The sequence below is a fragment of the Lineus longissimus genome, chromosome 2 (genome assembly GCF_910592395.1).
Source record: "Lineus longissimus chromosome 2, tnLinLong1.2, whole genome shotgun sequence".
Taxonomy (NCBI): Eukaryota; Metazoa; Nemertea; class Pilidiophora; order Heteronemertea; family Lineidae; genus Lineus; species Lineus longissimus.
Window position 1 is genome coordinate 23,207,956 of NC_088309.1, and position 285,630 is coordinate 23,493,585.

Sequence of the window (285,630 nt, forward strand, 5' to 3'; positions counted from 1 at the left end):
GCAAGCTATAGATGTCAGAGGTTAGAAGAAGGCACGGGGCTTCAGTTATCATATCACGGGGACCACGGCGTTCATCGATCTACGCCCGTCTGTAGCGGAGAAAGTATTTTTCATATATGATATGTTTTCCAATGTAAATCAATCATGTACTACACAGCTGTCATTTGGCGACTGAGCAAAAGAACCCAGTCGCCACTTCTAGCCGCGTTCTTGGAGAACGCGTAAAAAACAGCCATCCCGACTTCGAACAAATTCATCAGCGAAACTATACGCGGACTTGTTAGAATTAATGAAATAGATTGAAGCAATCACAACCATGAAGAAAATTAATTCCAGAACTTGGTAATGTATCGGCGGCGCTTGTGAAAACCTCTCCGCTGATGGTGCGCACAAAATGGTCGATGGGAGAAGTAGCTCCGTATTCTTGTCAAGGGCGTTGGATAATTTCTTGCTCCGACTCTTCAACCTCTTCACGGTTTATTTCAGTTTTCCATCTTCTCTCTCATTGGGCTCTTGACGATTTCACTTGCTCTATTTGTATTTGACTGCTTTGTAGAGGAGCATTTGTTTTTAATAACATTTCATAAGGCGACAAGTCGGCACTCCACTTGTCATGTTGCGACTTCAATCTGTTATGATGACTTTTCAAACTGCAAACTTTGCGATGTGGTCTACTTTCAAGTATTAAATGTACTACTGTACAGGACTATTCATGTTATTTTCATGTGTTTGCCAATCAACAAATCATGAAGAAATAAAAAGTTGAAAAAATTAGATAAATTAGGAAAGTGACGCCAACTAGTTCGCCTCTCCACCACCAGTGATGCCAAATTCTTTCCCAGTGTATAAGTACGATGCCGTTTTAGATGCAGACTATGGATGTATTTACAGCTTAGAGATTATGATACTAGTAAAAAATACACCAGGTTATATTCAAGCGTCACCTGTCGGTGCTGTCACAACCAGCTCACAAGGTTAGACGCCACCACAAAAGAAGCCTTTTAAAAAATATTTTCAATCAAAATAGTGATTTTTCAATCGATCATGATTTACTGCTCTACAAGTATAGGCCGTATATACAAACATATGAAAAGAGATGGTATCCGATCAAAAACAACCTTTGAGAATTGCTTTATTCAACATTTTAGCACCAGTGGCCGATGTTCGCATCACGGCAAATGTCATTGGCAAATTGTACGTACATACTCTAGACAAGTAAATGAACCATCTTCATCGTTCAAGTTGAAGACCCAATGATAAAGTTAATACAATATACACTTGTCTTTCGCGACTTGCCCTCGGGTTAGAACCAAGCTATATGACTTTTGATGTGTCAGTTAATAAAAAAGTCAGTCAGGATTTTCGAACGTGTCTTGAGGCAAGCAATGAAATACAAAACCCTCTAACAAGAACCGCTTCTGACGAGTTGAGAAATATTGCTCATTACTCTGGCGTTGAATAACTGAAGAAGTGAAGATTTGAATAAAGAAATTAGACTAACTTCGCTAGGATACAATTACCCATGAAATTGACTATTACGCCCCAACCGCCACTATGGCAAGACACCGAGCAAAAAGCCCTGCCAATATCTAACCGCCATCAGAACTAATAATTCCATCTCTGGAGTAAGACAAGCAAGTCTTATTTTTATTATCAAATAAGCTCAGTCATTTTCTCTCATTCACATAGTCTAATTCCTTGGCGGCTGCTGGCTAATAGGAGGCAATATTAAAGGAAATAGTCTACCTACTACGTTTACTACGAGAAGCATCATTAGAGACAGTAACTCAATCGTTGAGAGGAAAACGCGAGGAAAGACAGGTTGGGATGTTGTATTAAGGAACATTTGTGTCTCCACGAAAGTGGTCTCAACTAGTTCGCCACTCCACCACCAGGGGTGCCATATTATTCCCGAGTGTATACTATGAATGCATATCGTGAGGTTACTAATTCAAATTTGCCCGTTAGGTAACATCTATGCTTGGTTACATGTATATGCTAGCGCCACCTTTCAGTGATGTCACAACTATCACAACAGCACAGCCACGAACATAACAACAACGACAGTGCTCCTTTAAGAATTTCCATATTCGCAGGGAACAATAAGTTGCGTTTTTTCCCCGAAAGCTATAGCCGTCTTGGGACTTTGCTAATAATACACAAATAGGCTGGTTCAAATTGCATTTTTGCACTTGTTCGCTTTGCCGTGGAAATGTCATCGCAGTTGATGTATGGGGAATTGAATTTAAAACAAAGCATTAAGTTTGGCGAAATTTGGACTCGATTTCATCCCACAGCGTTCGGGATTGATTTCGAGTTTATTGGCTGTGTTTTTTTTCTTGGGATGCGTTGTAAGTGCTAATGAATAGAAAATGAAGAAGCTGTCAAGTGGAGATACCAGTTGCAAACTATTTATGTGAATGCCAGATGTGACAGACATTTTTAGCTCAGCTGACAAGCTGAGCTATTCATATGAGTAAATGGAAGAATGAATGTCCGTCTGTCTGTCTGTCTGTCTGTCTGTCTGTCTGTCTGTCTGTCTGTCTGTCCGTTAAACAGGCACGTTTCAAAACTATGGCGGATAGGCGATAGATTTTCCCTATAAGCCATTTAGACCCTTCAGGACTCCTGAATAGACCAAGTGTGGGTCCGGCAGGATTAACAGTTTGGCCACCAGAGGGCAAAAAGCCTAAATCACAAAACAATTTTTTGGCGCTTTATTCAAGCAGATAGAAGCTTGAAATAAAGTTAAAAAGGACCGCATGCATGTAGGTCTTGAAACTACTAAGAGTAGTTTTGATTGATACTACCAGTTGGCGTTACTGAGCCAAAATCTGTGTTGACCTAGTTTAAGCTTGATTTGAATTTCCCGCTCTTGTATGACTCTGAAGGTTGTGGGTTCCAATCCCACTTCGGGTCAATTTTTTTTTTTTTTAATTTTTACTTTTTTCACTTGTAAATACATTTTCTTTACTTTTTTGAATAATTTGGTGGGTGGCCATCTTGGTTTTTTTTTTCTATTTTAAAGCCTTTGCTGTATCCAGAGTGACATGAATTTTATGGTTGGTGTACAATAAGTCTCCTTTACATGATATCACATGGGCTTTCTATTTGACCTACTTTTCAAGGTCAGCCTGGCTCAGGCACTTAGATTTGACTAATAAGTGGCATATTTGTCACCATTTAAAAGTCTTTTTACTTTGGTATGTTTGCCTGATATATTGACAAAACTGAGGTTGAAAGAGATCTATCGGGTACTTTCCATGTTCATATATTTCAGCTGAGCGCCAGGCCCTTGGGCCTCTTGTTTTAAAACTGGCGTGATGTATGGTTGTGCAATGAAGGTTTGCATTTAAGCAACTTTCGTTGTAACAACGGAGAGTGGCAAATTTAAAAAAAAACTATTTGAGAAAAGTATCAAGTTTGTGTTTGTTATTCTGCGAGAAACCACTCAAGTATTTGTCGAGATACAATTTAAGATAGCGGTCTTTGCGAATTTCGAATATACTAGTATACATCATATCGTTATTGGTTTAGTTCCCTACCTCGATCTAACAGGATTGGAAATCTCTCATTTGGCGCCCTAAGATAGGCTCACCAAATGCTGTCACAAGAATTCCTTGAAAGAAGTCCGTACAGAAAGCTAAATCTGACGCAGTGACAGTCAAAGCCCAGATCCAGCCAGAAAAAAAAACATGAATGAGATCGAAAAATACGACACTCTTTCATCTGGTTGGCAGTTTGAGAATTTACTCGTCAAGAGAGCAGTATACTCGAACCGATAACCATCCAACAAACATGTAGATTCGAGTGGTTAATTGTGTTTCATACTACGGTTATTAAATTCATCATTGCTCACAGTGGCACTAGAGCTGCGAAAGTTTACCCATTGTATTGGCCACTCGTCAAGGGAGACATTTCATAAATTCGCGAAAGAACGGATGCAAAATGGCAGACGATGTCGCTAAATGCGGCTCAAGTGCGAGATCATTCTCACAGGCCGCAAGACGTAGCGCGCACCCCGGCCGGTCCTGGCCTCTTATAGCCCTGAAATGCCAATAGAACAATCAATGATCTAGTGCGAGATTTCCCAAAACAAACACCCTCATAATAATTTCGGAAAGTGACACTGGAGAATTGCTCTTCAAGTCAAAATAGTTTTGTGTTTGTTTTGTTGATGAGCCAGCGTTCGCGAGTGATGCCACCATTCATGTTTTTGCACCGTGCGTTCTGATTTGTCGTTCAAGCCAAGCCGCCATTGAAGTTCTCTCACCTTTGACCGGTCTGCCACTCCCGGGTCGGTGTTCATAGCCCCCGAACAAAAAACTGTTTTCATGCCATAACCATTTGACCCCCTATCTTTCCTGATATTGTCAATTTACGTGTATGCATAATTTTCCTAATTAAATTGAAAATCCCTTCATAACAAATACAGAAAAAATTGGAGAGTGCTTTGAAAATTTTCTCTGGCCTCTTTGTTGTATCTGTTTCGGTGAAGATTCGCCCAAGTGTTATTGTTGCCGAGTCTCAAATTGAAATACATGTAATCCTTTGTCAACCAATCTTGTCATTGAAAAACAGAAGCGTGTCATAGGTGTATCTATGAAAGAGTTTGGGGTCGAAGGAAGTGATGCGTCCTATCGCCAAGACCCTTTCGTCAAGACGCATGCTTCAAAGGTTTGAAGATTGATCTGCGGACGCGTTTCTTTGCGATAGACAGGGAAAAAGGTGTGGTTGTGTCGACGTCGCAAAGCTGTATAAGTGTGCAAGGGTTTTTTTTCCAATTGCGTTATTACAAGTTTTAGTATGAGTACTCTTTCACAGCAGAAGGCTTCCCTTTACCTTTTGCTTCCGTTAGTTGTTGAGTCTTATTTTCGGATTCTGAGACGTATCTTGCATTCTTTCCCCGACCACTTCCCGGTCAATCTGTGCCGGACTGAGGACGCTGGGCCGTGGCGACGGGAATTGTGAATGCCTGGCGACGGATGTAATCTTCATGTTTTGGGGGCTGCATGGCGTCCTTCTCATTCCTAATAAACCCACGAATAAATCGAGGGAAAACGTTAAAGGGGTAAAGACCTTCGATTCTGTATCCCTGCGACCGTGATGCTCATTCACATCATCATTAATTAGTCACATACACGATAAATTAGCACAATATATTAATATTCTCCAGAACAAAGCGCGCTTCATTCACACCTCACGCATTTCAAGAATCACAATCTGCGCCTGATCATCCAGCCTCTAATGCCGTTGGATACTTTTCAAAGGTGTTGGGCTGGAAGTAAGGAAGCCAATTGGTACCACAGCTCTAAGATAACAACCCCGCTCTGGCATGTGCCTCGAATGAGATAAAACAAAATCACTATAAAAGACCGGTAGCGAGTAAAATAATTCCAACACGCCTTATTAGTCTTCATTAAATTTCTGAACCATAATCTCCTCATTTCGTTTAAGCGGCAGTTTGTTTTAAAAGAGTTTAGTTACACTTGGAAAAATCTCACAAGGACACCCGTTGCCCCAGGCAAATACAGTGACTTGAGTGATGGTTGGCCCGAGTGAGAGGTCCTTGGCTTTGCCCTTCTCGAGATTTCTTCTATTAGGCCGCCAGTTGCGGTACACAGGAGAGAGACACATAGCAGCTCATAAGCTACGATAGGTGCCAGACGAACGCATACAAAATTTATTAAGTATTTTCACCTAAACGTACTTTTGTTGTGGAGTAATTGATTTTGCGCTCAAATTGTTTATAATTGATGAAAGTTATGGGATAAGCATCTCTAAATAATCAGAACGATACGAAATTTGACAACATTTTAAAAGTGCGACAGAGGTGAGACCGCCGATTGATATTTGGTGACAAAGAGTATCGTATTGGCGTCATCTGCAACATTGAGTGGCAACATTTTACTGTTTCAAGTGCATTTCTGAATTGGCTTGAAACAAAATGAATAAAGATACACTGACAGTTGATACCACAAGCACCTCCTTTTCTGTTGACCTACTTATTGTTTCAAAATCGTCCCTTGCTACGTGTCATGTGGGGCTATCGTTTGCATTCAACTCATGTCAGAAACAATAGCCTGTTTGAAGTTTTGTCAGCAACCTAAGATTTTTTTTCTAAAATATTTACGTGTTGGTAGTGATGAGGACAAAAGAAGAGAGTTCGTTGATACCATGAGTACATGTAGGTGTTCGATTAGAATTTTCCACCTCCCAGAACTCTTGCAATGCATTTTAGCATTACTGACCTATTGACCAAGATCTGCCTGGTCCTGATGGGCTTAACGTGTGTGTTTCTCTGTAATATGACTGTCATCAAAATATTCAATGATCCTCAGTCTTCTCCAAAGCAATGAATGGTCCAACTACGTTTGCCGCTCATTGTTTTATGTTGTGACGTCACAAAACAACCCACGACACCTTTCCAGATCCGCCAAAACCACCTTTTCAAAACTGATCGAAAATCCAAACCACCAACCAATCAGCGCTGGAGAAAAATAACTGTCACCTACCTTGGACCTGACCCGTTCTCAGCAATCAGTAATCCCCACCGAATCCGGCAGTGACAGACCTCCCCATGTCTGCTCTTTCCTTCTCCGCCATTGCTCAGTGAGAGCGATCGATCTACAAACGCATCCCACCATCGTGCAACCACCTTTCCCTAAGATGTGTTGGATTTTACTTGTACTCGCTTGCGATGTAGACAACATGGGTAATATTATTGAAATAGTGCGCTACGTGTATATAAAACACCAATGGTCTTGCAGAAATATTGGAAGCTAAAATGTTATAGATATAAAGCCCTGAGAATCCGAAAAACCTGTAAGAGTTTTTTTTCCATTTTTCTGAAAAACTGGCCCGAGGTGGTGCATTTGTGTTCGGCGTAAATTTCAAAAGGTCAAAAACCTTTATTTCTAGTGTTACCAGATGAAATCGGAAACCAAAGCCAATAAAGAGCATTCATACGTCTTTCCTTTCTCTGCTGTCTCTCGTCGATATCTTTCTTTTCTGGAGAGAAAAAATGCCAGCCTTGTCCATATAATATTTTCCAGCGGTTTTGATTTCAAAATTTAAAAACCTTTTGGTTAGAGACGTATGCCTGTTTGTCACTTTTAAGCAAACACAAACCGAGAAAATGAATTTCGAAGAATGATGAAGTGGTTTGAAGAAAAACGAGGGAAATGTTACAGTGTCTGACAATGAAATCAACAATACACAGTGCTGTGTTATGATTCAAATCGCTGCATATCAATATTAAATCTTTAAACTATTCACAGCGCACAATAGGATTATTTTTAACCCCTAAAAAAATATTCCGGGTGGGTTTTTTCCAAACAATTGTCGTTGCTAAGAGGAAATTAAAAATACCACAAACCCATGTTAGCCTTCACAGACCTGGTAAAACAGCGTGTGTGGTTTTATTTAGATAAAATTTAAGTTTAGATTTTTGTATCAAGTTCACTTTAATTATTGCAAGCATCTTTTAATCTGTGCTTAATTATTGGAATAACCTGTTCTTTACTGATACCCATGAAGTCACGACCTAAGTTAGGGATGGTTTATCTCTAGTTGGCGGTAGACCCCCGCTTTTTGTAACACATGACCTCAATTACCCCCCATTTTTTCCTGAATAACCCCGAGAGATTTTAGTTGAGTGTGATTAAGAGATATTTACATAACCATTTATAGTCCACAGCTGTTGGCAAGGTAGCTTTTAATTGTCTTTCGGCCAATGGTTATATTTGATTAATTTTTTTTCCAATTTTTTTTCCAATTCTAAAGTGAAAAGCTTTTCAATCATGTTGACATTCAAAGCTTTGTTCAACTTGTTTGAATCCTCTCCATACCAGTTTGCACTTGCCAGTTTGGACCTATCGAACGCTTTCGTGGGGGTCAATGTTATCAAAATTGGCCCAGGACAGTAGAACAAAGGGAATTTAGGCTAAGATGCTAGTGGGCGTTGTTTAAAGACAATAGACAGTGTATTAGACAAAGCCTGAATTCTTTTAAATGCCATCTAATAGGCAAAATAACGTAATGTCATACCGTTTAACTGTTTCAAACATTGGTAAGGCGTTCATTCGTTTCATGGTTGAAGATCTTGGTTGAAAACCATTAACAGGTTGCAGAAAATAGATTGAAATGTGGAGGCACCGAATAATATAATTGGCTTCAGCTATGAGCTATCTGCCTATTTTTAGGCCATTGTGCCTCAGAAGGTCCAGCAACTCCTTAAGTGGTCTTCTACCTCGATCTGTCATCTCAAGCATCACTACGCCACTTCTCATCGTCACATATACAAGTCGTGATGTACCATTTTGAATGCTTCCAATCTCAATTATTTCAATGACACTGTACCATTTTTGTTGATATGTTCTCGCATGTCTTTCTCGGGGTGCACAGCATCTCCAAGTGCTAGTTTAGAAAATTGTATACACCACTTGTGCTTCAATATTCATTCTCCTCGACAGCGACGGCCATTTTGGCAGACGGTTGTCCGCAACAGTAAACAAGCTGTAATCGGTTTGGCTGACATATGCACAAAGGATAAATCAACGTTTCCCTCCATAGGATGTTCAATTATCTGAATGTGTTACTGGAGAAGGCTTGAAGTACTTCAGAAGGCTAAAAAGCAGCGCAGATGCATATTCTGAGCTGAAAATTAAATTTGTGATTCATTGAAGTGATTGGATGAGAATGACCCCTGACCTCGATGATGTCATGTTTACTTCAACCGGCGCGTGGCAAACTTTAGTCACCGTTGTCAAAGACCCATGACAGTTTCACAAAACAGTGCCATTTTGATGTCACGTTGAGTAAGTTTTGTTAAGATCATCAAAGTTTGGTAGAATGTAAATCAGGGTTGGGTTGGCTGAGAGACTGATTTTCTTTTCAGCATCATGCTGTATTCATCTAGGCATAATGATATTAATTTGCAGGGTGAGAGAACATGCGATCTTACCCTAAAATAACTATAACAGCTCTATAATGTATTTTATGTATATACGTATACCATCATCCCCGCTGTAGCTGAGATTTAACTAGAAAGAAAATAAACTAATCAATCTGAATTGATATATCTTTTCTCTCTCAAGTTTTAGTAAGTCATCATTTCGATCATGCCCTTACACCCTAATTTAAAAATGTCCCCACAGCAGTCGAGTTTTATTATTCTCACCGCTTGAGGTAAGTGACAGGCAAATGCCCCCACCTTGCCTGGCGACATCGCCCGCGGTTGTGCCCGTCCTCGGCACCAGGCCACTCAATACCCATCCGAAGAAAGTCGGATCTGAATGTATCAGTCAGAACCGATTATCGGACATAGGAGACCATTTCTTTGTGATCTCCGGCAGCGGGCATTGAAGGAGAAAATCACCCCGCAACATCCATTGTTTTTCCTAGCAATGATCGCACTTCATCGGGACAAATCTTCAACGGAAGACAAGCCTCGAGGCAGGGTCTAAGGTCCCCGTGTTCGCCGAGAAAAACGATCCCTAGGTATTGTTTTAGGGTCAGGCGGTCAAATTTTATCTCGTGGTTGGCCGTGTTCGTCGCGTCAGGTGTTGACAGGATGACAATACGCGCCGACGCCGGGTGTCATTCTAACTTCCAATGTTCTGTCATCCATACCTCATTTCTCATGGTATGGCCAACGTCCTGAGAATAGTGGCCACTAATCATTAAAACGAAAAATCAACGCTTGTCCAAGATAATGAATGTTTTTCCTAATGATCGAAATTAACGCTCCCGGGTCGGACGACCGTTTTAGGAAGACATGTGCGTGCTGTTTTTTGAAAACCATTTGGTTCGGATTCAGTGTGATTTCTAGTCTGGCACATTTTCACTGGCCACGAAAATGCACTCTGTGAAATACTTGAATGGTGGAATGAAGACCCGTAAATGAAGGCAAGAATGGCCGTTCTTTTGGCTGAACAAAATGAATCATGATGCCAAAGTCATGAAAGTCTTTGAAACAGTATGCAGACCGGCGTTATCCCCGGTTAAAGGATTAAAAGGGACACTGCAACCTAAAATATTCCCTCCTCGTTATCTAAGATTCTTCAATCGGATGCCAATAGAATCAGGCTTGCTTCCACTTCATTTACCATCCTTAAACTGTAACATGACTTTGAATACAACATTTGAAATCACAAAGAAAAGCTATCTTCCTATTGCTATTGTTATTCTTACCCGAAGCGAGAGTGCCTTCCTAGATGACGGCCTTTGAGATACAGACACCGTATTGTTCCTCTAATAAATCCCCTGTCTCTTCTTTGATACGTTTTCAACTCAAATCATCGCCAAGAAAGTATTTTATTTCCAAATGAAATTCAGATGTTTCGGAGCTATTTTAATGACTTGCAATTTCTAAAGGAGGCACGGGTAAGACTTGGAATCAGGTGATGGGTCACGAGAAGGGGTCGCAGCCTGCTGAGACGACAGTTTGGACTTTGGAAGTAGAAACATCACGAGAGGGACCGTGTCTTTGTAACGTCCCAATCAAACCGCGGATTTCTTTGTGTTATTTCAACTCTTTCAGTCACTCACTTTCGGTTTGACTTTCGGGGAACAACGGCGAAAACCTTTCTGGATGAATTGACTGATAATGTTCTTTGTCTTTGAATTAGAATACTAGTAATGAGAGAGAGAGTAGTTCAGAGATCACTCTCTACAAAACAAACTCAAAGAAACCTATAAATTTGCTTTTTTGAACAGATTGCTATCACGGCGGTAGATCCGTCCCTAAATAATGTTTCATGGGCAGGGGCGAAAATGAAGAGAGGGAAAAAGAATGAAATCGCCCCGTTCAGCAATAACAAATTCTTCCTTTTTCGTTCAGATGTGACTTACGTCTTAATCATAAACCATTGATAATCTTAATTTGTTTTTCTTTCCACCTCTTAGCCGATAAGATCTGGCCGCAATGGGTTAGCCGCAAAGCAAAATGTAAAAGGACCACGGTTAGACAATGGTCTCAGCTGCAAATAGCCCTGCCAGTCTCTTAGCATTAATAACAAATGTTATATGCGCAGATAAAGAATGAAGTTAACGATCATCCGTGGTGAGATCTCATCCTTTTGGACGACTACAATACCGCTCGCCGAATGGTCCCTAACCGCGAACCCGTTAAGTAAAGTTCGCCAACCTCACGTTTCGAGATATTGACAATAAATAACATTTATCAATGCATCGGATACTTTATCTTAGTCTTTCTTCTCAATGCTTTGCGGTTTTGATGAATGTTGTAGCCGATTCGGTCTACGATATTATTGTTTTATTCTTCCGCGGACGTCAAAAGGCGTCCGTTCACTCCTCCGGGATGTGATGAACCACCACAAATTATCTCCCTAAAATAACCGTGGTCAATTTATGTAAATACAAAATACATTTCATTACTCTGAGATGGGTGCCACTGACTGGTTGATAAGTTTTGCCCGTGGCCAAGAGGCCGGGGAGCAGCAGCCATCTGGGGATAAGGGCTGCTGAGTATCCCTTGGGCTTTGTTTAAGGTCAGCAGGAAACGTTACTGCTAATATATTCGCGTCTGTAGCTGCCGGGTCCTTGGGTATAAGCGACCAAACTCCCATGCGTGGTGGAACCTCGCCAAGGAAAGTGACCAAGGACAAGGATCGGCACTTTTTCTGGCGAAGGTGATACATGTGTATATACGTTCGGGTTTATTGGTGTACTGGGTTTTGGATATATTTTTTCCGAATCGAGACGGGCAGGCAATATCCTGTCGCCAATGTACTGAGCAGTGTTATTCAACTCCATCCCAGCATCACCATCGGCAGCAACAGCAGCAGACGTGACAACTTATAAATTAATGCATTCTTAAAATGATATCAGAGTTTTATCTTTTATTATGACTGATACATGCGTCGCTCAAATTAACACAAGGAAAATATCTCAATTTTGTAAGAATTGAATTAAAGTGTGGCTAAAGTGTGACAAGTGTCACGATTTATTTCATAAATCGCCATGAACAGTCCTTTAAATCATCTTATTAATCTCCTTATCAGACTGCCATCTTGAATTGCGTCATTTAAATCAAACCGCAAAATGAACAAACGTTGATCGTGAAATTGGAAATTATGGGTAAATTGGCATAAATAAGTGTCGAAGTGACAGGAGCACTTGTGTTTCGTGCAAAATGAAGCTTAGACTGAACAGACGATCAGGCTATCATTCCTTGTGATATAAAGTGACGATTCGAGAACCAATTCCGTAAGCGCAGCTCAGATATATGGCTCATAAAATTAATGTTGTGGCGAGCATTATTAGGGAAAGTGGTTTCAGGCGCAGAAAATTTGAAGGGTTCAATTTTTAGCTGTCGAATTTTGTCTGATCATCATCCCCAGGTTTTTGGCAAAGATCGAGTTATTAGAAGACGGCCGGGGACTGGAAAGCGGAATTTGCCTTTTTCTGTACCACCCTGTGTAGTAGCTTTTATTTTTGCTGATTGTATAATAATGTTGGCCGGTGTATTTTCTAAAACTGACTGGAGTCGTCATTGAAAGTGTGGTCAAAGTGCTTGTAGGATGGACTTACAAGCAAGGGAGAGGAAGTGCGATGGGTCAGTCACAAGGCTTCGAAGATGTATGAATATACCAAATTTCAGAACATTTTAAGAACTCATATGGAAAGTTGATGCTTTTACTCAAAGTTCTTCCCTGTTTTCGTTCAGTCTCCTGCTTTGTCCATTACATATTCTTGGTTGAACTCCGCCCTTGGTGACCTCGGGGGCACGCGCCGATGACTCATCCTGGCACCGAGGTTGATCATGTCACCGCCCTCATGAACATGATGAAAATAATGACAACCTCTTATCACCAGCAAAGAAAATGTGATTCCATGAGAAAGCCCGCAATGGATTCGTACCTCCGGGCTACAATTAGAGGTGTTATCTGTTTCTTTGTGCGGTGCACACCCCGTGGTGGTACCTCGGTTTGTCTCTTTGTGGTCTGCCACAGTAACCGTGATGACAAGAGAGGGAAGAAAAAATGATACTTCATCGGACACGTTTATCCATTCTTGGGCTTCTTTTGCACGGATGATGTTACTTGGGCTAAGTTTCTGTACGAAAAGATCAGCTAACTATTGACCAAAGACGATGCAATTGACCATGCTGTGACTTCATGCAGTTTGCTCAGATGACAAAAGATACTCGCTGTTCGCACTTACTTGATTGCAAAGAAGGACAATAGGCCAGCGATGACAAAGTATAGGCTTTCTCCCCCAAAGCGTTGTACACGTAGGAGTTGGGTGAACGTCAGCTTCATTGTAAATAGGCAAGCATTCGCTTTTTTATTTTCAGTTTAGATGCCAAATTTTAAGAAATCTTTAACGCCAGCTACATTGTAAATAGGCAAGCATACGCCTTATCTATTTTCAGTTTAGATGTATATTCTATTGTACTGGCTGTGCCGCACAGTAAAACAATTAAAACGTGCGTTCTATTCCCTCAAGATCTTTAAAGGATACAGAATGTCGCCATGGTCATTAAACTTGATTTTCCATCTTCCCATCCGAGATCAAAAAGGTTTCCTTTAAAGTTCGAAAACAATGTTGACACGCGCTCCTGAAAAGCTCTTGGTGTCAGAGTGAGTCCACGCGACGATTGACATCCTCCAGAGTGTTCATTTTGCAACGATTCTCATCAAGATCACTTTCGCATTTCGAAAACCAGGAAAGGAGCAGTTTTTGGTCATTGTGTCCCTGACACCTGCGACAAGCAAGAGTCGCTCCCAGTACTGCACCGTTCATAATTCAAAGGAAACAAAACTAAATATTCGAAAGAGGTGAAGAGAACTCAAGTAGATTTGAAAGAGGATGGAAACCGCGACTTGAATGTTGAATAGCTAATTTTGAAGTGACCAAAAAGTGACAGCAACGCGGACGCTTTTGAAACACTTGACTTGGAAAGACCGAATTGAATGAATTGACCGAAGAGTTAGCGGTCAAAATGCGATGGGCTATTTTGGCGTCACGCCGAGAGAAGGGGTTTGGTGGACTTTCGCTTGCTCTGCCATGGAAACCATTGAAATGATATCTTTGTGAAGCTCTTTAAAAAGTGAATGAGTGTTTGAAACTTGGGTAAATTCGCAGTGGCAAGGTGTAGATTGGATGGTTTGAGTTACTATAGGGACATCCAAGTCGGCCTCTCCTCACCCGCCCGCTTCAATAGGACAAACTCAACAAAATCTGTTGCAGATTAAAAGATCCCGCTGAAAAATCAATCACTTTTAATACCCCGGATAAAGTGATGAATATGTTATATTCATAACAGACAATGACAGATATGCAAAAAGGTGCAATGACTCAATCGGGTGATAATTTGCAGTTTTTCACTCTCCACTTTTTTCATTTGAACCCAGTCGCACTCAGAGAGTCTGAGACCATAAGGGCAATATCAGGCTGATAAAACCCTCTCTCATTTAATGAAACGAAGGAATACAAAAAAACAAGGTCAAAAGATGCCAGGTACCGGCGTTCATTCAGTCGGGCTTCCGTTACAGAGCAATCGTACGACCGGTAGCCACTTTGGTCGCTCGTTCAGCCGACACGGCGTGCGGCACCGGCAACGCGCGGACCGACGCTCGTAACTGAACGCCTCCAGGACAATCACAAATAAGATGGATGTTCATTCATATGTTCATCTGGATGACAACTGGTACCTACTACTCCTCCACTTTACTGCTTCACCTTACGACTTGAGTTACATTGGCAAACACAATCTCCACTCACAGGAACAATTGACATGATTTGGCGTGAACTTGAGAACATTGGGGGAGAGAGGGCCGTTTATGGATTTGCGCTGTCTGGGCCGCAAAAGATGAGTCACGAAATGAAATGTTGCATGACAAGGATTTTGTACTTTCTGTTCGACAACCGCTGTTGTGTTTTGCTGTTCACTCTCGATCAATGTTCTGTTTATCAAAGAAATGTATTAGATCGTGCTTTTTCTTATTTGTGGTTCTCCAAAGTCACGTCACGAAATTGATCAGTTAGAAGCCACTTTAGCAGTTCTTCTTATGCTGATCTTGTCGTCTGAGAATCGTCCTTTTTACACAACATTATAGAACACTACTTCCGATGGAGAAAGTCTCCCTTCTGGATAGGGAGATGAACGAGCCGATTCACTGCGTCCAGAGTGTATGGTCGCAGGTCTGCGGTAGATGGAGGTTTGGGAAAGAGAAGGGAACAAGAAAACGCAATGAAAGACACAACGACCGTCTTCCCAAAAGAACCAAAATCAAAGTCACAGTCACCCTCGTTTTTCTACTACTTATACAATGAAACGTGTCTTTTTTTTCATTGAAAAAAAAACATGGCTATTCTTGAACTTTTAAGTGGTGGTAAATTCACGACACTCAAAAACAACAAAAGATGCCAGGCCACTTGACGCGCGAAAGAAAAAATGACGCCCGCAGCCAACATGCACCCAGGGGCTAGTACCCGCCCTTTTCATCCGCCAGTGGTTACCCACATCCATCAGCGGTACTCCGCAGACTCCATTAAGAAAATGGCAAAAAATTACACCAGGAAGCCCCGCACCGAACAGGGAAATCCTTATGCCTCTAATTAATCAATTGTTCTAGAAGATTAATTGAGGTGGCACAGATGTTGCGGGATGAATCAGCCTCAGAGTACCTGTCGGGGCCCTTCTTGGCATTTTCAATAGTTACTACGGACGATTTCTCTGTTCCTACGGTGGCGAACTCTGTCCTAACTCTGCTGAAGCTGAAAGTCATTTGCTGAGGGTAGGTGTGGTAGGAATAACTGTCACTGTATAGAGTGTCACGGGAAAATCATTCCTATGATGCGCTCCTCCTATAGTATGCGCTCTGAAGTAGAAAATCTTGGATCTCTATTGAGAACCACAGATTCAAATCTATCTCCTTACAAAAGACGTGGACCGCTTTTCCCGGGGTCCGGACTAAAACTGCTACGCCGGCCACGAGTTAAAGCCAGTCCAATCACTTGCAACCATCCTTGCAACTTGAACATTGTAACTCACCGCATACATGAACTCTTCCAGGCAAACTCTTAGCAATTTGGGGAAAACAATTTGTCATTGATAAAAGTATTGTTTTGGAATGCAGTTCCCAAGTTTCTGCGACAATACTTACCACCATCGAAGAGCATACACGAGCGCATCCTACCCTTAGTTCTACGAAGCGATTACCATCATGTCACCAGTCACGCAGCCACGATCAGCACTCCTCCTCCGATCCCTACCCTTGTTGCCAATCGCAATGACGTCGCTCTTGTTGCCATAGCTCAGTGCCTGGCCAACCATGACGTCACAACTGCGTCAACCATAGCTGTTTGGTATGATGTCATCACCAGCGAGGCAACCATGTCGTCATGACGAATGACGCTAGGTTGTATGAAGTCATTTTCTGCAGACTTACATTTCTGAGACAATTCAATTTTGATGAGCAAATGCAGAAATTAATGACTATCAAGAAAACGTGATGGTAATGTTATAATTACTTTGATACACGTCCCATTGGCGATCTTCGCTCTTTAGGACACGAAGCAGACGTCAGTTCAATCCTGGATCAAGCAGACGATATCCAAGTGTTCAAATCCGGGAATCCTGTCAAAAATGGAATCACAGCCTAAGCCTCCGGGGCGGGAGCATTGTATGCAATTTACTAATTAAATATTTCGAATTTCAATTTGCAAGCGAAATATTCCCAAAAGGGAGCAGACGTCATTCCCCTGCCAATGTCGTCTGCTCAATTGGGTCTTGGGGCACGTAGAGTTATAGATGCCGGATTATATTAATTTCCTTTGGGTTATTAAATGTTCAAATTCGAACAAAAATGGTCACATACATGTTGGAATCTTTGTAGACGAGTAATTAAAATCTTTCCATGATTTTGTTTGATTGGATTTCGTCTGTTGGGTATTGGTTCAATGGCGGCAAAGGTTTCAGGCGATGGAGACAGAAGCAGACGTTGCCGTAATATTTATGTGGTTTTTTTGTTTGTTGGTTTCATAAAGAAAGAAAACCCCTTTTAATCATAACTACCATTTTACATGTATATCCACCATGAAGGTTTGAAAACTGTACATTCATCTGCATGTCTCCAACAAATAGTTCTTTTCTGAGCTTTCCTTTAAAAATCGCTCTCTGTTTAGAAATATGCTGCACCAGCTGTGGCGGGTGATGACCCCATTGCTCACATGCCGCCAGATGGATGCTATCCCTCATGAGCTGCTCGGCCAAGAAAACCCTAAAAAGATTTCAACTATCATGTATGCACTAATGTGTAGCATGGCACATGGAAGTCACTGTCTTCAGGGGCGTAACTAGCGGGGGCCATCGGTGCAGATGCCCTCCTCAACTCCCTCCCAGAGGTTGCCCCCAAAGATCGCGATTTTGGCCGAGGGACATCGGAAGATCGAAAAACTAGCTCCACTGGTCTTTCTCCCGTATACGAGTTGGTCGATTGCGACTTGCAGATACGTCCACATCCATGATGCCTTCAGGGATACCCAGGTATACCAAAGACAGTAGAAAGTTGGTGGCTATACGACTAACTAAAGCGACTGTGACTTGAAATCCCCCGCTGCAAAGTTTTGTAGACAAGCGGGACAAAAATGTTAAGACACTGCTATGACGCAATTCATTTGTTGTTAGAGGAACATTCAAGTTGCAAGTCACAACTGATTCCAACCTGCTACAGATACAGCTATCACATCGTCCCAGAGGAATGCAAGAGGCAGTGAAGACATTGGTTGTGACGAACAGCACACTGCACATGTCTATAGACAATCTCCCGGGCGCCGGTGTAGAAGTTTAAAATTTCCTAGGACGGAATGCCCGGGAAACAAAGGATTCTATTATGCGCTTCAATCTCTGAGCTATTGACGGTCATGGTCTCTATAGAACCATATTTCAGAATACAATAGGGCCGGACACTTTTTCCAGGGGGCATTTGTTACTGTTACACCGGGCCACATGTCCAATTTACATGCACCCGCTGAAATTGTCACATAGTGGCAGAGACAGTAGGTCGAGTGAGGCTAAACAGACAGATCACCATTGGCGATGCTTGGAGAATGGTCTACAGACTACCACTACCGCAAACAACAACTACGACTACCACAAAATGGCCGATCATTTTCCGATTTGCGGTCGTCATCTATGTGAAAATCAATGAATCGTAATAAATACATAAGCAAATAATTTACCATGACGGAAATTGATGAGTTTGGACCCCTTACTTCAGCTGGGGATCCAGATGATGGTAAGAAAATAGTTCAAATAACCACAAAAAGCAAGTGTTTTGTTGGGATCACCACTTTTCTGAAGGATGATGAGCCGAACACCAACTCATGACACACATTTGTACACACATTTGCACACTGCCTAGTTGTTCGGCATCACTTGGTGGAAGTGACAGACCAGGGTCCAGGCTTGAGTCGATTACGTATACTTTGTCAAAAGAGCTGGCCACAAGTGACTATCCCAACAACTCAAAAAATAATTGGCAACAGATTTTGAATAGTGTTTTTTTTTCTTTAATTGTCAATTGTCTAAATTAAAATTGTAGTGATGCAGCCATTGCTACAAAAACCTGTCTCTATCAGTCTCAGAATCTGTCTGAAATGTGGGCATTGTCATGCCAGACTGTCTCGAATTGGAGGATCCTTTACCAAAAATTGGAAAATGACTTGCTTCCTATTACATGTGCTATGAATTATTTGCACACTTTCTAGTTTCTACCTTCAGAATCCCTTTTTTCTTCACAGCAGCTTTGCAAGTTCTCTTACATTTCTTACTTTTCTGACTTTTCAGTCAGTGGCACCTCAATTCATGAAAGACTAAATTATTTAGAACAAAGAGAGAAAGAATTGATAAACGAAAGAGAGGAGGCAGAAAAAGACTTTGGAATCAAGCGAGCTAAATTCAAAGAATTATTTTTGCAGAAGGAAAGTAAGTAGGCTACATGTATTGTTTTTGTGGGCTTCATGAAGTATGGGTCAGCAAACCAGCTCTTATGAGCATGGGCAACTCCTCTTAAATTAAAATCCTCTCATTGCCACAATATGTACAGCTTCTTCTTCTGACCAAAAATGTATCCAAGGTGAAAAAATTTTTAAAACGGGCAAGCATATCTCAAAACTGTTCATTGACCAACATTTGTTTTGCTTTTTTTCATTCTTCAGTTATCTGGTTTATGCATATTTTGTCTTCACACTGCATTATATAGGTTCCTTTGAGTTGACTTATTTCCAATTTCCTTTATTATGTCTCTCCTTTCTCACAGTTCATCGGAGCTATTCATGGTTGTAAGTTGTATGGAGATTACAATTAATGAAATATTGCTGAATCAAACACAACCCAGGCCCTTCCTGTGCATACTAGCCACCTAAAGACTACCAATTTGCCCCCTTCGCTCCTACCTATATTCCCCCTTTAACAGTTACCCTCTCTTTATATTTTCAGATGATCTAGAACAGAAAACCAAAGTACTTAATGAAACGCAAGAAGAAAATGCCAAGCTGAAAGAGGAATTGGAGAAATTACGCATCGAGGTCGGAGACATCAAGGCGGCTGTTGCGCTGACAGAGTGTGGACGGCAAGATGATGTGTCTGAGATGCAGAGGAAGTACCAGGAGGAGATTTCATCCTTACAACATATTATGGATGGTAAGTCATACAATGTAGCAATGTTGTGCAGATGGATTAAACCTGGTGATATTCGCAAGGCAAAAGGTTCGCAACTTTGCACATTTCCATTTCAGGGTGAAAAAATTCATGTTTTCTGCCAAAAATGAAATGGTCAGTACATATGAGTAAAATATTTTAGCGAGTTATATTGTTCGTGTGTCAGTCATAGGAACCTTGCCATTGCTGTACAGGATGATTTATATGAAATTTAAGACTCATAACAGTGCATTCTTGCTTTCTAGCATCAATTGATGAAGCCTCCAGAACCACGGCGGAAAAATATGAAGAGGACCGTGTTCACTTGTTGAAAGCCAATGAAGCCTTAGAAGGCGAGGTTGAGGAACTCAAGAGTAAACTGTCACAGGAAAGGTAAGGTGTTAAGACATGTAAGAACAGGGCACAATCACAAGGCCTAAAATCTACTGAACACTGCTGAAGGAACCCTGAGTTGAGCTGATGCTGGTGTTTGTCTCTTAGTAATTGAGCAACTTGGCTCTGTTGTAAAAAAAACAGTTTTGGTCACTTACTTGGTGTTAACTTTAATTGGCATTTATCTCCTTCAAGTAAGCCCAGTGGACTTGACGCCAGTTTAGGACTAGAATATTGCCCCACTCCCCAGGACCATTTCATATTAATAATTGTTCAAATTTGGCATGTCTTGGTCATGATCTTTGGTTGAAAGTTATGGTATTCATTTCAGGGAAGGATTTCTTGCCACAGTGACCAAGTCTTTGAAGAAGGTTAGCCACACGGTTGGCCATACTGCAGCCGAGAAAGCCGAGGCTGAAAACCTTGAGGAGAGCTTTCGAAAAGCCCAGGAAGATGCGGAAATATTGAAATCAGTCGTGGAACCCCTCGAAGAAGAAATCAAATGTTTGAAGGATAAACTGCGAGATGCTGTCAATCGGTTGGATGAGATCGAAGAGGAGGTAAGAAAAGTATCATCTGTCATTCCCTTCGAGCCAAACACCTGTTTGTAACCCAATCTCTTCTGCAAATTGGGATGTTTTTTAACTTCATATACAGTTTAGTACTTACCAGGCCCGTTATCCATTGACCTTGGTTGTCTGCCCTTTAATCAAAGAAAAGTAATTGGTCATCATTATTGCCATATTTTGTTTTATCAGTAAGAATAAAATGGCTTGAGCAAAGTAAAAGGACTGTATATTCATAACAGTGCTTTAATTTCAGAAAAAGAACCACTTCCAAACCCAGGCTAAACCAGTCCTGGACAAACTACCAGTGCTGCCAGCTGAGAGTCTCTTGAAATCCTCTGACGAAAAGGTAAGGTCACATAGTACCAATTTCTCCAAGATCAAAACTTGAAGCAGAACACTCATATAAGAATATGTTTGTTTTGTTGTTATCAAGTTCCAATTCTGACCTTTCTTATTTTCCATTCAGCTGAAAGAAATGCATACATATCTGCAGGCAGAGAAGTCTTCAAGGTCAGACTTGGAGATGTATGTAGCAGTGCTCAACACACAGAGAAATGTGCTGCAAGATGAGACAGAGAAATTTAGGAAGGAACTGCATGAAGGTAGGTGTGTCGTGTTTTTCTCCACCCGAAAGTTTTTCCAGAAGCTAAAACTTGTTGCCGTCAATGATTTCCAGCTGTCCAGTTGGTTTTATTATTGCCTCATTGACCAATTGTTGTCACAGCTGCGTATGCTTTGAATGTAGATTTTATAATTTCATTGAATTGAATATTTAGGATAACAAATAGTGCATTGTAGTTTTCTGGTTTGTGCCATTTCATAGGCCTGCAACATCATATTCACCAGAAGTCACCATTAGAAATTGATGTTTTGTTTTTAGTTTGCCGTCTGCTCGAGAAAGAGAAGAAGGAACACAACGACCTGAAGCGTACTTGGCAAATGGCCAATGACCAGTTCCTGGAGGCGCAGCGTCTGCTCATGAAGGACATGATGAGAATGGAGAGTGTCCTCACTGCAGAACAGCAGAGACAAATTTCAGGTTTGTCACAATTTTAATGTTTGTTTGTTCATTTTGCAATGTTCAAACAGAGCATTGAACTGGTTGTTGGTTAACTGTAAAGCTGGCAAGTGGAAATATCTTCGCACTCCTCACCCTGCAAATGAAATGTTTGAAATATAGCATTGACATATGACATGGGTTCAAAATGGTGGATGACATCTGTTTCCAAAGCACTGATCATAACCAATCACCAATATTTTTCCATGTGGAGAACGCCCAGTTGTCAGTTACTACATGTACTTTCACTCCCTCACCTATTCAAGTAGAAATTTCAGACCTTCATTCTTTTGAAAAATGAGGCGGGCCAAATCATTTCCTCTGCACCCTTCCTGTGAAGACAGACTCAGTGTTTACGTGTAGTACCTGGTTAGAGGAATTTTTCATCAAACATGGAATTTTTATCCTATATTTCTTGGAACATTTTTTTTATCCCACGCCCACCCTGATGTGTGTTTCAGAGCTTCAGAGGAAAGAACAAGAATCGGCCCAACAGCAACTACAACAGGAGGAAAAAAGTGACAACGAAATTGCTGTTTCCCCCAAAGGTAGAACTAAAGACGCCTCTCTCTCTGCATGCCCATTAACTATCTGAACTACATGTAACCTAACATTGATTCTTGTGCCTAACCATACCCTTGTGAATTAATTTGATAGAAAGCCTTTTAGATTAGTCCATTCCCCAAGCAAATTAATTAAAGTGAGCTCAGTAGAATTATAACAAAATTTAATTTCAGTGTTTCTGCGAGGTAAGGATTGCTTTCATTTTGCATCCCCTTATCACACGTACACAGCGGTGATTCCAATTTACCGGTTACAGGCCACAGAGGATTCTCCAGAATCTTTGATAAAAGATACTAAAGGGTCATAGGCACTCCTATCACTTTCTTTCACTCCTCAATTTCATCAGCCTTAAGGGATACAGCTTAGTCTATTGTGGCCCAGAACCAGTATACAAGTGCAGTCACTGTTGTGTATTGAAAGCCCTGAATTCAGCATGTTTTATATGATTATTTACTTAACCTCTATAATTTGCATGTCTCATGATGGTTTGAACTTCTGATCGAGTAAGATGAGGCTCTATAATGCAATTTAAATCTAAATTCATGTATAAATGTCTGATTTTTACATGATGGCCAGGAATACAGAGACAGTGCCAATATTCCTGATTCTTTCATAGCTTCCAATTCCGTTGAAGCCAATATTTGAACCTGAAGTCAGATTTCTGTACAGTATTCAGCAGAGGTGTACACAAACATTTGGAGCCGAGGATTATTTTCGTAACATCCAGTTAATTCCATGTTGATTGAATATTTCTTCTATTTAGTCATGAAGAGATCCCCACGTGTGAGCCCTTCAAAGGACAAGAGGATAAGTGCAGAGGTATGTCTGAATCAAACTTCAGGCTCCTTAATTTGAAAAGTTTGGCCCTGTGCCTACCCAGGCAGCCTCTCACTCAGACTGGAGCAGTTTGCACTCCTGCAAGATATGGGGTGCGGTTAGGCCCGCAGTGTGGCATTCACGCAGTAAACTGCCTGTACCACCAGTCCTCTTTCATGTGGGATTTCAGTCTGTTGTGTTGGACTATGCTGACTTCATATCTTTTTTATCATTTCAGCTTCTACAAACTGATGGCGTCCTGAAAAAGGCAGATTCCAAGAGCTCGCTCACTTCAATGAATCAATCTGACGACCTTTACGCATTTACTGACGGCCTACAAGAGGAGGAACAGATGAAAAAATCATGGTCGAGCTCTGACTTGACCGAGGAGCAGTTGGAAGGAATGGACACGAGGTCATTATCTGAGATAGAGGGCGCTGTGAGGACTAGTCCAGAAAGATCGATGGTCATTCCAAGTTTGACAGAGGCTCAGCATAGGTCTATCACAGGTGAGTTCTTCTCTACGAGACATTCGTCAACATTATTAAGTCGGCTACTGCTACACATCACTCATGTCAACACGGTAATGACGTAACGTCATTCATTCTCTCATGCAACGTGGCCCAGTGCATCATGAAGTGACACAATGAAGTCTTCACTATACACTTCAGTAAACACTATACAGTGCCACAAACCGAACTTCAATCTCCTAATTACAGATCCGACTGCTGAATCATTGGAGAGGGATTCTATGTTAGCTAGTCTAAAAGCCAAGCCATCGGACACAGTGCCCACTCTGATGGGCAAGCGGCTAGTCAGCGAGAAGGAATGGCAAATGTTGCAGTATGAGGTAATTCTTGCTTTCCAGTGCTAGTGAGTTGGCTCTATCTAGCCTTTTAAGTTGAGTTTTGTTGGTCAACGTTTTCAAGGTGTATTGTCCTGACTGAATGATGTGTCCACTGGTTCCACTGAACGCTGGGCAACTTTTGCATTATGGGTTGCTATGGCGTACCAGTCTTAAAAGGACATGTTCTACTAATGAATTTGATCTATCAAATGCAAAGAAGACAATTGAAATAAGTAATGTTGTTTCAATTGTATCTCTTCATCTTTAAAGATCAAAGCAGCCCGTGATAAACTTGGCCGGCCGTGCTCCATGTGCAATAACTATGAAGATCAACTGCAAAATGTGCAGCGGAAGTATCAAGAATGTCACGATAAAGCGCAGACCCTCGAACGTCAGCTGGCTGCTGAGAAGAGGACACTAGAAACACAGCGGAAATATCGTGATGAGTTGGAAGAGAGTCTGAAGAATGCTGCGGAGGATGCTCAGAAACAGGTACTAAAAGTTTCATGGTTTTTGCTCTTCACTTTGTAAATATGGTGTTTTACTTAGACCATGTGTCCATTTGCTTAGCAAATGAGGGCACCTTCACTGAAGATTATTACTCTGCAGTCGACCATTGGTTTCATCCACTTGGACCTTACTTCTCTTTCTATTCTGCATGTTGTGTTGAGATAGGTTACATCATTTAGCAGCATTTTCCTGAATGTGATGTCTTATTGAATCCATTTTCAGATCTCAAATCTGACAAACAAACTATATGAGTCGGAAAAATTTCTGGTTGAAGTGAGCCAACAGTATCAACTCTCTCAGAGAGATCTGCATGAGAAACTTGTAAGTGTTAAAAAAATTTTCTTCTTCTCTCATATATATTTCAGCACTGGTGATGGTAGTAGAATACATTCTTCCTAAGTGCACCACAAATAAGTGATTTTTGTTGCTGTGACATGCAGCAGTTATAAATGCAGTGAGCGTGAAGATTGCTTGTCTGCAGGTAAAAACAGTAATCGCTGGGGTCGATGTTTCGCACTGGTGGCAGTCATCACAGATTCCTGTCCTAGGTATAAACAAGAGACTTATGTTGCAGATGAACACAGGTCGGATAATGAAAATGGCTCGTTTGCAGGGTGCTTAAATGTCTTTTTCTTTATTTGCAGAAAGCTCTGACCGAGAAACGGGAGGAGGTATACAAAGATTTGACGCGGCTGCAGGAGGAGAATGACTCACTGATCGGGTTGCACTCCAAACATTCACAAGCTATGCAGGCGGAGAACATAGATCTACCAAATAACCTAGAGGTGGGTGTATAGAAGCACAAAATAAATTTTAATTTGATGACTCTTAGGATGACTAGTAGATAGGGTCGCTCAGCAAATAGCTCCTTTTGTCACCAAACTGTATTGGCATGCTAAAAAGACTCACAGAAGTAAGCACTTTAGAAAGTTGTTGATGAAGGTGATTCTAACTACCAGTAGGTCTGTGCAATTATAATCTTGAGAAACCTAGTTTGGTAATTATGCCTGTTGAGTATATGTAATATACCAATATTCTTATATCCAGGAAATGCAACTTGTCTTGCTACGGTATCGAGAAGACATCATCGCTGCTAAATGTGCCAAAGAACATATTGAGGACACTCTGAGGTCTGAGATTATGTTCCTTAAAGACCAAGTGGTCGGCGAGCAACAAGAGAGGAAAACAATAGAAGAGACTTTAACGAATGATATCACCAACTTACAAGAGGAATTAGGTAAGATAAGTGGCTTAATAACAAAATGGAGGGTGCATGGTAAAAAAAACTTTTGGATATCAATTTTTTTCTGTCCTGACATATTTTAAGTCTTTAAAACTTTGTTGATGTCGCTTCAAAGTTATTCGTGCCAGACAAGTTTTTCTCATAAGACTGTCCAAAATGTCATCATACTGGGTGTATAAAGTAACAAGGTTTTATAACCGCTCATTTGCCCGGTGCTTTAGCATTAAGTATAACTCCACTTTCCTTGTTTTGCAGCTATCCTTCAGAGCGTCAAGTCTGAGTTGGAGCGGGAGGCCAAAGTGAGAGCCGAAACGGAAGCCAAGTTGCGAGAAACGGATGCCTCTCTGAAGAGCATTCAAGCTAAATCGAAACAACTCATTAATGCATTACAACACCAAGTGGAAGAACAATCTAGTGCTAGGGTAAATATCTCTACCCTCCATTTCGCTTGTGCATGTATAAGGAATGTAACCATCACAGAATCGAAAACCGCTAGTCCCCCACCTGTGCATACCAGTCACCTAGAGAACACCACTACATGTAGCTCTTGCCTATAGATCCTGAATCTTTCCTCAGATTGAGTACCATCGAATCCTAAGCACTTTAACCCCGCTGTTTCTAAATGTTTGCATATTGTTTTTTCAGACCAAGTTGGAAAATGATGTTGTCACGCTGAAAATTAAAGTGCAATCATTACAAGTTGATCTTGACAATAGTGAAACTGTTCAGAGAGACTTTGTGAAGCTATCACAATCTTTACAGGTTAGTTGAATGCCTTATTCCTTGGAGGGGAAGTTGAATGCATTATTCCCCAGAAGGGAAGTTGAATGCATTGTTCTCCAGAAGGAAAGTTGAATGCATTAATCCTGAGAGGGGAAGTTGAAAGCATTTTTCCTTGGAGGGGAAGTAAACTGCGTTATTCTTAAGAGGGAAATTTGAATGCATTATTCCTTAGAAGGGAAGTTGAATGCATTGTTCCCCATTCTTCCAGATTCAACTCGAAAAAATTCGCCAGGCCGAGACCGAGGTCCGTTGGCAACACGAGGAGGATATAGATGACTGTCAAAACTGTCGCCAAGCATTTACCGTTACGAGAAGAAAGGTTGGTAGAATGTCAACAAAAGTATGTTAGTTTTGTTTTCTTTGGTTATTTGATGGGTGTCTGAATGGAGTGTAGCTCTTGTACTTCTTACCTACTCGGTCATTGGGTACACCTTTATGTTGCTTGTTTATTTTTAAATCAAAAATACACTAGAACTAACCAGGATAAAAGCTTTCCCGATGCAGCTGAAGGTTGATAAACAAGATAAAAACTTATGTTGTTAAAATGAAGCATCCGAGCCAAGTTCTGCCTATTTGGTGCAAAGGTCAAGGAAATTATAAAATAATTGTTAATTGTATGTTTATCTCTTTCCAGCACCACTGCAGACACTGTGGAAGAATATTCTGTTCAGACTGCACTCAAAAGACTGTTCCGAGTGGACCGAATATGCGAAATTCGAAAGTGTGTGATGTCTGTCATACGATGCTAGTAAAAGATGCCACACCATACTTCAGCAAGGAGTTGCCACCTACTCCAGACTAATTACGATCCCTTGCCATCATCCTGTTAAACATTTCTATAACCTTTTGATGGGTGTGAAAATTCTTTGAAATTGACGAGGTTTCGTAAATTTCACAAATCCAAGTCCTTCTGATGGGCCACTAGAAAAGAATAAGCAAAATGGATGGAGATTATAATTATTCAAGAAAAAATGTGTTAGTATTTCGGCTGCTCTTGTCTGACAGAGGTAGTGTGATACAATGTACTTCATGTGCTGGGAATTTCCTGTGTTATACCTCCTCCTCATTTCTTGTGCTAAAACTTTCTATTTTAGTATTAATTGTCTAAAAAATGGAATTCGCTGCAGAGGAATGTCTCATGAAAGACATCATGTTTTTGGAATTATTTTTTTAGTCCATCATCTCAGTGATTTTAAGAACAACACGAATGGTCTTGTGATGATTGCTTGACCAGCCAAACTGCATTTGTTAAATGTTGTTCCAGCGTTGGACACATGTGTCTTTTGTTTGGCTGATCTCTTTATGACCGTTTGTGGTCGTCTGCTTGGGCCAGTATGCCCTGTTTCAAGCGCTGTCTTCTTGAGATATTCCTCTGTTGAGTGAAAAAGTATCATCTGTCCAGTTCTTTAACTGTACAAGCACCTGTCAATCTCTGGAAATCACTAGTCATTTTTGTGGTACATGTAACAAAGCTTCCCCATTGTGCCAAGGCCTATCATTCCTGCAGACCTTACAATACGTACATTCTCTTAACATTCCGTTTCAAGTTGCTTATTTCACTTTGAGGGATATGAATAAAGACTAGCAAATGCTTTTACTTAAAACTACATGTACATTTACTCGAGGCATTTCTGTATTGTACTATGCTCAGTTGAAGAGAAAGGCAGGGACAGTTCAAGTCCTTAACTGTGCATAAGTGGCCTCGACATCACTTATTGGACCCCCTAGCTCCTGCCCGACCCACTAAAAGTGTAAATGTGTGTTCTGGTCCTTTGTTATTTGAAGGTGTCAACCAGTATTTTGTTGTGATTTGAAAATTTTCTTCAAACTAGACTTGTTAATTGTTTAGATTGGCTGTGTGCAGTAGTTTGCACAGGAATTAGATATTTTATTTCTCTGCTCCGACTCCAAGGACCAGCATCACGCAATTGCCAGCATTTTCATGCCATTTTAAAATTCATTGTAAAATTGCTGTGCGCTGAAAGATATTTCATTTTGTAAATAGTGTTAATTTATTAGGGCAAGATGTGTATAATAAATACTTATCAATGATGTAGTTTAGTAACGATGCCAGATAATTTGTCACAGATTCCAATAACGAGAATTGATAAAACTTGTCCTTATCCCTGAAACTTCTGTATGGGCATATGCTTCATCTGTAAGAATACAATCAAGCTCTGTTGTTCCATAGAATTGACAAAAGTGTGAATGCAGTTAATAACATGAATTTAGTAATACTGTTCAAAATATCTTTGATGGATATTTTAGAACTTGCCTGCGTATGGGCCATGAAAATAAGGTTAATTGTAACCTATGTCATGTCTACGGGCTTTCAAGTTCCTTGGAATACAGTAGAACCTCTCTTAGCGGACACTTCTCTATTAAGGACAACCTCTCTATTAAGGACACCAGTTTTGGTCCCAAACTGGTTGTTTCCATTCAATTTGACCTCTCTAATCAGGACACCTCTATTAAGGATATCACTTGTCAGTCCCAAAAGGGTATCCTTAAAATAGAGAGGTTCTACTGTACATACTTGTACCTGGTGATAGAACAAATAATGCTGGTTTTAAGCTTTAGTGTGGTTAGATCATGAATTATGAATAGCTGTAGTTGACAGGGAATGGTCACTGTCAAAAGATGGCTGTATAAAATAATGAAGTGCTGTAATTATTGTCCTCTCCTTTTTATGATGTAATCATTTTGCATTAAACCTGGCAACTGTGTTGTCAGATATTCCCTATTCTGTTTAATATATGTTGTGGAATAACTTTGTGGGCCTGTCATCTGATGAGGTACTGGAACACTGTAATGTTAACCTTATCAAACCTAGCCAGAATGTCTCTCTCGTGGCAAACAAAAACATAAACCATGGAATGTTTGATGAACTAAATATTGGCTCATTTTCATTTGACAAAAGACTAAATTCTGTGTTTGAAAATTTCAACTCCCATGCATTAAACATTAAATAACTCTTGGCCGCTGAATCCACAAACTAAAAATTCAATGTACATGTATATAATAGTGTCTTCTGTTGTTGAAATGCGGTCTCTTTCAAAGTGGTCAGAATCTGAATCAGTGTATTGAGCAGGACATTGTTGTGCATTAAATCGAAAAGTATATCACATGGTCAAAATAAAGCTCATTTGTTGGGCACTGAGAAGATGTATTACTTGAGTTTTGATATTGGCCATCGAAACGTGTCTGTGTTCTGGTTGTGACTTTGTCCTCATATGATCAATGGGGAGGCGACTGGAAATTATAACTTAACACCACAAAATCTTAGTGCAACTAGCAGGGGACACATTGGGTCTATCACACCACAGAATCTCGGTCCAACCAGTAGGGGACACATTGGACCAATCTATGCCTATCGTTGAAGTAGCGGGGTGGCAGGTACAACTTCACAGCCAGTCGCAGCAATACCGATTTGGGTCTGATACCTTTGCAACACACCAATATGGCGAGAGAGATGGGACAGTCACAACCTGACCAAATCAAGCCTGGAATCTACACTGCCTTGCAAACACTGTATGAGAGATGAGACCGTCACAACCAGACTGACTTGGGTCTGATACCGTCACCGTCTTGCAAACACAGCGAGATTGGGATGGTACCTCCACCGACTTGACAACACTGTGAGAGAGACGAGACAGTCACAGCTAGACAGAATTAGGCCTGGAACAACCAACGTCTTGCCACCACTGTGGGGGAGATGAGACAGTCACAGCGAGACAGAATTAGGCCTGGAACAACCAACGTCTTGCCGACATTGTATGAGAGATAAGACAGTCACACCTAGACCGACTCGGGAATGGTTAGCCCCAATTTGGTATGGTAGTTACTGTCTCGTCTCTATCACAGTGTTGGCAAGATTGCACGTGAGGGCACAAGGCCCAATTTGGCCAAGTTGTGACTGTCATCTCTATCACGGTACTGGCAAGACAGTGGAGGGACCTTGATAACACTGTGAGATACATGAGACAGTCACAACCAGGCCGAATTTGGCCTGGTACCTCCACCGTCTTGCCTGCACTGTGAGAGAGACGAGACAGTTACAAGACCAAATCCACCGTCTTGCCAACAGAGAGAGATAGGACAGTCAGAACCAGAGCAGATTTGCCGTGGGTACCTCGAACTTCTTGCCTACACTGTGAGAGAGATGAGACAGTCACACCTGGACCGAATAAGGGCCTGGTACCTCGACCGTCTTGCCAACACTGCGATAGAGATGCAACAAGCACAACCAGGCCACATTGAACATGGTACCTCCACCGTCTTGATAATACTGCGAGAGAGATAAAACAGAGAGAGACGGGGAAAAACCGAGAGCAGGCTGCATTACCACCAAAACCTGTCCATGTAACGACTGCCCCGTAACCGACTGCAGGCTGCATTGACGGCACAGCCTGTCCCTGCTAGGAGAGCTCCGTAACATCAATGTCCTGCTACGTGGCATCTATATAATTATAACGTCAAAATATTTCCATGTCGTCCTGCAACGATTGCAGGCCATGGACAGATTGTACTGGTAACGGTTACGGTGCAGTCGTTAACTGGACAGGTTTTGCCGGTAATGCACCCTGCTTTCGGATTGTTCCTGTGCTATCGATGCTACGGTCGAGCACTCCTAGCAAGGCCCAATTTTGCCAAGTCGTGACTGTCATCTCTATCACGGTACTGGCAAGTCAGTGGAGGGGCCTTGATAACACAGTGAGATACATGAGACATGAGCAGGGCAAAGACAGGTTGTGCCATCAATACAGCCTGATGTCGGTCTGTCCCTGTGATCTGGATGCTACGGAGCACTTGCGGCAGAGCGAAGACAGGTTGTGCCGTAAATGCAGCCTGATGTCGGTATGTCCCTTTAATTAATTGCCATGGATTCAACGGAGCACTCGTAGCAAGGACAGATTGTGCCGTCAATGCGGCCTGTTGTCAGTATGGCCATGTTATGTTGATGCTATGGAAAAATCGTTGCAGGCCATGGACAGATTGTGATGGTAATACAGCCTGTTGTCTGTTTGTCCCTGGTATTTCGATGCAACGGAGCAATAGTAGCAGGGCCTGGACAGGTTGTGCGAGTCGTGCGGCCTGTGCTATTGATGCAACGGAGCGCTCCCAGCAAGGACAGGTTGTGCCGCCAATGCAGCCTGCAGTCGGTTACGGAGCAGTCGATACATGGACAGATTTTCCCAGGTAATGCAGCCTGCTGTCGGATTGTCCCTATGCTATTGATGCTACGGCCGAGCACTCCTAGCAAAGCCCAATTTGGCCAAGTCGTGACTGTCATCACTATCACGGTACTGGCAAGACAGTGGAGGGGCCTTGATAACACTGTGAGATACATGAGACAGTCACAACCAGGCCGAATTTGGCCTGGTACCTCCACCGTCTTGCCTGCACTGTGAGAGAGACGAGATAGTTACAACCAGACCACATCCGTCTTGCCAACACTGTGACAGAGTTAGGACAGTAACAACCAGACCAGATTCGGCGTGGTACCTCGAACTTCTTGCCAACACTGTGAGAGAGATGAGACAGTCACATCTGGACCGAAGTAGGGCCTCGTACCTCGACCGTCTGCCGTCTTGCCAGCACTGCAATAGAGATGCAACAATCACAACTAGACCTCATTGAACATGGTACCTCCAACGTCTTGATAACACTGCGAGAGCGATAAAACAATCACAGCTAGACCAAATGCGACCAGTCCCTACTCGTCATTGCAGCCTGTGCAATTGATACCATGGAGCACAGACAGGCTATGCCGTCAATGCAGCCTGCTCTCGTTTTTCCCCGTGCTGTTAATGGTATTGATGGAACGGTGCACTCGTGGTGGGGACAGGTTGTGCCATCAATGCAGCCTGATGTCAGTCCGTCTCTGTGATCTTCATGTACGGAGCACTCGCAGCAGGGCAAAGACAGGTTGTGCCATCAATACAGCCTGATGTCGGTCTCTCCCTGTGATCTTGAAGCTATGGAGCAATCGTTGCATAGCAAAGACAGGTGGTTCCATCAAAGTAGCCTGATGTCGGTTTGTCCCTTTGCCATTGATGCAGTGGATCACTCATAGCATGGACAGGTTGTGCCGTCAACGCGGCCTGTTGTCGGATGACCATGCTTTGTTGATACTACGGAGTAATCTTTGCCGGTCACGGACAGATTGTGACGGTAATACGGCCTGTTGTCGGTTTGTCCAAACGGAGCAGTCGTAGCAGGGCACGGACAGGTTGTGCCGGTAATAAGGCCTGTTTTCGGTTTGTCCAAACGGAGCAATCTCAGCAGGGCACGGACAGGTTGTGCCGGTAATGCGGCCTGTTGTCGGTTTGTCCAAACGGAGCAGTCGTAGCAGGGCACGGACAGGTTGTGCCGGTAATGCGGCCTGTGCTATTGATACTACGGAGCGCTCCTAGAAATGACAGGTTGTGCCGTCAATGCAGCTAGCAGTCGGTGACGAGGCAGTCGTTACATGGAGAAGTTTGGGCTGTAATGCAGCCTGCTGTCGGTTTGTCCATGTGATATTAGGGGTAGCATGGACATGTCGTGCCGTCAATGCAGCCGGTTTTTCGGTTTGACCCTGTTATGCTGATACTACGGCGCAATCGATGCAGGCCATGGACAAATTATGTTGGTAATACGGCCTGTTGTCTGTTTGTCCAAACAGAACAGTCGTAGCAGGGCACGGACAGGTTGTGCCGGTAATACGGCCTGTTGTCGGTTTGTCCAAACGGAGCAGCCGTAGCAGGGCACGGACAGGTTGTGCCGGTAATGCGGCCTGTGCTATTGATACTACGGAGCGCTCCTAGCAAGGACAGGCTGTGCCGTCAATACAGCCTGCAGTCGGTTAAGGGCAGTCGTTACATGGACTGGTCTTGGCGGTAATGCAGCCAGCTGTCGGTTTCTCCCTGTGCTATTAGGGGTAGCATGGACATGTTGTGTCGTCAATATGGCCTGTTGTTCGGTTTTACCCTGTTGTGTTGATGCTATGGAGCAATCGATGTAGGGCATGGACAGATTATGACGGTAATCCGGCACTGGTAGCAGGGACAGTTTGTGCCGTTAATCAACCTTCTCCCGGTTTGTCCCTGTCATATTGATGCCAAGGACCACTCGTAGCAGGGAAAAGACAGGTGGTGCCATCAATACAGCGTGCTGCCGGTTTGTCCATGTGATATTGATACAACGGAGCACTCGCAGCAAGGCATGAGACAAGTCGTCTCGTCAATGCATGTAGCCTGTTGTCGGTCAGTAATATTGATAATATGGAGCACATGTGGAAGGGCAGAGTTGGGCTGTGCCGTCAATACATCATGATGTTGGTGTTGGCCTGTGATAGTGACGCTACGAAGCACTCGAGAGAGCTTGTGCCGTCATTGCAGCTTGTTGTCGGTTCGTCCTTGTGATATTGGTGCTTCAGAGCAGCCGTAGTCGGTCGGTCCCTGTGATATCGATGCTACGGAGCATTTGTAGCAGGGCAGGGACAGGTTGTGCCATCAATACAGCCTGTTGTCGGTCTGTCCCTGCGGTCTTGACGCTACGGAGCACTCGTAGCATGGCAAAGACAGGTTGTGCCATCAATACAGCCTGAAGTAGGTCTGTTTCTGTGATCTTGATGCTACGGAGCACTTGCGTCAGGGCAAAGACAGGTTGTGCCGTCAATACGGCCTGATATCGGTCTGTCCCTGTGATCTTGGTGCTACGGACCACTTGCGGCAGACCAAAGACAGGTTGTGCCATCAATACCACCTGATTTCGTTCTGTCTCTGTGATCTTGCTGCTACGGACCACTTGCGGCAGACCAAAGACAGGTTGTGCCATCAATACAGCCTGATTTCGTTCTGTCCCTGTGATCTTGGTGCTAGGGACCACTTGCGGCAGACCAAAGACAGGTTGTGCCATCAATACAACCTGATTTCGTTCTGTCTCTGTGATCTTGCTGCTACGGACCACTTGCGGCAGACCAAAGACAGGTAGTGCCGTCAATACAACTTGATGTCGGTCTCTCCCTGTGATATTGATGCTGCCGACCACTTGCGGCAGACCAAAGACAGGTTGTGCCATCAATACAGTCTGATGTCAGTTTGTTGCTGTGCTCTTGATGCTACGGAGCTCTTGTGTCAGGGCAGAGACAGGTTGAGCCGTCAATGCGGCCTGTTGTCGATATGACCATGTTACGTTGATGCAACGGTACAATCGTTGTGGTTGTGCCGTCAATACAGCTTCAAGTCGGTCTGTCCCTGTGATTTTGATGCTACGGAGCAATCGTAGCAGGGCAAAGACAGGTTGTGCCGTCAATACAACCTATGTCAGTTTGTTGCTGTGCTCTTGATGCTACGGAGCTCTTGTGTCAGGGCAGAGACAGGTTGAGCCGTCAATGCGGCATGTTGATGATATGACCATGTTACGTTGATGCAACGGTACAATCGTAGCAGGACATGGACAGGTTGTGCCAGTAATGCGGCCTGTGTGCACTATTGATGCAACGGAGCGCTCCTAGCAAGGACAGGTTGTGCCGTCAATGCAGCTTGCAGTCGGTTAAAGGGCAGTCGTTACATGGACAGGTTTTGGCGATAATGCAGCCTACTGTCGGCTTGTCCCTGTGCTATTAGGGATGGCATGGACAGGTTGTGCCGTCAATATGGCCTGTTGTTCGGTTTGACCCTGTTATGTTGATGCTACGGAGCAATCTATGCAGGGCATGGACAGATTATCACGGTAATGCGGCACTGGTAGCAGGGACAGGTTGTGCCGTTTATGCAACCTTCTCCCGTTCTGTCCCTGTCATATTGCAAAGTACCACTCGTAGCAGTGCAAAGACAGGTTGTGCCGTCAATACACCCTGATGTCGGTCTGTCCCTGTGATCTTGTTGCTACGGACCACTTGCGGCAGACCAAAGACAGGTTGTGCCATCAATACAACCTGATTTCGTTCTGTCTCTGTGATCGTGCTGCTACAGACCACTTGCGGCAGACCAAAGACAGGTTGTGCCATCAATACAACCTGATTTCGTTCTGTCTCTGTGATCTTGCTGCTACGGACCACTTGCGGCAGACCAAAGACAGGTTGTGCCATCAATACAACCTGATTTCGTTCTGTCTCTGTGATCTTGCTGCTACGGACCACTTGCGGCAGACCAAAGACAGGTTGTGCCATCAATACAGCCTGATGTCGGTTTGTCAGGTTTTGCCTTTTGACTGCTATGAATTTTTCCCTTTTGATATTGATGCTACGGAGCACTCGCAGCAGAGACAAGTTGTGCCATCAATGCAGTCTACTGTCGGTTTGTCCCCGTGATTAAACTGACAGTCTGTGTCATCATTGCAGCCTGTTGTCGGTCTGTCCTTGTGATATTGATGCTTCAAACACGCGATGCATCAGATTTGCCCTGCCTTATACATAAAAAGATAGCATTCAATGAGTGATATCTTATTATAGTGTGATTCTCACACATCTCATTCTTGTTTGGTAGCGGCACTAGCAGACGACGCAATGTTTATTAACACCATATATCAGGAATTGATATTTTACTATAGGTTATTTGACATAAATTGATGCCATTATTTGCGTCTTTGAATGGTCCTTTGACAAGTTCTATAGTGCTGCATTTTAATATGACTCCGCCTCAAAGGTGATTATAACTTTATTGAAATTACAGGGCCATAACGGAGATTAATAGAGCTTGAATTGTATTGTTGGTCGTCAGGAAAGATGTTCAATGTAAAGGCTGGCGAAAATTAGTTGCACTTCGATATTTGTTATCACGACACTTAACCTTCGAAATCCTGATTTTCGGTCAATAGAGCGTGTCGTCCAATGCAACCGGTGTGACGGGGAAACAAAAAAACTAGTAATCCGAACTCTTATGTACCATAGTCTAAGGCTTAAGCCTATCTCGCAATAGATCAATAAACAATGAGTGAAAAGAGCAGGACTGTCAATCGGTGGGATTAAATCTATTTTCACACCAGCCCAACGTCGAGACATCTCAGTTGTATGTTGTGCTATTGCAAAGCTGATTATTAGAGTGGTTGGGCCGGGGGTCAGGTGGTTGTGGGTTCAACTCTCAGAAGGATCTACGATGTTTTGTCTCCGTGTTCTTGAACAAGACACATAATAATACACAGATAGTTTATATCAGGTTCTACCATGGTGTCGTTCCTTTGCGCCTCAATCCATGGGCCTTATTTCAAATATTATAACGTAGTCGATTAATTCAGATACCAATATACATTGTACAAAAAATATATCAGTGATCGCGTCTTTTAAAAAGTCATTAGTCTTCTTGCTGACAATGATTTCATTCAAACCTGAGCCATCAACCGCTAATAATTTGTCGTTCACAGGATTGTAAGCATTTCATCTCGGTCAGGATGTGTTTATATTCTGGATTAACCCCTTTGTTAACACCTTTAGTGTGTTAAGGAGAAGGAAGGTTCCAATAGCCTAGCCTATTCTGCGGTTAAATGAATACAATCATACAGAAAAATCAGAACCTTGAAATTAGTTAAGAAATAAATGAGATATGACGAACATGATAAAACAGGAACATGACATGAAGTGGGAAAACAGCAAGATCACAATACACTCCGGACGCAGTGGGTCGGCCTGGTGACTGGAAGACTTATAGTACGTTCATAATGACAAATTGGCCGCCTAGGGAGGCTAGACAACAGGTCTGACCCCTTACAGTAGATTGGTGGGGGAAAGACCAGACATATATATCTAGATTGTCCTGACTGTCCTGACCTGTCGTTTATGGATTGTACTGATTGTGACATACGACCAAGACACATTCATGAAGTTAAGAGAAACGTGATAATTGTCGCGATATCATTCATATCAGCAAATCTAAAGATTCATTCATTGGAAGTTTCTTCGAAATCAGGTGAAAACTCAAGACACATTCAAGTGTGATATATGCCGAAATGCCATAAATTATATCAAAGTCCTGGCGGCCCAAATTGTCTGAACTTTGTTCTCTCTTACCACCAAGACATAGCAATGAAATATAGGACATTGATATTCTACCCTCACGTCAATATCACTTTATAATGAAAGCTCACGTATTCCGTAGAAGGGTATAATCTATTGTATGAGGTTGTCGTCCGCAATGTCAATATTTATTGCTGAAATGTCAACTTGAGAAGTCAGTCGTGAGAGTATGTGTATATTTGTTTAGAATAGAAACCAAATACTGAGAATTCATCAAATAATCTCACTGGATTATTCCTTCCGTTTCTGATTGATTTACCTAGATGTCGTCTGCTACCCTGGCGTCCTCGTCGTCTGCTCCTACATCTGGCACGATGAACAAGATTGATGAAGAAGAAAAGGAGGAGGAACCGCCGACGTTCATTACTGTTTTATTTGGAGGTGAGTGTTGTTTACTTCAGCAGTACTATTTGGTATGTCTTCACGTCTGGAACAAGATTATATCTTTCCCACCGAGTGGGTGATACACGTCCACAGCCGACGTAAATAGTGTTGCTAGGACAGACAGACAAAACCTCAACATTCGAATTCTTCCCTTTCAGATAATCAAAAAGCCATATTCAACCCGAGATGTCGGAGCCAAATCTTATTAGAGTTCATCAGACGCAAATGTAATTGTGAGAACGAAGGTAGGTGCGAAGCCGGTTGCTCCATTTTGGCTTAAACCACTTCAATGACCGGTATACAAGTTTGAAATGTCTGAAAAAGATAGAGTGTACGGATAAAGGATTCTATTCTGAGCTATTGACGGTCGTGTGTCCATATACCACAATCCGTCAGAATATAGCAGGGCAGGACAATTTTTCCAGGGGGACATTTTCTCCTTCTACACCGGATTAATCGAGAAAATAGTCAGCTGTGATCATGAACATATTGCCATGGTGTTCAAGACGTTCTAGATTGCTAGGTCTTCAGGTTGTCCTTATCCACTGATTTGCCCCCGGCAGCGATTCGTCTCCGCAAATGTGTCTTCGTCTCCGCAAGGCACAACCTTGCGCTGTGTTTTAACGTGAAAGTGGACAGACTTTAGTGACTATAGGCTGGGGCTTAAAGTGACGAAGAGGTGCCCCTTCTCTCTCACAATACGTCAGACACGTCATTATTGTTGACACGTGTGAGAGAAATCGTTCTAATACTCTGTCCTTAGCCACTGCCACTTGGAGACCCCGATTCGGACCATCTAGGTTCTGCCAATAGTCTCATTTTGAATTATCAACACCCATTATTTTCAGCAGCTATTGACCTAATCGACTTTGAGGGAGTAGTGAAGAATCTTTCGTCTGCCAAACTATTTGATTACGCTCATGAACACCAGTCTGTCGGGAGCAGGGAGAGTTATGTCTTGGTCAGGGTAGAGAGCGAAAGTAAGTGATGAAAACTAAACATCGGCTACCCCGGTGTAATAGGGAATTCTATCCCCAGGAAGAAAACAGCAGCACAAAGACAAGATTCTATTTTAACGCTGATATCTCAAGTATTTTAATCCCATGAATATGTTATCTCTCCGACTTTTGTTTAATCTGCACCATTTGAAAAAGAACAAACATTGGCCACATTCTGCGAATTTGTCTCGATCCTTTCTTTTTCTTCTTCCGCGTTCTCAATCTTAGGTGGACAGTCCAGTTCTGGTGACGAATATTGTCGTCTACCGAAATCCGTCCTGGTTCCCGAAAAGCTTGTCCTTGATGCAGGTTCCAGATGGCCTGAACTCCTCCCTTCGGGCTGCTAGTTCTGGGTGTCTCGAACCATAACACATCTTTTTGCAGAAAAGTACAACGGAAAGAGAGAAAAAGAACAGACGAAATTTGTGCCGTTATTGAATAATTTGGAGGCGGTGAATCCTGAATTACACGGTAAGATTGTCTTCATTCACCATGAAAATATAATAGACATATTGCCTGTGCCTTCAACACTTAATGATGGGGAAAAACCACATATTTCACACCGGTATCTTTGGTTGTTCGCCGTGCCGGGTTGTGACTATGTCCTATGAACGTGTATCAAACTCAATGTCTTCACCGATTCTTTTCTTAATCGGAACAAAGCAGCTTCTGCGGATGGATGGTCATCTTAATTGCGACTATGTCTTGTGAGCATGTAACAATCTCTTTTTCAGATAAATTGAACAATATTGTAGTTGAACGGCCCAAAACCAGAGAAGACAAGTCGAAGAATCTTACAAAGCCGGCGCCGAAAACTCGACAAGTGAATCCGCCATCAAGTAAACGGATGTCACCACCGGCAGGATCGCGTCGAGGATCACGGAATCTAAAAATCAACTGACTAAGACACTTCACAACAGACATTACATCACAGCAGTGTCTTCTACTAGCCAGGACAATGTCACAACCTTTGCTGTGTCTTCGATGAAAATCCGATCATGTGACCATTTGCCTTGGAATTCAAGGTCCATGGATATTTTGGTATCTTTCATTGCTAGTTGATGAAGTTGTCTAGTCGGTATCAGTCAGACGGTGGTAATACTGCATACTAGTACTTTACTGCTAGACCGTCAGTCAATCGTCCTGTATGTCGTTGTTCGCAGGTCAGCCTATCTTCATTAGTTGTGCCACCATTAGTTGTGCCGCCTGGTGGGAAATTTACCAGACAGCTTTATCAGAGATCATCCAGTCTACCTCTTAGATATTAACAAACATATTATGTATTGCAGCGCGTCCTCAGAAGTGTCAGCTCCGTCATAACGTCCATATTTAAGGTTAATTTATTTGAAGTCATGTCAAAATAAAATATTTCTATTTTTCATTCGTCTTGGATGTTATAATTGTGTTCTGTGGTGAACTGTACGGGGAGACAGCATGTCCGAGGGACATTGTGATATCTGTAAAAGTATGGAGGAGTCAGCTCGTCCCCACATGGAGGTATTATTAAGCTAGCTCCGTTCTCTCTCCTTCTTAATAATACCTCCATGGTCCCCACAACAAGGTGATCTGTGTAAGTATGTATGGAGATTGGTGTGAGTACGGAGGAGACATACTCAGGGACATACTGTTTTGTAAGAGTTTGGGGAGGGGTCATCGTGCCCCAGGGACATGGATATATATATATATGGTTTTAGAGGAGACAACTTGACTTGGGACAAGGTGATCTGTGAAAGTATGAATGAGACACTTCGAATACAGTTGACCAGCCTCGTCCTGTCGCCCATAGAGGAAGGATGATCAGGATGACGAAATGGACAGCATATGAGTCAACCTAGGACATGCTAGCTGTCTCCACCATACTCATACCGATCACCTTGTCCCGGAGACCAGCTGTCTCCTCTATAAGGCTCTTAGGCATAGACATTGTGAGGAGCGAATGAGGCAGATATCAACTCCGGGCCAGAGGAAGACACAACTTATGATGGGCCAGGTCATGCTAAGCACAATCAGAGATCTACTGAAAAATGCTCATGGGGAGAGCACCAAGACTACTTTATGCAAGGCACAAGATATGTCTTCCTTATTCAGACAGCTCTGGTCCCCAAAACATGTCATTGCCTGCATGGTCCATTGACCACCATGTCCTCCAGATTGGTGGGGAGGCTGTGCATGTTACCATATGGTTCAGATTTTGGAGAGACCTTTAATTGCAGTTGCCAGAACTGTGTAGGGGGATGTTGCTTGACAACCCGAGCTGCCGGATAATCCCAAGAAGGTCTATACGCTCCCAAGTTTCACTGGGCGAGTTAGTAACAGTGGTGAAGCATCAGATCCATACTTGGGTGGTTGTGAGGTTCAACTATTGAAAGGATTGACGCCGTTTCATACTCAGTGTCCTCAAGCAAGACAAACAACCAAGACGCCATGTGCGCGGTGTGGTGTACATACCAGGGCAAATACCCTATCCAAAACGGGCGACTACGCCTTGTAACGTTGAGAACGATTCATCCATGCAAGAGTGAACAGAGAAGAACAAAATAGACACTGCTATAAACATAATTGACTCAAAGTTGAAAGCTTTGTGTGAAAACTATCTATACGTTTATTATTAACCCTCATGTTACATAAATCCTTATGTTACATGACGTACATATAGAACGGCATACGACACATCTGACACAGTATTCAAATATTAAATTAAAATTCTTGAGGTACATATACACAGTTATTTTTCTATGCAAATCTTGTTTAGTCTCTACCCCTGATTAATACATTGTACACACTTGCTGGAGATTATCTCAATGCAACCCTCATTGAATATTTCATAATAATGCCACAATCATAACACTTATTAAGTAAACTTTTTAAATTTGACCGATTGATTATCAAAACAGCACCATCTTCTTCACCTGGTCAAAAGCTGGCCTGCCGGAATTCAGAAATGGAGATAACCCCCCCCCCCCCACCCACCCACCCGCCCGCATCATGCTGCAGTAAAAGCCACACAATATACCCAACCAACTATAAGAATACCTTATTATATTGCATCACTAACATTTGTGACCTGCCACAGAGAAACACACTGCTTAGCCAGATTCGCAAGATCTACTGATTGCCGGTACCTGCGAAAAATCAATCAAGGTATTGTTGAAGAACATCCAAGGTCACATCACACTCGATGCAACAACACACTGCCATGTAAACCGATGCAACTGTGAAAAAAATGCTTCATTGAAATTAAGTCAAACCAGATTTTAAAATGATTAACAAACCCCTTCAATGCGATGAAGAATGAATTCCTCTACATTTCAGATTCTAACCAGGGTAGGAAGAGCACTTTCACTGCCTCGAAGGCATCATTCACTTGGTCTTTTTATATACATTGCCACAATTAAGTTTGAGGCACATAAAATAAATGCATTGTCTTACTCTTGATAGTCTATCTGGATCCATAATATAAGCCACAGAATTTACACCAAATTTACTTGTTTACATTGGTATTACACTCAATGGAGTTATATTTACGCAACTTTCTTTGATCATTTACAATTTACACCTGGAGGCTATTTACAATGCAGATCATGGCTACGACCAGCCATTTGGTCAGTGGTTAAAATTATGCTCTACCTGAACATGTGATGAAATTGAGAGCAGGTGGGCAGAGGCATGTTTTGATGGTAGTCATTGTGACCTTGAAATTGAAGGAAGAGAGGAGACCTGAGCTTCCATGATAAAACTGACTGGGACACACTGATTAAGACTAGCGGAGATGGGAGATACATAACAAATAAAATGAAGGACGAAAATGATGTAAAATTTAAAGCAAGTAGGTAAAAGGTTTCTCTCAAGAACCACATCATACATTGTCATAAGCTGAAACATATGAAAGCACAAACCACACATCTGATGACTAAATGAGAGCTGTAGAACATGAGGACACCCGGGTCGCACCAACAATCATTTCCAGTCGTGAGAATCCTTCTAGCAGTAGACATGACAACATAATAGTTATTTTATACACATTTATTTACATCAGTGTTATAATGTTAAACCATTTTCCACTCATTCACTGAACTCAGAAGTCTTGCCTACACTTAAAACATACACAGTTCCCCATTAATTTTTTTGTTATCTCAGAAAGATATTTTCATGGATGGGAGCATGAAGTGCCATCCAATTTTACAAGGATGAACATCACCACCGGTATATTCCACTGGCAGCTTTGTTCACACAGCAACCAAGCCCAATGATGGTCTCAGCCTCATCATCAAGCACAGGCCATGAGACAGTGTGCATACGAGCTTGGTGGCCAATGACAGGGTCGGGGTTACTATCAGAATTTTATGATTATTTCAATTCAAAGAGTTATGAATACTATTTCTTCTTAGCCTGTCCTCGTGGGGGTGTGACAGGTCTTCCAGCGTTGAGACCACCATAAGGGAATTTCTTCTTGTCTGCAGGTTTCAAAATCTGCAAATAAAGAATGGTACATTTCACATTTTGCCTTTAGCTGCCCACAGCGGTGTGACAGTCTGCCTGTCAATCCACCATAAGGGAACTTCTTCTTCTTCAAAATCAGCAAGACAAGAGAAGAAGCATGTCATACGACAACACAATACCATCCCAAGAATTGTACCAACTGCGACCTAAAACGATTATCGCACACATGATGCTGCCTAGATTCAGTCACATGGACTGAACACGCCTGTTTTCCAAATGGAACCTCACATCAAGCCAAGGTGCAAGTGGAGTTCAGTCAAATATTTCTCTTACCTGGAAGGAACACATCAATGTATCATCCACACTCATCATGGCCCCAGCATTGTCGAATTCCCCACAGTAATTTGGCGCTGAGAAAAGGGTAACAAGCTGCCTTTTCGCAAAGAATTCATAACCATCTTCCACCACCTGTAAGACAAATACAAAATGGTACATCAACGGAAAAGGACAGGTGGAAGAACAGTCAAGTAATTGATTTCTTTTACACAACATCTCAAGACTAAGTCTGAGAGAGGAGGTTCAACTGAACTTTAAACGGCAAGAAGATAGCGGAATCTTAATTCAATTAACAGCAATGCTAAGGTCAAATCATCATCAGTACTACCAAAACCTGTGGAAAACAACGAAATGTACCTGATGTGCCCTGCAGATGAGGTCGAGGTCGTGTTTGCTGAGAAATTTGGCTACAACTTCTGCCCCGAATGTAAATGAGACACCACGGTCATTTTCTCCCCACCCTGTTGTGTCTTTGTCTGGATCTGACCAGAGTAAATCACACAATAGGCCCTGATCTGGGACGTCTGTGGGACGCATGATTCGGCGAATCTGTTCCATAGACTGAAGATCAGGACTTAAACCTGAAAGTGAGAATGAAACTTGGAAACGCTCTGTGAAAATACTGCATCACAGCAGCCTCACAAGTCGAGGGGCTTGGTCTGCAGATCAAGGTCATCTGAACAACCCCAATAGGAGCAACTGTCGTTTACCGGGTCGACCTCTGGACTAGCAGTAAAGAGGTCCCTGGTTCAATCCCCAGTCCGCGTGAGATAAACATTTAATACAACCACAGTTGGTTGGAATTTATGGCCCAACAGAAATAATCTTCCTTGCCCCAGGTATAATAGTCAAATTCCATCAATTCTTTGATATACATTCAATGATTGATTTGGCACACTAAAGGCAAATATCCAAGTTGTGACATTCGATTAATAGTTACATTAGGATTTGTCCTGCCAATCCAACCAAAAATACAATAATCATCTCGGCAGGTGATGACCCATTTCTTTCTGAACACATCAATTTGACTGACCCAATTTAATAATATGTTCAGACTGGAGTTCAAGTATGTCATTTCAACAAATCATAAAGCCCTGGTACACTCTTACCAAGTACAGGTTTGCCAACTTAAATGGCCTACACGATGACCCAGGATTCTCAGGGAGGTCCGTATTTTTGAAAACATGATACCTACCACCATGACAACAGAAGATCTTTTCATCTATGATTGCAGCTATGGGCAGGCAGTTAAAACAGTCTGTGAATGTCTTCCATAATTTTATGTTGTACCGTCTTTTACCTAGACGAAAAAGAACAAAACGTTTGTGTAATCATGTAGCCGACTTTAAATGGTATAAAAATCTCATTCTTTAAAACTTTCTGCAAATAACAGACTGTTGTATACCTTTCTATCCCACAAACTATGAAGAATGTTGAAGTCATTCCTCTGCTACATAATGATACCAGTGTAGATTCATTCATCAGTAAGAGAGTTATATCCCAGTAGGTTTCAATTATTTAGGAAAATACAGCCGTTTTTGGCAAGGACACCTTTTCAAATATCAACTTACATTCATCATAGAATCCGTATATTCTGTTAATACTTGCACATTCGTGATTTCCTCTGAGCAAGAAGAAGTTTTCTGGATATTTTATTTTATAGGCAAGTAAGAGACATATCGTTTCCAGAGATTGTTTGCCTCGGTCCACATAATCCCCAAGGAAGAGGTAATTGCTCTCTGGTGGGAAACCACCGTATTCGAATAACCTGAGGAGGTCGTAATATTGTCCGTGTATATCACCTGGAAAATGAATTGAATCATAAACATGCAGCATAGTTATGATGAAAATCTCAACAGGTTGTGACAGTGTCCTCCTATTAAGAGGACAGATCTTCACCACTGCACATGCATCAATATAATCTGAATACTGTCCGTGTGAAGATTCCGAAGCCACAGTTGCGCTTGCCATGGTCAGCTGCAGTTTTAAACAGGCCAGGACTGATTCACCGGAATTATTGCCAAAAGATTTTTTTAGGGGGTCGAAAGCACTCCTTTCAGCCCTGCAACTTCACCAGCCACAACCCTGTGTACTTATTTAAATCACCACCGTGAAAAAGGGTTCACTTCATCCAACCTCACTCAAGGTTGTATCACAGCATTTCCAAGAGACACTTACCACATATTTTTAGTGGGGCTTCCAACTCTAAAAGAATTGGTTGACTAAGGAAGATTTCCCTAGACTTGAGACACAATGCTCGGATTTCGGCTTCTGTCAGCTGAACATTCTTGCCCGGTCTTGATCCACGAACTGAAAAAGATAGTGGTTAGGTGAGAAAAGAGATGTTAGGAAGGAGATAATTAAAACAGAACAATGAAGGACACACCATAGCCAAGTTGGTGATTAGATACAATTGAACGGCAACTGACAAGAAACAATTTCTCATTGAAAAAGTTCAGTCAGAATCCAAACATTGACCGTATTCATGACCATCAACTGTAAACCCCCACAACTAAATAGAGAGACTCTGAATGTCAAGACAACATTGCAAAACTCTTTCAACAATGAAAATTTGAGAAATTGCTGAAAAGAAAACTTGCAAAACAATATATTTACTGTTATTGCTAATTTTCAAGAGCAAGTAGACGCAGTTGTGGTAAAAAATAAACCAAGGTCATGTAATTAAGAAGAAAAGTTGAAGATAGATTTCCCTTAACCAATTATACGAATGACAAAATAAGAATGTGTGTGAAATGTATACATATTTATTATTACGAAAAGTAACATCTACATTCGACATTTATGATAAATAGCTACAAACATAGGAATTATTGACTTGCTGGGCTATTCGGAAAATGGATAAAAAGCTTTTTTACCTTTAGGCTTTCATCAACTGCCTAAAAAGGGAATGGGTTTTAAAATGTAACCAAAAGCTTAAAATTCTAAACTAGTCTAAGAAAACTGAAATGCATACAACCTTGTGATCCACAATATTCATGAACACTCGCAGCCCAACTGCAGAAAGTAAATGTATTTTATTATTCAAAGACAAAATCAATTTGTGAAATCCAATCGAGGGGAAGTCTCAATTCGAACTTATTCTTACTTCAGAAGTGATTATACAATGTATGAGAAAAAATTCATTCCAGTCTAATTTCTTTGCAGAAAAAGCATTTTACACGTTGTCATCAAGGGTAGGACAATGGACGATATGAATAAAGACTTGTAGATATTTACTTCAGTTCCCTACAAGAAAGCCAAGTGTGATGTTCATGAAGTTTTAAAGTAAAAGCATTTACTTGTCTTTATTTATATCACCTAACCATTGATCAAGTAAAGATGCCTCCATCTCATGTTATGTTTTAAGTAGCAAAAGATCACTGTTCCCATGGCAAAATGAAATGAACTTCCAGTTTATAGAAATACACAACACTTCCAGAAACATGTTTGACAAATACATGATCAGCATTTTCTAGTCTACGGCCTATTTACAATCTTTATACAAATTTACTCCTAAGAAATAATTGCAACATGACAAGATTACATGGATTATGTTACATACATTGACAACCCAGCAGTCAAAGACTTCATCACCCCAGTCAAACTGAAAACCACACCACTGAACTAAAGGCAGAGTTCATTTGATCATGGTTATTTGCGAAGTACATATTTGTGTAGATACACTACATGGACCATGGTTACACCAGTGCATTGAATCCATGTGCGACACAATTAAAGTTTAGACTTTAGTTTTCTACCCAGTGTCCATTCAACTTCCAATTCCATGTGCGGTACAATTATTTCATGACCTAAGTTACAGATAGTCTTTTTCAATTGGCAGCCTAGTGGACTTGACATACAGCACTATATACAGAGACAGAGACAAGGACAATTCACAGGCACATGGAAAAGTTGACATCAAAAGCATGTCTCGATTTGAACATAAGTGTAGAGGAACATTATTTTTTCTTAGGTTGTCCTCTAGGTGGTGTGACTGGTCTCCCTGTACCGAGACCTCCATATGGAAATCTCTTCTTGTCTGCAGGTTTCAAAATCTGTAAATAGAGAATGGTAAACGTTTCACATTTTGCCTTTGGCACCTCCTTTTTGCGGTGTGGTGGGCCGCTCCAACAATCCGCCATACAGAGATTTCTTCTTGTCTGCTGGCTTCAATATCTGGAAAAAAGAAAGCTGCCCGTCAAGAATGATAACAGGGTCATCTCACAATAAGCAGTTCCAATAAAATTAGTAATAAGAAAATCAAATCAACCCAGTTGAAGTGAAAATGGCTCTCTTTATCGGACAAGATTATTATGATAAGAGTTTTTCGAAAGATAACTGACTTGACGCCAAAACCATAGCCACAGTCAATACTGGTTTTCAATTGATGCCAACATGACAATATTTGCGGCTTGGGGATTTAAAGCACAAGGTCATTTTTAGTAGCTCCTTACAATTGAAATTTTCATTAATATTGAGAGGAACGAATTGAGTGGAGTGAGTATGAGATGACCCATGACACAATTATGAAGTGAACATTCCATGTGACGGCAGGAAAATTATCTGAAGAATAAAAAAAGACGGAAGGATAAAACAAGTGAGACATGCACAACGATACTTGGTGCAAAAACTTGTTATTGAAAAAATACAGAACAGTTTTAGAAATTTGCATGACATCTCATCTAGGAAATCACTCTGAAACTCTCTGCATTCATTGACATTCTCAAATCAAATCGAGGAGTGATATCTTTATGAGAAACTACTGCTCTAATGATTGTTCTTTAGAAATGAACACACTAACTTCAAGATGTCAAATAAACTCTCAGTGAAGGAAGTTTTGCGTTTCTATGAAGTGTTGACATTTTAAATTTCAGAGATAGGCAATAAAGACTAAAGGAGAAAATTACCTGGAAGGAACACATCAATGTATCATCCACGCTCATCATGGCCCCAGCATTGTCGAATTCCCCACAGTAGTTTGGCGCTGAGAAAAGGGTGACTAGCTGCCTTTTTGCAAAGAATTCATATCCATCTTCAACCACCTGTAACAGAAAACATGCAACATAAGCACCGAAACAGGAGTATGCAGCTGAGAAATCTGTACTTTCTGACATTCAGTGCCAGCCTAATGAGTGGCCTTTGCAGCTGAGATGACTGCAGTGACATTTTCATTGCTTGATCTTCAAAGATGTATTTTACCTGATGAGCCCGGCAGATGAGATCCATATCGTGTTTGGCCAGGAACTTGCTCACAATATCAGGCCCAAAGGTAAATGAGACACCACGATCATTCTCTCCCCAACCATTGGTATCCTTGTCAGGATCCGACCAGAGTAAATCACACAACAGGCCCTGATCTGGGACGTCTGTGGGACGCATGATGCGGCGGATCTGTTCCATAGACTGAAGATCAGGACTTAAACCTGAAATTGAAAACATCACAGCAGGAATTATTGGTCTATTGATATTTCATCACCAGATTTGTGCAGAGTAAAAACAGGTAACTTGGGTCAACATAGCTTAGCAAGTTTCTATTAACCAAGGTGGGTACATCCTACATAGTATTATCTGCTGTCACTACATTCACATTTCCCCATGAATCTTCAATTGAAAGATTAGTGGTGCTTAAAAATCATCGCAGACAGATTCCTTGGTGTTGTTCCACATACAACAGGATGTCAGAATACATCAGGATGTCATAAATGTCAGATTTCATGTTGGATTGATTACTTACCACCATGACAACAGAAGATCTTCTCGTCAACAATTGCAGCAATAGGCAGGCAGTTAAAACAGTCAGTAAAAGTTTTCCACAGCTTAACGTTGTATCGTCTTTTACCTGCAACATACAATAGTGCCATCAGTGGAGGACAAGAAGTATAAGATTCAAACTTACAATACAAAACACAGGCCTCTCCTCTAAAATTACCAACTTCAGTCCTGAATTTTTTGCTCCACTATTCTGAGTGCAAGGCGAATGGCTGGTGCAAACACAATGAAATTACAGTAAAATAAGCCAATTAAAGCAGGATCAACTTACATTCATCATAAAATCCATATATTCTGTTGATACTGGCACATTCATGGTTTCCTCTTAGCAAGAAGAAGTTTTCAGGATATTTTATTTTATAGGAAAGTAAAAGGCATATCGTTTCCAGAGATTGTTTGCCTCGATCCACATAATCCCCAAGGAAGAGGTAATTGCTCTCTGGTGGGAAACCGCCGTATTCAAATAACCTGAGGAGGTCGTAATATTGTCCGTGGATATCACCTGGAAAGAGACAACATTTTTGTCATCAACCAAAAAAGATGTTTTTCACTTAATTGAGGGCTTCCGAGTGTGGCTGGATAAAACTTTGAGCCTCTCATCTCCTCCAGTGAGAAAATGAAAATCATCCATTCTGGCACCACAGCAAGTTTCGCCAACATTTGTATTATTTACTGCATGAACATACCAAGAGAGAATTCATTATGATTTGGAATACAACAGCCAATCTATGTATTCATAACCTCCAGCAAATTACACACTTGAGAGCTGTTAAGCTCGAGTTTTATTCCAAATTAACAAGTACCAGTACCACATTTACCTCCACAAACATTTCAACAGCTAAGGAAAGTTAATTAAGACGACTTCTCAACTGCTCAGGTGAGTTATTAGGACCGACACAAGATACACTTGAGCAGCATGGGTCAGATTTTGTAATTCTATAAACAACGCCATTCTCAATCATTAGAAACTGGATTTACCACGTCTCAGTGGGTACCTGGAAACCATTTTTTATCAGGTGGTTTTGTTTACATCCTTCTTTTCTGGAAAATAGTTTGTACTTTGTTTACACTTAGATTTCCTCCAACTGTCGAAGTTCACCAACTACTCACCACATATTTTTAGAGGAGCTTCCAGTTCTAAGAGTATTGGCTGACTGAGGAAGATTTCTCGGGACTTCAGACACAATCCTCGGATTTCTGCCTCAGTTAGTTGCACATTCTTTCCTGGTCTTGATCCACGCACTAAAAAGAAAGACATATTTATATACACTTTTCGGAGAAATAATGATATGTTTCTCGACAAGGATGTAAAGGAAGCTCAACCAATATTTTGATGACCACAAAAACACTGTCCACATACACGTGTCATGTGTGAACCATACCAAGTGCCCGGACTTCCTGATGTCAAGTAAATAATAATCTTCCAATATCCATTATCTCACATGCACAGTAACTCGAATTTGAGATCACAGAATAAACCAAGTTATCAATCACCATGCAAACATGCATGTACCCCAGACAAGGAAAAGGAAAACCCAGTGCCGCTGTAAATGTATAACACCCAAGGACCAAAGCCTCTGTATCTACATGTGAATTGGCAATGGAGGCAAATGCTTCTGTGCCCTCCCCGATTGCCTTGGTGCCCTTGTCTTAGTTCTTCCTTCACGAAGGTAGCTTTTGGGTTCATTACTCTTTTTCTCATAACTGGCAAAAGTGCCTTTTTGGCAAAGCTGCTATGACTTCTTGAAATGAATTTTGAGGCCTTGACTGTGCAGGGAGATTAGCACATCATCGAAAAATGAGCAATGGTGACCAACCTGCCTCAGGTCTGTCCAGATATCAGTTGCGAGACGAGTGAACCCGAACCCTCAATGCACATGAATAACATGTTTTACCACAGCCAACAGATCAGCAGAATGAGATTGCCATGGCAACACATCCTACACTGCATACAGATAGTGATAATGACAACCTACGTTACAAACATTTCTTTTAGATGAAGTCTCTATGACATTTATTTTGTCCATGTGCATCATGGTAACCTGGATATGCTGCAATTACATGTACCAAGTAAAATTCACCTCAAATGATACAGCCAGAAGTTTGCAAACATGTGCATTTTAAGGCCACTGGCTGTGTCACCAACTTAGAAAGAACGCTGACATATGACTTGTTGTATACAACTCAGCTTTGCACCTGGCAGGCTGATTCAGGAATTGTTCATCAGGTCATCAATCATTCGTCTTGCTCAAGGAATTTACAATAATTTTAATCATCAGTCCATGAATAAAGCACAAAGCTGGAAGCAGATGTTTCAAGCAGCATTATCACACACTGAGTGACAACACAAACACTTGCCTTGATAATCCAGCAATGGGTTTCTTCATACAATCCCTCTTCAACCCACATCGTCAAAACAGGAAATTGCATGTTCGCATTGAAAAAGATACAACTGCCATGCAGCTAAAATAAACCACTGAATTAAATCGACTTAATTAAAATCAAGAAAGTGTCTTGGTGTTGTGATTTTTGTAAAACGCTGAAGCTTTATCCATGACGTGGTAACATGCTCTATTTCTACATGTTTGAAAGGAGAGTACATTGTAGTTGTATTGTACAGTAAATTAGACAGACACACAAATGAATATTTTATTAACACAATCTAGTTGCGACAGAATAAAATATCAAAGAATACGAGTCATAAACTTAAAACCAACCATCCACTGGTCATGACTTCGACTACAGCAGAGCACCCTCGGTCACTATCTGTGTATTCGACACCTACACAAATTCATGACTTTAATTCGGGAAAAAAGCGTGTTGTAGGGGTTATGTTTTTTTACTCCTATGCCTATGGGCCATGGTTGGCTATAGCCTAGGGTGCGGGGTTTGGGGGTACGTACTCGTACAGATGTCATGATCATGTTGTCATAGAAACAAGGACAAGAGGATGAAGGACGATTTGGGAGCTGAACAGCAGCAGATGCAGACTCATAACTGTAAACTGGTGTACTGTAATGACGTAAACTATGAAACCGCCCATTACCAACCGTCGCTCAATGAAGGAACAATAAACGAAGACGACAGCCCACTCGCTAGGTTGGTGCAATACCTTAGGCCTAGGATTACAGGAGTGCAGTATGATCGATGCACACGACATGCACTGTTCATTCAGTGTGGTACTGCATGTACATGTAGTCAGTAGTGTACAGTGGTAGGGCGAAGAAAATGTCTGAAGTATATTTGTAGGCTTCGGAAAAACAGCCTAATCAAGACATCATGGTTACAAACATCACTCAAATTCAACAGTTCCGGACATAACAAGCCAAAGAGTAGCAGGCATATCGCTACAGCAAACCCGTTACCTGCAATTTAGACTTTTTATAAAATAATTTCCTGATCGTCATTAGTAACAATGGTGGGTAGACTATAAACACAGAGATGACCCACGGCATTTACCTTCCAAAAGCCTAGCTATTACGCTATCGATGTTCAGTTTATCATCAGATGCCATTATATGAAGAACTTTTCTTTATCAGAAGACAAGTTTTAATACAGGATGGTTCGAATTCGTTCCGATGTTGACAGATAAATAAAGCCAGTGCCCCAGCGGAAAAGATGGCGGCAATTCCTCCCAAATCGAAGTTCGGATTAATATACGTCATTAGCCTATTTACGGACGTTGCCGAGGAGTGCTGCGGTCACGCACCTGCTAGGGACTACATTTTTAGAAAACTGCTAATTATGTCAATTCAAACGAAAGATAATGCGTCAAATTCATACTGCAATTAGAACTAAGCGTAGAAGGGTTTTTTAAGATGCCAATTGGCATGCATTATTAGGGAAAGGCCCACAAAAGCTATTTCAATAATTGTGAGGTCGGAAAGATCGCATAACCCGCTTCGCGGAGTGAAAGCGTCAAAATGGCTGCCAATTATTTCTGAGCAGCAAATTTGCAAGTGAAAACATGCCAGAGTTCTTCATCAAACGGGTGATTTGGCATTATTGTGTCCCTCAAATCAGTGTATAGTCTCTGGGGAAGTATATTCAAAATATCGATGTAACGAATAGTAAAGATGACAGTCAAGAGGAAGGGTAAGAAGTCTTTGTGTGGAATTGTTGACGAGTGACTTCAGCCTGTGTGTGTGTTGTGATTGTGTCACTGTGATATTTTGATCATCATGTATGCTGTACTAGCCTATGCCGGCCTATGTTGATTGTGTTGATCTGGATGATAATGATATTCACAGTCAATTGTAGGCTACATGAGACAACTCATGACGAGTATAACTTATAAGTAATCGAGCACAAATTAGAGATGACATCGCCACATTGATTTGATTTGATTTTGCTCTATGATAATGGAGTCTATGCTGATGCTAAATTATATAAAATATAGAATGATATGCTGTCGGACTCCAAGGTCCCAGTCGTCACGTAACAGAGTTAGTTAAATATCATCATTGACATCTAGGTCTATGCTCTATGGTCATTGGTCTATCACCCTTTTTCAAGAGCTCTAACATGCGAGTGTGAAGGGTAAATGAAGTCTGACTGTGAACTGTAAAGTCTGTAACTTTCAGAATCTTCTCTTTGCAGATTTCCAGAAAACAGCTGCCTACCTCCAGGAGTTCTTGTTAAAACTCAATGAGGATGCGGAGTGTGCTGAACTTCGTGATGCCCTCAACCTGGCTTTGCTACACATGCAGAAATACTACAGGGCATTACAGAATCGTCTCCAGGACAATTTGAGCAAAAATGGAAATAACACGCTACGTTCATCAGTACGTGGGCTGAGTCCCATGACACCATTCCGGGATGCCCCTGACAAATTCCAATGGAAATGGATAGATTTGGAGAACCCAAGAGTTTCCATGAGCATGACTTTTGATGCTAGTTCAAGCTTGGGTAATCTCCCTATGATATTTCATGCTGCAAAGTCAGGTGATAATGAACTTATTCAGGATTTGGCTGTGAAAAGTAAGTTTGTTTCAATGCAAAAGTAGACATGCCTTCAGCTTATATATTTTTCAATTCACACTATAATTGCTGATTCCATATATACTGCTAGTTGAAATGATATGAACAATGAAATGGAGTGTGACCAGGCCAGTGCCAAAGGTGTTGTGTTTATGTGCGATAGTCCATCAAAATTGTTTAGTTCAGCTAGACATTTGTATAGCCTGAGATTCCATTTCAAATTGGCACTATTTAAGGTTGTTGGTTCAGTGTGGTTAACATTCAGGCTCTGTATTCTCACAACATTTAGCGGCCTGTTTGTCTTTCATTGCTGAGGTCATCTGGATGTTTGCCAGATTTATACATTGTAGATTGGGATTTTGCATAGTCTATGATTTGATCCATAATTTACAACAGTTGAATATAGAAATGAATGTAAGTTCTGATTTATAGTGCTTTTATGGTGTACAACATTCTCAAAGTGCTGTACTACATGCACTATACAGCCTATTCTTCTCAGTAGAACTCAGAACAGCTGCTCAATTGGTCCTGGATCCCAAAATTTCCTTTGGAAAATGACCATGAATTCCCCCTCTGTAGTCTGTGAATTTCAGAACTACACTCTACAGGTTGTAAAAAAAGGGAATAGAACTGGTACTATAACATACTACTATTTTAGTATTTACCCATTTTCTACTACTTCTACCCATACCCATATCATACAATTTTAATTCAGTTCATAAGTATTGTAGTATTAGTAAAAAAATCTTTTGACCAATATCGATTATCAATCAATGGCCTTAGTCTTTGAAAGGCTGTTTACATGTTGCTAACAGTAACCAGGGGTAATCCCATTGCTAAACAATTGGTAGTAGTATTGAATCAAGTTAAAAAGGACTTTATCGAGATAATAAACTCTGTGGCATGCACAGTCAAACTGCACATTGTATTAATTGTGTTTTTGTTGTGCATGTGAAGTTCTCATACTAGGAGTGATATTTTTGCCTAGAAAAATATGTGCTTCTGTTATAGTTTACTAGTAGACAATGTCAACAAACATGCGACGCTTACATGGTCATGTGCAAGTATAGAATAACTGTGTTACAGTTATAAGTAAGATTCCCCCTATCAATGTTCCCTAGAATGATACATGTATTATAAATGCAGTTGCATTTCATCTTATCATCGAATACATAGTTGTCTCAAAATAGAAAAAACGATCATTAGTGTGCAATGATGTACCTGGTACCTGCTCAAAGTGTGTCTATAAGACTTCTTTTTATTTCAGATATCAATGTGATAAATGATGTGGATGCGATTGGTCGTACGCCGCTGATGTATGCCGTCCATTTTGAACAATATGAATCAGTCAAATGTCTAATCAATCTTGGTGCTGATGTCAATGCTTGTGCTCACGGTAAGTTGACCAGCCCCTGGCCAGTTTTGCAGTACAGCTAGCATACTTATAGAGTAGATTGTTGAATGGTATGAAGAAGATGAAAAAAGTCAAAGGTTCACATCATCATCATCATAACTAGCATCGTAACCCTTTTGGATTTTTGACGGAGGGATGAAGTCAGCTATTATAACATTTTTATATTGGCGTCCCTAAATCTAAAAGTCCTCCAAGTAAGATCGGGTAAAGTTGCAGTAATTTTTCCATGTGTCAAATGGTCAAGTTAGTTAGTGGTGTCTTCTCTTCCAGATGGGTCTACCTCCATTCACCGAGCCTGTCATGATGGTCTATCTAAAGCAGCTGACCTTTTGATTGAAGCCAACTGCGACGTTCAGATACAGGATCAGTTGGGACGGGCGCCCATTCACTGGGCAGTTGTTTCACCAGCCCCTGATTGTTTGATGGTAAGAATATTTGTATTTTCTGCCCATGATAGGCCTCTGGTACATACCACCACTAGATCAAAATTATCATACATGTATCCAAATATTGAACTGAATATCAGTCGATACGGTGCCTCCTGCCATAACAGAACCATGGGGTTAATTCTACTTTTGAATGTTTGATGCAGTCTGTTGCAGTCACATCATGCCATTTAATTTGAATCTAACATTCGTGCGTAAAAAGAGATTGCATTCATTTGATTTGATACACTACATTAGACATGTTAGAAATGAAAAACATTCTGCCTCGGCCAGATTGATCTGGCTCTGTCAAGATTACTGTAACCATGACAACTAGCGGCTGAATCGTCTCTAATCTTGCCGAAGTCTGTACGTCATTATGAAAAGGTAATGTGCTGTTGAATAAGAAGGTTACATTGTGCCTGTGGGAATCTCTCACATTATAGAGGCATGAATAAAATCATTTAGCATGTCTTGAATAGAAGAAATGGGATGATCTTTTTACTTATCATGTTGACATTTACTTGCATAACAACAAAATTGAATAATGACTCGTCCATATCGATTATTGATAAAAACTTATTTAGAAATGGAATTAGAAAAAATTACTTTTTTATCTTATCAAGAATGTGGGAGGTTTGTCAACATATTGCTGTGCAAAAGGCCACCTTTGATGCATTTTGCAAAATTACCTATTTGGCCCTCTCACATGTTCATGTCCACACAATACTTTTGTAAAAAAAGGATTTTGTGTGCATTGACATTATAATTTAATAATGATTTTCTTATGGACATATGATCGTGTAAACACTTATCAACAATGCCCCCATTACTCTAAACTAGGCCATCATTGGCATAGGACTGATGGATTATATATTCTAAAACAGATTTTAGCAAACATAGATAGTGTTTGAAAAAAATATTGGTGGTGTTTTGTGTGAAAATATCTTGTGTACAGATCTCAGTGATTCAGTATTTGAAACCTGATACTTTCAATGCAGGTAAATGATAAATGAATAGTTTAGAATTGCAAATCCCTTGACCGAATGAAAAAGGACATTGAACAAATGCAAAGATTTTTCTACAATAGCTGTTTTTTATTTAAAAATATGTACCCGGTAATTGATAAATGTTTCATATTTTCCTCTTTCAGTTGCTGATACAAAACTACGCCAATGTAAACATTCGTGACATGGACGGTGCCTCACCATGTATGTGGGCTTGTCGTATGGATCACATAAAACATTTCGAATATCTAAGTCGTGTTGAAAATCAGGTGATTGACGAGGCAGATGGGATAGAAAGAGACAATAGTGGTCGAACGTGGATGCATTGGGCAGTACGGAGGGTCGAACCACTCGAGTGTCTAAAAACGTTACTGACGGAACAAACAGCGCCAATTAAAGATGACGATGGGAAGACAGTCATGTTATTAGCAGCTGAGCTTGGTAAGGGTTGTTGTGTAGGCAACTGGCATGAATTTTGAATTTGAACAAAGGCTGGTCGTGTTTAGTGATTAAAAACTCCCCAAATTGGGCATAGATTTGTTTGCAGTTACATGCATTTACTACACCTCTTGATGTAGACTCCAAATGCCTCACCAAAGGCGATGGTAGACTGCAGTTGAAGGCTTTGAGTGAAATGATATATTTACTGAATATCAGTCTGCAATTGAAATTTGTGCGCGTGTGCTTTCGATAAGTGCAGAGGTAAAGTGTATCGTATCATTTGCAAGATTTCTGTCAGGGAAAATGTTCATCAAAATGAACATCAAAATGTTCTTTCAGGGTCTCTTGCTGCATGTAAACTGATCCTGGAGATTGCCGGGAAAGAGTGTATCAATGATCGGGATGATCAGGATCGATCGCCCTTGCATTTATGTGTGATTGGAGGACATGGTGAGGTCGCCAATTATCTGCTGGACAAAGGAGGTGAGAAAAGCAAAGAATTTAGGGAGAGAAGTTTTATTTAGACCTACCGGTATTTATCATCAGCCGCACAATGCAACCTTTTCAATCATTAATTTGTTGATATTTCAAAAGTAGCACTCCTACATGCAGCATATACCAATCATCTTTTGATAGAAACATCATCTACTTGATATTTATAGATCAGTGTTCACGTTGTCATGCATAACCACTAGTTTCTGAAACAGTGACTGACAGTGGGAATCTTTTTATTGTATTTTTGGTTAGGTTTTTGCTTAATCCTTCAGGCTTGTGATTGAGAAAGCTGGCCTGTTTAGGAATATCACATCAGCTGGGGTACGCTTCAGTGTACTTGTAATTTTGAAATTCTACTTCGCTTCCAGCTGACCTTGACACTAAGGACAAGTTTAATGCGTCTCCATTGGACTATGCTAGGGGGCGCCAGTTGCATTACTGTTTACTCATACTGGCGTCGCACATGCGTCAACGTGCCCGAGAAGGTCCTGGAAGGACGCCCGACTCCGAGAGAGGCAGTTTCATGAATGGAATACTAACGAGGGTAAGGAGAAGAAGTAGTGCATAAATCTTTTAAAGTGTGGAAACAACACCTTACTGGAGTGAATGACACAGAAAATTTTCCATCCCAGATTTTGCTAACAGTAACAGTTTGAAGTCTTTTCATTCCCCTTGCTGAAGTTTTAGAAGTTTTAACATAGTGTGCTGCTTGAATTCATATCCCTAGATATCTAGTTGTCTCGTTCCTATTTCAAGATTTATCCTGTTATTGCTAGTTCACTTTAAAAGTACCGGTACATGTAGTTCAGGCAAATTTCAATTATGGCCCAGGAATCGTGCCTGTAACAACATTGCTTCCTAGTTCCTGATCCTCTTTTGTCATAACAGTTTCCCGTGTGGTGACAGTTTTCTTCTTCACCCTGTAGCGTTTGAGGCGTGTGCATTCCGCACCTAAGATTTATAAGCGGCCAAAGCGGCAAATTTGTTGGGAAAGTGCCAAGCAAACAATACCGTTGCCCCCAATAGTGAGTTGTTTACAAATTGACTAACCATTTGAATGAAGCAGACGATCTGATGATTTAAGGTCATCTGCTGATACTGTTTTGCCAATTTGGGATCAGGGCCACCAATCATACAATTAAAAAATAGAACATAAACAAGTACACAGCATTAATCTGTGTCTGTTGAATGATAAAGGGATGTCGTCTTCTTCAGATGAGATATTTTTTCAGAACCAGAATATCGTTGCAGGGATCTATTTTGTTTTTAAAAGGGTGGCTTTGATGCCAGTTTTGCAAATGGTATCTTGTGGATGGTGCTCTTTATTTTCTGGTTGAGGAGCACAAATTTTTTTAAAAATCAAAATTTCTGAATTCTATTGTTGTCATTGAAAGACCGACTCAATGTCATCATTTCATGTTTGGCTAACATTAACACTGCTAACATTGTTTGCAACTAACCATTAACATGATTCAATTTCAGGGCCCATCTGACAGCTTACCATTACATAATAATTTTACGAATGAACCAGATATTCAGCAATGCTATATTGATGGACAAGAACATGAAGTAATTCAAGAAAACATTCATCAAAATGATAGCAGTGACACAAATTTCAGTCCGAATGAAAATAATGACGAAATTATTTGTGATGAAGTTTTTGATGATGTTCATGTTTCCACTGTCCAAAATAGTAGCGAGTCTGAAGGGGACCTGGTTGAGGTGGAGGTTAACGATGTACGTTTAGAAGTAGCAACGGTAACTTTACGTTCATGCTTTGCTTGTTGCATGCGATTTCTTTCATTTTCTGTCTTCTTTGCCAAATTTATTTTGCAGATTTCCCTATTTTAAACTGATCTGGCACTTAGAATTATATTTTTGTCATGCATGTATGTCTTAAAAAAGCGACTTTTCATTCTCATTCTCATTTATTTTTTGCTTGATTTTTAAAAAAGGCCATAACTGAGACTCCCATGGCTTAATTATATCTTTAAAAGTTGATCTATTTCTGTTGATCAGTGCATGTATTTGTCCAACACCCCTCACTTTTCCTTTTTCCCTGCTCAGTGCATGCTGAATGTACCATTGTTTGTTTGTAAATGTTGCATGATAAGTTCATTTTCACAGGACATGTATAGCACCTTTCAGGTCCTGCATTAGAATTTATGTCTTGGGTCAAATGAATTTTCATAAATCCAAACCATTTCACTGTGGTAGACCGGTATTCTTATCCAACATGCAATGATGCATGCTATGGTTGACAAAAATACCTGCCTGATGATATCATGACGCAATGTACTACAATGCATTACATTACATTCATTGCCGCTAATGACGCCGTAGAACTGAATAATGTTGAGGAGCGTTAAATGCAGACTGGCTCTGCGTATAGGTGATGTGTTTTCCAGTCATTCAAGTATTTTTGCAACATAAAATTTACTTGATATGCTATTTTTTATGACTTCCTCACAAAAGACCAGATTATGATAAAGCATTGATATCATCTTGTCAAGTTTGTCTTGTTTCACTTCAGGACCCCACCATGATGAGCGACGGTTCCTACAAACCAATCACGCCACCACATCCGCCCAAAGCACCGCCTCCAACCACACCAAGAAATTTCAAGCGCCCCCTGGTGCGATCAAGCAGCCTGTCGAAGAGCGATACATTTGAGAGGAGTGATCTACGCCAGGGATTGGTCGATCGACGGGCGAAAAGTTTGGATGTGAGGGTATGTAACTTTTGCCTGGATGCATTGGATTAAGCCAAAACCTGAAAGCGCAAAGACACATTTCTGAGCGGAGGGTATGCCTAAATATAAGACTGGGTCTTCTAAAGAGTTCATATCAGATATGTTTTATGTGCCTATGGTATGTAATGTATTCTAAACTGCCTTATTCAGGATTATGAGGAGCTCAAAGCTGCCAGGGGTTACTTGGGAACAGACTACGAAGAACCAAAGACAGCCAGGGATGCTGAGATGGAAAGCGAGGAGGATCGTCAGGAACCTGATTACGAATCGCTCGATACGGCACGTTGGGCAAAGGAGGACCGGTTGCCAAATGGCGATATTCAGATGGAAGATGAGCAAGATGATCATACTCTTGTTGAAGACAAGCCAGCAGGTAAGCTTGAGTGAGGATAAACAAGGCCAAGCACACACAGTGTATATAGGACACTGGTGTTTTGTTGTTTGAATTCCTGATAGATTAAAAAGTAGGTCACCAGCTCAAGTGTTAAAGGGGACTTGGCCGTCATTCTCACTGGGTATCAATACTTAGATATTGTTCAAAACTTTTACCGGTAAATACAGAAATGAATACAACTTAAAATTTGCAGGTAACCACCTTAATGGTCAAAATGGTGATGTTGATGAAGGTGTGAGTATAGGTGAGATGGATGTATCAGACTTGGAAGGCGAAGACTCCGACCAAGCCACAGTGATTCACCGGCCCCATGCCCGCCCCAAGCCAGGTCCACCGACGACCATGAAGTTTCAGCCTCATCCACCCCCACAATCACCTAATGCGCCACACCAAGCCCCACCAACCTTTGCCAAACCACAGGTAACTACATGTATTACTGTAAAACACAGAAACTGATTTTAGACTTTCAAAGTAACCGTCTAACTTAATCGAAGATGATTTACTTTAGGAATTGTTGTGAAAAACAGGTAATCATCATCATTGTTCATTTGTAGGAACCTCCAACGCCAAGAGCTCACCCTCCACCAAAATATGTTGAACGGCCTGAAGAAGAGTATCAAAACGTGTCACCCCCACCGAAGAAAACGCCGCAACCAGTACCTGCTCCACGTGGCATGCCACTGCAGGGACGAATACCCCCACCACGCCATACGTCATCACTTGCTAACCAGGCTCAAAACCAGATGAGGCCAGTACCAAAGCAAGATATACGGCAGAAATCACCGCCTTCGAATAAACTCCGAGGACCGGTGCCAAATCAGAGGTCACATGGCATGATGGATAGACGATCGCCTCATGGGTCACATGAACTAAGTCAGCGGTCATCGAGTCAGGCTTCAAGCCTTGATGTGAATTCACATGAGCTTCATGATGAGGTCACGGATCTGCTGAAACATCCTGCTCAAGGTAAAGCTCTTGAGCGATTTGTACATCATTCGGTCTTAGTAAATCGAATTTGATGGGCCTCCTTTTCCAGTTCTTCCCTATTCTTGAAACATAACCAACCCTGCAAGGTTTACTTGATGCCAAGCAATCTCATCCAGTTACATTTCATCAACCCTGTCTTGTATTCCAGCTCCACTCACTCCCCCAGAGGTGAAACGTAAACCCCCACTACCTCCTCAACTGATGCCTCTGAGTCAGCCTCGCATGCCGGGCAGTCACATCCAGTTACCTCCAGCCAATAAAAGCAACAAGCGGAAGAAGAAAAAGAAGAAGGAGCGACAGTCCGATGCTTCCAATGATTTGCCACCGGCAACCAAGGGTTATACTGCTCCCCTACAGCCCCCGCCTTATGGCAACCTGCAACCACAGGTGCGCAGTGCTAGCCTGCACAGACGATCACAGGACCAACTAGGAAGGTGAGCGTCACATTTTACTTTTGATCAAAAGAAGATGTCATGAAGCCCTGAAGTTAGATTGTTGGGGGAACTTTGAATGATGTTCTTATGATGTTCTTCTTCAGATACTCCCAGGAGGAACAGCTACAATACGATGACCACTACACGAATGCCAACCGGCCAGCCGGGCCGCTTCCACCATACTCAAGACAGGGCGACCCGATGAAACAGCCGAGAAATCTTGGCAGGTCTGGGCTGTTCCCTATGGAGAGTGAAGAAAGTCTGGACACTATTGGCACAGATAGTAACACACAAGATAACCAGTTTAACACTCCTGGCATGCCTGGCTTCAGAGGGGGCATGAACTCCTCAAGATATGCTGGTGCTGACCCAATGGGCCCGAAAGAAAGAGGTTCAGGATTTTTATCACCTGTAAGTTCATTTTGAATTGGTCCAAGTAGGCAGTTTTCTCCTTCCAAATTTTCATAGAAATGCTCCTTCCCAGTTGCTGTTATGAACCCTAGTCATAACATTTATGGTTTTGTCAGATTAACTCTTCTCCTTTTGTAATATAGGTGCATAAAAAGCTGGGTATATAATAATAATAGCTTAATTTAGGTGGGGAAAGAACGATAAAAACTCTCTTTGCTTGTCCTTTGATTACACAATATTTTCTGGCACTTCATTACAGATTATTGGCGCTAAAAAACTAAAATCTTAGGCAAGTAGAATGCATGATATGTATACATGATAGTATACACCAAGCGTGTTCTGTACACCGTCACCCTAAATCACAAATTCTGTTTTATTGTTGAAGTTGGTTTGTACATGATTAAATGTACAGATGTTTCTCCAAACTAGTACAGCGAAATCAACTTCACCCCGTTCTCAAATTGTACACCCCTGTGCAAAGGGAGTGAGTGTTGGCACTATGTAGTCTGTACATTGGGGTCTTTTTGTAGTTACTGTCTGTGTAATTGATGTTGTGGTCATACACCAATGCAGTTAAATCTCTTGTTTCTGTACACCTGCCAAATGTGACTCGGGGTTTCATCACCATAAACCTAGTAAACTGTTTCTATCTATTCCTTGGTTTCCTACTGCATTATCTTCAGATTAAGCAGAACTCAGCTACCAAAAAGAAGTAGTTTTAAACTATCCTTCTTCAGAAATCTTTGTGCTTACCTGGTCTCTATTACCAAGCTGTTTTCAATATAGATGAACTGCAAGCAAGGCAAATAGGCCCTATGATTTCATTCCTTTCAGCATGGCATGTGAACCTATTTGACTCAGTACCCAAACGTAAATTTCATTGAAAAACAATACAAAATCCTGTACCTTCACCCTCCCTAAAACCTCTTTGGTCCCTTTTTCAGGATCGGTCGAGAGGACAGAGGGCCAAGACTGCCAAGTATGAGCTCGAGGAGGAGCCATCCAACGTGCAAGTCGAAGGCCACAAGATGAACTACACTCGCCATCAGAACATGCCGCCTGCTCACCTCTCCCACATTTCACCTCCGCACCTGGCACCACCACCCCATCAGTCTCCCGGAAGGAGATCGGGTGGATACTAGGACTAAGAATGCTTTATATTATGCATACTTTTACTGTCTGCCTTTTGAAGTGAACTAGGGGCTCCCTTACATCCAAGCAACAAATTCAAGGGCAGCTCTGTTGCAACTGCTTAAGGGAATGAAAACCAGCATTGCTGATTGATCTTCTTTTTTTGGTGTTGGCTCTTAATAGGCAGTCATGTGTATCACTCTGCAGTTACTACCATGGCACCATAAGGCCTGGTGACTCCAACTTGTCTTCATTCATTTTAGAAGTTGCCTGTGAGTTGTCCTGTATTAAGTTGCTCTCGTATGTGGCAGGGTTGATGACTTTATTTTCAACCTAGTTTGAATGTATTTGTTCAAACTGATTACTGATTTATGGTTGATTTTACCATTCCCAGTCCATCCAGTTCATATTGTGACTGCAAATTTTAGCAAAAATGTTAATGAAAATTTATGTATTTTTGGCACAAGCATTCCTTTAAGCTCCCTACCATTCCATTTGGAAGACAAAACCAATGTTGGGTTTGGCCAAAGCAAATTCTATTTTCACAAAACTTAGTTTTTAATAACTGCAGGTTGTCTATGCTATTAATTACTACATTGTATTGGGGTGTTGCGATTAATTTGACTGGGCAGGATGTGAATTTAGATACATGTATGTCTGACATGTCTGAGAGAAAATTTTAAAACACATTTTTCAGGGCTGGCTCCCTGTTATAGTCCATGATGTTTGAGCATTATATGATCTTGCCTTTAGATACATTGTATCAGTATTTTCTAACTGATTCTGCTCCGACATTTGTCATGAAATTTGACCTGAATGCCAAAATATTTTGGATAAATGTTTGGTCCTGTCCGTCCATGAATTTGTGTGGAGGCCCACAGACACACACACCGTCTCATGATTTTCGACATGCACCGTGACTGTTCGGTACAGGATACTTGTACCACAATGTGTATGTGCTACTTCTTTGTGAATGTCAGTCTTGTTGTAACTTTATTAACCATGTTCCGTCCAAAACTAACCTGTAGATTCAGCCAACCAGTGCCAGGGCTGAAATGAGCCATTTTTTCGTGATCTCTCACTGTTTAGACACACCGCTGTTGTGTTAAATGTAATTGACTTGGGGTTTTTCGAGAAAAAAAGTTAGATATTTCTTATGACCAAAATTTCTGCATGTACAGCTGCTGCATCATTTTATGAATCATCGGAATTTATTATATGTTCTTTCATAAAACAGTTGCCAATCACAGTGAATATATCCAGTTACAGGCTACACCAGATGCAAAGGATCTTCTACTGAGAGGTGAACACAGAGCATTTCACCACAGTTCATTTGAGAAAAGATGGGGGTGGTCTGTTGTGGCCCTGAATCTGTATATTCACAGTGATTGGTCACCGTGTTTCTCTTTTGAAGAACAAATAGCAGCATGAGGTCATCTTGCCATCACCTGTGATTCTTTGACCAATTCTTGACCTTGATACACCTATACAAGAGCACAAGAATGACAACTTTGATCAGTGCCGTCCAGAAAACTTGTTAAACCAATCCATATAGCTATTTAAGTTGGCTTAATGTACATTGAGATTGTTGAATGATTTACAATTAGAACCACTCAACCAGTATGTTTCTTGTTAGATATGATAAAATAACATATTTATTTACAACGTATATATATTTCACTTAAAACAGTATGATTCACTCATTGAATAGTATAATTCACTAAGTCTCTGTTATAGCATACTGTTGTTTTATATTGTGTACATAGAATTTTTATATATCATGAACTATTTTCATATATCTATTATGTCATGTTTAATACTGAAATAGTCAGGTGTATCTGCATTGTAAATCTTTACTGTGAGGACTACATATTGCCCTATGTATTGGCTTCCCGTGGTTTTCCTTGAAGAAGAGCAACTAATGTCATGTGTACTGTGACTACAATACAAGTCAGTTTTCCTCCTTGAGTAAAATGAATGTCTGTGTCTCGGATTGTATGACCTTGATTGATATGGTCTTAACTGGGTTTACATGATTTGTTAAACAGAAATTGATATTGTTGATAATCGATTCATTTTCACATTATCAGTTTTAGTGTACATGTAGATATATTCTCATGTTAAATTTATCAATAGGTTTAGCAAATTTTAGTTATTTTTAGAACATAGTTCCTTGTCTTGGTTTTGTTCCAATTATGTCTCCATCTCCAGTACCTTTTCTTTCACCCACTTTTCCAGTCTTCCAATTTCGCTTCATATTTCAAAGGAAGTTACTTGAATTGATTGTCCCAGGTTTGATATATCTGTCTTCTAAGGTGACTTCAATGAAATCTAAAGTTCAATATGATAATTTCTATTATCCCTTAGTGAAATTCAAACCTTGGCCAATCTGTTTATTTATGGCTTCCTATAGTCTCACATCATCAATTAGTCCAGCAGACAAACATATAGATTCCATTGTTTGGGATCACCAATCACCTCATCTTAGCTGCTAGTTCTTTTGGGGACCTCTTCTTCTCATGCATTCTCAACGTTAGATGGACAGTCCTGTTCTAGTGACAAATGCTGTCTGAATGTGGGAACCAAATGGGATCAGATATATTACAGTAAAACCATGATTGCCATTAATGCCACAGTTATACCTCATGACACTGGAAGGCTGGATTCATTGTATGTGTGGGTTGTTATTCTCTTTATTTTCCAAAACCTGTTTGTAAAAAACGTACATCAATAACTTTTGAAGTTGGAGTGAACACTTATTTGTTCGTATACACCAATGTATACTGAATATCGGTGTTCAACACCAACTTAAAAATCACGCACTCAATACAAACTGGATGTAAATATATACATGTACTATGGACCAATACCAGTTTTTTTGTATGATGTTATAACTCTATCAGGATTCCTGCCTCCCTCCTGTCATTGGGAAAATCATTTAGAAATTGTACGACTTTGTAGGTTGACAGTGATAAGAGGTTATTTTTACCTCCTATTTATACAGGAGGGTGTTCTTTTGGAACCACATTTTGTAGAACTAGATTAAAGAAATAAAGAGGATTTTTAAAGATATATGGCATCTTGTTTTGGCTTTGTGGTGTTAATTAGTAGAAGGCTGTGATGCCCTGGACAACTTCATGCAATGTTTAGGACACAGAAGGTACATGAACATGTACTTGGCATTCGGTGGATCAAAGCATCAATGGTTGGATTCAGTGGCCAGTAAGTACACTGGAACCCTCTATGGATTGTAGGGGTGTCCCTTCCTCTGCACAATTTGTTTATACATGTACCTCAGTTTGAGGGTTGAGCACTAGAGTGCTCTGTGGACCTAAGGGCATACTCTCCTGTTGATGAATTGTTGAAGTCTTGCAACAAAGGGAAGCTTGGGCAACATGCTAAAGGATCCACAGAAAAACAGGTTGGCATCCAGGATTCCATCCCAAGGCTTCCTGGCTGGAGTTAGACTCGGCCTTGTGGTCAACTGACCAGGTTGGTGGACAAATACATATTCTGCTGATGTGCCCAGTTTTGTATTGCTTTCGTCTCCAACATGTACAATGTAATCTGAGTACACCGCATAATATCCTTTATGCCAATATGTCACATCAAATGGACCACTTTGAGAATTCAGGTCGGATCTCAACTTCTTTTTGGGGAACTTGTGCTGCAAGTTACAATCCTTGATGAACCATGAACTTCATGAATAGCCAAGATTGACAAAGCGAGAAACCACAACAGATCATGTTAATCAGCACCAAGCTTTATTGAATCATGAATGAATCAACTAAATCATTTCATTGTATTAATTTATACAATTGACAAAATACAAAGTATGAATATGAACAAAATACTGTGTCTGTCCAAGAAAAGAGTCCTATGCATGGCACAGCAGATGGAATCAACTAACAATGATACTAATATGAGACTCGACTGCTATTTTACATTTCATGTACCCTGGCATCAGAGTTTTCACAGAAACCATTCTTAGATAAATATTGTCATGACTGTGTCTCCTTATCTCTGCTGGGTCATGACTGTGTCTCCTTAATCTCTGCTGGGTCTTGTTAAAATGATATTCAAATGACATCGATGAGAAGGTACATGTATTAACATAAATCATTTGAACCTACAGGTATATGGCCAGTTTTCAGCCGTTATAAAGCAATGGCAACGACAAAATTCAACAAAAAAATTATCAGATGTGATGTGAAAAACAGTATTACAGAACTGGTGCAAAAGCATGGCTAAGGATAAAAAATTTCTATTCGCTTGAGAGGGGTATAAATTACATACAATCTTGCAATGGAATTCACGCGTAAATATCTCAAATCCCTGTGCTATCACAAATGAAAATTCAAGTTTCATAACAAGTTGTCAGAAATTCAATGCAAAAGAATTTAGGATCCATAAAGTTGGTGATCCAAAGATAGTACATGTACATCTAAAAATTGAATGTCTCCTTTGATTTTGGAATGTTTCTTGGATAAAAATTAAGACCTTATAAAAACTACTGTTATAATCTTGTATCAAAAATACTACCCTACAACGATTAGTATTTACAAATGAAAATATAATATTGGTAGAAAGACAGGAAGTCACTTTTTTATCATAGATGGGATGAAATATCAAAATACAAAAGTCGTTAGGCCGATCGAGGCATTCATCTCGACATTCATCTTGACAGTGCACATATGTCTTAAGACAAGAAGGAGTGGTAACTCCAAAAAGGTCTTCATCATGGGAAGGGCATGTAAATCCTTCAAACAGAATAGAGTTTACACAATTTGCCTAAATGTGTTATTCAGGTTGAACTTCAATATAAAGGGTTATTTTTATCGTCCATTATTCGTTTTATTCACTTGATTGCGATGGATTTCGCCGTCTGATGTCGTCTCCATCCTCACCCAGATCATTCGTGAGAACCTGGAAACACAAAATGATGATATCTATAAATTTACAAGAGACCATTGCTTATAGACTCATCTGACAGACCCTCACTTATTTATCTCATATTAAGCATCAAACTCGTTGTGAAGAGCCAGGAACTTTAGTTCTGAGAAAGTCACGCTGGCTCATCAAGAAAAACAATCGTGGATTCTACCCAGGATCGAACTTGGGCCCTATTGCATGGTAGCCAGCAGCTATGAGGTATTTACACAAGTTACCAACAAAGACTTTCAAAGGAGGTACAAGGACAAGGGAGATATGTTAACTGTCCACATCTAACATCCTAATATTCAACTGAACAAATGGCACCAAAGCATGATACAAACATTTTGGGGATTTGGAGAATGCAAGCTGTGTTTAGAAGCAGCTGACTCAGACCGAGTCAAAAAGCCTTACGAGACCAAAAATATACCTGCATGGACCATTATTTGTCAATAACCACACAAAGTAAAAGTAAGGAAAACGGGAGCTAGGTTTTCTGACCATAGAGGATTAAAATCCCAGACAAACCTGAATTTGAATTATTCACCGACCCATAATTCGACTTGTCGCTCTCTACAAGCTAAGGAAAAAATGTGATAGCTCATCAGTAAACTGAATCATTAATCCGAAAGGTAGCCTAAATATTATAGCCTGGATATAGGCAAGTGGTTTATGTAGGTAATTTAATATCTATTATTCTTTTATCGCAAGCAGGGAAATTAGCAAGGAAGGTTTGGTACCTTTATCATGGTCACACAAAAACTATACTGGGCAGTTGCCCTAATCTGTAATCCCCAATCTGAAAATACATGTTATCTGGAAGTTATGACACTTCCTTATACCATCAGTTGTCAGTTGCTTGATTTTGTGTGGGGGGCAAGCATTTTCTGAAATTTTCTCGAATTCCCCATCTTTAAATGATTAATACTGACCTTATAAGCATCATCTCCAGCAACATTCAGGTACTTCTTCTCCCGGTAGTAATTCCTCTTCTTCAAGCAGTAGAGCACAAACATATCACAGAGAACTGTCGCCTACAACAGAATAAAAATCTCATCAGCAAATATCTGCATAGTCATTTGTTTTTGTGCTGCAACCCCAGACAAGCTTCCATGACGGCCTTTCATCATGATCATGTTGACTACCACCGCCTCCAGCTGCCTAAGGGCAGTCGAGTGCTGTCCTGGACTCTGGAGCTGATCTCTTTTAAGAGGTCAAACTGCAAGGACGTGACCAGTTAAGGGCCACAGTCAAAAAGAAGTCAATTGCAAGATCATTACCAGTTAAGGACCACAATCAGACACACGTCCTTAAACAGAGATCTTCACTATAAACCGTGACTAGATCTAATGAATGACCAAGTCAAGAGGGCCTGTATACTGACCGACAAACCTCTCCCTTATAACTGAAAAACCCCAGGAATATACGAGAACTTACAACAGCCAGCAGTCCAAGACCACTACCAATATTCAATGCCAGCGGCACAAAGTTGAATCTTCCAGCGGTTCCTTTCACCATGATGATGAACCGAATCCCGTAAGCTTTCACCAATGTCCGTTTGTCCACACCGTTTTCTTCATAGAAGTTGGCATAGCTAAAGAAAATGTGATAGCAATAAACTATGCTATTACTCATCTGCTATTCATACATGGTACAGTTAATGAATTGTTTTTCACTCATGTGGTTGCACACTTATAGGGTTCATTGCACACACTTATGCATTTTGACATGTCCGAGGCAATATAGTTTTAGAAAAATTGGTCAATATATGAAATACTGATGTCAATGTAGTGCGGTTTCAGCCAAGGCCACTTGAAAACTTACCGGAAATTCCATCCTTTGGCAATGGCTGCATTTTCATCGTCAAGACGTCGGAACTCGTACTCAGGTTTGCACTCTTCTACTCCATGGTCAAGATTACAGTTCCAGAAGATCAAAATGCCCATCACTCCACCCTAATAATCGAAACAATTTATGAGTCACTTTGTACCTTATGTACAGTGAATGTTGCGTCATAATCTACAACACCAACAAAAGTCAAATTACAAGCTTAATTAATTACAAGGAAAACTGGTACTGGTAGCTTATACATGTAATTACCTTGACAGCCATCTTTACAACGTCTTGATCTGCTATTCTGATCATGTCCCCAAGAACAAATATAGGGCAATATTTGTCAGTGTGTGGGTCAAAATGGCATTTCTGGAGATAAGTCTGGTTTGTTGTGAGTATGTTACGCCTGCAAGCAAGATGAGGAACATTAACACACCTGAATAGAAGTTCCTCATGACCTAAAGAAAGTAATGGATCTCCCATTGTAATGTCTGTAGAAGTTATCATCACATGATGTCTTGTACAACAATGCATTGACACAAAACCAAATTATTAGTTTGATCTATTGATACCCTGTTGTGGTCATGAAGCTGGCTGTCTGCACAAAGTCTTCTTTGGCTCACCATATCACATGGTTTATGACCCTTCCATCAGGCCAAGTGATAACAAATCAAAACCAACAAGTACATCCTTTGGTGCAGCATTTCATGCTTTTTAGTTTTCAGGGAATTGGAGAATTGAATAAAACAGGACAAGACAACTCACCTTTTAACTTTAAACAAAGGAAACTGGATGCTGTTCTTAATCAACACAGTAAAATTTTCAGGGTTGATAAGCGGAGATTTTGGTCTGAAAGAGGCAAGGGACATCTCTCTATTAAGGTCAGCATTTGTCAATCCTTAAGGGTGTCCTTAATAGAGATTCTACTGTATTATGCGACTTGTGTGACTACTAAACACATAGGCACACTGTGCATGCACTAACATGACAATTTATACCGTCAAGGGTGAGTACGGCAGGCTTATTCTCAACTCAATTATCCAGTACAACTTACGAAGGAAGAGTATCATTCTCAACAGGACACCACGCATATATCTTGCAGACTTTCCGTATTGGTTTCAAGGTAGAATTCACACACTCTCCAGTACGAACACCTGCAAACACATGGTATCAATGGGCCGTGAAGTAGGACTTACAAAGGATCTTGGACAACAGAGCCTACAGTAAAATGCACCCAGTTCACTTCTCTTAGACAAGATTTCGTCATGAATCAATTTCCAACAATTTGAGGATTTGTCAGGTTGTGACACCGTCCACCCTTCTTTGAGAAGACACACAATATAAACAGTCAATTTCCAAGCACCCCCGGAAGGTGCTTTACAACAGAAGGTGCTTCATATCATTGTAAATTATAATTAGTCTTGTCCTATATCTAAAAATCACACTTTTTCTCGAATGGTTTGATCAATGCAGCAAAAACAAGTCTCTTTTCAAATGCTTACCATTGCCATTGTCCACGGCGGTCAATAGAGGGCAGTCAGCATCTGACTCGCACCATGAGTCCTGAATATTAGGATCCTGGCAGAGGCAAAGGGGAGACAAAATTTTTCTGAGAAAGGTCTTTTCTTTCGGAGTTAATACAGGTAAATGGCTGGAGGGCATCACTTTGGTTATACATTAGAATAAAAGATTTACTACTTCAACTTCCATTGTAATAAAAAAAGTCTCTTATCACCTTTTCCTTCAAAGATTAAAGGTCTGATGACTGATATTTGCATACTCACGACCCAAATACCAAATACCGGTACAAGGCCAATGATAGACAGATAACCTCAAAGACAACTACAGGACTTTGATACTCAAGTGTTTGTACATACATGACTACACAGGTCAGGTTAACCCTGTTATGAATTAAAGATGGGATGTATGTAGTACCACATTTGTGAAATAGTCATATGAATGTCTTCTCTTCCTGTTGTTTGTACCTACCTCGGGACATTCTCCTTGGCTCTGATTCTTGGTGATGATAACATTTGTGGTGACAAAAAAGGCATTATTTTCCTGCAAAATATGACATATTGCTCATTACTCTGTATGTGCATGTCAGTCAATGTTTTCATATTTTCCATACTATGATGAAAAGAAGACATTTTAGACTAATGAAACTATCTGCATTGGTATCCTGTTTGCCATGACCTTTCTGCCCATTGCAAAAATAACCATATCAAGAGACCTTTTAAGAGTTTTTCCAAAAATTTCATTGACATACCTGTGGGGGTACAACATAATCAGCCATGTCCCATATTCTAGCACCAATGGCCGGCCTATCTGTAACATTGGTGTAGACCACTCCTTTGAGTTTAGCAGTTGCTGAGCTGATCACAGGGTCAAACTCTTGGTAACCTTTCTTGTAAATTATTGCCCATCTGAAAGAAAGTTATAAATTATGTCACCACCACTAAGAGATCCTATTTGTTGTTTGACTAACTCAGTACCCATAACCAAACTTCTTGGGGGTCATTATCAGGTGTACATGAAGATTTTTCAAAGCAGCTTTAATCCACTTCAATGGGATGAAAATTTGATTTTAAGGCGTTTGCAGGAGTTGAGTTAATATGCAAAGCAAAAGTGTCAAATTGCAATTCCGGAAGTTTCAATTTCAATCTCCCAGCATTATGTCCATGATGTTACATGTATATGATACTAACCCAATGATATATCCTATAATAGCCAGCTGAATGATGCGGTTAACTACGCCAATTTTCTTACTGTTGATATGGACCATACGTGGGGTATCATATTCGAAGAAGAAGGCTATGCCTGACCGCATATAGTTCATACAACCCATGCTTCAGCAGCTCGAAGGCTTTCCAAGATCTAAAAGAAAGGAAGAGTATGAAAACAATAGAAAGGGGAACTAAGGGGAAATCTTCTTTTCAAACTAATGCCGAACGAGTTCAATAGACAATTTCGACCAAGTTGGCATGGGTTTGGTTAATGCGCTGATCATACCTTGTACAAAGGGTCACAGTGGCTTTTGGCATTGTCTGGAGGACAAGTATTGACTTTGCTTATATACTGCTTAGAGTAACCATGCTGACTAGTCTGGTTACTCTATTAAAAGCCCTTCTAACTTGTTCCTTTTGTTGCGTTTAGGCTCTGCCTCTGGTTTGTCTTTGTCGAGACCGTCTATGAAGTCACCGTCAGGTGTTTAGTTGCTTGAATTCTCCCCAATTACAAGTATTAATACAAGGATATGATAAGGAAGTAAGGGTACAGTAACAGCAGGCCTACCCAGGAGGCCTACTCGTGACTATAGGTAGGCCTATGGTAGGCCTTCTTATACTATTACTGGCCCGGTCCTATTGTTTATAAAGCTTTTTTCATTCTAACAATGACATAACAGGGATAAAGTAATGAAGTGATGATATAGGCCTATGAAATAACATATGTACATGTATGTATGTAGACTAGTACTTGTCTTGAAATTAGTCAGCTGACCATTAATATATGCTGACAGACTCTGTGACAGTTTTACCAAGAATGTCAGCCTGCAACAAGTATGAACAGAAAGGGCACATGAAAGAAAACATACAGGGGCAATCTTCAGTATCTTCTTCACAGTTTCATCATCAACAATGAGAAATCGGAAATCAACAGCTGAGAAGCAGATCTTGTAGCAAAATACAATGTATTGGCATAGGCTGACAGTGTAAATGCACAGTGGGAGGACCAGCAGCTGCTGCCACCAATCGGCGATCGGTATAATTAAAATCCTTCATTGCGCCTCATCACTTGTAATTGACATTTGTACTATTGCGCAAAGATGAATTTCTCGTATTATTTATGTATCAATGTCGCTATTACCAGAAACAGTAAATTTTAGACAATTTCAATCAGTTTTTTGCACACTTGTGTAATGTTTTGTGAAGTGAGCTTACATTTGGGTAATACTTCGATGAATTTATTGGCGGATGTTCACAACAAGTGTCTGTGTTGTTCGATCTCGCCGTGAGACGGTGCTGGACAGAAAATAGCGGAAGGGATAAAACATTAACTTTTTATGAAGAATTTTGGCCTTCATGATGCCACGATGCAAGTGTTCGACACAGATAATACCCGCCACCGTTGCCTGGTCCTTACTTTTGGGTGCTACGACCCTGTTTTTCGTATTTGGGTGAGTGTTTCCCAGGCCTTACAAGAAGCCATTTCTTCAAAAATGCCAAGTGCAAAATACATGGGCCATGTACACTGACATGTACATTACATGTATTACATGTATGATGTAGGCCTACATGTTGACCCCCCACGTTCACTCGCCTGTTGTATTCTGCATGAAGTGTAACTGTCAATGCAGTAAACAAAAACTCTTGTTCGGTCCTGAATCCCCATTCAATGACGGGATGTGTCAAGAATTGTTGTGGCACAGCAAGCAACAGCAGCCATAGGCCTACTACTATATAATACCAAACAAAAAAAGACGACACTAACTTAGTCAGACATAGGAGACTAATGTTGCGCAATATGAATATTGTATCGCCTCGCCTCGATTGTGCTTAACATCGCCACTTTTTGAAAGGGGTAATTAACGTCATGACAGCTTTTCCTTCAAACAGTCTCAGTGACAACGAATGAATGTTCTTGTAGCCTAGTGCCAGTGGCCTCCCCGCTCTATTTTTACCTCTTTGCTTCTCTAAGTCTACAAACAACTTTCCCCATTGCTTCTGTCCTTGGCAGCGTCTCCATTTCCTGTCAAGCATGGCCAATGGTCTTCATGTCGCTCTCTTGAGATCCCGTCGTCAGCTGTTCCTAGGTCTTTACTTTTCCCCTTCCCCTTCTTCCATGTTCGAGCTTGTCGAGTGATGCTGGGTGGTGGTTTTCTAAGTCGTGAAGTATTACATCTACATGTAGGTCCTATTTTTCTTCACTCTAGTTAGCTTTATGTACATTCCCATCCAATGCTCCTCAGGTTGGTTAGGGATTACATGTTTTCTATAAATGATAAAATCTCCAGCCTCCGAGATAAACTCTCCCCGAGCCTTTGTGCAAAAACGATTCAGTCTTCAACTCTTAGTGGAGTCATGCTCTCTCTTGTGATCTAAAACTGCTGTTCATCACCAATCCTAAACACCTGTACTGTCAATTAGCGATGGCTATCATCCTCTCTGCTTGATCCTACTATATAGCCTTGGGACTTAGGCTCGCGATGCTCAGGCTTGGAACTAAAGTTACTGTACTATGACTACATACATGAACATTTGCTATGAGGAGGATACTTCACATCATGGAAGCAATGGCTGTGCAGGTGCATGGTAACATGTAATAGTGGCATCACTCTGAAACTTACAAGTCATCCGCAGCATCTGTCACTAGTATCAGACTAGTCATTCTATATCTTTTTTTTCCCTCCTGGGATTGATGAATGGCGAATTTGGAAAGCAGCCAGGCTGCAGTTCAATTGTTCACCCCACCTCCCTCCACCCTAAAATTCCTTCAATGCATGCACAAAAATATAAATTGCTCATGGTCTTTCTGATCATCATCATGTTCATTTTGACTATTGGTCTGAAAGTCACCCTACATTCTTCGTGTATGTCATGGATTAAATCACGCTTTTTCTACCCTTACACTACATATAACCTATCCTTTCATCCTCTCTCTCAGACAGCGTATACCCTTGCTACATATGGTATCAGCCTTGGTGTTAAAAGGGATGAGATAACCTTGGAGTTCTCTTTCATCATTTCATTATTATTGGCTATCTATATCATTATAGCAAAGTGATACTGTACTCAGGGGTGCTGATTACTCATCCAAGTTGACTTACAACCATGACTCGCTCATCATCGGTGGTCAGGGCCATGGTTATGCATGCAGATCCTTCATTGATTCAGTCATTTCTCTCCACTTATCTTTTGTATACATGTACTCACTGAAAATCAACAAAGATAGCTTTGAAGACGTTTTTGTCTCATTTGTTTGATTCATTGACTTGCATACAATGATACAGTTGTGTACTTAACTAAAATATGGCCCATCATAAATTCTCTTCGGGATTCCATCGTAATATCTAGGACGAAAAGTTTTGCCGTGTTATTTTTTAAGTGTAGGAATAGGATGCATTCCGAATATTTCGATAAATGAACTCATCAAAATGTTTCAAAATTCAAACAACTGATGGTCATTCTGAAAACAATAGCATTGGGTGTTAGTCTTTTATTGATCTGAAATGTACTTGGTGTCTGAGTGGAATTCAATTGATCTCGTGTCTGAATCATATGATATCCTGCTTTCGTACATCATCTTGCACATGGAGTACATTTTGTATCGAATGGAAATACCGTATGAAGTATAATCATGGAGATAGAAACATAAGTCAAGAGCAATGTGGGTGGCCAATTGATGGTTGCTCACTGACTCACTTGGCTTCTTTTTTATCACACAGATTAGTTGTCAAGGTCAGTGGTACTTTGAAGCTAAATAAACTGATCCCCTCCCCCATGCATGTACCATTCTCAAACAGACCTCAAATTTCAGTGCATCTGCTCTTCTTTGACTTCTGAGTCTCGGAGTCTGAAGTGAATCTGATGATGGCCTCGTTTGTCGTACATGTCGTAGTTGAATCTTGCATCCCTCGGGGCTGGACATCGTGTCAGGATGTGATTGAGTGTCGTATTGCATGGCAGTGGTCACTATTGCAGGAACATGTGCACTGAACCTTTCAGTATCTGAGTGAAACACTCATATTATGTAAAGGTCATTAACAGTACTGTGCACCACACCCTAACATTACGATTACATCCAGAAGTTGGCTGTGTACTTTAGATTAAAGCTAGACTATCAATTTTTCAGGTGCCCATACTTGATGATGACATATACGATAGCCATCCCAATATACCAAGGCCTCCTGACGTTATTCGTGGTCGCCAACTTTGCCATGGCCACGTTTATGGATCCGGGGGTTTATCCGAGGGGTGAGTACATTTTCATGGTACATGTTGTATGTATACATAAACTTTTATTTTCTTTGTTCCTAATTCCTCTCTGTTTGCACTTCTGGTTCAAAATACCCATTCTTAAAATTGAAAAATGAAATCCTACTTTCCTGATCTAAGTTCCAATCCTTTGTGGTATATAGTTTTTCCAATCCAAATCAGCCCACGCATATTCGAGATTCTCACATACAAATGTAAAACAAGCCTTTTTGGTCTGAAAGAAATGCGACTCAAAAGCTTTTGAAAAATTTATGTTCAGATAGTGTGCCCATCACAGGCAGTGGTAAATGGCTATGACAAATGTCAGAGTTGTCACATTACAGGTACATTGTACTTGAAGAAATAATTTCGGCTTGCTTGATGGTTGAAAGGTCATTGCGCATACTGGTGATGTTTGTCACTTTGCAATGATTATCGCACATCCATGACCATGATAACTGTGTTTATCTATTTCTACATATTGGTGATTTTTTTCAGCTCATGAAGACGAAATCCGAGATGATGACTTCCGAGCCCCTTTGTATAAAAATATTGATATTAATGGTATTACTGTGCGGATGAAATGGTGTACAACATGCCAGTTTTATCGACCTCCAAGATGTTCTCATTGCAGTGTTTGCAATAATTGTATAGAGGTGAGTATGATAAAGATACTTTCGTCTATGGAGGGACTAATGAGATTTGTGTTTGCATCAAGTAAGACATTATCAGCTCAATAAACACTGTTGGCTGATTTGTAGTGTTAGATGCTAATTTCGAAAATGGTCCAACCACTGCGACCCTCTCACAGCCCAAAGTCGCAGAGAACTGGTTGTATTCAACGAAAAAATGGTTCAACTGTATTGTAAATGCTCCTGTGACTAAGCAAATTCACGATAGTGTCTTCAGTTCTGTTAGGTATTCAGTTGTGTTCCTTCGAACTTCATGGTTACAAATATTCAATTTCTTTCTAAAAGTATTCGAGTAACAATGTGCTCTCTTTCATTTCAGACGTTCGACCACCATTGTCCGTGGGTGAACAACTGTGTGGGACGGAGAAACTACCGCTACTTCTTCCTCTTTCTTGTGTCATTAGCCGTTCACATGGTCAGCATATTTGCCTTGTCTCTTGTATATGTCCTAGATCACAAAAATACGTTAGTTACTCTTCATAATATTGTGTGGTATCCTTTTAGTTTTACAAAGAAAAAACGATAAATGAAATTGAAGGGCACAGACCTTCAAGTTACTGTAGATATACGTTTTATCTTGTCAAGATTGCCAAGCCTAAGAAGTGACGTGGTATCCACCTGACCCCAATGAGTCTAAAATCCCAGATGTAATAGATTGCTCGAAAGTCGCCAATGCAATGCAATTATCATCGTCCTTATCTGCATTTTCAAAATTGCTCGACTTTTAAAATCAATTCGACTATCAATCGATAGCTGTTGTTCTCAAAATGTTTCCTTAACTCGGCTGCAGTATGTGTGTTATGTGTCTGATTGGTATTCTGATAGTTCCAATCTGTGGTTTGACGGGATTCCATTTTATACTTGTGTCGAGAGGGAGGACAACAAATGAGCAGGTAAGGATGTTTTATCAAATGTCGTCAGATCTCCTAAGGATTTCAGATTAGCTATTGGTTTTAGATTTGATTTCCGGACATTGTGGATTTGTAAACACAGCGCTTGTGACCTTGGGTGAGGGATTTTACATTTTTGCAGTCTGATTATTTGAGTAAAATATAAAGCAAGTAAAAAGTTCTTGAAGCTAATGAGAACTGTTGTTTGTGGTTCTCTGGACGAAGACCGAGTTACTATATAGGTCAGCGACTTCCTTCGGGGCAAATTGTGACGCAGTGCTCGTAATTAGTTTGAGAATGGCGCAGCAATGACAATCTTCACTGTGGCCTGAGTTGAAGTAAGTTTTTCAACTCTTCAATCAACATCAGAAGCAGCATGTAAACCCATTATATTTATAAGCACTCAACAATGCTTTGCAATTACAATTTCAGGTTACCGGAAAATTCCGTGGAGGACACAATCCCTTTACAAGAGGCTGTAAATTAAATTGCCAATATACACTGTGTGGTCCACAGTGGCCAAGGTAAGTGACACTGTTGGTCAGTTTCTCCAGTTGTTTTAGGAGACCTGTGTCATTTTAGCTTATTCATTATAATTCAGTCGGAGTTTTTAAACAAGGCTGTGATTCGACTAAGTTATGTGAAAGATAAGAACAACTTGACGAAGCTGTGTGAGAAGAATATAGTCGTCCACATCATCTCATTGAGGAACTTCATTTTCCGTATGCAGCAGTAGTTACAGTCTAATACGCAAAAGCTTTCCCATTTCATCCACAATAATTTCTGTATGGTATTGGATTGCTATTATACTGCCACCTTTTGGCAATAAATATTTTGAACGCTCTTCATTTCCAGGTTGTATGGCAGAAAGTTCCGGCGTCACACTGTAGACATGAATAACATAAACTTAGAATTAACTACTAAAGTGTCGCATGTCGTCGGTGACAACGATGTCAAAATCTACATGGATAACAGCAACGGAATACAAAAGTCGTCACATTCTTACAACAAGGTAGTCAGTAAAATATCTTTTGTTCTTCATGTGGTAGTGGGCTACCGATCACTGCTGGTAGACTTGTCCCTTGTCAGATATGGTCTCGCATTTCACCCACGCACGGCAGACGATTTTGTGTCTTTATTAGTGCTTATTGACCAGTTTGGTCCTTTTTGAACCCTGTCACGGTGTCAGTGGCTCCCACATTGACAGTGGAATCGGGAAAGAGGAAATTTGGGTATGATGAAATTGACACTTTCAAAAATCAAAATTTAGCCTAAAATGTATGATAGCTCATTTGACTTGGCTACTGAGATGTTAAAAAGTTGCAAAGTTGCAGTCCTATAGCCCACTGTCACTTATGGGTTCCACCAGTTCACTTGCGTGACCTTACAATAAATGAGGAATATTCTTGACTACCATATATATGCATCTTCTTCTGTGGCTAATATCAATGTTCAAAATGCTGCTGGGCTGTGTTCTCATTTGCTATAAAATGAGCATAAAACAAGTACTCCTGACAGAGTTATTGTAATACTAACACTTACTATTTATTTTTTGATTCGCAAAAATTTTTTTAAATATACGTATCACTAGAAATACTAGAAATTAGGCAAATATTGGTTAGAGTTTGTTGTTGCCAGGTAGTTCATCCTCTGCTATCTTCTCACTCACAGTCGCCCTTCTCACAAGTGCTTTATAGTCTTTCTGTTGTACGTTCTAGGTGACAGTCAAGGTCTCAACCGGTCACGTCCTCCGTAACTACGCAGGCACTACCGTATAGCCCGGTAAAGACTGTTCATGTAAACCCGATCCCCACACTCCCTTCTATTAATATTCTATTGCAATGATGAAGGCCTCTTCGCTATCTATAAGCCCTGTCATTGTGTCGATGCAACTAGAACTAGTAGAAGCACAAGCAGACTTCTTTTGACTTTCGTGTGTGCAGCCAAATTTGTCGTCCTCAGAATGTAGAGGTCTTGAAGCACCATACTGCTAATGCATGGCTAGAGAGCATGCTGTAGACAGAGATGGGACATTTTTATGCCTGCTGAGGGGCCTCTCATTAACATGTATATGTATGTATGCATCCGAGGGAGTGTCTGAAATTTGGGTATCACTGTACACTTGGTTTACCTGGTTCTTTTTAATACCACTTGACTATTTGAGAGGGGGTCTGAATCAAGCTGATTATTATCATTTTCATGAAGCCTTCTTCATTTTCCTTCACTGGCTACAACAAAACATTTTAAAAGTTTTCATGTCCCTTTTCCCCTCACTTATCAGTAGTTCACAATAATTTTCTTTCAATCTTCAGCTGACAATTGTGGAACATAGCCTTCCGCCTGCCTCCAATATCAATGCACCTACAAGCTAGCCTTTGTATGTGTGAAAAGAGCCCTTTTACCTAGGCCCAGGTAAGGTGCTCTGCTCCTTTCTGCAATCAAAAAGGCATTAGGGTCTTTGAATGAGGTTGAAGGGTTCTTTTCGCATGTGGCAGAGTGTGGTAGAGTTTGAGGGGTCCTTCGCCATTTCACCTGTTCTGCTGCACTGTTTAGATTTTTGTTCTTACGTTACGTTTCACTATCATAATAGTCCCTGTGCAAACCAAGATGGCCATCACAGAGGCAGAGATTACCTGCACAGTAATTTGGAGCTAAATAAAATGTGGTTTGGCCATATGGGCAAAAAGTAGTCCTTGTTTGTAACCCGGGCCAGTATGTGATGAGTTTTGACTTCTTGAAGAAGGACCCATCACTTCAAAGTGGCTGGACATGGTGTTTCCAGTGAACAGTTTTAAAAAAGACTGGTTTTGCACAGGGTTTATTATCATAATTGTTAACTATTTTTTCCCTGATCTCCACTTTGTAGCAGCATTGTCTCCTGGCTTGAATGTCTCAATTATCATGCTGGTCGCCAACATAACCTTTTGGTCAGAAAGTGGTCCGAGCAACCGTGCTGAGTCATGAGTCATGTCTCTTTCACGAAACCAATACCCTGACTTTTCCAATCATTTTTTATTAAACACAAACTTGTTCATTTTCAAACTAGGCCTTCTGTGCAAATGAAGAATTTAGCACATCACAACAGGGATTCATAGTAAGTTACAGGCAATGTACATATGCCACCCCTTGATATTTTTTCCTTCATTATCATCATTGTCATGGTGCATATTTATCACTTTCACTTCTACCTTCAGAATGGGAAATGGGATTTCAACCGTGAGAAAAAGTTGTGTGTGAAGATAAGATTGAGGTGCTGTCCTTCAGTACGGGTCCCTTGGCTTCTTCCTCAATCAGAATGTTTATGTCACCATGTTGGCAGCTTGTCCAATTGCAACATGCAAAATCATGGATAAGAAACATTCCAATTCTGGTTGGTAGAGTTCAGGCACCCGTGGATCATGGAACATGCATGAAGTCTTGCCTTCTCACACAGACGCATCCCTCGGATCTTTTTTGGTGCGACATAAGAATGCTCTTGACACTGGCTACTTTCACTTTTGGTTATCAATAAAAGCTGCCATCTACTCAACAGGGGTCTGTGGGTCCTAACTTCTGCAGCCCAGAAATAATACACAAGGGACTCCGCCCCTATGAGTCACTACCTCATTGCATTGTATCCGCAAGGTTTCATGGGGTGATATAACACACAGTTGTGACTCGATGTGCTACAAGACATCTGTCAGGGACCTTCTAGTCTTTCTCTGGTTGCTGGGTCTTTTCTCAACATTGTATTCTTCCTCTGCAGCTCTTGCTGTGACAATTGAGAATGCTCTCCTGGCTTTGGGCGCATTTGCTTCCCGAGAGGTATGGTGTATTAAGGTGTGCATGTTGTTTCTCACTCAGTTTCACCTGGCGATACAGGACAAACAGTTTTCCACAAAATGAAAAATGATCACACTGTGACTGAAATGTATTTTTTGTGGTTGAACACAAAGAGCACAACAGTTGTTTGTGATGTCAGGAGTTTCTTATAAATCGCGTCATCACTTTTCAAGCTGGGCAAGTTGTTATTATAAACAAGCCCACATGTGTAGTCAGAATGACAGAACAATCGCTTGCTGATTTGTGTATCTGTTGCTTTCGATAGTCCTGTGTGTGCTGATAGTGATGGTGGAAATTTTTTGGCAAGCTTTTACATGTTTAAGCTATGATTATGATATATTATGTTACATAACCTGCACTGCTCTTGATGCATGCTGTGGAGTTAGCGTTAAATAAGTCGATCGAAATCCCACAAATGTTTCAAGGTCAAGTTTGTATAAAAAATCCCCCCTCTATTATGCTTGTAATTTATTGGGAATGATGTTGGGATTGATAGTGCCGATTTAACTGCCTTTTGGTTGCAAATGAATCCCTGAAGCATTCCTTATGTTGCACCAAAAAACATGATCTCCCGTCATTACTGTCCTCATCCTAAGCTTATAGTTCAGTGGCATTTATGAACCTTCAGGTTTTTATCTGATAAATTTAGAATCTGCGTGCTTAGTTCTCTAAAGTAGTTCTGATATTTTTCATTTTGTACAATGAGGGTGGGGGGATCAGGGGGCCAATTGAAATGTAGAGTTTGCATCTGTTACTAAGGAAGAAGTGAACTTGTATTCTCAGAACTTGTTGTTTGCTTGCTGATATATCAGTCTTGTTGTCTACTCCTTCACCAGCGACATGATCTGGAGGCGGAGGAAACTATGTCTGGCACACAATGCTGAAATATCGGCATGGTTGTTTGTTGTTGTAGTATTGTGTGTTTTAAAGTTGAAATTCTAACCGAAATATTTGTACAGAGGCAGATGAAGATGATATTCCTTAGGTCCTTCACATACTATTGAGGAAAATGGCCAGGGATTTTACTGTGCTCTACAATTGTTTGCCTGAACTCATTATAAAGCCACACACGCACCCTACCCTAGCCTAACAGATATCATTTGCACCCAGTTATTTCCTAAAACCTTGAACTAATGAGCAATATGAATTTGAAATTTAGAAATTCAGTCACCATCATTTCATACTATTTTAAAACATACACAACAAATAATATTTGTACTCTTTTAGTTTTCGGCATTGATTGAACAAAATGTGCTTCAGCTTTAGTAAAGAGCTAAAAGATCACTATAACCTTTAAAACTCTTTAGAAAAGTGCTTGTCGTTAGAGTCTTTGATATGAACATTTTCTTCTCCAGCTTGACTTGGCAAATTGAAGACACTTTTGTTTGTAAGTGGAAGCATAAGTTATGCTTTTGCTGTAGAAGATAGAATTTTTAGATGAATGCTTCTTATCTGTACACCAAGCACCTTCTGGGGCTCTGGGTGCACTGAGTAGAATTCACATTGCTCATTATGTCTTCGTCTCCTGATACAGTACCAAGATTTTCCATGCAGAGTTTGTGTTAGTTGAAGTGTTTTTAAATCGGTAAATGTACCATAGTGTGAGAGTAAAGTGGCTCTCGAATGAATCTTCTAACAATAGTGCATCTTTTGTCAGTGTCTTGGGCTGCTAATAGATTTATGGTATGAACATATGTCTAGGAGAGCAATAGCCCGCTTTATAACTTTTCTGTTCTTCTTAAATCATCCAATGTAACACATTTCTCAAAAAGCTTGCCTGAAATATTTCTCAATCTAATTTCAGATGCAGCGGAGCCTATCTTTAGAAGATGAGGATGGACTTCAGAGCGTTTCAAGAGACTGTGACCCATCGTCACCAACAGGTGCACCCAAAACAGACTCTTACGTTAACCTGTATGACTCGTCACGAGATATCATTGCCGGTACCTATCACCATGGCAGACGCAATGATTCGCCTCAAGTGCATAAATCACGCAGCGGCAGGAGCCCACCTCGGTCAAAATCAGCTGATCTTCTCGCCCAAGTTCCGGCAGAGAAATTTGTTGCCCATGGCACCCCACCAGTAGTGAGTGGCCGGCCTCCAATCAGTTATACTGATCGAGCTCCAGCGTCCAGATCTACTGCTCAAATTTCCTTCCAGTCACCAGGTGGTGCAGTGAGACAGTCTAATAGCAGAGACAATAAGTTGCGGTCCCTAGATCGTGATCGCCAGCCACCTAGGCCGGCTGCTGAGTTTGGTGCAGTCTCCAGTCGGACGCTTCCAAACCGAACTTCAGATCCTAGTTATAGACCAAAGCCTAGTGTTAGTGAAGGCCATTTGGCAGGGAGAACAATTCAGCAGGCCCCCCAAGAGGGTACATTCCCTCGACGCCCGATGTCTTTTGTCAAAGCATTAGAAATGTCTGAGACAGTCGAGTTGCAGGAACCTGTGCGGCAGCCAAGGAAAGCACCTGCACCTCCGGTGCGGCAACCCCAAACACAGCCAAGGGGCGAAGGCAGCACGATCAATATCTATGGATCAAGTTACGAAATATCTGTGTGAACAAACCTTGGGACTGTTAAATTTGTTTTGGTTGTCCAAAGTAGTTATATAGTTCACCTCATTCCCAGGAGCTTAAAGCTGCCTGAATATATGTTTAGGTAGGCCACTGGCACCCTGGTAATGTGGTAACTTAAATGATTATCTGAGGCACTCGGTGTTCAAAACCCAAGGTGTCCGGTTGAGTAGAAATCGGCACCACTTTTAACGTTACGAATCATTTTTACTTAAGGTTACATTTTAAGTACATGTAGTTTCTGACAATGTTACTTCTACTGTATGCCTTTTTCCAGAGAGAGCAGTGCCAAACAGACGTACCTGATTACTTTTTCATCACCCTTTGTACAGGGGCATACAGTAGGGTTTTAATTTGCCTGTACATAGCAGCATACAGGAGATTGAGTGATCGGAAATTAATAAAAGTGTTTCATATCGAAAATGACCTATTCTTCATTAGATACTTATAAATGGTCTTTGAATTGATGTATGCAGTTGAGGGCCATTCATGAAGTTTTTTTCTTGCAAAAGTTGGGGTGGGCTTGATGATTTTCAATTTCAATACAATTTGCTTTTATTTATATGCATGGATAGCCTGTTTAAGATTAAATGCCAAGTTCCTGCAGTAGAAAACGGATTATCAAGATAGTGATAAATTATGGTGCCCAATTGATAGGGCTGTATTGCGTGGGGAATAGATCTCCAGTTATAATAGACCCGCCCAATCGTTGTGACTGGTGAATTGAGGGCTGTAAAGAGTGCAATTTCACCCCTCTAAAATTTGGATTTGGGTGAGTCTATTGTGGCCCGTAATCGATGTATTCATTCGATTGGGCACCAGGTCTGAGTGGCCTTTTTCTGTTACTCGGCTTTGCGCATATCAGCACTTATTGTAGCTCATTCTTCATCAAATACTTTTTCGCATACTATTACTATTTATGGTGTAGTTTAGCTATTTTTTGGTTTGATGACCAAATGATACACCAGTGTACAGGTATTTGTTTGAATTGTAGATTTGAATGCTTGTATTAAATTCCTGCCAAATTTTGTCTTGTGCTCAACTTTGGCAAAAAAATTGTCTGCATCATTTCCTGGAAATGCAATATTTATGTACAAGTTAAAGAAGCTTGTTTTTACCAGTAGACTTGGAAGTATTTAGGACAATTTGATGAATTCTAAATCTCCTACTTGGACACATAGCATATTATGAAATTTTGTTTGTTTATTTAGTGGTGCCTTCATCAGCAATTTATTGCTCAACTTTGGCAAAAAAATTGTCTGCATCATTTCCTGGAAATGCAATATTTATGTACAAGTTAAAGAAGCTTGTTTTTACCAGTAGACTTGGAAGTATTTAGGACAATTTGATGAATTCTAAATCTCCTACTTGGACACATAGCATATTATGAAATTTTGTTTGTTTATTTAGTGGTGCCTTCATCAGCAATTTATTGACAATGATGTAAAGGATTTCTTTATAGCATGATTGCGACAGGCCTACCTTTTCAGAAAAATAAATTGCTATGTGTTTGCCAGCACTGAGTCGATGTCTAAGATGAAAGTGATTTGAACTCGCAATTCTCAGGCCAAAGTAGTTAAAAAGTATTTGTTGTTGATAGACATTGTGCCAGAAGTAATTTTATCTGTTTGTAAAATAATGATTGAAATCCAATTATGTTGTGTACATTTAAAAGGAATTGAGGATCACCCATTTATTACTCCTTGATTGCTATGGTGGTATATTGTGGACATACCAAATGTTTTGGGTTATGAGCTCCTACAATGAGGTTGCAAACCTTGATGGGCTGATAGTTGACGTGTTGAGATAGATCTGGGAGGAAGAGGTAAATTTTGCCATACAAAACGAAAAGATTTGTATATCTGTATGATGGTTGATCACAGTGGCCAATCACGACGAATATACTGGTTAGGGAGACAACAAATCCGCTAGAAACTTTCATGGCTAGTAAAATTGGGGGGGGGGGGGGGGAGATGATGCACCTCTTTAAACTACAGGCAGTAGTCTTATTATGGCCCAGAACCAGTTTTTATGTATAAAATTGGCCACTGTGTTTATGTTGTTTGATGGCAACAATGGTAGGACCATATGTGATACATCTTTAACCAGGTTTGATTATACTGTGTAGCCTGCCATTTGTACAGGATGCTGAATGCTGCCATTAGTGGGTTTTGTTTTAGTGCTAATGCCCTTTCTGTCATTTGTACCAGTCCAAGTGTTCTTCAATCATATTTTTTTACCGGGTGGTTCAAGTTTAGGTTTCAACTGCAAATGGAATTGTCTGCGAATCCTCATTTTTAAAAAAATTTGGTCAAAGCAAGATTAATAAAGGCCAGTCTTTGTCTTTCGCAAGGGCAAGTGATGTTAAGTAAACTGATAGAGTGTGGGTCTTCAATTAGATATAAGAAGAGGAGATACATTTTTTGATTGAATGAGATCAAGGTACGGTATATGGGGCTTTATCTTTCTAAACTGGGTACTTTTGTGTAGCACCAGCTTTTTAATCATATTCGCATGAACATTGTGATAATCTAAAGCTTTGTTATTAAAGGAAGTAGATTCTTGTATGTGTGTACACAATGTATTTATTTGTAATTAGCTTTTATACTCCCTTTCTTGATAAAAGAAAACTGGCGATACTAATTTCATTGTTGCTATCAATTGCCAAAAAGCAGTATTTTATGGCTATTAAAGTGCTCCAGTACTAAAATGTCCGTTCACATGTTTGAGAGCATAAGGATCCTTGTCCAGCTCTGCATTACTTATTTATCAATTCAGATTAGGCTGAATGATTATATTTGTTGGCCACAAGCAGATGACAGACAGTAAAAGGCATATTGTGTGTGTGATTAATTAAATTGCCTCTCTGTATTAACTAGAAGTTTTTCATGTCAAATGGCATTGCATCTCGTTTTCTAAAATCTCACTGGAGTTTTCAGCTGTTTTTCCCGAGAACACTACAGTTTTACAAACTGTCTGTTTATCCCTTTCGTTGCTGTCCATTTTGGTCACTGATATATCGGAAGGACCTAAACCGACCTGTCATATTTTAGCTTCCCATCCACACACCTCAGAAGCCACAGTAAGGATCTCACCCTTAGTTTTGTGCATCTTTCATAGATGGCAGCACTGTGACTTGTGTAGAGTGGGTGAAAAGTAAAAGGGTGTGTACTGTTCTGTGGGTCAGTTGTGCTGAAGGGGTGTTATCTATGTACCGCTCTGTGGGTCAATGGTAGCGAAAGGGATAATTAGCCTAAACTCAAGCTTACCCTTTAGGCTTAGAGTAGTATTTTTCACTGCACTTTTGTACATTTGTATTAATCCCTTGTGCTCAGGTACCTGCACTTCATATCCATCTTGCCTAGCCACTTTCAACTGTGTGATTATGATGGTAGTTATTTGATAAGCCTCTGTAGGAGACTATTGTATATGTATATTATGTTCTTGGTAAAAGGGGATTAGTGGCAGGAGCTGAGGGATCCAATTGGCTCCTTCCTATAGTCCCCAGTTAATGTCCATGGATTTGGGATGCCAGAGTAAAATACAAAGTTACAAATATGTACCTCCCGTGTAGATGAGGGGAATACTATTTCATATTAGAAATCCTGCTACTGTTGAGCTTGATGCCACTATCCCCTCCAAACAGTCTTAATTGCCATCAGTAACTGACGAAACACCTTTGATGTTATGTTTTGTCAAAAAATGTACATTGTTGATATATAACTCATGTGCATAGCTCTACACCATGTGAACATTTGTATCACCCGGCCTATAAATGTGCTTGAAGAAGATTCTGTTCAAGTTAGTAGATATGTCATCAATCAGTTGATAATTTGTGTTCATACTTTTGGGGTTTGCTGGTGGAGGGAAATTTTGTAAGAGTATGAGATAAATTTAAGATTTGTTCATACATTCCATTCAATTTTCTCTCAGATGAGATCCTGCCCTTACTTTTGAGTCGATTTTATTTCAGGTTGTAGAATTGACTTCTGAATCTAGAGCTGTGAGCTATCTGAAGAGAGATTCCAATTATCAATCGCAAAAGAAGAGCACCTGCCCAATGTGGAAGGATGGCATTCAGCAGTTTGTCAATTTACTTGAGTAATCATCTTGACTTGCAGTGGTTTGGTTCTTCTGCTAATGCATGAAGTCGTATTGTCTTTATGACATGGTCACTGCATCTTGGGTCCTACATCTAGGATGTTGAGTACCGGAAATAGGTTTTCTTGCTCGACTGAATGTAAACATTTTATATTCAATGGGGTGAATTGATTAGTGAAATTGGAAGTCCTTCCCAAGATAGCCTTGAAGTTGGGATTGAGAAGTTGTTTTGAGTGGAATCAGTTAGCTACAGAAAGGTGATGGTGGGGGGAGGGGGGTTGTCATCGCAGACAAGCTACATGCAGTTTATTGTTAACGAGGTGATGTAAACTTGGCAGGACAGTGTTGTTCTTTATAGTAAATAGATCAGCTGCATGCCTTTGTAATTTATGTATTGTTGAAAATATATGGGGAAATGATATTTATTTTCTATATGCTGTACCAGATTTTGCGACATGGCCATTATGGTCATGAACAAGTATTGGTGGCATATTTTGTTACTTGTCAATGTCAAGCAAACCATCAACTAACCAATTGTAAATAATGATTACCTTGTAAATAAAAATGTAATTTGTCTTACAAGAGGGTTATTGGTTTTGCTCATGTTCCAACATGGATGGATCATGTTTATTCAACCTCGATTAGAAAAGGAGACGGAGGATATGGAGAACAACTGAGCCGTGCATTAGATGTTGACCATCATACACTCAATTCTGTAGCAATTAAGTCAAATGTAACCCAAATAATATAAAGCGAACACAAGTATATGGATTCAAATCATTTATTTACATCCATTGGCCTATCAGGTTCCACAACATTCAAACAAGCATCCACAAATTCAAGGAATATAGGTTCATGCATTGCTTTGTCAGTACTCGTGGTAGGATTTTCCGACTTGTCCAAATTCTGCATCAAAGTCCGCAGATGGGGATTCTGGAGGAGATGAAGAACTTCGTCAGATTGTCCCAACATTTTCAGCTTTTCTAATGATACCTGATCCGCTGTTGCATTTTCACCAAGGAGAAAATCTGAAATGACAAGACAACATTTTTACAATATTGTATCCTGACAAAAGACTATTGTATCTGAGACTATGACTGGGGTGGAAGGAAGGTGGACTCTCAGAAGGGCAACTTGAGCAGTATTGTACTTGTACCTGACTCAAGTTGCTGAGCCTGAACAAATGTACAACCCCAGTAAAATAACTTAAATCACAACCTTCAAAGTGTTGAAACACTGAGAAAATATATTCACAAACATTATGTCATACCTGAGACATTAGTTTGTGGTGTGGGCTTGTCTGTTTCCAATGCACTGACCGCTGTAATTTTTGGGATGCATGATTCTTTTTCTGCAAGATAAGCAAGAGGAATTAGACCATATCTAAAGAGTCAAAGTACAATCAGTTACCAAAGTATGAAGTGAAAAACTGTCAACTGAAATCAGAATCTCCTGAACATAAAATTTTGTCTGATGTTTATCAACAATTTGAGCTCTACATGTATTCTAATACTTAGTCTTTACTTGAGTGGTTGGTTTTAAAAGGTGCACTAATTGAAACAATGTCAATTTGTTTGCATGTGCCTGTTGCTTACCTTTATGTTCTTTATAACATCCCACTGAACAGCTAAAAATAGAGAGAAGATGAATCAGCCTATAGTCACCATCAACATTTTTAAGAGGATGCTGTGAGTGATGTTTATAACAGTACATATTTCATACAACCTGTAATGATCTCTTTCTGTCCTCAGAATATAATGAAGATCACTCAAGTGCATCCAGTCAGTGCATGTCAAGGCTCCAGCTGCCTGCCTTGCAAGCATCATCATTGAATCATGGACGGATGGATAGCTCTGATAGTACTAATGACGTACGAATGTAAAAACCTAATAAAATGTAACTTACTACTTCAGTAAACATACTGGGCATTTGTATTTGTGTAAAGTCTCCAGGCAGACTTCACATTTTGACTTGTTTGAGATCATTGTGATTGCTTAATAGTTTGGGGTAGAGAAATAGAAACCACGTTTTCAACTGTTTTTGTTAATGCGGAAGTGACCGAACAACACCCAAATTGTATCAATCCGTTAAAAGTATAAATAATGTCCATTTGTTGCTGAACACCTCTCAAAACTTTGTAAGCTGTATTATAATATACATTGTTTTTGTAGGCAAGAACTGAAAGCCACAATAGGCCCAGTTTTGATAGAATTCTCAATTAAAGTTGCTGTTGTATTATTGCGCTGAACTATTTTCAGTATGAAACAAGTCTGCAGACCAAAATGGCTTCGTTGTTGATGAACACGGTCCGTCGCCAAATTCTGGCAAATACACGCAAATATGCCACCTCAGAATCAGCTTCGATACATGGAGACCACGGTGGTACGTATTAAGTTATGAAAAACAGCGATATGGGTGTTTTGATGTCACAAGAAGTGAACATTACATGAAAATATGAACCCAAAATTTGGACTGGTCAAGGTCAGAATCCTGTGTACTACAGTACATGTACATGTACTATGCGTCGTGTGTCGCCAATGCCATGAATGCAGCACTGAGAGTGTGTGTGATAGATAGGTGCCGAAGCAACTGATGATTGATGACGATTTTTGTGCATGCGTACACGTACATCTGTAGTTTATGTCTAGCCCTGGGCTTGGTCTGGTGCACAGGTCCCATCTGAACTATCTCAGTATCTGATATATAGGCTACTATTACTAACATGCTAAACCATCAAGCATCATTCCATTCTAGGTGCTGGTAAGATGTGGAAGATAATGAGTTTCGTCATTGCGCTCCCTGGAGTTGCCGTCTGCTACCTTAATATGTATGTGAAAGAAAAAGAACACTTGGCACATCATGAACGGCCAGAATTTGTACCATACGAACATCTAAGGAGGCGAACAAAGGTAATGCGAGGTCCCATTTTGCAGTATCTGCAGCCAGCTATTTTTTTCTCAGCTGATGTAAATTAATCAATTTCAGATGGCCTGGTAGAAAAGAATAGAATACAAGGCCTACCTGGTATAAAGTTCTTATCTAGAATTTTTAAACAATCCTTCATGCCAAAATCTTACCTTGTCCTAGCTTGGTTGTCATGTAATCTTACTCTAGTCCGGTCCCAGTAATGACAGGTCATCTTTTTCCATCTACATGTACGTCTTCGACTTATCAAGCTGTTTATTTTTACATTCTATTTCAGCCTTTCCCATGGGGAGATGGAAACCACAGCCTATTTCACAACAAGGAAGTCAACGCTCTTCCAGAAGGCTATGAAGATGACTAGAGGACTATACATTCTAGTTTAATTAAATTGTGAATATTTGTTGACATATGTGTGTTTTAGAAGGAACTTTCACTCAGTTCATCCATTTTAGATTTAAGAGAAAACTACCCAAGACTTGATTTACCAGAAACTTGCAGCGAAGATTTTTGAAGTGAAACTGCTACACATCCAGAAAATAACGATTTCGAGCGTTAAACCGTTTAAAGCAATGATGGTATTTTAAGTGAAATGCAGTTTATCCTCAAAATTGTATCCTCCATGCTCCATCAATTAACACTGATACATGTATGTAAATTAGGAAATTTGGTTTTGTGTTTTGGAAAATAAATTAATGACATGATTTATCTTCTTCACCTGTCTTTACTAGGCTTGCAAGGATGTTGCTAACCTCTTTGCAGACGCACATTTTATCCTCCATTGAGATGGAAATTACCAATGTGGCTGCCACTATAACTTAACACCTACCTCAGTTTCACAAAATGGTTGAGTTTCACCAATTCTCCTGTTAATGACCTTTCCTGCCAAGTGATAGTTTCCTCAAAGTCTTAGTGGATTTTGAGAATGATATGCCCCCTACTACCAGTTGTAGGCCATGGTGCCCAAAAATGACCCTGATCAGATGTGAGGATAATCATTGCCAATCATTACAAATTCGTCTCAACCATGCAGAAGAGTCACATCCATGAAGAAGAATGCGTTTTGATTGCACTTGTCAGAAATGACCTCTCCACAATCGAAATAATATAATCTTTCTTCCCTGGACTTTCTCTCCCTGGGGTCTAATATCCCTTTTACACCGAGATATTATGTCTCTGTAAGAGGTAAGGTTGTGACATGCACAGTTTTGGCCTATGGTGTGCTTTGACGAAGACAATGATTGTGACAGTTAAAAGCTCTGCCAAGGTGTTATAAGTTAATGTCTCCTGTCATGGTCTTATTCAGTTGGGATCAAGCTTTATGTTTATATAATGAATCTTTTCTTCACTGGACTTTCTCTCCCTGGGGTCTAATATCCTTTCCACACCGTAACCCGATGTCCGTCTCTGAATGGCATGCACAGTTTTTGCCTGTGTGGTGTGCTTTGATTGAATGTGACTTGTGACAAGATGTTGATGATGGAGACGACAGTTGTGACTAAATTGATGACCCAGTAGTGGATGGATGTCTCAGGCTGGAATCCAAGATGGTGATCGAAGCTTTGGCCTTGGGCCAGATGTACATGTATGTGATTGAGACTAACCAGGGTGTGACCAACGATCTATCACAACATTGACATTGGACGTTCGTGATGGGAGACACGAGCTGGTTGTGACAATAGTTTTTATATAGGATCAGATCAGAGAATGGTGATTCTAGTTGTGATACTTGCACTATCTTCGATGGGAAAGGAGCTAGTTATAAAAACAGTTTTTATCTTGGATGGGACCTGTCTGTTTTGGTTAGACAAGAGCTAGTTGTGACATCAGTTGTGACCTTGGACGGGATGATGTATTGTAAACAAAAGTTTCGGTAACAGTAGTCATGGGGTCCAAAGGTTTGTAGGCTTGCGAGCAGGTAACAGTTAAGTCTAGCACCCTCTGAGACAATGCAGAGTGGGTCAGAGGCAACTGTTCAATTACACTCCTAAACAATGACGGGGAGCAAACGCATGTCTCTCCTCGTTGTTTCTGTCCTCTCTATCAACTCCAGTCACTGTAGGATGGTGCGTTCAATATGACGAACGATATTGTCATTCATGGACTTCCGAGTAGCTCTATATCGTTTACTTTGGATTGCCGTATGCTAATGCCACAAATCCTGACCAAATATAAACCAAGATTTGATCCGATTTACCACGGGCCGCCGACGTTCATGCTACTGTTTGGATTAGTGATAAAGAAGACAAGCCACAACGGAATCTGGCTCCCTTTTCCGCTAGCTGGCCAAGGAGGGAAGCAAATTTGTCCAGCAAAAAATGCTGGGAAGACAAGGTTGTGACTTTGTCCAGCACGTCACCATTACTCCAAGCAATTGCTTCTCGAAACTCAAGACAATCTGCTTATACAATAATTTAAACAGCTATAGACCATAGATTGTTATACTGTTCTGAAATGATAAAACGGATGGATCCATAACTTGTCTCTGGAGGTATGCCTTACCGTCAATGGGAGAGACCAGACAAGGTTGTGACCAACGACCGACGCGACGGAGACAGATATTTAACGGTGTGATCTACTCCTCACCTTTGGCACAATATATGGGTTTGAGACAACAAGCGAAGACAAACAACTCATAAAGCGTCCTTGAGATATCGTGAATACACTCCCGATCGGATTAGTAATTGATGAATTACATTGGTAATATGGCACTTGTTTACCTACAAATATTATTCATGATGATTTCAGCCAAATCTATTTGCTTTTCTGTTGTGTACCATGCTCTAGTCTAAAAGTCTTATGTTTGGCTATCTATTTTATGAAGTTTAGGTACGAAGAATATATTCTATGTATTGGCTTAGATTAGTTGCTAGGGAAGGCACAGTAGGCCTAGCGACGTGGCCAGTATGCGGTTTGTCAAACCGCGGTGTGCACTTCGAAGTGGATATTTTCAGGCATTGGAGTTGATATTTCACCCTACAATGTGTCCTCCTTGAAGATTTGTCCGCTCGGATATATATGACACTCTACTATACAGTAAGTCACAACTATTGCGTTGACTGATTACGAAGACAGACTGAGTGAGCCGAAACTGAAAGACAGCTCACTCCGTCCGGGGTTGTCAAAAGATCTCATCATCATCATACTTTATATTCAGATTCGTCGACAGAAAAAGACTTGGGGATTGATCACTCACGTTTGATAAAACGGCGACCAATATTATATCCGGCGACGTCTTAGGCTGGCTCGACCCCTGGACGCTCATCCTGAGTTGTGCAAATTTACAGTAGGTTGCAGACTATTCTATTCCTTTGGTCCGATTTTCACAACCATGCCGCCGTCCGAGGGATCTCCGGAGTCAGTAGGTCCCCTTCTCAGAGCCCACCGTGCCCATCCCTTCTCATTGGAGCGCATCCGCCGAAAAGTCCTCCTCCGTCTACATGTTCTGGACAAATACGTCATGCAAATGACGGACAAATGGTTGAAAAACCGCGTCGCGGCTGAGGTACATTCTCTTCTCAAAGACGAACTGGCCGAATTCATCACCACCCTTCTCAACAGAGTTGGCGCAAAAGGCTTCGGGACAATCGCTGAGTGTCGAAATGCTCTGGAGCACAACAAATCTAGCAGGCGACTCCGAGACCAGAAGGAATTCGCGTTGCTGCTCAGGATGTGCGAGTCTGTGGATGTATTTGATGTCTTCACAGAAAAGTGTCAGAAGACTCTGTTCGTCGAATACAATGAAAGACTGAACAAGTATTGCCAAAGCTTTTTCTCTGATGCTGGTAATCATGACCTGTCGTCTGTTCAATGCTACGAACGTCTGCTGACGGACAAACAGAAGGAGATTGAAGACATATTGAAATCCATGGAGAAGGTCGTTGGACAGTATGCAGCATACAAAAAGACATTCGGTGACTTCCTAAAACATTATGAGGACATCTTGTCATTGATGGAAGAATTTTCTCGACTGGTAATAGAAATAGGGGAGCCGATGAAGGAATGGGTGTTCCTAGATCGGGATTATCCACGAAAGCTTATGATTGAAATTGGGGAGTTGACAAACGCACGGGAAAACATCGGAGATGAGGCGAAGAAGATACAAAACGATTTAGAATTCACTGAGAGGAAAATCAATCGAAGAGTTTGGCAACGGAGAAATTTTGAGGAGTTTATTCAAGAACAGAGGTTTCGATTTCGAAGCACGAAACATCGGGGGGTTGCCACAGCGAACAACCAGGTTAAGACGGAGCAGATTTACCAGGCCAGGAAGAAGCAGTTGGCGGAGCTTACGGCCCGTCTGGAGACCAGGCGACATTCTCCACGCGCGTACGACAAGCTGGCGGCAAAACATCGGACACTAGAAGCAGACGTTCGCGTGCTGGAAGAGAAGGTTGTCTCGATAAAGAAACAGAGACAGGACCTGTATGAGGAAATGGAAAAGGTAAGGGTTTAGAAACATATCATTTTGCAAAACTGACGTCTTGTCCCGTTGTCTTCTGTCTTAGAGACCGATTGACAACCAGGTTTGGGCAATTGGGTCAGTTGTCAGAAATGGAGGACGAAAACGTGTCACATCCGCCCAAAGTCTTGTTTGTCGGTTTGTCACAGACTGAGGACGAAAACATCTGTCTCGTTCTCCTAAACGTCATGTTGTCTCTATCTCTCCAAGCTTACAAAAGACCTTCACCAGAACCAACTCAAGTTTGAAAAGATGTTACAAGTTGAGGAGAAGCTGATGTTGCGCCGAAACAAGGAGAAACGGGTGATCAAGGAGACAAGGGACAAGGTCAGGGGACTGGATGAGAAGATTGCGGCCCTGAAGAGGATAAGGGACATTAAGCTCCACCCAGACACAGTCAGGAAGATCAGGTTACATGGGTACCATGCTGGGGGCATGGATCACATTGAAGGTGGGTGAATTGATACATTTTCTTGATACATCAGCCTTGAAAAGGGGTCTTCTGTGGAAGTCGGTAACATACGAACTTGAAGGTATGCGCTTTACAATAACAGAGACATGAGCAATTTTGGTCATTCATGCTTTCATTTTTTTCGAATATATAGCTTACCCATCACTTTTAATGAACTGAATGATTGTTTTTCAGAGCCGATTGATACCGCGTTCAGACTTGTTGCTCGCAACATTGGCAAGAACTGGTCTGATCTCTACATGAAGCTTCCCTTTGACCCTGATAGAGACTATTGCACCAGGAACGAGGATCTCAGAGGCATGTTTCAAAGCTCAGCTTGCATTTTCTCTCTCAGCACTCTCATTGACCCTTTGCTTCTTAGCACTGACGGGGCCTGGGATAGTTGCACGTCCTGAGGGCTGTCACAGGTTTCCTTGAAATGTCTTAGGTGGTTGGATGTTCCAACAGAGCCGTAGTACTGGATGTGTCCTTGCCGGATCTGGGGTGGTTAGATGTCCCAACAGAGCCATGATCCTGGGTGTTCTTGCAGGACCTGGGTTGGTTGGATGCCGCAGCATATAGCCGAAGTGCTGGGTGTCCTTGCAGGATCTGGGTGGTTGAGTGTCTCGACAGGGTTGTGATGCAGGTTGTCCTTGCAGGGTGTGGGGTGGCTGGGTGTCTTACAAAACCGTGGTGCTGTGCGTCCTTGTGGACTCTGGGGTGGTTGGATGTCCCGAAGGGTCTCTGATCCTGGGTGTCCTTACTGGACTCTGAGATGGTTGGATATCCCGACCATGCTATGATATTGGGTGTCCTTGCAGGATCTGGGCTGATTGGATATCCCAACTGAGCAATAATGCTTGTTGTCCTTGCACGATCTGGGATGCTTGGATGCCACAGATGGGATTGTGACCACTACCACCATCCTAGCCTTCTCAGGACACACACGATCTCAGCTCATTGATGGTAGTAATACATAAATCCATTTCTCATTTTAGTCATCGACTTGAACAACCAACGTCTAGATTGTGACATCAAGGAGAGTGTTATCAAGTCCCTGCAGAAGTGGCATCGTCTAAGTCACACAGCCACCCTGGGCCAGTTGGTCTATACATTAAAACGGATCAAGAGACCAGACATTGTGAATTCACTGCAGCAGAAAGTCATGGTCGCATCAGCTTGAGGACAGCAGTGTCATACGGATTTATATACCGTGGCCCCATGTTGTATCAAATGACTTTTGCCAATGAGACAGTACTGGTCTGGCTCCTCTAACGTATTGGATCGATGCCCATTTTAAAGGACTAATGAGACAGATGTACTCTGAATTCTGTCCTCACTCAAGGCAAATCAGGTCTCTTGTCTTCCTGGATGAGATAGTACTGGTATTCTACTTGATTGTGACGGACTCGTAACGATGTGGCAGTGTCAATTTGTAGCTTAGGCAGTCAACTTGAGCCAGTTTGTCTGAACATTGAAACAGATCAAGAGACCAGAACTTGTGAATATGCATCAGAAGGCCATTGTTGCATCTACTGAGGACAGGTGCCTGTGCCAATGGTCTCAACATTATAGTGGTTTAGGATATTGGATATAACGAATACACTGTGGCAGGTCATGGTGAACTCGGCTCGACGATCGTTCCAGTGCCAGTGGTAGTAGTAGTAGTCCAGGGAATGACAAATGTTGGGGGGGAAGGGGGAAGGGGGATTGGTAATTGGTAATAAATTCAGTAGGTAGATCCTGAAGTGTGGTCAACGAGAAACATGAGGCAGATGATGTTCACTTGGTCAGGAGTTGCCACATCTTTCAAGCTGACCACATACATGTATGCATTGTATTGGTCCACTTTACAGTCTTCCACAATCTTTACGACTGGCTGTTTCTTCTTAGCTGAACGTAGAAAATATATAACAAATGCACAAATCATTTGCAATAAATCAATTTTTATTTATAAAGACCACAGCAGTGCTAACTTGAACAAATAATCCAGTCTTCATGTCGTACAGTGGATTTAAACTTCATGTACCCCCCTCCGATGATTGGGGGACATTCACATTTTAATAAATACATGATTCCCAAATACGCACGAGTTGAGTTCGCCATACACGGGCATCCAAATGAGTGAAATTTATGAAACTATCAATTCTTAGCTGGTACCCTCTCCTCAAAGTTTGACACCTTATCACCTTGATATAAATTCTTAAGGGTCAAGCAAAGACATCTGCTCACCACTTTTGAAGAAAGCATACACAAGTCATTAATACCACATCCCAAGGATACGTTTGACACTCAAACAACCCCTCAGGGGGGGGGGGGGGGGGGACAAGCTATGAACTGATATTTGCATTGTCACCTGGTGTGCGACATATTGAAGGAAACTCAGGTTGAACCTGTATATTTAGTCCCCACAATTCAAGCAGGGCATCTTGTAGATTGGTTCCCTATAGTCACGCTAGAAGGCTAATCAGACTGATCAATCTTCTTATACTCCCTCCAGAGTGATATACTTCTCTTGGCTGAAAGTTATGCCAAAGTCACCAGGCAGTACAGATCGTTCCACAGGTCCTCTAGCGAGACAACAAGGAATCAATCAAGGTCTCAAGGAATATTAAGCCTATCACCCCAACTGACACAAATGTTATAGGTGGATTTAGTATATACGACAACTGTGGCATTACTTCAGTCAAGTTACTTTGGCCCTTGAATTTATTAACAGCTTGAATACCTTGACATTAATTCTCAATCTGATTTGAAGGTTTCCTCATCATTTTGGCTCGACTAAAGAATTCACTGCCACTTCCTTTGTTTATTGATGAATGTCTCATTTTGCCAATCAACACAAGGCTGAGGAACCTTTTTTTGGTGAAATGGCAGTGAACTGTCAAGTCGCTCGAAAAGTTAACAAATTCACTCAAATTTCCCTTTAAGTCGCTACAGCCTTGGCAGGAAGATTGTGACCGTCTTCCAAACACTCAAATATCCAAATGAGATAATTCAACAGTCTTGGGAAATGGACACTTCTCAGAGTAACAGAATCAAGATTAAAATTACATACCATTTCATGCAAGGAAATGGCTCTTTGCTAATTTTCCATAGATCATTAACATATACATAGAGTAAACGCATACAAGTGCCCACTTCACAAAACAAGTCAACTGCATTTAGCAATCAATGCCATCTCATCTTCATATCAAATGAATTTTGGACTGCTTTGCTCCATTGACAGCTGTCCTTGATTCAGAGAACTGTATTTGATTCATGTCAAAGGTAGTGAATGTTAAAACGAATTCACCAAGACTTGGTGAGCTTTATGGATTACTGACAACATCTTGTTCACAATTTTGAATCTTTACGCATACACACATGCAGTACCACATTGTATCTGATAAGGATATAGGCCCCAGGAAGCAATGCCACGAATTCTACATTCTTTGCAGTCTCAATAGACAATTACACATGAAGTCAAAGATACAAGCATCAGAGTCAAAACCAGGGATCCAGTGAGAAGACGGAAAAGCAGGGATTAAAATTGATGTATCTTGTCAGGGATCCACTGCTGCAGTCATCAGTCTGGAAGGTGATGGCAATCCATCCACTCTATTTGGATCGGTTCGATTTGAGTCAGACAGTCGGACATTATTGAATGGGGATAGTGATCTGTTGCCTTTTCATTGGGTCCCTGATTTGGCTGGCAGTGTCAATTGCAGTTACATTGTAAATTCTGTTAACCTTCACAAAATTGTTGAGAGTCATTCACACACTCAGACAATGAAGAGCCAAACATATGTCGACAAGGCCATTCTGCTTCAAATGCCTGTGATTTTCTAAAGGGAACTGCTGCATAAATACTGAATTGCGGCAAATGTGAATATTTTCGCAATAGACACCCGACTTCGGTGGCTACAAGTGTGTACCAAACACTTTATGTATGGTCGATTCAATCATCCATTATCACTCCAATGTCTGTCCGCCCTTCGTAGTCAGTTTATATCGTATATCCAAGATTCCTCCAAGAGGCCAATAATTTTGACACAAGTACGGACAGACGTCACTTAAAATATATCTTTCCATTCTTAAGATTTGATCGACATCACAACGTAAGTGAAGCTGCTCTGTTTCCACATTTTGAAGAACAGTGTGCAGACTAAGATTAACTATGTACTAGATACTCTGCGCCTTAAATTACAAATGCCAACTGGCCTTTATGACACATGACTACGGGCCACTGGTCATCAAAACAAAATGTAAGCTTATGAATGAAGCGTATTTACACAATGACATATATAAATGGCTGATTTTTATGAAGGCGCAAAATCTAGATTAAATCACTATATTCCCATTTTGCCGCAGATCATCTTGGTAAATATTTACAATACGAACTGAAAAGATACTAAGAGAACTATGTTTCTAGGATAAGAGTTGGATTGTACCCAAGAGGATAGAACTAGCAGCAAACAACTATAATGAGGCAAGAGTATGGGAAATTCTCTTGATTAAAATGAATCATTGATAAAACTTTGGTAATTTCAAGCATTTTAAAACAAAATTAGAAAGAGGATAATCATAACTGTAAGATTAGATTGAACCTGGGACATCAAAAAGGCCACGAATTACAGTTTTTGGTCCATAACACAGACAGACAACAAACCTTTGTCCCATTTTTTGCACAGAATAATCACACGGTAGTTTTATTCAACAGATCTCAGAACTCTTTGAAAAAAATCTAGTTGTTGAAATACCTTACAAGAAGCAATTAAACACACCTTTAAAAAACAAATGTCCGATCTTTTTGGTCTTTCTATTTCCGTGAAATAGTGTAATTTTTACTTGGAAATCAACATGATACAAACATCTATTCCATTGTATTTGAAATATGTCGACTTTCAACCGATAGCAAGAATTCACCCACATGTTTGTTAAACATGTACAGTTGTATGGATGACAAAATATTAAGAACAATAACATAAATAAGGTACAGGCACATAGAGATAGATACTCATAAACAACGCACTCAATTTGATATTAGGAATGTTGCTGTTGACGAAGAATGCGGTCACATGACAGTCATGTGATCATCAGGCAGACGACAAGTCATGTGAACACTCATAGATCTACCAGAATCGTTGTTCTTGTGACTAGATGAACGACTCTTGATTCAAAATTTATGAGGACACTCGAAAACATCTCGGTGCACTTCCATACCAAAATAGATGGCCAGAGCTACGTAAATTTGAACTATTCCTCCCACTGGATAAAATCAAAGTTTACGTTTATTTTCAAAGTTAAACATCTGACACTTTGTCTACACTGAAACGGAAGCATATTGCCACCTCACAAACAAAACACATTCTAACCAATAAAATTTGACTTCAAATTAAGTCAAAAACAGTGCTTTGCCAGTGAATGAAATTTAAGCCTTATGAAACCAATGAATTATATCATTCAGATTTTGAAATTACAAGGGATGAACATGATGTAGTTGAACATCAATGTATTGTGGCGTCATGACGTAGATGAACGCTAAATGAATCATGACATGGATGAATTTCACATAATATACTGACCCAATTCCGGAGAGCCCACTTTAAGTAAATTTTTTTTGTGGATCGTCCATAAAGACAATTTGTGCCCATCTGTAAAATTGTGATGAAAGTTAATGCTCATTTTCAACTGTACAGCAGAAAAATTGAAAACAGACAGAAAGTGCTAGCAAAGCACATATAATTGGTTCAGTCGGACAAACTTAGCCACTGATTTAAGATGATTCTGTTAAGTAACCGACAAAAGTAGAACTGTCAACAGTTCCTAGTCACAATGGAAATCAATCACTGACATTTACGCTATATACATTAATCACTACATCATAAAGACTTAGCATCATATCGAACGATACAAAAGAGATCAAACTGACAACACGCGCTGCAAAGGCACTAGCCATGCCACTCACAGCGAGGGTTCCAGTTGTTTAGTTACATGAAAGCCATAAGACTCTATTCTGAGTACTCTTTGAGTTAGTTTTTTGGTCATGATCTGACCAAGTTCAAGACCGTCCCATTTATTGCAGCACCATCAAGGAGAACACATATTCTATGGAACAAACTTCTGATCTAGTTTTGGGATCACGCACAGCCGAGTTGATATCTGATTGTATCGGGAACATTGACAGACTTAATGGCAGACTTAAAGGACAACATGGGTATATGTGGCCAGGAGGATAATACCCCTGCTCACCCCTATGCACCGCCACATGTAGTGTCAAAGGACTGCATATCTCTATATAAGTGTTGCGAGGCGGCTTTGGACATGCCTTTTTCAAGGAGTACCAAGTACACTTCGCAGCTCAAGCTATTTCTAGGTCAAGACTCAAGCCCTATCACAGAAGTATGTTCCATAGAATACAGCAATATCACAAATGACATCATTCGTTACATGATAGTCTTATATTCCCTGACTACTGGCCACCTAGAGCTGCAAGTCTTGCATAGGTAGAGAGATAAACACAATAAGAACATTCTCCTCCCTCAAAACCTTCAACCTGTGTGAGTCCTAGACTAATGGCAACCAAGTGTCATGTTAAATTCGGTGCCTGACTTGACGAGTCTGGTATTACGGGAAACATCACCACTGATGACAATGTATCTTCTCCAAAGATGTATTTCTGTCATCACGGGACTTATTCAATGTTTTACACAGCCATTTTCAAGGGAATCCTTGCTCAAAATGCAGCAGCTGCTGAGAGCATCTATAAACTCAACACAGGAAGATGAGAGGGATTTAGTCCCATACCTCTTGACCTGGAATCAGCACTCTTGTCCCTTGTACAACATCACAATCCCATCAAGCGATCCAGGTTAAAGGCTTCAAGCAAAAGGAGCTCTTGTATGCAGTTTACAGGAGAAGGGCAAGAAAAACTGCCCATCTTCGACACGTTTTGGTTACCTGAAGAAATCTTTGGAAAAAGTACTGGCATTAACTTCAAAAAGAAACACTGATACACTAAAACCATTGTACCGGGTTGTGATTACCTAGTATTAAGCATAAAGCTATTCAAATTCAAAGTCAATTCTTCATTTCTCATTAACGGATTTGAAGGACAAATTCTAATATCTAAGGATGATGTTCAGAGGAAAGAAACAAATTCAAAAGATAGGAAAATATACATTAAAATGTCGCTACTGTACACACCATACCTTGGGTGTGGACTTCGGAAGTTTTTCAAACCGCACATCAGCGCCAATTTCAAATTCATCTTTGTTTTGAGTGGTATTTAAGATTGCTTTTTTCTTTTCTTTCCATGGCTCAACAAACTCTCTAGACAACTTTCTATTTCATGCACTGCTAGATGAATATGCAATCATTGGGTTGTAAAATAAGATGCAACAATCACCGATTAAGACACTCAAATGATGAAAATTACACATCAAATAGCAAATTATAAAAACAAATTTTGATATTTTCCCTCAGAATTTGACCAGCAAAGAAAATGAAAAGATTGTTTAGAAAACCAATCAAATCAAAACTCTGCTAAAAGAACATGAAGAAGACTTTGAAAATAAAACTCATGCAAAAACATGCATTTCTTCAGAGAAACCTGTCGACTATCGGTCAACAACGTCTGGTGTACAGATCTGCCTTCAAGGAAGCCAAGGAATGCGTTTCACGATCAAGATATGTCAGTCCAAAGTACCTTGGCTGCTCTCGTTCGAGAGGAGCATGTGTCGTTTTGATCCACGCCGGGACTTCAATGGGATAGAATCTTGAGCTTGGTCAGATGCCTCATATCATTTCTGTCGTTTTGATTTTTTTGGCTTTTTCTTCTTATAGGTGAAGCAGCAACACCTAGGCAAAGAGCACGATGGATTCGCCAATCAGACTTAAGTTTGTTCGTCTATTATTCATACATTTATAATAAGGTCTAAGACATGAAGAATGTGTATGGTTTTTGTTAGAGTTCGATGACATATCCCCTACCATAATCTTGCTCATATCCTTGAAACGGTGCTTCATTTGGGCCGACTTTTCAGCTCCACTCTCGCAATGTTTGGTGAGACAACTAATACATCCAGTTCAGTGTCCATTCCTTAAACTTGGGCAAAGGCCCAGCAGACTTATTTTTAAATCTGTTTTGCTTGAATCTATCTAAATCATCAGACTCTTGCGGTCAACCAAAAAATATTTAGCAAATGATGACGAACTCGACCAAAATCATACACACTCTTGGTCTCAGAAGCATGGAAGAGATGACGAAGTGCCGGTGCACTTCGACGACAGGAACGTGGTTCATCCATCATGGCAGTGACGAAACATATACACTGTACATGAAGTGCAGGCAACCAAAAATAAGATTATATAAAAAATGACTCAGTATTTACATACACATTATATTATCATCACACAATCACTGTGTTCTTTTTCTGATCACAAAAGTTTTTGGGCGTATTCTAAAACTGATGTGGCGATTTTGTCCGTTTTTATACCCTGACAGTGATTTTGTTTACAATCGGTGCAGGATGATGTGCGGGTGACCATTTGGAAGCATTGTATCACACTACACAAGCAAACATTTATCATAATGATACAAACGTAGATTTAATTTGATTATATTCGCTTCATTATCATTAACTACAGAATTACATGTGTTTTACCTCGACATGTTAAAACATATCTCATACAGAAATGACCACATGCCACTAAACGATATAAAGCGCATTTCTTATTGCTACGGAACAGAATATCCCACGTCAGTGTTAGAGTACTCCTAGTTCGAAACAGTGACAATTCCTGATTGATGTTCAAGGTCACATATTTCGGGGTATATTGCCGTGATTAAGTCTGTCTGCTCTTCTTTTTCTTGCGGCGACGGAAGAAACAGCACCTGGTAAGAGAAAGGATGCTAGGTTGTTGCGACAGCTTGGACAATGGGACGCTGTGGAAGGGAGAGGGGGAGTCTGATCCAGCATACAAACAGCCATTCTCGGAGATAACCCATTCTACACCAAGGGCTGCCTGAGATCATATCAACTACAGTTAGATTTGCAGATTTTAGATTTTAGATTTCTGCTCATAGATGTTAAAGCGTTTACTAAGAAGCGATGCATTATTCTTTTTATTTCGGTCACAAAGGAACAAAGACAACCATGAGCACAATTGATATTGTTTTCCTACTTGAAAAGAATGGTGAAATGTTTTACCAGAAGCAATTGACTATTAACAATTTGGCCTGCCACCATCTTTTAGATCAAAATCAAAATCAGATTACACTTGTATTCTGGTTCAAACTTGGGCTCCCCCATCCACAGTATGAAATATTAGTCAATTGGTTATAAGAAGCACATGACACATGCATTTATGGACTCAAAAATTCAATCAATGCAATGGAATGATGCAAAAATTGACTACACGCAACATATAATGCATAATGGCTTAGCAACGTGCATCAGATGATGAACAAAAATATATCGCGAAATAAATTGGGCAAATTCAAGGAGTACCGAAGTGTAGTGGAGGCTTGACATCGTAGTGGCCAATCAAACAAAACAAGGATGAATAGTCATCAATATTTCCATTTTTTCTGTGGGTCTGGCTGGGTATTGAGCTAAATTTTAAACTTGGTTGGGGGGAGGGGGGGACATTCACACCATGAACATGCAATAACCAAACCTTTAATCCTCACAGGTAATAGCCCCCAACCCCACTATGAAAACGGACCTCCCACTTTGAGGAGGTAACCATGGCCATGATCATTCGAAAGTTGGAGGAGGCCCCCCTACTATATAATCTGGGAGTCTCACCAGAGACAATAGAGAAGGCATTAACAAGTCACACGATGCATACAAACTTATTACACAAGTGCCATTTGTCAGACCAAGGGGGCAGGGAGTGGGTCACCAGCTACATGTATTTCAATGTTTCAGTCATATCTCATGTAGTGTTCTCTGTGAAATTTCTATATAAGAGGGGTGTAAAAGCTTGGTTTCCTCAAGGCACAAGCATTGGAAACTGTTTTAAAACCCATTGAAATAGGAGTGTTTTTCACTTTGTATACATCCAGCTGGTCAACACAAATAGAACACACACATGCAAGAGCATATCAGCAACTAGCTATAAATTAGTTTAGTTTTTTAGAACAATGATAGGGACAGATGGGTAACTTATTTCATGATGGGGGGGGGGGGGGCTGGGGGGGGGGGGGTAAGAAAAGTTTCAAATGCATGTTAAGATGTAGCAGTAAGGTATTAAGAGGGGTAGCTCCACTCCTGGAGTCAGCCATTCCCATATCTACCTCACAACGTCCCCACACATGGTACCAAGTAGGGATGGTGTTTTCACTGAGGTCTCCCAAGTTAAATGCCACACAGGGTGAGTGCTACTGACACATCCACATGAGAGATCAAACCTTCCTTTAAAAGGGTCATCGGGATGGGTTGGATGGTCATATATTGAATGGCTTGAAATAACTTTTTGTAAGGAGTTTTGACTATGGCAGTTTTTTTTAATGGAAACGTATTAGTAATTTTGCATGCAATGCACAATCTCCAAAATTAAAAAGCTTTAGGGCCTGGAAATCACACTAAGTTAAATACTGTAGGCTTGGCTACACTGAAAGTGGAGGATAGTCTTTGTCACGAACTACAGGGCTGGGGCCAGAGGACTATCAACCAGTCGGACATCAATCTTTAGACACCTGATGGCAAAAAATGCCAACATGCCTATGACATTGCCATGAAAGGAAAAGTTTAGAAGCAACTGAGAAGCATTAGAACACAAGCGAGGGTGGTGCCATGAGTTATAAATGAAAAATATATTTTATATAACGTCATATAGTAAAAGAAAGTTGCAAAGTTACAATTGCTACTACAAGGCAGGGTGGAAAAGGGCATGGCCTTAAAAAGGCAGGGTGCAGCACCCTGCTTTCAACACTTAACAGACTCTGTAGGCAAGTATTCCATCAGCAACTTGCGAGAACACTGAAATATTTTTCAGTTGAAACTCCTGGCTCCACCTTTTGTTAGATGATTAGAAAAGATTATGCCATAAGCAGAAAGCAGTTAGGGCTTAGCATCCTTGCTCTCAGGGTATTGACTCTGTGCCAGGAAATAATCATATTCCCACAGCCGCAGTGAAAAGGACAAAAGTTAGGAAAGGACAAAGCCATTATCATTATAGTCATTGCAAATTCGTAAGGACTTTATAATAGTACCAGCCGAGCATGACAACCATAAGGAATCAACCTGTGAACCATGGGAGAACCACTTTTCATTTCTGGCCACAGACATCAAGACTCCATGTACAATGTAAATGATTAACAAACAACCATACTGTACGCCATCATTTTAATCAATAGAGGTATCTTCAGAGTTGTTAATACATGTACATCAAGACTCCTAGATGAAGCCCAGATTCTGAGTTCACTTTCCCTCAAAGTATTGAATGTGTTCAGCACTTCAAAGTCTACACACATTCACCATTATGAAACTGCGTACAGTATGATTCTTTGATTCAGTGAAATTAAGATATGTGGCTATCAGCAGGTCATCCAATACTGTCATTAGATTTCAATTTTCATCGGTCTTGATCTGATTTGCTCATAACTGAATGGATGGCCGTGTGATAGTCATAACACTATTCCACGATAAAAAACAGAAGTAATCGTGCTGGGAACATGAAATACAGGAATGTGTAAATGCTGGAAGAAATTGGGATATTAGTACCTGAAAACAGTGGCAAGCAATACCTTGGGGGGGGGGGGGGGGCAGAGGTATACCAAACCAAGACAATAGCATCAGGCTTCATTAGGCTGCATATCAACAGACACAAAGATGATTCAAAGGAATTTGATCAAGAAACGGTACTGCCTGATGCTAGTGTGTTTAGTTTAGTATGAAATAATCAGCCCTTCACTTGACTGGTTGGCAAGCTTGTGGTAAAGTGGAATTGTTTCACTCCCACGGAATAAAATTTGACTGAAAACAGGGTCAGTGTTGCCGGATGATGCATGTAACTGCAAGGTCTGTGTGTTGCAAGGAGCACAGGGAGGGTGTCTCACAAAATGCACTAGCTTGTTGCATGTCAATGGTCCCACTTTTTGCAAGAGGGTTGGGCATTTTGGAATCGAGTAAAATAGGTGGTTGACAAGACAACGAAAGTTGCCAAACACATGGTAATAATTCACATCAAGTATGAGGACCTTTTTTGTTGTCAAACATAACAAAGGTGATGTTGTGCTAATGGTACATAACATCAGCTCTCTTAACAATACACTTTTTACTTAACTTGATGTGAAAATGTTTGTGAACAGAAGAATAGGTGAATAAACGACACGCAAAATTCAACAAAAGTGAACATCACCTAAAACTAAGAAAGAAAGCGATTGAAATTTTAACTAAAAGCAACTTTAAAAACTTCATTGTGAAGATGGTTATAGACTTGTCCCCTCCACAATGGTAATTTGTATGGGGCTAAGATCAATTTTCAATGTTTGATTTTGCACTACCTTTTTTTAACCTAGATTAATGAAGTAATAAAGGAAGTGATCTAAACACTTTGTCTTTTAAATCTGCAACCCCTTCAAAGTTTCCCCTTTTATCCAAAATATATCCAAATGCCAAATTCTAGCTTACTTAATATATCAAATTGAACTACATGTACATCAACCACCTATTGTACCTCTACCCATCTCAACCAGGTTGGCACCCCTAATCCATTTCCAATTCTAGGCCACACACTAAAATTGAGCTTTAATTCTGAGAAATCACGAAGAGAACGAATCCTCTAAAGAAAGAGCCATGGCCCTAACCTAAAGCATCCCGCACACAAGCAATTTTTGTGCTGCAACAAGTGCTGCAGCCATGACAAGATGATGACTGATTGTGATTGAAGCCAATCAGCTGTCCGTTGTAGTGGAAATAGTCATAGGTTGCAGCAATAAAAATCACTCCTCTGCAGAACACTTTTAAACCAATCTCCCTTTCCAGGAATTGGAGACAAGCAATCCCTGAGGAAGGAGTCCAATACAGGAATGTTCAAGCATTTTCAACCTACTGTAAACTTGAATCTTGAATTTTGACCCTTCTTAACCCAACCCACAAGAAGTTTGGGTGAAAGATTGAAAGAGTGAACATTCTTGAATGGCAATCATTTTTGCAAAAACGGCGCTTGGATGTAAAGCTGGCCTAGAAGGAAGAAATGGCAGCGGAAGTGTGCAACAGACGACAAAAAATCTACAATCGCAAATGCGCCACTATAGCATTATGAACAGAGCAAAGGAAAACCAGACAACAACCAGATTTTCAGCTGAATGGGGTGAAACGTCGGAGAGTGATAAGAATATGTGTTGGATATGTCAGAATTAGTTTGTTTCCTGCTGCAGTCAAAATGGAAAATTGTTCTCTTGAGGTAGAAACAAATTTTGCTATCGCCAAAGTGCAGCAGTCAACTTCTGTTCATTGCTACAGTTGCATCGGTGTTACCCTCTTGGTTATGAATGCAGTTCCCAGAAGTTTGAATACCAGTGTCGTTGCAGTGAATGCAGTTATATTTACTGATGCAGTGAATGCAGTTATATTTACTGATGCAGTGCATGCAGTTATATCAATCGAGCAGCACATTCTGTCAGCGTGTTTTATTAGTCATTCGTGTAGTACAGCTATATCATTTTACTTTCGAGTCAGTGTAGTACCTGCCACAGTGCAGTCATAATCCAGCACCATTTTGTAAGCAACTTTGGTTATTGCCACAAAGAACTGAGATAACCCACCCTTGACAGCTTTTTAACAAGTTGTTAAGTGCAATTTATCAACATCACACTTCATGTTGAGTGCAATTATTAACATCGTACTGCTTCTCAGCTTTATGATATTGCTGTAGTTTATGATACAGTGCACCTCTCCATCCTTTTTTTTCAAGGATAGTCATACTTCAATACAAGTGTGAAACTTATTCTTAATCAAGTAATACTTCAAAGTGAGTCGCATTCGTGTGTCTGTCTAGGCTTCTCTATTCACTTACTGTGTATTCATGCAAAACTCTTGATACCCTTTGTACTTAGCAAGCCATCTTAAGAAACATGTACGAAAACAGCTCATACTTGGAGGATATCCAAGGCACTAAATATCAGGACGAAATCACTTTCAACGTTTCGCCCCACCAGGCAAAAAGTCTGAAAACATACTTAGTTTCCTCGACTACTTCCACCTCTGTCTGGGCTGTGATTGGTGCATTTGAATAGCCCGCGGTCGGGTCGTCTGCACCAAGCTCGCCATTCGTTGAACTTACAACCTAGAAAATGTAACGCAGATTACGCTTAAGCCAAAGGAAAGTAAAAGAAGAAACATATACATACTTCACATCATCCACGACTTCTACTTCTGATTGTTTCGTGATTGGTGCATTGGAACGGATGGTTGTTGGATCCTCCATTCCGACTCCTACATCCCCCGAACTTACGACCTACAAAAATCGAGAAATAACGGGAACCTGATATGATAGATTCTAACCAAGCTAACATACACTTGTCTGGATACGACGTTGCCCCTTTATGAAATCTAAAGAATACCAGTATGTGACTTTCTGTGAAGGGACGTCATCATATACATGAACAAACTTTCTACTTTCAGAATTGGTGATTATAATTATCAAGTTCAAGCTCGTGGCACAGGTTATTGAGGAAGGGGCATCACAGCTGCATTTTTTGTCAAGCCAAAAGAATACAGTATAGATTTTTTCATTGTTTTTTTATCAAGACACTTTTCACTTCCAATGCTCGATAGCATAATAATCTTATAACCTTTTAGAGAAAGACATTGGTGCAAAAATCAAGAAACAATTGCATTTAAGATACCATGCCAAATGTAAAAGAATTTGACCAGACATAACAGAGGCTGAAGAACGTTGGGGGGGGGGGGGGATCAAGGTTGACAGTGCATGACCAGGGGCAGCCGGCTCCATGCAGTTCAACAAAATCTACTCCAAATTCAGGCTTGTCTGTCATATTCCTCTCAAGGAAAGTCACATGATGTAAACATACAAATCTGAACTGAACTAAAAAGTACGAACAGAACACAACACTCTGCTTAACTTTTACCCTAAGCAAAGGATCAAAATAATCAAATTAAACAAAATTGATAGACTTACATATACAAACTCAAACTGAAGCACGTTAAATCACGTAGGAGGTAAAATTTGTAAATGGCCATCCATTTAAAATGTGACAGAACAGAGACAGTGACGTCTATGCGAGTATGCCAAAAATCAGTTACCTGAACTGTATGTTTATATAATAAATCATCGGGTGCCGTCATCTTGGATGCACTCAGTCACCCAACATCTCGTAAGATGCTTTACATCACCTGAGAGTACGTTAAGCCTTCTTCAGGTTTTATGATTATTGTTGATACTTAATCTCAAAGATTTAAGATTTTGTGTGTCAGAAGTACAAAGGATGGACAAGAATGATACGGTTACGGCCGATTAAATTTGTGATGAGTTACATTAATGGTCATCTAATGCCTCAATCACACCCTACGTTTATTTGCTAGAAAAAGAAATGCCATCAGGAGAGATGAGGAAAAGGACGCTGGAGTGAACAGCAAAGTTAAGGATATGCTTTGTGGTCATTTTCAATCTGTTTCTTTTTTTCATCGTGAACAAACAACTTTGCATGTCACAAAAGATAAACAGAAGGGAAGACAAGTCTTTCTAAAGAGAAACAGGGCAAATGAAAGACAAGTCGAAAACAATGTATGAAGCAGATAAGCATAAGAAGCAAGTGAAGAAAACTAAAGGAAATTAACGGGAAAAGAACCGAAATGACATACAGAAGTGTTTACCTGTACAGAACCCCCATGTCTATCAGCAGATGTGAGATTTGTACCCAAGAGTTGTTGCCGGGGTTGCTCACCCCAGGCAGTACCTCGTTGATTTGGCTGAAACAAGCAGAGATCATCAGTAAGATAGACACCTACAGCAGGACCCGGCACCCTCGAGGAAGCATGCAAATCAATTTAAGGGCCAGCGCTAAGGCGGAGGAAAACTTAGCACAGTAAAATGATGCCTTATTCAGTTGGAAAGGTACAATGTACACTGAGGTATTTTTTGGTCGCTGCTGGCATCCTTTTACAGCAATTAAAGAACATAAGAAAAAGTCCCTGGATATTTAACATACCAGGTTGCGATAAATCAATTCTTAAGGCCATCTGACAGAAGTCATAAGATTTTTTTGCAGATCGGTACCCTGAACCTGTTTACATTGTACTATAATGTATAATCCCGATGATCATGCGCAAGACTAACTACTGCATATTGTGTGCATTTTCACAGTCCATCACACCAAAATGAAATGCACATGAAAATGACTGGATGGTTCTCCATTGTCTGTGAAAATACACACACTGCATACAGAATAGGAAGAGATGACCCAGTTTATCTCATTTAGACTAGAGAAAGGATGCAACAAATCCCCATTTCATTTCAAGACAAGAAGGTGCACAGTTAGTAGTCTATTGCTTGTATACAATGCAGCCACAGCACCCATGTTGGTTAGGAAGAACCTGTGATGGTATGACCAAGGACTAGACTAGACCACAAACACTGTATAATAGGACCTTGTTGACAGCTAATAAAGGTGTTACATACAGATCAGAAGTCAGGCAAACTTGCCTCAATTCCAGGACTTGTTTGTTTTGGAGACCCTAGTCATTGTGACTACGAACTAGTGCTAGCGCAAGACTAGGAAGCAGCCCAATCTTAATCTCACTTTAGATTGACTTGATGTAAACTGATCACTAATCAAACACATCAATGTAACATTTGAAAAGTGAAGCGAAGATAGATCTGGATGCGCTGTGCCTTTATATACTATCACAATGGACCAGCATACATCTACATGAAACCATGAGAAAGCTACCTTGGCTCCCTGTGCTGCATGTCGTTGACGGCCCGAGTTCGGTGCCGCATCCCTGTTTGGCGATAAAGCACCTTCTGTAGCTACTATGGAACCTACTGGCGTGGACTGGAATCAGAAATAAACGGTGAAAGGAAAATTGTATCAAATTGAAAAAGGTAGGGTTATCCAAGGTCATTCATTGAGAAAATCCAATAATTACAAGCCCTAAGATACCGAAGCTTCCAGTTTTAACCATCTTTATGAAACTCCTAATACTGTAACACCGTTGCATGGGATCCATGAACCTATTAACAGACTTTCCTTTGAAATAACCCCTTGGGTTCAATTAACAGATACTGTAACTTACAAGACCAACCAGCCATTTTAAGCTTGTTGAACCAAAGGTAGACAGATGAGAATGTGCACGAACTTCTAAAATATGTCAGTCTCATGGGTGGGTTCTATTTACGGAATATCAGATGGAAATTTCAGGAGAGGTCGAAAACTTGCTTCCCCTGAATGTAAATCTCTCATTCACTGATATTCCACACCTTTGAAAAAATATACGGCCAATATTGTTTCCAAGGAAACAACATAAAAAATCCTTATCTTACTGAGACAAACGATTCTGACATGTGAGAGCCGGATTTTTAGCTTTTTAGTAGGAATATAGGAAAGCTGTCTGTTCCGTTTTGTGACGGAAGGAATTGTTAAGCTCCCACCTCGGGCTCAGGGATGTCACTTGGATAAGAGTGCAATATATGCCCCATTCAGTGGGGAAAGGAAGGCCAAGGAGTTCAGTGAAATTGCGTGGGCAAGGAATGCTTTTCCCACTAGAGACTACCGAGTTGATACAATATCAGTAGCCTACTGTCCAATACTTTGAAAATCAAATTATATTGCCACTATGGCCAGACCCCAAGTCGATAATCAATCAAGAGGCTTATCCATTCTGTCTAGAGTGGCATAACCATCTCGTTATGCCAGCATGTCTCGAAGCATTGATATGTACAGGAACTAATTAGCAAAGCGTTAATCCCTTAGACCATCAATAAGCTCGGCAGACATTCAAGAAATTATCACTTGGTGCCTTGGCTCCAAAGGATGTTTGATATCGGAGGATGAAACAGTGACACTGGTTCAGGTTGATGAATGTGGCGAGATCCCCCAAAATTCTGACATCTTTAATAAACCACCTCTCAAAGACACTGCCTAATAAAGAAAATAGTTAAATCTGCTTATGCAGAACTTAAAATAAAACATCATATGGCTCACAAGAGGAAAAAACACCCATTGAAGACAGAAATGTCATGGAAGAGCTCATATACAAAAAAAATCATGTATAAATCCTTTTAATATTCAATTCTAATAATAGCTCTCCTGTGTTAGCATTGCTAAACCAGTACTCGCATACAGCTCAGATATTAATCCATACAGAATTCACCGCTCAACATTTGCATTTTTGATTATTCTCGCAAAAGGTTTCTATTTTCATCTTCCATTAGTTATAACTCAATAATCATTGCTTCCCTTAAGGTACAATGGTTTACAGGTGTAAATGGCGCCAGGCAATTCATCTATTTTCTTATGGTGGCCCCGGAAAAAAATAATGGTCTGCCAGTCAGAAAGAGCTATTTAAGTCAGTGAAGAAACGCCTAAATAATATCCCAAGTTTCTCTCACTTGCTTGTCTTAAAGGTTTAGGTGCAGTTTATAGTCCACTGAAAAATTTCGAAATCCTGACACAAATCAATCAGATACCTGTGGTACATGTACTTATGATATAACCACCAATTTCAAAATGCCATCCATACTTACAAGTTGTCGTCCCGTCCAATCGAACTCACAATCGCAGTCCCACCCTTTTTTCTCCATAAGATCTTGGAATAGTTTGCGTAAATAGTCATAGTCAGGAGTCTCGAAGAAATCTAACCTCCTAACGTATCTTAAATATGTGGCTAGTTCGTCTGAAAGAACAGAAATGAAAAAAAAAATTACCTCCAGCAAGAAGAGATCTTTTTGTCACACACTGTAGTGATGATAAAGGCAGATTGCTCATTTGAGGGCTGGGAGTGCTTGATGTCAGTTTCTTCCAGTATCAATTTCATCCATTGGCAAAACTGACAACTCTATCAATCCTATTTTCATTTACCCACTCAACGCCTCTACTCACTATACTCTATAAAATCCTATCAGTACATACATGTACACCCAAATAACTGAGCCAAATAAGTAGTACAGCATTGACTTAAATGTCAATACTTTACCTCCTTTGAGCATTATCAAAATCAATATCTCTTTTATTGCCAAATAATGCCAGGGTGAATTTATGCATAGCATGTTCCCTCTTGGTTCATCCCCATAGAAGATGGGAAAATTAGAGCATATAATGATCTAAAAGATGAATTGGGTCCATGGATAGGAATTCTATCAGGTATGAAAGGTTGGGCATTGATCCTTCTGCGCAATATTTACAAGAACTGGACCAAGGAATTTATTCAGTGAACAATACCCGAGTCTCTTGTGTGTTGAGGAGCTCATCGTTATGACAGTTAATAGCGTTCTTTATTTTGAATGTGAGAAATGTTCTTGTCAAATCAAGTGTTATTGACAATACTCTCAGAAGAGTTATAGAAAGTGCCGTCAAAATTGATTGTTTTTCATTAAATTTTACCTTCGTAACCAGGGAACTTGTCAGACTTAAGGAAAGCAACCCTAAGTCCCAAGGAAATTCTCAAAACCGTTTTTTTAGTTTTCTCACAATCCAATATCCTTTGCCAAAACATGAAGCTTCAGATGTTGGGCATAAAGATAGGATTGATCCAATTAAAATGCTCTCAGCCCGGGGGAATCATTTTGATGATCATTGCAGATTAATTCAACATCTTTTCAGAGATAGCCTAATGAATTAATGGCACTTGAGAAGTAAGAATTATTCATTCACCCCAGGGATAAGACGAGTTCTGACAAAATCCAAGGGCATATGGAAAGCACTTTGCCTGTGCAGATTCTTCACAAACAGTACAAAGACAAACGAGCCACACCAATATGACTAAATATAGTCACCAAAGATGGAAAGACTCAGCCGTGGCTGTCATGGCTTGTACCGACTAGGGTGAGCCACCCTACACCCAGTAGACTCATCCAATCTGTGACTATAGGGAATTGTACCAACTGAACCATAAATGATCTAATGATAAACCAATACAGTCACTGATTGATCCAATACCATGCAACAGACAATCTTATTTCATGCAAAATCTCATATTCGCCCAATGATGACACATAAAACATATCAACATGACATAATACAACATATATCACCCAGATGTGGTCCTGACCGCAAAGTTAACTTGACTTAGCGATGACTATAGGATTTTTTTATGGGATTCAATCGACTGAACCACACACACAATAGAACCCATCATCAACCAACACATTGATCTTATTCCTCACCTGGGAAGTTTTCACATAAGACCTCTATAGGCGTCGCCCGTTTCGTATCACCGATTTTTTGGTACCGCTCCTTCAGGTTGTCAGCTTTTAGCCCCTGCCATGGTAAACTACCTCGAAGAAAATACATAAACATGTGTCCTAATGCTTCTAAATCGTCCCGTCGACTTTGTTCTGAAATAAAGAATGCGATGTAAGTGAGATTCAAACTTTAGCAGAAGAAACTACCAAGGTGGGATGCAAAGCCGTGGGAATCATTGTATAAATCAAGACAGCTTATTAGCATGCCATATCTCAATGCCTGGGGGGGGGGGGCAATGAACATAAGCCCTCCAATGCCATACAACTCCCCCGCTATTTCTGTTTATCATCAATATACTCATATGTTAATATCTGTCACTGGGGAAACAGATAATAATGCGTCAATTAATCGTTTATTCACGGCCAATTTGGGATCATCAACAAATGGCAATGTCGTACTTAAAACATACGTGAGACTGAGACAGGAGTGGATTCAAATAGTTTGTTGAGTGCATTCTTGTTTGTCGTGTCCTGATATCAGCCCAAATGAACTTATAAAGCCATCCGTCTTGTCTTCACACCCTTTGTAACTTGACATCAGTGTGCTCTTGCATTTTAACTTAATAGTAATACTACATCACTATTACAAAGCCTTCTTTCTCACATTACTACTACATAGCGTCTGACACAAGTGGAGAAAATGACCAATTTATAGCAAACCCGCTGTGTATCATTCACATCCTTGTTTGATATGGACCGCACCCCAGACCATAAAATATAACTCAAAGAGTGACACAATATTTGCTTTAATAGAAGACAATTGTGTGCCCGTCTCGGGTTTGACCCGGGCTTTGCCGAGTTCAAAACCTAAATATCACACCACTATAGGCATACAGGTAGATCAGAACCAATCTCAAACTGTACATCAGATCTCCAAATTGATTGTGGTGGACTATTGAAAACAATTTATGATATACAAAGGATAAACACATCTTATCTTCATGTGATCCAAACTAACCAGGAACTGGTGAATTGATTCTTTTATAAAGTGTGTCGAGGAACTCTTGTGGCGTGATTGAGACGTCTATATATAAACTATAAACATTCATCTTCTCAAGTACCTGCATGGTCATTGTACTATTCAAAACCACTGCACCACAAACATTTTAGCCTTGATTTTATAGATTATGATTGACACATCAATGCATCATAATATGATCATACGGACCTGAGCCACATGTATGGCGCAATGACGCGCAAAACTGATCTGTTGTAGTGAAGTTGCATGCAAATGGGTTTTAGAAAGTTAAATCTCAACCTACCTTTCCCCAGATGCGTGTTTATGCTCATATACCGAGCCGTCCCTGTTAAAGACTTGTGTTCTCGATACGGTATATGTTTATGTGTTTCAGGATCTATGTATTCTTTCGCTAAACCAAAATCTATTATGTTTATCTGATGTTGCTTTTTGTTGGACTGCCTTCCTATTAAGAAGTTTTCAGGTTTCACATCTCTGTAGATAAGGTGTTTGGAATGGACGTACTCCATCCGTGTGATCTGAAAAGACACCAGGGTAGACAATCATTAGATATGAGACGACTTGGGTGATTTCGTGTATGCAATCAAGGGCACATGATGATGACAATTGTCCTGGGTCAAGACAAAGAGGTCACCTGCAAACAATATCATTGAATGATGGAAGAACATTATAAAGGTATTATTCAGCTCCACCCAAGAAACAGACACGTATCAGATCTACAGTGGAATAGAGATTTCAAAGTTTGATTAAAAATCGACCAAGGAGGTGGCATGTCGTCAGCAGCTGTCACAGAGCTTATCATCAAAGACACCATGTGTTACATACATTCCTTTACTACAGGCTTACAGCTACATTCAACAGCATAACAGAGAACTCTGAATGATAATGATATGAAACAAGCCACATCAAAGAGCTTGGGCTACTCCCGCAAAAAAATTGTCGGCATTTTTTTTCTATGATTTTTTCTCATGACACACTGGCAATCTTTGTGCTCAGTTGGACAGCTAATATTTTCTGCGGAAAAAGGCAGACACATACTGAATCATGCTGTCACGTTTTTTAGTGCGTGCTGCCTTGCCTTTTTCAAAGAACATGCTGCAGCAGTGCACTCTGTCACACGATTACTTATAAAGACCATCACAAAACACTATAGGGTTACCTTATTAATAGTTGTTTGAAAAACATCAGCAATTTACTTTATAAAGCAATGCTGTACTCACTCTGTGTTCTACAGCAAATTTTTAAACGTCATGATATTTAGCTTTGAAAGAAGGAGAAACTATTTTTACCAACCTCGGACCGACTATGACAATATTGGAAACAAGAATAGAGGTGCACAATGTCATCCCTCTTTTAGCATCAAAATGGGCAACAGGGGGTGTCAAATTGCCTCGAAGACATGATCGGGTAGAATGGGATTGCAGCAAATTGGATGTTTCAAAATAGATGCAGACACATCTGAATGTACAGAAGTTTTATTTGGAAAGTCATTATTCACATGAATAAAGAAGAATTGCATCAAAGGTGACCCATAAAGAACTGATTGCAAGAAATTAAACAAGGACTGGAGCCATAATGTCAATATGTTGCTGCTTTCCCACTGCTGTATGTAGCTTCATATTTCTCTTCAGTTTTCACTCTTGCCTTCAAGGATCACTCGTCACAACGCTCCATCAGACGGTTTTGTGTGCCACTACAATTGGGTGCTTATTAGGTTTACAGGCCGAATGGAAACAGTGGAACTTTAGAGTTGCAGTATTCTGTGCATATCATAGCTCAAAACTGTTGTTCAAATCAATCATAAATCAGCAGATCCAGTATTCTTTAGATCTTTGTCCTTGTAATCACAGCAACATCCCACGTATTGGGATTGATTCTCGCTCTCACCTCATTTTTGCTTCAACTGATATCAACCATATCCAGGACTGCCTTTGAGACCTATAATTTGTTTCTAATTGCACTTGATTGAATCATAAGGGACTGGAATACACTGACTGCAAAATGATGGACTCTCTTAATGTTGACGGGTGCACTTTCCAGATGATTGGCAATCACAGAATTGGATGCTTCAAAGACTGTAACATTCTTGAGAGAAGATGGCACACTGAGCTGTCAGGCAGGCTACAGCAGAGGGAAATTGCTGAGGAAATGATACAGACAATTAGTCAGTGAAAACCACATAGATGACAATGTCAGTGTCACCTTATAGGGTTAATTGTGAGTTTATCTGCGAGTAACCTAACAGGGCAGTATTGTATCATTGCTATGGCAACGTGTAAGATTCCTCAAATAACATAGCGATACATCAAATAGCAGTCTTCCTGCAAGAAAACACACAGACTTCTGCAGATAGGTCAATTATGAATGCACTATTGTCAAGCCTGACATGACTGAAGGTGACATGATAGATTATCGGAAGCAGCATCTTTTCCTGCCTGAGATGTTGACAATTGAGGGTCTGGAGACACTCCTAGTCCTACTCTTCTGGTATGACATTGCTGTGGCCTAAAATATATAACATAACAACTGACACTAAGTTTGGGATTTCAAGCCTAAAAACCAGAAACCACATGATATGATAATTGATACATGAACACTCGAGTCAAAGAAGCATGCTCAAGCCAAATATGACAATGGAATTATCTATGGTAGTAAACTCCAAGCCTAGAACCTATGTTTACTTGCCAAAACCCCACGTCAACTGAATCAGCTGTTGCAATCAGACTGCAGACGAAAACAGATATTCCATGAAATGAGTCACCCAAAAGAAAGATGACCAAGCGTAGGTTAGTTGCAGCCTACTGGATGTGAATCGAGCAAGCAATTCAGAATTTAAGGTGTGGGCGACAACATCAGTACACAGTCTACGAATTAGAAACATTTTGCTTCCTGTATACAGGATGTACAATTTGTGACGGGATATTGAATTGAAATCTGCTGAGAAGCAAAGTCAGCTACTGAAGCGCCTTTTAAAAATTCCATTCACGACTTGATGATAAGACAGATATGAAACATTTGTAACACTATGCGATTGCTACTCGTATGACGTTATTTCAAGAAAAAATGATCCGATCTGGCAGAAGATAAGTAAATGTCATCATGAGGATGATGTATCCAGTATCAACATGAAGCCAAGATGAACTGATACTCAGGATATTGAATTCTGACATGCACACAAAGGATGGATAGCAATAGGGCAAGGCAGATTGACATTATCACTGAAGTGTTGGGCAGCAATCATGAAATGGGAGTTGCACAATTCTTAGGGCAATCCAATGGCGATATAATCAAGTTTAACAGGGATGATCACCATTTTGTCCCTCTGTCCGAGGCTGATGCGAGCAAGAAACCAATCACAACAACTCAAATAATGCCAATAAATATCTTTGATGTGAAGCTGCAAGAGTTGATTTAGAATCTGGCCTTCAAACAGAAAGAGAAAACACCCAACCCACTCATCTCATGGTTCATTTATTTGCCTTCTACTTCAGAGGCAGGCTAGGAAGATGAGAATACTGAGAACATCAGAGGATTATTTCTTCAAGGTTCAGGTTCTGTTGCTGGTGTGATTAACTTGCAAAGACAGAGAAAGAAAGCTTGATCAGCCATCTGAATTACACAAGTGGACAGGTGCTGCGGGAAGCAAAGAAGACAGGCTAATATAGAATTGCTGTTCTTTTGGTGATAAAGGCTGCAAAATTCGATTTTCTGCTCAGTCACCAACAACATCTCCTAATGTTCAATGATAAATGTTTGTTGTATTGTACGCAACAGTACAAATTTCTGATCGATTTCAACATCCATTAGCCTTGCGAAGGTCAACCATTCAACATCAATTGGATGCTTCCAACATACATTTGCTTAAAGCTCATCCATTGATCGTTAGGCTGACGAGACAGCCTCACGGTCGAAGCCAGTGTGATGTCACGGATGAAGCTCAGCTTCATAGAGTAAAGTCCATCCTTCGGGAGGTGGCACAAAGCCCTCGACAACGTGTATGTTAAGATCAATAAACCTAATGATGGCCCACCGGTCAATAATTGATCCAGCCGAATTGAAGGGGAACAAAACTGAAGATTAATCAAATGATGCACCTCTGCAACTAAACATATTGATATCATCATCATCCATCCATATGTACATGGTCATGGATCATATCTTTCTTTATTTTGAACTTTTGTCACAGTTGATTTAGGCTGATGATGCTGATATTGATATCCTCTCCTGAATACCTTTCAAAGGACAAATTACAATTACGGCCCCTCCCCCGCCCAAAGCCCATCAAGAGAGTTTAAGTAGATTTCAGGAGCCAATCCTCAAACATGTTCTGTTTCAATTGCTGTGTTCATTTTTATTTGGTAGGTGGCGCTTCTTGTTGGTAAAAATACCAAGGGTTAAAGACTCACAAATCAATCTCGTATTAATAATACTTCTATTGACCACTGTTGTATCTTAGGGAGACATATTAGCCTTGAGCTGTGGTTGAATAGTAATCAACTGGTCAGGCCACGCGATCAGTCATGGTGGATCAGTAACGAAGGAAGAGCCATTGCACTCCGTAATTGGTTTCTATCGCTACCATTAACCCACTGGCACCTGAACAGGGCCGTGAGGGACCAATTGGAACATGATACCAATCAATAACTATGAGATACTTCACCGGCATTCATCCATTTCCTCAAGAAGAGAGTAAGATGCATAAAATTTGAGGAATGAAATAAAGCAGATAGTTTACATTTCCAAACATCACTCTTTTCTAAATGGCTACTCTCACCGCCAAAAACCCTGGGCTTAAGAAGAAGTCAAGCAGAAAGCACCTGCGGCTCCAGCACATCTAGAGTAGACCAAAATAGTGGTCACCTCAAATTTGCACTAGCTGAAGACTCTACATCGCGGCAAGAACCTTCACATTCTTTCGTTTCCTGGTAACCCCACCATAAGCAGTATGTTGTGGGCGTTCGAGCAACATCCCTCGCAAACTATGTCTTGAGATACACAAGCAAGTTCATGCCAGGATAAATCTATAATGGTGAGATGTTCTTCGTGTTGGGTGCACTGTTGTCTCTTTTAAATTGCTAGGCAGCAAAAATGGCTTATTTCCATGAACACATTGTTGTACGTAATGTACTTGTCATTTTGGCAAATACATGTGTAGCCTAGACAAGAGTCTTTTATCGAGAGCTTCCATCAAAGCTGAAGCTCCACCAAGTCTATCATTTTGTTTATAAACTCAAACAGGGTAATTTCTTTTTAAATGGGTCACACACTGACAGTAGGCCTATATTTGATTTTGAAATGCCTGATTTCCATGACCAAATGAGGAAAAACTGGAAACACCTGATTAGTGATTACTATGAACTCATCGGAGAGAAAACAGGTAACTCCTCCTGATTTCCATGACGTGATTGGAGGGAAAGAAGAAACTCATGACTTCGATGACCTGATCTGACGAACAGACTGCATCCGTGTAATAGTCTTGAGATGCGTTTCATGCCAGTCTCGTATTGATTTTACAATGCTCCAAGGACGATAGTATCAGCGCTGAATGTGATAAGGCTCCTGTTCGTGTGAAAGCAGAACTCGAGGAGATCGTGTCAGGGATGTGCACATTCGAAGGAAAGAACAGGTTACCAAAACAGTGGTCGATAATGAGGTTTTCTAAAATGTATACAGATGCCAGAAGGGCAATGCTTCAAGACGCCTGGTTGTCCGTTACTATACAACTGCAGCTGCCCTGCAACCTGTTGCTTTTCTGACAACACGTAACATGACATCCGTTGTCAAAATGGTACCTCTTTCTGGTACAAAATCTGAACCTTTCTTATGTTGATAGAGAGGTCCACCATCACAGCTTTTCCCACTATAATGCTTGGTCTACATAAACTGGACATTCAATATAATTGCACCACCACCGTCAACTATGACATTTAGTATCCTTGGAGAGATATGCATGTATCAACACATTGATTGAATCTTTCTTACTCCCTCATCAAGTTGATATAAATCACACAGGACTCTTCGGGATATCGCTACTGCTGGGCATGATATATCAAAATGCATTACAATACTTGAGCAGAGTGGCTAAGGGCTATAAAATCACCATACTCAAATTTGATAGTGAGGTCGTGAACCCAGGCACTGAGGGATAGTTTTTTTTATTAGTGGTATAAAACCAACTTATATAAGACACCATTTTCATCGATACCGGGGATTAATATCACAGGTGTAAGGTCCTATTTGGCTAAACTAAATTTTGATATTACAGCAGACCATGTGGTCTGTATACATGTACTGCTGTTTATGTACTCAGTCATGACGTTTGTTGTTCGTTTCCAACAAACAAATTGGTGGTGGTAACGTCCCAATATATGCCTCACATTGCACGTTTAATTACTCAGTCAAAAACATTCACCTGATTATTACCCTTATTGATTATTGATATTTCTTCAGCATGGCTTTGACCAAGCCATAAACCCAACACAGAGTGGAAACATCACCGTTTTAGGGTGCCATGATTAAGCAAAATGTCAAGTCAAAAGTTTCTCAAATTTCCTGGTTGTTAGAGGATGAGGAGCTGGTTAAAGTTGGGAGATTTTTATTTTTATTTTCTAGGGGGGGGGGGGGGGGGTAGTGATATTCATACCAGTACCACACATCATTTTAGTTCCATTGGCATTGAAAAAGTTAAAATATCTCAGACATGCCCTGATCAAGTTTTGGAAACAGTGCCCCACTATGTAGCAGAAGAAACTCTTGTACTACGGTAAGAAATGTGTTCAAGGGTAAAACTTCGTTCCTGCCTACAATGTATGTTTGCACCATCAGGGCTTCAGGGTGACATAGTAACGCTCCAATCAATAAGAAACAATCAAAATGTTCTCAAGTTCGTGATTAACAGTTTCGTTTTCATGGAAAATGGTAACCAATATTCCCATTCAGTGCAATTCTCCTAGAATATATCCAGCTGGATATTGAGAGCTGGAAAGGGCAAATGTCATGATTATTCAACCATCCGCAGTATTAATGTACACACCGAGCAAACAAAAAGATCAGATGACGTTCGTTCGCTGTACTTGTGGTGGGCATTTTTGTATAGTGACGAACAAAACAAGAAGGCTTTCTTATCTGAATCAAAGGCAGCCAATGGCTGTTTCTTGAAGTTCAAGAACATGTCAACAGCATGGATGGCCACAGTTGGCAGTTGCTAGAGGGCAAGTGCTCCAAGAAGTATGGTTATATCAACTACCATTGGCATTGAACAGTTGCCCTGAAATAGGTTTGATTTTAGTCAAAGGAAAAGCAAACATCTGGCTGCTTCCTGAGATGTCAAACCACAGCCACAGCCAGACAGTGGACAGATACTCAGTGAATTCAACATGTTATTCAAGCATGAACTTCCACAATGTCAGATCGTTTCCCTTGTATCACAACAACTTTCCGAACAAGGATGTGACCTACTTTTCAATTTTATCTTTTCTTTTCTATGAATAATGATGAAAATTGTCATCGGACCTCAAAAACTTCCAGCCATATGGCAGTGACACAGCGTTTTAGCTATTTTTAGTTGTCAACAGGAACACTACTTGGACACCAGGGTATATTATCGTCTCTCTCGTCTTTAGGTCATTTCTTAGTTCTCAGTGGGTCATCTCTCTTTAATAGTTTGGGACAGAACAATTTGGTATCATCAGTACACTAACATTTCATAATCATAATGTTGCCCCTGAAGCCAAATGGTTGTATATCATAAACTGCCAATATTGTGTTTTATAAAGTGAACATCGTGAATCACTTCAGTAGCACATCATTCATCATTCTAATTGAGCAACACGAGGGGGATAACAGTCCACTTAAATTCATTACCTGCCTTTCCAAAATTAAAAATTTGTCAATTTCTCTTCAGGAGCCAAGAGACATCTTCCCTCTTTGACATACCCATACTGCTGATTATTTCTAACTTAAATTGTCCAAGAAGTCTAATTGGAAAGAAAAAATTTTAATCCCTGATGTGAAATCACTTCAGAAACAATCAATACATGAAATTCACATTTTGCATGAGTGGGAGGGAGTGCACACCTTTTTTTCAGCACCATATGGGCAATAAAAGTTCAATTCTCTACTTTCAGGTGTGCCTTATTGATTCTCTATGTAAATAGTGTAAACGTATAGCTAAGTTTAACACCATGTAACTGTATAGCAATGACAATTTCACAAACTAAGTCGTACTTTCTGGAAGTATCAAGTCTTTGGTGTGAGGATTTTATTATCTTTGACAGGAAGACGTGACTTCAAAATGAAATGCAGACATGGCGAATGTCACAACACAACCACAAGAAAAGAGGAGCCAAAATGAATAACGACCTGTAAATCCACATGGATGCAGTAGCAGACCAAACTGCACTCACTGCTCCAAAATTTCCTGACAAAATCTTTGATGTTATCGGCAATGACAAATATGAACCAAACTGAGCAATCGCTCTGATTTATTGCAAGGCAATGTGAGAAAGCTTGATGTCTACATAGGATCGGTACAAATTGATCAGTCAGTGATACCGGTCAGTCGTTACTACTTGATAATGAATCCCCTGTGACTGCAGTTATGATTCAGAGGCTGATTCAAACCTTGATCACACATCTCTGTGAGGTACCCTCACAGTACACCACAAGGCTTGAGACACCAAAACCATCTATTCATCTTGAAATTCCACAAAGATGACAGAAGCTTTAGCATGGCCATCAATAATGAGGTTCTTTCACGACAAACACAAGACAAGGCCGCTCCCACAGTATGCCCTCAGATATACAATGATTATCAATTAAAATCTTGAAAGGATAAGCCACTGAATCTGATTGATCATGCCCTGTGTGTGACAGTGTAATGTTGCGGGCGAATTGAACATCTTCCGAACATGAGGAACAGATTGGATGAAGGAGCTTGAACGCACTATAGTGAAGAAGGGCTATCGTAAACTGCACCAGACAATTTATTTTTGTTTACTTTGCGAACAACCTCAATGATTTTGGGAAAATGAAAATCCTGCAAATGTTAATTTTCAAGGCAAAATACTAAAAGACATTTCAATTTTTGCCACATTTTTTAACCTGGAATATCGATTTAAATCACAATCCACATTCAAACAGCAAAACAAATCATACAAACTTCAGACAAAGAGTTAAAATCAGAACATGAACAAAATTTAAAAAAAAACAAATAGAATCTTTCTGCATTGCATTAAAGGAAAGGGCCCGCCAAAAAATGGGGAGTTTTGGACGGCCCGGTCAAAACCTTAGGCGGGAATAAGGTTTCATTGATAAATATAAGGAGTTTCAAGGCCCCCAAATTACTTGTAAGGTTCAATAGATACTGGCCTTTCATTGGTTTATCGTTTGCGTATCATTTACATACTCTCATCTTGAAAAATATGACAATATTTACGATCAAGTTATTGATTTTTGCAACATTTTCGGTAACGCGCCCCTTGCGGATCTGTAAGGTACCATTCGGATGCTTGAAAAATGTTAGTGGCGTGGCTCCATCTGCTACAGCTGTCACCGCGCCGGTGTTAGTCTCACGTCTTGGCGTCTGCACCACCCTTGGGGAACACCTCAATGCCGTTGGCGTACTGACGAGACCAGCGTCTCTAGAGGCTCCGACATTCGCCATGAGCAGTGACAGCTAGGTCACTTGGCTGGAATGTCCCCATCTCCTCTTTATTTATGTTCATTGCCGGCAATTTTGGCAAATATCTTGAGTCGTCATGGTTGTCAAACAAGTCTTGGATAATATGCTGCTCCATTTCTTCTGTACTGTTCGGATCAGGGGCCTAGCTCTCCACCGGCCCAGAATCCACCGGCGACTCGAAATCCATACTACTATTCTCTCCATTTTCCATTTTCTCCTCTCTCCAACTCACTACTATCGCTATTGACTGCGTAACATACACTAACATTCTTTCGCTATCATTGCTAACTTCATTTACTAGAACACTGGCCTCTTTGTAGCCGATTATGTAACCCATAGTGGAAACACCTGACAGCGCCGCCCGGCATGATACACGTGCTACTGGCATATTTATAACTCGTAGTAAATAAGGTTGTAAAAATAGGCAAATGAGATGCCGTATATGGAAACCATGACGTCACTAAGCAGTGCTTATTTCTGCTCGGGTGGCGCTGTTGCTTGCTTCTGGAGGCGCTATTCAACCTCTTTAATTTAAAAAAAGAAATCCTGACTAATGACATTGCGTCAATCTCAGGCAAGTTTTAACATGTGTACATGTAAATACCGGTAGCAAAATTAAAAAAAAGTTGTATGTATTCATGTGCTTATGTACATAGGTAGTCCCAGTGCGAGGAAAATGCATGCCATGCTTCATACCAAAGTCGTATACCCAATGGTGGGTCTTACATGTAGGACTTTTATTAGTTTCTCGGACCTCATGACACGGACAATTTAAGGATTTGGTATGTCCACATGTACTGTTTATTGTACATGTGCATTGTGATAAAAACTTTGAAATATGAAAGCTGGCAATCTTCACTTAGAATAGGCAAGGCCAGGTGTATAGCCACCTGTTGAGAATGTTTTCTAGTCTTTCCCTAGGCACTGGTATAGTTCTGCCCACCACGACCTCACAAGGAGGTATGCTTTATCTCAAATGAAAGAAGACCTTCAAAAGTATACTTACGAGCTGTATGGCTATCATGAGTACAGTTTTTAATGAAAATTTCCTGTCACACAGGTCGAATAAGTCTTCTAAACTTGGCCCTAGTAATTCTAGTACTAATGCATTGTATTTTCCACATGGCCCGAAATAGTAAACCTGAGGAACTCCCTCTGAAAAAAAGAAAGGGATTACATATGTCAAAATACGAAATTAGTAATAGCTGCTGTAAACAGAACTTTATTTGTTTACTTCAGATAGAAGTTTGTATCAGAATCACTCAAGATCCAATTAAAGGCCAATTGCGAGATATTTTTATTTCTTATCTGCAGTGTCAAGCACATTATGAGTGGGTTGACCTTGACTAGTTAATGGCTAGTTATGCACTGTCTACAACATTGTGTAATAGCTGACAATGACATTGATTTTATATTTCAAATCAAGTATTCCAAAGTGATCATCACCACCACATGATAAATACATGTAATTTTTTACATCGGCTTTGGCACTCACAGTCACAACCAAGTTCACAGTTCATTGATTGTCTTGGGTAATTTTGGAATGAGATTCTGCCATTGTAATAGTGATTCTTCTTTTATTCATTCTACTGTTATCATCTAAAGGTGAGGTCAATATCATTGTACACCTAGTAGGTAGTACATGTATACCTACCTGCTTGGCCTAACTGTCGATAAAATCTGTACTCCAGATGGAGCTGTGGAGCTCGTGATTTCATGGGTTCCTGAAGATAGAACAAAAGTACACTTTAATTGTAAAGATGATGTCTGGGAAAGGAATTGGCAAGAAACATTGTAGTAACTTTAAAAAAAAACACAATACAGCCTGAAAGCCAGGGGGGAGGGTATCTCAGTCTGTATTACTTATGTATCATTAGGCAATGAAACATCTGTGATGTCATTGTCTTAATGTACTAACTCATAACGGGAGGGGCCTGTTTTCCCCTGCATACAATGTACTGTATGAACTATGCTTTCCCCCACCCATACAGTACACAGTACGAGCAGGCTACTGTATACACAAAAATATTCATGCAAATGATCAATACTGCTTTCGTTGCATAGACATCGGGACTGGTAGGCAACACAGAAAATTTGACGTGATTAAAATCAATTTTGGGCCAATGCCCCAATGCGCTGGGCAAGCTGTTTGCCTATTCTGATGAAGTAAAAGTCAATGATGAGCGAATGACCAAGGACAAGGTACCATGTACCAAGCACAACAGCACACCAGCACACCAGAGTAGTTCATTTGAGGACAAAATCAGAGTGACACAGATATGTGAGCCACCAGTCCAATCCTGATCCATCCTTTCGTTTGCCCTTATGTTGTCATGGAGATAACATTAACAGTGTCTCCAGGTAATTGCTAGCAAGAGCTCTATGTATGGGACAGATTACACTTATAGCAGGTTTTTTGTTCCCACTCGAACACTGAAATACCTGCACATATAATTCAAAACATGCAAGCACAGTCTCGGAGACAATTCCTTTGTTTAGTGATAGTTGAAAATGGGGTTTCACTATGATACATGTGAGGAATTTTCATGAAAATTTTAAAACATTTCATCATCTAATTTCACATCTTCATGAGTGATAATGATTGGATTATTTGTATGTGATTAATGTTTGCAAAAAATTAAAATTCTTTTTTAAAAAGAGAACAAAACCGAGCATCACAGCAACTAGGATAGGTACTGACCCAAAGACATCCATCCGATCTCTGACATCAGAAAAATCTCCCTTGGATACCACACAAAGGCACAATCCACACTACAATGTAGCACACAAGAAAGCTCTGATGGCAGGTTGTGTACAAACTGAAGAAATGTATGCCAGAAGGAAACCAGTTAAGTTCCGAAGAAGAAATCTTTAGAACTTGATGGTCAATAGGATCTCTCAATGCTAGATGACAAGTCATTCATAGATCACGACCCGATAACCACAGTATATGGAATGGAAGGACACATCATTTTGACAATGGACGGATATGGAAGACTTCAGTAACATTTCTTTTACATCCATGGAGGCGGTAGAGTAATTTTGTAATGAGAAGTTCAGCCGATGATAACAAGGTGATGATACTAACATGCACCAAGCATGTTACATGTATGCATAAAGAAGATAAAGTTGTTTGTGATTGCAGCTAGCAGGACAGTGCCACTGCAAGTGCAAGCTGTGCGTTGAATATAGAATAGACCAAACAAAACACTGCAATTGCAGCGTATGGCAAACAATGGTAAACATGGAAAAGGTCAAGGACAGCTGTGATCTCTTGTGCAAAATGACAATGTTGTTATGCTATGATGTTACTGAATGTAGCACAAAAAATGAGCAGTTAAGATCAGATGGATCCAAGATCCAGGGATGCAAACACAGCGCTCTGCTCCTTGTCAATAATGTTCTAAAATAGCCATGCAGCAGTGCCTGTTGATAGCCAAATGTACGCTTGGCAACGGAAAATCTATAATGAGATGTCACATTTTGCATTGAACTATGTAGATTGAGCAGAGTTCAAGTATAATAACTTCAGAAGTTCTCATTTTTTCAGTAGGTTTCAAGACTGAGGGCAGAGGCCTCATTACAATAGGTCTGAAGCAATCCGTTACAGCATTATGTAGGTTGCAGGCCTCCACATCAATGCAGTGTTTCAATGCACAGTGATTCACCTTTTTGATGACAGGACACTTTAACCAATCGAAAAACGCAACAATACCTACCAATTTTATGGCAACGTGTTCATTATTGTACAAGTTTTTCCCTGAAAATAGAAGAAAAATATGTTTTGGGTGAAAGCCCTTGTTTTTTTACTATTTTAGAAACCTATGTGTGACATAAATGTAGCAGGAGGACTCGAACAAATAGCGGTAGTGAATTTATACAAAAAGGTGGCATGCACTATTTACTTGTACCCGTGGTTTGCTTGATACCAAGAGTGATGGTTTGCTTGATACCAAGAGTGATATCACATGCATAAACAAACAAGTTCAATCCATCACAGGCCTGCATACATATGTACTCTCTTCATACATGTACATTTATAATAATTTGAAACACAATGAATATCAAAATCAATGGGCAATGAAATGAAGTGGAAGGCAACACCCATTTTTATTAGGAATAAGGTCAACATTAAGCCCCATACAATGGACTACACATGATATTGTACACTGTACACAGTAATTCTCGGACTTAATGTATTTAGTTTGAGGTTATAGATGACTGGTCATGGAACATGCTCACCAGACAAAAGCACTGAAATGCGTGACCCAGTGCAGACATGATGAAACTATTAACACTAATAATGGCGTCATCCTGAACGCAAGTGTACGGTAGCAGAGAAAAGGCCTAGTGACTGAAAAATTAGACTTGCAATAGCTCAATTTTAGGCTGTTGTGTCGTATAGATTCAAGATGAGTTAAATCGGAACGGAGAGTCGTGGGAATATAATGTACAAGTACTTTCAGAAGTCCCCGACCCTGTCCCTGTTTTGGCAAGTGCATGGGAAAATTGACAATGACAGGCAACCTTTTGAACTGGCGATACACAATGAAACACGATGATTTGACATCAATATGATATGATATGGCGACTTATCATGATATCAAACAAAACGCAATACATCCACCAATGCTCTCAAAACCAGCAATGACGAGAGTGGTTCGGTTCAAAGTGTTCATCATTCTTAGTCTTACCTAATCGTAATTCTCCGAAATTTCCACAACCTATTTTTTTACCGACTCTGAAATTGGGGCCTACCATGAGGACCCCAGAGTTCGCAGCTGAACCACTCTGTCTAGCTGCACCATGCATCCTGCTTGCACTGGCTGTCCTGGTTTGACGTTTTTGGTCCTCGGCGCTTCCCCCTCTTTCGCGCTTTACTCCACTCATGAATAACTACACCACTACCGGGACACCTCCACACTAAAGACAACTGCACAGACAGATCTTTTATCTTAGAAACAAGGATTTCCCTATCTTTATAAAAAGAAGCCCTCGACAGTGTTATCGACTCGAGTTAGCATGTTGGACGACAAGGGCAAGGAAAGATCTGAAGTCCGGCCCAGTGAAGATGACCTGACGAACATGAACCTGTTTATTGTCGATTCTCGAACACTAAAATAGTTAATCCAAGCGATCACTACAAATGTACGGAAATGAAGTTTAGCTGTCCAAAAAATATAAGCCGAAAGGGCTCGATCTCGATGCCATAATTGCAAATTAATGCAAATAATTTTGTTGTTTTGTGTAGAAAGTCGTACTCATCCAGTGCAGAGAAATGATGGTCTCATCACTTTGCAGCGGTGTCCATAAGTCAATCCGCTAGTCATCGAAGAAAACGAATTCTTGAATGTCTAAGAATTCATTACAAGCATAAATTACAACTGTATAAGTGAACGGAATTCTTCAACGATCAGGAACACCTTAATGAAGTAAACGTTATATTTCCGACGAACTATATTTGATAAAATTTGCTCACGACAGGAAAACAATTATTTTCAACTGCGCAAGACAGGAAACTCTGTATCCATGGGCGTCTACCGGCATAATGTGGACTCAGCAACCTGTGTTTTAGGGTAATCCAAGCTTGAAAAGAATATTTCTCAAGAAGCTCTACATGAGTATCACATAATGGAACGATCGCATAAACCACAGATCCCATAAATATCGAGAAAATACTGTGGTTGTGCTGAACGCAAAAGTGACGTCACAGGTCACCTCACTTTACATCACTTCCGGTTTCCGCAATTAGTAATGGCGGCATAAATTCAAAACCTTTCGCCCACGTTCATAAATTTCGTTGTATTAGAGACTTTAATCCAAAAATGGTGGGCAAGGATCGATTTCTCGTCGTTGTTTCTGTGTTAGAGGGTACGTTGATATCATTTTAAAGTCAATTAAAGAGTGAATGGATAAAAAAACTTCTTCAACGTTCGTAATTTTTTTGGCTTCTCTAGTAGTGCAAAATGCATGTAGTAGTCATTGTCGGATGAAAATACTATGTCCTATTTTCGGACAGAACAAAAGGGTGACTATCCCTTTAAGCTGTGTTTCTAGACTTGATGAGTGATTCGACACTGTTAGCTTAAAACAATGCAATGGTGAAACACCCTTCATAATTTCAACTAGTCTGAAATCATTAATTTATTGACATTGTCATTAGTAGGTTGACCCTAAAATTTTGTTATAAAAAATAGACCACCCTATGATCAGGCTGTTCAGTGTTACAGGGTAACAGTTGTTGCTAGTCCAGAAATTTCATTTCTGTTGTCACTTTCTTTCTTTTAATCAACAGGTCGCAAATTCCCGAAGAGGCCGAAACACAAGCTGATCGCCGAGGCAAAGTTTGATGGGGAACTGCTTGCAACAGATCCAGTTGATCACAATGAAGAACCAGACTTTACCCAAGAGATAGCATGGGAACTTGACAAAAAAGGTCTCTCTCAGCACAGGCTGCAGAGGAGTTCCATCAAAGTCCAGTATTATGCTGTCGACGTGCAGAGCACAATGAGAGAGGCCATTGGTTATGTGATGCTTGATCTTCGGTCAGCCACAAACACACAGGTAAATGGTGGAGATGTTAATAATCAGATAACGTAGTTTACTTCATGTAGAATCAGCTTAATTTCAAAATCATTATCATGGTCAATTGAATGAAAGTATTATATGTTGATCGTTATTTATTGTAAAAATTCTGCATGTACAACCATGCTATGTACTATTTAACACAATGTTTTTCAGACTGCAAAATGGTATCCTCTACTTCATGGAAAATATTCCCGCTCCAAACCTGAGGTCAGACTTGGGATCTACCTTGATGAGGATAAAAATATCCAGCCAGCTGGATTCAAGGCTAGAGCTGCTCCAGCAAGGCCTGGTAGTATGTATAATCTCTCTAAAATTAGTTGTTTGTGCTTTGATTTCACACATTGGTTTTTCATTGCAGCTCTGCATTTGACAGTATTGTAGGCCAAGTAAAACAAATGAGAAAATTAATCTTTTTGTCTTGGTACTGTGTGATTCTTCACTTTGTTTGATAGGCTTCCTATTCCTGTCTACTTTCCGATACATTTCCCTCTCTCCTTTAGCACTTCATGAATCGCCTAGTACATCTGAGAGTATCCATGGTGTTGACCCTAAACTGCTCAAGCCTGTTTTGAACGAATCTGAAGGATTCTACCAGCTTGGACCTGTGGAAAAGAGCACAGAGAACTTCATATTGTCTGTTACTATTTCATTTGCTTCCAATTTACCACAGGTGAGAATGTAGCAAAAAATCATGTGATGCAGGTACCGTATTTTGCTGCGTATAAGGCGCAGCTTTTTGACCCAAGAAAGCCCTAAAATCGGGGGGTGCGCGTTATACAAAGGTGCGTGTTATCTATGGCCTAGCCCTAGGAAGCCACCGAATGATCACAAGATTTTTTTCCATCAACTCATTTCTTTTGACGGCTTTTTTGGCTCGCAACCAAGTCGGCGCATTTTATATTTTTGCACGAAAGAAAAATCGGGAATATCGATGCACTTTGCATAGTTCACCGATGCTAACTCGCCTGTTCTGTACGCAATACATATTAGTATCCTCATTATCATTTCAGTTACTTCTATAAATGTTTTTGAGGGTCCTTAGTGGCAATATTCTGAGCGTAGATGCGAGATAAATCCAAATCGATAAATCAGCTGATCGTGTGCCGCCATGATTTAACATCAAAGCGAGGCTTTTACGAAGGAAAGATAGGCAGGGGGCATCTCAGAAGTTATTATCATCATTCTGAAGATCTGATGCATTTTATTTTATTTTTTAGGTCGGCAAATACGTACCGGTATTTGTTTTGCTTTAGGAATTGGCACCCGTATTTCTATAATAAAATTATTATCATCTGAATATAAAATAACATAAGCCTACAAGCGTAGTTATTTGTTGTTCTGTGTATTGGAATAGTCAAGGCAGAGGGCCCGATTAGCCGATGATATCATTGAGCATGGGCTTGAATGGTAAGTATCGCAGGTCCGATATCCTTCCCAACCGATGGTTCAATTCACACTAAAAAGGTGAGAAAATCGTAAATTTTGGCAGATGAATTAAACCAATCAAAATGATTCACACATATCACAACTAGGGGAGATTGATTAGTACAACTCATTTTATTGAAGGGTCAGTTAATTGCCCTAATTAATCATATGCAAATCTGTGGCATCACAAAAATCTACATCAGGAGCCAATTAAGGGGTATAAATAGGGGTCAAAATTACTGTTGAGACATATCACAAGTACAAGCGAACAGGCCACGTCATAATAATCCAGAATCCACGAACAGTCAAGATGCCTCCAGTCAAGAGAAGAACGTCGTATATGAAGCCAGATTCAAGCTTAAAGTTATCGAATATGCAGAACAGCACGGGAACAGAGCCGCCGGTCGGGAGTTTGGTATCAATGAGTCTATGGTGCGAGGTTGGCGAAAGATGAAGGATGCCCTGAAGAAGACCAAGAAATCAAGGAAGACGTTCCGGGGTGACAAGGCACGCTGGCCAGCACTTGAAGATACAGTAATGGCATGGGTTACAGAGCAGAGGGCAGCTGGCAGAGGCGTCTCGACCGTTAGCATCCGATTGAAAGCAAGAACGATCGCAGACGACATGCTGATAGAGGAATTCCAAGGTGGTCCCTCCTGGTGCTTCAGGTTTATGCGACGCAAAGAACTCTCGATCCGAACCCGCACCACAGTTTGTCAGAAGTTACCAGCTGACTGGCAGGAAAAGGTCGACAGCTTCCAGTCATACACGAAAGACATCATCACTGAGCACAAGATCGATCTGGACCGGGTGACAAACATGGATGAGGTCCCACTGACATTCGACATCCCCATGCATCGCACCGTTGAGAAGACCGGTGTCAACATGGTTCCAATCAAGACGACAGGCCACGAGAAAACAAGCTTCACTGTCGTCCTTGCCTGCACTGCCTCCGGAAAGAAGTTGCCACCCATGCTTATCTTCAAACGTAAGACCATCCCGAAAGAGAAGTTTCCGGCCGGTGTCTCTATCAGAGCGAACGCGAAGGGATGGATGAACGAAGCCGTCATGAACGACTGGTTGGACTCCGTGCATGTGAAGCGACCGGGCGGATTTTTCCACACGTCCAAGTCTGTTCTCGTCCTTGATTCAATGACTGCCCACAAGACGCAGTCGGTTAAAGATCATCTCCAACGCCAGAACTCCTTGATTTCGGTAATTCCAGGAGGCCTTACGAAGCTGCTTCAACCTTTGGATATCGCCGTAAACAAAGCGTTTAAGGACAATCTGCGTACGATTTGGGAGACTTGGATGGTTGAGGGCGAACATACGTTCACTAAGACGGGCCGCCAACGCCGTGCCAGCTACGCTGAAGTTGCCAAATGGGTATTGGAGTCGTGGACCAAAGTGAAAACGTCTTCCATTACGAATGGATTTCGAAAATCTGCGATGCTTCCCGATGCTTTGCCCGATCAACCAGAGAACGACGACGATTCTGACGATGATGAAACCGCGAATACTCTTCCGAATGTATCACCCGAGATGGCCCAGCTATTCGCAAACCTCTTCAACGATGATACTGATGACGAGGATTTTGACGGATTTACGGCCAGCGATATCGAGGATTTATAAACTATTTGAATGAACATTTCTCCCTTTGGACTTTTCAGAACTAAGATTACTAAGTAATTACTTCATGAACAATTATGAACTATTTCTGACTGTGCATAAGATTTTCAACCCTAATCTATTGTGTACCGTAATCTACAGTGTATTCTATTGACAATTCTACACAATGACAATTTAAACGACTCATTGTTTGGTCTATTGTCCTTGATTGATGCAAAGTACCGTTTAATTACCTACCATAAACAAGGCATTGTTAAGGTGCTAATTGGCTATTGTGAATAATGGGATACTGTTTGTGTGCTATTATGTGCTGATTAAACATCCATAACTTTATTGTGTATTTACCGGGAAATAAAAAACGTTTTTGTTTGGAAAATTTGACTTCTCTATTCTGTCGACCTATGATACAGCCCCCATACCGTGTCAACACACGAAATTGTAGTTGAGCACAACACAGTTTTTCTCTCAATGAGAAAAGCTTTATCGGTTATATCCAGTACGAGCAAGACTACCGCTGTAGTGAGATAAGAAAGAGGAACGCAGTACAAATGTATCGGCTTTATTAGCAACTAGTATACAAGTATGTGATGCAGGGTCGGAGGTGTGTATGACCACTTTCCCTCTTCATTGTTACAACAGTCCTTTTCAACTGAAAAAGAAATAGGAAGTTCAATTTAAAAACCGGCAAAAATTGTTTATGGCCCAGTATACCCGGTACATTGTGTATACCTGTAGTATGTAAAATGTACTGCGTGTTATACGTAGGTGCGCCTTATGTCTGGATTTTGTCTACGGACTCAATGGGTGCGCTTTATACCCCGGTGCGTTTTATACGCAGCAAAATACGGTAGTTTGAGCCCTTTTAGGCTTTTATTTGATATATTTCAGAGCCATGAATGATAATATGGGAAGAATATTATGATGCTTTAAAACTGATGAATTTCCTATTTGTCCTGACAACACCATCTTTTTCTGGCCGTTCTCGTTGCTTCATCTCAGGACTTTATGTCATCCAAATTAGACTTAAAACGGAGTTTTCTTGTATCTGAGGTTTTGCTGGACGGCAAGCAAAAGACCCTACCATGTAAAAAACTTGAGTAGCTTGTGTTGGACTCTACCTCTGGGGAATTACAGCTATACTAATAAATTTCATTTTTTCCAGCTGATCCCAGCATCCCAACCTCTGCCATTATCTGGGAACGGCTACTTTTTCTACTACTCTCTCCTTGGTAATGACATCACAAATGAGACATTCTTTGATCTTCTCAATCCAAATTTCCCACCAGAACGAGCTTCTGTCAAGGTCAAGAGTAACTCAGACTTTCTGCGAGCATTTTTTGAACAACAGCCTGGAATTCAGGTGAGTGGTATTGATATAAAAATAATAAAATCCATTGATACAACTAATGAAGTCAAATCTTACCTTTGTTACAATATCTCTGTACATTTGAAGGGATGTACGTATATAAAACTTAATTGAAAGATCAGTCAATATGTTTCTGAACCCCGTGCTGGATATGTCTCTCCCTGTCTATATGGAATTTCATTTGCCTCCTTTCAGGTCCATCTCTGCTGTGGAGATCAGTCACTTGGTAGCTGTGAAGTCCCTCTAAACACATTACTCAAAAAAGGCAGCACTGAAATCTTCATGAAACCTGTTTTGTTGGAAGGAGCCTTTGAGGTAGGTGCACATCTTCAGAATGTTTAATAATTTGATGTTTAAATTTAAAGTCTTATCAGTCTACTGTCTGAAAATACTGTTAATGAAAATTCCTATAAAATAAAAGAAACATATTACACTGAAGTCTTATTTGCCTTTAACAGTAAAAGTTATTCTCTTTTCAGATGGCACCACCAGCAAGAGTAAAGTCCCTACTGCCTGCCTATCCAGAGGAGATGATGCCTACTGTTGGTCTGTCAGTCATGCTAAGAATGGAAGAGCAGGTAAGGCTTACTAAATTCCTCACTAGAGTGACATGACGTCTGTGGTTACAAGCAATATTAAGGCTAATTTTCACACAAAAGCCCTTTTGTGAAATATGTTTTTGGGGGGATAAATACCCTTTTACCTCATTCCAGCACACTGAATCCAGTGTTTGCTTGTTTATCTGAATTAGATCTGCTGTAATCCATATCCTCTTCCCTCGGAATACTTGCATCATCAGTGAAATCAGAAATGTTGAGATTATCCCTTTATTTTTCACAGTATATGGGTCAAGTTCCTGAAGCTATTACTCCCACCAAAACTACACCTACAAAGGAGCCACATAGCCCTCCGCAGAGACTGGAGAAACCAGCCGAGAAGAAAAAGAGCAAGACACCTCCCCCAGATTCCTATACAGATGAATTTGATACAAATACGGAAGGAACAGAAAATGCAGTTAGCAATATTCCAGAGGAATCTCAAGAAAGTTAGTATTTATCTTCACTTCTGGATCATCATCGAGTTATTCAAGTTATGAAAGAAGTTCTCGGTTTTGTCGTGTCTGTGCAGGACATTATGGGTCATCTGGCATTGCCCAAGTTCAAAACATGGTTAGATGGGTCCTGTATTTCTAATTTGTGGTCAGATTGATATAAATCTATAAAACACTAATGAAAAAGACTATCTGTTACTTCAAATATTGCATTGTGCAAAATTACATCAATTTTTTTTCAAATCAGGAAAAAATGCTAAAGCAAAGAAGGAAAGCAAGAAAAAACAAGAAGCTCCTCGACAGTCTAGTCCAGGATTGGGAAACCTAAAACCAGTTCCAAGTAAGAGCACAATCGTTAATACAGTTTGCTGTCACAAGATCAGAGACTGTCTCATAGGATATCATTTTCAATTATGATGATTTTAAGATTTCCATATTTGATGAAAAGAACATCAGGCGAGCTAACAGGGCCGTGCTTTGCTTACAGTCGTTAGGGAAATGAAATCTGTCATTTTACTTGACATAGGATTTTGAAGTTGGTCACCACTTTGTCTAGCATTTCTCTTTATTGCAGTTACGGAACAGGGTGGAAATAGCCACAGCAGCTCCAACCCGCAGTATCAGGTCCCTCCCCAGACTCATCACTTCAACTTCTCCATCGACCTGAAGACTATCAAAAACCTCGACACGACCGTCCCACTCAATGTATTCATGCGCTATGTCTATCCCTTCTTCGGAAGTTCTGCCCCTGTTATCACACATCCTACCATCGAGGTTCAGAGAGGAATGGAGGTGTCTCTACCCCAGTCGTTCTGCGCCTTTGACTTTGCAACGTCAATGCAGCAGCTTGAGGACACGTTCCATAGGGTGCCCCTGATTGTGGAGGTCTACGATAGGGACAGGGCGAAAGGACTTGACACTCTGTTGGGAGTTGCCCAGCTTCCACTACCAAACATCATTGAAGCTGAAAAGGCTCGAGTTGCTGTAAGTATCACCTAAGTATCCTAGCAGAAGGCAAGTCAATTGACAAGATTGTAACTTAATACCGGTAGTAAAAACATAAACTTACTAAAAAACACTGGTAAGCAGTTGACATTTGGCAGACTGGTACTATCAGGCACTTATCAAAGCTGGGGCATTGTCAGCCATCTAGAATCAAGTGACTGGGAACACTTGTTTCTCTGCTAATTGTTTTATGGTAGACTTGACATCCTTTATCGTTATTTCTATTTCAGTGTCCAAATGGTGCTCTAGGCTGGAGGCAGGTGTTTGGGGATGTTGTCTCCATAATGGCAGCAGATGGGTACGAAATTTGCTTCAAAGTTAATTTCCAACGTCATTGATATCTGCAATATCTTGTCCTGGGTGTTATGGTCGGGGCTGATATCCTAGCAAATCGGCCCAGAAAGATGTACAACACTTCAAACTTGTCACATTGAAAAATCTGACCTAGTTTCATTTCCTTTGAATCCAAATGTGTTCAATTCTATTTCAGACAAAGTCGAAAAGTTGGCGATTTGAGCTGTAGTATGACTCTGGAGGACCTTGGAGCCATCAGTTCTCGCCACGTTACATTCCCTACATCAGAGTCTTCAAATGCTTACTCCCTGTCTGCCGCAACACAGCAGCAGCCACAGCCAGCACCTTCAAAGGAACCTCGTGAAACCCAGGAATATCAGGCTGCCCTTGAGCTGGAAATGTGGAAAGAGGCTCAGGAAAATCTGTTTTCGAATAGGGCAAGTTGTTTACTTGTGTAAAATGACTTAAGAGGCTCAGGCCAACACCAAGGAAAATCCCAAATGCCAGGTTGCCTTACTGATGAAAAGAGGCTCACAATAGAACCTCTTAGCAAAGAGTGTATAAAGTTGATCATTGAGGTGTTTGTGTGGAGGTCTCCTGGTGTTCTTTCCTCTGCTAATAATTGTAGTGGATGTTTCTTACTCCTCCTGGTAGGACAGAGTACCTTCCTCTGGATAGTCATACTAAGTTTGTGGATCCGACCTGTCGGCTTATCAGACAATTTGCATTGAATCTATGTCCTTTGTGTGTTTCCGCAGCTGAAAGAGAAGGAGTTCCAGCACATGCGTGCCTTAGCTGACGAATGGAAAAGACGGGACAGAGAAAGAGAACTTCTTGTCAAGAAGAAGATTGCCGAGTATACTCAACTTGAACAACAGCTGAAGAAGACGATAAGCGAATTTGAGAAAAGGGAACGTCTGCTTGGCTCCAATGAGCAGGAGGTATGCCTAGTTTACTTATTTGCTTCGTCAACAAACACGGTAATAGCAGATCTGTATAAACAGCTCACTAGAGATTTATGTGTCGGTCACTCCTGGCTTTTAAAGTGATCCCGTTGACATATGTTCAAATCTTTGACAAATTCAAAAGAGGTTCTGTAGGTACTTGTTGGTAAGTTTCCAGGAAGTAATAATTTGAAATAGATATCATGCTCCTTTACACCATGTTGATTGAGTTTTAAAACGGTATGTAGTTGAGGGATTGGGCTTGTAAAGAATGTAATATTTTTGATTGTAGGTGTCTAGACTACGGGGCGATCTTGAACGAGAACATGAGAGGAAGATTCTGGAGATGAGAGAAGCATCCAGACGAATGAAGGATGATTGTGAACACCTAGTCCAGTTAGAAAGGTAAAGCGGGGTGATGATTAGTGGGGTCTTGACCAGATACTTTATTCAAGTGAATCAAATCTTCTTGTACTTTTTGTTTATTAGGTTGAAAGTGAATGATCTCCAGGAGCAGATATCAAGGCTTAGATCACAGCTTGATGAGGCTGACAAGAAGTACCAAGGGTTGGACAGAGAGTTCATGGTCTATCGAGAGCAGCAGAGCAGCAAGCCAGAGGTCAGGCTACAGTCGGAGATAAACTTGCTCACATTAGAGAAGGTAAGAAATTCCACCAGCAGTTTATTATCATCCAATTTTAGTTACTGTGCCCTAACTTCTCAAAAGTCTCAAAAGCCAGTTTTGGACCAAGTCAAAAGATGTGGATAGTCATGTAACATTAAAATGCCAAGTCCATGAGTCTATAGCCATTTGATGGGAATGACACATTTTCTTTTTGGAAACTCATAAACGGTCAACCCTTCTGCCCATTTCCTTCTTAGGTCGAATTGGAGAGAAAAATAGACTCTGTGACAAAGTCCAAGATCCACTACAAACAGCAATGGGGCCGCGCCCTGAAGGAGCTGGCCAGACTCAAGCAGAAGGAACAAGACCATGCCAAGGCTGAGCTCCTCAAGCAACAGCACGAACTGGAGCATATGAGGCTGCGATATCTTGCTGCCGAGGAGAAGGAGGTCGTCAAGACAGACATGAAGGAGCTCGAGGATATAAAAAATGAACTCAACAAGTATGTCTTCTTTGCTCTCATTCTTTAAAGAAAAAGACAATATTTGAATATGTTAGAGCTAAGGGTGGAATTCGTCTGCATTGCTTTTAACCTTGCAAATGTGTTCAAGTTAAATAAAACACATTGAAAATGTTGCTTCGAGGGCTGATAACAAAACTGGCTGGTTGTATTTTAGTGAGGGGAGAACTGATTCTGGAAAGATCAAAGATTGAGACCCTTCTATAGATGAATGTCAATGATAAGTGGTAATAGTATAACTACAAATGTAAGAAAGAGCCTTAGTCTCTGATTCTCTTTGTCTTTCTTCAGATGTCTTCAGTGTTTACAAAATGTTACAAGGTAGTCCTAACATACATGTATTCTGCATGCATGATACAAGTGCATGTTGTTGGAATAGTTTGTCTGTGTGTCAGTGTCATCTTTTTGGGGGTGGGTTTAGTTAGGGAAAAGATATTTTCAGGGTTGTCTTTCTTAAAGGTGATACTAGTTGACAGTCAGCACCATGAAGCAGGGCTATTTCACTGGTACCCTATCATTTCACTGGTACCCTAGTCATTCATTCGATTGGCTTCATTGGTATGTTATCATTGTTTTGTTGCCTGCAGATTAAAAGAACAGGAAGCCCAACGTAAAGATGCAGATTCGCCAACAAAGGGTCAAACGGACCTAGATGTCAGTTATGATGATCATATCGCCCGGCTTATCGAGGAACGAGACACGCTACTTCGTACCGGCGTATACAGCAGCGAGGACCGCATCATTGCAGAACTGGACCGACAAATTCGGGAGGCTATTGCTACGAGCAAGACAATTAACTGAGATGATATCGCTCCAAGTAGGTTTCTTTGACATCTATGGAGCATTTAAAAGCACTTCTGTCAAACCTTGAATTTCCTTAACTAATCATGTGTTGTCAAGGGAGGATAAATAGTTTCAGTTGTTTTGCTGATGGAACGTTTCTGTCTTGAGTTGGGCAATATAAGCACAATGTTGGAAGTGACTGCTTTCCATAAACTTGAGAATATGAGCACCACACAGCTTGAAATGTGATGCAGTTTTATATTATTAAGTAGATACTGACCGGTAACAAGCATTTAAACTAAATGAGGACATCTTGTGAATAACTGTGTGATTTTTTGTGAGTTTTGCCTGTAATTTGGCTAAGCTATAAAGCCTAATATCCTTATTCCAGGTCTCATGCGGTTGTTGACTTTCTGATACATTCCATGACTCATAATCATATCACTTCTCTGTAAATTTGGTTTCCAATTATGCATTTATGTACATAAATTAATAGCTGTGTATAGTTTTAGTTTTCAATTGGTATATCCCCCACTTTGTAGTAGAGAGGTAGAGAAGAATGTTACTTACAACTCGGACTCGGACTGAAATGCTAGACAGGAGGGCTGGTACCCTTCTGCAAACTATTGCTCGATGCAAAATCATGTTTTTATTATCAATATTTTTATCGAAATGTAAAATTTAGAAAACCAATAAATTGTTAGAGAATGGATATATTTTTGCTCTTTGCTCATTTTGAGGATGACACGGAGCAGATTCTTCAGTCAAGTTGATCACTGCCATCACATGCTGCACTCTTACGGAGGATTACTGTCTATTCCACTTGTGGTGTTGAGATATGGTATGTCTTCTACTGAACAGAAATACTTTCTTCATTCTTATGACAAAGGGAATAGAATAATTTGGACGGAGGTACCCATCCCCCTGAGTGTTGTCTAATATTGTTAGCTGCTGGAAGGATGTCAACTTGTAATAAGGGTCCCAACATTTGCCCTTTTAATGTTGCGACAGCTTTTTTGACCAATACAGAAATTTGCCGGCAAAAAACAAGCGCATTTGTCGTGTCTTGACGTGGTCAGTGCCATTCCATCTCGAGTATTAAATATAATGGAGGACAATTGTACTAATCCATATCAATATTCATTGTTCTTGTCCATAACTGCTGTATTCAAGCTGATGAGGCCATTGAATACATTGGCAATACATGGAGGCCATTTACCTGATGGTGTTATAACCTATTAAAAAGAGCATTAATGTGTGGAATATCCAATGATTATTAGCCGATTAATTTGCGTGGGATGCCGGTGGTATTACCGGCATCGTTTCGCGTGGGGGAAATGTTCAGTGCTCTCTATGTTTAAAGGGTTAACAACAGTATACTTTGCCTGCTTCTGACCTACATGGCCCTTGAATATTCCTGTTGAATAGATAAACTGACATAATTCCTTTTGTCATTTTGGTCCCACATGTACACATATGCATAAATGTGACACGTGTGGAACAAGCAGTGGACTTGTAACACATGTTGGTAATCTTCTGGAATTGACAGCTGAAATTGCCAAGGAATGATAACAAGAAGCCATGATTTTCATTACATCCAGAAGGGAGTGTCCTCATAGTATGTAATGGATTAAAACCAATCAAAAGACACAAATCGATCACATTATTTTCAAAAGTACCATTTATTCACCATGTTCACATATTTTTTGATAATATTCTTTTTCATAAAATACATACATTTAGTATAAAAAATATTTTGTAGAAAATTAAGCTAAAAAGAGTAATAACTTGCATTGCATCAATTATTTTATACTTCTGCCTGAGTATACATTGTAATGATGGAGTTGGCTGCGCAATCACTGATCAGGGATAGGGAAACTATAAGCAAGAGCCATTTCCAACAATTTGGTCGCTAGATGATGTACAGCCTGTACATCCTACGCAGGCATAAACATAAACCAGTTCATTGATGGTTTGAGTACCAGGTGGCATTAATTAACTTTACTTAAGGCATTTAGCTTTCGTTGTGTATAATACTGTATGCGTGCTTCAGTATACAGTATTATACATCCAGCAGTAATGTCAATGTTTTCAATAACCCTGCTAAAACTGTTAAGCTGAAATGCTATATGAAAGAGTGTTGTATGATAACTTGTCCAATACCAGTGGCACCAGCAGAAGCCAATATGACTGCTCATTGGTTGAGATCATTTTAAAGATGTGTACCGTGACTGCTGTTATTTTACAGCTAGGACCTGTCAAGAAGTAAGTTTCAGATCTTATTGAATTCCGACTACTAATAGACGGGTCATTAAAAAAACACCTTTATGACGAGGCACACATGACATATTCTTGTAATATTGTCCGGTCAAAAAATACCATCAAAAGAACAGAACTAACATCTAGTCCAAACTATGAGATGAGATGCAATTAAATATGTTGTAGCATAAAATCCTACTTGATTCAATTTCGTACATAACACAAATCAATCAATCACAACAAACAAAATTTACACTATCAAAATCACAGATTGGTTCCCTGCACTGGTTAAAGGGTAGGGAAAATTAATGCTTATTTTGTTGAATTATAAACTTGAACCTTTGGCAGAATTGTGAAGAGAGCTTGTCCGAAAGTAACATTCAATTTTAACTGCAGGCACTGTAACACAGATACTGAAATCCAAATATACTATCGACGCTTATTAACTGATTTCACGATTGAGGTCTTCTGATGCAGGAATGAACATTTTCAGGATTTTGACTTTTCCTCTGATTTTGCGCTTTTGTCGTGATAGTGCTGAATTCCTTTTTTGAGAGCATGCCGAAGTTGCACATAGAAGTCCACAATGTTAGAAGGAAATACTTTCTGCGTGACGGTTTTTGGCAGCTTGCCGCTGAGATCAGTGTGAATAAAGTTGACAACTTTGCATTTATTTGGCTCCCTGCAAAAGAAAAATGTGATTTACAGCATGCCTTTTCCTTTAAAAGTATACTTGTGGCCTTGTGATGGTCACTTATCTCAATAGACCATGCCCAGTGAAGGTCTTGTCCGTGTTTACTCTAGTATTGATGCAACCAATATGAAATCCAGCAGAATTGGTCCAAATCTGATCATTGAGAAAAGATTCTAGTACACGTATATACATGTACCAAAAGTTAGGATCTGTTAGGAAATTTACAAAAATCCAATCAATAAAGTATTTATTTCAAGAGTTGTGGGACATTTAATGCTCTCAGATATTTGGCAGTCTACAGAATGCCATCCTCTTTCCGCCTGCAGCAGTGTATCCTGTAAGAGAAGCATGGCTTACCCTGGGATCCGAGTAATACAGAGACCAAGTGGACCATTTGAGCCTCTGACGATATCAGAAATGACTGGAAAGTCAGGGTGTTCTATACTTATGGCTGAAAAGTAATTGTAATATCGATTACTTGGCATTGACAACCCCTTTTTTCAGGTAGCTCGGTATCATAAACATTTAAACCACCCAGTTACTTGTAACTCCAAGTTACACTCGAGTCTATATTAATAAACTGGAAAAGGACACAATACCAGAATGAGTATAACCAGAAGTTATAACTAAGGGGGTGTCATTACGGTTCATGATACTTGGCGCTGGTTACCATATAGTGCAAATACTGTTACTGTGGCATAATGAAGGGACTTACATGCGAGAAGACATTGTGTTGCAAGCCACACAATAGAGGACCAAAAGCAAACTATGGAAGACCAACTTCATTTGTTCAAAATTTTTTTCTCACATAGTCACAATTATAATTGCAGGTTGCAGTGATTTAAATGACTTGTTTGCTTACCACTTGTGCATATTTCATCTTCTGTCTGTGTGATTGATATGAGATCAATAAAATCTCTCGGCGAGATTGTGCCCATGGCATAACTGTGGGTGACTGAGCGCATGACGACCATATCCTGAAAACAGACAATGCCTTCAATTATCGAGTGGAAACAGACCAAGTATCAGACACATTACACCTTGAATGATGAATTCCTGATTACAGAGTAGAGATACACATGGATGGACACACGGATGAGACAAATGTACAAGCTAGCTCAGGGGTGTGAACTTTCTTGGCCGGGGGGGGGGGGGGGGGTCATGGAATATAGCTGTGATTAAGATATAACATTTTTTAGTCACTGGCTTTACTTCAAACTCAATCCCTGGGGATGACAAATTGCTAAAGAGGGATTGTTAGGTATCGTTGTTTCTTTTAAGGATTCAACAGGAGTCTGATTCCACCAGAGCTCTGTATGAGTTAAAGCCAAGACCACCAAAACCCAACAAATTCAAGATGCTGAAATCACAAATTTTATAAGTTGCTGCAACTACATTACCCATTCACACATAGTAGTGCAACCGGCTGACTATTCAATTTTGGTCACAAATATATCTAACTTGACAACTATTTAGAATAAATATATTTTTTTCACTTCTCAAACAAAATAATGAGAAACTGTTTAATGATGATGGCCATAAAAGCATAAAGTTACACAATTCTTGGATAGAGTGATGCAGTGACCAGTCTTGTGGATGACATTATTTCTCCCTTCATACAGAAACTAATAAAGCAACATATTGTGATGGCTGTCAGCAGGTATACTGTCACTGCATGACTCCTCTCGCCAACTCCTCCAGTGCACCTGAACTAGACTTTCAATTTAAGCCCTGGCCCTTGGAAACCCTATTTGGGAATGTGAATGGGTATTATTTATGTGTTTAAACTGGAATGCTGGAAAATGTACTTATAAAGGCCTACCTACCTCAGGTATTTGCCACAAGATCAAACAATGATTTTATATCGAGACTAATCCACATGGATAGTTCCCCTTTCTTGTCCGCTTCTGATAGCTCTCCCAATCACTGGTTGTCATAAATAAACTGGGGGGGGGGGGGGGGGCAATACAGGGTTGGTTCAGGCTCATTGACGTCCCTGTAGTCACCCTCAGCCACAGTGTTGACTCTCTCTCGCGGTCACAATTCACAGATGTCAGATTTTCACACTATCGCATGGTCAATTTTTAATTGAAGTCTATTTGCTACATCCCAATGCCAATATTTGAAGTTATCTGTCTCCTAGAAACCAGCTGAATACAATCTTGATGTTATTTATTTTGCCCCTAATGGCGGAGGGTAATGTAGAAAATTACATAAACCTTCCTGCTCATTAGTAAACTTTAAAAGCAATTTTATAAGGTTTCTACGGGGAGAGTGTGTACCCAATACATCTTGAAGAGTGAGCGAAACCTTAATATTGTATGTGATATCGGCCACCGAGAGAACCCATTTTGACCCCACCGAAAGTTCCAGCCTAAAGTCCCCTTTTAGCATGATCGAAGAAAGAATTCGCGGGGGTGGAATGCCGTACTATCGTTCAGCGCAAATTGCGCACATGGCTCAATTTTAATTAAATGGGCAGGTGGTCATACATGTATCTAGATGTTAACATGTTTAAAGCGTAACTCTAAAATCGCAATTAAACTGATACGAGCTATCACCAAGTATCAATTGGCGGCCGAACACAAACAAGAGAAAGGAACAAGGAAGACTAACAGGAATTTTAAACTCCATTACTGAAGCGTCTCTTTGGAATATACAGGTTATCATTACGTATTTGTCTTGACACGCACATGTTTTCTGCACTCCGAACGATGTAGATCGGCCTCTTCCCCCCTCACTTGACTAAATATGTTTCTAAAACGATTGACTGCCTCGGGAGTCTTGGTTTTCTGAGTTAGGGTCAGATTTTTTCAACACAGACACGTGTGATTGGTCTCTCCATGCCACGCGTCGTCCCCCGCCCTCCCCTTAGTGAGACGATACATATATACATGGCAAAAGAGACCAATCACAGGGACTGTGCGAAGTGGCTCTTCCAGTGCTCCTATGACAAAATTGGCAATAAACTCAACATAGAGTTCTTAGTAATCCCACGGCCTTGTAAGAAGGGTCTCCCCAGGGGTTATATCTGTGTCATGCTCACCTCTGCCGGCCGCTCGACCACCTCGACTAGCTTAATTGTCTTGTCCCATTGAGCACGGCGGGATTCTTCCCAAGGACCGACGAACTTGAAGATCTCTTCTAAACTTGCATTGATTATGCTTTCACCTTTATATCTGAAAAGAAGGGGAAAGTCTGTAAAGGATGCTGCGAGGTTATCGGCGATTCAGCGACTATTACGTGTTTTGTCAGTAGAGCAGGTGCCCGTCATGACGCCATAGACGACGATTCGTTTGACGTCACAAATGACGCTCAGAGTGACAGCTTGTCATGCAGGCCAACGGTAGTGAATAGGATGACAAAGGGGCTGCCTTGCCGAGTCTGACTTGTCGGCGAAGTGCAATTCTTGGCAATAACAGTGCACAGGTTTGATACTTACAAATGACCAGATGAATGAGTTGTTGGTCTGGTCCACACGACCACATCATTCTGAAATCGACGAGAACACGGATGATTATACATGTATCTTATTAAAGAACTCCTTCGCAGTTTCGAACACCTCAAATTGTTACTGTTGATATTGACTGATAAAGGAGCATCCTGAACCTCGTGGTCTCCTACCTTGGTATACTCTTGATAAGATGCAAAAACCAAGGTGGTCAAGATGATATAGAAGACGCAAACATCAGCATGAAAACATTTCTTTTTTCTCATTAAATGTCAGTCTTTCTTGCATCTTCCAAAAAATGACATTATGGTCACATTAAATGACTCCTATCAATGGTAGTACTGCGACGACTCTTTCTGGATGGTTTAGACAGTGAAACTAGAATAAAATATTCAAGTGTCGTTGGCTTATAACCCGACTAAACACAGAAGTGTCGACAGAACCTGCTGGTCAATTGACACTTTCGAGGTCGTACCCGCATAAGTAAATTACAAAAAACATCAATTTTATCAGAACAGGCAAAAAGTGTGAACCCTTTTGCGCGAAACGATGCTGGATTTCTATCGAGACGCTTGGGTTTGATTGTACGCTCCAATGTTGTGCAATTAATCTCATCTAACTCGGAACAAGGTTTGTACAATACTGTTGTCACTGGTCGTGGACTGAACAGGTACTGAACTTACCGACTTCTTAACCTGTTTCCAATTTGATAGGGGTTCTTCCCTGTACTGTCGGACTGTGTTAGTCACTTTACTGGCGATGTCCCGATACTGGTCCTCTGTCGTCATGATGGACCCGCTGAAACAATGTGCTCCAGATTTTCTTCCGTGATATCCAAAAACGGGGCACTCCGAAATGTGAGGCACACTAGACTAGCGACGCCTAAACAAATCTAATCCAAAAGCCTGCTATGGCCACATACGAGTGAGAATGACGTGTTTAGGCCCTTAAAACGACAATAGACTATTATGTTAATTCATGTATATACAGTTCTGCCGTGGAAAGAATGAGTAGGCCTATATACCAGACCAGTGTAATTCTGCATCACTTTGAATAACGCCAATTGTTTTGTGTTGTACACATGCGTATTAAAAGCTACGTGACGAAAACACAATCTTATTTTGACAACCCCGATAATATTGCCACCCGGCTGCGGGAAGTTTGCGCGCAGAATAAGCGGGTTCTCGTGTTTGGATTCGGATGCCATCTAGTGTCACCGTTCTGATACATAGAAGCGGATAAACGATGTTGACGCACCATCTGGTTGGTAAGACAGAGCAACGGTCGTTTGTCGGCCTATGCTTTCGCCCGCGGCGTGAGTATTCGTTTTTTCGCAAAAAAGTGGTAGCAAGCCTATCAGAAGTAGATAGGCCTACTCAGACCGCGGTCACTACAGACTTTTGGCAATTAAACCTTGTGCACCCCCTCCCCCGGGCACTATAGCCTATAACATCACACCACTAACCTCACACCCTTACACTGGACTGCAATAATGCCGGTGCAGAAGTTTGAAATGTCCCAACAGGATAGAATGTCTGGGGAAGAAAGGATTCTATAATGCGCTTTAATTTCTGATCTATTGATGGTCATGGCCTCTACCATCCTGAACCTCATGGTCTATGCTCCCTCTAGACATATCCGGGATATATTTGAATCTTGATAAGATGCTAAAACCTTGGTGGTCAAGATTGGCCTCTACAGAACATTCATAATTCGTCAGAATATATACACTTTGACTGGACACTTTTTCCAGGCTGACATTTCTTACTTCTACACCGCGACTGAGTTCTGTGTCTTTAGTTTTAAATAAATATTAATATGCTGTTAATCGTGTTGGTGCTTGCTCTTGCTATCATCTCCTTGCTATCCAGCGCTGGCGTCCCGTCCGACGGGCGTGGCGCACAGAGCACGTATTTAAATTTCCCGGGCTTTTATTTCGCGCCCGAACACTTGTCTCACTCTCCACTGTTCTCGTGAGAGTTGCCAAGCACGTGGGAGGTTGTTTACAAATGGCGACCACCTAGCATGCCTAGCAGACCGATTTGTTACAACTTTCTATATTTTTTTGCAGGGGTATATACAATATGGTTTCTTTAAGAATTTGTTCATAAGACCACTCTGATTAAGAAAAACGATCGTGGTGAGTTTTGTTGTCATCCCATGCCTGTCACGTGTCGTGTCAACTAAAACTTTTGATTGTTGTTAACATTTTTGCATACATTCTCCTGCATTGGCTTTGCCTGGGCCTGGGGTTGTCACAAATGCAATTCATATAATGCAATGCATGCAAAACATGCTAAATTAGGAAATAATGATGATGAATGATCAAGTAACAAACCGTAAACATCCAATATCATAGCAGAATCTTCTATCTCTTTTTCTAGGTTTACGCCCCGATATAAATCAGCCAGATGGCTTCCCGAAATGGGAGTCTGACAGCAGTCAAGCCTGGGAGTGCTCAGTCTCAGAAGGCTCAGTACTCAGCCCCTCAGTCTGCAGCTCCTTCAGAAGCAGGCACTCCATTCAGCTCTCTCCCAACCACTCCAGGACAGAGGCCATTATCACCCAGGACAACCAGGGCCCAGGTAGGTAGGTTTATGTTCAAGGGTTGATCTGTTTGCAAACCTGATATGAAATTATAGGCCTATAGGGCATGAAACCAAGAGGTTGTTTTCTTGATATAAAAGTGAGACCCTCAACTGAAATTGGCTATAAAACACCTCAGATGTTGATGCACATTTAGTTGTCAGGCGACATATTTACTGGTGGGTCATCGGGATGTCGTAGCCCCATAATATCATTGGGAATTTAAACATTATGACATAAATAAATGTCGATACACACCATATGGCAATACTAAGAGGTAAAGCACTGGTCACTTCATTAAAGTAGTTTTTGTTATACAGTCTTTAGATGTGAGTACCTTTGACACAGAACGAGATAAGCAGTTTGAAGAATTTGATCCAAAGTTTGGCCAAGACATTTCTGTAATCAGGAAGTATTTGCGAGAAACTGCCATTGAATCATCATTCCGGACCCTATGCAATGTGCTCTTATCGAGGGGGGACATTCCATGCAATCCCTATCCTGGCTTTGTGAGGAGGATAAGACAGTTAGCAGAAAGTTTTCACATGCGGACCAACAATAAATCGGACTTGGAGATTAGAAAATTGTTTGGTGAGTACTAAAAAATCTCTTTGTGACTTTGTGAAAAATTGACCTGAAATACTGTTCAGTTTAGTGGCATCACTATCACACTATACCGCAGTTTGCTGCCCTTGAGCTGTTTATCTTAATATTTCTATCATATTTGCAATAATCATCTGTTTTCCTTTTCAGATTTTCCTTATAAGAATTCTGAGATATCCTACATGACATATGCCGAGGGTCACAAACACATCTGGGCTTTGCCCAATATAGTATGCTGTGTGGATCCGTTCATAGCCAAGGAGTACATTCACCTCGTAGATGATCTAACCCCCAGAATGTCAACTTTACAAACACAGGATGGATTTTCAGTGAGTATCTGGATAAAATATGAAAGTAAATGACCAGCTCACTTCAGCAGTACTATAAGAGTAACTATTATGCGCCCCAACTCCAGGCCTAACCTTGCCTACGCAAGCATTGCTTTTACTGAAAACCTTATAATTGCTCTTCTTTCAGAATCAAGTCACGGCTACTCTCGTTGGTCCAGCTGTGTTTCATGGCTCCTTCTATGATGTCCCTATTACAGTCCAAGTTCGTATCGACTACTTGATAACTGGTTCAAACAAGGAAAAGGCTATTGATCTTTTCATTAGTAGTATCTTAGCAGACCTGAATTATACGATCCAGTTCACTAGTCATACGGTCTTGGGTAAGTTCAACTTGAACATGATTGTCTTAGACCAATTATCTTCGTTGATTCTTAGGATTGAGAAGTTATGATAGAATTTAACTGTACTGGAGAGTTTCTCTTGATACTGTTTATCAGCTGTTGCAGTTCTTAAGACTAATGTGATTTAATACATTTGGTTTCGATGCTTTGAACTGAGCTTGCATGAATAGGATATAATGTTCCCAGAAAGTATTCTTGAGACCAAGTGTTGAAAGACACTGGTACTCTTATGATTCTAATGAACTGATGTTCTGTTATAGGTATGAATGTACCAGTGAGGCGACGAGGGAAGGAGGACATCTGGTACTATGACTTCTGGTCCATTGATATGGTGCAGGCAGACGAAGTAAGTAGTACTGACTAAACACAGTCTCGTAGCTTCCCTACCAGCCCAAGATAGACGGTGATTCTGCCCAGACAGCTTAAGTGACCTTTAAGATTAAATCAAGATAACCATATGCATCTATTGAGTTTCCACAAATTTCTTCTTATCTAGGGTATTCTGTGGAACAAGCTGCGTGAAGTCGTGTATGAGAACAAACTGATCAACATCGAGATCATCATGAGAACTGACCAGTACACTGATGTTTACCGGCGGGGACAGAAGCAGTATGGTCTCAGTTATATACAGACAAATGACCTTGACAATCACAAGGAAGTGTAAGCATACTCTTTTGTGGCTTCATGCTCCAGTGGCACACCATCAACATTTGACAAAATTCGATTGCTAACTGTATTCTGTTAAAGTTCTTGCTCTAAAGATAGTGAAGTCACGTCAGCTTCGACTGCTGACTTTTATGAGTCGACTAAAATTGAAACTGATTATGATGAAAAAGATTCTCAACCATGATAGTGATATGCTCTTCCTTTAGCTTGTGTTCATTCACCGAATTGCCAATGATGACATTATTTGAGGGGTATTTCTTCAAGAGAGTCAATGCTGAGTCCTACATGGGGATGTACCTGCCAAGGAAGGAGATGCAGGGTCTAACTGGACCTACTGATGGTAAGAGACTCCTTCTGCTTTTTTTCATGAAAAAAACTCAACCAAGTATTTTCTCTCTCAAATATTCATGTAAAAAGTGCATGATGGGTCATTCGATCATCATCTTTCACACTCCGTGATAGTAAACTAGATGAAGTACCTCATTTTCATCTTCCAGGTGCATTTGATAATGCAGAACCTGATAAGAAATACCCCACAAGAAACAAGGATTTTGGTGCTAAATACCGTGAGAAACTTGGGTTCAAGAAAGCTGACAAGAAAGACAGAGTTAAAATTGATGGATTCCGTTACCACGATGAAGAGAATCCCAGTAGTCCATATTCATGGAATATTACATCACCTATCAGGTAAAATATTACATCTGAGCTTACCCCTGAATGGTCAATTTTGGTAGCTCTCTTGAAAGCCATGTTTTGTAGCTCAACCTGTTTGCCACTTGCATTCCACACCATTAGGCTTGACATTAATGCAAAGGTTCTATCTAATACGATGCACCAACTTGTTTTCACTAAATTTAAATGCCTGGGTTTTCATAGTCTTTTGAATACGATGTAAAACAATCGTCATTTTGCATGCTACAGCCGAGCATCCAAGCTGGAGATGCACTCACGGCATGCTGAGGTATCAAAATCTGCTGTAGTATTCAGTCACTTAGTGATCAACTGAGAGGGAATGCCTTAAAACATCAGAGGAATTATGTTATTTGTAGAATTATTCAAGTCTCATTTGTTTTTCAGGTCCCTGTGGCAGAGGAAGATAGCGTCACTCCATCCCCAACTTGAGATATTTGAAGCCGCTCATCTCATACTCTTGCTCTCTCTAATGGATAGAGAATCTGCCGATGATGAGATATTCCTTGAACTTCATCATCTTTTCCATTCGACTGCAGCTAGGATGGTGCGTCTGCTTGACCGCAACAAGGTTATCAGGGAGCTGATCATTAACTACCAGGATGTAAGTAGTATGTGTGTATCTATGCTGTTTCTAGTTGATGAGAATTACTGTTAGACATAAACCGGGCTGCCCTGTTTGTTGGAAATTAGTGCTTGCATTGTTTTTTGTCTGGAGGTACACTTGGTTCTTTATGTACTTTCTTGTCAATTCTGAGTGAAATATTATTTTTTTCAGGAGGAAGAGTCAAGTCTGGTTAACAAGACATTCCATGAATACAGGCGTGAATTGAAGGAACTCCTCAATTCTCACATGTGAGTTTATTTTTTGAAAAATAATTGCTTTGCTGAAGATGTTAAAAATATAACCAGAATGTCTGCAAGTATCTGTAAACATAGAATGTTTTGAGCTCACTCAATGTTGTTATGTCACTTGGGCACAGAAATGGTATATCACGCTCTTAAAATGCAACTTTTTGATTGTCCTTGTCATTTCCAGTTGTGGTATGTTTTAATTTGGATTATTTCCCCTCTATTTGCAGGCACGAGCGGAGCATTGATACTACGACCATGGCACAGAGGGTCGATGGAAGGCTGGAGAAGATATTGACCAAAGAGGACGGAACAGTCAGGGAGTCTGTACCCCTTGATACTGATGTGAGTTCAAGATAGAATCATGAAACTTAACAGTAAATGTGATGCTCCTTTCAGAGGTTTTAATGCCACTTCATGCAATTTCTGTTATATTTCAGACTGTGATTGAGCTCCGTTTCGTCAACCTCTACTGCTCCATGCTCTTTAACCAGTTCATTGAAGACGCCCTGGCAGATTGTCCTCTGATAAATGTAAGTTAGCGGGTAATATTTGTGAAACCAAATATCTGCAAGTATGCTCATTTTGAATAGGGCCTATCATGAATGAATATGAGAGTTTCGATATAAGAGTTTTTGTCATTCACTTTTTGTACGTTGTTATTTCAGCAATTTGTCACGCTCATGAAATCCACATTCCCTGAGTATGCTCAGAAACCAGAGACACAGGAGAAGACACACGAGCCTGATCGGATGGGCGGGTCGACAGTTGGATTACACAAAGCCGAGGTGAAATATGGACTGGAGTATCAGCCAATCTTGTTACAGGATCGACAAGGTTTGTCACCATGGTTATATGCCCTCTGAACCAAAAGCAAATTCAGTCCCTAGTGTATGTCTAGGCAGATTGGGTTGTAATTTCACCTCATTTTCTTTAGATTATCAGATTGTGTTCACAGAAAGATCCCTTGAGAGGAAGAGTATTGGTCATTCCAAAGCACAACTTATCTAATAACACTGCAATATGCCAATGACAGAGTCTTCATCAAATTAAAGCACCTTTGTTCTATTGTTTCAGTGATCAATGTTGAGATGTGTATCGAGAGAGATCTAGCGCCAAAAAACATTGTCATCGAATCTGTTCTCATCAAGGTAATGTGTGTGGCGGAAGTAGACGACCAAGAAGCTCTTCAAACATAATATATGTAACTGCTGAAAAGGTTAAATAGGAATTTCTTGACATATGTACATGTACATGTACCCCGAATTCTTCTTCTTTTAGCATTCAACAGTGGCATTGGAATCTTGATAAGTTCCTGTTTTGTGTTTGGATTTTATGTAAAACTATTGTGTTTCTCTTACAGTACATGCTTGATATACACATGGATGAAGTGTGGTCAGAGTTCTTAGCCGATCTACTCGCTGGAATTATCCTTCCTCCAAATCCGTACCCAAGATTTGTAACCCACCTCCGCCAAGCCGCCTTGAAGATGCACCTCCTCTTTGAGAGCAACAAACAGTGCATCAAGCGATTGCAACATGGGACGCCTAAGTTGGCCGACCCTCAGAACTTTATCTATGAAATACCTGGTTGTGATGGACATGGTAAGCAATGAACTCATGTTGATGAGATAATGTCGGAAAGAAACTTTGGCAAAATGTGTGCTACATGTATCTTAATCAGTTCACTACCGGAGTTCATAGATCTTATTCAATGGTGAAACAGTGGCTTATACCTGGTCGTCTGCTACCTCATAGAGACATCCTGTATTTATGGTGGACTTTTCTGTCTGACTTTACCTGACCCTCTTGTCCTGCAGGTCATATCAGTGCGATGTGTATTCTGGACACCGCCGCTTTCTTCATCATGTCACAGCTGACGAAGAAACTAACAAATACAAACTTCACCCAGAAGAAGGGAAATTTCAAGGTACGGTACTATACCAATATTTGAATACGTCTGCTCAAATAACAACTACCCGTACTGTAAACCCCTTTATTTTTGTGTGCCTAGTTCTATCGTGAAACAGGGTAAAATCCTGACTGTTAGGGGTGCAAAAATGTGAAATGAATTCTTCACGTAATCTTTACTTCGACTTGTCCACTATTTAAGATTGCTATGACGATGGCCATCAGTGGACAAAGCCCCCTGTATGGCAGGATGGATCCATACCTGAGAATGCTTGAGCTTCATGAGCATTGCTACATCAAGGGACCAAAAGGCTGCTATGGAGAGGCCAGTCAGATCTATGCAAAGATTGGTAAGCCACAACAAGAAGAAGAAATAGTTCATCAGCTATTTGTGACTATGAGCGCTGCTATGTGCATTAAGATATCTCCTCTGTGGGTAAAACCAGTAATTACTGGGTTGGATGTTAATTGCAAGTTGCTGTAATCACTTGCAGGTACCTGTGATGACCTTTACAAACAAGTGATTTTTCTTGCATGCAATCAGGAATCATGATTGCCAGTAAATGCAAGTGGAATTCCTCGTTTTGGGGGCGCTTTAGATCACCACTTGATCCTCTCCAGTTTAGGCACAAGAAATGAATTTTGACAAACTCCTTTATTTTTCATCCAGTTGTGAATCATCTGTATGAAATCCTCAGAACATCAGAGTACGTTTTCCATGGCTTTTATCTCGGCGATGAAGAACAGCGGTGGACAGCTGATGACATTATTACCAGAAAGAGGGCGTTTACAGCAGAGTTTGAGAGGGTGGTCGCACAGAAGGAAGCACTTGTGTTGAAGTTCTATTTGCCTCAAGAATGGCAGTATGTGCCAGTTGTCAAGAAACACCTCTTTCATTACGTTGACAGTAATGAGACAGAGTAAGTGTTGTCGTTGTTGCCAGTAGATTTAAAACTGTACATCTACTCATCATAAACACCTCTTTCATTACGTTGACAGTAATGAGACAGAGTAAGTGTTGTAGTTATTGCCAGTAGATTTAAAACTGTACATCTACTCATCATATGTGCAATGCCTCTGCTTTCTTTCTTAAAGTCATCATTTGTCATGTTTGTACATTATTTGCCTGTTATGTGAGCTTAAAATGTTCTGTTTTGCATTTCAGGTGGGAGAGGTTCTTCAACTGGAACCCTGTACATCTGTATCAGAATCTTTTCTTTGAGACTGAGAAGGTAAGAAAGGAATTTGTAAGGCTGAAATCAATGGATGAGTCATCATTTGGTAGAATCTAGCGTAGTCTCAGATAAATCTTAAAAGTGTTCAACTCATAAATAATCGAAACATCATGGGTTCAATACTGGACACTGACGCGTCACTTGTAAACTTGGGCAAGTCTCCTGCCTTTAATTGCCATACAAAATACCTCATCTAAGTAAAATTTTAATTCTCTCTTCTTAGGCTGCATTCCACTTCCAACAAGGTGCCACCCCTGATAACCAGACGCCCTTCTCCGGACCAAACCTTAGAATAGCCTTCAACCTTCTCGACCAGAGGATAATGAAAGAAGTGAAGGACTTCAACTGGATAAAAGTCCATCGGTTACTGCTGACAAAAACTCTCATGAATCAGGTTTGTCGGCATTTTCTTGCAGTCGACTACCGGTATTCTATAAAAGTTTGTTGATAAGACATGCAGTGAGACTATCAGGGCTTAAAATACTATTTCTGAATATGTACCAGTCCGTTTTCAATTAGCTCTGGACAAACTGAACTGAATTTCTGTTACACAAAGTTATAACTTGACATTTTCTTTCCTCAGGGTACAACCCATATTGCAGAGACGTGGCGAATGCTCCACAGCGTAGCCGCCCAGATGGAATACCTCCAAACACTGAACATCTCCATCCAAGAACTCATCCTGTACTGCATGGAGGAGAAGGAGAAACTCGATGCCAGCCCCATCAAATTAAACATCCCACATGAAAGGAGGGTTCTACTTGGAGCGCTCAATACAAAGACGTTTGGACTCATGATGGAGGCTTATAGGTCAAAGGTCGACAAAGTTCTCAAGACTCAGGCTACTATGGCGCCAAAGCTGTTGCCAGAGATGGTGGATGCAAAGTTCAAACTATGCTGTGAAAGGGATGGCGTCACCGATGAATTATTTGTCAAGATAAATGTGAAGGTGAGAATGAATGCTTTTATCTCTGTCACTTTTTGAGAAAATTGAAAAGTTAAAGTTTGATTCCAGAACAACCCTTTTCCATGTACAGGTCCTTGCTCAAAGCACTTCATCATCCCTGAATCTTCCGGAGAAGCTTCAAACTCATAGATTAATGCTGTTGGATTCATGAATTCTCTTCTGATTTCAGAGTGTTCAAACCATGGAACAAGTGCGTCAGATGTTACTCGGACTCCAAGAGACACTGTCTTATGAAATTCATCTCATAAGTCCCGAGGCCAAAGCAGCTATCAAAAGTATCGAGGCGGAACTGAACAACAGGCCTGTCACTTACGAATGGTCGAGAGTTGAGCAGCCGGAGTCGTATCACCATGAACCAAAGATAAGGATTTCTGCCACGGAGGACAGGATTGGTGAATGGACACACCAATGAAATTGGACTGGTTTGCCCTTGAAAGACTGAAACTTAATGCACACGGCTTTGTGCCTGGGCACCTCATAAGTGGACTCAACTAAGAACACAGCAGCATAGTGCTATTGAACATTTGATAAGTAGAATCGCTAGATATCTGTAGATGATCTGGTTACTTGGACCTGTTGTCCTGGATTTTGAGACACATTGTACACATTTAGGTTGTTCATCTGCAGATTTTGGTCTGCACAAAGGTCTGTTCTGAATCATTTTTTCGCTTTGTTTCTGACACTTTTAAGAGAATGATATGAGTTGCGTATCTTGTTGATACCATTCATCCAAATGTGTATAAAGCAGCATATTTTGATATAAATATACATGTTCCCCAGGCTATTGCTTCAGTTGATTTATTTCATAATATAACTTAAGAGGAATTTATTTTGTTATAATTTACATGTACTTTAAAAGTAATAAATTGGTTAGTTAAAAGGCAATCTCATTGTTTTGTTTTTCTTTGGTGACTTGAAAGCAAGGAGATGATGTTGTCTGCAAGTCAGACATCATCTTGGCACTCAAGTTTTGGATCCACTCTGCCGACCAAGACTTGGATACACCAACAGAGGGGAAGTCATGGATGGCGTACCTCTGATGGTTCAGAATGGTCGGACATCAAACAATTCAGGAATGTATCTGTCTTGGTGTGAAACTCTGTCCTGCTGTTTATAGGTTCAAATCTTGGGACATAAACCGAATAACTTAGGCATTAACCAAAACCAGAATTTGCCTTGTCAGACCTTTGCATGAGAAGTATCTGTCCTGCTCCTGTAGGATCTTGGAATGAGAAACACACTCAATAGAACATGTCCTGCTTTTGTAGAAACAAACCTGTGTCAGTGTGATAGTATCAAAGCACAAGACACATTATAGAATCTCTTCTGCTTTTCGTGTGACCTTGGCTTGAGACGGGAATAATCCTTCATGCCAGAATCTGGGCATGCAGCACAAACCACATCTCTCATTCTCAGCAGGTAGGACCTTGGCACAATATAGATCATCAGAAGCTGCCCTCCTCTTGTAGGACCTTTGCAGGAGTTTGACAGAACCTGTCCTTCACCAGAACCTGTTCTTCACCAGGGCTCGCTAACAGAATCGGCCGGCCTCTTTGAGGTCCATGGCAGGAGCCACAGACAGAATCTGTCCCATCTAGGATATTGGCTAGGGGCACCCACAGAATATGTCCTTATGCTCAGATAGGACCTTGGCGCAAGTCGGATTATCAGAAGCTGCCCTCCTCTTAGACCTTGGCAGGAGTTGGACAGAACCTGTCATCCACAAGTAGGACTTCACCAGCCAGGGCTCGCTGACAGAATCGGTCAGCCTCTTTGAGCACCTTGGCAGGAGCCACAGATAGAATCAGTCCCATCTAGGATCTTCTAGTACTTTGGCCTGGGGCACCAACAGAATACGTCCTTATGCTCAGATAGGACCTTGGCGCAAGTCAGATCATCAGAAGCTGCCCTCCTCTTGTAGGACATTGGCAGTAGTTGGACAGAACCTGCAGTCCTTTACTTGTAGGACTTCACCAGGGCTCGCTAACAGAATCGGTCAGCCTCTTTGAGCACCTTGCCAGGAGCCACAGACAGAATCTGTCCCATCTAGGGTCTTCTAGGACTTTGGCTGGGGGCAACAACAGAATACGTCCTTATGCTCAGATAGACCCTTGGCACAAGTCAGATCATCAGAAGCTTCCCTGCTCCTGTAGGATCTTTGCAGGAGTTGACAGAACTTGACCTCCACTTGTAGGACTTCACCAGGGCTCGCTAACAGAATCGGTTGGCCTCTGAGGACCTTGCCAGGAGCCACAGACAGACTCTGTCCCTGTAGGATCTTCTAGGATCTTGGCTAGGGGCACCGACAGAATACGTCCTTATGCTCAGATAGACCCTTGACACAAGTCAGATCATCAGAAGCTGCCCTGCTCTTGTAGGACCTTGACAGGCGTCGGACAGAACCTGTCACCCACTTGTAGGACTTCACCAGGGCTCGCCAACAGAATCGGTCGGCCTCTTTGAGGACCTTGCCAGGAGCCACAGACAGGATCTGTCCCATCTAGGATCTTCTAGGATCTTGGCTAGGGGCACCGACAGAATACGTCCTTATGCTCAGATAGACCCTTGACACAAGTCAGATCATCAAAAGCTGCCCTGCTCTTGTAGGACCTTGACAGGCGTCGGACAGAACCTGTCATCCACTTGTAGGACTTCACCAGGGCTCGCTAACAGAATCGGTCGGCCTCTTTGAGGACCTTGGCAGGAGCCACACACAGAATCTGTCCCATGTTGGATCTAGGATCTTGGCTAGGTGCACCCACAGAATACGTCCTTATGCTCAGATAGGCCCTTGGCACAAGTCACAAGTCAGAAGCTGTCCTGCTCTTTCAGGACCTTTGCAGGAGTTCGACAGAACCTGTCCTCCACTTGTAGGACTTCACCAGGGCTCGCCAACAGAATCGGTCGGCCTGTTTGAGGACCTTGGCAGGAGCCACACACAGAATTTTTCCCAGCTGGGATCTTCTAGGACTTTGGCTAGGGGCACCAACAGAGTACCTCCTTATGCTCAGATAGGACCTTGTCGCAAGTCAGATCATCAGAAGCTGCCCTGCTCTTGTAGGACCTTGACAGGAGTCGGACAGAACCTGTCATCCACTTGTAGGACTTCACCAGGGCTCACCAACAGAAGCGGTCGGCCTCTTTGAGGACCTTGGCGGAAGCCACACACATAATCTGTCCCATCTAGGATCTTGGCTAGGGGCACCAACAGAATACCTCCTTATGCTCAGATAGGCCCTTGGCACAAGTCACAAGTCAGAAGCTGCCCTGTTCTTTCAGGACCTTTGCAGGAGTTCGACAGAACCTGTCCTCCACTTGTAGGACTTCACTAGGGTTTGCCAACAGAATCGGTCGGCCACTTTGAGGACCTTGGCAGGAGCCACACACAGAATCTGTCCCAGCTGGGATCTTCTAGGACTTTGGCACGTCCTTATGCTCAGTAGGACCTTGGCACAAGTCAGATCATCAGAAGCTGCCTTGCTCTTGTAGGACCTTAGCACGAGTTGACAGAACCTGACCTCCACTTGTAGGAGTTTGGTAGAGGTCACAAATAGAATCTGTCAGCCTCTTTGAAGTCGTGTAAGAAAAATCATTATCTCTCTGGCTTTTTGCAACAGACACAGAAAGTAACTGTCCTGACCATGCCGCAGCTGTGGAAACGGGACGAGAGAGTCATTTTGGCTGTTGGAGAATAGAAGGGACATTGATCCCAATCGGCCTTGAAGTGATTCATTCTTGCCAGAAGAGCCATACAGAATCTATCCTCATCCTGAAGGCCACAGTGACAGATCTTGAGGCCGGTGATCAAGGGAGGGGTCTTGCCCGTGTATATTCTTTCAGAATTGATGGAATTCTATTTTCCTTGAGGAGAACACATGTCACCTCTGACTTCTAAGAAATAAACACAGAACTCTATAAATTACAAATGCATGGTGATTTATCACATATATTTCATAGAGCTTGCAGATAAATTGCACATTAAATGCTAAGCAGTGACATATTAATAATCTACAATGATCACAGTCTAAAATCTGGAACCTGGTGTTAATAAAGAAGCACCCCTCACAAAAAGTTAAGTAAATCTTACATCGCACCCTTGCACATATCAGACAGGCCTCCCAAGTCCCTGGGCTAAGTTCCCAGTCTTTGATGATGTGTATAACGGATAGGTGTATTACGGGCAAAAGATGCCTGGTCCAGTTGATTCTGATGCAAGATTAACTATATAAATTGGTTTCTTTTAGATATACAATTTCATCACATGATCCACCACAAAACAAACACACAAGACAATTACTTCTGTAGTACTGGATATCATTACAAACAGTACAGCTTTTACATGTTACTTATACATGGTTGATTCAAGACCTCAGATATTATACATGTTGTCAGCAACAATTCGTGTAACAATATGGACAATCAAAATTCACAAGCATAGCCATGTTTTTTCTACACTTTATGTGAGAATGTACATTCGTCAACAGCAAATCTTATACAGGGAAGTCTGATCACACCTGCATGCAGTGAATCATCTGAAATTATGTATTATTGCTAAGTCATGGATATTGCAACGTTTGAACCTGAAAAGTTTAACTGGTCATTTATTTCACAATGCATAAACACTATACATGGAGTCTATATTAATTCTTGATGTTAGCTTATAAGCACTATAATCTCTGGGGCAATTATAGTGGTACATGTACGACATCAACATGTAAATTTTGATAATTTTCTGTAGAAGTTCTGTTGTAAGAACCATGTATTATTATGACAAGCATTATGCACGAATATAAAATGTTTCTCTAAACCACAAAATGGAATGGTATATGTAAGATGAAAGAAATAGGTAGTAGGTCAGTCACTATTTAACAAAAGCTGTGCTCTACTCATTGCAACCTCAAACTGCTTGTAAACTAGCATGTCCATAGGCTCAAGTGACAGAATAAGAACAATATTTAGTAAATACACTGAACACCCCTTTGTAGCATAACTGACCAAAAATGTAATATGACATTAGATTTATGATAATTAAATAAACTCATTCAGAAGCTAAATACATACTTCTAAAATGTACACTCTGGGTAACATTAACTGTATTGCACATTTCTGGCAACCAAAACAATTGTTGAGTCTACCATGATTGTACATTCCATAAACCTATACATATGAGGGAAAAAAATATACGGTAAAGACACTGTATTCACTGATATCCGAATGATCCTTCAAAGCACCCAACATGCAAGCGATTTATATTGCTGCTATGTGCAACAAAAGGATTTCTCGTCTGCAGGTAAAATTGGTCATCACTGGGTATGATATTCATGGCAGGTCATTGCAATCATCGACTAAGCATTCATGATACTGACAAGATAAGACTTTTCGAAGCTGGCCTGGAGTCAAAAAAGTAGGTCAAACTGTAGCAATTTTTTGTGTGTCAAGCCACGTTGCCATTAGACATCTACACTCCAAGTTTCAACACTGGGTTTCAATTTTCTCGACTCGATGGTGAGCCAACGTGCCACCATTGATGGACGAAAGCAAACACAAGCGCCGCCACCCTGTATGCAGGACATAACGAGATGACATAAGGTCACCCATATGTGAGCTAAAAATATTCACAATTTGAATACACATCTAAGGCAAAACATGTGGAATGCTATAAATTACATGCATGTACATGCAGAATCTCATGCTTCAGTAGTAGACCGCACCAAGACTTAAATTCTTTGTGTTGTCCTTGAGAGCAACCTCATGGTCATAGAGGGAACTACTAACAGGTATGAAGCCAACCACCCCAAAGTTGTCTAACTTCTTTTTCCAATGATTGTCCTTGTTCATGTTGAGAAGGTGTTGTTCTATTGACTTTTTCATTTCGTCTGAAAATACCAGAAACATTTTATATCACGGCGCAGAAAGATCTAATAAAGAGAAAATGCCACCAGCAACATTATTAAAAGTTTTTGTTCTGTGGAAATACGTATATTTCCCATAAAAAATACAAACTATTTTCCCATCTATTTATGCTACTCCAACTCTTGTTCTGTTATGTTAAGTCATCAGAATGCGGCTTGACCACAGGTCTTTCTGATGAGGCTTTCAACTTGAAGTCAAGAAAAACCTTGTTGATATGCTGTGATCTTGCATCACCACTTACCAGGTATCCTGCTGTTAATCACGATTGGGTGAATTGGAAGAGGGCCCCAGCTAGTAAGGGTGTGGATCTTCTTGGAATACTCAGGGTGCACAGCACGGAATGTGTTCAAAGCCACAGATGAAACAGCAGCGGCATCTACTCGATGATCATAAACCATCTTGATCGCCTTCAGGTGGCCTCCTGAAAGGGAAAAGTTAATTATGGTACCTTAGGTCTGATTTAAAAATTGGTCTTGACTGGGCAATATCAGATTATTCTTTTGCTGAGAGGTTGTGGCCAGACAGTGATTCACTCTCCTCACATGAGTTGATCACCAGTAAACACTTCACAGCCATAATGAACTTGGTTATTGTCAGTACCAGATTGACAATTATGGCACTGTATGCTTATACTTATACAAGTAGTCAACAGTAACAGATAATACTGTCCTACTCAAGTGCCTCACTAGATAACAAACACGACTCTTCAATAACTACTGATAATGTCCACCAACCCTGGTCAAGATTGGACTTGTGCAACCAAAGGCACTTAATTTTTTCTGAAATGAATCTACACAATCCAGTTCATTGCACTTACCAGCTCGTATAGTATTTCCAAAGAAGTTAGCATTGGTTCCAATTGACCGCAAGTAGCTCAGGGTACTGAGGTTGCCACTGACAGAATTGTCATCAGTGTATGCCCAGCGACAACCCTTCAAATCATGGAAAGTGTCATATTTATCCCTGGAAGAAAGGGCCAAAAGAGAATGAGCTGATGACACTGCTTTATCATAGTCAATGGAATCTAATACATCACAGCATTTAGAACAAATAAAGTCGCATTGCAAAGCCTAATGGGGAACTGAGACTGATTGGTGAGAAATATGTGATGAAGAATTTCATACTAACTTACTCTTGATCCGAATGAATTATCACATCAGAATAGTACACAGCTTGATTTGAAATATTCTTGTCATGAACATGAACAGCACCAACAGGCAAATGCACCACATGGGGATTCTTCTCATGAGAAAGCCGTAGAAAAGATGAGCTGTTGATGAACCCTGAAAAATTTGAGTGTTTTTTCAATCATCACATTAATCATTCAAAGGTCCACAGCACATCGTCATGTATGCAAAATCATGTGGCAAAGATCCCCAAGAATCATGATGATCATACTACATCCCCACCAATATGCCCCCAAGCCAAGTGGGGGTGAGGGGTTTTATTAACAACATATCTCTCTCTGGGTCCATTGGGCCGTGATCTCCAGATATTTGTCTGTTTTTCAGCACTTAAGTTTCCTGGTACAGTCATTGTTATCAACTGTAATCCGTAATATTGCTCCTGAAGATTTAGCTCTGCCACCACTCAGAAATACATGTGAAATACAAATATGTGCATACTGCTTACCAACATCAGCTTCATCCGAGGTAAAGGGATCCGGCCTTCCTTCTGGTGGTCCTTCCCATCTTGATTCATAAATAAGGTATGACTCGACTGAAAGCTTCTTTTCCAGATATTCCATGATGGTCTGGAAGAATTCTACACGTTCGCATGGTGACAAGTAGGTGATGAACCGTAGCTTTCTTTGCCCCTGGCTGGTCATGGTTTGTGAGTAGAAATCGGCCCACTGATTTACTGAAGTAAGGAATGGAAGAAATATCACATATGACATTGACATTGTCAGTAATCATACTGTAATGTCACACCTTAACTTACTTACTTAGCCATCATCAACAAGAAGAGGAACATAAGTAGTGTGGTATTCGCCTCCCCCCTCCCCCAACTGAGTCGTAGGCATGATGAAAGAAACACTTGAAGGCCTAACTGCAGAATAGCCGGGACAGTAGTAGCTCTGTACATTATGTACACTCTGTCCCTCTGTACATTATGTACACATTCCTATCATTTAGCACAGAGTGTCCCGGCTATTCTGCAGTTGCTCCCACTTGAACAATTGGCTGAATGAGATGAGATGTTCTCTCCGAAATCGACCAAAGTTTGTGAGGGACTGAGTTTCGTCCGAAAATAGATAAATGTCCCCGTTATACACACAATGGCTATGCACTGGCACTCCAACGGTACATTGTCGGACGTCAGTTCGCCGAGAAAATCAACATAGCATTAGTTTTTAGTGAAGTTCAACTGTTTTCCCAGATGAATCACAGTAAGATTACAATTAACTCACGTTAACTTAAAGTTTACGGGGAAGCAGAGGTTTTCAGTTGTTTGGGGCGCAATCACCTAGCGAGCAATTAGTACACTAACATTTCTGTGTCGTTGCCAAAGGCACTTTACACGAGCGTTGATTGGCTCAAGTAGAAACCCTAAACATGATGGCTGCGCCCATGCGAAAGCATGTTTTTGCAAATTTCCTTAAAAATATTTCAAATTATTGCCCCCAGACTCATATAACCCATTCACCGTTCAGGTATTTGAGAGGAGGAAGAGCAATAAGAGTACAGCCTGCAAATGAAGAAAAAGATTCTAAAAGAAAAGCATCCAGGAAGTTAAAATTTCCTGTTGGTGTAAACCCCAGTGAAAAAATGCCCAAGTTGATTCGACCCATTCCCGAGGCGGGTGTTGCAAAAACTGTTGAATTTAAAGGGCGAGAAGCCAAGCAGTATCACAATGTTCCTTATATAGAATTGGAGGAATCCGACAAGCGATTTGGGTGAGTACCGCACACACTCGAAGGCCACAGTGACAGTCTCTGCCCCTCTGGAGTGGAGTGTTACTGTGTTGTAGTTGTTGAGATGCGATCATCTGTAAAATTCCAACATTACAAAATAGGGAAAAATCAGTCGTATCATCGTAATGTCGGGTGAGAAATATAAATAATGCCATGTCTGGGCACATTTACAGTATCTGCCTTCAATTTCAGGCCAGTCTTGATGCTGACCAAATCAAGGAAATACAGACAAAAAGAGGGTAAAATACTCCTTGAGGGAAAGCGGCTGATTTCGGATGCTATTTCAGCTGGAGCAGAAATGGAAGCACTTTACTTCAGCAGGCTCACATCCTTGGATGATATACCCGTGACTTCTAGTGATGCCAAGGTTTATAAGTTGAAGTACACCAGCTTGAAGAACTGGTCGGATACTAAGTCACCAGCTGGTCTCATGGGTAGGTAGTGTACAGTATGTGCTAAACTTTATGTTCTTATGCCATTTTGAATTATAGTGTAATCCCAGTCTTCCGGAGTGTAGCGCATCATGTTTGTTATCTCAAACTTTACTAATTAATTGAGATGTCGCTGCTTTACAGATACAAGAAGAAATCTGTCTTGTCCCTTTTTGCAAACTGCTACGAGTCATATCATGTACGCCATTCTAACACCTTTCTATCGTTGCAGGGATCTTCCGAATGCCCAAGCAAGGAGAGATGAACTACACAAGATCTGCTGTGGTTCCCATCACATTGATTTGTGATAATATCCGTGAGCCTGGCAATATGGGAACGTTGCTAAGGTCAGCTGCTTGTGCGGGGTGTAAGCGGGTCCTTGTCAGTAAGGGTAAGTCAATTACACTCATTTGTTTCTTTTTTACAAAACACTGGTAGGCTGTTCATGATAGAGTGTATTGTATTTCTTAATATACAAGTATTTCAGGTTCATCTAATTGAGGTTCTGGTAGAGGTCTTCTTGTACTTGAAAAGACCGTATTTCATTTGGTAAATTATTCCTAATTATTGGTGATTCTAACTCTACTACATAACGAGTTTGATTCTCAATGTATAGGTTTCCTTTCAGGTTGCGTTGATGTTTGGGAGCCAAAAGTTTTACGATCCGGCGCTGGTGCTCACTTCAGGATACCTATCATAACAAACGTGGATTGGGGAATGATGCCAAACTACCTCAATGATGACTCTGCAGTGTATCTGGCTGATACTGCTCAAGAAGCTGATGAAAGTGACCAAGGGAAAGTATCTGCGGCATTGAAGATGATATCAGAGTTGGAGAAAGAGCAAGAGGAGTCTCTGTTGGAAGCAGAAGCAGAGGACAATGATGAAAATACTGATAATGATAGTGATAATGATGATAGTGACGATGACAAGAAACAAAAGGCAGTATATGATGTGAGACTGGAAGCATACAAACATGTCCCAATGAATAGTAAGCCTTATTCTGATTTGAATGTGTCGAAACAGGAGGTGGTCTTGGTCATTGGAGGAGAGACTGAAGGTCTAAGTGCTGGTGCTTACGAACTTGCCTACAAAAAATTTGGACATAAACTTCATGTTCCTATGTGTAATGGGACAGATAGTTTGAATAGCGCAGTTGCATCTAGCATCATCTTGTTTGAAATGCAGAGACAGTATCTTTCATCAGGCAGGAAAGAAACATTACATGTGGATAGCTCTCAGAATTGACCCTGTTATTGACTTACTTCTACAAGGCCTAATGCATTTTCCATAAAGTAATATCTGAAATCAATTCAGATCAAATGGTGAAAGAGAAAATAAATACCTTTTGTTTCTAATACATGTTATCAGTTTTAGTGAAACCTCAGTGCTATGATCAAAGTTGGGAGTCTTGTCTTCCAAGATGGCAGGACCTGCATTTTAATGCATTGCATCATCATTACACTACAGAGTTGGTGTTGCCATTGAGAATGTCCCGACTGCTCCTGCATGATTTTACAGTATCAGATTGTCTAGATCAGTTGATAAGCTGTTTTTGCCTGAAGAGCTCTCCAAATTCAGAATGGGACACCCTTGTCAACCCAGAACATGCCCTTGATTGACCTTTTTACCCCTATCATTTTGCTCAAGCCCTTCCCAAGAGCTGTCCGAGTATCAGGATACGACAATGCCTTAGGGAGTAGCTACACAATGCTAATGCTGATACACCAACCTTGATGCTACGATAATATAACGAAATTTCAGACTTTCATGCTACTACATGTATGCTTGAACACACAGGACACCTGGAGTCCAGAGGTCCCAGTAAGGAAGGGGATACTAATTGAGATGGCCAGGCCTTGATCTATGGGGTATTTTTCACAGCGGGCAATACTTTCAAGGGATGGTTGTGCAATTGTGAGATGCGCTTGTATTCAATATGATAGTATACATTGGATGAAATGATGTCTTCCTGGGAGATCAGTTTAAACAGGTGTTCCGAATGTGGAAGAGCTAAGATATTCCAACAACTGTCGGCAAGACCTCCCTGTCTGTCAAAGAAGTTGTACGTGTAGGAGCAGTCCTTTGGGATGGGACTGTAACCATTGTCAGCAGGTTCTACAATGATCTGAGCAAAAGCTGTCTTTTTTAATTTCCATCATTTATTTCAAACAAATCACTATTATGATTCTCATTCATTAAGTATGAAATGAAATTCAAATCAACGTAAAAGTAATAACAGATGCTGAATTTCAAATGGTTATTATGATACTGGGTTTCAGAGGCCATCACAAGATAACAGATTATATTGCTCTGAAGATACAAACTATTCTTCAAGTCAATAAGGATACTTGGTACAAAAGCTTCCCTTGTATAAAAGTCAAGCCTATTTACATTTTACTTAAGAGTGATATAAAATTACTTCAAAATGATAAAAGCACTACAACACATATATTTATACGAAAGTCTTTCCTGATCAGTTGATTGTCCAATAATTTACATAATTCATTTTCAATAATCAATAATACTAATTTGGATTAATGATCATTTTTAGTTGATATTGCGCAGCTAAGTTTTACTTACTACAATTGAACAGATCTTGCTGGTGAATATGCAGCAATCTTCTCATTGTGCCACTCTGACAGTAAGTTATACAGTGATGTGTTCACTAATGAGTTTTGTTCATGCACATATTTACTAACAAAATACAAAGACCAATCAAAAATGAGTTGCATAGATTAGTCCCAGCAGCCAGAATCACAGCATCTGAGTCCAGGACGTGCTTTAATTTAAAGTTCATAACAATAAATTCAGATATACTCGATACTGTAACTATTCCTCTTGACAGAGTGTAGTCTTTTTTTGATACCTGAAATTGGAGGAGAAAGAAATTTAAGTATTTAACCTCTACATGAGCATGGACCTCAAGAAAACAAATGGACACAATGGTAGCAGCCACTAGGGTTGGAGCCAGAAATCAGGGTCAGAGAATCATGAGGCCACTCGGAGAAAGAGAAGGGCCACACAGGCATCCTTTCAAGGTCAATTTAAAAGAATTTTTTTCAAATAAAGTGGGTACGCACCCCCTGGATCTGGGTCTGGTGGCCCCAGCAGTTTAGCACATGAACCAGTAGAAATAACTTATGAATGAGTAATGAGTGACTTAACAAGAGGAATTTGGTATAAACTTTTATAAAGTCATCTAAAAATCTTTCGGACAATGTTAGTTCCTCATGCACAACACATCAGGTACTTGCAGGAGACAAACAGCTTTCAGGATGAGGGTATCGAATTTGGGAACTGATAGTCTGTTTTGGAAGGATAACTCTCACCTTAATACTGAATTTACAGTGACGGTATTAAAAAGGAACATCACTACGGACAGATAAACAGGATCAACAGGATAAACAAGATATACAGGACAGGCCATGCATTTCACATTCAATGCATTCAGCCATCATGTCATTTTGGTAGAAATGGGGGCGGGTCTTTGCTATTCATAATCAAGCAATTTCATAGCCTATTTACAGCACCGAAAACTTCAAGGATCAGAAGGGAGTATTTGGGAAATTTAGGGAAGGCGACACACAAGTCATTTGAAAAAGCTGATTAGTACCACTATGCACTCTAATCTAAGGGATTCTAGCTATCAGAGCACCACAAATCAAATATACATAATATACTAACACCAATGACTAAACAGACAATCAGAGTTGACCAAGGGGTAATAGCTTGAAATTCAAACGTCTAAAAGCCAAGAGATGTATAGTGATAAATCTATCGGCACTATGGTAACCATCTGCCTCAACCTGATAAGAAAGGCAAAGAGTTAGAGGTATTAGGTGTTAAAATAAATGTGGGTTAGTTTGAGTCAACCCGATATAAAGAAAAGCAAGGTGTCGCTTACCACCAAAAGCAAAAACAACATTAAGATTGTTATAAGTCCACCACCAACTATAATTAGCTAAGAAATATCAAGAAAAGTTTTAACAGTGTGATCTCTAAAGGCTAAATCGCTGATCCTTAAAGTACAGTAAAAGCAATCTAACATGATCAGAATGGAAAGAAAAAACAAACCTCGATAAGATATGTTCCTGGTAGGAGGAGACGCCAGTACTCCCCGTCTTTAGTTGTCTTATAATCGTGTATTCGTCCATCCACTTTGACACTAGCACCTTTGATTGGATTGTTGTCCCTATCACGTACAAACCCACGTATACCTAGAAGACAGAGACATCAAAAACATTTGCAAATGAAAAGATGGAACAAATGTTTATATGTCTGTGAATACTACACGGAATACCCAACTATCATGCTGCTGATAAAATATACGGAGGCCCATCGGATACAGCGCATCTATCATTATCCATGCGATATCAAACCCACTACAAGGCTGGTCAAATGCATAAGTTAGGTACGTAGCAGCTTCTTTTTCCAGGCAGAATTGGACCTGGACTGGTATGGTAGCCGAAGAAATTACTGGTATGCAGTTCATCTTAGGACATAAACAATGTTCCCTTTCAGGACTTACCAGCACTGGCAGCTCTTAAATATTCTATCATGGCATCTCTGTTCAGTGCCCAAAATGTTGTTAAGCTCCGTGGCAGGGGATATTTACAGCAGGACATCTCGAGCGTGATCTCAAAGCACCCATGTTTGATATAGTTATAGTCCTGCATACCACCTGAAACAACACGTGATAAATGAATGTTAGTTTTAAGAGGTCTGAAATTACCCTTAAGTAGTACAATGTGGGACCCATAAAATTTGACCAAAGTTGGCTAGATCCAGGGGCTAGATCTCCGACCCTCACATTAATTCGATCATACACGAGGCTTTGTATCTTCGGCATGTCTGTTTACTTCATATCAACCCTAAAAGTAGAGACATATTCCTTAAACATCCACTTTATCATATTTTGTGCAAACTTTCCCCACAATGCACTACTAGGTTAGATCAGTCCAATCGACTGACAAAGTAACACGAGTGATGTGGCAAATGGTGAAAATCCTCCAATACTTCCGATCACAATCCAGATATAATTGAATGGTTCCAAATCCGAGATTATGGGAAAGATGACGTCAAATGACTGTGGTCACTTCTTACCTGTTAGTGGATACCAGGCCGCACCATTTGATACCCCATTTTGGAATGCTTCTGCATAGTCACCAGGACACGGCCGGCCTGCATACATCTTTTCATTTTTGCGGGAATATTTTAGGGCAAGATATTTAAAAACATCATTGTCTGGACTACGAGATTCCTTTGAATCTTTATAGTCAGGAGCTGAAATACAGATAAGAATATTAATCAGAATTCATTTGATTGACATTTTATGAAGTTGCAGTGGTTTTCTGTATTTATCAAAGTTCTCTATTAGATCTTGCTTACGAGTTCCCCCAACTTGTTGTGCGGTGCGGTCGAAGTCTTGGAAAAGGTCTAAGTCTAAGGGGTCATTTAGGGCACAATGGATTCTCCTCCTCTTTTCATCAGCCTTAGTGCACATCACTGCAGACTTTAGCTCATGCCAATCATGGCCTAAAGATTTTTATCCGGGCCTATAGGGTTACGATATAAGAACGAACAGCACACTTACATCCACCATAGTAATTATCATACGGGTAATTGGCAACTAGAGCGCCACCATGCATATTAGCCGAGAGAAGGAATGGAACATTTTTGAGCCAGTTCATAATCGCAGTTGTCTCTGGTTGGCGACGGATGTTTGAGTTATCATCGAAATGGTCAGGGAAGTTTCGGTTCAGATCGTATCCATTAGCATTTGCCCTGCAAGTAAACAACATCAAGTAGTATGTAAAAATACGTTTTGCATAGTCAGTCATGTTAGCCAGTTAAGATGTTTTTGTGCCCATTGTACAGATATAAAATTCAAATCCGCATGGGGTAAAGCCATGAAGGGTTATTTTTTTAGACTTCAGTTTGAAACAGATTGCATACAAATGCATGCTGACAGCCTGTATTCAAGGTATTGGCGTGCATTGCCTGGAAGCTGAGCAATGTCAATACATTGAGGGTCATGATGTCTTACCCTTACCTTCCCCGCATACCTGAACAATCACCAACAGTAGCCCTCTCAAAACCATCGGGATTCATACTTGGCATGAGATGTATTCGAGTGTTCCGTAGTAGTCTCTGGATCGATGGATTGATGCTGTATTGGGTGGTCAGGTAGTCCAGGAGATGTATCAACATCTCTCTTCCAACCGGCTGAAATGAGATGAGGAAGAACTTTCACCATATTATCAGGTAGTCTTTAGGACTCGGAGGTGTCTGAAAATTTCATTTTGGTGTCCTTACCTCATTTCCATGGATATTTGCAACAAATTTGACTTCTGGGACGAGAAGTCTATGGTGGCTGGCAGTGCCGGGGTAACCAATGGCTACAGCCCAAAGTTCACGGCCTGGAATACAAGGACAAACAAACTTATAGCGAACGATATATTTGGTTTGCTTGGTAGAAACCTGAATATTCTGAGTGAGTCTGTCAGATGAGACTAAAGGCGGTTAACCCTTGTACTGGAGTTTCTTGGCGAAGGCAAGAACATACCCCACACAGGGGATAAGTGTAACCTGTAGTGGAGTCACAAATCTCCAGTATACTCTTATGATGTTGTAGTGATGACGATGATGATGATGATGATGATGACGATGATTATGATGATGAAATAAGATAAACTTGTCCTCACCCATCACAGACTTTCCAATACTGTAGATGTGAGTAAGATTAGGATACTGGCCATTGATGTAACGTAGAATATTCGTCATCTGTTCATAGTCATGGTAACGGAAATCGACATATCCTAGCGTAGCACCAATCAGGACAAGGTACAGAAGAGAAGTTCTCAGAGACAGTGACATGGCTCATTTCCTGCTAGACCTGGAAATATAAAAGTATCACAAGGATCTGAAAATCGTGGGGTGAAAATCGGAGAGCAATATTTATACCTTTTCAAGGTCAGTTTGTCGCCAGCAACGGGAAAAAACAGTCCACCATGCAACAAACAAAATACAGACTGATGTAAGCAACTTGGAGTCTGAGTTGTTGACACACTCATCATGTAAGAGCTGTAGTCAACTAGCTGCAGAATTGCAATTGGTCCTGACAATAGAGGATGCTGGATCTATACATTGATCCTATCCCAAGTCATCTGTTGGGAAAACTACATGTACCAGTGCTCTAATGCGTGGATAAAGTTATTAGAATGGAAACATGCTTGATGTCGATTCACCCATGGCAAGCTACCTTTCATACATGTAGACTAATCCTGGTGGTGGGGGAAAACCTTTGAAATCCACCGGCAAAAGCTCCTTGAAACTGAAACACACTTTCAAAACTGATCATGAATTAAAAGATATGTTTTACTTGAGACGACTAACAGGAGGCAAAGACCAAGGAGGGCCACGAAGCCGCTATTGATGATGATGATGATGATGATGATGATGAATTGCTCTTGTTTTTTCAAGAAAATGTCGCCCACTCTGGAAGATTGGTAACCATTAGGTGACCACGACAAAATTTTTAGGAGAAAGGTCTACAAATCTGACCTTCCCAAATTGCTCCAGCCGATTATGTAATCACAACAACTTGAAAAGGTTTTTATTCAATATAAAGAGACATTTTCAATTTTTTTCACAGGTTTTTAATTTAATTTTTCTAAAATATGAACACAAATAAACTTACTCAAAAACCAGTTGCCAGTATGCCACTCCTACGAAAATAGTGTACTTCCTCCTCACACGCAATGCTATAGATCTTTGCCCACAACGCACAAGGTCAATGATTTTAATTGAAATGATAGGACATTATTGACATACGAAACAGCGCCATGTCTAATTGGATATTTGCCAACAATTAATTTAAATATGGGACATTCGAGTTACTCACAGTCTCATTAACAAAGTAATTTTGAGCACGAAAAGTGTAGTAGAAATAATGAACTTTGCCTAATAAGCATTGTTTAGAACCATATGTTGTACATTTAGTTGATCAAGTGTGCAGGGAGTAAACGTATCTGTACGATTGCAGTGATCAATATCGCTCTCCCTGTGCTGATATAAGGTCTACCATTGATTCTCACCACACCCACATGAGCTGTCATACATTTGGTTGCAAATGTATCAAAATAAGAAGCATCTTTCCTGATTGTTTTGAACCTGTTTGGCCAACACGTACTGTGCTGCCTAAATGTTAGGGCCAACACATTAAAAAAAATGTGTTAATAAAAAAGAGACAGATGAGATCAGATGCAGCAATATATAGTGCTTATTTGTCAATGAAAAGAACAACAATTTAAATATGAAGAGGAATAGAAATGGTATTCATACATTATGTAACATAATTGACCAGCCATGTGTAGACTCACTAAACTTTTGAACCCAAAAATTAATATTTTAATGATAAGTACAACACATAATGTCCAAGAGTCAATAAAATATGTGGATTAGATCATCGAATTGGAACATGATGATCATGCCTTCATTTGGCCTTCATTTATATCGGACAATATCCTAGTAGCTGGTAATGTTCCAGAGGCCCTGTGGTTGGCCATTGATTATAAGTTGACTTAAACCAGAAAAGTTAACTGATGGCCTACAATGATAAATTTATTTGTGAACGGTACAAATAATCCTGCCATTCCAAAACTGGATTGAGACATGTCAGATCATGAAGACAGGATGATATGTACATGAGAAAGAGGTACTCACCAATACAGAAACAACCAGTCCTTTCACAAGCGAGTCTGATGAGATCTCAAATGAATGTGCAAATTTCTCAGTCAGCGAGTGCTGGTATTTCAGGAAAACAGTCCGAAAATTGCTATGTAATAGGGAACTGCACTCCTTCGACAATTACCACAATTACAATCATCATGCAGTTAAAGGTACAGACGATACATAGCACATCTCAATTCCTATTAGCATGACAATGACAAATGAAAGAGCTGTTATAAAATAATTGAGGCACCATGAGTTTGCTCCTGAACTGTGCAGTCTCATACTTGTACCGTACTATACAAGAGTGAGGTGCATTGGTATACCCATATCATCCAGAGAGGAATAGACATGCTATGGGACTGGGACCACGGGCCTTACAGAATTTCTGGTTTATTTACATAGGAATGAATCAATTCTGATCACTTACATATGTTCCTCGAGTTCAATATACTCCTTGATGGTAACACTAACAGTTCCATTGCGTGATTTCACGAGAATTTGCATTTTTACATATTAACTGGGCCACACTCTGCCTACTGCTGTAATAATGTACCACAAATCATGCTACTCTCTATGGTACTTGGTATTGGTTGAGTTTATCATTTCACGATAATGCAGTCCTGGAAATGCCGATGGTATTGGTATGGTTTGCAGATAACTGACCAATAATGTAAATAATGCATAATCAGGTGCGCAACGTCATTTGCTTGCTCTGTTAGCTAATTTGTCAGTAATGCACAAATGGTATCCTCGCCCTTATAGTATATCCAGAACCGAAGTTATTAAACGTGTCGTAGGCGTTTCCTTACTTCGTCCCTTCAACAAAGACGAATCAGAACCCAAGCAAAAACAAATGCACACACTCAGAAGGCCAACTTCAGAGTCAGACAATGCCATAAGCCACTGTGACCCTCTTAAGTCACCTGATCTGAAATGGATGGACTTTCCTGATGGTCCTCTGTGGGCAATTTATGTACAAAATGTACTACTGCACCTAGCGTACAATATAAACAACTGAAAACCATCGGAAAACATCGGGGAATGAAATAGTTGCACTTACTCTGACAGAAGAATAGTTCGTATATCCACTCATTATGTTGAATTAAGGAATTTCTACGGGAATCTTTGTTTTAAAGCACTTTTCTGGAAAAAAAATCCCATTTTTTTTCGAAAAGTCGTGATGAGCTAATGGCTAACGTACCACGTCGTTGCCGTTTCGAAAAGTAAACAAAAGGGCGAAGTTTTATTTTTCAGCCGTCAGTCTTGTAAATCGCGCTGTCTTCGGACCGTATTGTCTTCGGACAGGGGGAGTTGTGTACACACTAGGCGGGTAATATGATATTAGTCGATGGCATCGGGGGAGATGGGTATTTACCAGAGGCACAATCAGCTCACTGTGTAATATGACAGAATTGACCTCTTTCCCTAACATGTAAAGAGCAAGCTCCAGTGAACTCAAACAACTGTATGTCCTAGCAGACGATTTTTAAATACATGATGTCCAACACCCGCACTTCAGTGGCGCCGGGGTGAATAAATCTACTTGTGTGAATGGTCAATGGCTCATGATGGCTGCTGATCGTGGTGGGAAAAAAACACGATTTGACCAGCCATAACTCTCAGCTAGACAGGCGGAGCAACATAAGCTATCAATTCATCTGAGCGCACCCAACGTACGCGTAAACGGACCACTTTCAATCGCTCGGTGCGCAAACTTAAACTTGAATTTATAAACTTGAATTTAAAAAAATTTGCCATGTGTGAATACTACTGGCTTTAAATTTCAACAATCATGTTACGTCACGTAGACTCGTTTAAAAATACCACAATAGCCAAGTTTCCGCGAAGTTATGTCACTTGTTGTCCGACTCCTGTTCATCCGACCGTGATCTCAGTATTTGACCAATCAGCTTTATATCGTGAGCATTTTCGTGTATGGGTCAATGAATTTGATTGAAAATCACAATTTGAATAGATGAGTGGTTTGGTAACCTCGCTGACGTAACGTACTCAATACGGGGCGTTGAATTTGGCTGTGCTCATGGTATGACAGACCGGTTTTGGGAACACAAGCGTTCAGTTGTATCGACGCCAAGTCGAAGCACTGGTTCAACATTGGTGAGTTCAGCCTGATTTCTCCACAACTTTTTCTCCCCAAATTTTGCGACTTTTGTCTGATACAATGTACAATCTTATCTTTTCATTTTCATTTCTTGCAGACGCCAGACACGTTGTCCTGTCTAGCACACCAAATGCTGCCCAATCGGTTTATCACAAGATACGACGTGAACACCACCATGGTGAGTTATTTTTCTCTATCGAAATTCCTTGATCGCACATACATGTATTCTTTTGAAACTTCTCATCTCTGCAGCAGTGGCGGATCCAGAAATTTGGGAAAGAAGCGGGGGGGGGGGGCGCTGCCCCACCAATGAGAACTCGTGATAGAGCAGAAGGTGCAGTCCTGAAAATGAGGGGGAGGGTTCTTGAGGAGAGGTGCCCTAAAATATCAAGGAGGGATGACTCATGCGGGACCCTAAATCCGCCACTGCTGTTCTGAATATTTCCACACTCGGCTCAGCTGACCTTTGAAAGGAGGACACTGTTGGCCCATACCCTACCTATGGTACTATATCGTTCTGGCAGCAAGAAAATGAGACGATCGGTCATGTTTGCCATGTTTAATGACGTTACACGCCACGGGAGCAACTGCAGAATACCCGGGATCGCGGGACACTCTGTGCTAAATGATAGGAGTGTACATAATGTACAGAGGGACAAAGTGTACATAATGTACAGAGCTACTACTGTCTCGGCTGCGACGCGTCCCGGCTATTCTGCAGTTAGGCCCTTCAGAACTGAAGTTGCCGCCATTGTGATGTAAATACTTGGGGTATTTCCCACCCTGAATTCCGGTAATGACGTCATCGGGTCGGGCGGTGGAGATCATATTAGATTTACCTCCCTCTAGCCTTTAGGATTTAGTGATCACCAATCGTCTCATTTCACCTCTGTGCTGCCAACTGTATCGAGGATCAATCGGAGATCAGCATCCCAGAGCTTTGATAAACCCTGTCCGTTGTTCCCAGGCTTGTGTTATGAAATTACCATGGTTTAGTGATAGGCGCCTACCCCCTCCGGTATTCAGTGGTATTAAATGGACAACTGTGGCATGAGATATGGTGGTTTTTCCTAAAAAAATTGCTTCCAGTAGAACCGTGACTTCTCAGTCCAAACAGGAAAATTGAAATACATGTACATCATTGAAACTGCAATAAACAGTGCACAAAAACTGGGTGTAACCTTAGGCCTGCCTGAATTTCACAGGTCATGTCCAAAACTGCTTCGCACACTGGCGAAAATCGTTATTTGAGATAAGTGGCGGCGCATAGTGACAAGCAGAGGTATTATCCTCCTGGCCAGGGAAATCCCACGCCTAGGTTGTCCCTTTAAAGCTGACATGCATGCAAAAAAACCCTAATGGCCAAATTAGAAAAGACGGAAAGGATGAAGTGGCGAGGGTTCCGAGTTCGAACCCGCTCGAGGAATTTTTCAAAATTTTTTTCTTTCTCTGTGACCTGTCTCGTCAATGAACTTGTGTTTGTGCAGTCAAGTGAGACCTGTCGTTGGGTGTCTATCATGTTTCAAGTGCAGTTTGTCTTTTGGTGGTCGGGCGTTTGTGTTTTCTATCTTCGTCGTTTGGGTTTTTATGCATGCATGTCAGCTTTAAGTATGTTTTCGCGCGTCACGAAGATGATAAATGTAAATAATGACACCAATGTATTGGCCCTGCGGTCACGTGGTGGCTTTCAAAGATATCCTTGTGCCGTTGGTAGGAAGCTGCTGAAAGCCGCAGCAAACCAGCAGCAAACAAAAGACTTAGGCTACTTAAAATCTCTTTCGGGAGCAGTAATGATCTCGTCACCATTGAGTTTTACCTATAGCTCCTATACAAGTATAAAGATGGTGTGCGAAGATAAATTTCGGAAGACCATTCACATGAGACAAGTCTCATTGTATATTCATGCTCAATATGATATCTGAAGGACTATCCCTTGGATCTTGGAGATGGGCTATTGATATTGTCCTTTCTGTAGGTATGTTGCAGGCAGCAGAAATAACTAAAATATCTAAAATCTAAATAACAATGGAAAAGAAACGCGTTATAAAAATAAAATATAAAGAGTAAAAAAGAAAAAGAAAATGTTGTCCACAACCGGATTCGAACTCATGACCTTTGGATCGAACATCGTATTCTACCATTTCTGACGAGCGCTCTACCAACTGCTCTAAAGTTTCCAAGACTTCTGACGTCATGTATTTGTCGAAATCTGATTGGCTGAAAGTCCCTGTGCAAATGTACACTATAGTGCCCAAAAGGTTCAGGAAAAAAAATCGCTACCCGCCCTTTTCAGAAGACAGTTAGCCCATCTATCACTTCGATCTATCTACCGTAGCTGTCATGGCCAATACTTTTTCTTTCAGAAGCCCCGACGTCCATTGAACTTTCAAGAAATGGTTGGGTTTGGTCAAGGGACTGGTATTGGATCTGATATATTATCATTGTTGTCACACCTTTTCGCTAAATATGAGGTCTTGAAAATGCTTGGTATTTCTCCTTGTGAGGTGTTACCCAACGTTAATGACGCCTGTCTGTATATTAAGTGGTACATACTTGACACCTATGGCGAAGGATGAGCCAGTTATTTTCGAGTTTGTACTTTGGGTGCATCTCGTTCCTCGGGTTGCATTGCGCCCGCGACCCCATAGGAGTTCCTGGTCTTGTCTCTTCGCCCCCAACCCCGATAAACTCTGTGTACCGTGAACGAATGCTCATCAGGTCGACAGTTATTTGACGACGTAAATCCATCCATATCAACTGGCGCTGCGGCTGCGCTCAATAGACTCCGTTGGGGAGTCTGAGCCTGATAGGGTGTACCAGTCCAGCCGGTTATGTACGGTTGGTATGCTCTATGATATGGATCTCCAGCCACCTGTCAGCTAGGGGCAGACCCCAGTGTCTCAACCCTGGGTCTCAGAGGCGGTAACTTCTAGTCAGGCAGCGCGCTATGTCTGGTTAGGCGACATGGGTTACCAGGGCATCCACAGCCAAAATGGTTTGCACATGGAGGTCATCGCGACCGACTTGTGAGGGGGAAGAAGTGATGTCCATGGCGGTTTCAAATTGATCTGACGACCCCCGCGTCTTCTGGACAGGGAGGGGTTCATGTGGCCAAATCCTGTCAGCTAAATCCTATCGTTAGCATCGTTCGCGGTACATGGAAACCAAGGGCATGGAACCCTTTTTTGTCTTGGTTTAATTTATCTGAGGATTTCAATGATGATATATATATTTAGATCCACAGGTATAGTCGGTACATTTTAAAAGTTTTTTTCGAGCATTGTTAAAAGTTATGAGAATAAATTTCTTCTTTGGACGTGTTTTGTTTTACCAGAATGACAATCAAAAAGTTTGTCACTGGAGAATTTCCCCATCCCCCACCCCAGCCCTAGAATAATATACAGACTAAATAGTATCTTTGGACTGTACTGGTAATATAGGTCAGTCACGAAAAATAAAATATATATTGGACTGTACTGGTAATATAGGTCAGTCACGAAGAATAGAATATGTATTGGACTGTACTGGTAATATAGGTCAGTCACGAAAAATGAAATATATATTGGACTGTACTGGTAATATAGGTCGGTCACGAAGAATAGAATGATATTGGACTGTACTGGTAATAGAGGTCAGTCACGAAAATATAGGCTGAAAGTCTGTGCCCCATTGTTGATGAATATAATATCGTGAGGACTTTATCAATAGTCACGGTCCCTGGCCCCTCCCACATAAAAAATCATTAGCAAGGTCACTGCAGGCAATAGCTTCAGCATTGTTATTGTATAAACATGTCTTAAACATTATAAACGGCCCTATTCTTGGGGTTACATTGGGTTCTTGCTGGGGTAATGATGTCCATGTCTGATTCTGCGTTTTGTGGACTTGTAAATCAGTCCAGCAGTGACATTGCGTTTTGTGGACATGTAAGTCTGTCCCGCAGCACCAAGTTTCACCCCAGCAATTACCGATAAGACCTGTACGTGACCTTAAAGTAAATAGCTATGCAAGTGTGGTCGAGACAAAACGCGATGTATGCATTGGAAGAAGGAAATCTGCGAAGAGTAGCTGGAACTGTCTGCCCAGCTCTCGTTTATGAAACAATGGGCGATTTGAAAGACGTCTCCTGAACAGATCGCCCATTGTTCACTGAAGCAGCATTCGAATTGTCTCCAATTTTTTTCAGGTGGGTTGCTCCATCTCGTGTGGTTTCGCTGTCCCGTCCCAAGAATCGAGCCGACGCGACCGAGGCCACTTCTGAGAGATAAATATTCAGGATGCCAGATTAGTGGAACACAATTGAGGTAAATGAGATAAAATTCGATTAGCTGGCTACAGTTGATGAAATGAGGGTTTAGGTCCGTCATCATGTGACTGATATTGGGACAAACCCGAGGCAGGTTGACCACCATTGCCTGACAATTCAATTTAATTATTTCATCTTATTAGTGCCAATGAGGCTGTCACAGACATAAACATGTGTATAGACACATTACTGATATGCTATAATAGAAGATTTAAAAAAAAAACGTCATGAAAAAAGATCGAATACTTCAATTTGTTAAATTGTATATTTCAATGTTTCTTGGTATCTAAATCTTCCCTTTCTATTCCAGGCCAGTAGTCAAGAGCCATGATCAAGGAACAGCAGTTCCCAACGAAATTTACCCTTTTCTTGTTGTAATTCATGCTGTTGGCTCAGAATGGGTTGACCCTCACCTGTTTTCGACCCTGAAAGTTAAACATCGAACATTGTTACTCTTTGTTAAAAGTGAACCTTGCAAAATATGTGCTTATTCCTGAAATCAATAGCACTTCATGTATGTACTCGCTGATCCAGAATATTGCTATTTCTTGTTCCGTTTTCAATGTGGCAATCCATTTACCGTATCTGAGCTATTTCACAGCACAAGAAGTGCAACATTATACAACAATGGAGCTATTTCTTGATCACAGCAAAAATGTGTTTCTACATTGTTTTACTCAAATGATGCATGGATGAGCTTTATTGACATATTTGTTTTCAAGAGGAATTGGTTGTAGGTTTTCTTTCTTTTTTCTTAAGGCAGGCCTAATTTAACAGAAGGCCTATATTTTAGGTAGGATATTATTTATATTATAGGCCCATATCAGTTTTGAGATCAATTTCCTCTTGAAGACAATAAACGTCAATCGAGTCTCTGCATGCGCACCATTTTGATTGGGCGGTTTTGGACTAAAATACAGTACAAGAGAATGCTCCATTGGTGTTAACAGAATATGTCATTGTTTTGGTCAGCAATCAGTTCTTGCCACCTTGAAAGCGGTCACGGTTACTTACGACTTGTACATTGTTCAATTGTTATTATGCTATTGTGTCATTTTCATTTGCCTTTGCCCCCCCCCATCCTTATCGACACTCGCAGTGCACCACCCTCCATACCATGCCCCGCATGCGCACTGACCCAACATCTGAACCCTTGACACGCTTGCTCAAGCGGCGTCAGCAGTATCAACGTTGTGTTATTGTATTCCAAGTTTTGCATTATTCATACGTATGTACTTGCCAAATAAATGTTGTCATATCATAACCTTCGTCTCTTGTCCTTCGGTCAATAAGAGTGCGGATCACTCCCAACAAGTTCGATTAACACACTACACTATCTTCTCGTGCAACAATTTACGGTCAGCCTTTTCTGATTCCGCATGCCGGCCACTAATTCTAAGTTTTGTAGTATATACCATATACTTGCCCAATAAAAGTTGCCATATCATCATGCTTTGTCTCTTGTCCTTCGGTCTCTCAGCGTGGGGGACACTCTCGAAAAGTTAGATTTATGCACTTACCAAACGACACCAAATGCACCTTCCTCACCAAAATACCTCACGCCTGCGGACAGGGACGAAATAGCCCAGAGTCTGTACCGCAACTTAATTTGCATTCCGTTTCAATCCAGAATGACATATCATCAGCCTTTTTCTCTTGTCCTTTGGTCTCTCAGCGTGGGGGACACTCTCGAAAAGTGAGATTTATGCACTTACCAAATGCACCTTCTTCACCAAAAATACCTCACGCCTGCGGTCAGGGACGAACTAGCCCAGAGTCTGTACCGTAACTTAATTTGCATCCCGTTTCAACCCCGAATGAGATAGCCAACTTGTATGTAACCAGTTGACGATCGAGAAGAAGAGATAGTTTTTCCAAACCTTGCGGAGACCAACGTCTATGTATGACGACAGTTTTGAAGAGCTCTGTCTGGTTTCCTATATCTGTATAGTCATCATGGTATCCATGATTGAGCCGCTTTACGAATATCGCGTAACTGAACTTAAGCAGGATTTCATGACACCACAGACCATCTTTCATACATCTTCGCTCGTGAGGGCTTGCGAAATCTGCCAAGATAAAAATTTTTTACTGACAAAGTCCCATTTCTCCACTACTCACGGAAAATAACTGGCGCTCAATGTGTGTATCTATGTGTCCCTGGAGTTCGAAGGATGTGCAAATTACAGAGCGTCCGATTTAGTCTCGTAAAGAGACGCGAATTATTCTAGGACATTCATACTTGTGTTGTATCCTATCCTTACGATGTATGGTTATCCCTACAGAGGTGCTAAAAGCCCTGTCTCTTTAGTATTGGATGAGGCATCCTGCAGACAATCCGCTGTACGCTCTTGAGAGAGACACTGACACCCCTTCTCTACCCAGAGTAACCCGTGCTTGGAGTAACTGGTAAACCGCAATCGTCACTTGAAGACAAAGTATTTGCTGGTGTTTATTCATATCATCTCCTCAAACGCTACTCGAGTACTTCTTGGGTGGTACCTGATACGAGACAACTAACTGAGCTATAACTAACCTGAAGTGCTATTTGATAAGGGCACATGAGCCGTGTCCCTTTAGTTCGAAGGATGTGACACCTCACAGTGTCCAATGCCGCTCCTTGAGAGAAAAAGACACTAATACATTCACAGGACTTTCAAACTGCTGGGAGCGTCCCTACAGAAGTATGGGCAGTGAAGCGGACAACCCTGTTCCTCCAGTGTTAGTCTTGGGGGTAACTGATTTGGCATTACCTGGTATGCGCAACTCGTCTTGCGAGGGTGCAGATCGTGTGTCCCTTGTACTTCGAAGGATGTGACATACGACAGAGTGTCCAAAATGCCCTGAACTAGCAGCCATGAGGGAGGAGTTCTAGCCATCTGGAGCACTTAGATCCAGGACCAGTTTTATGATGGCTAGAACACTTACAAAAGACGACAATATGTTGACTCAGTGACACTCTCCTATTTGCCGCATCGAACTTGACTATTGACGGCTTCTGTTACCAATGGTAATTTGAAGCGTGAAGGTCAAGCTGTTGCTGCACAGAACATGCGATAGTCGGACCAAAACTTAGCTGTGTGTTATTCTTTTAGGCAAGAGAAGTCCTCGAACGCCATCTTGGTGGTTGCAGACGAAGCTCTCAAGACATCAATAGAGGCCCTCGAGCTGGCGAAGCAGTCCGTGCAGAAACCACGAGAAGTCTCCAATCAGGTTGAACAGCTCAAGCAAAAGTGAGTCACATAGATTTTTCATCTTCTGGGTTATCATTTTAGATCCACGATTATCATTTTGCGACAACTTGCATGCACAGTTTGCTGGAAGATTCCACAACTGGCATCCCCATGCACAAGATATCCAAGCAAGGACAGTCACAAGATCTTTTGGGGGATTTCGCTTTCAGTTACATTGAGTACTCCAATAAAGGGCTGATTGTGAGTGATCTCTACCACAACAACAACATCTGCTTGAGAGCAAAATAATAGCTGCAACAATGATTGTTTTCAGTGCAACTGGAGCTGAGAGCCGATACAACAATACACGAGACCTTGCGATGGAGGCTCTCAAGACGGCGCAGGATACATACACCGAGTCTCTAAAGATCTACACGGAGGCAGACGGTCTCACCATACCCGATATTGATGCAAAACATCTCAAGGATGATGCACAGATGATCGAAAAGGTCTTTTCAGTTCCTACCTTTCCCTGAAGATAGCGATGGCGTAGTTCTTCGCTGTCTTCGGACCGTATTGTCTTCGGACAGGGGGAGTTGTGTACACACTCTCCAGTCGGTTTGGGACGACGCCAGATGGCTGCTGTAGCTGATACATGATTTATATCCCATGGTGGAAAAATCTCGTCGTGTTACAACGATGATCACGCACCAGGTAAACAAGCGTATAATGGTAAATCTGCGACAGTCATTTATTAACCCGAGGGACTGAGTAACAGAGCTCCGATGGCAATATCAGGGAAAGTAAAGCATCACAATTAATGTCACAGGGGACCGTTAGGCGGGTAATATGATATTAGTCGATGGCATCGGGGGCGATGGGTATTTACCAGAGTCACAATCAGCTCACTGTGTAATATGACAGAATTTACCTCTATCCCTATTAGGCAGGACACTGGAGACTTCCTGCATATATATAGCCCGGTCATTGGTGCAAAGTGTTGGACAGAAGTTCAGGATGCTGGTTATCTGGGCTGATAACGATTTGTGACGTATCCCATCTACCACTTGAGTCAATCTAAAGTTTGCTGCAATATTGAATAACTTTTCTTAACCTTCTGCAAACATTTTGAATGATTTATTGATATGTTCCAAACCTGCATTGATATGCGGACACCCAGCTGCTAATATTCACGAGTGTCAATCTCGGGAAAGAGTAAATAAATAGTGCTCTATAATGCAGACTTAGTCTCAAAAATACCTATGCCTATGAAGTACATGTTTACTTCATCAGAATAATGATTAGATTCAAATAACAGCGAAATTAATTAGAACGCCATCGATGCAGTAGGTCATAATAATTGATAATCTAGGTTAACTTCTGATATGATACCAGTAACTGATTAACCGATTATTTGTAATTACAGTAGAACCTCCCTTTCCGGACACCTCTCCATAAGGGACACTCTCTCTATTAAGCACACTAGTTTTGGTCCCAAATTGGTCGTTCCATTCAATTTGACCTCTCCAATCAGGACACCTCTCTAATAAGGACAGTACTTTGAAGTCCCGAGGGTGTCCTTAATAGAGAGGTTCTATACTGTTAGTATTTGCATCGATTTACACTCAATGTATTAGTCTTGATAAACGGATATCTAATTATTGGCCTGTGCATGTATATCAAAATGATAAATGATTTTACTCTTTCGAGCTGTTGCACAAGTGAAGGATTTTCTCTCTGTACTTGATTAGTCGGCCTTATACTTTGTCTACTGCAATTCGTTTTAAGAGTAGTATAGGCTGCGAGTTGCCGGGATACCGTCAACCGAAGCTACCTGCAGTATCATATCAATTTCGCTAAGCAGCGCGCATTACTTCTCAAGGCCATTGACTTGTCTCAGAAACCTGCCAATGACTCAAAGGAACTTGCCAGCATTGCCTGGTGAAAGAAACTTACCATTGACTGGTGAAAGAAACTCGCCATTGACTGATCAGGAGAACTTGCATATTGACTGGTGAAAGGAACTTGCCATCGACTGGTCAAGGGAACTGGCCATTAACTGGTCAAAGGAACTTCCCATTGTTTGGTCAAAGTTACCTTTGACTGGTGATGGGACCTTTTATCGATTTGGATGGGATTACTTAGAAATACAGAAGTGTGGAATAAGACTTCATCAAATTGTCAGAAAGAAATCTTTTTCGACAACAAATCGCTTTTGGATGCTCATTTGGCATCAACAAACCTGCTATCATTAAATGAGGGTACTACAAGTGGCACTACAGCGTTAGGAGGGTCAATATTGAACCAGATTACGATAACTCGGTCAACGAAAATATTGGCTTCAGACTATTTCACGCATTAGGTGATATCGTGTAAACCGGTGTAATATGGGACAATCAAATAAACCTATGTAATGATGTTGACCAGCAGAACTGCGGATTTGTCCTCAGCGGGGCGAGAGAAGAGCTTGATTCGTCGTTGACGAAGGATCATTGTGAAAGACGAGGCTTTGGATGCTTTTCGCTAGAAGGACGAATGATCATCGTGAAGGAAAAACTGGACAAGGCTTAGCATACTTTTCGCAAGAAGCTAGTGAACTGATCTCAGTCAAAGGAATCCTCTTTTGAGTATCGTGTAACTCATTGCGTATGAAAGGAACTCTCGTTGGAGTATCGAGTAACGGCGTGCGACGACATCCAAAAAGTTATTGTTTTTCAGATGGATTACGTTGCCTGATGCTTGCTGAGGAGGTTTGGGAGTAGATACAACTGGGAAGGATATTCGATTAACACGTCCATTTTATTCGCTCGGACTTGGCACTTGTAAATGTTTCTTCAGTGCAGATAAGGGATTGTATCTTCTAATAGAAATGGTTTGAATTGGGATTGGGAAACACGGAGATATCTATGAATTTGTGATCATCAGGACAAAATGATGAAGGCGTTCTGATTATTTGAGGTGATTTCTGAATGCGTTACCGTTCCACATTGTGTTTGGCAATCTCTGCCATAGAAAGGCTTCACCGGAGTACACCTGTATACATATTTGTCCAATTGCGTGCTTGCGCAGCTTTGCCGAACGGTGGGGTCACGGAGAGGATATAAGGTTGCGAAGGACACACATCAGGATACGGATCAGGACAAATGGTCTACGCAGTTGGCTACGGTGATCATGTTATGATAAGCTCAATTGCTTTTAATGATAATGTGCTCCAGAATGGAGTAGAATTAGATTTTCTATAGGAATCGTGTGTGGAACTAGTGAAAAAACTTGGCTGAAGGATGGTGAAGCCCGGCCTTGAGATTCCATTTAACGTGAGTCTTCCCATAACTCCTGATTATGTCTACATCATCTCGGAGGTAACTCTGGCCATATTTTCGGCTGTCGGGAACATGTTCGTCCTGGTGGTTTTCTGTAAGTTCCGAGAGTTACGGACGGTTACAAATTACTACGTGATCTCACTGGCTGTAGCGGACTTTCTGGTTGGGTTGATAGGAATACCGTTCGCAATCGTAGTCTTTGTTGGATTACCGAAAAACTTTGAGGCGTGCCTTTTTATGGGGTCACTCCTGATGCTACTGTGTACAGGGTCCATTTTTTCTTTAGTCGCAGTGTCCATAGACCGGTACATAGCTATTATCCACCCTCTCTCCTACCCAAGGATAATGAGTCCTTTAACTGCACTTTTAATCATTATATCTTGTTGGATTTTAGCAGCTCTTATAGGGATATTACCAGTTCTTGGTTGGAACAGGGGTCGGCCTCCTGTACCTAGGTGTTTCTTCCTTGAAGTGATAGATACTAAGTATTTGGTGTTTATATACTTTGTGACAATCATTGCACCTGTGATATTCATATCTGGAGTTTACATTCGGATATATCAAGAAGTCAGGCGACAGGTAGGTCCACCTTTTGTTTCAGTACGACTGTTACTAAGAAAGTAACATGTGCATTACTTAAGTAACTTTGCCGCGGTAATCTCTGTTCCCCAACAAGCACCCTCCTCCTCTTGCATGTTTCGTTGCAAGGTACGGGCAAAACAAATATGGATCTCAGGATGCCCACAACAATACTGGCGGAAATAAGGAACATCCTTGAGAGAGAAAGGTGTCGCTCAGTTTCTCACCATTTAAATAATGAGGGTCAACTGAGAACTTAAAGCGGAATACTGGGAGATGCTTCATTCTGTTGCTGAACTGTTCACCGCCAATATTATTGTGAAAATATGGTAGTAAATCTGGTAATATATTTGCTTCCACTGAAGGCCGGGTTCTGGTCAGGGCAGCAACATGCATGTCAGTCGCAATTCCACATCTGTCACAAATGAAGTGAGATGAATTTGGATCTGCATTCCAGGCAGAACGTCCAGGCCAACCTAGGGTACTGCGTCTTTCTTCTTTAAGACTTTAGACGTATTAAAATCCGATGGTTAGCTAGACTGAAACGGAAAGTGCAATCGTATTCATACCGCCAAGTTGGGTCGCCACGGCACATTGTTGGCCTTTGGCAGCTCATCATTATATGCTTGTGATACGTCACTGTTTCCATAGCACTGCCGTTCTACTTTCAGCACCTCGGGCCTCTAAAATTGGGACTGAATACCAATTGATTCTATTAAGCCAGCTATAGGATTGAGACTGTTAATTCCGGAGTTTCGATCATGAGTATCATTGTATCGTATCGGTTCTCGCTCTATTTCTGTCCTACAGACATCAGGATACATCAGAGAGAGGGAGAGATTATAAACGTAAACAGTCAGTTGGATGGCCACTAAGACTGGCCCACGATACCGACGAGGTATACAGTATACCGGGCCTTGCCTAGTCCTCGTCGCGATTGAGAGATATCAGTCCATCCAGCTGCGATCTAGTCCCACTCGGCAATACGCCATTCCTTTCTCGCCCTCTCACCCTCTCTCCATCTGTTCTTCGTGTTGCATGCTTTTATTCATGCAGTTATTAATTATTACCGTTATCGACAAGGCTGCACGGCAATTTGTTGCATGTTTTCTTAACGTAGCATAACACAATAGACATCTCTTTTCTATTGACGATCCATTCGACGAAATCCGATAGCGGAAAAATCAATGTCTTGATCGAGACCGATTCCTTATGGTATCCACGATCGATTCCGTGTTCCTTTCAGCAAGGGCGCGGATTGAACATTCGCTGCTTTACGGCGTATTACAACAAACCTTACATACTTACATATACACATACGTGTACATGTGGTTTAAATGGAAGAATGTTCTTTTTTCGGGCAAACCGTGTAACAAGAGAAATAATAAAGCAGGATTTTTAATTTGGCAGACTCCAGGGTCAAATTGTCATCATGTCAGTGAACCCTATACATGACATCTTCTTACAAAGGAGTCTGGTATGATGGATGAAGAGGGAACTGATTAGTATTTCAGGTGTACCATTACTTCATTTGCCGGGTCATTATCTTTATATTGAAAATCAACCAATTGAAAAGTGCATTTCAAAGGGCATCAGCTATGCTTATATAGCGTCACTAAGCAAGGAAACTCGTAAGTTTCTCTGATGCCTTTTGACCTTCTGAGGAAAACTCCGAACAGGGTATACCAATAACAAAGAACGCCTCTCTTATGGGACGGTTGTGACAACAAGCAAGTCATATTATCCTCAGGAACCCAAGATCGAAACGACAATTGTCTTCATCTTGCTAATAATAGGTGCTGGTTAGCACCAATTTGATGGCTCCTGTGTTGTCTTGATTGCTCATTGCGGCAAGACAACCAACGTTCGTTTGTTTTTGGAACGAATATCCTCCTTTCAGGAGTGGTCAGCATTTTTCACTGGTTTTCCAACCCGATAATTTACCATCGAGATAGCCAATATACCAAAAATCGTGCAAGGTATTAAACTGTTCATTATCAGCAAAAAGCGTCCAAACCAGTTATTGCCTTATATTTGCAGGTGAACGCTCTAAAGTACATGTAATTTTGTACCATATTCTTTCCAGATGTAAATCTTCTTGTGTTTGCGAAATATTTCGTGGCATGAAGCCAAGGAACATTTTGCTGCCACCAAAGCCTTATTCAAAAACCCCCAGGCCCACATTTTCGCATGTTCCTCGAGATACGACAATGGTTGGTACAAAAGTCAGCTTTGTTTGAAACGGGTGCTCGCTATACCGTTCGAAAATAAATCTAGTTTGGGTGAACACTAGATTTTGCGCCATACAAAATGAATTGGTATAAAGCCCAACGCATTGCCAGTTCAGAAAAAGAGTGATAGCGATTCTGGAGACTACAAAGCGTTAAGTTAAAAAGTTAGCTAGATGTGGAGTTTTATTTCTTTACAGAAGCAGAACTTGGTGATGTTTACTTGGATGCAAAAATGGCCCCTGCACCAAAGGCTATTAGAAAATGACTATACGCACTTGCCTTCCTAATGGTTTTCTGCTCTAATCGCCCTCGGGATGATTGACAGCAAGAAAATGCGACGTCAAAACAATGTTCGTTTTAAAAAAACCCTAAGCTAAGCTAAAAGAGATACTGGATCATCTAAAAAACGTTGTAACATTTATCCTTTGAGACATGTCAGGTAATAAGAAATAAGAAACAAAAACCCTAATAAACGATCCTTAGCTAATGGAAGTCTTGAAAAAGACATACGGTGATCAGTTAAGGGACATGGCCTGCAGATGACAAGGCTGATCCGAACTTGAGCCGATTAGCAGAAGTTGCACATACTCACTTGACCTGAACTTGACACTCTTTGCATATCGATGATGACACAACCAGTTCCTTTTCGAAATGAATGCTTGAAGTGACGTTAAATAATTCTTGGAGATCTATAGCAATTGTAATTTAAAAAAATCAACTCTTGTTCCATCACATAAGATAGCGATATATCGAATATAGATACCTGAATCAGAGAGATTGAATAATTTATTATAGAAATAGAACGAAGGATACATGTAGTGTACTAAAAGACAGTCTATTTGCTGAAGAAACCAAGTTAAGTACATGTACATATTATATGAGGTGAACGATGCTGTACACAGTTTAAGCAGGTACAATAGGTACACGCGGCATTTAATAGACGAACAAGACAAGAGTTGAAACGATATCCAAGTGGAAATCCAAAGAAATCCAAGTGGGGATATCAAACCATCGCCTGCGGCCCAACGACACAGATATATAGATTTCCCGAGCCAGCGAGTATACCGCTCGGCCTGCGATAAAAACTGTTCTTGGGGATGTTTGTGAAATCATATCACGGTGTCCATCATTATACATGTATACGATAACATGTGAGTTATTATCCTAAGCAAACTATTTCCTCACCACGTCTTCCACGTACCGGTGAGGACGTTTAATATGTCCTGCGATAGAATCTCCGGAAGCAAAGGATCATGTGATGTGCTTTTGGTCTCTGCAGTATTGACAGTCATGGCCTCTATAGAGCTATACCAAAATCCGCCAGAACAAACTGAAATAGGGCCGAAAGCTTTTTTCAGGGGGACACTTTCTATCCCTACACCGGAACGCCTCTCAAACACTCACTCACTAACCCACTGTCTGCCTTTGCATTTCGATTTTCACCTATACCATCAGCATATCAACTACATGAACACTGCACCTGCCACGAAAGTACACACAACCGTTGAGCAAAATGAGCAAACGAGAATGGAAAATCATTTATTGTATTTCCATGGCAATCGGAAACTGAAAAATGTTGCTGTTATGAGCTATCTATGTGAATAAATTGCTGTTGTTATTGAAAACCCAGGTAACGAAGTTATGTTTATTCATATTCTTCTTTAGTTCCAAATTGCCGTCATCTTGAATGTTCGAAAGAAGTTCTTCTCCTTGTTATCAATTGTTCATTCTATCCAAAACACTGCATATCACTGTGATTACTAGCAAGTGCCAATTATCTCCCTAGGGTTTTGTCTCCGTCTTTATCACATAATATCAGTATTGTGGAAAAGGGCTTTCGACTCCTTCATTGGACGTGTATCCAGAGTATCGGTTCGTTACTTAGTGATTTGTCTTCCCCAGGGTACATGGGTTTACGTGTGCAGAAAGGTAACGGCGCCAATTATTCACATTGCGAGGTCTCGGCTTAAAAGGGCAGAGTAGATCAATCTTGGACTCTCCAGCAAAATAATGTAAAATTTTCGTAAAATCTTCTTCGTCATACTCTGGACACTTTTTTTTATACATATGCCGAAACAAATCATGCATTGTTTTTTTTCTGGGCCACCCGCTGTAGCCACACTTTTCGTTGCAAAAACACAAGCCGTTAAAAACCTTTAAAAGACGATGATATTTGAATATATGTAATTTAAATTCTGACAGCTTGATGCTCTAAGGGACATGCGTCTTTCGATGAAATGAGGTAATTCAAATAACAAAGCTCAATTATACGGTGCCAAAAGTAAAGAAAAACCAATTATCTTGGGAGTATAATATGTTGTACTGGAAGACATCCAATTTGGAAGTTTTCACCAGGATTATGTCAATTTATTGATTCGATATTTACCATAATATGTGTAATGACACTTTGAAGGAAGCTTAGTTTTATCAGATTTCTGTCTACATTAAATCCAATTTACGATCCGACCTACATTTGAAGAGAATATAAGATTTAAGTTTTGCAAATTGTGAAAAGAATGATTGCCACCACACAGTCAAGTATGAATTATTCATACTTGAAGACAGATTTAAAATCAGCTCTTGAAACGTATTTTCTCTAAGGACTGCAAAAGGTCAGCAGATATGCATTGTTTGCCTATAAAGGTCATTTTAATTCAATAACTTATATGTACAAGGATGATAGAAAATACAAAAGAATCCACTCCACCGTAGTGTAATACGCAGGCCAATTACTTAGTAGTTGACTGGGTTTTGGAAAAAGTGGGCTAGGACTTGAATCTATGAATCATAACCAGCAGTCTAAGATAAATCTCAGGTTGCCAACAGATGATGACATGTACATGTACATTTGCAGCTAGCCACGACTATGGTCTCGGTTGTCGTGCCTTTCCTGGCTTCGCCTACCAACGCTTCCTCTAAATTCAACGACGGTATACTGCAAGATAAAACTTTATGTGATTTGATAAATTGTGCATTATTCGTTTTTTCACTGTATACGTATTGGCCCATAATAAAGGTCATCTATATTACTAACATTATCACGTTACGCCTGTCAGTAAGCCGATTTCCTTGCTACCAGAAGTCTTCACACGAATGCCTATCAAAGGACCAGCTGTCAGTGCCCCACAATTTTATCCTGGTTCGATCCGGCGATCAGTACGTCACTGATCGATACAAATCATAAATGCATCTAATGTCTGTCAATGTGTTTGATCAACACCCATTATTATAGCTTAATGACAAATCAATCAAACTTGCCATGTGTTGCTGGAATGAGGATATCAGGTCAAGCGATGTGAAAACAAAGAGTTGCTGCTGTTTTTTTTGAAGAATTTTGGAGAGGAACACAGGATGACTGAATAATATCAAGATCGATGTCCAGCGGGCTCTCTCACTGTTGATCATCGAACACCGCATGTCATTGCGAAACTGGCGCTATCACCTTTCATCGGATAGAATCCCGGGGCATATATCGGAATCGAAAGTCGACTAATCCAATGTCCATCGACCTTCGAGCTTGGTCATGAAAGTGCACAGGTTCATTCTGGGATTTCTGAAAGCAGCAGCATATTGGTCATTTGGCTAATCGCGATAAGTGAAATCGGCATCATCGGTACGGTGATGTATACATGTAGTTGAACCACTCACCAGGAGTTATTTTGGAAATGACTTTGTCAATTTTGCAATGGACATCGCCTTGGCAGTTGTACAGTCCACTCCCATGCGTTTGCGCCTCCACTATCGTAATCCACCGAGTAACTTAGCGGACTCAAACATTGGGATCAAGATAGATCATATCGGCTCAGACCAATCCGAAAGCGGCGGGCAAATGTACTTCTGCGTCTGATTTGAAGTACACGTAATTGCCTTTCTTCGAGCTAACCCCAAGGGTCTCAGGTGGAAGAGACACCAATCTCATCAGTGCTAAGTACATGTACATTGTGTATTAAGTTTTGTCAGTAAGAAATGCTTAGAAAATAGAAAATATATTATAACAATTCTTATCTATAGTTGCTTGTAAGAGATAATGCCAATAGAACAATTATTCTTCGCCAGTGCTAAATACATGTACAGTGTGTATTAAGTTACGTCAGTAAGAAATGCTTAGAAAATAGAAAATATATTACATTTGTATAACAATTCTTATCTATAGTTGCTGGTAAGAGATAATGCCAATAGAACAAATATTCTTCGCCAGTGCTAAGTACATGTACATTGTGTATTAAGTTACGTCAGTAAGAAATGCTTAGAAAATAGAAAATATGTTATAACAATTCTTATCTATTATCTATAATTGTTGGTAAGAGATAATGCCAACAGAACAATTATTCTTCGCGGTGAATGGCGTTATAAAGTATACGACACAATGTTTACCTGTAAATGTTTACACTACAATTTACGTCCATACACAGTTACAGCCAGTTTAGCAGGTTTCGTCTATTAGCAGGTTTGATTATACATGTATATGAGATATTCGTTTGGGTGCCAGTGTCTGCTCAGTCACGTACCTGCACATCTCTACGCTATAAATCTCTCGGTGATTTAATGTTCCAAAGAATAGCGCGCATCCTTTGCCCGACACGAGCTGCATTGGTAGAAGTACATTGTATCTACATTACTTGTTACGCGCAATAAGAAAGCCAATCGCAATACCACTAACAAACACACCCTTTCATAAAGTACATTGTTCCTTGTTTTTATCCGATTGTACCTCTCCAACACTAAAGGAAGGGCCTTGTTTCTAATGTGTTGCAAAGGTGAACCAATTACCTTTACCCTTCGTGGTAGAGAGGGCAATGTTTTCGAAAAGGCATCGCTCGTTTTGATGACTGTATGCTACACTATGACAGCAAATAAATTATGATGAAGTTAAATGATGTGTTTAGCGTGCTCGCTGCATGAATCTTTGATAATTGGACATGAATTTAAAACATCAACCACAATCAGATTAGATAAAGATATTGTAACCATTAATTCGGTTCCCGATAATAAAAACGATGAAAGAGTCATTGGTGTTGGTAGCTATGGCACGTATGGTCACATTTGATCATGAAATGTATTCACAATCGCATTAAAAATCATGAAAGAGTCCGTCCATTGTTATAGGAAGTCAGTAAGCCATTATGTATGATAACAATGATCAATTGTTATTGTTATCAAAGGTTCTTTCTCAAGGCATCCCTAATTCACTCATCAATTCTCTGCACTGACTCTATAATGGTAGTCATTATTAGCACACATGAAGGGAACCAAGCATCCCGGTAATTCGTTTGGCTGTTCCCCATATTTCAGTGCTTCAATACACCACAACCACGACTGTGGTTTGTATCACCAACACTCCGTAGACTTCCTGCAGTGTCGAAGACAAAGGGAGAGGGGGATGTCAAGTTGCTACAAACATGCTCAAGAATACCAATTACGTCCCAAGCATGAGGATTTGACATAGTCGCGACATTCTCGGCCAACGATATCGTTGGTCTGCGTTGTTCACTGCGTAGGCACCGATGGTATGGATTTAGTTACGACGTACATTTAGCTGGTCAACCTTTCTTCATTGACAGGTACTCGTATACGTGACCTTCAGTACCTCCGGAACTAAAATTTATCAATAGCCGATAAATCGATTAACAGCTATCGTTGGCCATCTTCATTGTTGTCTCTGTCCGCCCGAGGAAGAGATTGATGACCCTTTCCGTCTGCCATTTACAAGACAATAAAGCCATCTACGTCGCTATTTTGTTACTTATCATTTCCCCACTGACATAAAGAAAGGGAAATATGTGAACATCAAAGTTACGAAAGACGCTTTCTTTGGTTTCTTTACAAGGTGCATGGACCTTTCATCATTCCATTAAATACGATACTTTCTATGACAAAAAGATGCATCTTGTTAAAAAATCTTGCATAATGGGTTCAGAATACTTTCATATTATCAAGTACGGATTAAAGAATCTTTACTTGATATTATGTGCATCCGTTTTTATTGTTTTTTGTCATACCATTCCTTAGTATCCATTATTGTTTGTATTCCTCTTAAAACCCAAGTGATGTAAGCATTATAACAAAATTAAAGAAAGTACATTTCTATAGTTCAACGTTGTTGGATACACCTGCTCAAGCAGGAAATGAAAAGCTTACAGTTTTTATAGGAAGAACCCCACAGTCGGCGTGAGTAGGCAGCGTAAATGGGTATCGGCTGGAGGAAATAAGATATTAACGTGTAACCGTTGAGAAACGAATCTAAAGTGAACGGGACCTGAATTCAAACCTGCCGGTGTCTGCCTGACCTATGACTAGATCATCTCCTCAATTCTGTTGTGGTTCTCAACATGAGACCAGGCTACAAATAGTAAAAGTTATGCCATCGCGATCCAACATTACCGCTTTGTCTATAGATCTTTCTAGGTCTGTAAAGTAGAGCCCGATATGTCAAAATGACAAGACAAATAATGGAAACCGAGCTACAAACGAGAGTATAAAAAATGGATGCCAAAATGTCATATGTGCAGGAGGAGGACGGCTTATCTTTTTCAACGGATGCCATCAAGCGAGATCGAACTCAGTAGACCAAAATGAGTACATGTAAACAGTTTTTTAATACTTTGTTAAAGCAATGACACTGGTTAAAAACGTACATGCTGTCTCAGCATTTTTGCCTGCGTATACGCTATTAGAAAGTTATTTCGGCCAACTGAGATGCAAAAAACGTTGTTGGTGTCTTTCTTTCGAAAAGTTGGGAAATAACGGACCGTTGACTTCTGTACATACATGTCATCTTCCGCTTGACAAAAGTTGACAAACACACGAATTCCTTCAAAAACGAAGGAAAAGCGTCATCAGTAAAAAAGGTCATGAAGGTGAAACTGTGTCGGTGCAAGCATGGATGAAGAGACATCTGTGGTGCAAGCTGGTGATACCAGTAACTCCTGTCCCTGATCCCAGCAAGCACGAGAGGGCCGCTTAGTTTTGCTCACAATACGTCACACGCTTCATCTTCGGCAACTGCCTTAGTCGTCTGCTCTTGTAATGTTATTGTCATGATGATCACATACCAATAGTCAATTAGCTGTTCACCGGCCAGGCAAACAGCCGACCGTCACTGAATTCCGTCCTACGCACCGGACGCGCGTCGTATCGGAAAAGTTACCAGAAGATGTTCAAACTCTTTGGACGATGACACCTCGGTTCAGATTGCTTGTTGTATTTTCTTGACGGGCGATATGTCATCTTTTGATCATGATTGAGATGTTTGAAAAGAGTAAGGAGTAGGCCTTCCACTTCAAAGCAAACAACCAAACCTATGACAAGCAGGATGCATGTCATGAGCTTACAATGCACTGTGGTCTATTGGACAAGTCAATTGCTTTCCATGATGTTCGTGATAATCTGGTCATCCCGGTCTACTATGATCTACGGACCACCTTTATCTTAAAAATGAAATTAATGTCAATACATTGTATTGAAATATACAGTTAGTACACAAAAGTGTAGCTTTTGTGAAAACTTCTTGCTGACATTATACCACCCAACTGAGCATGTTGATGCTGGTCGATACTTAATACTTTGGTGATCAGGTAGAAAACAATTAGATTGTCATGAAAGCACTCAAGGGGTCCTTTTTTCAAACTTGATGAAATCAACAGCTGTTGCAAGAAGATCGATACGATAACATAACCACTGGTATAATAGTGCAGCATATTTGCTCAGAGCACATTATTTCAATACAAAATTTTCATGTTTTAAAGGTTGAGAATACTTACATGCGCATTATTAATGTGCTAACGCAATGGAATCATCTCTTACAATGTACCAACTTTTATCAATGATTAACCCATTCACCTTGAATGACGACATCATGGAAATTGAAGATGACCACTTTGTTTGCAATACCCGACTCACTACAGGCGAGACTGCTGCAGGTATTTAAAAAACCGGTAATTTGACATCACCATGTACGACGCTTACATATCAGTTTGGTTCCACCATAAAAATGCGACAGATTACTCGGGAATGGTCTATCGGTAGATAAAGCTTTGCCACGTCGTCGTTGCTTAGCATAGCACTGAGAGACATAATATCCGTTTGGACTATCTCAGAACTCTCTATCTGAAGTACACTTGCCGAAGTTGTTATGAAAACGAGAGATGGCGAAGAACATTTTTTCCATGACGACGGCCAGTGCTCAAAGATCGTGTCGCCTTATACCATTCATTACAATGGGTAAATAGCCATATCAGTTTCACAGTTTGGCTGAGGAGAAATCGTTGCCTGAGCATCAATATGTATTTCATGATACACAGACGGTTGTTGGAAATGGTGGACTCATAGAGCCTGTCCCATTTCTATAGGTCCTTAGTAGCCCGTCCAAGAGCAATGTGTGAGCATTAAAGCGATCTTAGGATATGTACAACCTGCTTTTTATGGCCTGAACCCACAGATGGAAAGAAACCTTGAATGATATGGGCCGAATAAAGTGTTTTTTGATGAGTTTGAAAATCCGTCAAACAATCAAAGATTTATTGGCACTCATGCTGAGGCACACTGGAAAAAGCCTTTGAGAACGGCACAAGGTTGTGATGTGTATATTCATCAACCATGCCTTGTTCTCTGAATATAAGATCGATATTTTAATTAATGTCTTTGGAATATGTCTCTTATCTTGAGCAATCGACATTGGTTTGAAAAGAGTAGAGTTGAAATCCACCTCTCTGACTGCCAAGATCTACCTCTGAGAACCACCCTGTCAGAAATTATAAAAATGGTTCTGAGAGGTAGATTCTATCTCTATAAAAAGAGCTTCTTTCGGGAAAACAAGCAATGCTCTTGATTTGATGAAGTTGTGATCGCTTGCCACTTCGTGGAAACAACACTCATCAGAAACGACCGTTAGGTTAAATCTATCTCGGCAGTTGTCAATGAGGTTGAGGTATTTTTAGGCTTGTCGACAACTAGTAGATGCTCACAAATGATACCATCATTTCTTATGGTGAGTTCACACCAGATCATCACCGCCCGCTGACGTAAATGCCGTTTTTGCGATTAATTCAGGCTGTGGTTTCCGTCGATTTCGCTAGAATCATTACATTCCACATGCAATTCTTTTCTCAGCAGGTGCTCTTCCGCTGATGATGCTGTCATTATTAATCAGTCGGTTTGGCGATAATCTTAGCTCTATAAAATAGCAAGTAGCTACATCTGAAAAAGGTTGTTGCTGGAGAGTTTTTTTCATACTCTTTGAAACCGTCGGATGACTTGGTTTCCGGTGTTGAATACTCTGGTTTACAATCACCTCTTGGGGAAGCAGATTGTGAAGCCGTGGCTAATGCAGATTTGGTTCGAGAAGCTTCGATGGGAAGAAATGCATGAATATGCCGGAATAATCTTAGTGTGCTAGCTAAAAGTTCATCGCAACGGGTGCCTTACACCTTAGCCTTCCGACATAATATTCATAGTTAAAAGTTTAGCTTCAGGGACAATTTGCACTCTGGACTTCTATTTGCAGTTATAAGAGATGGAAGTTAAGTCGTGGGAGGATTTCAAACTTTGGTTATACTCTTTCGGGAGGATCTCAACCTGATATTTTGCAACTTTTCTATGTCAGCGTCGCCCGGGGTACCAGCCTGCAACTCTATCTGCAGACTCGATCAGCCCCTGGATATGTTTGGGGAAAACATCAGCAAACGCCAACCCTGTTCTTATATAACTTAACTACTATTTGTAAAGATATCGCATTTAACAGTCTTCTTTAGCATGTTCTGGAGGCTGCTGAACAAACGTACCAATAAATAATCCATCCATTTAGAAATACAGCCTACCAGCTGAAAGTAGGCTTCATTCTTCTTCAGACTTTCGCTTATAATGGCATCGCTTTTTGCACAAAAATATTTACGTATGAGGCACATGTCGATCGTGGAGTTACGCCTTGATTATCAGATCAAGCACCATATACGACCGAGTAGAGACTGTCGCTGGCTGATTGGCGGGCGATAGGTTGATCGGGCTACGATCCGTCCATCGAGGATCTTTGCTTGTCTGCATGGTCAAGGCCAGGGAGACTGGTGGTGTTCTTGCTCTTCGTGCCCTGGTATAATACACCAGTGGTTAGAACAAAGATTTGATCTTTTATAACATGACAAAAGTATAAAAGAAACAATTTTTTTTCAATGAAAGGATATTTCATATTCCAGGGTTTATTTGAAGGGTCTATATCAACTCTCTTCTTCATCTGTCAAGGTTTTGTTGAAAATACTTCTGAGAGCGGAAGAAGTAAAAAGGGCCATTTCTCTTTTCCTTTCCAATGTCTACCGGTAGCTTTTGAGCTTTTACCAGGAGCCCTCTCGAAAAGGTTTGGAAAGATTGGAAGTCAGTCTTATTAAGAGAACAAGACACGACATTGATCGCTCACGTATAGGCCGAGTAAGACAGACGCAATTAGTTCTGCAAAGAAAAAAAACACTTAGTTACATTACTGAATCGGAAGGACCTTCTCTTGTTACAAAGTAAAGCGAAACTCACAGGTGCCTTTTTGTTTCTGTTGATATTGTAACTTCAATCTTTTTGTGAGAGGGTAAGAGTAGTGACAGTCTTTGAGGACGAGGAGAAAGTCATATCATCAAGGGAAAGGTCAAAGGCGATGGCCTCGCGAACTTTTTGACGGAAGAGCAAGGAAATTATTTGCCTTATCTCCCGCCCTGTATCTTCGGTGATAAAACAAGAAGAAATTTTAAGATACAAAAATGTCATAATATGACCTAGTCACAGGAGTATTCGACGATTATCGATGGTGAGCCATCTTGATCTGGGGCAGTCAAAGTGTTTCTTTGCAATTGGTCCTCTTCTGTGAACTTCTCCTGTGACACTAAGAGCAGAAATCGACATTTTTTGCGTTCTATTTTCTTGTTTTTCCATCCGTTCTCTCTCGAAGAGCTGTCGCTGTCACTAATTGAGGCGGAAAATGAAAAAAGGACACTTCAGCGAAACATCGTGTTACTCGGACCAAACATCTGATTGAAAGCTAAGCTTCAAGCAGAGGCAATGTCTCTTCTAGATCAATGCAATACGATATCGTTTTGGCTTTGGTGTTACGTTGAATCAGCGCAATGCATTCTCCCCGAGGGCAATGCTGTAACCCTGAAAATACCTTTCGGGTTTATAATCAAAAGGAAGAGAGAACGCGATATTTCGAGAAAGGGGAGATTGAAATTCCTTTAAGGGTATAGATATCACGAGGCAATGATCGTCCTTCAGTTTTTAACTCAATTCTGTACTGGTCCCAATATCACGATAACAGAAACCACCACGTTGTTTGTTCCTTATACACGCTTCTAAAAAACTTCTGACAAAAATCCACGTTGATACTGCAGAAATGACCAGGGAGCAGAACATGGGTCGAAGGAAGTTGCAGAGGAAATAAGTTCATCCAAGAGCATTTGTTTGGGAACCCCTTATATCAACCCCTGTCATGATGCAGTGAATTATGGTTCCCCCAAGGAACGCTAAGTCACCATAGAAATATCGATTCTCAAAATATATCCATTTCAGTTCAGAAAATTCCCTTGAGAACGCGCCTCATTTTTGCTCGCGATAGAATTGCTATAGTTAGTCTCTGGTACCGACTTTCCAAGGGACTTCTTATTGTCTATCTGTTGCAATGTTTGATGATAGTGATGATAATAATGCTTGACGTTCTTTTTTTCAAAACTCGTATATTCTGTCGACGCAATAAGCCCGGTTGAGAGGCTCCTGTACAAAAGGCATATTTACAATGTTGACAGGCTTCGAGCCAGAAAATAGTGTCTTCAGTATAAAACATATCACTAGTTTTTAGAAAAGGCAAGGAAAACAATATATATGAAAATGCTTTTTATTATCGAAATTTATAGTATTGCTTCTCCTTGTATAAACATGGTGGCCACACTATGATATTATAAAAATTATGACATGAAAAAAGTGTCACACTTTTCTGGACCACCCTGTACATGTACATCTGTTGAAAGTCGTACATATGCAGTTTAAAACCACACACATGTACTTACCATTAACAAAACCACCCATCCAGCAACTTTCCTATAAATTCACCCTATATATATTGTTTACCCTGCAGCCCCTTATATTGACTTCCGCACAATTCCTCCAAACTCACCATTGTAAAGGACACTTTTAAAACACTTGCCCAAGGGGATGTCTAATGACTGTCAACTTGAAAGGGAGGCGATTATCTGTTTTCGAAACAATTCGATGGATGTCCGATGGGTCGAATATGGGATTCTTGGTGCAAATTGTCTCATCGTCATCATCGTCGTCGTCGTCCTGATCGTCATCGTCATCGTCATAAACATGGTGGTCAAGATGCTGCACTTCGGCCACCGTTGTTTCTAATCATCAGCGGGCGATATCTAAACAACTGTGCACGAACGCACCTAGCCTTTATAACTACACAATATCACCTCCTCTTTCATCGTGCTGGCAAATACCAAGTGTCTGATACCGCAGGTCTCAGACATGAGACTTCAAGGGAGCCGGATGCAATTTAAGATTAAGTGATAAATTTAAATATTCTTGTAGACAAAACGACGTTCTGACTAGAAATCCAGGACACTTCAAAGGAAATCTTCTCGTGGTGTATTTAATAGAGCTGTTGGTTGTTCATGACAGTACGGTAAAGTATAGTTGGACATTCCGATTACCTTGTCCATCAGGCAGGGTTTACATAGGGCTACACGATATGTACGAAGGTATTTGATATACGGTAACCACGCCAAGAGGAACAATGAAGCCAATAACTATAATATTTGAATACGCACACACCGCCGTTAAATCAGTGTAGAAAGGGCAGAAATGTGCCCTGTCCTTCTGTTAAGACTCTCATGCTTCCTCCCCTGCCGCATTCTGAAGGAGATGATTTCCTCAACTAGACCCCGTGCTAAATGCAGGGTTATCTTCCTCAAAACTGCATCCGATTGCCACATGAATGATGTTAAAATACAGAACATCTCGATCCATTTAGACCGCCCACCGCAATAACTCTTGTTAATGAAACCGAATTCTTTTTCCAGTTTATCTCTCAAATTGCCTCTCGCAATAAAGGAGAAACACTATCTCACATACTCTTCGAAACACGATTCTCGTACCAAGCCCCGACGTAAAATAACAAACCGTTTCATTCATTATCCAATTGGGAAGAAAATGACGAATATTGCATCAGTTTTCAAACAGCAGCCATTTTTCTTGAGGCTGTTCGAAGGAATACATGCATCATTGGATGAATGCTTTTCCGAAGGAAACTTGAAGTTCCTATCCGATCTTTTTCTTGGAGCGTGACAGTTATGCATAAGTGATACAAAGTTAGCTTGAGTGTAAGATTGAGAAGTATCTATCAGCATTCTCCGAGCAGACCGAACGATATTCTCTCTGCCAATACCGAATTCCATGACATCTACAAGATGTCCCGGATGTGTCAAAGGCGCATGGTTAGAATCAGAATCAACAGATAATTTCACGATCGATAGTCACCACGAAACCTACAGAAAACACGCATAAAACCTGAAATTCTGCCACACACAACAGTGTGGATTCATTTTTTTGAAAGCTCCAGTTGAAAACTTTAACTCGGAAGAATCCCATGTTTCCTTCATCTGAAATCGTTGGAGTCTCAGATGGCGTTGGATGATGATCTGTGCAATGTATGACCGTAGATAGACTGTTTTTTCTATGGCCGTTGGCGTTGGAACATTATTTATCATCTTCGCTATTTCGGCAAGCCATTCGCAGCAGCCAAAAAATCAGAGTGACATATCTTGCAATGTTTCCTCGAAGCAATGTTTGGTCCTTATAAAAAACAGAGCACAGAAAGAGATTGTCCATTTGTTGCGTATCTGACCGGGTTGTTGTTCAGAGACGACAAGAAGCCAATACTATGTGACCTTTGGATGAATTCCTTTAGATATGTAAATGTCAGATTATTTAGATTTTAAGGTGGGTGTTAGCTTTGGATGGAGCTAATCCCGAAGGAGACGAGCTCCTCACTTCCACTCGAATGAACAATATTTTGTACATGCACCGCATTTCATTATAATAGATGTCTTGTACAGATCGAGTCGTCTTTTCTTTATTTTACCTTTTATAGGATTAGGAAGATGTAACGAGTTTTTTAAAGTTAAAAACCTTTAAAGGATATATCTCAATCGGCTGACATCAATGACGAAAGTGAACGTCGATTAAGCTGCATTCAGTTGAAATGTTGAAAAAAGTCGATTTTTTAGGAAGACACTTCACTCTAGTAGGCAGATGCACCCGTATCGACTATTATCTTCGTTTGATATCGTCACAATCGCCTTAATTGAGTCTACTTTATTGATTCAAAAAAAGTTTGATTCTTGTCGCTGTTGCAGGTGGAGCTTTGTAGTGTAGAAAACGCAAGTGGATAAGTGGAATCGCGTTACTTGTATCAATTAGGTGAAGAGTCATTACATTTTTCTTGAGAGTGAACACATCGCTTAAAAAACGAAACTTCTTGCTATCAATCATTAGAAAAAAACTCAAAACCATTATTTTTTGCGATTTCTAAGTTCGTGAATCAAGGTTAAACACGAAATCGGCAAAAATACAATAATATGATAAAGAAGTTTCAACTTGTTTGTTGGAGGTCCAACCTTCGCTGAGCCTCGTGAAATGATGTTCTTACCCGACAGATATTTCCAATATTTCATGGTCTGGTGAAATGCATACAGCCGTATCATAATTCATCTAATTCGTTCGTTGCAAGTATCATCTTGGAGTAAAGGTTCGTGCTACCTGATACAAGGTGTTTTAATAAAACTATACCAGATTCTAAAATCCATGCTTTAAGTAGTGCGGGTCAGTGCTGTGCTAGCACAGATTCACTGAGCTCTTAAAATGTAATATTATTTTATTGGAACACGTTGTATGAGCAGACATGTCTTGAATAACAAACGTTGGCTGCATGCAGCATGTTCAACACGGACATTCCATTCACAGTACATAAATATGCATATTTGTGTCACTTCGGGGATTATTTTGATAAAACTCTGAACACCCTGTGTCATTGGGTCAATGGAGACGAAGAGGACAGTAGACAGACCAGCAAACATTTACCACTTAGCTTAATGGTTTCCTAACAGTCATTATATAAGTGCATTATTGATTGCATTGGTTTCAGCTGGGCTGTTATTTTTGCTAACCCTGCTGGTTACATTGTCACGTTAGGCAATGTTGTATGGCATGACACTGTGTACACAACAGCTTTGTGTGTGTGTGTGTGTCAAGCTAGCAGCGGAACCATGTCCTATAATGAATTGCTCCAGCTATTTCCTCCGGGGGACATCCATATCCAATTGGCTGCCGTTCCAGTCTAAGAGACTGTTAACACTATGAGACACAGTAAACAAAGGCAACTCCTTACTGGTCATTACCTTTTCTCACGCGTTTTTTTACAAGCATTACTTGTATGCTTCTATTACAGACTTGAGAAAACATTCAAGTGACTTTGTCTAAAAAACCCTTCTTTAAGAACGATCGAGACCTCCAACCAGTGTATGTTATCACTTTAGGAAATGTCCTAATGCCGTGTTCGTTCGTTACTGGATAACAAGATCGAGGATATAGTATTCATAATACAGAATACAGTATATCAATCCTCACGGGTCACGATAATATCAAAGTTGACAGACTATTGTCACTTTCCCTTAGGGTTTCAACACTGATGCGTCATTACTTTGCAATCAACACCTCTGTCCAGCTCTCGTCATATTACTGATAGGATTAAGCCTTTAATGCCATTCTGTGACTCTCATGTTGGGATCAGGTTTTGACACCAATGGTCCCCAGCTTCCAAGCGTCTGTAGCCATTAATCTCAGTCAACAGCCCAGGCTTTTGTGGTATCATGGCAAAGATTGGCAATCAAGCTGGGACGAACTAAATACCATCCTCTCAACGGTCAGCAGCATAGGCTAGGGTGACATGCAACGCCGATAGTTTTATTTGACTGCGCCAAGGAACTGTCTTTTACCATTGTGGGGCGAAATTGCTGATACCCACTCGCAGATTGGACTACTTGCCATCTATAAAACCGCCTCCTTGTCCAGTCCCCCTTCTCTTTGATCGCTGCTCGTGAAATGATTTGTCATGGATCTTTAAAAATACCTATGTCTTTGACTGAAATGCCTTCCGGCTCTTGCTAAACACATGTAGATACTCCTGATGAACATAAACACGACATACTATAATTACAACCAGGTACCTGATGGAAGGGAATTTTGGAAAATTAATTTTGACCTGATTGGCTCGGGTAAAAAGCTACACCGCTATCACAACAAATCATTCCTGTCACACGGCACTTGTACGAAAATCCCACTGATTCACTTTGATACCAATCACTGGGGGTAAATCTCAATCAACCTTTATCCGAACACTGGCTTCAGAAAGTGCAGAAGACACGCGTTAGTATTGCTGGAGTGGCGTGGGTTTGCGTTGATTACAATTATCCGGGGTCGACTTTTTATGATGGGAAGATTTTTACAGAGGCTATTGTGATGATTTGCATCATTTGAATGGCCTGAGACTAAAAATTCTTTCAGAAAGTGCAATAAACATAAGTGCACTTTATTTCTGTACTGATTTTGTTGATACGTTGTCAATAATCTCAATGAACATACCTCTCGGATGAATAAAACCATTCATCTTGTTGGTCAGTGGTCCGTAATTGTACAACAGCAATCACTTGGTATTGTTATCTTTGTCTTCATCTTCTAAGTAATGGTGAGCCAATAGACTTCAGTGTGATTCCAAGATAAAAGTTAAAAGGAAAAGTGTCTAAGCCGAAACTGTCGCTGGCTGACGATTTATGAAAAAGTGATTGTGATATATGCAGGTATCGACGCAGACATGTCTGACTTTACCGCACGTATGCCTACGGCTCTCATCATCTATGCTGAAGTGTGAATTGTGTCTTGGAGAAGAGAGAATAACAAACGGAAGGATAATTTGATCTGTGTAAGCGTACCGTGTGTTGATTGTGTCATCTTCCTACCCCGTGGGGGGCTTCCGCTTCTGTAGACTCTGTCAAATGTCAAAGGTGGAAGCTGAGTTCGTATGCGGGGGAACAGTTTTATCATCACAGCCTCAAAAAAGTTCTTACTTCCATGGGTGACAGGCAAGCAATTATTGCTGCATCAGCAAAAGCAAGCAAACGATCTATTTCAAAGGAATACTTGTTCATGGAATGAGGCATTCGTGCCGGTTTAACGTGTTTGTTGTTCCCCATGGCTAAGTGTTTTCACCCACTAAGACTCGGTGCTAGTTTGATAGGAAGACATAGAAGGAAGCGTGTAGATCTATTTTCATGCGTTCCAAAAATGAAACTAAAATACCGTACTAAAATACGTTCATGCACTGGTTGCAATGTTCATCAACTGGTGACTATATTATAGTCAGCAGATACTGATGAACATTGCCTTTAAGATCCGAACAATGATGAGTCACTAGATATTTTAAATCGCTTTCCTACATGCAAATTAACACATTCTCTGTGATACAGCAACACTCTGCTAAATATAGGCATACATCTCTCAGAACATCCACTTAAAACAGTAGCAATGACGTACAAAAAATGAAAGATGCTCTGTAAGTGCCACCTTGACACCTCATCTCTTCAAAGAATTCTCGCGAGGGGAAATTGGACCTTCTTTGGCTTTTCCTGTCTGCTCCTTTCAAGGCATTAGCGACAGCAGTAATGGATGATGAGCGATTTTTTGTGGTGTTTGAAACTGTGGAAGGATTTGGGGTAACACAGCCGTTAGCCTCCGTTCCTTTATGTACTTTACGGCCTACCACGTCCGGGCTAGTCGGCCTGTGGCCTCACCGGTGATTACAAAGGTGTACGGCTCCCCAAGGCAATGCTAATGGCAATGATAATCACATTGCCCTATGGTCATCAGCCAGTTAATAGGATGATGTTGTTAACTACTAGCAAGTGGAAATGTCTGGACGACTATGATACGTACCGTAGTGTTTTGAGACGCATATATACGTCAGCAATATAAAATTGTAGAAAATCTGCACTCATCTAGATACAGTGACTGTGGTCCGTCGCGTGCGTTTGGTTTTCAATTTAGTATATCACGCATGATTAAAACTGAGAGTCAAAGATCGGGAAAGTGAATAACAAATTACCATATGTTTGCCGAGGGCAGCCAATTCTGTCTGTCTGATTCAAATCTAAACGCATACTGAGAAAATGTCTTTTCCCCGAGACCGAGCTGACTGCAGTGGATGATCTTAAGTGCATGCCAGACGCTGTTGATGAGACTGCTGTCTAATCTTACTTTTCCCTTGCAGGTATATGATTCCTGAAAAAGATATCCGTAAGGTCGACTCGAATTTCATCGAATGTACAGGATTCCTAATGACACCTGTCTTATCTTGAATGGATTTGATATCAACGATCAGTCCGCTTCATAGCGAACTTGAAGCTTAACTGATCAGGCCAATTTCCGAATACCCTTTTAACAAGGAAACGTGCGAATGATTCGTGTTGCAATATAGTGTTCCACTCACGTTAAGAGAGAACCCATTCAACGGCAACAATATCAACAAACTAGTAACTAATAGTGTTACGACTCCTTCGTGGAGGCGGAACTCTATTCTCACGATTGTGGTAACCTAGCATCCGTTTTTTGGTATATCAAGTATACCAATTATTTGTACCAACTACAACTTGTGTACGACCTCACATGCCTGGGGCGAATGACCGATATTGCTCAACTGTCTTTAGCTCCAAGGGCTTTGCAAGGGAGCGTTCAATACGCGGTTCCGGTTTCAACATACATGTAGTCAGAGGCATACCAGTACTGGTAACTTTCATTACATTGTAAATGAAAAAAATACAGGTCTTTTACCACTTTTAAGGACATAGCGCTTGGTCAAGGAGCATTTTGGTAGAAGAAGGTGATTTCTAAATACAATTTCGGTTTTCTCTCTATTTGATGATAAAAAAGGCAAATACGGCTAAAACGGACCCCTAATGGATCACACTCCAAATCTTTCATCATTTTCAAGAAGTACCAACACCATGCAGTACCCCGAGGCAATAATGAAATATCTTACTTTTTTGCCACAGTCATTAGTACCAATGAATTAATCACTTTCGCACATCAGGGGAATTCGAGCCTAATTCGAGCCGCTTTATCTAATATTAGTAATTGAACGCGTCTCGAGAGAGGGTGTCATCATTAGCCGAATTACCGAAAATTGTTTTCTCTCCGAAAGGTAAGAACCTCCCTCTCCGGAGGATTAGTCTCCGTTAACTCATTCGTAAGAGGGAAACGTGTTGCTTCTGAAAGGTAGTATTTGCTTGATTGTACTGCATTCACATGATAATATTGACTACAACAATTCTGAACAAGGTTTTCTTGGATTCGATGATAGTTATTTAGTCATCAACGCACGCAAGAGAACCCGTTTGGAGAGACTGCTTTAACCCCATGATATCTCAAAATGGAACTGTCCACTACCTCAGATTTTGGCATGTACAACATTCGTGGATTACCCAGAGGACCCTCCGTAGTGCTAAGTTACAATGTCATTGGGATCAGTCCAAAGGGTTAAAATTAGCTCAATGTGTATTGGCCTTGACGTCATGTTACAACGTACGTTGACGAACATGTGAATCTAGCATACATGTATCAGAAGAATTAGAATAAATACCAAGTCATTTTTTACGTCCTGCTTGTAGCAACAAGGTAGTTTCCAGTGATATTGCTTAGTGAACAAAACTGGTGATACATGTAGAGTTACCATCATAGAGGATGAAAGGTTCTTGAATGAAACATTTTTTATCGTCAATATATTTCTTAGACCTGTAACTTGAAGCGATAATAGCCATACCTTTCGTTCTGTTATTGCGATTGTTATCAATTGAATTACCAATCTGCCCCTTAATTATTCAAAATTTTTTTTCAGATGTACATATATTTACAAAACATATCGTCATTAACAAATTGGTTATCTGATGCTTCGCATGTGATCTAAATCAGCAGTAAGTGAAGATGTAGAGGATATACACCCATAAGTTGACTGGTTATACCTACCAATCGTACACCACATATCGTGATGTGGATTTTGAAAAAGTATACCTTAGACTTGCAAAGGTATACCTACCCCTGCGCATGTGCATCAAGATGCACTGGAACAATCCGAAATGTTCAATATATCACTAAGATTCAACGACGCAATTGAACATGCTTTACAAATATATCACAGTCATCATAGGTGACGCAAAACCAAACATGCACCAGAATATCTGAACAAAAGATCATACAAAATTCCTGTACACCGCTGGTAGGCCTCCCACTCACATAGGAGCGGCCACGCAATACATGTGTTCACCTTGTCCTCTGGGCAATTAATGACATTTAATACGTGTATTACGTTACTAGTAGGCTGCGTCATCACCTGGAGTGTTTACACTTCGGCGTGGATTAGAATAGGTCAAAGCATGAACTTACATGTACATGTACTTCTATTCATATAGATCAATCAATGTGCTTCAATTAATTCCTTTAAAGCTGTACTTCTAACCTCTTTGTCAAGAGAGAGGTTGTCTCCAACTGAGTCAGTTAATTAGTTTTAGTGTCAAATTTAATCGTCTTCCTTGCTGAACAAAATGACTCCAAGATTTAGGACTTCTTAGGGGCATTGGCGGTACACTGAAATATCAATAAACCAGCTCCACAACTTGCAGAAGTTGGAACAAAAGTTCTAGATTTTTAATCCGGTAACGCATGCGCATGATTTTTGGGAGTCATTTTTTCATGCTGCAACAACTCAATGAGAGGCAACCTAGCATTTGCTGCTGAGCAAAAGTAAACGGTGCAAGTATCACTTAGCAACCCGTACCAATGACGAGGCCTGGCGATTGTTTTTACTGTATAGTGTGACACAACTTTGGATACATGCAGTGTTTGTGTCTGAAGCTGATCTAAACATTGATCAGCTGAGAATGATCGTAGTCCTGATCAAATGTATTGGATGATACTTGAAAAGTCCCAACAATATGAAAGTTCCAAGAATTTCAGACTTAGGACAGTTAGCCCTCATCTAAATTAAGATGTTACGAAATTAAAAAAATTGTTTTGTACACGAGGCAAGGTCTGAAATATTGATTCTGTTCCTCCAGTCTCTGCCTCTATCCCAATTCCAAGTATACTCCGCCAGGTGTATTCTCCTTTCTTTGAAGAAGGTACACGGGGTCCACCGTGGGGTAATTGATCGATCAGAGGACTTTGATAACTTGCATCTTTCATAATCTCTGGGTTAGCCTTTGGCAATATTGGAACTGTTCGGCAGAAAGGTCAACAGACTGGTCCTCTTCCCAAACGATTGTCGATATAATTCTGACCTAATCCGACCAGGTGTACTTCTCGATGAATAATCAAGAGTACAGGAGAATCCCTCTCTCTGGAGTGTTTACTTGAAATTTCCAGAGACGTCCGTCATAATGACTTCCATGACAGCGTGGTGTAAAACTTTATCGATTGGTTCCAAGTTCGGTACCGAGGTTTCGAGTATTTACATGTATCATTGTTTGGATGGTACCGGTCAGGTTCCTCGCCAAATGACTGATTCGTGTATATTCCGATCAGATATAAGAATAATGACCAACACTGACCACATAATCATGTTGGTTAGCCAGGAAACGAGATACCATCTTGAAGTCGCAGTCGGGCTAACCTAATAAAAACTGAACGGAATTCTCACCGACTGTGATTTATTTTACCAAGATATTCTATTTTCATTTTGATAACTTCAATAGCATATGTCCATTTCTTGCTTCTGTCATTGTCTTTCGTTGGTAAAAGGAGTACCAGACCAGGCGCTGGTCAAGTGGTGGATGAGCCAATCGCATGGCTATGCATGGCAATGCAGTGCTTACCTGTGCAAGGCGTTGTTATTCTGACCTTGTACAAGTGATTACAGATCATGTATTCAAATAGGAAAGTTGGAATGCACTCTCTTGAATGCATTGAATGCACACACTTGAATTCAATAATACATTCATTGAATGCACTCACTTGAATGCATTGAATGCACTCACTTGAATGCATTGAATGCACTCACTTGAATGCATTGAATGCTCTCACTGGAATGCATTGATACACTCACTTGAATGCGTTGAATGCACTCATTTGAATACATTGAATGCACTCACTTGAATGCATTGAATGCACTCACTTAATTACATTAGATGCACTCGCTTGAATGCATTTTGAATTTCCAGTTCAGTTTGAACATGGTGGTTCGAACGATTTAAAAATCGTTATCGGTCGAGCAAGAAAAATATAGCTATGGTTATTTCAAACGATCAACGCATGATTCTGGTAAGGCAGATGATTTAGTTATGCCATTTCATTTAAGGTGTATTTCATCACAGGACTTTATTCTTTAGATGTTATTCCGGGGTGTTTCAGGGTATGATCATCCGTTCATGTGCCGCAACGGCAATTGCGAGTAGGCTAATTGACCAAATTACCAATAATTGTCTCTCGACGGAAGCCCGACACTAATATGATGGCAGGTTCAACAAAACTTCAAATCCTACCTGTAGACCGCTGATATTAGATATATGATCAGTATACTCCTCACATTCGATGGCCTATCCCGAAAATGGCTACCAAGATCACTTGTTGGTTGCCGATTTGATATATATGTTTGGGTGAGTTTATCAGCCGTCAATTGTGATGTCGCCTTGATACTAGTCTATTGACGGAAATAAGGATTACATGTAACTAGTTTTCGAAATCCAACTGGGATACGATGGGCCCCCAGCTTCTTCGGCAACAAATCTCATAAATGATGATCCGGACTAATTGGACACTAGTTTGATCAATATACGCTGAGCTCAACACCCGTCAATGGTTTGTCTCAATAGTATATTGAACGTCGCCTCAGTCGTTTATTCCTTGACATGTGTCCGTCATGAGATTAGCCACAAGGCGGAAATATATTTTCTGGCTAGGTTGCGTCCTTTTGATGTTGCCAGAGAGTGCTATTGTTAAATTTATTGGTTTCCTGTCAAATCTGGCTAGGACACGCGGTTGAGGTGATCATCTGCTTCAACTTCCTCCACGAGCCGACGTGATAGATTGTCGCGCTTATTTATGGGTGTCTAGTCTGGCACTGACATATTCATATAGAACCTGACGGCTCGTCTTAAGACTTGTCCGTTCCAGGCATAATCAATGCTTTTAGGATTCGCAAATTGTACCCTACTGGTACAAGAAATTAGTCACTGATCTATCCCGACTGTGGCTAACTAAGGGGAATCCCGATGCCACCCTATAGATAATTACCCAGTCTTTCTCTTGAAGAGCTTGCCTATAACATGCTTAATGAGGTTTGATGAGAGGTGACTCAGAGGCACTCGTGGTAGGATGAAAGTGGTTGGGAATTGGACAAGAGTTATTTGAGGCTGAGGTAACCATACACATGACACCCATCCAACAGCACGAACCGCTATTGGTTCTTCCACCATTCGCCCCCAAATGCACTTTCAGTAATGCTTCTCTGCTTGTTCTCAGTCCCACGTTAGGTCTAACAACAAGACGTAAATATCGTTTTAACCTCTTGCCTATAAAACGGCAAGGTACAGCCATAGATAACGAAGTTAAAGCAGAAATTAAACATGCTGAACTGATCGAAAAATGTGACAAGGACATGCATAAGATTCATGTCGTCTGCAGTGTAATCGTTCCATTCTATGATGTAATTCAAATAGGTAAAGGAAGTTGATGCTGGGATCATGAAAATAACGTATAGTGTAGAAACAACGAAAAGCGAAATAAGGACCTTGTTGTCTTGAATCGGGTTCTTTGAGGGCACTTTCGCTGCGACTGACATCTTCGCACGTTGGATTCCGATGAGGATAAGGGTGTTTGCTAGAATTATTGCAAGGCATGGGATGTAGTTGTGTATCAGTGTGTCGTATTGCCATAGCCAAAAGATATTGGTAAGATAAAAACAGGCGTCTAACCCTTCTGCAAGACTGTAAGTTTCATTGAGCCACAATCTATGAACGCTGAAAAGAATCAACAAAATGCATTCAATGATGATGACGATCGCTCTCTTCTTTGAAGTTATATTCGCCCGTTTTAGTGGATACCAGACCACATATGCTCTCTCTGCGGAAAATGTCGCGATGACCCAGGCTGATGTGCATTCTGTGACATGCAGAGCAAATCCGAGAAACTTGCACGAAAAGCTGGAGACAGTGAAAAAGTTGATAGAAATTGCCTTGTTCGTGAGTTTTGGCAGACCGTACGCTAACCAGTGACCAAGGCCAAGGATTAAAATGACCCAAGAGTCGGACACGGCTAGTACGCTGAGATACTGTACAGGGGCGTCCGCGCGGCGCCTCGTCCTGATGAAGACGATAAAAGATAAGGTGTTACCAAAAATTCCAAGTGCAAGGATGATCGGGATGATGTAACATTCAACAAATGTAAGAAAACTCTGAAAACTGGCTAAAATGTCCAAGGCAGAATCGCCGGATGAGTTCTGTGCACTCGTTGAAATTGTCATCATTGCATTCCTCCAAGATACATGTTTTCTTCATCCACACATTCCGTTTAATAACGCCAGGATATCACCAACTTGACGCCGTATATATTACGCAAATGACACTGGACCAACGATTTATATGATATCAAAAACAAAGACTGTGGGTATGAACTTCATTCTATAAGGTCTATTCTGGAAGATCTATTGTTAATCTTTGACGTATCATCATGGTCAAACCAAAAATAAATCCAAGTTAATATAGCAGCAGCTACCTTGTACATTTCCTTTGCCAGATCAGGTAAATCTGAATTTGTCTTCATCAAAGGGACTTTTACTCCACAAAAAGTGAACTATTTCGCCTTACCACCAGCAAAATCGTACACATTATAGTGCAGACTACACTGCACATTCACACCGTATAGGCCTACATTCAAGCGCCACCTGTCGGTTTTATGAAAGCCATCAAAGTAACTGCCCTGACGTAAGAGTGCCTTTAAGATTCCTCTATGTCATTCTTAAAATAACATACATGTACATGTGTGATCGCTTTTGCTCAACTGATAGGATGATGTTGCTTTTTTATCTTGTCTAGGAGACATTTCAATTTCTCAATCCGGACAAAATGTTGTCAAATTCGGCTTGAAATCTCTGTGTTTAATCCACCAACTCACAGGGCATTTTTAATCTATCGCAGTCGTGTTCGCCAGTGCAATGAGATCATGACAAGATAGAATAGGAATATATGGTTTTTAGCGTTGGGATGGATTCGTATACAATTGTCATTGTATCAGATGTACAGAAGTTATATATAGTTTAGCGTATAGAGCCAGACTTTGATTTTAGCCGAGAAATCAATTTCAACCGAGTTGAGAATTAACTTCCAACGGTTTTCCCTGCATCTGGAACCACACGATGTACCACAACGATGTACTAACATGTTCATATCTTGCTGTGCGTGCATGTAGTACATATCTCTTGAGAATATTCATTAGCTCGGCATACTGATTCTCATTTTGGAGTGTTATATGCAACCTATTGAAGGTACAAAGACTCCTCATAGACTTTTTGCAGGTAGTGTTAAAGGGGTTAGAGGCATGTACGCTTGAAATCTCATCAAATTTTGTAGACCAAGTTTGGAGTTCTGGAAGCATCCTCCCTCATAGTAAAAAGACCCAACAGCAAGGTGGACTATCTTTGATTGGGTTAAAGTCGGCCTAGGAAAGCTAATTTGCAGTTAAAATCTTTTAGAAGTGTCTATATTCACAAAGACAACCTCAAAGTTGGCATACCAAAGTTGTATTTTTTATTTCAAAGATGACATACTTTCGGAGCTAGTTGGCACGGGACAAACGTGCACATGTACTTTGTTAAGCTGCTTCGCTTCGGAACGTGAACTGTACCGCCGGACCTGGGCGGCCCGGAATTTATAAGGGATGTTGACTCCAATTTTAAAAGCCCTTGAGCCACTTATCAGAATGGCTGTGTTAATATAAAGCCAGCTTGGAGTGCGTACTCCTCATATCACCACAAAGCACCTCGAAGTAACGTTTGATTCAGAAAACTACATCGCAAAACCTAAGGTAAGGCAACTGAACTCATTTCTTGTTTCGGATCTATTTTAACTCAGTAACATAACTTTTTTTCACATTGATATTCGAGTTATCCTGCAATGTAAAAAGTACGTCTTCTCGGGTTTGTGATTAGAACTTTTCCTTCTCTAAATGTCTTCTTGCAAAGTAAAAAGTACGTTTTCTCGGGTTTGTGATTAGAGCTTTCCCTCCCCTAAATGTCTTCTTGCAAAGTAAAAAGTACGTTTTCTCGGTTTTGTGATGAGAGCTTTCCCTCCTCTAAATATCCTCTTGCCAAGGTAAAAGTACGTCTTCCCGGTTTTGTGATTAGAGCTTTCTTTTTTTCCACCACGATGACTTCTTGCCAAGGTAAAAAAATATCATCCCGGGTTTGTGATAAGCTTTCTCTCCCCATGCTGTCTTCTTGCATTTTGTCTTTGCTGAGGTCAAAGTAGGTCTTCCCGGATTTGTGATTTCACTTTCAGTTGAGTGCCAGGCCCTTGGGCCCTTTGTTAAACTAGTCAAGCCATGAAGACCGCTGTCGTTATGATCCTGGCCCTTGTGCTAGTAGGCGTATTGGCTACATTTGTCATCGAAGGTAAGTTGTGGAGACTTACTAAAAATCTACGACGATATGGCTTCGTCATGCCATTATTTTTCTTTCTATCAAAACAGGAGTTACATGTATGGCCTCACTTGTCACATGAACAGACACTCATCTCCGTGAAAAATTTTGGTTTGTCACAATGTCTTTTCGACAATTTCATTGACAAACATACTGTACCTGTCCTTGTGATGATTCCTGGTTTGTCACATCCAAAAAGTGAGCTTCGTCAATGTGATAAAATCTGAGTATGTCAAATACCATTATTACGGACCAGGAGTTGTCATTACGACGAAGACTTTACTTGGAACCGAAGCTCTTCTGATGCTAAAAATGCATCACACCCGTGCGGCGATCGAGTGATCCCGCTTTGTTTTTGAAACTTCTTTGATTATAGGATGTACACGTGTCCTGTTTTTGTTTTAATGAAGAAAAAAGTCTCCATTTTCTCCATTCACAGTTGATTCGGCATGTACGCCTTCAAGAGGGAATATATGCAGTAAACCCACCGACTGCGGCTGCGGCGGCGTCTGTGCAATGGAAGGGATTAAGGGTATATGCACACTCTAAAATACTAGTAACATAGGCGAGTCGTCCTTGGTTTCTCGGCAGAAGTAGACACGCATCATCTCATTTGGCTGTACATTAATGTTGTCCTAAAAGAGAGCGATGAATAAAAGCTGCAAAGCAATAATGTTGTCCTCGATTTCCTTTTTGCATTTTTTTCAGATGTACGTACATGTACTTACAAAACATATCGTCATTAACAAATTGGTTATCTGATGCTTCGCATGTGGTCTAAATCATCAGTGGGTGAAGATGTAGAGGTTATACACCCATAAGTTGACTGGTTATACCTACCAATCGTACACCACATATCATGATGTGGATTTTGAAAAAGTATACCTTAGACTTGCAAAAGTATACCTACCCCTGCGCATGTGCATCAAGATGCACTGGAACAATCCGAAATGTTCAATATATCACTAAGATTCAACGACGCAATTGAACATGTTTTACAAATATATCACAGTCATCATAGGTCACGCAATACCAAACATGCACCAGAATATCTACACAAAAGATCACACAAAATTCCTGTACACCGCTGGTAGGCCTCCCACTTACATAGGAGCGGCCACGCAATACATGTGTTCACCTTGTCCTCCAGGCAATTAATGACATTTAATACGTGTATTACGTTACTAGTAGGCTACGTCATCACCTGGAGTGTTTATACCTCCGCGTCGATTAGAATAGGTCAAAGCATGAACTTACATGTACATGTACTTCTATTCATATAGATCAATCAATGCGCTTCAATTAATTCCTTTAAAGCTGTTGCTGCTGAGCAAAAGTAAACGGTGCAAGTATCACTTAGCAACCCGTACCAATGGCGAGGCCTGGCGATTGTTTTTACTGTATAGTGTGACACAACTTTGGATACATGCAGTGTTTGTGTCTGAAGCTGATCTAAACATTGATCAGCTGAGAATGATCGTAGTCCTGATCAAATGTATTGGATGATACTTGAAAAGTCCCAACAATATGAAGGTTCCAAGAATTTCAGACTTAATGACTTCCATGACAGCGTGATGCAAACCTTTCTCGATTGGTTCGAAGTTCGGTACCGATGTTTCGAGTATTTACATGTACCATTGTTTGGATGGTACCGGTCAGGTTCCTCGCCAATTGACTGACTAATTTTGTCTCAGACACTAATCAACTTCGTGTATATTCCGATCAGATATAAGAATAACTAGAACTGAGATTTCACAGGACCACCTGTGAATTCATGACTCCAGGGTTGTTTTGAGGGCGATATCGTAAGAGTTGGTCTTGAGTATGGGAACCTGAAGGTCAGATTAGCCACAAGGCGGAAATATATTTTCTGGCTAGGTTGCGTCCTTTTGATGTTGCCAGAGAGTACTATGGCTTAATTTATTGGTTTCCTGTCAAATCTGGCTAGAACACGCGGTTGAGGTCACTGTCACTGGTCCGCGGGGTCTATCCTCGAGATATTGATGATTAAGGAAAATGCCAACCCATGGTGAGTCAACATATGTATAATAACAGTGGTAAAAGCTGCTATATCCTCCCCTGCCATTCATGATTACGCAAATTCAACACCAGACAACAACACATTACCTTGCAACCCGATCGACCAATCTCCTAACTCCAGGCAACTTCCTTAGTACCAAGTTGTGTGAACAACATCTTACTGCGAAGCAATACCACCAGCTCCGTTCAATCTCGTCAATAAAACTTGCCAAAAGCTACTTACCGTCACATTAGTCGGAATTTGGACATGCCAATTCTGGGTATCTCTGCAGTTGCTCTTGTAAACAATTCGTATTGGTGTACGGATATACTGGGGATCTATAAAACTGACAGGCCACCAACTTCGAAGTTGGATCATGAAGAGCCGAGCAACATATCGTATATAGGACATTGACTTCAGCTACATCGCTGAAGGCCGTATTCTGACAAATCGATAATAAACACGGTCAATGAATAAGGTCTTCAGACTTGTATCCGGTGTTCGAGCTTCCATGATTGATAATAGGTGGCACTTCTTTGCTGCTGCTTCGTATCCAAAAAGCTCGCATTCAAAATATTCCGAACAGATTGCGGCACAAGACATAAAAATTGCGTTGGTGATAGTTTTTTTAATTTGCAAGGCAAGATTTATTGGCCGGGTCCTCTTCTTAAAGAAAGCTGTGGTCGTTACTTTGTTCGTAGCTGTAAATACGCAAATAAAACAAGACCATGTCATGTTTTTCATTCCTTTTCTGAAATATATTTTGTTGGCACAGACTGTAAATAACTTAGATGTTTCCCATCTTCTAAATGTACATGTAAGTATGACGAAAATAAAAATGGCGGACGGATAATTCTGCGAAATGGCGAGTTAATGACAAAGTGACTGATATTATACGGTAGTTCTTCCGTATTACGAATTAATATCGAGTGACTTGGCATTTGACATCTTGACCACCAAGGTTTTTGCATTTTATCGAGATTTCGAGATATACCCTGACTACGTTTAAAGGGAGTATACATGAAGACCATGTGAGCCAGGGTGGGCAATTGATGGCAGTAACCTATTTCAATGTACAGACCATGGAGTGCTTCAGTTGAGAAACCTATAGCCCGGGATACGTGTACATGAATTTCATGGTATTGCCAAGAAAAAATTGCAATGATGACTAGCCTGTTTTTCCGTAAATGATAAACTCTGGTTGGTTCGAGAACCGCGGCGATCGACAATTCACTTTCTTAAGAATACAGCGAATCCAAATGGAGTGATACGCGATTGCCTGGCATTTGGACGTCTTGCTGCACAATCTGACGCATTCTTCAAGCGGCCTCTTAAATATTAACACGAGATCTCCAGATAGACAATCACCAGTTCGAGTGGTGTAACCTGGTATGGCACCTGTGAAGTAAGAAAAACATCGTTAATTTTGTTTAGGACACCGGCCCGGAGTAGGCATATCATACTCTAACAATAAGAGTTCTGGGCTTTTCAAAAACCTTCAGGATTTGCTTCATGTTTTTCCCTTTTCCTACAAAACACTAAAAACATATATATGGTCGAGCTCAGTAAACCGGGGTGGGGGGGGGGGGGTGGTACCAACAAAACCGGCCACAAGGGCCTAGTGTTCCAGTCTTTGAAATAATCACCGTAGGCTATCATTTACACAGTGCTGCAATAGCGTTTTCGTCTTTGATCGGGAATTAACCCACAGTCTTAAACTACATGTATTTTGAACTGAACTTGAAAAAGAATGTGAAATATACTGGTATGTGAAGAAGTAATATTGTCCTATAAAAATATTTGACTAAAGTAAATGACACGCATACGGAGACGAATGAAAGACAAGTATGTCATTAACCCATCCGGCCTTCGTATCGTTCAAAATAATCCAATCATGGGTGTGTTCAAGAAACAATGAAAAGGCCTGCTGAGGAGACTGCGTAAAAGCTAAGAAAGACTCTGGATTTATCAATGAAGATTAATTTCGCTTTATCTTTCGAAGTGACTACTTGGCAAGCCCGGCTTACCAAACAGCGACTTTTTCTTGTCCTGAATGGAGAGCCGAACTCATTAATATTAAAGTAAAGTCTCCAGCTCGCCAAACAAGGTAGATTTTTTACCTGTTTGGCAAGCCCGGCTGGCCGAACAGGGTGGCTTTTTAGTGCTGTTTGGCAAGTGGCTCTCCAAACAGGACAAAAAAAGATGCCTGTTCGGCGAGCGGCTTGCCAAATAGACCCGGCCTTTATCTTTATACCAGGCAAATTAAAACCATTTTTATAGCAAGATTCGAGGATGACCTCTTTGAGATCTGGATTCTCGTTTGTCATATATTTTGCAAACATTCCTTCATTCCGAATCCCGATGGTCAGCGTCCTGTCTTATCCGGTAAAACGAATGTCTGAAGTTTCGTGATGCAATAGGACGGGTACGACAAAATTCACCGTTTCAGGATAATTTTTGAACTCCTATGTACGTCATGTTTGTATTATCGAGGCAGATGTGGAGTATAGCCGAAAATCCTGGTATAAAAGCATATTGTGAGGATCGTCTAACGGATAGAATAATACTCACACATTATCGCTGGTAGCACGACTCCAAAGATAACTAACTTGCATCCTACCCGAATTTTCACCATTATGCGATAAGGCTCGTCCCAAGTGTCTCCAATCTCTACAGTTTTATTCATTTTTATAGAGACCATGAGCCTCATCTTGAAATCTAAAATTACAGTTTGCAAAATAACTGAATTCATGAAGCGTAAGGTCCTAATGCAGCATTATGCGTCACTGTTTAGACCCTAGACTCCTACGCAGTTGTTTGCAATTTCCCAGACAGAGGACGGTGCTTAATTTCTGTGGAGCTGAAAAGTACGCTGGTAAACGATCTAGTCCATAACTAAGCAAGTATCAAATTGAATTTTAGAAGGTCGACACTGTCATGTTCGTTGGTAAGTCTCTATATTGAATGGAGTAGACACCCATTGCATGTCTTTCTTTTGAAAACTATGGTGAGGTAATATATATTCAATATTATCGATCGGTTCAGCAATCACAAAAAATACTATCATTATGTTTTATTGATCATTGCGGAGTATAATTTCATGGACAGACAAGCCCAAAATACATTTCGAGTATCCATTGTCTCTAAAATTGTCTAAAAGCTTTTTTTGAGTATATGCAGTGACGGACAGTATGATATCTATGGTTTATTAGCCCCGCACTCCTTACTCTTCTATATTCCAAGCCTCAGCTTTACCTTCACTTTAGAGGGGAACTTAACTGCAGGATAACTTTGATAAAGGAAAAGCTAACAACTTGGTAATAAGACCCTTAATTTCTCCGTTGGTCTTTTTAAGAAACGTTCTTTCGTCCTTGCGAGGGAGGTTCCGGGCGAGGTTGATTGGCTGCATCACCTGAGCGAATCTTGAAATAAAACAATTTCCTCAAAATGGTCTTAGTGTCCTCCCTGTAACCCTTTCCTCCAGCGAGGCAGTAGAGGTAAAAGTTGACTGCGTGATTGCACATCCAGATATCGTAAAGAAGATGAAGGAGGATGGCGTACATCATACTCCAATAGGGGTCAGTAAGATCATACAAACCACCAACTTCAGGTATCTCTAAAACCACATAGAAAAGCCTATAAGGTACGGTTGTTACCAAATAGGCAATGCTAACCATTACTAACATGGATGTTAACTGGTTTTCGCGCTTTCCCCCATCTTGTCCCTTCTCTGTACCCATTTTTGCACGATTCTTTGAAGCGTGCCTCACGGCGATTAGGATACCGATATTGCTTCCAGCGATCACCACGCACGGAATAAGGCTACCGAATACCATTTGAAAGTTAGTGAAAAGGACTTCGAGCTCTGGATGTCCGGGAACGGATAGACTGAGAACGCCTTCACCTACCATGTAGCCAAAGAGATAAAATCATCAGTTACGAAAACGAATATCTAGCGTGCGTTACAGGCGCGACTAGGGCGGGTGTCCTGTATGGCACATTTTTGTCGAGATTATTAGTTCGCGAAACTTGGTCAGTCGCGAGATCTGCGAATATAAGACACCTGCGAAATTTAGCGGTTTACAGTATAACGAATAATTATGCTTTCTGAACGGCCGTTTCTTTACCTACCTGAGGTGTCATCCGTTATAAGAGTGTGACAAAAGAACGTTGAGACATTGGCGGCAACAACTAGCAATGTTGTAATAACCACACTAATTTTAGCTTGGGTCGCTGTACAGATCCTCTTCGCCACCATAGGGAACCTGATGGCTATGAAGCGGTCAACGGACATTTCGGCTAGAACCAGCCCTGAGGCCATAGAGCAGGTGTAACCGAGGAAATACGTGAACCTGAAATAGGACATCGGGCCTCTTTACGGCATACGCAGCTGTGAAAAGTGCAGATCGCTCTATATCGTCGACGAGTGACCAGTCAGAACCGCCAACTGCCGGCCAGTAATGTTCATGCAGATAACAGTTAAAGATTCCGACAAGTCAATCGGGGGTATATTCAAAATGCTAATTTTCGCCCACCTGTAACCTGATGTTGTTTGAAGGGAGCTTACTCGGCCTGGACTTCGTTAAGCGATCCTTCTACCAGCCAATACATGCGGCGCCAAGGCGCTGTCGCATTGTCATATATACACGCCCTGAAGAGTTGTTCGAGAACCGATTTGATAAAATGATTCTAATTTACTTGGAGTTAATACGTTCCTCTGCAGCACTAATTCTGTTAACAGTTGACATCTTACTACCAATGGTGTATATACGTACTCTGCCTCGAGCTCCCGTGATGGCCAAAAGGTCGCGAGCTTAGTCCGCCAAATTTCAATTTCAATCCCTTGTAAAAGCACATTCACTGCATCGGGGATTGCCAATCCTACCATATAGACACTTGTAGTACGTTTCCTGTTATGGCTCATGGTGGCCACTAAAATGATCAAAATATTACCAGGAACTCCGAATGCAACCGGAATGTAGATTGAATAATATGCAATGTTGTACAACACATGCATTAACTTTAAAACACTCGACGAACCTATTGTTTCTTCCGTCATTTTGTGAAATTCAGTTACGTTTACCAAGTCGTGGTTTAAAGTCAACATGATCGCTCTTTGTAATGGTTTTCAGTCGCTAAGATGAGGTTGGCTAAACGAAGATGACGCCTTGTTGTCGGTGACACAATGACTGCCTTGGTTGCCAAAAAGATCACCATGGAAAAGGTAGTCTACAATGTATCCTCCTCTACCCCCGGCGGCGGTCACGGCGATGTGCTCCGATTAAGCGCTGTTCTCCAGACCGGCGTAGATAAACCAACACTTCTAGGCTGATTGAAGGCAGCAGGTTTATCGTTGTGCTCCACTAACAAATATTCAAGCCGGAGGCCATGAGATATCCATCCGAAACAACACATCTAATGTACTCCCGCATCAAAAAAACTACAACTACACATGCATGTTTGTAATGAAATGCGATATACCAATGCAATTTAGCAGTAATGATGCCGGCGAAGACGTCATCAAAAACGAGCTTGATGAGGGAGTATCTGGCAAATTGTATGTTTTTGGAGCAATTCTCACAAAATCGACCACGACTTCCGAACCAGTCAGAATTCTTTAGTGAAATAAAACGTATCTTCGTCAGAAATACGTCTCACGTCCATTCTATACGCCATAAAACAAGACGATTAAGGACTAACATATTTTTCATTACAAACCAATGATACCACGTGGCCAAGGCCCTTTATAATTTTAGAGTTTGACAGAGTTCTATCATTCTATGTTTGTGGGAAATCAGGACTCCTTCTCAGTCCCCGCCCCTTCTCAGTCCTTGTCATCTCAGCTGATTACTGCCACTTGAAGGAAATGGTCTCGGTGGTGACTTCCGTCCATCTCGGACAGTATTTGTTTGGTAGTTGGTCATGTTTGAGGAAGTCATTGCAGACAGCCGACAACCGGGATTTTAGCCTGACGAGGTTATTGATCCGTGTGTAGATTATACTAAGAGGAAAAAAGACAGTGACATGACGTCAGTGTTTTCACTGATCCCTTTGCCTGGTTACCAGTCAAGAAAAAGAAGGAATCGATTTTTCGCTTTTTGAAATTTCTATGAACATCGGGGTGATCAGATGGTGCAAAACCGTTCAAGAAAGCAGTATCAGCACCTCACAGAGTTGAAAACAATGGTAGATATTTTCCTTTGGCGTTGTCGGTAACAGACCGTTACATGACCAGTCTGCTTTCCCCGCTGCTTCGTAAAAGGCTGACATTGGCGCTGTGCACTATCTTTATCTCATAAATCATCGGCGATATTAGGCTCATTTCGGTGACAGATATGTCATACTGGTACCTTGGGTACTCTCGGTTCCCCCTTTGATCAACATAATAAGCTTACAAGTGATACAGAGGGAACTGGCGGATGTTGCATGCCAACGAAAGATGACCTTTATCAGAGAGCAGTCCACGGCCATGAGATCACAGGATGTCATCAAGGGTATAGCTAGAACGAGATATCATTATATGAAGACAACACGTTTTGCCGCTATCGTCTAAGATATTTGGATGGTGGACTCTCCTTTGGGCTGCACTTAGCATTTTCGCCTACATATAGCTCGCACTATATTTTTTTACCAGATGAAGGTATGTATTGAGATACATTGTAACTCGGAAGGGCATGTAGCTCATTCCCAGTTGGTTAATCCAAAACAAATTCATGTGCACAGATGTACGTGTAATCGATGTTTCTTTGCTACAATCATGTACTTTGATCTTTTGGTATGTCACACCATTGAGATGTGGGGATCACACTTTTTGTTCACTAAAAAAGCGTTAAAATCAGTCAGCAAATTCCTTGCATGTGATCTATGGTATTTGGCATATATAGTATATGGTACAGTTTCAAAGTTCAAATAACATAAATGGTGACTCTTTAACGACCTTTTCTCAAAAGTACTCATATAATTTTCAAGTAACTATACATGTAAAAAGGCCTAATACTCGACGACTCGGCGGACACAATTACAGAGCTAGAAGCGGCATTGCCGTGATGAGACTATACGAGGATTACATGGCAGACTCGTTTTCCCAGAGAAACGAGTTTAAAAGTGCAGAGGCAGCAAATAGAACACGACATGGGTTGTCACCCACAAATACGCAGTACATGTTGCACTACGAAATACATAGCTCGCACCGGTTAAGAAATACGTAGGCATTAATTAAATAACTTGGCCAAAGTCAATGTTTTTTTTTTCTGAGCGGTTTTTCTTCCTGCGACATGATCTCTTGTAACAACGTCTAAGGAAATTAAATGCAAACCAAGTTCGCAAGTGTGCTAGATGAAAAATCTAATGGCACCAATAAGCTAAGTTCGGTTCGACGAAAAATGAATTAAGATTTTGTTTAACTTGCCTACTGACAGTCCGCCTAGATGTCATGCTCATTCATGTAACGGCTTAAAGCGGTTTCCGGAATGCAAACCTTCGGGCGAAAACATTAAAAACAAATCACGAATGAGCAAAGACAATGGGTTCTCGCATTTGTGGCATATTTATTGGTGAGTGGGAAATGTGGTTATTACGAACGAATCTACTAAGTCATGATGTTTGTAAGTTGCGAAAAGTGACCCCAGGGACAAAGGATTCCATATGTACTTTTAGTGTCCGGTCTCAGGCCGAACAGGGAAATAGCCAAAGCCTCCATCGTTTCTATAATATCTTGTACATGTAGGAACCAAAGACAGTTCGTCCAAGAAATGGTATACAAAATCTGGATTTTCCTGGCATGAAGGGAAAAACTGTAGCATCAGAATCGTAGAACCACACCAGAGAATGGCATCTGTGTCCACACGCTCTTTTACTGAATGTTGCTCTTGAGATTTATTTTGGTCTCCTCGTTTTTGGGGCCGTTTATTACATCACTTAAAAAGATGCAAGACATTTTACGTTATGTCTTAAGGCTGGCTGGGGGCATTAAACAGAGTCTAGGTCATATTTTCCACGATTTTTTTTATTAATATTGTCTATAAATAGTACAATGCAAATTCTTGTGAAAGCCTCTTTCCTCTTTCAACAGAGATATGAAGTTGAACAACCTTTCACGCAAGTCACAAAGTGATATAATGTTGAATTCCTCAAGCAAATGTATAGTACATGTATAAATCAGTTGTTTGAGAGAAAACCCAGTATAAAATCGAATAATACAACCAATGTGTCGGTGACACCAAGTTGTTCGATGGTACATGATGTCATGTTCCGGCTTGGTCTTTCCGTTTAAACCTGGTGGTGGAACGCGATCCCACTCAACACATTATTGTCCAATATACTAATCATTGATAAAAGTCATATGACAAGAAGATTCAATAGAACTATTGATATGATGATAACTTAACGGCGGTGGTGTTGACACAGTAAGTTGTATAGAAAGATGCCTTTGTTTGATGCTCATGCAGTGGAGCGAATGTTAAAGGAAATGAAACACAGCCTACCACTTCTTGATGATCATGACGTATGTACCAAGAATTATCAGGAACTACCGGGTGACTCATGTGTCAAGTGGGCGAAAATCATGCATGCAGTTTCTACCAATCCTGTATTTGCGCTTTGCGAAAAACTATCCTTATCTTATTCTCTCGCAAGAATCTGCCTATGAAATTCCACAAGGACTTAGCGCATGATAAACTAAGGAAGTTGTATCAGGAAAATTTCCTTTGATCAATTTCAGAGGACGTGACTATTTCGCAAATTCAACTCGAAACCTTTTTCAATGGGATTTGAATTACAAAAATAATCGAGTGATTTTCACCAGAATTCATACCATGGATTCTCAAGCAGCTCCTCAAATCATTGATGCGAAACATTATCAAATCGAATAAAATGGAATGATTACAGTAAAAGTGTGTGTATATACAATATGTACAGGCTCGTGCCCAGGACTCAATTGAAACTAGCATTGATAAGAAACCCTTGGTTGCGAGATAAATTAGTAGAAATTAGGGAGTATCCACTAAGCTCTCGAAATGTCAACGAGAACGCCTATACCATTTTTGACACTAAATTCTTATCACGATGTTGAATAATGGGATAGGGGTTGGCGCTGACGTTTCGGGGTTTTTGTGAAGACTTCCTTGTAACTTTCTTGAACCGTGTTTACTTCAAACAAGACTAGTAGTAATCCATTCTGATCATTTATTATTTTGAGTTGTGTGGAGTACCCCATTGGATTTCTATCCGATATAAAGAATCATTCAGAGTTACACTTGTTCCTTGAATCTGAAGTTACATGTATCAAAAGTTCAGACTAGAATCAAACTTAATCCATAGTGATTAGTAATCATCGTCATAGTAATAGGAATCATCCAATGGTTTCTTCGTCTTCTTGATTTTACGCTTAGACTTTTTATTGTCAACAAACTTAACCTGGAGTCCTTCTAGATTAGCTCCTGTTTTGAGGTCATCAACGATTTCGTCCATTTCTTGCTCGCTCTCGGATTTCTGCTTCTTGTTCTCCTTCTTAGACTTATAGTAATCAGATTCATCAGAGTACTCCTCAGAGCGGGAATCTTTGTAACCGTCCTCGTTAGAATCCTGCATTTGTTTCCTTTTCTGGTAGTATTCCTTCCAGGCTTGCTCCTTCCTGTACTGAGCAAGTTCCTCCTTTCTCAGAATTTCATCATCCTCAACCCGGGTCAGATACGACTTCGCCTTCATTGCTTGCTTTTTATCGAAAAACTCATCAGAGTATTCGTCGGAATCTTCGTCGGAGTATTCATCAGAGTACTCATCGGAGTATTCATCAGAGTACTCATCGGAGTATTCGTCAGAGTACTCATCGGAGTATTCGTCAGAATACTCATCGGAGTATTCGTCAGAGTATTCATCGGAATATTCGTCAGAGTATTCATCAGAATATTCGTCAGAGTACTCATCGGAGTATTCGTCAGAGTACTCATCAGAGTACTCGTCGGAATATTCATCAGAATACTCTTCAGAGTACTCATCAGAGTATTCGTCAGAATATTCATCGGAATATTCGTCAGAGTATTCATCGGAATATTCATCAGAGTACTCGTCAGATTCGGAGACTTCATAGGAATATTCATCAGAGTACTCGTCAGAATATTCATCAGAGTACTCCACAGGATATTTCTCCGTTTTCGTCTTCATGTTGTACTCGTTCTTTGTGTAGACATCTTTGTTCCAATCCTTTCCCTCGAGGGCCAACCATCTCTGCGTTTCGTCGTCCCAGTAACGTTTGGGCGGCTCCTCGTATTGCTCTGGCGTCTTCCACTGCGTCTCGTCCTTCTTAAGGTCAAGGCTTAGAGCGTTCTCCAAAGCAGGGTCACGATTGATCATTACGCCAGACTCGTCTCCGTCACCAGATCCAACGAGGTCAGAATCATCGATGTCCACGAAAGTAGTCTTGACATTGATGTCAGCCTTCCCGATGTAGGACTTCAGCTTATCATCAGTAGCATCGATGTCGATTTCCCCAGTCTCTCCTTCCCTTTCGCTCAGAACCGCCTCAGTTTCCTTTATATCAGCTTTAATCGTTTTCTCAACGTTCTTCTCATTGTCTTTGATGAAGTCCATAACCTTGCGCCAGGCCTCAGAGTCCCTATCAACGGATGGCTTGACGGGGACATTGGGATCGGGGAAGATGTCATTCCTGTGTGACTGACCCTCATTATCCTTCAATGACTCGTACCGCGGCTGCTGCTCCCCACGTATATCGGTTGTCTTCTGGACGACATCGTTGAAAGGCTTTTCTTCTTCGACTTCGATGATAAGTTCCCTGCGGTCGGACTTGCCACAGCCAGTCGTGCTGCACACCAGGATTGGTGTTGCAATAAGGGCGGTTAGGGCAAGGGCGATCACGACAAGGAAAAGGACTCGTCTCTGGGTACAGAACCGCGCCGTTCGGGTAAAGGTCGGCTTCATCTCGATCACCTGGGCTTTGCTGTTTCCCCACAACTCCGGAGGCTCCTCGTCATCTTCGAAAGGAATTGTTATAGGCTTGTAAACGGAATTGGCCGCCATCTCGACGGTTTTGTCCAACGTCTTCTAAAATATCTACTTCCACTCCTATCCGGTTTAAGTCAATGCGTAGAACTGTTTCATATGCAACGAAAAATCTATAAGTATTATCCACTTGTGTTCACAATGGTTTTTAAGTATTTGTCGGTTCGCAGAATTGCGTCACAAACTTCCCAAACCGCCAGGGTTTATTTTTGTAAGGGCACAGCACTGTGCTGTGTTGGCATTCTAAACAATCAATGCTATTAAATTCCAAATGCATGTAGAAGTATCGGCGCGTATAAAGTGCATGTCGAGCTTCGTTTGTGTGACGAAAAATACGGATTTAGGCCATTGACGTGACCTGGGCCTTGTATATACCTAAAGAACTGATCTCGAAACCAATCAAAACGTAGGTTTATTAAGGAAGTAATTAAATTATATCAATAACACTAAATTTTCCGTAAACAGTCCATCATATCGGAAAACCAGAATATTTCAAGGACTACCTTACAAAAACCTGACCACTTTCTGTGTCTGCCTGTCATTCTTTGAAAGAAAACCTCTTGCGCTGTATACAGGCCAATGAAGTTTTATATATTCGAAACTTCCTTGAAGAAGCTCTTTCCTCGAAGATGGACTGACCTGACATGCGTGGTTGCCAAACATATCTTAGTTGTTCCAGGTTCTACCAGTTACCCATATTTTGGTTTAGGGATTTGATACCGAACGCGAACAGTACATCGTACCTGTGCAATAGAATAGATTTCTATCGTCTTGTGTCGAAAGAAACCAAGAGCACCACACTTAACACAGTTAGCTTCTGGTCAAAAGGTCTGAGCACAGTTTTTTACAGAGAGACATGGAAACTGTAATACAGTTTTTTGTTTCGTCTCGAAGCTCCTGGTTCCTATTGGCATGCAGTTATACTATGTTCTCAATTATTTCGTAGGTTTTTGTTCAACAAGCATATTTTTTTATATTGCAAATATGACATGAACTAAAAAAATAATACCAAGAATAATACTAAATTGTACAGAAGTAAAACTAATCAATGCTGTTAATCTAAAATCTTCAAATTTCTTTCGTTTCAGGTTTGGCACATCAACGCAACAAAATACCGTACCGCCAACGGAGCAAGCACGGCGCCATCATTCGACCACACCGAAACCAAAGCGGCGAAGAGCATCGGACTCATCCTCGTTCTGTTCCTTATTTCCTGGATCCCACTGTACACCATCAACACAGTCATGTTCTTCTGCCCAGGTTGTGATATACCCGGTCCGTTGCTGACGGTCGCCATCATCCTATCCCACGCCAACTCTGCCTGGAACCCACTCCTTTACGCCTGGGTGCTGCGAAACTTCCGCAACTGTCTCAAGAAGCTGCTGCGCAGTTGCTTCATCACCAAGACGTTACTGGAATCTGAAAGGTGATTTATGTGGGTTGTGTCCTGTTACATGTATTTGTGCCTTGAATCCAGTCGAGATGGTGACCTCTCGGGACTGGAGGTTGCGATAGTTAGTGGTTCGTTACCACTGTGACACCACCAAACCATATGTCGACCAGGGATATATTGGTCCTATCAAGCATGATTGGTTCCGTATTTACCACAAATAAATTACAGACAATGCAAACGAAGACAATTCAAACGAACACAGAGCAAACGAAGACAAAGACAATGCCAACAAAGACGAATACAATACAAACGAACATGATGACAAAGCAAACGAAGACAATATGAAGTACATGTAATCTTGGTCGTCTATTCGAGTTTTGTCTTATTCCTCCAGCTACTACATGTATCAAAGTATGAAAGCCAATTTTGTACGAGTGTGGCGTCAATGAATTCGCGCCACACAGACGTTCGTACTACGTCTTCGTAAGGGGTGCGAAACCTGCCTAATGGCACAATTGGCGACCCAAGTCACAGTTTCGTCGAGAGACGTCTAGAGATGGCCACACGCTTACATGTAATTCAATGACACATTTTCGTATGTTTTAGAATATAATGATCACAATGTATGTCTGTTTCGTTAGCGTCCGTCGTGCTCTTTTTAGTCACTCTAATATGAGAAAAGAAGCGATTGATTACATGCACTGAGACTGCAATATCAATAAAATTCAGGAATTCAGGTAATAACAACCAAAATAGTACAGTACATATAGCTGAAGCATCAATTATTCCACATGACCTATATATTCTATTTTCACTATAAATACACCTTGAAAATAAGTGTCATCGTTATGTACATGTATTCCATTCATCAGATTCGCTTTTGGGACATCATCGTCAAAAGGTCAATCATCGTCAATCTGGGACAGAGAAACCACCTTTTACGCGGCATGCACAGCAGTGCCATCTACGGGCAAAATGAAAAAGCATGTCGCAGTCGATCGGTAGTTAGTAAGTAAACATCGGAACCTGTCAATTGAACATACGCGGCTCGTAACGCAGCGCACATCGCAGTAGCGTAGAATGCAACTACATTGTACCATAAAGCGACAGTACTCCTTTTTAATCGCTTATGTGGAGATAAGCGTTGGCCGTTTTTGGTCTGTGGTCGTTATCTGCACTGGTAGATTACATGTTGAATTCTGAGTGTGATCTCCAGATACAGGATGTTAATCAATAGTTGGATAATAGAAAATGCCGGTGACCTAATTTTATACAAAATTTCATTTTCATAAATCGGCAGTAGATATGAAAATTAGAAGTTACATGTAAAATGTCCATAGCACTTTCATAGTACTGTTTGCATAATGGCTGTCGTGAATTTACGGACTTATCCTAACATGATATACGAGTGTTCAAATGACAGGTTTCATCGTCAATGGAGCGCGTCTACAAATGAAAGTGAAGTGGTTGACAAATTGTTGCTCTTCAAGACACTATACAGCGCTGTACTCTATCCACTTTCGTTGTTGTCAAGCAAAAATTGAGATATTTGTCTTGTCGAAGGCTACAAGTATACAACACCAACGTTGCGGCAACTAGAAAAACAGCAAAATGATAAAGGCTGCATTTTATATCACTTTTCGAGCGAAAAACACGCCTATCAACAGCAGCATAGAGTGCAACTACATTGTACCAAGATTATTGCCGTTAAAGACTTTAAAACGAAAATTTCAGTTTTGCCAATTTCAGGTCGCTCTTTTTTTTATGTCTCTGATATTACGCTGACATAACGTCTCAAAAAAGAAAAGTAAGTTGTGTACTATGATCCTGGCTAGACTTTCTATTCATCGCTTCTACTCGGAAGTTTGACCCGGAATCAGAACACAAGTATACGCCAGGATAGTTCTGAAGTGGGACGGTATACAGTGTTAATATCTTGTATACATGGACATCACTTTACGCATCGTTACGCTTTGATTAATCTACACTCTACGCATCACTAACAGCTTGATTATGTATAAAAATAGGGGGAATGACCATTTTCACTCACACAGAGAATTTCAAATACGAAGCTAGAGTTTAAAAAAACGTAACGATTCCCAGATCGTACTTACAGATACGCCAAGTGGTCAATTCCCTTGAATATAATACACCTGCGTGATAGTTTTAGAGATCTGGTTTATTCTGACACAATCAACGAAAAGGTTTACCCTAACCAGACTCTTTCAATTATTCATTGAAAGATTCTGCCCAAACAATAAATTGTGACGAGGTCGGCGCCAGACATAATTGAGACGAGGTCGGCGCCAGAGAACGGATAAATTACATAGGAGGATAGGTTGGCGGCTGAACCTAGCGGTGAAATGTAGAACTTCTGAGCAAGATGGTGTGTGACCAGGCAAACATTTTCGTGATTGTGTCAATATCAACTTCGATCTCCGGTCATTTCCCCTGCAGTTTTATATTGGGTGTTTGTCTCTTGTCTCTGTCTCTGTCTCTGTCTCTGTCTCCGTGTATGACTACATTTGTCCCGCATCGCTGCCGCGTACGCGCAACTAAACGGACAAAATCTTGTGGCAGCAGCTTGATTGAATGTTGTAATTGCCAAGCTACAGTCACCTCAGTCAGCGCATTGAACAATATTGCGGTCTATGTTGCAATGTCAGTTGTATTTTACTTACTTGTGGGTGTTATCTGGCTGGTCTGTTTGTTGAACGCATTTACCGGATCGGAGTTCGCTCGTGTAGTAATTTGAGGTTGTCCAGTAAAAAAAGTGAATTAAAGGAAAATCACACAAGTTACAGTGTTAAAAGTAGAAAGAACTCGTGCAACGCGGCAGGTATGAAAACATAGATATAATTTTTCCCTGTGAAATTAGTGGGGCAGTTGTGCAAAAGACCTACGCAAACACCACAACACTTACTTTAAATCATCATCCAATGTCAGGGGGTAGATGTTGATGGTAGGTAAAACGACACTGTGGTCCGACTACGGTCATTCTTTCTTCGAACGGGCATTTTCGCGAAGCACGAAGGGCCAACGCGAACACCTATCTCACAGTTCGATATCCTGATCACGATGTCGAACTGAGAGATAGACGACTGCGTTCGTGTTTCGGGTATCAACTGTAACTCGGACCCGAAACAGGTATCAATGTGTTTCTTTATCCGATTCGTTTCTTTTTCAGAGCTCTTCAACAACACTCCCAACACAGTATGCAGAGTAATAATGTGACCATCAAGTATACAACCGATCTGACAATGGAGGACAGGTGATGCACAGTAGGTTTACTTCCAATCTGACCACGGACGACAGGTCATGCAGTGTACCATCACGTATTATACTTCCGATCTGACGGTAGCGGACAGGTGTTGCAGCGTTACATCGCGGCGTATGCTTTCAATCTGACAGTTGAGAGGGGATGCATCGTTGCAATACGCCAACTTGTTATCTGACCATGGAGGACAGACGATGCAGTGTAAAATCGTGTAGACTTCTGATCTGACCATGGAGGACAGGCGATTTATAAGGCAAACCCTGCTACAACATCTGAACAACAGAACTTTATAGCTCGCATGTTATGTAGCCTACTTTTCCTTATAGGGACATGAAATGTTTAAAATGTCACTTGGAAACTTCTGATTCAAACAGGAGACAGTGAGATTACAGATAAGAGTTACATTCAGGCACTTCGTGTAAAGAGTAGCCGATATGTAAAATTTCCATTAAAATTCTAGCGATCATTAGACGGATATTCGTCATATGACGTGTGCGGGAAAACCGTACTCCATTCCAATGTTTCTGAATGTAATTGTGTATATTGTGAACATTCATTGGTTATGTCTGTCCCTAAATAAATGGTTATTCGAAAAAGGTTCTCAGAGTCATCTCTTTTCAAAGTGGTACATGGACGTCCCTTACTCGCCTGCTACGATAGCAGTTACTGTAGTTACTTTCTTCAAGCAGTTTGGTGTGAGTGACTCTAAATAAATGCATGCAGGAAAGCATTTAGGGAATGCATTTACGGAATGCATTTGGGGAGAGCATTTAGGGGATGCATTCCTCCTTCTCCATACATATCCGCTTCCTTTTGGAACAGCACCACAAGCCTTCCTTATGGAAGGGGATATGTATGGAGAAGGAGGAAGGCGCGTCATCATACATGTTCCTCAGGATGTACCAGGTAAAGGTATGGACGAAAAATTACTCTGTTTAACCTTCAAAAAGTGTCTACATGTAGTTTAATTATGAACAATAGTTAACAAATCAGAACAGTAAAGTGTATAAAAATTGATAATTAACATGAATATTAATCTTAACGGCTTTTTTTGAGAATCTATCACGTACATTTTTACATATAATTCCAACAGGTGCGTGAACAAGTACTCTGTAGTTTCTAAGACGGCTTCTGTTTAATCTATGCTTGATACTACATGTATGTACATATTCATTCTATGACATTCAACGTGTTCAATTCAGATTGGAGGGAGCGACACTAAGTGGTCGGATGGTCATGACATCATACCCTTGGCTTGCCCCGAGTTGATTAAGTGTTTATAGATCTATAGTACAAGTATTTATAACTTTACAATCACGTAATGGTTTCCACGCATATACATCTTACCGTGCAATATGATAACAGCACGACACGTCACTCACAGAATGTCAATTACAGGCAGCTGTCAAATTATGCCCTAGTTTTCACATAACTACCAGATCCCATCTCCTTTTCAATATCCTCGTAAGCCCCACTTTTATCAACAGTACCAGATCCCATATCCTTTTCCATGTCCTTGTAAGCCCCACTTTTATCAGCAGTGCCAGAGCCCATCTCCTTTTCCATGTCATCGTAAGCCCCACTTTTATCATTAGTGCCAGAGCCCATCTCCTTTTCAGTGTCCTCGTAGGCCCCACTTTTATCATCAGTGCCAGAGCCCATCTCCTTTTCCATGTCCTCGTAAGCCCCAGTAGCAGGTACACTACCAGAGCTCATTTCCTTTTCCATGTCCTCGTATGCACCACTTTTATCATCAGTGCCAGAGCCCATCTCCTTTTCAGTGTCCTCGTAGGCCCCACTTTTATCATCAGTGCCAGAGCCCATCTCCTTTTCCATGTCCTCGTAAGCCCCAGTTGCAGGTACACTACCAGAGCTCATCTCCTTTTCCATGTCCTCGTATGCACCACTTTTATCATCAGTGCCAGAGCCCATCTCCTTTTCAGTGTCCTCGTAGGCCCCACTTTTATCATCAGTGCCAGAGCCCATCTCCTTTTCCATGTCCTCGTAAGCCCCATTTGTAGGTATACTACCAGAGCTCATTTCCTTTTCCATGTCCTCGTAAGCCCCACTTTTATCATCAGTGCCAGAGCCCATCTCCTTTTCAGTGTCCTCGTAGGCCCCACTGTTATCATCAGTGCCAGAGCCCATTTCTTTTTCCATGTCCTCGTACGCTCCAGTTGCAGGTACACTACCAGAGCTCATTTCCTTTTCCATGTCCTCGTAAGCCCCGCTTTTATCATCAGTGCCAGAGCCCATCTCCTTTTCTGTGTCCTCGTAAGCTCCAGTGGTAGGTACACTACCAGAGCTCATCTCCTTTTCCATGTCCTCGTAAGCCCCACTTTTATCATCAGTGCCAGAGCCCATCTCCTTTTCAGTGTCCTCGTAGGCCCCACTTTTATCATCAGTGCCAGAGCCCATCTCCTTTTCCATGTCCTCGTAAGCCCCAGTTGCAGGTACGCTACCAGAGCTCATTTCCTTTTCCATGTCCTCGTAAGCCCCACTTTTATCATCAGTGCCAGAGCCCATCTCCTTTTCAGTGTCCTCGTAGGCCCCACTTTTATCATCAGTGCCAGAGCCCATCTCCTTTTCCATGTCCTCGTAAGCCCCAGTTGTAGGTACACTACCAGAGCTCATTTCCTTTTCCATGTCCTCGTATGCACCACTTTTATCAACACCACCAGAGCCCATCTCCTTTTCCATGTCCTCGTAAGCCCCACTTTTATCAACACCACCAGAGCCCACCTCTTTTTTCATGTCCTCGACAGCGCTATTACCAGAGTTAATTTCCTTTTCCATGTCTTCGTATGCTCCACCTTTATCACCACTGCTACCAGAGTCGGCGTGCTTTTCCATTGTCTCGTAAACCCCAGTTTTATCACCAGATGACACACCAGAGCCGATATCTTCTTTCTCAACATCCTCGTGATCGCTGCTCCTATCACCACTGCCAGAGTGAACTTCATGCTTGCCTTCTTTTCGGGCTACAGTCTTCTCGCCAGTTTCCTTCACGTTTGTCGCTGTCATATCGCCACCATCAGTTGATGGAATACTTTGTTTCTCACCTCCTGGACTGACTTTAGGAAGATACAACGTTTCGCTCAGCTTGATCTCAACATCGTCAATCCCATCCGCACGGCGATCGATGGATCCGCATCCGATGAACTTGCAAATCAAAATAGGGGTCGTACACAGCAAAACCAGCGCAAGGACAATAACGAGGGTGAAACGACATCGACGATTGTTCAAGATCCGCCTGTATCTGACGTGCTTATGTTCTCCAATAACGTAAATGTCGTCTTGAGATTGTGAAAATTGTCTATATTTCGGCTTTCCCATGGCTGTAACTTAAGATTGACTGTCTCTGGAAACTTCTTTGACCAGAACGAGACGTTAGCTTCAAGACATCCAACGAGACTCCTGACCTGGACCGAATTGGCTTGTATGTAAAGCCACTGCACATGACGGGGACGATGTGCAATAACCACTTTGTATAGGCCTACCTAATTTCACGGTCTGTGGACAACTTACTTTATACACCCAAGAGAATAGGTTCGGTATCATGAATTGTTTGTTTGGAATGTTTTCGCCGAACTAGGCCGATATGTAGATCTGCTTCATAACGTTTGACCAGAAGGCGTGACGTTATACGTTTACATGTATATACTCTACTCCGAAGATAGGAGAAATGGCGCTCGAAGGTTATTTGCAGGTCATAGGCCTGATCACTGACCTCTTCAAAAATCCCAAATGGTTTTTCAGATGGTTGGCTGAAAACCTCTACGGGGTGCATATTTGTGTTGGCCGCAAAACCTTTAAAGCTTTTTCAAGAGCTCGAAATTCTTTGTTTCCAAGAGTGATGATGTTGAATATGTTGGTTGAGGTCAAAGTCGGTCGTGTATGTTAGGCGTTAGGGGACGTGCTCATCTGGACACCTGCGCCACCATGAGCGACTTTTTAATAGGGGTAACAGAGAAAAACGTGTCAATCTGTCTTTCAGTACTCCCAAACAAAATATGGGGACGCACCCGGAAACGGGAACACTCAAAATATCGTTACACCTGTCCGAACAATAGTGAGTTTTCGCAAGTAATCCGAAACGCAAGCGTAAACGCCTATCTCATTCTTCGACCTCCTGATAACGACGTCGAACAATGGGATAGGCGTTGACGTAGACGTTTTGGGGGCTTTGCGAAAACTCCCCAGTGACGTTTACGAGAGCCCGAGAAATTCAGTTCGACATTCACAAAGTAGATGTCGTTAAGGTTGCCGCACTGAGGCGCTCCTGGACGCGGAATGATCAGCATTTCAACCTTCAGGCTATGCGGTCCAGTCCGCTTCTCAAAGAACTACTCTTTTTACAGCCTAGAAGCATCTTGATTTCTACTCCCAGATAACAGGAATACATAAGCTATATTCTCCTTTTGTCTAAAAATGTTTACAAGTTCGGTCAAAGCAGTGGTTGTTGTCATTAAAAGCGTTACCTCGGATCGTCAATTTTGTCCCGACCGAAAACCTGTGAGCGAATGTCCAATTCTAATCCCAGAACGAAAGATACTCTCCGCCGTTGATCAGGGGTGTTGCTTCATTCGTGATCGCCATAAAGGCCCGACCATGCCTCAGATCACCAATACAGAGTCAGCTGCTTCAAAGTGCTTCATCACAGAGATTGGGAAAGGACATTTTAGGACATTTTTACATCATATGACTAAAATATGTATTCATCGATATTTCGGAATTCTAACTTTTATGTCAATCCTCTCCCGCACAAAAGCAGCATCAACTAGTCTTGTTTGGAGCTACATGAATTTGCCAACGTGACCGGCATATACAATACATGTAATTAGGTAAGGAATCGAGCCATGATTTTTGGACACTACATGTAGGAGCAGGTCATGTACAAAAACTCGTACTTCTGATTATCCATTGAAGAGCTGACGGTGATTGTATAATATACTAACCAGATGGACCACATGTTACCTCATTGTCTCATAGTCTCATAATTCGCCAAAAAATCACCAGAACCATGTTGTCGTTATTTGAAATTTATCGCACACTGACTGATCGGTGACGCGTGATTATATTGTAATGAATTCTGGTGGATTCAAAAATCTCTATGTTCTTCTTTGCGTTTAGATTTGGGAATCAAGCACCTGCATTTACCGTCATCCGCCCACTTGGTTCTGGAGATTAGGGGTGCTACGCCAGATCTTGGGATCGCACTGGCGCCGGAGAGGTACGGTATCACAGGGCAAGATTTGGTGATATTGTCCCCGAGCAGCGGCCATCGACTCACGGTGAACAATCGATCCGCGAACCCCGAATTCGGGACCTAACACAGCCTGTATTCACCCGTTGAAAATCGCCTTAGGCTAAGTTATTAGAACTCATTAGTTTTCAAATTGTATTCTATGAAATTCTTTAACGTTCTTTTTGGTCGGAATCAAATTAATTAAGACGAAGACGGCGGTTTTGTGTTAAAGAGCTACGGGATGCGTAAATTCAAGCGGTCGACTCGAGCTAAAGTGTTCGGAGGTTGTTTACAAGTAATCGCATTGATGGAACGAGAGCCGCCAGGCAGATGTAAACTTAAACAGCAATCAGGACCTGAAAAGAAGAATTTTCTCAGGAAAATGGTATATTAACTCCGAATTTTAAGCTTGAATGTGCATAGAACTAAAGTTTGTTAAATGTTTGTGAATCTGACGTCAAAGTTTAAATTTGCCCTTGATACAATCCTAACACCTTTGTGGATTTAATCCGCTGATTTGCTTGTTAAATTTAGGTGTTGTAAACTGTAATTCGTTGTTAAAATTGTTAGTGTACCCACGTCTTAGGTCGTCGGTCAGGTACAATCAGTTAGATTCATACGTCGGCGGATGATATCTTTCGACAAATTACATAAGATACTTTACTTAGTGAGATGAAAACCAAATCAATATCCATCTCCGCCCCAAAAGGTATGACGTGACAATGTTTTCTAAGACAGAGGGAATTAATCCTTTACATGACAAAGTATCTAAACTCAAGTAGCAACTTGGTTGAAGGGGATAGCAGCTGTTTTAATTGGGCTTTTGTGTTGGGAAGCCCTTCCTAATTGCTCATACAGGACGAGGTAATCTTACGAAATGAAGCAATAGGAGTAACGAGAAGCGTGGTTTATGGGTTTAAGGGGCTTAACTGTACCAAGTTACTTTGTACGTGACGAGTGCGACCTTAGGCAGAAGGGCGATCTTCTTTTTGTCGATTGTGACCCGCTCATTGAATTTCCGAAGATTAATGCCTTAACTTTTATTACTGCGGTTACTACCTGACCTAACTGCAGTAGTAGCCAAGCAATTGAAGCACAATTGGTGGATTAAGGACTCGTGTGTGGCGACTGGAGAGGAATAGGTCAACTGGTTCTGCTTCAAGGAGAGCAAAAGCCAAGTTACATGTTCATGATAGATTGGGACAACTTTTTTCAAGAGCTGTTCTAGTTTCGTTATGAACCAGTTTGAATATCGCTCTGCACTATTTCAAGAGTAACTCTTGATAATTCATCTTCGAAAAAAAATCCGAAAAATAGGAGACTTTGGCAAAAGCAATATTTCCTAAATGTAGTGACATTGAAATTAATAGCCCCAACCATCAGCAATCATTAAAAAGCAATATGTATTAAACTGTTCTGATCTTCAATTTACATTTCAATTTCCTAAAAAATGACATCATATCGATTGCCAATGATTTTGACATAAAAAGTTTTTAAGCCGTTATAACATTGCGTAAATTTGACGAAAATACGGGCTGAAAATCGTGTTAATCTTCGATATTCACACAAATTTATGAATAAACCGGATTTTAAAAACTACTTTTTTCTCGTAAGTTTGTGAAATGTCGACATTTGGTGATGAAAGTGCTAACTAATCCCCAGGATTATTTCAAATTGGAAGAAAAAACATCGTGTTTTTATTTGATTGATTCAAGTTATCGTAATACCAATACATACACTTAATCGTTCATATTCTGTTGTGTAATTGAATGTAATCGTTCAAATGTAAGGCTGGATGTGACGTTTCATTATCATACAATGTATCATGCATAAGTCTTCTATTAGCACAACAAATGTCTCTGCAATGCTTTTCACCAAACATGACAATACAACAATAACAAAATATTGAGAAAAAAAGTCCAGTTTAATTTCGAACATAACTCACTTTTTCGAGAAAATCTAGTTCATCAACCATAAGGTAACTCGTAATGATAAAAATACAGGCTTGAATACTATGATGAAAGGCGCGGCACAGCGGAGAAAGCTTGATGAAGGTCCTCGGTCATGCTTGTAGGCCTACTTGATGACGAAATCACCCGTCCAAGCATGATCTACTATAAACCCAGTTGTGTCTTTTAAATTCTTGTGGCAACATTTTGACCAGATAGGTAAACACCCAATCATCGGGAATAACACCACGTGGGAACAGTTTAAATCAGTGGAATTATCTCCTAACAACACTTATCACCCTTGTAAATGTAAGCCTAGTAACTAATCAACTGTTAAATGACTTAATTGCTCGAAGTTACGGACGCTATTTTATCAAAATATATTTTTTACGATGAAAAGTTTCGGGTAATATTTGGTGTATCTTCGGTGGGAACACAACTTGGGAGGATATGCCACGCCAAAAAGTACTGGCCCTGTTCGAGTTCGGACAGATTACATGAACTATCTGACAGTGTGTAATTTTTTAAATTCTAAATCAATTCAGTTTGTACGAAACGCAATATTATTTCAAGATTTATGACCAGAAAGAAGCGTGCGACCAATTTATCTTAAAATTTATAAAATTTTTCAAGACTCCTCTTTCAAGAGTTTTCACGACACAGTGATTTTAAGCATCCGAAGCTTGGGAACTAAGCGTACAGTCACGCAGAGCTTGCTATATCCAGATTCAGTTTTGGAGTGCAAGTTTCAGGGGTTGGCCGTATTTGCTACGTCCTGATATATCATTCAGCATTTATCATTCATGTCATTCTGGAGTGTGTTGTGGTGTGTCTTGTTTTTAAATTCAAGTTGTCGAAGACTGACATATTTCACGTCAACCGCACATCAACTACTTGTCTAATTAAATCTGACCACATTCTTTGACTTTTTACATGCTGTTTTAATTGAATCTTAATGCACTTAACAAGCAATTGACTATCCCTTGATTGATATTGCATAAGGATTGCGTCTAAGGAGTAACAAAAGTCGTCTTAGATTATGCAGAAAAGAAGTCCTTCAAAGCGTAATGATGATTGAAGGGTTGAAAGTAAATGTGTGATGATTAACTTTGACTGTTGACCAGTTGAGTCATCTTAATACTTTTTCGTATACGGTTCCTTGCGGTCTGTAATTTCCGTACATAATGTATCCTTGAAAGTCCCAAAGTTATACCAAACCTGCCAAACGATAGTCACCAGTTTGGCTTGAGGATGTCATGAATGAAGAAAGCGAAGTCTTTGGGCCAATGAAGGATTTGATCCTTTCCGTTCCGCTTCATCTTTGATGGCAGCTCTTCAGTGGTACAAGGGGTGCAGAGACATTATCACTGCGATCTCGTATACTCCCTCACTCGACCTCACTGGCTATTACTGGCTACTGGGACAAGCAATCTTTGGGCTTAACGTGACACATGAATGGATTTTAATTGTTATTGAAAGACATGCACCGTGCTCAGGGCAAATCCGTCTAATGGTTGTATTGGGATAATGCAGTGTAGAGTGATGGCTCCACCCCATCTAGTCATCTCGGAAAACCTATTAGAACTGTAAAGCAAATAGCCTCTGGCTGGATGGAATTCCCGGCGCCTAGAGTTCTTACACACTTCTAAAGAGATTCCAAAACTAAGATCTTCGTACCCTAAACGCTTAGCCTCATTATGTATTCATTGTGGGGTTAGGATTATCCGAAAGGACGATACTCTCCAGAGGAGGTTTCGCGGTGAAAGTGGTAGAAATATATGATATGGTTTGGAGAGTCCTTTTTGTCAAAATACAGGGTCTACCAAATTCCAGGACCAAAATTGTCTATAGATATTCTTCAACTACACATCCCTCAGAAAACGCAGATATAAACACATTGGTTTTCTGTGACACCCTGTATCAAATTCTGGTCTCTAGATCGCGTCTAGAAACGACGATTCACTGACTCCGTTCCAGACAAATCCCTCCAGTGCAATGTTGATGTAGATCTATGGGACGCAGAAAAAGGAACGAGGTCCTTGTCGGGCAGACGACTGTTCCCCACATCTGTAGCGCCGAGGGCAAGATTCTTTCATCAGGGGGAAATAGTTGATCAAACTTGATTACATTCCCAACTAATGTTTTTGTAATTGAGTTTTATTTGTAATTATCACCGCCGGTGTAATATGATTTCATTGTTGTTATACCCTCAGAGTTTGTTTGAGTACGCTGTGCAAAGAGTTACATTGCTGCGTACATCGACAGCCAAGTGAAAAGAATCCTGTTAGATGATAAAATACGTTTCGGATTGAAGTCTCCTCGTCTTTGACCCCAATTAAGGATCAATGCAATCATACTCATCCTGCCTTGTGATACCAATGTAGGCCATACTCTGGTTTCACTGGATGAGACAATATTTTAAATATTAAAGTCAAGCCAAAATACCTACACATGGCCGTTCGATGCCACTCAACATGTCCAATAATCCGTTGGTAATGACGTCATGTTCCGACTATGCTTTTGCTCCGATTTTGTGCAAATAGGTCAACCGATTTTAGGTGACACTAGAGGATATCTGGTCATGATACCAGCCCTGACATCAAGTGTAGACGAAACTAAAATTTACTGAGTTGTCTTAGCTGCAAGAATTATAACAGAGGTCATCAATGCTTCGGGAACTTACCAAAAGGCAGTAAAAAGTAAAGCTTTTGAGCCACCGAACCCTAAATTGCCAATTTCTTTAAGTCCTAATTAACAGGTTGGTCCACGGGGCGGTCCAGCCCAAAAATCAAATGTCTAATTGGAAAATATCAATAATTAGTCCAGGACCCTTGTTACTGGGAACAATATCGGGATAGGTTTCAAGAGGTCTATTCTGCTAATGAGAAAATTGCCCTGGCAGGGTTATCCATGCTCAGTTTTCCATCCTCACAATTTCATTCTGTTTACCATGATATTGTTCGCAAAAGTACATCCTGAACAAAGTAAGCCAAAATTACAAGTGCATCAGTGTGTATAAATACATGCAAAGTGTACACACGGTGTGCACAGACGTAGGGTGAAATTGACCTTCCCCGTGACCGTTGTCAAAGGAACTAGAAGGTGTCAAAAGATCAATAGCAAGACGGGAGACTATCCTGCTAATGGCATCGGAATCCGGATAATGAATCGGCAGCAACACGCCCGGGAATGACAATGACCAAACCAAGTCGAAACTTCCTCTTCACGGTGAGAAAACGGATTCGAATCACCTCCAGTGCTTGGCGCTATTCTGCCTCACGACGGGGAGAGGTTTGCCCGAGTATCAAACCTATTTACCTAAACAAAGTGTACCATTTGAATTGCGGCACTTGCTGATAGAATAGCGACTGGCCTTTCTTTATCACGAGTTAACAAAAGCTGCATGATTTTTCATGGACTTTATTCATCTCGTGACTAAAGGTCTTCCGTGCTGTCTCGAAAAGCAACCGCGAAATCTTGACTGAGTCTTAGCCTACAGCTCATGTAGTTTAGGTAAAATAGTTCGACGTTTTAGTACTTTAGGGCTTTTTGCAGATTTGATGGTCTTCTTGGCGCAAGAATGCTATAGTTCAGCCTTCTGTGATACGTTGTAAAGCAATATCCCGCACTCAACCGTAACCTGTATCCCTGGCCTACAGCATAAGAACGGCCTCGCTCACTTCTCATCTTCACGTGCAGACATCCAGAAGAGAGTTTCCTGACCTTAATTGGCTCAAATTCAAACTACGTTTTGAGAGGTTAGTTTGAAGACTGAGTATCGCAGCGCCAGAAATATCATTTTCCTTGCAAACTGGTTTCTTTCGGCATGTTAGAGATAAACGACTTATTGTAAGACCTCATTGCCGCTTAAAGGGTAACCTATAAAAACTGCAGAAGCTGTGCTTGCAGTCACAACCAAAACGATCACATACGTGTACATTGTAATTCATCACAAACAATGGAAACATTAATTATTACAACACAACTTTGTGTATCTATGCTTAATTGCAATAATAGGCTAGCATCGACTTTCGTTTAATGTCTCCACTCGGCCGCGACGACCACAACGAAACCCCAGGACCACCGGAACACATAAAACAACCAGGCGCTGTAGCTCCTTAATTATTTAACGCAAAGCTATCAATAATCATTAGCACAAGTTATCCGATGTTTGGAAATATCGCGTTCTGCACCAATTGACCTAAGGGTAGCCTAACTTTGGGCGTAACATGAGGTCACAGAAAGGGTCTGAAACTCTTGTTTTTCCTGTAAGAATAACCAGCCTTTCCCTTGTTGTGGTACCTCGTTAGCAAAGACCACAATTCTAACCCACCTAAGGCACAAATTAATCTCATTTAGTCTCTTTACTAATGTAGGTAGAATTCCCTCTCACGTTCTATCGCTGTTTTGATACAGTCCATAATATGAAACGCTATTTCTATGATTCTATTATCCCGGTGAAGCCAAGCTTGTAAACCATTAATGCGCCATTAATGGCTGTGACAGGCTAATGCGAGTCGCACGATTGGTCCGATTTGTCAAGGATCCGCCTCCCTCGTTAGCTCCAGTGCCATGCTCGTTCTTACGATAATTGTTTATACTTTGGAAGGCAAGTCTTAAACAAAACGGGGTCCACGGGGGACTTTGGGTTAGATATGGTCAACCTGCCTTAACTGTCACATCAGGAGACAAAATCTTCCTCACACTGTGTTGATATTTGCGATTCACTGGACAGGACTACTTTAATGTTGTATAGTGGGCTCTAAGAAGCTACACTGGGCAATGAATGGTTCTCGGGCCAATATGCAATTACAATATAATATAAGTTTGAGCACTGAGAGCAATATCACGACCAATGACGCGAGTGGGGCGTATGTAACTTCAGGGAACAACCAAGCTACGCACAGCATTGACGCTATCCTTGGACTGAAGGTACGGAATAGCCACGAGAATAGGCCCACCATGAGCATGGGAAGTAATGGTAACGCGCTCTGCCTGTCTTCAGACCCTGATGAAGATGGCAGGAGAGATAGCCGGCTTCAAGAGGATGACATCATGGATGACGATAAGATGATGGGTAAGTGGATATTCTTTAAAGCTTTTTTTACTTAAATACGACAATGACCTTGAAAAATTGTCATTGATGTGCTCATCAGGCACTGAGAAGACATTATGTCACAGAAAATCTTGCCAGGTGAGAAAATTAATATAAAAAATGACAACACTCATCTTGAAATTGAATTTAATGACTTAATTAGAATCATCGTATAATAGAGCAGTTTTGAATATTATATGTTGGTATGCTGGCCACATATTTCATACATATCATTCTGAAGGTGTATGACATGAATTAAGAATGTGCAAAAGTTGTACCAACAGTTGCAAACCCAATGTATCAACGACATGTACAATACATTTCTGGTAATTTTAGATTGTCATATACATGTACATGTACATGTATTTCACGAATCCATCCCCAAAGTTGCGTGCTATTACAGTAGTTCAGACTGCAAATTCTCAGTGAAATAGTATTTAGTACACAGTGACTATTGAATATGGTGCCTACATTGCGATCGAAAAATATTATAATATACTTTACGCAAAAATTTGATCAACAACATCAACTCTGCATCGACAACTGAAAAGTGTTTAATCAAATTTGCACGAAAGTTTGAGCCTAATTGAAGTAAGGTTCTTTGAACACCTCATATGGAAACTGTAGAGTTAATGTACGTAAGTTAGAATACATATCAGTCAGCTGCCGAGAAGATTTCCAAGGACAAGAATACAGATTCTACGATATGTAGAATCATATAAAAGACAATACAGCAACATCATTAATTGTACCGTGAATACATTCATGCATTGCTTCTAGCAAGATGGAGGCTGAACGTAAATCTCTGAGTTGCATATTCTTCTTGCACAGATTGCAGCTATCGAACATCGATTGTTTTGCTTCTTGGCCTGTTCGTCTTATTTCAGTTTTTTCATTTCTCCAAGAATGATGATGTCATGCTGAATCTGCGGTTTTCTATGATACATGTACAGTATACATAATGTACCTGTTCGAATGGCTGGTTATCTTCCTGTGGTGCGGACTACTTTTTGTATATTTCTGACCGTTGGCGCTGCAGCTCTTTAATATCGAAGAAAATACAAACGTTAGTACTTTTGAACGTGTAACTTGCTGTAACGCCATTTGCAAAAGATTTGCAAGGATATTAATTTCTTACGTAACTATGTGGACTAATTGTCCAGAAGTGTCATCGACTTCCAAATTATTTCACCATATTTATGATTAGACGTCTACCTAAAGAGCTTCCCCGGCTGTGAGTCACGTCCCATCAGCTGGCAGGATCATAGTAAGTTGTTGCTAACAATGACACCAAATTGATGTTGTTGTTTAAAACTGTGATAAACGTGTCAAGACACCACATTTGTTGATCTCGAAGCGGTAGACCAACGCTTCGTGTGACTCAGTGGTAATAGTGGTTCTAAAATCTTTTTTCGCAGGATGTTTGCCTTGTAAAACCGATTCAGTTCTTTTTTTGTACATGTATCTAGTTGACTAATACTAGCAAACATCATGTATCATATACAATATAGAATATTGCAGGACACTTGTACAATTCTATTACAGCTTCACCATCATATTTCTAATATTTTCCGACACAAGGGTGAACAACTGCAAAGTTTAGATTTCGAAACGGCTATTAAGTAGTTGTTGGTGGTAAAACCTTATAAATAAGGTATTGGAAGCATCGTCAAGACCTTGTGTTTCACAGTTACTTCGAAACATGGAAACAATTTGTGTCAACCAAACCAATATGTGCACTCATCAATTGCCCTTTCATGTTATGGGGTATGATTTAGGTTTTACTGTTGTCGAGTCGTTGCTAGCTGAAGTGTGTCAACGGTGCTGTCACTGACTTATGACAGAGACTTCACATTTTAAAATGCCGACAGTTTCACGGCCATTGTCAAAATTATTGGTGAAAGTGTTCGATAATTGCTTGATTGCCTTCTTCAGCTCTAAACCAAACCGTATCACAGTTTCAAAACAGACTGTCCACTGCTCATTACAGATAATGGTATATGGCAACAGAAACGATACCCATACTGCACACATTCCCTCATTTATACATGGAATATCATTGGTATTTATCGACAACGTAACTCACAGTTGTTGTAAGATGTGATTTGTTCGATCCCCGGTTCGATCCTATCCCACTTCAACATTGATGTACAGTAACAGCTTTCATCGATTTCGCGTACATTTATATTAGTTTATTGGTAAACTTGGTAATAACGTGAAGCAATATAATGAACGAGTACCGGTACCACATAGATGGGGTAGGGGAGTTACAACCAATAATATGATGCATCAAATTTTACAGAAAGGGTTTTGGCCCAGAATGTTGGAGGCCCATCATTGACTGGTGCTGTGTAACTGTCAATGGCAAAAATATCACAGCCCTTCCTAAAAAAAAAAACCGTGAAAAATCAGGAAATGAGTGATGAATGATGCCAAAAGGCTGATCTTGCCAAACGCACTTGTGGTAGTACGGTAACTTGTCACATAATTATCAGAGTAGACTTTACAATCATCAATATTAAATCTCCTCAGGTCAAAGACTAATAATTGTTGCTCATAATAGTATCACCAAAAATATACATCAAGAACAAAAATACTATGTTACCGAAACATGAACAGCCTAGCACTTCTGCCGATAGGGGATTTTTAGAGATAAATTGGGTCTCAGACGAGATCAAACAAGTTGCTAAACGTTTGTTGAATGGTAGGCTGACCATTTCCTGCTCAGCTAAGGTTCACGATCTCTCTGTCATACCAATTAATGACATTAATGATAAGATATGGGTTTGCAAGAACGGTAATGAGAAGTTCGGACCTTGCATTGCTTTCATTCAATTCAAATATCTCAGGCCTAAAACTCCCAACCGCCTTTCAGATTAAGCCGAATTCTAATTTCTGGAATTTAGGACGGGACTAACGGTGGTTGAGTTACATGGGACAGCAAAGAGATAATGCGGTAAATAGGATGTACCCACAAGATAAAGCCTTTAAATGGGATGTTCATTTGGAGACAATACGCTTCCTGTGCTGAAGGTGGTGTCGAGATCTTCTTACTCCGCTTGTTGGCCTGTGATGCTGCGCCTATTCACGTTAATTGTCCCCTGTCCATCACTATGTATCGCCCAGGGCGCCTGGCCAGCATTTCAACAGAGATTCCCCATAGCCCATGGCGGTGTCCGTTCATCTCTGGCCTGGGACATCCTCCTTGGGTGGCGAGATAATGCCCCTGATTAAAGCTGAAGGGTCTAACCTGTGTTACCTGGTGGTACATCATTATCGAATCGTTTCAACGTCCCTTGGAGCCCTCATCTTGTCATTTAATCAATCCGACCTTGATTGGTTCATGGAAGTTCGGCCGGACCCATTAACACGATGTTGAGATATACGGACCAAATTTAGATGGAGTCCAAAAGGATCCAATGGGGATGATATCCCCTTGTCTTGATGGCAAAATGCGATCTTTGACAAACTGTCAAAGATCTCTATACATTTGAAGCAACGCTACTCCTAGTTTCTTGTTTTGATGCATACATTTTGTATTGAAATTTAAAAAGGGGTCCATCTTCAGAAGTCATAATCTTGACAAAAAGTGAAAATAAAACAATAGTCATAATATATAACATGGCCTCAAAGTGTGGAAGAAAGGTCCCATGGGACACCTTTGACAGTTGGCTGCAACCAAAGTGACAAAATCACCACCTTCGCCATCACATTGTCATATTTCGCATCACTTAGCATGATTTTCTGTCACCGAATTGATTAAGCAACCAGGTGTGTTCTGAACGCATCGTCTGTCTCATCATCTTTGACGTCACACCATCTTCACAGTAATTGGCAATTAAGGAAATTAATTGAAATAAATTGACCAAGTGATCCGTTTGATGGCGATAAAAGGTAAGCACACAGCGCATGCTCAGTGGAAGGATTACACACGAACTTGATCTCGCGAGATCTTGCTCTGTTCGCTCTTGCTGTCTATAATGTGCATGTATGAACAAATTGAGAACGAAAATCCGTACAAGTTTCTGGTACGAACTCTTTCGAATGATGAGACTAGAAAGCTGGATAAATCTCGAACTATAGTCGATGCGTAGACATTCGGTTCACACAGTCATAGTGCAGAAATATCTTAGATTCACGTAACTTCCAGTCCAGTTAGAGCTTTGACTCACACTACAGTGCAGTTAAAATCTCAAGTTATCAGAATCTCAGACCAATTAAGGAATCCCGTCACCATGCGGCCACCCGCCATAATTGTCTCAGCCGGGGGTGAAGACATATGTCCTATGTTATAAATAGCTGATAAGTGCGGGATGCTACCAAATCGTTGGCTGAGTTTTCCCTGTGGCGTTCTGTACGCGGATGTCCCGGCCAGTTTGGAAGCGCATGAAGTATGGCCACAGGTGAAAGGCGGGGCAATTGAGTTATGGCTTTTTAAGGAAGTTAATTCAGCTGATTTGCTGGATGATTACTGGCTCTGGGCAAGCCCATCGTGGAGGGTGTCCATGACGTAACTCGTTGACTTTCACTCCGCCAGTCATTTCTGACTATAATATTATGGTACTGACATGACTAATGCTGGAGTGGTAACTGCATTTTTAAACATAACTCTTGGCAGTGCTTTTTTCAATGTTGGTTCGGCCGGATTATAAGTCAGGTCATTGGTTAGATAGGCTTAAGTATACAACCAGTGACATGATTTATATCATCGGCCCAACATCGAAAAAGCCGTCACTGCCAAGAGTTATGTTTAAAATACAGTTGCCAGTTGTGTGACGCATGTTATTATCCACGCGCTGCTTCTTTAGAAATCATCAATTTAGATTGAGGTCTACTTGCACATCTCTATAGAATATACCGTATACCTCTTGCTACATGTAGTCGAAACACACGTTGGCGTTGTCATCTTCTCATTACTTTCGATATTGAAATCAAGCAATAAAATCATGAGAACTAGATTTAATCACCAATCACTGCGACAATTCCTAATGTCAATCAGAGATCACGATTTCGGATTATTACAATTACGAAATTAAAGTAAATTGGCACTGGTTGGGCGGTTAGGTCTGTGTCATTCTTGATCATTAAGTGGTGCTGTCGAAAGGCAAGATTAAGATTTCTTGAGATCAGTACCTCACTCAATCGTTGCTTTGTGGTAATTGATTGGTGAAGATGTCCACCCTAACTAAAACATGGAATCACGAACACTACTGAAGACAATGTATATCGATTTCTGGTCAAGATGACTTGAAACTTGATTAACCAAGTTGTCGCTTGATCGTGGCAAATTTCACTCGAAGCAGATTCGCGCTTTCTGTGCTGCTGTCTTTAAAGATGTGTGTCTGTTTGGGTCAAGTCGTATTGAAATACACTTTAAGATATGCTCCATTTAAACTCTTGACGGGTCAACTGTACTGCGAAGTATGTTCGATGCACAGTAGAATCACCATTCTTGGGGTGGGCTGGACAGTATCCGTAACGACTTCTTCTACTGCGTGATTACTCCCTGCGCAAACTCGAAGACATTATTGGAGCACCTATAGTATCACGCAGCTTCAATGCCCATCTTCCTCTTATTATAAGCTTATGATGCCATTCAATCTGTGAAGATAATCACATATCAGCCCGGCCAGTCTTTGTCAAGACTGTGGGATTCCGTGACTGGGTTGGTCTTTTGTTGGACAGCCAGATACTGATATCATCACGCGGCCATCTGCCAATATAATGCACGCCAATTTCGCCTGTTTGTATTTTCAATTATCGCAAATCGCCCATTTAGATCGCCATTTAATTTGTAGGCGGTTGTAAGTTGGTTCTTATCTACCATCTTTCGTGGTACTGATTTTCATACGCCAGTCACCAGTACAGCCTACAAGCCAAATGGAAAAATATCTGTGCTCTGAAACGATCTTTCGGAAATCATGGTAGATCGAATACAGATAATGTTCACAGAAGAGGTCCGTGTGCATTGAAAGAAAGTGACCATCTTAGAATTTTCTGCCTTGGGAAGTTGATGCACACCACTGACTGATAGAGAAGCACTCCACATCTTCACGCACTTGTATGAGTACAGCGACTTGTTTCGTTCGAATCCACGACGACAGGGTTACAGAAATCAGCAAATGAGGAACAGAAACCTTTCAGTTCTTTTAGCGTAGTGGATGATCTCACGACCACTGAATAAAGAGCAGGCACCTATACTGCACTAACCACAGCATAGATCCATTGACAACTTGACATGGTATCTCGTAGCCGACACCACACGCCAAGTTAAAAAATCAGCTTAGTTCAAAATCACGTGTTTGATTAAAAAAACGCAGCGTGTACTTTAGCGAATTGATTGAAGGCACTTTCAAGAGTGCACTGCCCCGTCAATCTTTTTCCTAATTGCAATTATTTCTCTGCAGCCAAAGCATTTTAGAGAAAAATGGACCACCCTCCCCACCCTAGACTATATTGTCCATCTTGAAAAGGTCCAGGAGGCAGAGGGGTCCTTCGAAAACGACGCAGTCTCTCGTAACGTATCCGCGTCTCCTATGCAGCCGTTTTCCAATCTCCACCCTGCACCATCATTACCAGGCCCAATTAGCCTCTTTGTGTGTGTATTATAGCTTTCTCAATCTTGCCATCATAATGTAGTGGTAGTCATTAACTTAACCAGATGGTCCACCGCTATGATCCTTTCTTGGGGCCAAAATGCCTCTGGCGGTTTCCCATGTAGCAATGGCTTGCAACGATGCCCCGGGCAAGACGAACCATCACTGCCGAATCCAACCCTCCCAAAATTACCATGTCAAAGTCTACCTATCTCAATGGTGCTGCAACCTGGTTCTCGTCATGAATGCTGCACATCATGGCTTTAGCCTGCTTAACTAATTTAGTGTCCCATCTCTGAAATCATAGAAGTGTAGCCACTCCACAATGAAAGAACCCCATCATGTACTTCAGCAATTAAAGATATTGCAGTTGTTCTTTCCGGTAATGGACATCAATTGGTTTTGTCTCTGTGGATATGTTGCTGAAGAAATAATCATTGTTTAGAGTCCTTCCTTGTTTTCTCTTGAGGACAGTCTCTCATCAAGAAGGAAATGTTCCTCAATAGCAATTCTTCCTGAAGGTGCTCTTAGTGTAGTGCCCTTCTTCGACCCCTCCTTCGTGTTACAAACATCATAAAGCCGTCTGTACCGCTGGCATGGCGGGTTATCAAGTAAGCAGAATATAATTGCTTTTTCTACCATCACGTTGACTAGATGGTTTTCAACGTAGTTTTTCCTTTTAAGTATGACGAGCTAAGAGTGTGTTGTCGCTGAAATTAGAGTGTTTAGTTCCTTTTCACCAAACAATTGCCGTAATGGACTTCTCAAATATTCTTCGCGTCGAGATTCTGTTTGTTAATATGCCCTTAGAATTGATTTCTGGCGGTGCTCGACTTTAATTAGATCTTTTATGAAAATGTATTCACAAAGATGTTGGGAGGAGACGGGAAGGGTTTGTCCCTGTTGATCAAGGGAAACCTCCTTTATAACATGCTGGGAATCTCACACCCCGTGCTTTGCACTCCCTGGTATTTGTAAGCACGATTAGACCTATCATCTTTTAATACAGTCTATTGAAACATAATCGAACCAGCAGAGTCCTTCCTTCCAAAGTTTGTATACAAACCCACTTCAGTAGTCGCGATGAAAGGATACCAACTTGGAGCGTTTAGTTTACAAACAGGCGAAACAACCCAAAGTTCCTCCATTGTCATCCACCAGAGGACCTGGGAGGTGGGGTTACAGTATAAGGAAGGAGTGCATCGGGCGATATCAAACGTGGGATTTGATCGCCATTTCGCCAAGTAACCTCATAAAGATACATGCTATCCTCTCGACGAAAAAATTACTACTAACGCCGTTTTCATTGATCATGCTGCGCCGTTATCCACCAGGTATCAATATGTCTGAAGATATGAAGTAGAAAAATCTAGTTTTGCTAAGATAACACGCTTTTTGGTGATATTGCACTGTCGGATGTCTGAAGACGAGAAAACTTTAGTGAAGAATTCAAGTTGTGTAACAGCTTTTATCTTTGTTAAATGACTCGTATGCCTGAAGATCTATAAAATGTGTTCAAATGGTTGGAATGCCAAAGAACAAGGGCAGCAGAGAACTTTGCTTAAATCTCAAAAAACACCAAAACATTCCACGTTTAGTCATACTGCAGCAGCGCATGTTGGTCCAAGAGCCGCAATCCATACTACTACTGGTGACATAAAGAAGAGTAAAACGTTACGAGGTTCAGTAATAACAGATTGATAGCCAGCGAGCGTGTTTCCATTCCGTTGTGAGTTCCAACTCCCGAGAGAGTACCACACAATTTCCCCAGCAAGCTTAAGTCCGCTTAACTAATAATTTTCTAATGGTTTCTCGTTGTGATCAGGCGACCAAAGATAAGCCGCTTAGGGTCAGCCAACTTTTCACAAATTCACACGAAACATCATTTTCGTGAGAGCTTGCTAAGATTACTATACTGGTCTGAATCTGATCGACTTGATGGTCGTCTGCTGGGTAATTAGAAGGTTGTCGATTTCATCCCAAGTGATTAAGAGGTACCGCACTTTGTGTCATCATTAATTAGTATCAATTTTGAAACCCATCTCTGATATTAATTATGCAATGCATGAATGTACTGTGTTACAGTTTGTCTCGTATCACGCACAAGATTATCAGGAACTGACTGTGATTTGTCTTTGGCGAAGCAGACGACAGCGGACAACACTAAAAAGGCCTATCAGCCACTTTATCTTAGCCTAACATTTACAAGATATAGGACACTCTCCTTTTCTAACATCACCTCCAGCAACGGTATATTATTAAAGCACAAATTGCTGTCGTCCTCTTTACTGTGGACTATATTCACCCGCGGGAATCACGATTTCGCCCACTTTAAAACGGACAAAATACTGGCTCTAATTCCTTAATAAAGCTACTTATGTTGAGCGTTTGCAAAGAAACTGATGGACAGAACTATTGTCAGTTACATTTTCGAAGAGATGAAAATATAAATGCATTATTTATCAAGTTTTGTGCTTCAGTACGCTTAAGTCTGTCGGAGGGTTAAGCCGGTAAGTGTATGCTTAGTGAACGATATCAGATTTGGCTGACGAACTGCGCTACTTCTTCTCCTGAGCTTAGCTCGCGTTGAAGAGTGCGTTATAATTGCCGTATTGTCCTCTCTATCGGGTAAATAATAGGTATTACCAATGTCTTTGGGATATGTAGAAAATGTCCGGATTATCATTTCAGTGACACAAAACATTTCACCTCGTGCTGGAGAAATAAAAAAATGCTCAATTGTGCGCCATGACCGCTGAAAGGTGCTTGTAATAATTGCACTATCGGATTTTCTCAGCGCCTTTGTTGATGATGGATGTTTTTCAGTAAATGATAATCGTTTTGTAAGCTACTTTCACCGTCATAGATCCAATCCTTGGCTACTTAAATATGAACTATGCACACAGTATTAAGTGCATTATGTACACATTTTGATATATAAAATTGTCCATTTCAAATGGTAATAGTAATTCGTTCGAACTCATTCCGAAAGATTATTTGTTTATTCGTTTTGAAAATACTCTTATTAGTGCCGAAATGCAATGGATTTACATGTATAGGTGTGTCTCTGCTTAATCGTTTAAGACTACCAATGTCTACTTACTTTGATTATTGGCATAAATTAATGTCGTCGAAGGGGGTCTGATAATCTATCTTTCGGGACAGATTATAAAATGTATTGATCAAATAATGTTAATGTAATATCCCTCTTTGCTGGTAACAGTTTAATAAAAAGTGATGATATATTACAAAAGTTCTTAGGGCCAGAGAGTCAGCTCAGAAACACCTTTACAGCACCAAGTACGTCAGTCGTCACAGCAGAGAGTTTCTAAAATACACGACAAAGATTAAATCCACAGAGCGAAGGAAATAACCATCACATATGCCGATACATTCGTCCATTCCACTTTGAACTATCAATAACCACGCAGCGCTGCCAACGCCATTGTTTTTCAAGTGTCTCGGCCTCCGGGTTGCAGAATTCGGTGTACAGAGTTTCTACACCAACTCTTCCTGCCCGGGAGAGAAAAGTTACCTCCCTTCGTCATGCCATCTGCTCTACCTTTCATCTGCACAGAAGTCATGGGCCTCTAGAGACTGGCAAGCTAATCGAATAAGACACTCATTTAGCTTGCTATTGTGTACACGATTCGAGGCTATATTGAGCTGAATGTAGCCACAAAGAGAGAACAAGTTAATGACGATCGTTTAAGAGGCTGTGGCTTACCATCTCCCAGTGTTCACCAGCGACACCGTAATGGAGATAAGTGAGTTTATGAACCAGTCTGCCACTGCGGCGTATTGTCAAGATATGTCGGTGATTTCTAAGTCATGATAATGCATAGTAGATTTGCATCAAATGCATTTATCAGTCTCACTGCACTAGCCCGCAGTTACATAATATGACAAGAATGAACAACTTTCGATGCTGCGCGACCGCTTCATACGGCATTAAACCTTGTGTGAATATGATCAAATCGAGTGCTTTTTTCATTTTTATTTTCGAAATGTTTCGGCCTGTGTTTACCTTTTATTATTTTCAGAAGTCTTGTTGTTAGAGAGATGATAGAGAAGGCTTCCCTTTCTGTGGCGATGTGGCACCACAAACCCATTAGTTTTGTTATGAAGATGGCATCGCATTGTCATGCCTTACTATTTACTTGAGATTAGAAAGTGCTAACTCTAAAATACGTTCATAGCTCTAAAATTGTTTTCCAATTTCTTTTTACAGACAAGAGTTTGAACCAAGAGTCGCTGGATGGTGCCAATAATTCGAGCGGAGAAGACGAACAACCTAAAAAGAAACACAGAAGAAATCGAACCACATTCACGACATATCAGCTCCATGAGCTGGAGAGGGCTTTTGAGAAGTCACATTACCCGGATGTTTACAGTCGGGAGGAATTGGCCAATAAGGTGCAATTGCCAGAGGTCAGAGTTCAGGTAAGCATTCTTTGAAATCGATAGTTCTTTGGAAGGACACAAGATTGGTCGAAAGGAAAGTCACCAATCATCTAAACTTAATTTTTGATCCGGAGCAATGTTTCCGTTCACAAAAGAAGGCAGGTTTCTCGGGCGAGTTACTTCTGTAAGATTTCTGTAAAATCGAGTGGAAAATGTCTTTTGGGGCGTTATAAAGATGCGTCACAACATGCATTGAACAATACATTGAACTTGTTGATCGCCCACGCTTATTTTCACAGGTTTCTATAATGGGCAGAATTCCGCACAGACTATCATTATCACTAAAAACAACATACCAAAAATCCTTCATTACTGCACCATACGCTAGTAGAAACATCGCGTGTAATGTTCGTCAGCACATGGCGTGTGACCTAACGGTGGTCTTCAATACACCCATGAGAGTACAGAAATAATCGTCATGTATCTTTAATGGCAAAGAGGTGACTGGAGACGCAGTGGCTTTTAATGGAAGGCTGACGTAAAGTTAGAAATCTCAGAGGACTTTAACTGTTTGCTTGACATTTTAAAGACGAAATTCTAACATGGATTCAAGAGGGGGTAATCTTTTAATCAGTGCTTCAGGGTAGACTGATGTGACGGATTTCTGGTTTGTCGTCAAGTTAAGAACCTGTCCAGAATGCATTAAAATTTAATTAGGGTGTCAGTATTTCGATTCATCTTCGATGGAATTTGCCTTTTCATACTCAATGATGAACAAACAGCTATGATCCCTTACCCAGGATAGGAACAAGGGAGACCCTTGGGCCCTCTGCGGTATTTAGTACCCTACGGGTACGGGTGATAATTATCAGTGCGTAATTGAAATGCTCAAAATGCCCCGAGGTGTAGTTAACGGCAACCTCTCACATCCGAGTACCATGACCCGGACTCAAAAGCCATATCGTCCTACTTTAACAAGACGCTTTGTGCGATATGCCTATCTTCTAAACGCCATTGTGATACATGCCACTATTGGGATGTTGACAGACTTGAAATTCGCCTTAGGTAAAATGCCTATAGGGCTTGGATGGGACACGGACCTTCAGGAATTTCAGCGCCACTTGGGGCTTTGGACAGATTCCTTCCTCGTATCCTAAAATACCACAGGCATCCGATAGAAACAGCTCAGAGCGTTTTCTCGTGGTCTACGGCATCAATCGTGTAGCCTAGAGCTTTCCAGGCATGCCAGGCTGTTGGCTGTCGCCAAACGGGAGATTTTTTGGAACATCAACCGCAAACAATTGGCACAAAATTCAACTCAGGCCTTTGAGAATGATTTCAGTCCAACTTGGGGCTAAACGGTCAGAGCCCTTCCTCGGGTCCTAAGATACCGTTGGGACCCATTGGAAACAGCTCAAAGCGCATTTCCCGTGGCGTCCATGTTGCCTGAAGCTTGCTGGGTGTATGTTGGGTCAAACCATGGGAGGTTTTAGTATCAGCAGCACCAGCTTCTTCCTCGCGATCTGATACGACTGACATCCGATGGAAACAGCTCAGAGCGTTTTCCCGTGGTCTGTCTCCAAACAACCATGTAGCCTGAAGCGTCCGAGCCTGTTTGGCTGAAACAAACTTGGTAATTTGGAAGTGTTTGCAGAGCAGCGTCATCATCATCAGCAGAAGCATTCTACAAAAAGCTATCGCAGTTCATCGTGCATAAAATTGAAAGTTCTTGCTGGCACAACTCTGCTTTTTAGCCAGCACACCCTGCTTTTTTAACCTCAGGCCAAAAGATCACCAACTAACATACACTTATTTAACTTTCGGGGACAAGACTCGGGTAACTCATTTTTTCGCGTAAGAAGATATTCCCCGTTCACTTTGCTGTAATCACATTCTTATTTTAGAATGGCCACATTACATAACTACCCAAATACCGAAAGCACTGTGCCTAACTGTCAAAGTGAGGATATAGAGTGGGATCTTTACGCACTTCAGCACACAAGTGACACTTCTCACGCCTGTTCTTGACCCTTCGGGCCTTCTCACGCTAGCTTATTTAGCATGTTTAGTACCCTGTGAACCCTTTCATTAATTTTCAAGCATAAGTACTGTTGCGCTAAATACCGGTTTATCCATTTAAATTGAAACGGGAAGTCAGCTAAAGCAATGTTTCGCTGATTGGGAAAGAATATTTGCTCGATGAAGTAGGTTAGTCCCCATTGTGCACTTATTGGTGGCGTAAGGCTTACAACGCGATTATGAGGGTCAGGGTGGGATGAAGGGACAAAAACAGGTCCCAAGCTTGGTCAAAGTAAACTTTAAAATATCCTACGGTTATTTACAAATGTTTTACTGAGATCATACACCTATTAACTTCGACAATAATATTTTCAACTTTGTTGTAGTCTGATTCAAAATAACTAGCTCCAACACCTCTATACATTGGCCTATGCATTGCCACAGTATATCGAATTTGATAAAGTTTAGCATATCTCTACACGCCACTTTGTACAACTACATTTTCCTTCGACCAATTGATCAATTACTAAAAACAATATTAAGCCAAGCTCATTGTGGCTAAAGGCTTAATACAACAAGCAACCACATTTTGGTATTTCCCATTACATATTTATTTATGTATTTAATTACATATACACAAAAATGTTTATAGGATTCGAACCCACAATCTGGTGTAAGTCTTGAATAGAGTGAAGGTTATTTTTTGTTTTTAGGGCCAAATGTCGAAACCCTGTAGCCAAGTATTCCCGCCTGTATCTCCAGACGACTATGGGAGGCGAGTCGACAAAGTGCCCTGAGGATCAAATTACATTTGCGAGCCCAATAGCCATGCATTGCTGACGATAGTCGCACTGCCAGAAGTTGATACCTTCACTGGTCACAAATGTATGTGGAACTATGTCTTTCGTTTCTACAACTCCTTGACTAATCTACTTTAATCGAAACGATTCCACAATAGTGCTTCAAATTCCACAAGCGTTCCTTATTATATTAAAAACATTAACGTGCAATTGTAAGTGTAGAGTAAAGAGTGTCAAACTAACTATCTATAAGACTCTTCAATTAAAGGCGTATGTTCAAATCCCCAAGTTGCTTTCAGGACAATGCGAAGGCTTTAATTGCTTCAGGGGATCAGCACGTCCCATACACTTGTGCTCCTTGGTGCATAGCGTAACTAATCCCAATGCACTCCATTGTTTATGCACTATTAGTGTCAAACAGGGAAACGGCAGCCATTCTCTTACATACTCAGCCTCTTCAACTTAATTGTGTACCCAGGACATTTCGTTATCGAAGCCATCCATCGGTTCATGTGATCATTATTGTATAGAAAAACAATGAATTGTTCCGTTAAGTTATTCAATATATATTTTCCTTTCCTATTCTTTTGTTACGTAATCTGCATTTGTTATGCCGCGAATAATTAGAAACATTTTCAAACAATAGGAATGTTTTCTGATGTGGCCTGTTGAGTCTGACCGTCACTTTTTGAAATGCGTTTGCACTGAAGGTACTCTGTTGACCTCAGTTACCTGCCGCCAGTGCAGGCACTGAGGCAGGCAGTTTGTCGCCAACCCGGTAGACGGGAGTCTCGACGACAGTGTGTCCCACATACATGACATACGATGGCTAATATGAAAAAAAAATCTTCAAATATCTCGATCGCCCGAGATTATAAGTCACTAATACTAATTCCATCGATCGAGATATTTCAAGATTTTTTTCATGTTCAAAAACGATCAATCTTGGGATGTCCCGTTCCAGTCACCGTGCCCACACCGTTCAAACAGTCAAGAATCATGAGTGGAGTTAATATACACGTGGTACATCCTCGCGAACACCACTGAGCCTTTTTACCAGACCTTCTTGACAGTGGAGAAGTGATAAAACCCCTTACATGCGTATACCATATAGGATTTAATAGTTCTCAGGTACCGAAGTAGGGATGTTGCAATATATTTAATCGACAGCAACTTATCAATCAATCTATCAATCATCAGTATCGATCCTGATTAGGCAAGGCGTGCTAACCTATGACTGGCAAATACCCAACAATAATCTAATTGAAAAGTGCATATTTTAACATCCACTGTACATTCTCTTCAATTATTCAAAAAGAACACAAGTAGTTTGGTTCCATCGATGGCAGTGCACTTGGTAACCCCTTATATTGCCTGTGTGTTTGGTAAAGTAGACCTCACGATAGATTAAGAGAGAAACTGATGGAAGCTACAGGGACTGACGAAGTTGAGAACAACCCACCTCCTTACATAATGGCAGAATGTAACCTATTGTACATTCAGGTACTAGCGCTGTAGTACGGATGCGCATGCGGATGCACACGTGAAAGCAATGACTGACGAATCCTGCTCACCAATTTTTCATATTTTCGCTGATATGGCAAAAAATAATACTGCAACTATCTATACTTCAGTGATCCCGTATTCAAGACGCTATAATGGCATATAGGCGATACTGGATACCTACACCATTCTTGTCATGTCATCTGCATCCCAGTACTCACATATTCTACCAGACTGTCGCACGGAAAGTGAACCTCAATATATCCGATCATCCTTTTATCTCAAGAAATGTCTCATCGCAGTCGAATGATCGCGTTATTGTCCAACGCCCGTTATAGCCTAATTCCCTAACTAACTCATTAGTTCTGCTAGCCACGAAATTATTAAATAGAATTATAGAATCAAGATGATAATAGGAGCCGCTGCGCAGACGATAACGGCTGAGTAATTCCAGCGAAAGTAAGGGAATTACCCTCCCCACCTTAATGATAGGAACAAAAATTATCAAGAATTGGAGACATAGCAAACCTATATTTTGTTGGTAACAAGGTGGCAATTTGTGGAAACTTTTTCCTCTTCTCAGATGAAAAACCACGCTGAGTTTATAAGGTCTAGGCAATTACGTATAAAGAGCACCTCACAGAAGCGTGCCTGATACAGCGCTAATCGAGGAAATTCGACTTCAAAGTGGTAAACGAGCTGGATAACTAGGCATAAAATGTGTGTAATTAGATTATGTCTGGGCCCTACTCGGCGCATCCCATGTTAATTGGAGGTGCAGATTAATGAGAATTCACCTCGGGTTGAAGACGGGGATGATTCGTCTTGCTGGGGACGAAGCAGGGTAAGTGGTCGAGGTTGTCACGAGCAAATGTTTTGTTCGTTAAGGTTAAGAAGAGGAGACCTACAAAGTTGGTTACTATTTCGTCAAAAAACACAACACCATATCGAAATGTAATGTCAGCACCAATGCGCAAAACGTAACAACTTCGGTTCATTGAAACCAGATGCATTACGTTATCGACCCCCATGAAAGCTGTTTTATTGGGGGTAGATGTTATCAAATTTAGCCCTGGTAACCCTTTGATAAAACAGTAGAACAATCGGAATTTAGGTGCGAGCTGGCTTTGTTTGAAGACAATAGAAACAGTAGAACAATCGGAATTTAGGTGCGAGCTGGCTTTGTTTGAAGACAATAGAAACAGTAGAACAATCGGAATTTAGTTGCGAACTGGCTTTGTTTGAAGACAATAGAAACAGTAGAACAATCGGAATTTAGGTGCGAGCTGGCTTCGTTTGAAGACAATAGACCGCGTAGGACCAGGCCTTTATTCTTTTCACTGCAAACGTAAGGGGCCAAAAACGTAATGTACGTTGTTTTGTTATTTCGTTAGGGTTTAAGAAGTTCCAGGGAAAATGTGTTCTTCTTTTTCTACTATTTTCCAAAAAAGAACAACAGCTCCAAGCGGCAGATAGTCGTTTTAGAAAGGACGTTGATACAACTTTAAGGCCATAAAAACCAGATGCGTTTAGTTCTACCTCCTGCAAGTGAAACTGTTTCTCTTCATTGTTCCAATTCTTGATTATCCGAGCAGATTACTTTCTCATCTGTCTCTGTGGATTATCAGATATAAGCCTTCATAACTGCATTAACACTTCTGTCACCCTGCTCCGTAAATGGAGCGACATAAAAATTGGATTATGTGAAAGCATACACCAAGCCAGGTTTGATGGAAATCCGTTACATAAAAAGATTGTGGCTAATATAACATTAAGACCTTTCGTTAATTTACTTTGCTGGGCTCCTCTTTATTTCAAGCATGAAATAACCACTACAAACACTCGATTATTTAGCCTGCACCAACCGATCCTAATTCCTCGACAAAATCAGCAGCTAATTTTCCAATATCAGTTAAGATTACATGAATTAGGACGCGTAATCAGCGCAATGTATTAATCAGTTAATGTCATTAAAGCTAATATGAGGTAGAGTGCAGCTTGTCGTTAGAGCGAACTGGTCAGAAAAGGAGTTGCGCTTCTAATGGGTACCCTCATACTCGTCGTCCCTTTCCTCATAGGTATGACCGGGTCTATAAGCGTCTATCTCCGCAGGGGCTTGGCCTTTACCTGGTCAGAGCTTAGTCTATCTCCTTCGGTATGGCCTTTACCTGGTCAGTGCTTAGTCTATCTCCTTCGGTATGGCCTTTACCTGGTCAGAGTGTAGTCTATCTCCTCACCGGTATGGCCTTTACCTGGTCAGAGCGTAGTGTACTTTCTGATGGTTATGACCTTGCTTTCTTCTTCCTGAGGGATATGTCAACATTACTTCAAGCAATTTTGAGAATACAAAAGGACACGAAACGATCTAACTGGCCAGTCAGCGTGTTCCATAAACAGTGTGCTCTGTAGGAATTAGACGACTTGTTCTCAGTTGATAGTTGATGGCTCGTCAAAAAGAATCTACCACACCTTACCAATCCCAGGCGACGCTAGCTCACCACACAACGCTTGAGGACCTCCGTAACGTCTTTCGCCCTCGTGCCTTATCAATACCGCGGGCTGCGTTCTTCATAACCGTCGCTAATGGAAAGAGACAACATTATAGAAATACCATTACCTTACTGGAATCTTATTTGCCCGTATTAGCTCGACGTCAAATATAAACATGTCGGATGGAAATTATGCCCAATGATGTTTCAATTAATTGGCTGATGGGAGCAGGATTTTTGCACATTAGCGCGTAATCGAAAAATGTCTTTGCTCTCCAGAGGCAAATGTTAAGGTGGTTTGGCTTCTTACGCCCGTGGGGGATTGAAAGATGAAAGCCCGCCAGACAAGAGATAATAAGTAAATTGATAAGTTAATAGTAAATGACCAAGTTGGTTTGACAACCGCGGTCTCTATCCCATAAATGCTCTAACAAGGTTAGCCAAGCCCAATGCAAGTAATTTTGTTTGTTATGGAATTATGGTCGGGGCCTTTGGCAAGTTCTAGTTAGGTGATTACGCGCTGGATACGGACCATCTCTGATGGTCTTTGACGGCACGTCATCACAGATTCTAGTTTGCATAATTTGAAAATTGCGTTTGACTCAAGCGATGACTACCGTGTCAATTTTAACGAAATTCATTCATATTTGCAGCGTATAGTAATTGGGGGAGATGATGAGGGTGTCCTTACTATACGTCTTTACTATTGATATTTTCTGTATTCTGCTGGTTACATCTCAAGTAATCCGTTTTATTGGATAACACGAATGTTAATTAAGATAATTATCCTCCTATGTCAGAGTTACGGTGCCACAAAATGTCTCTCGTCAAAACGACGTTATCTACTTCTGGTTTACAATGAGTGCCCACGAGTTGATAGGCGACATTCAGAAAAGTAATCGTAACTAATTGAAATAGTTAACTGTCTTTCATTTAGAATTCATCTTTAGGCCCGCATTAGGTTGACTTCATACGACTTCATACGACTTCATACGACCAATACGACCTTTTAGTCCCAAATCACAAACAATAATTAATTTCAAAGTGAATCGAGCTATTAAGTTTTTAAATCGTTTCGTAATACGATTTTCCATACGAGTTGATACCTTAAACTCTGAACAGACACGTTTCAAATGTCTAATAAGGTCTTATTCTGCCCCGCCGAACAAACTCCTGAGAAACTGAAAATAATTGCCATTTGGGTATACTAGTATGAAAGGTCCCTAATTGGAGAACGAACCCGGTGTATCCATCATTGCTTAAAGCTGTTACTCGCTTTGAAAGCCCTGAATAAGAATTAATAAACTAGTCATTCATCCCGATAATTACGAATGAAACAAATTAATAAAACAATTTGGCCTGGGGTGATAGACACGAGCCAATTAACACTGGAGCAGCTGAACTGATGTGCCTTTCTCTTTTCTACAAATTAAATCTTGGTAATGTTCATCACTCCGGTAGGCAGCTTCAGCCCTGGTTAACGCGGTCCCCGAATGAGTCTGATGTCCGCTGACAGGCTTTCTTCGCGCTTCTCCGGTGTGAAATACTGTAATCAGCTGCGGAGAAGGTGCTTGAGACACGGGCGTCGCCTGCGTTCGGTGACAGTCCTCAGGTGGTACGGCGAACTCGGTGACTTTTACAAGACAACATGGCTGAACATGTTTCATGATTGGGGAAAAAAAGTTTGAAGATAAACCAATTTTTTGCTTTACTAAAATTGCCAGGTTGTATTGTTGGTTAATTTATCAATAGTTCATATAATGATCTGTGCAAAACCTTTATATTGAAGCTTAACATCTCACAATTAAAGCGATCTGAGTTTTCTAAAGACTGATATTGCTGTAAATCCAGTTAAAAGGTATATATTCCACCGTTATTGGCAAGATAGGCCAGGATATTTGGCCCCAATCATGTCTCTGTGCGAGTTGCTCAGTGAGAACTGTTATTGTAGGAATGGCATTGTTGTGTCGAACCCCAAGAGGGAAATGTATGTAAAAGATGACAGTTCTAAAGCACAGCGTGTCATCCTCAACTATCTAAGTACCGGCAATATCAAACCTAGATAAGCAAGGCAAGAATGACACTTCAAATGGGCCATTTCGGTAAGTTTCCATACAACGTTCATTCAGATCGTAATTTTCTCCTGGCACTTGTCAAGTTAGAGAGATGCTCCCATTGTATGTAACAGTTGACAACTTACTGTTAAAGAGGACAAAAAATAGTCTAATTCCATTCATAATTATTTATCATTGTACACGATAGCATGAAAGCACTCCTTTTATTCTCCTATTCAGCGTTTATCATGCGTTGTGTCGACTCGTCAAAATTGTGATTTGAACACACTGGCGTTGTGTACATAGTAATCTCTGTCCATCGCCAGTCATGTTGTCCCGACCTCGGGTGTGCCAAAGTGGCAAAGGAACCCAAACGCTTCTGTAAAAGCCGTGCTACGGTCGACTTACCTTCAGTTGAATCTTTTCTTAACAATTTCACCCCATTATCCATGCAATTATTGTAATTTGTAGTAATTACGATTAAACGTAGACTCTTCAAACACGCTTCAGCGACCACAGTATGAAGTTTGACATTTTCAAATCGCACTATCAAGTGTATCTCTTCTCATCTCGTGACTCTGGTTTCTGCGTTTACATTCAATGATGGTGCTGAAGCTTCAAAGTATGGTGCCGCAGTGCGGCTTCCAGGACGTCAATCAATTGAAAGTTAATTTGCAGTAACCCAGAGTTATGAGCAACTTTTGATCAATTAGCAGACTTCTTCTTCTTCTTCTTCTTCTTCTTTAGATATTCCTTCTGTACAAGGAGAGGGCATTGGATAAAGTAGATTATTGGTCGGATACTACCAATTTTCTGTCATGGAATGACTTTCATAATCTGTACTGGCCTCTCGGTTGGCGAATCGTGCTATTTGATTACAACTTTTAACATCACGAAACACTGATCAGATACGTCGAACCACCCGGCTCTTTCCTTTGTTACATTCTCTGAAACTTCAAAATCAGGGACTGTTCAGTTCTCAGCGAATTCAACAAAACATTTAACATATTTTACACGCCGAACTTAATAACAGGACAGGCCGACATTCGACAATCATATCTGGAAAATCTAACAAAATCTGAGTGCTCTTTTCGATGGGAAACATTATCTTAATGGCCGCCTGGACGATGAATTTGATTTGTCAAAAATTAGAAAAAGATTTGTCCATTTATCGCCAACAATGACCCCGGCAATTAACTGATTTTAAACACGATGCTAGGAGACATGGTGCCAGTGTTGCTCCTTTTAGGCCACAATTACCCCCGACCACAATGTTGAGTCAATCTCTAAACCACGTTGGAATAATGCGTGGCCTAGGCCTCCCGACACCATTTAGACATGCAAGCCACAATTGCCTACGATCTTTGCCAATTTTCACTAACTCGTCTTTGGCTCGCCGGCCCATTGACGGACAGTGATAAAATCTCCTTACCATTGCTTTCCCTGCCCCAGCGGCTTCGGATTACGCCGCGATGTCGCTGGTACCACTGATTCCTTCTCCACTCTCTTCCCTCTCACCTGATCTGATAGCATTCAGCCTGTCACTCAGCGAAAGCCATTTGATTCGACTCAATTATGTCGGACACGAAATCTCCTTAGCCCCATCAAGCAGTAATTCGTTTAGGCTACCTAAAATGACTTAAAATCCTTGTCAGTACAAATCTTTCTCGAGACCTAGTACGTTTTCATTTCGATATTTCTTAGCGTCATTCCGAATTAGTTTGACGATCGGCAAATCCTATTTCTCTCTGACTTGGCTTTTGTTTCCATGGATGCGGAGTTGCATACTGATTTTCTGACCGTCGTTTTTTGTTTTTAGCGAACATAGTTCTGTATCAAAACCACGTCCTTTGTTATTAAGCGCTCGAGATTACGCACTTATATAATGAGCGCATCTCAGGCCAGTTAGAAGTACCGCGCGGTACTGGCGGTACTAGCTTGTACATTGTATCTGAGTACATGAATGTGTTGTACAATTGCTAGCGAAACTACTACCGGTAACACCATCGATGATAATTTCATACTTTAAAACAAAAACGTTCGTTTTTGATTGCATTTTTTCTTGGTATTTCTAGAAGCGGATAAATTTGAATAGATTAAAAAAATTATTCTGACAGTTTCTCAAGAAGCCAAATTCTCCTCAAATGAGATTAGAGACAGTTGCGTCTTCTAATTCCCTTACTACTTCAGTTATTATCCCCCTTGAGCATCCCTGATTAAAATCCATTGTGCATGAAGATGATCTAATTTTTCCATCAAGGCTTTCTAATTGGAGGAGTTCGTGTTCTAATCAGGGGACTCCGAATGACAACGCTGAGATGATTTGGGGATAATTGTCGGACAAAGATGACCACTTGTATTGATAATACCTTCGTAATTCCTTCAATTGTATGGATAATTCCTTGACACCTGTGAGGATATCCGCAGTGTGCTGTCTCCTTGTCTTGGGACTTATCCACCCCGTTGATATCATCGACATGGGCGGTGTCATGGGTCAACTGCTCCTCGTAGTGATTAGAAATGCAGGGGCTAGTGATGACAATTCGCCAAGAGAGAGGCTGAGCCCGGGGATAACTATTAAGTTCCATCTGCCGCTTTGTACTAACTGCGTGAGGTCCTTGCTTTATTTTCAAGAGGTAGCATCCTTTTGGTGTCCTTGGCGTAAAAGACAATTCAATGACAATCCTTTTACTTTTTAAAGCTACCAACTTTTCTCCGTAACGAAAAACTCCCTATTACCTCACACCAACCACGTCCCCCTTCGATCTCGTTTTTTCCAGCCATTGTCATTTTAAAACGAACAAAGATGGAAAATGGGGTGGATTTCGGGTGAGGCTGGAACTAAAAATTCGAGTTGTTTATTGTAGCGACTGGTATGGCATGTTAGTCCAGGATGCCCCCTATCACCTTACACCAACCACGTCCCTCTTGGGTCTCGCTTTGGAGGAAGATCTCAGTAATCATTCGTTTAGGCACGAATTACGCAACGAAGCGCGCTGGATTCCAAATGGGGGGGGGGGGGGGGTCTAGTATATATGCTTACTGACTACGAAGATCAACCTTTTTAAATACTCGCTGTTATTCTAATTTGTCATTTTTTGCAACAAAAATAATCGCCTGCATTCTGAGCGATAGACATCAAGAGAAAGGACGTACATGTAGATTATACAATTTGCACTGTCACTAGCCCTGATAGGTAAAAGGCAGCAGCAGGGCAGTTTGAACATTTCATTAAACACAAGCTAAATGGCTGTGAAAATCCAGCATGACAAGTGGACTTTGGGTAATGATATCACTGGAACAGGTGCCAAGTTAATGGAAATGACCATGGTTGAATTGGCGGGGACGGCAGACAGGCGACATGGGCATGATACGAGGGCGGGGTACTCGAATGGCTGAAGTAAAGAAAGTTCACGTCTGAGATACTCCTCAATGGTTTCTCTGGAAAACAATGAACTATTTCTCATTGAAACAGGGCGAGAGGCTGTGATTCGGAACTCAACTGGAATAATTGGCCGTCTTGCCCGCGGCCGGGGAGAAGTCCTGGTGTGACAAATTCTCCTGTTGTGATTGAAAAATTACAGGGTGTGGTTTCAATTTGAGGATTCAATTTGATTACTTATTAATTGGGAGGATAGTAAGGTTTCGTTTTCGGTTTTGATGCCCACGTGGCGTTCTACATGCATGGCTCCCTGCTCCCATGTTTTAGACAATAATGCCAGTATTATCGAATCAAATTCTGATCACAAATTACATGTATGTATTGCAAAATCGAAAATGTTCTGGATGAAAACTCATCACCAAAGATAACAAAGAAAGCGAATTAATTAACCAAACTTTAACTTTTTATTTGGAAATTGCCCATTGTTGTCATCCATTAATGTAAGACAAACACGCGAACCCCTGCCTGCTGTCATTGTATCATGTAACCAGCATAACACCACCGTTGTCTGGAACACAGAGAGGGCAAACCATGCGTCACTTGTACTTGGAAGTAGACTACTATTTTGTTGTGGATCCAAGTAGTTCAACGCCGTTCCTCACAATACGTCACCCTGGAGGAACTCTGAATATCAACGGCTGGTATCAATGTTAGGCTAAGCTGCACAGCAGGCTGTGCCAATTGTTTATCAATGGATACAATCACCAGAAGGTCAATGAGCGCTGTAGATGCAAAACTCGCTGATTGGTCAACATTTTCCAGTTACTCATTCGCTCACCAGGGCAGTTTGTACCAACAAGCCACGTTATGATCTAGGTGACAACATCATAAAATTCCTAATGCCTTCTTCCACGCTTCAGTTTGATTTTCAGCTTCTGATTTCGAAGAAAACAGATGCGTAACTTGAACTTAGATTACTTAAAATCAACCAATAATTCTTTAACGTATTTTCGTTTTGTGCATTCCAGGTATGGTTCCAAAACAGACGGGCAAAATGGCGGCGTCAGGAAAAGCTAGAGAGCAGCGCCTTAAAGATAAACGAAAACTATCCCATGAGTTCCCTTTCACCAAGAAGCGGAAGTGGTTTGAGTTCGGGACTTCCGCTTGACCCATGGATGACGCCACCTATCGCCAACTCCTCGAATAACATTCCGTCATTTTTGACATCAGTATCCTCAGGGTATCCGAATGCGTACTTTCCCACAACGAGTAGTGCCGGTGCCATAAGTCCGACAATGCAGCAGTCAATGTCGATACCGGTCAGCAGTCCCGCAGTGACAGTGGGTCAAAAATTCGACGAGAACGACCCAAGGAATACGAGTATCGCATCATTGCGTATAAAGGCACGGGAACACATGGAAACATTACACAGACTATTCCCTGGCCAGTACAATCAAATGGTTTTTGCCGATAAACTAAAGACAAATTTTGCAATCTGAGCAAAAAATGGCATTCATCTTCATATAATAGGGCATGAACACGGGACTAATGCAATTATTTCGAGCCCACATTCAGGATAAAATATCTGGTTTTGAAATCGTGCAAAACATTTTATCTTTGACGATTTTCAGAGATTACTGATGAGATGAGCATTTGGAATCTTTCTACAAAGAGAATACACAGCTGTTGTCCCTCTAAATGAGAAACGACAATGTCACTTCTGCGGAAAGAAGAAGCGATTATTACAAGCTTTGCTGGGCCGACATATGTCTCAATATCTAACTGCGATTAGAACTTCTTGATTCAGATGGATGTTTGTATTGCAAGTGTAATGATAAAACCCCCCAATAAAGGCTGCCACTGCATACAAATACACTAAAGACTGTATGAGTGTGGCTGTCATTGCTGTACCTTAGCATTCATAGATCCTTTACCAATTCAGTATAATATGTGAATGTGCTAATCAAATCTATCTTGCCATTACGCTGGCCCGGGTACGCTGGTTCCATTGTCCTCCGCTAGGCGCTGTTTAAAGTTCAGGTTCAAATGGCTATCATACTTTCCAGTAATCTAATGGAATGAAAGGCTTGGCGAAATATCAAATCTCACCAACTTTAAATATACGCATTAATACCTTATAACTATGAATTCACGCGAAGTGCGGACACAGATCCTCAAAACAGCGCCTATCGCAGCATCATGGAACTAAGGGTACTGCGCACAGCTAGTTTTTAGCAGGGAATGCAAATCGATGACGAATAGAAATAAACTTTAGGTGATGATCGTGTAGGTTTATGTACCAGTACATGTACATACATGTACATAAAATATGATTCAAAGTTGTAAATAGTTGATAATCAAGACGACAAGATCCTCGTTACTAGTAGGAATTTGATGATTCACTGGCACTAGCATGACTACGACTGGGATATGACACGATTCTGTACATTTGTTATGATGACGTCCGAAACGAACTCAATTTAGAATGAACTGAATGTGATCGTTTCGCAGTCAGATTTGACTCGGCAAAGCTCAGTTTGGAAAACTGCTTCCGCACGTTTTAAAACTGACGATGAATCTCATATTCTAATTCGAAATGCCACAAGATAACATAATTTCACAGTTTTTTGAAACATTGATGATGCAATGGACGATGGCAGGCTAGATCACAATAATTCGTGCGGTGCATCGGCTGTAACATGGGATTGTCACTATATGTACTTGAACGGATAAAGCTGCCCGATTGCCTGTGAAACGGTGTGTGTCCACTAGTTCGTCCTCACCGCCTTCAGTATACAAAACATATCAATCCATCCTTATATTACTTTGTTGGTGCGGTGGTAAATGGAGTAGATGAAGAAGAATATGGTTTAGGTTAGGTACATTTTAAAGTGTGCTTTTGTCTGGTACAACGTTATATCATTGTACAAGGTACATGTACAATGTACATGTGCATAATAGTAATTACGGGATTTTTTTGTGTTTTCGTAGAGTTTGATGATTTGAAAAATTGGTAGACGAAAAAGGTTAAGGTGACAACATCTTGCAAAATCTTAACTTCAGTTTGGCGCATTAGAAATATGCCTTATATATTTTGGTGCATTGTATGTTTAACTTCATCAATAAATACGTTGTTTAAAGCCTGAATGCAACTTGGTTCGAGAGCATGCTGACTGAGCATATCTCGGCGACACTCTCCAGAACAGAAATGTTTCCTGACATGGCTGTTCTGGGAGATACCACGACCCTGTACAGTGTATGTGTGATGTATTGTAATATTTCATGTTAAAAATACAAGCAAATATTCAAAACTGTGTGTTTCTTATTTGTTAATTTTATCGTGAAGTGTCATTAGACGCTAAAGAAGAATGCACACTTTATAGCGACTTGATTGGTTGATTTCGCGGCTAGAACTCTGGGAAATTTCACACAATCTCCACTGGCAAAGATACAGTCATGACAGTGGCACCGCGTGACAGAGGTGCTTGGATATTTCAAATGATTGTGGCACATTTCAGTAACATTTTCTTTATTTAGAATTTAATCAAAGTTTTGCCAAAGCAAAACGTATCATTCACACATCACTTCAAATGTGTTGCACGGATCTACCCAAGCGTGGCTACAGATTGACTGAATATGACCGATGCATATAATGCACACCGTTAACTTGTTAAAGGCAGCCTTTTCATCGTCTTTGTCGTCTAATTTCGATAAAGTATCACCGGTACAATGATCATGACCAAATAGTCAGGGATGTTTAGCCCAGGGCTGGTAACTGACAATTAAGGACAGGATAATGTGGTTATTCTAGCTAGCTTCATAGGTCTGAGGGCCTTAGAGCAGTGACAGCCTGAGTATTCTCCAAGGGGTGGTGAGGACCGGGCACCTATTCATGCTTATTTCAAAAGAAGACAAACTAGCAATTTTCAACATGGAAATACTTTGCATTGATGCCTAAAGACCGTGAACATCACATACAAACTGGTGTAAAAGGTTAATTCAACTTGGCTCAGTTTATTGGCGCGATGTATGCCCCTCTTCGCACATAGTTAGTCAATTCATAAAATCATTAAATTTTCCGGTTAGGTGTGTTTTTCCATGAAGTTGCTCTCCGTTGCCTGCGGGCTTAATTTGACGAGTGTCGACAAGAAACGACTTGGAGTTATGCATTAGTGAAGCATCGAAACATACAGTTCTTCTTCTTTTGTCATGCCCCTAATTACATCGTTTGAGGCCAAGCAAAACTTTTCAATTTGTGTTTGTCGTTCATTTTCTCAGAAGTAAGAGGTACATGTACATACAAGATACAAGGTGGCTAAGGCAACGTCAAAAGGATAAATAAGGAATATATATATGCAGATGATATTGATAGGCTGATTGCTGTCCGATTGCTAGTTGTCTGCAGACCAGATTCCTTGGGAAGATGTCGAGCGATCGCAGCGCCATCTCCTGGCGAACTAATTACGTTGGTTGTGCTAATGTCCTTGTTTGTGCCAGGGACAGATGGAGATGTCTCAATCTACCCTTGGTTGTGCACTTGTCTGTAATTTCTGGCGACGATCCGTGATGTGTAGAAATACATGTACTATTTGATCCACGTTCCCTTCAGAATTTAGGCTTTGTATTCTTGTTGAATGCCAATGTATTCTGATAACCATTTACATGGCCTTGCATGCCATCTTGGCAATTCCCCTAGTCGGTGGCATCTGCCCGCGCTGCGGTAGATCAAGCACCACTAATCGTTAAAACAAACTTGTTAAATTAAGGAGGTACATGTAGTTTGAGATTTCATAATTATACCCAAAAGCATTAGTTAAAATGTTTAGAAATCATAAACTAGCATACTTATTCACAGGGAATAATACACAAAGAAATTTCGCACCATGGGTTTGAGAAAATCACTTCTTCGGCTCTTTTAGGCCTGAGGTCAACTTCGCCGATTAAACTTTTGATATCAAATCATTAACTGTTATCGCTTAAGGAGGCAACTAGCAAAAATAAATTGTCACGTGTTGCACGAAGAAAAACTTCATCCAATGTTAGGCTGGAGATTTCCTTCGCTTCTGATAGCCAGGCTATGGCGATATGAACCTTGTGTGAAATAGAGCGACATTTTTATTTCACACAAGCTTCAGATCAGATCACCGCTGAGAATTTTTTGTGTGGTTTCCAGTTTGATGGAGAGGACCTGCCAGCAATAAGTTAGCTTAGTATAAGGATTCTCCAGGGGGCTAATTTCACTGTCACACCGGTGCGAAAAACTCAACCTTCACAGTGTCGCCATCTTATGTCAAAGGCAAATATCGATGAGCCCACAGTCGTTTTGGCACTTGGGATCATCAGCTGATATCTTACCGGTCTTTCGGATTCATGTTCTTATCTGCGTATACCAATCCCGATGTCCTAGCTGTTTAGGCACCTTCCTCGTTGCCGGGGGGGGGGGGGGTTAGAGTTTTGAGACTCGTTGGTACATATAGCTCGTTCTGATACTGGCTCTACTTGTAGTTTAATACAGGGTACAAACTGCCTTCTCGCCTTGTGGCTAGAAGTTTCACCATTGTCCTGGCAGCCCATTGCCTCTTCAAGAGAGATGACACTGTAACAAAGAAACGTTCACTTATCATAATTATTAAAAACGGGACAAATTTAAAAGTGACATTTGGTTCACTTCAGATGCTTATCAGAATGATTAGACGCCGTTCGTATGTTAGATGAGTAAAAAGAAGGGAACCAGAATGGAGAAGGAGGCCGGTTTATGGCTCAAGAATCGAGTGCGTATAAACAGAAATGCTACTTATTTTATGATAACAGATATGAGATTGTCGAAGACAGTTACCCAAAGCCCCACCCCTCGCCCCTCTTTCACTCCCAATATTCCTGCTAGATTAATAGTATTAGTTTCCTGGGACTATTACCTACGTTTCAACCGTACATATGCATGGCACATCGGGCATTTCGGGTGCTTGGCTTCGATAATCATCATGCGGCGATCTCGAGACAGCTATCGTGTCACCCGCGGCATGGTTTCTCATGGTTTTGCTATGATTTACAATAAGCGAACCACCATTGTTTATCCCAAGAATGGTTTGGCAGAAGCAAGGTGCACTGGCTTCTCATAGTGAAATGTTAGCCCCTAGTGCAAAATGTCGTATTTCGAAGTTCATTGGCAAGCTCAGTTTTAACGAATAACACCAGGTGGAACTGCAGGTAATCTCTACAAGTTGGTAAGGCGCTTGCAGCCAACATGGAGTTTGGGATCATCTGATGGTATGATTTAGGTGAGTTGCAGTCATGGTGACAGGGCGTTCTCATGTATTGCATCCAGTTTCTAGATCACATCACCAATCAATTAAAGAAATATGAGCACACATCGTGTTGAATATTTTGTGTGGAGTCTGACTTGTTGATTATGATGACGTGGTCGCTCTCATCAGGTGGCAAGACAAGATGCAAATAATGTCCGCTCTTCTAGGGGAGCCACCTATTACAGAGAAGATAAACCACTATTGTTTCCAAGACATTGCCCTTAAAAATATTAACAGACTGCATTCTGCATTCTCTAATGAGATGGCTCCCTTAATTTTAGGCGGGCACACCATTCTTTTCCTTCATAACGATATCATGTTGTAAAAAATCGTATGTGGCAACCCGTATATAGTTATTTTTCTACTGAATTACAGTCTGTTGCTGCAGTCCACCAAAATACTTCAGGGCCAAGATACGTATCAGACATAATGACTATTAGGTCGTGCAGTTTAAATCGAATTAGGTCCCGCAGAGTAAAATTTGAAATATTTCTAAGATTTCCGGATGAACAAGATAAAAACTCTCGAATCATTCAATAGACCTCTTGCACAGCGTCGCCACGTCTTGAAAAATCACGTGAAAAGATCTCATAAAGAGATGGTGATGAATGCCCAGCCGCATTCACGAGAATTAGGGTCCTCAACACAGAATAATGCTAACAGTGGAGATTTAGCCAACGGCTCCTTACTGCGGACATGTGTCCATGAAATTTACTTTCTTCGCCAAAAAACGACGGGTCAGAGGCTACGCCCATCTTCTCAAAAAACACGGGAACCATTTTGTCCAGGCCAGCTATGGCCAGCATGTATTTAGTACGGAACATCGTGCACATTGTTGTAAGCCTCCTGGAGAAATCGCATTTTCCACGACAAAAATCACATTTTCCACACCGAAAGATTAAATTTGTACCAAACGATTCATGAATAGACCTAGTGTCCAGATAATTATCTAAAAACTTTAATCCATAGCCCCACCACTGGGCGCTAATTGGAAAGGAGGGGTCCACCATTCTCCTCTGTGTACAGGCAGCAGACGTTTGGCGCCATATTTGCCAAAAGGCGGTCGTTTATTTAAATCATGAATGGCGTGAAATTGGTCGGATGGATGCTACAGCCTGACAAAATGTAACAATACAGTCTTAACTTCCGCAACATCTTGCCTCTTGTGGCCGATATATCAAGAGGTTGTGACGCATTTTGCTACATATTTTGTGCAGTACAAAAATATTGTCGAACTGCAGTTTTTTTCGGTAGTGAACACTCACTCGAGACTAATCCATTTCAGTAGAATAACACATATCATGGTTGAATTTTATATCAACTAATTTGTGATTGCCAGACGCTGGTGCTGCACCAAATGGTAATTGGTAGGTTTCAATGATTTGACTAGATACTAGATATTCGAGGACTATGAATTTTGAAATTGCTTTCAGAGATAACGTCACATTAGGTTCTGCCATCTGTTTTCTAATTGATCGTGTGCACATAATAACTCGGATCAGCAGTGAATGCTCGGATAAATATCGAGTTTCGTAATAAATGTGGGCTTGCTTAATTTGGGCAGTTATGTATACTGATTAATCAGCTGCCCGAAGTCTGATCGTCGTAAGATCGCTGCACTGATATCCGTATGATATCCGCAGCTCGGACAGTACTATTCTTTCGTCGTGATGGATCGAATTCTGTCGCCTTCCCTGGAATGACTCGGGTCACGCTAATTTAATGGTCACTTCCTCCGGTCATGTCTCTCATGAATGCACTGTCTCACATTACATTGATTGGCCACTGTCACTTCAATGTTCTGTCCATTAATTTCTTATTTAGTCAATAAATTCTTCATGCGATTGGTGTCGATGGTTCAATTGTCTTGCTTGACTTCTATTCCCCAGTGATCACCTGCGATGGTGGATGCAAATTTACTCATATGCCCTCGGTTAATCAACTCTGTACGTCATTTGGGATTAATCGACATTAGATTGTGAAATTGTTTACCAAAGCATAAAAAAAGACAAAAATACACAAATCTTTTGACTGAATCAAATTAAACCTTCCCAGTAGCAGAAGCAATTTCGAAAATCATTTCATCCGTCTTTACCTACGATAAAGATAGCATGCTCTATAAACTGTGATATCTCGTAAAATATCTTTGATCATTTCATTCTGTTCCCGAATATCAGACTAGGGCGAGCCACGTGTAAGCGACTGCGTCGGTTCACCCCTGTGACGTCACAACATGGGCCTGTGGTGCCTGGCCGAAGAAGAAGAAGTAATCTTCTCCGAGCTGAGCATCTTCTCTCCGAGCAGATTACTTCGGAAAAGTCACGTATTTTGCCACATGCATGGCGACGATGCGATTTGCCGGGAAATCGGTTCTCCTGTGTCCCAATACTCCGTCACTGAGTTCTTACACTGTATACGTCTCTCGTTGATGTGGAGACTTCGACAGCTCTTTCCTCAGACTGCGAACCAAATGGTGACTGTAGCGCTCCTTGTGGCAGAGGTTGCAACCTAAACTCTCACGCATGCTGGTAGTTCCCCTCGGACAAATGACACGACCTGGTGTCACGACCTGCGAAACTGTTTGATATTCATCATCCCATGGCGGTCATACATAAAGATATATAATTTCCACAAAGTAATTTATTCAGACGTCAATACATTTATCATACCAAAACGTGTAATTCCCAATAGGCATACCTTTGATCAATTGTATCTGCACGTGTTAACAAGATGATATTCAGAAAGCAATATTCTGATGCTAATTCGGCCTACTGAATTCAACAACAGCATGCTCAAATTGCATAAATAAGTATTACCAAGCACGCATTAAGAGACGAATACTTGGTGTTACTTATATGAAATATGAAAATGTGACAAATATATGACAATTGCATTATCATATATTTAAAATTATTGAAAGTTTACCAGAAAAAATTGGTTGACCTGTTTAATTGCCAGGATAATGTTTATGAGAGTTCATGCCAATTTTTCAGTTTATGATTAACATTTTATGGAGTACAATTGTAAGGCAGTCTACTTGTATCAAGGGAGGGCAATAGTGCAATCTTCTGTCCAATGCATCATTTTGATCCCGTAATTAAGTAAATTGACGTATTTATTCCTGTTGATGATATACTTATTAGGGTATATTTGCCAAAGAAAGACAAATATCAAAATTGTAGCAAATTTCCTATGAAAAACTGACTTGATTCATCTGCAGTCCTATTGAATTTAGAGATATTGCTTGGATAACATCGTGGCCTATTCTGGCTTGCTACCCTTCTGCAATTGTCTTCATATGATTTGCATTCTTTGACATAATGCATTCTTTGACGTAAAGTATTCTTGTATTTCCATGTTTGTATATATATCGCATGCTGCAACCATCTCATTCCAATAATTGGCATATCAAGCACGGCCCACTCTCCAAACGTTAGCTAAATGACCGCCTGCCGTGTCATGCTGGTAGAAGGACCACTTACAAATACCAGAGTCCGTAGTGACCATCAAGAATATGATATCAATATCTCCAAAATGTTGCTATCATGAGAAACGTCAAAGCAACAATAGTCCAACTAGCCATATTATAGTGATATTTCTCCGCTGTCAGCCTGTTACCATATGGAGGTAATTGTCATAACCATAGGGTACATTCTAAACTCCATTCATTAGGATTAAAGTACCCTTAAAGGAGCATAGTTTAGAAATCCGTACAATACTATCTGTACCATCTGATGTCCACTACCTGGAGAGTAGCTATATTGGGCCAATC

The 285,630-nt window shown here is 40.8% G+C and overlaps 20 protein-coding genes and 1 long non-coding RNA gene across 50 annotated transcripts; 12 read left to right on the forward strand and 9 right to left on the reverse strand.

The window, feature by feature from the left end:
* Positions 1-18,123: 18,123 nt before the first annotated feature.
* On the forward strand, positions 18,124-29,619 carry LOC135483111 (rab GTPase-binding effector protein 1-like). Of its 4 annotated transcripts, none has more exons than XM_064763645.1 (20): positions 18,124-18,269; positions 18,821-18,958; positions 19,472-19,675; positions 19,939-20,065; positions 20,397-20,625; positions 20,888-20,980; positions 21,101-21,236; positions 21,515-21,673; positions 22,153-22,239; positions 23,019-23,074; positions 23,310-23,580; positions 23,791-23,921; positions 24,189-24,410; positions 24,651-24,749; positions 25,073-25,213; positions 25,476-25,665; positions 25,927-26,093; positions 26,317-26,433; positions 26,663-26,794; positions 27,089-29,619. In XM_064763645.1, exons 1-20 carry the CDS (start codon positions 18,215-18,217, stop codon positions 27,254-27,256), a joined length of 2,922 nt encoding a protein of 973 aa, XP_064619715.1. In that variant the 5' UTR covers positions 18,124-18,214; the 3' UTR covers positions 27,257-29,619. The 4 variants fall into 4 exon arrangements, with proteins under 4 accessions (XP_064619715.1, XP_064619716.1, XP_064619717.1 ...); XM_064763646.1 differs by having other exon boundaries at positions 26,663-26,773; XM_064763647.1 differs by lacking the exon at positions 22,153-22,239.
* A 7,832-nt stretch (positions 29,620-37,451) lies between these two features.
* LOC135483800 (uncharacterized) lies at positions 37,452-40,213 on the forward strand. 2 transcript variants are annotated; one of them, XM_064764846.1, is made up of 5 exons: positions 37,452-37,831; positions 37,993-38,079; positions 38,683-38,814; positions 39,217-39,303; positions 39,567-40,213. In XM_064764846.1, the coding sequence occupies exons 1-5, from the start codon at positions 37,714-37,716 to the stop codon at positions 39,731-39,733; spliced, it is 591 nt and encodes a 196-aa protein (XP_064620916.1). In that variant the 5' UTR covers positions 37,452-37,713; the 3' UTR covers positions 39,734-40,213. The 2 variants fall into 2 exon arrangements, with proteins under 2 accessions (XP_064620916.1, XP_064620918.1); XM_064764848.1 differs by having other exon boundaries at positions 37,462-37,831; positions 38,686-38,814.
* Positions 40,214-41,811: 1,598 nt separating this feature from the next.
* Positions 41,812-53,016, reverse strand: LOC135483112 (serine/threonine-protein phosphatase alpha-2 isoform). Of its 2 annotated transcripts, none has more exons than XM_064763649.1 (7): positions 52,837-53,016; positions 45,787-45,918; positions 45,180-45,410; positions 44,804-44,908; positions 43,966-44,189; positions 43,606-43,740; positions 41,812-43,302 (listed from the first exon to the last, which is right to left on the reverse strand). In XM_064763649.1, the coding sequence occupies exons 1-7, from the start codon at positions 52,889-52,891 to the stop codon at positions 43,207-43,209; spliced, it is 978 nt and encodes a 325-aa protein (XP_064619719.1). In that variant the 5' UTR covers positions 52,892-53,016; the 3' UTR covers positions 41,812-43,206. The 2 variants fall into 2 exon arrangements, with proteins under 2 accessions (XP_064619719.1, XP_064619720.1); XM_064763650.1 differs by lacking the exons at positions 41,812-43,302; positions 43,606-43,740; positions 43,966-44,189; ... (1 more) ...; positions 45,180-45,410; positions 45,787-45,918 and adding exons at positions 46,354-47,663; positions 48,516-48,650; positions 48,808-49,031; ... (1 more) ...; positions 49,649-49,879; positions 50,488-50,619.
* A 249-nt stretch (positions 53,017-53,265) lies between these two features.
* LOC135483113 (uncharacterized) lies at positions 53,266-67,323 on the forward strand. 5 transcript variants are annotated; one of them, XM_064763654.1, is made up of 17 exons: positions 53,266-53,472; positions 53,977-54,357; positions 55,625-55,753; positions 56,042-56,196; positions 57,350-57,644; positions 57,984-58,127; positions 58,508-58,683; positions 59,066-59,164; positions 59,622-59,897; positions 60,673-60,870; positions 61,042-61,264; positions 61,479-61,705; positions 61,840-62,251; positions 62,421-62,706; positions 62,811-63,117; positions 63,377-63,406; positions 64,062-64,200. In XM_064763654.1, exons 1-16 carry the CDS (start codon positions 53,454-53,456, stop codon positions 63,404-63,406), a joined length of 3,357 nt encoding a protein of 1,118 aa, XP_064619724.1. In that variant the 5' UTR covers positions 53,266-53,453; the 3' UTR covers positions 64,062-64,200. The 5 variants fall into 5 exon arrangements, with proteins under 5 accessions (XP_064619724.1, XP_064619721.1, XP_064619722.1 ...); XM_064763651.1 differs by lacking the exon at positions 63,377-63,406 and having other exon boundaries at positions 53,267-53,472; positions 64,062-67,323; XM_064763652.1 differs by lacking the exon at positions 63,377-63,406 and having other exon boundaries at positions 53,267-53,472; positions 59,622-59,876; positions 64,062-67,323.
* Positions 67,324-67,990: 667 nt separating this feature from the next.
* Positions 67,991-74,750, reverse strand: LOC135483115 (P2X purinoceptor 4-like). 2 transcript variants are annotated; one of them, XM_064763658.1, is made up of 13 exons: positions 74,609-74,750; positions 73,722-73,890; positions 73,283-73,439; positions 73,003-73,074; positions 72,516-72,591; positions 72,068-72,167; positions 71,779-71,862; positions 71,281-71,419; positions 71,005-71,135; positions 70,618-70,774; positions 70,113-70,214; positions 69,709-69,760; positions 67,991-69,174 (listed from the first exon to the last, which is right to left on the reverse strand). In XM_064763658.1, the coding sequence occupies exons 2-13, from the start codon at positions 73,859-73,861 to the stop codon at positions 69,161-69,163; spliced, it is 1,224 nt and encodes a 407-aa protein (XP_064619728.1). In that variant the 5' UTR covers positions 73,862-73,890; positions 74,609-74,750; the 3' UTR covers positions 67,991-69,160. The 2 variants fall into 2 exon arrangements, with proteins under 2 accessions (XP_064619728.1, XP_064619726.1); XM_064763656.1 differs by lacking the exon at positions 69,709-69,760.
* Positions 74,751-75,024: 274 nt separating this feature from the next.
* LOC135483116 (palmitoyltransferase ZDHHC8B-like) lies at positions 75,025-90,236 on the forward strand. 4 transcript variants are annotated; one of them, XM_064763659.1, is made up of 9 exons: positions 75,025-75,190; positions 77,866-77,987; positions 78,486-78,643; positions 78,999-79,171; positions 79,470-79,572; positions 80,002-80,093; positions 80,425-80,584; positions 82,616-82,663; positions 85,196-90,236. In XM_064763659.1, the coding sequence occupies exons 1-9, from the start codon at positions 75,096-75,098 to the stop codon at positions 85,952-85,954; spliced, it is 1,710 nt and encodes a 569-aa protein (XP_064619729.1). In that variant the 5' UTR covers positions 75,025-75,095; the 3' UTR covers positions 85,955-90,236. The 4 variants fall into 4 exon arrangements, with proteins under 4 accessions (XP_064619729.1, XP_064619730.1, XP_064619731.1 ...); XM_064763660.1 differs by having other exon boundaries at positions 80,425-80,581; XM_064763661.1 differs by lacking the exon at positions 82,616-82,663.
* A 597-nt stretch (positions 90,237-90,833) lies between these two features.
* LOC135483118 (zinc finger HIT domain-containing protein 3-like) lies at positions 90,834-92,227 on the reverse strand. Its single transcript, XM_064763664.1, has 4 exons — positions 91,974-92,227; positions 91,664-91,695; positions 91,339-91,419; positions 90,834-91,096 (listed from the first exon to the last, which is right to left on the reverse strand). Exons 1-4 carry the CDS (start codon positions 92,051-92,053, stop codon positions 90,846-90,848), a joined length of 444 nt encoding a protein of 147 aa, XP_064619734.1. The 5' UTR covers positions 92,054-92,227; the 3' UTR covers positions 90,834-90,845.
* On the forward strand, positions 91,897-93,696 carry LOC135483117 (cytochrome c oxidase subunit 6A2, mitochondrial-like). The gene is made up of 4 exons (XM_064763663.1): positions 91,897-91,938; positions 92,327-92,450; positions 92,823-92,977; positions 93,271-93,696. Exons 1-4 carry the CDS (start codon positions 91,912-91,914, stop codon positions 93,352-93,354), a joined length of 390 nt encoding a protein of 129 aa, XP_064619733.1. The 5' UTR covers positions 91,897-91,911; the 3' UTR covers positions 93,355-93,696.
* A 2,201-nt stretch (positions 93,697-95,897) lies between these two features.
* Positions 95,898-99,727, forward strand: LOC135483120 (uncharacterized). The gene is made up of 4 exons (XM_064763668.1): positions 95,898-97,434; positions 97,663-97,903; positions 98,099-98,221; positions 98,902-99,727. The coding sequence occupies exons 1-4, from the start codon at positions 96,322-96,324 to the stop codon at positions 99,084-99,086; spliced, it is 1,662 nt and encodes a 553-aa protein (XP_064619738.1). The 5' UTR covers positions 95,898-96,321; the 3' UTR covers positions 99,087-99,727.
* Positions 99,728-99,829: 102 nt separating this feature from the next.
* Positions 99,830-134,388, reverse strand: LOC135483121 (casein kinase I-like). 8 transcript variants are annotated; one of them, XR_010446296.1, is made up of 12 exons: positions 133,677-134,387; positions 132,702-132,742; positions 130,637-130,706; positions 129,989-130,137; positions 119,584-119,818; positions 118,244-118,414; positions 116,606-116,754; positions 114,810-114,914; positions 113,722-113,829; positions 112,248-112,354; positions 106,552-106,781; positions 105,703-105,745 (listed from the first exon to the last, which is right to left on the reverse strand). XR_010446296.1 is itself a non-coding variant. In XM_064763672.1 (11 exons), exons 1-11 carry the CDS (start codon positions 133,870-133,872, stop codon positions 105,688-105,690), a joined length of 1,377 nt encoding a protein of 458 aa, XP_064619742.1. In that variant the 5' UTR covers positions 133,873-134,388; the 3' UTR covers positions 99,830-105,687. The 8 variants fall into 8 exon arrangements, 7 of the variants coding, with proteins under 7 accessions (XP_064619742.1, XP_064619739.1, XP_064619744.1 ...); XM_064763672.1 differs by lacking the exons at positions 106,552-106,781; positions 112,248-112,354 and adding an exon at positions 112,077-112,183 and having other exon boundaries at positions 99,830-105,745; positions 113,734-113,829; positions 133,677-134,388; XM_064763669.1 differs by lacking the exon at positions 106,552-106,781 and having other exon boundaries at positions 99,830-105,745; positions 133,677-134,388.
* Positions 134,389-134,731: 343 nt separating this feature from the next.
* LOC135483119 (centrosomal protein of 120 kDa-like) lies at positions 134,732-145,922 on the forward strand. 2 transcript variants are annotated; one of them, XM_064763665.1, is made up of 18 exons: positions 134,732-134,853; positions 135,278-135,546; positions 135,724-135,862; positions 136,071-136,240; positions 139,787-139,984; positions 140,186-140,305; positions 140,470-140,568; positions 140,831-141,035; positions 141,289-141,381; positions 141,616-142,025; positions 142,277-142,344; positions 142,537-142,777; positions 143,099-143,281; positions 143,577-143,689; positions 143,774-143,945; positions 144,167-144,411; positions 144,721-144,750; positions 145,017-145,922. In XM_064763665.1, exons 1-18 carry the CDS (start codon positions 134,808-134,810, stop codon positions 145,228-145,230), a joined length of 3,015 nt encoding a protein of 1,004 aa, XP_064619735.1. In that variant the 5' UTR covers positions 134,732-134,807; the 3' UTR covers positions 145,231-145,922. The 2 variants fall into 2 exon arrangements, with proteins under 2 accessions (XP_064619735.1, XP_064619737.1); XM_064763667.1 differs by lacking the exon at positions 144,721-144,750.
* A 1,013-nt stretch (positions 145,923-146,935) lies between these two features.
* On the reverse strand, positions 146,936-152,770 carry LOC135483802 (stAR-related lipid transfer protein 5-like). The gene is made up of 6 exons (XM_064764850.1): positions 152,300-152,770; positions 151,608-151,657; positions 151,212-151,344; positions 149,028-149,142; positions 148,523-148,616; positions 146,936-148,153 (listed from the first exon to the last, which is right to left on the reverse strand). The coding sequence occupies exons 1-6, from the start codon at positions 152,402-152,404 to the stop codon at positions 147,961-147,963; spliced, it is 690 nt and encodes a 229-aa protein (XP_064620920.1). The 5' UTR covers positions 152,405-152,770; the 3' UTR covers positions 146,936-147,960.
* Positions 152,771-153,642: 872 nt separating this feature from the next.
* On the forward strand, positions 153,643-162,719 carry LOC135483124 (uncharacterized). Its single transcript, XM_064763676.1, has 23 exons — positions 153,643-153,756; positions 154,001-154,201; positions 154,523-154,793; positions 154,956-155,134; positions 155,283-155,475; positions 155,757-155,842; positions 155,993-156,156; positions 156,369-156,502; positions 156,660-156,849; positions 157,240-157,456; positions 157,631-157,707; positions 157,935-158,049; positions 158,145-158,237; positions 158,373-158,541; positions 158,782-158,855; positions 159,068-159,308; positions 159,524-159,633; positions 159,817-159,964; positions 160,285-160,534; positions 160,780-160,846; positions 161,073-161,243; positions 161,433-161,798; positions 161,986-162,719. The coding sequence occupies exons 2-23, from the start codon at positions 154,028-154,030 to the stop codon at positions 162,226-162,228; spliced, it is 3,732 nt and encodes a 1,243-aa protein (XP_064619746.1). The 5' UTR covers positions 153,643-153,756; positions 154,001-154,027; the 3' UTR covers positions 162,229-162,719.
* A 3,034-nt stretch (positions 162,720-165,753) lies between these two features.
* On the reverse strand, positions 165,754-170,234 carry LOC135483126 (uncharacterized). 2 transcript variants are annotated; one of them, XM_064763678.1, is made up of 6 exons: positions 170,140-170,234; positions 169,362-169,589; positions 168,862-169,012; positions 168,547-168,692; positions 167,971-168,150; positions 165,754-167,692 (listed from the first exon to the last, which is right to left on the reverse strand). In XM_064763678.1, the coding sequence occupies exons 2-6, from the start codon at positions 169,555-169,557 to the stop codon at positions 167,511-167,513; spliced, it is 855 nt and encodes a 284-aa protein (XP_064619748.1). In that variant the 5' UTR covers positions 169,558-169,589; positions 170,140-170,234; the 3' UTR covers positions 165,754-167,510. The 2 variants fall into 2 exon arrangements, with proteins under 2 accessions (XP_064619748.1, XP_064619750.1); XM_064763680.1 differs by lacking the exon at positions 170,140-170,234 and adding an exon at positions 169,675-169,889.
* Positions 170,235-170,284: 50 nt separating this feature from the next.
* On the forward strand, positions 170,285-172,415 carry LOC135483125 (rRNA methyltransferase 3, mitochondrial-like). The gene is made up of 4 exons (XM_064763677.1): positions 170,285-170,625; positions 170,836-171,077; positions 171,307-171,465; positions 171,703-172,415. Exons 1-4 carry the CDS (start codon positions 170,285-170,287, stop codon positions 172,320-172,322), a joined length of 1,362 nt encoding a protein of 453 aa, XP_064619747.1. The 3' UTR covers positions 172,323-172,415.
* Positions 172,416-173,232: 817 nt separating this feature from the next.
* On the reverse strand, positions 173,233-181,012 carry LOC135483127 (carboxypeptidase D-like). 6 transcript variants are annotated; one of them, XM_064763685.1, is made up of 10 exons: positions 178,777-178,881; positions 177,782-177,972; positions 177,393-177,496; positions 177,130-177,302; positions 176,671-176,861; positions 176,181-176,360; positions 175,606-175,758; positions 175,152-175,294; positions 174,762-174,883; positions 173,803-173,943 (listed from the first exon to the last, which is right to left on the reverse strand). In XM_064763685.1, exons 2-9 carry the CDS (start codon positions 177,951-177,953, stop codon positions 174,782-174,784), a joined length of 1,218 nt encoding a protein of 405 aa, XP_064619755.1. In that variant the 5' UTR covers positions 177,954-177,972; positions 178,777-178,881; the 3' UTR covers positions 173,803-173,943; positions 174,762-174,781. The 6 variants fall into 6 exon arrangements, with proteins under 6 accessions (XP_064619752.1, XP_064619753.1, XP_064619754.1 ...); XM_064763682.1 differs by lacking the exons at positions 174,762-174,883; positions 178,777-178,881 and adding an exon at positions 180,871-181,012 and having other exon boundaries at positions 173,233-173,943; XM_064763683.1 differs by lacking the exons at positions 174,762-174,883; positions 178,777-178,881 and adding an exon at positions 180,238-180,787 and having other exon boundaries at positions 173,233-173,943.
* Positions 181,013-191,577: 10,565 nt separating this feature from the next.
* On the forward strand, positions 191,578-240,869 carry LOC135483129 (adenosine receptor A2a-like). 3 transcript variants are annotated; one of them, XM_064763690.1, is made up of 4 exons: positions 191,578-193,310; positions 236,433-236,770; positions 237,610-237,745; positions 239,925-240,869. In XM_064763690.1, the coding sequence occupies exons 1-3, from the start codon at positions 192,693-192,695 to the stop codon at positions 237,740-237,742; spliced, it is 1,089 nt and encodes a 362-aa protein (XP_064619760.1). In that variant the 5' UTR covers positions 191,578-192,692; the 3' UTR covers positions 237,743-237,745; positions 239,925-240,869. The 3 variants fall into 3 exon arrangements, with proteins under 3 accessions (XP_064619760.1, XP_064619758.1, XP_064619761.1); XM_064763688.1 differs by lacking the exon at positions 239,925-240,869 and having other exon boundaries at positions 237,610-239,895; XM_064763691.1 differs by lacking the exon at positions 237,610-237,745 and having other exon boundaries at positions 191,581-193,310.
* On the forward strand, positions 221,616-222,992 carry LOC135483130 (uncharacterized). The gene is made up of 3 exons (XR_010446297.1): positions 221,616-221,695; positions 222,169-222,281; positions 222,748-222,992. It is a non-coding gene; the product is annotated as an uncharacterized LOC135483130 (long non-coding RNA).
* Positions 232,335-235,661, reverse strand: LOC135483128 (serine-aspartate repeat-containing protein F-like). Its single transcript, XM_064763687.1, has one exon. The coding sequence runs from the start codon at positions 235,360-235,362 to the stop codon at positions 233,650-233,652; it is 1,713 nt and encodes a 570-aa protein (XP_064619757.1). The 5' UTR covers positions 235,363-235,661; the 3' UTR covers positions 232,335-233,649.
* A 555-nt stretch (positions 240,870-241,424) lies between the features above and the next one.
* On the reverse strand, positions 241,425-243,350 carry LOC135483019 (uncharacterized). The gene has a single exon (XM_064763516.1). The coding sequence runs from the start codon at positions 243,348-243,350 to the stop codon at positions 241,425-241,427; it is 1,926 nt and encodes a 641-aa protein (XP_064619586.1).
* Positions 243,351-251,766: 8,416 nt separating this feature from the next.
* LOC135483803 (retinal homeobox protein Rx1-like) lies at positions 251,767-278,849 on the forward strand. Its single transcript, XM_064764851.1, has 3 exons — positions 251,767-252,288; positions 263,134-263,345; positions 276,582-278,849. The coding sequence occupies exons 1-3, from the start codon at positions 251,994-251,996 to the stop codon at positions 277,050-277,052; spliced, it is 978 nt and encodes a 325-aa protein (XP_064620921.1). The 5' UTR covers positions 251,767-251,993; the 3' UTR covers positions 277,053-278,849.
* Positions 278,850-285,630: the final 6,781 nt, after the last annotated feature.

What these genes read in the sequence shown, in the direction of transcription:
- LOC135483111 (XM_064763645.1), top strand. Translation starts at nt 18,215, where the DNA reads ATGACGGAAATTGATGAGTTTGGACCCCTTACTTCAGCTGGGGATCCA. An exon ending in ATTATTTTTGCAGAAGGAAA is followed by an intron (nt 18,959 to 19,471) that starts GTAAGTAGGCTA and finishes TTATATTTTCAG; the next exon opens with ATGATCTAGAACAGAAAACC. An exon ending in AAGAACAATCTAGTGCTAGG is followed by an intron (nt 26,094 to 26,316) that starts GTAAATATCTCT and finishes TTGTTTTTTCAG; the next exon opens with ACCAAGTTGGAAAATGATGT.
- LOC135483800 (XM_064764846.1), top strand. Translation starts at nt 37,714, where the DNA reads ATGTCGTCTGCTACCCTGGCGTCCTCGTCGTCTGCTCCTACATCTGGC. An exon ending in ATGTAATTGTGAGAACGAAG is followed by an intron (nt 38,080 to 38,682) that starts GTAGGTGCGAAG and finishes CATTATTTTCAG; the next exon opens with CAGCTATTGACCTAATCGAC. An exon ending in GGTGAATCCTGAATTACACG is followed by an intron (nt 39,304 to 39,566) that starts GTAAGATTGTCT and finishes TCTCTTTTTCAG; the next exon opens with ATAAATTGAACAATATTGTA.
- LOC135483112 (XM_064763649.1), bottom strand. Translation starts at nt 52,891, where the DNA reads ATGGCATCTGATGATAAACTGAACATCGATAGCGTAATAGCTAGGCTT. An exon ending in AATAGCTAGGCTTTTGGAAG is followed by an intron (nt 45,919 to 52,836) that starts GTAAATGCCGTG and finishes TATCTTTTTCAG; the next exon opens with TTCGTGGATCAAGACCGGGC. An exon ending in GATCTTCTGTTGTCATGGTG is followed by an intron (nt 44,190 to 44,803) that starts GTAGGTATCATG and finishes TCTCACTTTCAG; the next exon opens with GTTTAAGTCCTGATCTTCAG.
- LOC135483113 (XM_064763651.1), top strand. An exon ending in GTTATTAGCAGCTGAGCTTG is followed by an intron (nt 57,645 to 57,983) that starts GTAAGGGTTGTT and finishes ATGTTCTTTCAG; the next exon opens with GGTCTCTTGCTGCATGTAAA. An exon ending in CGAAAAGTTTGGATGTGAGG is followed by an intron (nt 60,871 to 61,041) that starts GTATGTAACTTT and finishes TGCCTTATTCAG; the next exon opens with GATTATGAGGAGCTCAAAGC.
- LOC135483115 (XM_064763656.1), bottom strand. Translation starts at nt 73,861, where the DNA reads ATGGGTTGTATGAACTATATGCGGTCAGGCATAGCCTTCTTCTTCGAA. An exon ending in CCTTTGTTTAAAGTTAAAAG is followed by an intron (nt 71,420 to 71,778) that starts GTGAGTTGTCTT and finishes TCTTGCTTGCAG; the next exon opens with GCGTAACATACTCACAACAA. An exon ending in GTCTTGGACTGCTGGCTGTT is followed by an intron (nt 70,215 to 70,617) that starts GTAAGTTCTCGT and finishes ATTCTGTTGTAG; the next exon opens with GCGACAGTTCTCTGTGATAT.
- LOC135483116 (XM_064763659.1), top strand. Translation starts at nt 75,096, where the DNA reads ATGATGCCACGATGCAAGTGTTCGACACAGATAATACCCGCCACCGTT. An exon ending in ACTCTTCATAATATTGTGTG is followed by an intron (nt 79,172 to 79,469) that starts GTATCCTTTTAG and finishes ACTCGGCTGCAG; the next exon opens with TATGTGTGTTATGTGTCTGA. An exon ending in TGTGGTCCACAGTGGCCAAG is followed by an intron (nt 80,094 to 80,424) that starts GTAAGTGACACT and finishes CTTCATTTCCAG; the next exon opens with GTTGTATGGCAGAAAGTTCC.
- LOC135483117 (XM_064763663.1), top strand. Translation starts at nt 91,912, where the DNA reads ATGGATAGCTCTGATAGTACTAATGAC. An exon ending in GCTCTGATAGTACTAATGAC is followed by an intron (nt 91,939 to 92,326) that starts GTACGAATGTAA and finishes AACTATTTTCAG; the next exon opens with TATGAAACAAGTCTGCAGAC. An exon ending in ATCTAAGGAGGCGAACAAAG is followed by an intron (nt 92,978 to 93,270) that starts GTAATGCGAGGT and finishes ATTCTATTTCAG; the next exon opens with CCTTTCCCATGGGGAGATGG.
- LOC135483118 (XM_064763664.1), bottom strand. Translation starts at nt 92,053, where the DNA reads ATGATCTCAAACAAGTCAAAATGTGAAGTCTGCCTGGAGACTTTACAC. An exon ending in CCAGTATGTTTACTGAAGTA is followed by an intron (nt 91,696 to 91,973) that starts GTAAGTTACATT and finishes CTCTATTTTTAG; the next exon opens with CTGTTCAGTGGGATGTTATA. An exon ending in ACCACAAACTAATGTCTCAG is followed by an intron (nt 91,097 to 91,338) that starts GTATGACATAAT and finishes TTGTCATTTCAG; the next exon opens with ATTTTCTCCTTGGTGAAAAT.
- LOC135483120 (XM_064763668.1), top strand. Translation starts at nt 96,322, where the DNA reads ATGCCGCCGTCCGAGGGATCTCCGGAGTCAGTAGGTCCCCTTCTCAGA. An exon ending in TGTATGAGGAAATGGAAAAG is followed by an intron (nt 97,435 to 97,662) that starts GTAAGGGTTTAG and finishes TATCTCTCCAAG; the next exon opens with CTTACAAAAGACCTTCACCA. An exon ending in CAGGAACGAGGATCTCAGAG is followed by an intron (nt 98,222 to 98,901) that starts GCATGTTTCAAA and finishes TTCTCATTTTAG; the next exon opens with TCATCGACTTGAACAACCAA.
- LOC135483121 (XM_064763669.1), bottom strand. Translation starts at nt 133,872, where the DNA reads ATGAGTGGAGTAAAGCGCGAAAGAGGGGGAAGCGCCGAGGACCAAAAA. An exon ending in AACACGTTGCCATAAAATTG is followed by an intron (nt 130,707 to 132,701) that starts GTAGGTATTGTT and finishes TTCTATCTTCAG; the next exon opens with GAACCCATGAAATCACGAGC. An exon ending in ATTGGACGGGACGACAACTT is followed by an intron (nt 114,915 to 116,605) that starts GTAAGTATGGAT and finishes TTCTGATTCCAG; the next exon opens with TCCACGCCAGTAGGTTCCAT.
- LOC135483119 (XM_064763665.1), top strand. Translation starts at nt 134,808, where the DNA reads ATGGTGGGCAAGGATCGATTTCTCGTCGTTGTTTCTGTGTTAGAGG. An exon ending in AAAATCTGTTTTCGAATAGG is followed by an intron (nt 142,778 to 143,098) that starts GCAAGTTGTTTA and finishes GTGTTTCCGCAG; the next exon opens with CTGAAAGAGAAGGAGTTCCA. An exon ending in TTGGCTCCAATGAGCAGGAG is followed by an intron (nt 143,282 to 143,576) that starts GTATGCCTAGTT and finishes TTTTGATTGTAG; the next exon opens with GTGTCTAGACTACGGGGCGA.
- LOC135483802 (XM_064764850.1), bottom strand. Translation starts at nt 152,404, where the DNA reads ATGACGACAGAGGACCAGTATCGGGACATCGCCAGTAAAGTGACTAAC. An exon ending in TGGTCGAGCGGCCGGCAGAG is followed by an intron (nt 149,143 to 151,211) that starts GTGAGCATGACA and finishes GTCTGTTTTCAG; the next exon opens with GATATGGTCGTCATGCGCTC. An exon ending in TGTATTACTCGGATCCCAGG is followed by an intron (nt 148,154 to 148,522) that starts GTAAGCCATGCT and finishes TTTCTTTTGCAG; the next exon opens with GGAGCCAAATAAATGCAAAG.
- LOC135483124 (XM_064763676.1), top strand. Translation starts at nt 154,028, where the DNA reads ATGGCTTCCCGAAATGGGAGTCTGACAGCAGTCAAGCCTGGGAGTGCT. An exon ending in CACTAGTCATACGGTCTTGG is followed by an intron (nt 155,476 to 155,756) that starts GTAAGTTCAACT and finishes GTTCTGTTATAG; the next exon opens with GTATGAATGTACCAGTGAGG. An exon ending in TCGAATCTGTTCTCATCAAG is followed by an intron (nt 158,856 to 159,067) that starts GTAATGTGTGTG and finishes TTTCTCTTACAG; the next exon opens with TACATGCTTGATATACACAT.
- LOC135483126 (XM_064763678.1), bottom strand. Translation starts at nt 169,557, where the DNA reads ATGACCAGCCAGGGGCAAAGAAAGCTACGGTTCATCACCTACTTGTCA. An exon ending in ATAATTCATTCGGATCAAGA is followed by an intron (nt 168,693 to 168,861) that starts GTAAGTTAGTAT and finishes CCTTTCTTCCAG; the next exon opens with GGATAAATATGACACTTTCC. An exon ending in TGGAAATACTATACGAGCTG is followed by an intron (nt 168,151 to 168,546) that starts GTAAGTGCAATG and finishes TTTCCCTTTCAG; the next exon opens with GAGGCCACCTGAAGGCGATC.
- LOC135483125 (XM_064763677.1), top strand. Translation starts at nt 170,285, where the DNA reads ATGATGGCTGCGCCCATGCGAAAGCATGTTTTTGCAAATTTCCTTAAA. An exon ending in GAATCCGACAAGCGATTTGG is followed by an intron (nt 170,626 to 170,835) that starts GTGAGTACCGCA and finishes CTTCAATTTCAG; the next exon opens with GCCAGTCTTGATGCTGACCA. An exon ending in GCGGGTCCTTGTCAGTAAGG is followed by an intron (nt 171,466 to 171,702) that starts GTAAGTCAATTA and finishes GTTTCCTTTCAG; the next exon opens with GTTGCGTTGATGTTTGGGAG.
- LOC135483127 (XM_064763682.1), bottom strand. Translation starts at nt 177,953, where the DNA reads ATGTCACTGTCTCTGAGAACTTCTCTTCTGTACCTTGTCCTGATTGGT. An exon ending in CAAATATCCATGGAAATGAG is followed by an intron (nt 177,303 to 177,392) that starts GTAAGGACACCA and finishes ATCTCATTTCAG; the next exon opens with CCGGTTGGAAGAGAGATGTT. An exon ending in GGCCTGGTATCCACTAACAG is followed by an intron (nt 175,759 to 176,180) that starts GTAAGAAGTGAC and finishes GTGTTGTTTCAG; the next exon opens with GTGGTATGCAGGACTATAAC.
- LOC135483129 (XM_064763690.1), top strand. Translation starts at nt 192,693, where the DNA reads ATGGTGAAGCCCGGCCTTGAGATTCCATTTAACGTGAGTCTTCCCATA. An exon ending in ATCAAGAAGTCAGGCGACAG is followed by an intron (nt 193,311 to 236,432) that starts GTAGGTCCACCT and finishes CTTTCGTTTCAG; the next exon opens with GTTTGGCACATCAACGCAAC. An exon ending in ACGTTACTGGAATCTGAAAG is followed by an intron (nt 236,771 to 237,609) that starts GTGATTTATGTG and finishes TCCATTCATCAG; the next exon opens with ATTCGCTTTTGGGACATCAT.
- LOC135483128 (XM_064763687.1), bottom strand. Translation starts at nt 235,362, where the DNA reads ATGGCGGCCAATTCCGTTTACAAGCCTATAACAATTCCTTTCGAAGAT.
- LOC135483019 (XM_064763516.1), bottom strand. Translation starts at nt 243,350, where the DNA reads ATGGGAAAGCCGAAATATAGACAATTTTCACAATCTCAAGACGACATT.
- LOC135483803 (XM_064764851.1), top strand. Translation starts at nt 251,994, where the DNA reads ATGAATGGTTCTCGGGCCAATATGCAATTACAATATAATATAAGTTTG. An exon ending in GGATGACGATAAGATGATGG is followed by an intron (nt 252,289 to 263,133) that starts GTAAGTGGATAT and finishes TTCTTTTTACAG; the next exon opens with ACAAGAGTTTGAACCAAGAG. An exon ending in TGCCAGAGGTCAGAGTTCAG is followed by an intron (nt 263,346 to 276,581) that starts GTAAGCATTCTT and finishes TGTGCATTCCAG; the next exon opens with GTATGGTTCCAAAACAGACG.